Source organism: Phyllostomus hastatus, unplaced genomic scaffold, assembly GCF_019186645.2.
Source record: "Phyllostomus hastatus isolate PE091 unplaced genomic scaffold, TTU_PhHast_1.1 phas_contig_118, whole genome shotgun sequence".
Lineage (NCBI taxonomy): Eukaryota > Metazoa > Chordata > Mammalia > Chiroptera > Phyllostomidae > Phyllostomus > Phyllostomus hastatus.
In genome coordinates this window covers 517,313-800,513 of record NW_025333543.1, presented here as the reverse complement: position 1 = coordinate 800,513, position 283,201 = coordinate 517,313, and the positions used below count along the sequence as shown (strand labels likewise).

At 37.7% G+C, this 283,201-nt stretch overlaps 1 protein-coding gene, 1 long non-coding RNA gene and 1 pseudogene across 2 annotated transcripts; 1 reads left to right on the top strand and 2 right to left on the bottom strand.

The window, feature by feature from the left end:
• Positions 1 to 39,732: 39,732 nt before the first annotated feature.
• Positions 39,733 to 151,883, bottom strand: SLC13A1 (solute carrier family 13 member 1). The gene is made up of 15 exons (XM_045847691.1): positions 151,763 to 151,883; positions 120,180 to 120,308; positions 110,388 to 110,524; positions 107,484 to 107,671; positions 106,656 to 106,713; positions 106,526 to 106,574; positions 77,858 to 78,009; positions 61,492 to 61,611; positions 56,967 to 57,065; positions 56,494 to 56,595; positions 51,995 to 52,101; positions 50,214 to 50,323; positions 43,403 to 43,564; positions 41,816 to 41,953; positions 39,733 to 40,155 (listed from the first exon to the last, which is right to left on the bottom strand). Exons 1-15 carry the CDS (start codon positions 151,859 to 151,861, stop codon positions 40,021 to 40,023), a joined length of 1,785 nt encoding a protein of 594 aa, XP_045703647.1. The 5' UTR covers positions 151,862 to 151,883; the 3' UTR covers positions 39,733 to 40,020.
• On the top strand, positions 116,491 to 117,852 carry LOC123823901 (annotated as a pseudogene).
• A 68,436-nt stretch (positions 151,884 to 220,319) lies between the features above and the next one.
• LOC123824698 lies at positions 220,320 to 224,843 on the bottom strand. The gene is made up of 2 exons (XR_006786738.1): positions 224,743 to 224,843; positions 220,320 to 220,945 (listed from the first exon to the last, which is right to left on the bottom strand). It is a non-coding gene; the product is annotated as an uncharacterized LOC123824698 (long non-coding RNA).
• Between the last annotated feature and the right edge of the window lie 58,358 nt (positions 224,844 to 283,201).

The following is a 283,201-nucleotide window of genomic DNA, read 5'->3' as shown; positions in this document are numbered from 1 at the left end:
TTTTGTTTTCTTAGGTTCAGTTGTTGATAATTGTGAGTTTGTTGTCTTTCTACTGTTCATATTTTTTATCTTCTTCTTTTCCTTAGATAAGTCCCTTTAACATTTCATATAATAAAGGCTTGGTAATTATGAACTCCTTTCACTTTCACTTGACCTTACCTGGGAAGTATTGTATCTGCCCTTCCATTCTAAATGATAGCTTTACTGGATAGAGTAATCTTGGATGGAGGTCCTTGCCTTTCATGACTTGGAATACTTCTTTCTAGCCCCTTCATTCCTGCAAGGTTTCTGTTGAGAAATCAGCTGACAGTCTTATGGGAACTGCTTGGTAGGTAACTGTCTCCTTTTCTCTTGCTGCTTTCAAGCTTCTGTCCTTCTCTTTAACCTTGGGTAATGTAATAAAGATATGCCTTGGTGTGTGCTTCCTTGGGTCCAGCTACTTTGGAACTCTCTGAGCTTCCTGGACTCCTGGAAGTCTATTTCCTTTGTCAGATTGAGGAAGTTCTCCTTCATTATTTCTTCAAACAAGTTTTCAATTTCTTGCTCTTCCCTTTCTCCTTCTGGCATCCCTATGATTTGGATGTGAAACATTTAAAGTTGTCTCAAAGCTTCCTAAGCCTCTCCTCATTTTCTGAAATTCTTGTTTCTTCATTCTGTTCTGGCTGAGTGCTTATTTCTTCCTTCTTCTCCCAACTATTGGTTTCAGTCCTGGTTTCTTTCCCATCACTGTTGGTTCCCTGTACATTTTCCTTTATTTCACTTTTCATAGTATTCACTTTTCCTCTATTTTGTGACCATATTCCACCATTTCTGTGAGCATCCTGATTACCAGTGTTTTGAACTCTACATCTGCTAGATTGACTATCTCTTCATTGCTAAGTTGTATTTTTTCTCGAGCTTTGATCTGTTCTTTCATTTGGGCCATAGTTCTTTTGTCTCCATGAGTTTGTTACGTAATGAGGGGCAGAGCCTTAGGTATTCAAGAGGGCAGGGCAACACAGATTGCTGCATAGTGGCGCTGTGTATGGAGGAGGGATCTGAGAGGGAACAATGCCACTTGCTGACAATGCCACTGCCTCCTCTTCCCACAAGCAAATTGGGCTCTTCTGGTGCTGATTCCAAAGTGGGTTGTTTTGTGTACATTCTGGCACCCTGTGGGTCTCTCCAATGAACTCTCCTGTGAGGGTGGGATTTTCTCCTGCTGACTCAATCCCCAGAAGTTTTTTCAGTCAGAGATTTTGTGGTTTTATTTCTGATGTTCAACCTTGGGTTGCACAGTCTGCCTCACTCCCCAGTTGCTCTTCTCAGTTTATCTGAACACAAATGTGGGACCACCCTCTCCACCAGCTGCAGCCTCACCCAACGAGTCCTCTCCACCCGGCTGCCCATTTATGCTCCTGCTACTGATGTGGATGAATGTTTCCTCCTTAACTCCTTGGTTGTCTGACTTCCACACAGTTTGATTTTCTGTCAGTTCTGGTTATTTTTTATTTTTAAATTTGTTGTTATCTGTCTTTTGGTTGTGCAAGGAGGCAAAGCGTATCTGCCTATGCCTCCATCTTGGCCAGAAGTCTGACTATATGGAAACTTTAAATGAAAATCTTATGGCTTTCTCCTCCAGGGTGCCTAGAATTCCTTAAAGAATAAAATTTTAAAACTGTTAGAATTGAGAGAAAATCATTTTGTAGCTTCTTTAGAGAGATCTATACAATATCTTTAAATTTTTTAAATCACATTATAAAGCATCAGGACTATTCTTTTAGGATAGTTCATTTACTTTTTTGTCAATATTTGGGACTGTTTTCAGTAAAATTAAAGAAGGTTCATACATAAAAAAACAACTAGAAACTGAGAGTGTTGCTGATTTTTTTTTCCTGTGAGCAACAGTGGCTTGAAATCACATATTTCATGAAGAGATGTGTTCAGCTTACTCAACAATGAGGCTTTGTCTATAGACCAATGGGGAGAGGTAGGATCTCAGGATATCATTACAGCTGAGCAGCTATTTCTTGTACTATTGCCTCTAACTGATCATCTGTCATACAGAAATGGGACACAGAGTGGTCATTAACCGCCACTGAGTGTGTCTCAGAACCTGCCTCATAACCATTGACCTACACTGCCTCTCTGGGCAGACTCAGAGATCCAGTACCAGATAACAGGAAAGCCAATGTGGAGGATAGAAAACCCAAGTCAGGAAATGAACTGTTACCCACTTACGAGCCAAGACACAAACTATAAAGCTTTAGAATTTTTGTACCTTTGGAGTTACCTTGTTTGTTTACTTTATTTCATTTCCTGAAGTTATTAACTGCAAAAGAAAAAGAAAATAGAAGAAGAAGAAACAGTTACTTTACAAATACACTGTTATAAAGCTCAATTGAGTGAGGACAAAATATCCCCAATCAGAATCACTGGGGTGGCCTTGAGGCAGTGGGAACAATTGGGCTTCTCTGTATTGCCCAAAAAGTAAGTAAGCCTTTACACTTGACTCAAGAGGACCAAAATCTACACTTTGCTTCACAAGTACACATTAGAGAGTTCCAAGTAGGATGCTTTGTTTTCCTCCCTCCCACTCTCCCTTCTTCCTTCCATTCTTCTCCCCCTCTTCCTTTTCCTTTCCTCTCTCTTCCTTTCTTTCCCAGAAAGCTGGAGGCTGTTTCTTCTTCCAAGGCAAAAGCTTGTTGCAGGGATGGGGGAAGCTCATAGATTGGCTGGGCTGGGGAGCCCTGGAAAAGGAGGAAGTAAATGGGAGAGACAGATTCGATCTCAAAAAGGATTGTGTGAAAAGAGAGAATGGGTCAATCTTTGACCAGTAGTCTGAGAATCTTGCTACTCAGTCTTCCTCCTGGCCCTCTTCTCCACTATAAGTCAGACCTTCAACAGTGTCCAAAAGATCTTTTCATCTTCTTTAGCTACATCCATTTTTCTTTCATAAGCATTTATAAAATAAATCTATTGTTCATCTAACCCTATTGTGGTGTCAGCTTCTCAGGGGATGTGGACAAACACAGGAGATGAATGATCATTAATAGAAAGTTCCAACCCAACCTTGGATGGAACCCACAATTTAGGCATGTGTCCTGACACGGGGATCAAACTCACATTTCAGTACACAAAATGATGCTCCAACCACCTGAGCCATGGGGCCAGGGCTACTGTTATTTTTAAAATAGGTTTTTTTCTTTTTATAATGGTTTTGGTTGCACAGGAAAATTGAACATAAGATACAGAGTTCCCATACACTTCCCATCTCCACACATGCAGAGTTGCCTACCTGCAACTCTGATCAAACTGGTACCTTCTAACATCACTTTTTCCAGGATGTGTGATTTATGGTTTAAAAAAAAATGGAAGGCAATCACCTTAGATTGCAATCACACTAAGAGGGAGATTATGAAGCTACTCTGAAATAGGTATTACAACCATTTGAGAATACAATGTCTGGAACCTGATGTATTAGACAGAGAAATAAAGAGGAAATCAATCTTATTATAATAAAAAGAACTTCATCATGTTTTCTAAAAGTTAAAAACTTAGTTTTAAAAAAGGCAACTTAAGGGCCGATCAGTAAATGAATGGATCAAAAAGCTATGGTACATTTACACAATGGAATTCTATGCAGCAGAAAGAAAGAAGGACCCTTTCTACCCTTTGTGACAGCATGGATGGATCTGGAGAGCATTATGCTAAGTGAAATAAGCCAGGTGGTGAAAGACAAATACCATATGATCTCAACTATAACTGGAACCTAATCAACAAAACAAACAAGCAAGCCAAATATAACCAGAAACATTGAAATAAGGAACAAACTGATAGTAACCAGACAGGAGTTGGAAGGGGATAATGGAGGGGAAAAAGGGTAGGTTTTTCAGGAACATGTGTAAAGGACATCTAGACAAAACCAAAGAGCTACCCTCTTAGGATCATGGGTGGGAGGTGGAGATGGCTGGGGTGGGGCTGGGAGTGGTGGGGAGAAAATAGAGACAACTATACTTGAACAACAATAAAAAATGTAAATAAAAAAAACTTAGTTGAAAAATAATCTTAATGGTTTATTCCCTTGAATAATCAACAAAACCTCTTTATACACCATCAATGTCAATCTATCTTTGTTCTTTAGATTCTCCTAATTCCCTTCTTTTCAAATATTGGTTTTTGGTTAAAGACTCATATTCCTTAGGGTATATATGGCTATATCTTGGTTTGCACTGTACACTATAAACTAAGAAATGAGATTTGATGGTCCCTTGTCTCTGGCTGATAATCTTATTTGTTTGTTTGTACACACAAAAGTCAATTAAATTTTCTAGTCTACTGCCCCACCACACAGCTGAATTAGATTAAGGTGGTGTTACATGAGACAGCCTGAATGAAAGCATGTAAGAAACTCTACTTGAACTTGCCAGGTGAAAATGAATTTTTATTTTTTCTTCTCAGACCCACAATTTATTTAGACATTAGGGTCTTTCTTAAAAAGACAGCTGAGGTCTCAGGTGCTCAAAATTAGAACAGAACTTTGTCACTAGCTGATGGCAGGTCTCATGGAAACTGGGCTGCCAAGATCAAGTAGGTTGAGCTTTTATTGCAATAAGCCATTTTTTACCAGGGATTTCACACATAACACTGTGCCAGGGATGAGGGAAGAGAACATTGTGATTAGAAGATGCACTGACAGGGCCTGTAGATTTGGGGGCTAAGCAGAGACCTAGGTTAAGCAGATGTAGCATTAGGAAACACTACTTATGTCCACTTTGATTTTTATAGCAAAATGCTCATCAGTCATAGGGAGTGGATAAAGCAAGGAATATACTTACTGGGTTCACATGTTGAAAGCACACCTGCATATAGACAGAAAGGTCAGTACCTGTTCTACCAATGTGTTTAGTCTTAGGGGACACTGACCAGGGTCTAATCAGCCAGGTGTTGTGAAGAAGTTTAGTGAAGCTGAAACATTAAGCTAATGCTACTTTCAAAGATGGCCAGAAGTTCCTACAAAGTGCAGGCATTCCTCTGAACTCCTGAATTCTGGCTATTAGTGAAGCTATTCACAAAGTATAATAATAAATCAGCAATGTCTCAGGTCATACAAAACATTATGACTGGAACTTCAGTCTGAACTTGAAGGTTCAGAGGTGTGGTAGGCACAAGTCAGGCCACTGAAATCAGATCCCCAACCAGCTAGGTCTGGGTGAGGTGAGAGGTAAAATCTTATCCTAAGTCAACACCTCCAACTATCCAAGCATCTGGCTTATACCATGCACCCCTAGATTTGCTTTTCCAATAGCAGAATGTTTCCTAATTGAGATTGCTGACAGCATTTTAGCTCAAGTCCCTTGGTACTTTGTAGACCTCAGTGTGATTAACACATTCAGAAGCAACTCTGGAAATAGCAAGACTCCAGAGAGAGAAATACTCCTTCATTCTGCTCTAATTTGTTTGCACGGCAGCAAGGAAGGACAACTGATGGTGGAATGCAGTCTGTCATTCTCCCTTGGAAGGAAGCAATAGGCAGAGGGAATTCAATTATGATTTGCCATTTTGGTTTTTTGGACAGTTCTCCAGTTTCCAGTCTCAGTGCAGGTTAATTTTCATGCAAGTCCTAAGCAGACACATACACACAAACACTCAAATGTAGACTGCATATACATATATTCATACCTGTGTGTGTTGTGCATCTACACCATAACAAATGTTTGTATACAATATTATGTTACATAATATATATCTAAAGTATGGGTAATTTTCAAGCTAACAGAAGAGTATTTATTTACTCATCCACTTTTTTTTTGACAAATACTCACTGAGCAGTTATGATGATTCAGATACTGTTTGGGGTGCTAGGAATATAAGTCAGTTTCACCTCTCATGGAATCTATATTCAAGTTTGGAGACACACAAACTAAACAAAGGAATATTAAAACAAATTAATTTCAAGTAATGATAATTTATATGAAGAAATTGAAAAAGAGCAATGTAACCGAGAACGCCTGAAGTGAGATGAGCAGGTTAGGACAGGCCTTGCAGACAAAGATTTTACTTGAAATCTGAATAATAAGAGTCCAAACACTCAAGTGTCTGGAGGAAACAAGTGCACAAAAAGTCTGAGGTAGCAATGAGCTCAGCCTCTGTCAGGCACTGAGAGAAGGTCCCAGATGGAAGGAAATGAGTGAGAAAGTTGAGGAGGTCAAGTTGAAGAAGTAAGAAAACTCAAACCACTCAAACTGAAAATTTGAAGGCCATTATAAGGAGAAAGGATTCTTTTCTCACAGCCCTTAGAACCTAATGAAGAATTTTAAGCAGGAAAATGATATGTTGTCATTTAGGTTTTAATAAGTAAGTCCTTTTAGTTGTTGCATGGGGTAGAAAAAGTGGAATTGGGGAGATAATCTTTGCAGTTTCACACCCACAGAATTAGAGGGGCTTGGAAAACACTTTGGACATTCTAGGTCAGTGCCAAACAAAATGTAAAAGCAAGCCTATTCTTCAAGGTGATCAGCCTATCATTGAACTATCTATTCACAAGAAGATGATAGAACCCAGAGTTTTTACAATGTATCATCCTCAAAGCCCAGTATAAATTATTAAGCATCAAGAAACAGAAAAACATTGTCAAAAATAGTCATTAACATCTCCCCAAGATAGCCCACATCTTAAATTTAGAAAACAAATACTTTATTTTTTTTTAAGATTTTATTTTTTTTAGAGAGGGAAGGGGGGTGGAGAGAGAGAGAGAAACATCAATGTGCGGTTGCTGGGGGTTATGGCCTGCAACCCAGGCATGTACCCTGGCTGGGAATCGAACCTGGGACAATTTGGTTCCCAGGCTGTGCTCAATCCACTGAGCTATGCCAGCCAGGGCCGAAAACAAATACTTTAAAGTAAAATTATAAAAATTTAAGGAAAATATTGTTCAAATAATGAAAGGAAAATATTTCTTCATACAGGAACAAATAAGATATCTCCATAGGGAAATGGGATCAATTAAAAAATGGCAAATTCTAAAACTGGAAAGTACCATGACTAAAATGAAGAATTACCTGATTAGGCTTTAACAGAAGATTTGAGAGTGAAAGAATGAGACAAAGGTCTTTAAAATATATCAGTAGACATTTTCCAGTCAGAAAAATACTGGGAATTACATCAGAGAAAAATGAACTGTCCTTTAGAAATATGTGGGACCATATCACAGAGTCTAACATGTATGTTACTGAAGTCCCAGGCTAAGGAAAAAATGAGAGCGGGTAGAGGAAAATATTTGGAGACAGTGACCACAAGTCTTTGAACTTGGTGAAAGCCTAAAGATCCAAGAAGCCCAGTGACCTCAAGCTGGGTGTTTTTCTCTTACAGCTGCTAATTCAGCAATTCAGTTAATATTTATTGAGTATAATTCATTCAATATTTATTTAGTACTTGCTGTGTTGTGCAATAGGGAATATACATCTGAGTATGGCACAGTCTCTGCCATACTTAACAATTTAGATCTACAATACCCAATATCTTAACCACTAACCATATTTGTTATTGAGCATTTGAAATGTGGATAGTATAATATTTTGGATTAAATAAAATTTATCACAGAAATTAATTATAACTTTTTATTAAAACTGTTACTAGAAAAATTTTAAATTTCCTATGTAGCTTACACTCTATCTGTATTAGTACTGATTTAGGTCATAATCTAGTTGGTAAGATAGTGTCCAAACATAAAAATAATGAAGTAGCTATGTCTCAAATCAGATACATTTGGGACTAGACACGTTTTATTTTTTTAGAAATCTGTCATTAGCTCTGGCTGGGGTGGCTTGATTGGTTGGAGCAACGTCCCATGAACAGAAGGGTTACAAGTTTGATTCACAGTCAGGGCACAGGCCTAGGTTTTAGGTTTGGTCCCTGGTCGTGCCTCGAACAGGAAGCAATTGATAGATATCTCTCTCTCATATCATGTCAGTCTCTCTCTCTCTTGCTTCCTTCCTCTCCCTCTCTGGAATCTGTAAATAATCAGTAAATGTATCCTTAGGCTAGGATTTTAAAAAAATCTATCATTAATAATTAACACTAGATTATTATGATCTCAATATAAGACACTTGAGGCTTTAAGGTTATCAGTTTGAAGTACTTCAACTCTTTATCCTATGATCCACAACAGTGAAAAGAAGTATGATTTGGTCTGCTTATTTCACGTGGTTCCTTTGAATGTATGATGAGGAACATTAAAAATGCTTTAAAAACTCCAATTTTATGTAAAATGGAACCTACTTAATATACCACTTTAAATAAAGTAGACTTTTTAAGTTTTTATGTTTTACTCTTTGAACATATAATTTTACTTTTATCTGTTAAAAATTAAATTAAAGGGAAAATTATAACTGCAGTCACTAAAAACTCTGTCCAATAAAATATTTTTATTAAGGTAAGTATCGTAGGTACTATTAAGCTATTAAAGAGAAACTGTTAAAGAGAAAATATTAAAGTGATTTATTCATTTATTTGAGCATGTGTTATATGTCAAATAGTATACAGGGTAGTGAAACAGCAGTTTTACAATTATTTACATGGAAAATAATGCAATAATAAATAAAATACAAGAATAAGCTCTATATTTCATGTACTCACAACTGTAAGCTTCATTTATTCCACCCTGCATTAGACATTGGAACACAGCAGTTTACAAGATCTATGTGATTTCTCTCAAGGAACTAATAGTGCATGGTGTTTCCTTTGCAGAGTTAGGTTTGGTAGATTTCAATTTTTGAAAAGTAAATAGCAAAAAACAAAAGTTGCATTAAGTTATCTCTTTAGGAGCTTCCTCTCGGCCTATCTCAATACAGCTTTTCTTCCTTAGATGCAGCTATGGATTTGCAAGTTAGGGTGTTCAAAGGGCAGTGGGGCTTGAAGCGGGCGGATGGGGAGATGGCTCAGAGAAGTATGGTTCTTGAAATCTATTAGAAATCATGGGGGTTAAGAGGTTCATGCTGACAGTTTGCATAATGACGAAGATTTCCTGGAGTTAGCTGTTTGCCAAACTGTGAGAGATTTGGGAAATAACCACTGCAGGTCTTGCTGTCCCTGCCAAGATAACAAGGTCATACTTTCACTAAGATACACTCAGTATGAATAATTTTGCTGGGATATTTTGTTCCAACAGATTTTCTGTTTCCATCTCCACAGCATGCCTTGGCCTGAACCGTGTCTGTTTCCAGCAACACACATATTATAAAGGACATTATAAAACTGCTGCTGTAGTATGTAGACCTATTCTGGGAGTTTCCACAAGTGCACAAAGGTGGAAAAGATCTGTAATGCAAGTAACTAAATATGATTAAAATCTGACTTGTTCTAGGAAGCAAAGTGTTATATATAAGACTTCCACATAAAGGTGGGTGGGAGAAGTGGGCAAAAGCAGCTTTCTCTTATGTTCCTAGATTTCCATCAAAAAGACCAGGGAGCCTAAAATAGTATTAAAACACATTACTGTGTTAGAAACTAGGCAGGGGTGTCATCCACAGGGCAGAAACATCAGAGAAATCTGGGTGGATGTAAATGCTAAATCTGCTTGTTTATTCTGAGAAACAGCAGCATCAGAGGGAAGAATATAAGGAGACTCTGTAGGAGTGCAGCACCCACACTTCATGAAGAGTAGACACTTTGTGGACCCTAATGGTGTTCGATACTGATTGATATTTGAAAACAAAAGCACCAAAGTCCCAGGTTTAATTATACCAAACAAGAACTCTGAGTATCGGTAATATCGAGCATGGGCTAAGATATGGATAAACAACTGAAGAAAAGCCCAATGGAAATCCATAAAATGAAATATTACTCATCAACAAAAAGGGACAAAGTACAGATACATGCTAACATATGGGTGAAAAGAAAAAAATTACATGAAATGAAAGAGGCCAGATGCAAAATATTCCATATTCCATGATTCTATTTATATAAAATGTCAGAAAATGTAAATTCCCAGTGGTGTTTGAAAGGAAGATTGACTGGAGAACTAAAAAAGTGATCTTTTGGGGGTGATGGGCATATTTTAAAACTGAATTGTGATTCTGATTGCATAATTATATAAATTAACTAAAATTAATTTAATTTTTCATTTAAAGCAGGTGAACTTTATGGTCTTTATAATATATCTCAATAAATGCATTGGGTTTTGCACAGAAAAAGAACAAACAACAAAATGAAAAGACAACCCACTGTATGGAAGAACATGTTTGCCAATGATACATCTGATAATGGACTAGTTTCCAAAACATATAAAGAACTTAATGCAACTCAACACCAGGAACATAAACAATCCAATTTAAACACGGGCAAAGGATCTGAACAAATTCTTCTCCAAAGATGACATACAGATGGCCAATAAACATATAAAAAATGCTCAATGCCATTAATCATCAGAAAGATTTGAAGTAAAACCACAATGAGATACCACCTTATACTGGCCAGAATGGCTATCATCAATAAACCAGAAACAAGTGCTGGTGAGGATGTGGACAAGGGGAACCCTTTTGCACGGTTGCTGGGAATGCAGATTGGAGCAGCCACTATAGAAAACAGCATGGAATTACCTCAAAAAATAAAAATAGAAATGCCTTATGACCCAGTGTATACAAAGAACCCCAAAACACTAATTTGAAAGAATATATGCATCTCTACATTTATTGCAGCGTTATTTATGATAGCCAAGATCTGGAAGCAGTCCAAGTGCCCAAAACATTTATAGTACATTTACACAATGGAATATTGTTCGGCCATAAAAAAAGGAATCTTAACCTTTGTGATAGCATGGATGGACCTGGAGAGTATTACATAAGTGAAATAAGCCAGTCAGAGAAAGACAAATACCATATTCTTTCACTCATATGTGGACTGTAATGAACAAAATGAACTAACAAGCAAAATAGAGACAGACTCATAGCCAGAGAGCAGGATGACAGTTGTTGGGGGTCCTGGGGAATGGTGGAGAGATAGAGCAAAAAAAGAGGAAAAACGAGAAAAAATTCATGGACATGGACACCAGTGTGGTGATTGCCAGGGGGAGAAAGGGTTGGGGAAGGTGGAGGAAGGTACAGTAGGGATAAACTGTGATGGGCGGAGACTTGACTTGGGGTGGTAAGCACACAATACAGTGTACAGATGATGTGTTGTAGAATCGTGCACCTAAAACCTGTTTAATTTTGTTAAGCATGTCACCCCCAATTTTTTAAAAAATCTGTTAACTAAAATAGAACAGAAATGTCAAAAACAATTCCTAATAATTAAAAAGTCAAATAAATATTAACTGTGTCTAAATTAACAGAGTTCAGGTAGATAATGGAAGGTAAGACATGCTGAAATGCATATAGATTTCCTCATTTTATACAGAATGACAGAATAAATCATGGTGTTATGGTTAGATTTTAAAATAAAATAAGTGATATTCATTAATACTTAAACATTATTTTAATTATATAAATAATATTTGAAATCAATCTGTGAACACAATTTTACTTTACACATAAGGTTACAAATGCCCTTTGTCTACTCCCTCATTTCCTGTCACCTTTGTTACTGTCACCACTCTGGTGTGTATCTGGGACATTTACATGTGCAGCCATGTAATGTATGATGAGTCTGTTGTTTTCTTTTTTATCTTATAATAAAACCTACACATTAAGATAATGTTGGCATCATTAAAGAAGTTCAGAAATCATCTCTTCTTTTCAAGTCTGTGGAAAAATTTATATATTATGGACAATAACTTCCTTAAAAGTACAGTAACCCAAAATACTCTTCTAGCTGAAAGTTAAACATTTTACCTATCCATCAAATTTTTCAGATTCTCCTATATTTCATCTTCATCTTCAATCAACCACGAATGTGGAAAAGGTAGACCAGGGCAGGAAACCAGAATTTTGCCACATCTTGTTGCTGGATTCACAAACCTTAAATGTAAGGGAAGGAAAAGAGCTGAAACTTCACAGTCATGGCCATTTAAACTCTACAGGGCTTCTCTCTGACCTTGCTTTATCCTCAAAGCTCTGATTTTCTATGAGACAGGCACTAGAGAACTGTGTATCCACTACTGATTACCCCTATCTTGCCCAGTTTTCTCTAATAAATGCTGTGTTGGGTCTGGTATGTGTCGTGCCAAGTCATAGCACTTACTTGCCATTTAGATGTATACTAAGGTATATTTATTAATGTTTATTGCAGAAGGCTTTATAATAATAAAAATTATAAATGTACCAAAACTGAATATTTATTTATTTATTTTTAAATTTTTATTTTAATCATTGTTCAAATACAGTTTTCTCCCTTTTACTCCCAGTCCACCACCCCTCCCAATGAGTTACATATAACAAAATCTGACATAATGAATAAGAATTATCTTTTTCTGAGAAAAAAAGTTGTGTTTTGCTGCCCTGGCCATTTGGCTCAGTTGGTTGTAGCATTGTCCCATACACCAAAAATTTGAGGGTTCAAACCCCAGTCAGGGTGCAATTGATGTTTCTCTCTCACATTCTGTCTCTCTCTTTCTCCCTTCATCTCTTTAAAATCAATAAACATATCCTAATATGTTGTTTTATTTTTTACTGTATTTATCTATTACCATTAATCCCCTTATATCCTGTCCCTGTAATCACCACACTGTTGTCCATGTTCATGAATCCTTTTTCCTTTTTGCTCAATCCCTCCACCCTTTTCCCTCCCCTCCAATAGCTCGTCTATCAGTAAGTCTGTCTTTATTTGCTCATTAGTTCAGTTTGTTCATTAGATCCCACATATAAGTGAAATCATACGGTATTTTCTTTCTCTGAGCATAATGTTCTCTATCTTCACTCATGCTGTTGCAAAGGGAAAATTTTTCTTCTCTTTTACAGCCTAGTAGTATTCCCTTGTGTACATGTCCCACAGTGGTTTTATCCACTCATCTACTGATAGACACTTAGGCTGCTTTGAGTGAGAATTTTTCAAAAATGTGTTTTGCTAATTCCATAACCCATACCACTTTCATTCCTTCCTTGTTTCTTGCCTTCCTTCCTTCCTGCATGCCTGCCTTCCTTCTCACTAATTTTGTTATTAGCATTCAGTAAGTCATTTTTCCCATGAAGAATGTGTTATGTTACTTCAAGAAGTTGATAACAATATCTAATCACATTAAAGTGACTCTATTTCATAAATTTTCACTGTATCTGAAATCTTTTATGGTCTCTCCTATTTAAATGTTTGTCACAAAGACTGATTAAGGCTTCAGATGATTTGGTGCTGATCTACAATAAGCCAAACATATGACCTGCTTGGGTGTAAGGTTGAATACTTCCTTATGATTAGATGACCATTATCCTAATTATTATAGAACTGTTAAAACTTGAGTTAAGAGTGAATATGGGTAATCAACATTCTTAAAAAGTTGCAATCTATGAATACTAACTCAATTGAATATCCAAACATTCACCAAAGAATAGAATTTCCTCTCAAGAAAATACATGAGATGTGGGGGAAATGGAGTGATATCAATCAAAGAGTACAAGCTTTCAGTTATAAGGTAAATAAGCTCTAGGGACCTAATGTAGAGCATGATGACTATACTTAACAATACTTTATTGTGTACTCAAATGCTGCTGTGAGGGAAATCTTGAATATTATTACCAAACACACAAAAAGAAAGTTTACTACATGAGGTGATAAAGGTGGTAACTAACCTTACTGGAGTTATCATGTCACAATACATACATATATTGTACACCTTAACCTTACCGAATGTTATATATCAATTATATCACAATAAAACTGGAAAAAGAGAAAAAAGGACAAAGGACTACTAAGAAACCACACTCCTTAGGGAAAAAAGCAGTTTTGTGAGTTGTTGTCTCCGAGCAATTCATAGAGAAATAGCAATTAGGGCAACTGTCTAGCCCAGAGGTTGGGCAATTTTTGATGACTGCTGGTAGAAGCAAAAATGTTACAGGCAAAAATTTATGCAGAAGTCTTGTGGATGAGTGCTAGGAAATGAAGGATCTGACTACTGGGATGTGAACTTCTTTCTAACTTATACTTTGCTTGTATGATTAGAAATACATGGAGTGATTTATACACAGAAAATTGTTCCTTAAGCAGCAATTCTTTTATTTGTCAGGACAGGTGTTCCAACTGCAGAGATGAGAGTTGATTTCCATTCAGAAGTAATTCATCTCAGTTTCCATTAACCAGGTTGGAGCCTGGTTCAAAATGCAGTAATTTTATTTATGTGATGCTTTTTGGCTTTTGGGTACCTAAAGAAACATAACTCAAATCATGTTTTAAGAACAAGATATTAAGTAAGCTTCTCAACCCCTCCTCCCCCCTAAAGTGCTAGGGGTAAAAGAGGGGGAGGGTTTAAGTTGGGAATTAAAATCAGCCTTTGATTTTGATGAGAAAATCCATTTGTGATGTATGAAAAGGGGAAACAAATCCCATCATTGAATAAAACCTCCATCATTGCATATCCTTAAAAAGAAGAAATATTTCTAGAGTTTCTCGTCTCTATCAGAGCACAAAGCAAGCATCCAGAAACTAGTTATCCTTTCATCAGGTCACTTGAACCATATGGTGGCTTGATTCCTTTTGAAAATGAGTTTTGTGCTTTTGTCACAGTAGTCAGTGATATTGGGGAACCATACTGACATCATGTAGCTTTCAACAAGTAGTAGGGTGAAGATCTGACTTAGAGGAAAAACTTCTTAAGTGAAATAATCCTAAGGCTAAATCTTCTCATATGGAGTAAAAGTAAGTCAATTTTCCACCAAATTTTGTTTTGTAGAAAATCATACTGTGGAGACACTCTAATGCAGCAGTAACTACAAGGGACCCATGACCAACACAGCCTTCATTTTTCCCCCTGTGTGCCTGGCTTGAGACAGGCTTCTTCCTTGTCCATTCCAGATTCCTGAGCCCCCTTTTCTTGTAGCATTTACTTTAAAAAAAAATTAAGTTGTTTCTCTACTCCTTTGAGATATAAACCTTTTCAAAGCCTCTTGCCAGTTGTAAAACCCAGGGATGCCTTTCTCCAGAACCTCACCCCCGTGACCAGTGCCCTCAGCACAAAGTATTTTTTTAGAGCCACATCCACCTTTATGCCCCTTTTCTTTCTTTCTTTTTTATTGTTCTTCAAGTACAATTGTCTCCATTTTCACCCCAGTACAGCCCTCCTGCTCCACCCATCCCTGTCCTCCACCTTGGAAACATCCCCCTTAGGCTTTGTCCGTATGTCCTTTATAATGTTCCCTGATGCACCTTTCCCTATTTCTCTCTCCCCTCCTCCCCTCTGGTTACTGTCAGTTTGTTCTTAATTTCAATGTTTCTGGTTATATTTTGCTTGCTTGTTTGTTTTGTTGATTAGATGAGATCATACCATGTGATCTTATGGGTGAGATCATATGGTAGTCTTTTAATGCCTGGCTTATTTCACTTAGCATAATGCTCTCCAGATCCATCCATGTTATCACAAAGGGTAGGAGCTTCTTCTTTCTTTCTGATGCATAGTATTCTATTGTATCAATGCACCACAGTTTTTTCTTATCCATTCATTTACTGGTGGGCACTTAGGTTGCTTCCAGCACTTGGCTATTGTAAATTGTGCTGCTATGAACATTGAAGTACATAGGTTCTTTTGAATTGGTGTTTCAGGATTCTTAGGGTATAATCCCAACGGTGGAATTGCTGGCTCAAAAGGCAGCTCCATTTTTAGTTTTCCAAGGAAATTCCATACTGTTTTCCACGGTGGCTGCACCAGTCTGCATTCCCACCAACAGTGCACTAGGATTCCCTTTCTCTGCAACCTCTACAGCACTTGTTGTTTGTTGATTTGTTTATGATGGCCATTCTGACCTGTGTGAAGTGGTATCTCATTGTGGTTTTAATTTGCATCTCTCTGATGGCTAGTGATGCTGAGCATCCTTTCATATGTCTCTGGGCCATCTGTAGGTCATCCTTGGAGGAGTGTCTGTTCAGGTTCTTTGCCCATTTTTTAACTGGGTTGTTTGTCTTCCTGGAGTGGAGTCATGTGATTTCTTTATATATTTTGGAAATCAAACCCTTGTCTGAGGTATCATTTGCAAATATATTTTCCCATGCAGCTGGTTCCCTTTTCATTTTACTACTGTTTTCTTTAGCCATGCAGAAGCATAAGCTTGTGAACATTTATGCTTCTTAAGAAAGCCCTTAGTAATAACTCCTTAAGAATTATAGCAAAGTGGTTTGCTTTCAAACACTATGCTTATAAATGAAGTCTAAAGTCTAATGGCATTGTTTATTCCAATGTTTGTACATCTCTTTACAACATTGGTTTCTATGGGGGATGCAGAATCACTAAACCATTACAGTTTTTATAAAAGTTTTCCTTAGATTTTCTTTCTAGTATGAAAATATTTCTACCCACCCAAATAAAAATTTAAAGTGTGCGCTAAAATCAGATTCCCTTCTATTATAAGAATTAGGTACTTGGAATTCAATAGTATGTTGCAAAACAGAAAGTATATTGCTACCTGGAAAAAGGTCACCCAACTCTAATAAAGCAGAAGAATGGAAGAAACTGGATATCAAATACCACATGATATTTGAAATAGAGGACTTCATGAAATATATTTCAATAATTTTTATAAAGAACATCAATAAAGCACTTAATCTATCTGTGTCTCTGAATTAATAAAAAAAGCATAATTGTGGTGTCATCTACTTCTAGAGCATTAGAGCATGATTAACAAGATAATGACAAATTTCTTTGAGAATCTCAGACAGAGGCATTGAGTAAGAAAGTAGTTATCTAAGCACTGGCAAAATACACTCACACACATGCAAATATACACATACTCTGAACATACATGTCTGTATATATGACAAGGTCTGTCTGGCAAAAGTCTAGCCATTGTTAATATAAGGATAATGGTTTGTGCAACAACAATATAACCTGGCAGACAAGGAAAATGGACTGGAATGTGCATGTGTAAAGAATGACAACTTCATTATACTAGTGAGTGAGGGTGGCAGATGTCATTGAGTCAGCATGTGTGCTGTGTGGCCATTGCATTCAAAATGACTGAGCAAGTAGAGCAATGGATCCACATCAAATTTTGTGTGAAAGTTGACAATTCTGCCACAGAAGCTATTCGGATGATTCAGAAGGTTGCAGCTATGGGCAACTGGTGATATCCAGCTTCATCACAACAATGTGGCCACTCATACGTCATGTCTCATGCAGAGTTTTTTGGCAAAACATCAAATCACCCAGGTGTCTCAGCTCCCCTACAGCCCAGATTTGGTGCCCTGCAACTTCTGGCTTTTTCCAAAACTACAATCACATTTGAAAGGTAAGATATTTCAGACTGTCGATAAGATTTTGGAAAATATGACAGGGCAGCTGATGGCAATTGGGAGAACTATGTGAGGTCCCCAAGGTGCCTACTTTGAAGGCATCACTGACCTATGTATAATGTTTCTTATTTCTTGCATATACATTTATAAATGTCTCTATTTTCATATTTCAGAGCTGGATACCTTCTGCACAGATCTTGTATATTTGTCATAATGGGTTCCACATGTCCCTGTGTTATCCGGAGCAGGCTTTCTCTACCTCAGCACTACTGATATTTTGGGTAAAATAATTTGTGGAAGCTATCCTGTGCATGGCAGGATGTTTAGCAACATCTGTGGTTTCTACCCAGTGAATGGAAGTGGATATAATAAAAATAATAAAACATTTTAAGGTGATAGTTTAAAGGAGATATTTTTTGAAATGATATGGTGACCCCAAAATTTATATTATAGAAAAAAAGGACAAGAATAACAAATAATTTGGAGTAAAATTTGTAGGGGAATGTCCTTTTGATTAGTTTTTTTTTATTAATGAAGGCAGTGTACTATTGAAACAGGAGCAGTCAAAAAGACCAATGAAACATGATAAAAACCTAGAAATACACATACACACAAGACATCCTAACATTTGTGGAATCTGGGGCAAGGGTATAAATGAAGACCCATACGATATCCTATATATTTGAATATTTAATCAAGCTAGTGAGCAATGAAATGAAGTATGTTTTATCTTGGCATCTACACTTTTACAGTGACCTGGAAGGCAAGGTTTGGATTTTAATTCTTGGATTCTTGGAGTTCTATGCCAGAATGGGGTGGCACAGGAAAAGCAGGCCTCTAAATCTAACTCCTGAACCTTAGCCTGATCCTGTTTTATTTCTGTTCCCAGAGGTCTCATGCACACATTAGTGTGGATGCCAGATCCTTAGCTTGTACATCCATGGTCTTTCCCCAGACCCCCAAGACAGCCTCCACTTGGCCAGCCCTCATGCTTATTGCTGGTATGGTCTGCTCTTGGTGGAAATAGATTGTGCAGGCCTATAAGTAGTCTAAGAGTTGCTTGGGTAGGAAATTCTGGGATACAGACCATCTATCACTAGATAGGTTTAAAATTAGGACATAGGCTCTGGGTGGGAATGACCCTTGCCTTGCCATGTCCTCTCATCATAGGAAGGATGTGGCTGGAGAGGGACCACAGCAGGCCTCTGAAGTATGGGTTCTAAGCCAGAGGTTCCTCTTCTTGGAGTCTGCAGGTGGTTCTGCACAGACATGTAGGGAAATACTTTTATATGACAAAAGCTTTCAAACCAATGGGGAAATGTGGGAGCAAACAACAAAGAGTATTGTGATAATTAATTATTTATGTAGAAAAAGCTATCTGCTCCTATAACAGTACCATTAAATACCAAAATGCTAAAAGCAAAGATTTAAAACTTTATTTTTTTAAGTGTAAGACAGTAACTATGATCTCAGGGAGGGTAGTATGTTAGACCACAGAGGAAAGTCAGATAGACAGAACCAGAGACATCCACCATAGGTTCATAATTGATATCCTGGTGAGACATTTAAGGGAATATTCAGTTATTCTGCAAACATGCAGTAGAATAAAGTTTAAAGTGCCAATTCAAAAAAGAGAAGTTTTAATTTGTTCTAATGAACAATGTAATTGGTGAGGCTACCCTACTGAGGTAAGATTGTCTCTTCTCCCCCAAATCTGGATCTGCTGTCCCGCCAATATGCCACACAAGCACCTAGAGGGTGTGGAAAGTTGCACCACTCATATAGTGCTTTCTGGGGAGTGCAGGGCAGGCCCCAAGCAGATTTCTTTTTAAAAAAGAGAACCCCAGTCTAATCATGAAAAAAAAACAAACTCCAGCAGAGTGACATTCTACAAAATAACTGACCAAAAGTTCTCAAACTGTGACAATCATCAAAACAAAGAATGTCTGAGAAACAGTGAGCCAAGCAGAGCATAAGGAAATGTAACAAGTTAACACAATGTGGCCTCCTGAATGGGAGACTGGAATAGAATAAGGATATTACCTAAAAACTAAGAAAATATGACTGAATGGACTTTAGTTAATAATGGTGTACCAATATTGGTCTATTAATTACAACATACATATCACACTAAAAGGTGTTAGTAATAGGTGAAATTGGGTACAAAACCAAATTCGCCTATTTGGTTCCCATAAAATATAAGAACTCTATATTTTATACTACCTTTGCAATTTTCTGTAAATCTAAAACTATTCTAAAAATAAAGTTTATTAAAAATTTATTTTTTATTGTTGTTCAAGTACAGTTGTCTCCATCTTCCCCATACCACTCTCCCCACCCTTCCCACCCTCAATCCTACCCACCTTTGACTTTGGCCATGGGTCCTTTATACCTGTTCCTTGATGACCCTTCCCCTTCTTTCCCTGTTATCTCCCTCCTCCCTACCCTCTGGTTATTGTCAGTTTGTTCTTTATTTCAATGTCTCTGGTTGTATTTTGCTTGTTTGTTTGTTTTGTTGATTAGGTTCTACTTATAGGTGAGATCATATGGTATTTGTGTTTCACAGCCTGGCTTATTTTACTTAGCGTAATGTTCTCCAGTTCCATCTATGTACTAAAACTTTCTAAATTCTTTATAAAAATGAAGTATGTATATTATCATGTCATGTTGTATATATATTATATATATTGTTAAGGGAAATATATAAATTAAAGAAACATATGAACCCGAACAAATGATAAGCCAACTTCAAATCATGTTTATCTAGACATAAAATAGATTCTTAAAATTTTAACTAGCAAATTTTTATTAATTTTTTAAATAAAAATAGAAAATGCAAATAAAGATTTTCTAAATAAATTTTGAATATTTATAAAAATCTTTAACTGACTAAAATCAGTGAGGTGTGACAGCAGAAGTATATAGTAGTTTGACAAAAACTGAGAACATGACAAAACTTAGAATTAAACTACTTTCTACAGTATGTATATTCCTTAAGTTTATAGAGATTATATCTTCCAAAAAGCTGTATTTGTGAAATAACATTTTATGTAAAGAGAAGTACTGCTTTGTCTTGCTTTGTTTTCATTTCTGCAATCTCTGCACTCTGCACAGTTTCTAGAGGAATCACTCCAAAACCATGGATGGAAACACTAAGGAGGGCATCTCAGTCACTGTAACACAAATGTGAACAGCTAGCTGTTATGCCCTGGTGGCTACAATGCAGTGCTCTTGGTCACATTAACATTATTCCCATGGACTTAATTGTTTAATATTGTTGTCAATCTGATCAATTATTTAAAATATTACTTGTGTTTAAATATAGAGTTTCAAATCATATTATAATAGCCAGCTTGTTTTCTGCGATTACTTATCTTTTATAAAGTAGATTAATATTATCTATTATATATCAGTGTTTCTCAAATGGGGGTAATCTTGATCCCAAAGGGACATTTAACAAAGTCCACAGATATTTGGACTTATCACAAATGGAGGACATTTGTCGCTGTTACCTAGAGGGTTAAAGGCTAGGGATGCTGCTAAACATCCTACAGGGCACACAATAGCCTCTCTCTCTCTCTCTCTCTCTCTCTCTCACACACACACACACACACACACACACACACACGCACCACTTATCTGGAGTAAAATGTCAATAGTCCTGTTTTTGAGAACCTTGATTTATATTGAAGGGAGAGGAAAGACATTCAAAGACTACCTAGTAAGCTTGTTCTTCCAAGTGAACAAATGTATACAGAAATGATCATCTCCTAGAATAAGAGGTTCCGGTGCACAGTAAAGTTCTGCATGTTTTGTTTGACCCCTTGAGGTGCCCCTGTGCTCTTCACTATGCTTTAGGAAATGGGAAGTGGGGTAGCTCCTGGCTTAGGCAAACACTTATCTTTGTAATGATTAGAAATAAAAAGGTTTTGCCTAGGCTAGAGAAAACTAAGAGCAAGCCTAAAGAATTTGAGTCAAAAGAGAGTTAAAATCCTGCATCTCTTGGCTCTGCAATCTGTAGATATATCATGCAGTTAAAACAATGTAAGTGCAAGTACGTACTTACCAACACTAGGAAATAATCATTTATTGGAGATCTTGGCTTGCAGGAATAAGGCCTCTGAATAGTACATGAAATTATATATGTACTTTTCTGTTACCTACTTGAACATGAACAAAAACTATTAAATAAGCATGTAAAACCAGGGCATATAGCTTTAATAAACAGTACTAAATGGGTGGAGGAGGAAATAATTGAAAAATTATGAGAATTATTTATAATCCTGTATGGTCAATGGAAAGACTTTAAGTGTATTAAAGGCCAAATAATAAATTACTTCAGCTGACTTTGCATATTTTCCCATAGCCTACACTAAAAAAAACCTGAAATTATGCTAATCTAATATGTTATGGCAATCTTAATTTAATTTTAACTGTAAGGGCAAGTAGAAAACGCTGAAATTTGTTTATAACTAACTCTGATAACATTGAATCTGAAGAACTAAAATAATGCTTTCACCTTTAAAAAATTGGTAGGACAAACGTCAAATATATCACATTGTAGGAAGAAGGTTAAAAATGTTACTATGACTACCATGAAATAAAATATCCACATCCAAAATATTTGAATAAATACATGTAGATCGCCCAGAACCAGGCTTTCTGTTCAATAAACACTCTCTAAGTGTGAGCTACTATTATTATTAATTCTAAGGCCCATTACAGCTTTGAGTGAAATAAGTATCTTGTAACTAACTGAATGGAGGAGGCATAACTGAATAAAAGAAGCTTAATGAAGGAAGATCTCAGTCCAGAAGTCTTCATGTTGCTGATTCTGAATATTAGGAAATATATCTGAGGAAAATATGTCTACATAAAGGAGGAATATATTCTCCTGAGATATCAGTACCAGCAACAGCAATGCACAATTATCATCCTTTGTGCTCAGCTAATGTTCTTCAAGCAACCCCTTTTCAAAGTCAGAAAAAGAATAAGTAATCTGAAAGAAACAGAAATCTGAGTAAGAAAAATCAGTGACACATGCCATCTCCCAGCAAGAACAGATGGGATGACAGCTTTTTGCCATGTTGAAACAAAATGAAGAAAGAATGTACTGAGTATAATGGATCAGTTGAACATTGTATGCAATTCCACAAAAAGAGTAGCTCAGTTGAAAAGCATTTGTTCTGCTAATGATAACATCAAAAACAAAAACCATCATGGGACCTGTAAGAATAGAACTGTAGAATCTTATTAAAGCACACAAAACAAGAGCCAAACAAATGTAGAAGAAAAGAAAATGCATATTGAATATAACCATAAATCAGTTAGTAGCAATAAGTACCAAGAGCATAAAGATGTTACTGGTGAGTAACATATAGAACACATGTAACATACACAACAACATAGAGCATACAACTTACATTGCATTAAAGTTTATTAGAAATGTTTAAAATGTCTAAACATATGATGTTATTGTGAACTGTCTCTCTGCTGTTAGCTACTAATTTTATTGCATTGTGATCAGAAAACACTAAAATTGATTTGTCATAATTTACTGAGGCTTGTTCTGTAAACTAGTTCATGATTAATCAACGTGTAAAACAATGGAGACAAAGCATAGTTACAAATACAGTAGATAAAATAACAAGGATCATATTAAAACTTTAATAATTTTTGATATTTTGAACTGATTCATAACATCAAAGTAGAATCAGCATTTAAAATGTACTTACTTATTAACCAAAAATCTAGTTGGATAGAGGGATGGACAGACAGACAGATATGTGACAAAACAAGTAGACTAAAATGTTAATGACAAAATCTAGGTGGCAGGGGTATTCCCTAAAGGTCTGTCAACTTTATTGTTTACTTGAGAGTTTTCATACTAACGCATTTAGAAATATTTTCAGACATTTATGTACTCAATTTCTCTCATATTTTGGAAGAAAAAGAGTCCATATCTAATATAAATGAGTCCAGAAAATAATAAAAGTGGGAAAGATACTCAACTCATATAATAAGAATAGTATAACCTTGATAATGAAATTGGACAATAGTTAAGTGCTATTATTATGACAATTTAATGGGCAGGGAAACTGGGCATTAGAGAGTTAAATTACTGGGCCAAAGTTATGCAACTAGAAAATGGTAATATTCAAGACCTGGTATTTCTTACTCCAAAATCAAGCTTTTAACTCTTATATTTTACTTTTCTAATCTCAAATTAGACAATAATATTCTGGCAAATGACCTAAGTGCAAGGGCATTTTGGTAATTGTACAAAATTGTTCTATTGCACTTTTAATAAGTCTCCCTTCACTTTGCTTTCTCACCTTCATGCTTTCACACTCCACTCAGACACTCACACCAAAAACTCAGTCAGATCTTCTTTAAATATCAACTGTCCAATGAACTTTTTATATCACAGATTTTTATGCACTGATATTTATCCAAAAAGTGTAAATGTGGACCAAATGGTCTTTTCCAGAAGCCCATTGTTGATTTTGTTCTCCCCCCTTCCCCCAGGAATGACAGAAATACTTATTACAATGACGCATTGTCACGAAGAACTCCTAGAACCTATCACAAGGTTTTGCTTTAAAATACTGCTTTGTGCTTTACATTGGGTTGAATCAGCTTACAACTAATTCTAACCTCTGAACAAGGGGGAATACCTGGTTTTCCAACTCTTCCTAGAATTCTTGTACATACTCTTACAGCAATTTAGAAAAATAACTTGAAATACAGAGCACACTCTTAAATCACCATTTGTTATATTTTTTCCAAGGAATAAAAAGTGTGATTAGAAAATGTCAACAGGAAATTTTTAGAAAAACTCCTAATTCACAAGCTGACATTTCTTTATAGAGAAGTTAGAAGATATACTAGTGATGATTGCTTTGATAATTTCAGATATTGTTGCTTTGCCTCTTAGAAGGCACTTAATCATACTCTAATAAAAATGAACAATGTGGAAACGTCCTTGAGAACATGCAGTTATGGTGTGATGCATCTTTTAGTTCACACACTGGCATTCTGAATGCTTAAAAAGCTACTCCATCAGTCATTCAGATAGCAGGAATAAAAAACAGATGGATTTAGAAGAACAAAAAAAGAGAAATGAGGCTCAATATCACCCCTGCATGAGCAGAGTATGGCACCCCTCTCTTCAGCTCACCAAAGTTCACGTGTAGCTGGGGAGTGATGTCTGAACCTCCAAGAGCCAGTCTGTTAGTAAAATAATCTATCCACATTTTTTAACTGCAATTTACTATTAGTACATAGTAAGAGGCATTAGAATGATACAAGGAATAAATATGTACAGCTACTCTCACAAAACTCTGTTTTTTAAAACTTTTTTATTGTTGTTCAGGTACAATTGTCTCCTTTTCCCACTCACAACTCCCAGACTCCAGCCATCACAAAACCCTCTCTTACCACCTCAATAACACAAAACATCACCAACACCGAAGAGGGCCTCAAAGCATGCCTGGCCAACTTTTGTAGCCAAAGACACTTTAAGAATTCCACTAGACCTGAGACTTTAAAAGGACCCAACAGAGAGCAAAGATAAATTTCTTCTTTTTAAATGATAGTCCATGAATAATAGTCCATGGTATGAATGGTTTCACAATGTGCTAAACCATTCACACTTTGAAGGACAACTGGATTGTTTCCAATTTTTGTTTTTATTAATAAGCTGCTATAAATATCTGCAGGTAGGTTTTTGCATCAAAATACATTTTTTATTTCTCTGGAATAAATGTCCAGGATTGCAATTGCTGCATTACATGGCAGTTTCATATTCAGTGTTCGTTTGTTTGTTTGTCAAGAAATTGGCAATCTGTCTTCCATACTAGCTGTGCTACTTGTATTTCCACCAACACTGAGTGATTGAGTTTCTCCACATCCTTGGCAGTATTTGGTGTTCTCACTATTCTTTATGTTAGCCTGACAGGTGTGTAGTGGTGTTTCATGTGGTTTTAATTTGCATTTACCTAATGGATAATGCTGTTAAACATCTTTTCATGTGTTTATTTAACATGTGAACATGCTCGTCTTTAAAATGTATATTTACATTCTTGCCCATTTTCTTTTTTCTCTTTAGTTTTATTTTTTAACATTTTATTGTTTGTGCTATTATAGTTGTCACACTTTTCCCCATTGCCCCCTCCACTGAAGCCGCCCCTCACTTCCACAGTAGTCCCCACACCATTGTCCATGTTCATGTGTCCTTCATATATGCTCTTTGACTTATCCCTTCACCTTCTTTAAATCAGTCTCCACCTCCCCTCTCCCCTCTTACAGCTCTCAGTCTGTTCATGATTCTATGCCTCTGGTTCTATTTTGCTCATTATTTTATTCATTAGATTCCAGTTATAAGTGAAGTCATATGGTATTTGTCTTTCACTGACTGACTTATTTCACTTAGTATAATAGTTTCCAGTCCATCCAAGCTGTTGCATGAGGTAGAAATTCCTGCCTTTTTTTCTGCTGCATAGTATTCCATTGTGTAAAAAAACACGTACCACAGTTTTTTAATCCACTCATCTACTGATGGACAATTAGGCTGTTTCCAAATCTTGAATTACAAATAGCACTGCAATGAACATAGGGGTGCATATATTCTTTTGAATTGCTGTTTATGGATTCTTAGGGTATATTCCCAGCAGTGGAGTCACTGGGTCAAAAGACAGTTTCATTTTTAATTTTTTGAGGAAGTTCTGTAATGTTTTCCACAGTGGCTGCACCAGTCTGCATTCCCTCCAACAGTGCACTAGGGTTCCCTTTTCTCCACATCCTCACCAGCACTTTCTTGTTGATTTTTTTATCATAACCATTCTGACACGTGTGAAGTGGTATCTCATTTGGTTTTAATTTGCATCTCTCTGATGGCTAGGGATGTTGAGCATTTTTTCATGTGTATATAGGCCATCTGTATGTCCACTTTAGAGAAGTATCTATTCAGGTCCTTAGCCCATTTTTTCTATTGGATTGTTTGCCTTGATATTGAGTCATGTAAGTTCTTTACATGTTTTGGAAACTAACCCCTTATTAAATGTATTATTGGCAAATATGTTCTTCTATACAATGGGTTCCCCTTTCATTTTCTTGATGGTTTCTTTTGAAAAAGCTTTTAGTTTGATGTAGTTACATGTTTATTTTTATTTTGTTCCTCTTGCTTGAGGAGAAACATCAGCAATAATATATCTGTGAGAGATGTTTGAGATTTTACTGCCTATGTTTTCTTCTAGAATTTACATGGTTTCACAACTTATATTGAAGTCTTTAATCCATTTTGAGTGTACTCTGTATGGTGTAAGAAGGTGGTCTAGTATCAATTTTGTTTGCATATACCTGTCCAATTTTCCCAACACCATTTATTGAAGAGACTGTCTTTACTCCATTGCATGCTCTTGCTTCCTATGTCAGATGTTAGTTGACCATAAAGGCATAGGTTTATTTCTGGGATCTCTGTTTTGTTTCATTGATCTATATGCTTCATAGTTCCTGGCTGTTTTGACTACAATGATCTTGTAGTATAGTTTGATATCAGCTGTGATACCTCCAACTGTGTTCTTTCTCCAGAGTGCTGAAGCTATTTGATGCCTTTTTTGGCTCCATATACATTTTTGGAATATTTGTTCTAGATCTGTGAAATATGTCACTGGTATTTTAATATGGATTGTATTAAATTCACAAATTGCTTTAGATAATATGGGCATTTTAATTATGTTAATTCTTCAACTCCATGGTGAAATTTATTCCTAGGTACCTTTTTTTTCTGCACTAGTAAATGAGATTGTTTTCTTAATTTCTCTTTTGGATAGTTCATTATTTGTATATAAAAACGCCACCAATTTCTGAACATCAATTTTTTATTTTGATACTTCACCAATTAATTATTTGTTAGATCTAACATTTTTTTGGTGGAGTCTTAGAGTTTTCTATATACAATATCATGTCTGCTAATAGCGATAGATTTACTTCCTCCTTTCTAATTTGGATGCTTTTTATTTCTCTTTTATGTCTGAATTCTGTGGGTAGGAATTTCATTACTATGTTGAATCAGAATGGTGAAAGCAGACATCCATATGTTGTTCCTGATTTTAAGGGAAATGCTTTCTGTTTTTGCCGATTGAGTATAATGTTGCTATGGTTTTTTTGGATATGGCCCTTATATATTGAGTTATGCTCACTCTATTCCCACTTTGGTGAGTTTTTGCTGAGTTTTTATTGTAACTGGGTGTCACATTTTATCAGAAGCTTTTTCTGAATCTATTGATATGATCAGGTAATTTTTGTTTTTCATTTATTTATGTAACGTATCACATTTATTGATTGTGAATATTGTAGCATCCTTACTTCCCTGGAATAAATCCAATGTGATTGTGTCATATGATTTTTTCCATTTATTTTATTTTATTTTATTGTTATTCAAGTACAGTTGTCTGCCTTTTCCCAGCTCCCCAACTGACCCCAGCTGCCCCACCTCCCTCCCCGATTCCACCCCCTTGGTTTTGTCCATGTATACATTATAGTTGTTCCTGAAAACCCTTCACCCTTTCTCCCCATTACCCTCTCCCATCTCTCCTCTGGTTACTATCCTTTTGTTCTTAATTTCAATGTCCCTGATTATATTTTGCTTGCTTTATTTTGTTGATTAGGTTATTGTATTGCTGGATCTCCTTTGCTAACAATTTGTTGAGGATTCTAGTATCTATGTTCATCAGAGATATTGGCCCGCAATTTTCTTTCTTTTCTGTGTCTTTACCTGGTTTAGGATAACACAGGCCTCATAAAGTGTTTGGAAGTCTTCCTTTTTCTTGAGTTTTTTCGAATATTTTGAGAAGGATAGGTGTTAATTCTTTGAATGATTGGTAAAATTCTCCTCTGAAGCCATCTGGTCCAGGACTTTTGTGTGCCAAGGATTTTTTTTATTACTGCTTCAATTTCACTAGTTGTTATCGGTATATTCAGATTTTCTGCTTCTTCCTGATTCAGTTTTGGAAGTTTGTATGTTTCTAGAAATTTATACATTTCTCCCAGGTTGTAAATTTCTTAGTATATAGTTGTGTTTCTGTGGTATCAGTTTTTACTTCACCTCTTTCTTATGCTTTTATTTATTTGGGCCCTATTTCCTTTATGAGTTTGGTTAAAGATTTGTCAATTTTGTTTATCTTTTCACAGAATGAGCTCCTAGATTCATTAATCTTTGGAATTGCTTTTTTAGTCTCTAGGCAATTTATTTCTGCTCTGATTTTGACTATTTTCTTCCTTCTACTTACTCTAGGCTTTATTTGCTGTTGTTTTCCTAGTTCTCTTAGGTATAAGGTTAGGTTGTTTATTTGAGATTTTTCTGTCTTCTTTAGGTAGGTGATAATGCTATGAACTTTCCTCTCAGTACTGCTTTTGCTATGTCCCATAGGTTTTGGGTTTTTGAGTATTTGTTTTCATTTGTTTCCAGGTATTTTTTCATTTCTTCTTTGATGTCACTATTATCCCATTCATTATTTAATAACATGTTATTTAGCCTCTATGTATTTAAATAATTTTGAAATATTTTTCTTGAGGTTGATTTCTAGTTTCAAGCATTGTGATCTGAGAAAATGCTTGATATGACTTCAATTTTCTTGAATTTGTTAAGGCTCATTTTGTGTCCTACCACGTGGTCTATGTTTGAGAATGAACTGTGTGCATTTGAAGAGAAAGTGTAGTCTCCTTCTTTGGAGTGAAATGTTCTGTAACTATCAACTAAATCCATTTGATATAGTGCATTATTTAATGCTGTTATATCCTTGTTGATTGTTTGTCTAGAGGATCTGTCATCATTGACACTGGGGTATTAAAATCACCTACAGTGACCGTATTGCTGTAGGTCTCTTTCTCTTCTTTTAAATATATTTTATTGAATATTCTATTATAGTCGTCCCATTTTTTCTCTCCTTTATTCCCCTCCACCTTGTACCCCTATATTGGGAATGACCCTGCCTGGTTTCAGAAGCTGTAACCCCCATGGCTAAGGCTGAGTAAAAAGATCTTGGGACTATAAGCCACTAAGGAGACAAAACTTATCCTCCTCACAGGAGCACAGCCTCTGCCACCTGTACTGTACCCTGCTCGGTCCCTGGAGGATGGCTGGATAGTCAATGATGGGTGAGATTCCTCATGGAAGGAACAACCTAAGACAGGCACAGTCTTGAAGGGCCTGTCAGGGAGGAACTTAGGGGACTATAGAAAAAGGGGCTGATGGACCCTCACCCCTCGGTTTTGTCATAGCCTGAGTCCTCATTCTATCTGTAAAAAGTCTCCTAATCTCTTGGCTGCCCGAATCCCCCCACATGATTTTAAGCTTGAAACAATGCCAGAGGTGGTTGTGGCCCTGTGCTGGAATGGGCATCTTCCAGAGACAGTCAGGCCTAAGAAATAATGCACAAAATCTTGTGAAACCTACTTTGCTAAGGGTACCCTCAATTTAAAAGATAAGGGTCAAGCATAAAATGAGTTTGCTTCCCAAAGTTTTATGGCCCTTTGGCATCACTCTATCTTTCTGACCCTGACTCAGAATAAGCTCTCATAGTTCTTTGAATGTTATCTATTGTTTGATAATTACTGCCTGACAATGGCTGATGAGCTTTACATATATGCCCTATATTCCCATGCAAATTAAACCCAATAAAAGTCCACTGAGAAACAGGCTCAAGGCCCCTCTCCTCTGAGAGATTGGCTACCTTTCTTCCCCAGTCAGATCATGTCTTAGTAGAATTATTCTCACTTGAGATGGTCCGGTTTTGCCGGACAAAGCTCCCCCACATCCCCACTCCCACCTGCATTCCCACACCTTAGTTCATGTCTGTGGGTCATACATAAAAGTTCTTTGGCTTCTCTATTTCCCATACTATTCTTAACCTCCCCCATCTACTTTGTGCTTACCATTTATGCTACTTATTCCCTGTACATTTTCTCCCCTTCTCCCCCGCATATGATCTCCATTTCTGAAATTCTGTTCCTGTTCTAGTTGTTCACTTTGTTTGTTTTTGTTTTGTTTTATTGTTAGGTTTGGTTGTTGATAGTTGTGACTTTGTTGTCATTTTACTGTTCATATTTTTGACCATCTTCTTTTTCTTAGATAAGTCCCTTTAACATTTCATATAATAAGGGCTTGGTGATGATGAACTTCTTTAACTTGACCTTATCTGGGAAGCTCTTTATCTGCCCTTCCATGACAAATGATAGCTTTGCTGGATAGAGTAATCTTGGTTGTAGGTCCTTGCCTTTCATGAATTCAAATACTTCTTTCCAGCCCCATCTTGCTTGCAAGGTTTGTTTTGAGAAATCTGCCAATAGCCTTATGGAAACTCCTTTGTAGGCAACTGTGTCCTTTTCTCTTGTTGATTCTAAGATTCTCTCTTTATCTTTAATATTGGGTAATGTAATTATGATGTGCCTTGGTGTGTTCCTCCTTGGGTCCAACTTCTTTGGGACTCTCTAAGCTTCCTGAACATCATGGAAGTTTATTTCCTTTTCCAGATTGGGGAAGTTCTCCATTATTTGTTCAAATAAGTTTTCAATTTCTTGCTGTTTTTCTTCTCCTTCTGGCATCCCTCTGATTCAGATGCTGGAATGTTTAAAGTTTTCCTGGAGGTTCCTAAGCCTCTCTTCATTTTTTTGAATTCATGTTTCTTTGTTCTGTTCTGGTTGAGTGCTTATTTCTTTTGGTCTAACCTGTTGATTTGAGTGCAGTTTTCCTTCCCATCACTGTTGGTTCCCTGTTCATTTTCCTTGATTTCACTTTGCATAGCCTTTACTTCTTCCTCTATTTTGTGACCATAGTCAACTATTTTTGTGAGCATCCTGATTACCAGTGTTTTGAACTCTGCATCTGATAGGTTGGTTATCTCTTCATTGTTTAGTTCTATATCTGGAGTTTTGATCTGTTCTTTCATTTGGGCCGTATATATATATATTTTGTCTCAGCATGCCTGTACATAGTACAGGGCAGAGCCATAGGTATTCACAAGGGTGGGGCAACCCATGTCACTGCGTTGTGGCACTGCATGTGGGGGAGGAGTCTGAGAGGAAACAGTGCCATTTGCTCAGGTCTCGGCCAGTTTTCGGTCACTTCCCCTGGTACCCACAAGCAAATTGGGCCCCTCTGCTGCTAATTCCCAGGTGGGTGGTTTTGTGTACATTCTAGGACCCCATGGGTCTTTCCAGTGAACTTGCCTGTGAGGTTAGGAGTTTCTCCCACCACCACAACCCCCCACAGGTTTTTACAGTCAGAGTTGTAGAGGCTTTATTTCCCCATACTGGAACCCTAGGTTGTGCAGTCTGTCTCACTCCCCAGTTTTTACTCCCGGTTTATCTGCATGCAAATGTGGGGCCACCCAGTCTTCCAACCACCACCTTGCCATGAGTCGTCTCCCCCAGGCTGCCTGACTCCACCCCTCCTATCAGTCTGGATGAATGTTTCTTCTTTAACTCCTTGGTTGTTGGATTTCCATATATTTTGCTTTACTGGCAGTTCTTGTTATTTTTTGTTTTAAATTTGTTGTTGTCCTTCTTTTGGTTGTGTAAGGATGCAAAGTGTATCTACCTATGCCTCCATCTTGGCCAGAAGTCATCTTTCTTATAGTCTTTTAAGTTTTTCTTTATATATTTAGGCGCTCCTATATTGAGTGCATATGTGTTTACAAGAGTTATATTCTCTTGCTGGACTGATGTCTTAAGTATTATGTGGTGATCTTTTCCATCTCTTATTATTGTCTTTGGTTTGAAGTCATTTTGTCAGATAGATCATTGCTACCCCAGCTTTGTTTTCATGTCCATTTTCTTGGAATATTTTTTCCACCCCCTTACTTTCAGTCTGTGTAGATCTTTTGTTCTGAGGTGGGTCTCTTGTTGACATCATGTATGCAAGTCATATTTTCTTATCTGTTCAGCTACCCTATGTCTTTTGGTTGGAGCACTAAATCCACTTACATTTAAGATTAGCATTGAAGTGTCCCAGGTTCGATTCCCAGCCAGGGTACATGCCTGGGTTGCAGGCCATAACCCCCAGCAACCGCACATTGATGTTTCTCTCTCTCTCTCTCTCTCTCCCTCCCTTCCCTCTCTAAAAATAAATAAATAAAATCTTTAAAAAAAAAGATTAGCATTGATAGGTATTCACTGCCATTTTGCCTTTGTACTTATGTTCCTCTGACTATATATTTCTTCTTCTAAAGCAGTCCCGTTAACATCTCTTGCCATACTGGTTTTGTTGGAAATGTACTCCTTTACCCCCCCCACTTTTTTTGGCCTGGGAAACTCCTCATTATTTCACCTTCCTTTTTAAATGAGAGCCTTTCTGAATAGAATGGTCTTGTTTGTAGGTCCTTGCTTTTTATTACTTGGAATGTTTAATGCAAGTCTCTTCTGGACTGTAGAGTTTCTGCTGATAAATTACCTGACAACCTTGTTTGAGTTCCCTTCCAAGTACCTGTTTCTCTTTTGCTGCCTTTAAGATTCTTTCTTTGTCTTTAAACTACCATTTTAATTATGATGTGTCTTGGTGTGGGCCTCTTCAGGACTTCCTGTGCTTCCTGAACCTACGTGACTCCCTTACCAAGTTAGGGAAGTTTTCTGTCATTTTTTCTTCAAACAAGCATTTTATCCTTTGTTCCCTTTCCTCTCCTTCTGGTATTCCTATGATATGAATATTATTATGTTTCATGTTTTCCAAAACTCACTTAAATTACCCTTGTTCTTTTTCAGTCTTTTTTCATTTTGTTTTTCTGACTAGGTGTTTTTTTTTACCTTGTCTTCCAAATCACTAATTCAATCCTCTGCATCCTCTGCTTTGACTAGCCTGCTTTTATTCATTCATTCTAGTGTATTTTTCATTGAACTCTTTATTTCCACTGGTTCTTATAGTTTCCATGTCTTTTTTCATGCTGATGTTGTTCTCATTAAGTTCCTTGAACATTCTCATAGACATTACTTTGAACTCTATGTCTGATAATTTTCTTGCCTCAATTTCATTTACCTCTTTTTGGGGGAATTCCTCCTTTTCTTTTGTTTGGTAGTTTCTTTGTCTTCCCATTTTAACTGTCTCTTTTTGTTTGCTTCTATGTATTTGATAGGTCTGTTTTGACTCCCTGTCATGTGAGGTGGGCTTATGAGATAAGAGCCCTTTGGGGCCCAGTTGTGCAGACTCCTTGTTCTCCTGATCTGGTTGCTTTAGGAATGCGTTTGTGTGGGATATGTGGACTCTTCTGTTGATATGGGTCCCGAATGTTGTTGCCTGTTCATTGGTGGGATCTCCTTTCCAACTAGTGTATAGAAAGGCTCAACCCCGCCCCCACATTATGTACACTGTTTACAGGTTCTGACAGAAAAAAACAAAGCAACACACAGAAAAAAACGAGACCAAAACAAGCAAATCCTCCTGAATAACAACAATATCAAAGACAAAAGATCAGAGAATAATAAAAGTAGAAAGAGAAATAGAATATTAGGGAAAGGGGAAAAAAAGAAAAAGAATAAGAGAAGACCAAAGGACAGGAAAGGGATTATAGGAGAAGGAAAGGGATGAGAACTAATATGAATAATTAAATGAAAGAGGAAAACAGGAAAAAGGGACAGAAAAAGAAAAAATAACAAAAACAAGAAAAGAAAGAAGAAGAGCACATTTGGCTAATTAAAGGTAAGAGTAAAATAAGAGAAATGAAAGAAACAATAGCAAAAAAATTGAAGGGAAAGAAAAAATAGAAAAAATAATTTAAAAAGCTATTAAAAAGAAAAAATATCAAAATTAATGAAAAAGAACAAAGTAGAATTTGTCTCAGCAGAATTTAGTGCTTGTCTGTTGGGTTCTTCCTTTGGATATGGCTCTGATGTTGTCTGAAGCTGCTGTAAGCCAATGTCAGGTGCTGTCTGTATTAGCCCACAGCAGCCTGTTTGAAGCTACAAACGATCCAAAGTTTGTGGCTGAGTCATTCAGTCTGGGCTGCACCAAGGATGGGCCCAGCTGCTCTGAAAAGCTGGGCTTTATTAGCACTGGGTCCAAGGATGTGTCAACAAATGTCCCAAGCCACCACAAGATCCACCTCTTCCTGCTGGCCTGCAGTCAGTCTTAGACTAGTCTCAGATACTAGTTATTCTTTCTAAGAGAGCTTAGGAGAAATCAGTGGGATAGGACTTTCACTGGGTTCTCCCTTTGGATATAGCTATGATATTTTCTGAGGCTGGTGTAAGCCAATGTCAGGTGTTGACCACATCTAACCCTCGCCAACCTGTTAAAAGTCACAAGCAATACACAGTTTGTGACTGCTTCCTGTGGGCTTGGATGCACCCAGGGTGGTCCCAGTCACTCTGCAAAGCTGAGCTTTATCAGTACTGGGTCCAGAGGTGTGTCAGCGAATGTCCCAAGTCACCACAAGATATGTCTCTGCCGGTCTTTGCCTGCCAGCCTGCTGTCAGTCTTAGACTAGTCACAGACATAACTGTTTTTTGCCCATTTTCTAATTGGATTGTTTGTTTACAAAATTTTAAGAGTTCTTTATATATTATCATTATTAGTCTATGTGTTCTGAAAATATTTTTTCCATTTTTTAATTTGTTTTTTTAACCCTCTTAATGCTTTTTTGCTGAGCACAAGTTTTAAATTTTGATGCTTAATTTATTAATTTTTGCTTTTATTCAGTGTGCTTTTGGTGTAAAGTCTAACAACCCTGAAAAGCCCTAGATCCTGAGGATTTTCTACTTTTTCCTAGAAGTTTTATTATTTTATATTTCATTTAAGCATGTATGTTCATGGTTCATTTTGAGTTAACTTTTTATTTTGAGTTAAATCAAAGTTTAAAAAATTCATTTCCTCTATGAATGTCTATCTCTCCAGCACCTTTTGTTGAAAGGGTGACTATCTTTCCTACATTAAGTTGTTTTTGTGCCTTTGTAAAAAATGAGTTAGCAGTGTTATGTAAGACTATTTCTAGGTTCTGTATTCTGTGTTATTTATATATGTGTCTATGCCTTTGCCAGTACCTCATAGTTTTGATTGCTGTGTCTAATAAGTCTTGAAGTTGAGTAGACCATTTAGTCTGGCTCTACCTTAATACTCAAAAATGTAAGTTTAAAGTCTATTTTAAACTTCTTTGAATACTTTTATTGAATACATAGAATCACCTAAGTAATGATTCAATGTCCATCATATTTGGAGAATAGTTTCAGAGGAGGTTGCATAAGATGCAATAGCATATTATAGCAATGAGTGCTTGAGTGTTTAGTTATTATCCTTGCCTTTCAGGAGATATATTAAGGATTAATAGTTAAAATACTCTTTCTTTCAAACTTGATTTTTATTTTGTAAAGTACTTGACTAATAGCAGATTTTAAAAGGCAAGCTACTAGAAATACTCAAAAATGTTTTACGGAATTTTATATAGTTTTTATTCTTTGTTTATATTCTTTTTTTAATCCTCACCTGATATGTTTATTGACTTTTAGAGGGAGAGAAAATGACAGACAGACAGAGAGAGAGAGAGAGAGAGAGAGACATTGATGTTAGACGAGAAACATTGATCAGTTGCCTCCTGTATGTGCTCCAACCAGGGATCGAAACCACAACATGGGTATGAGCCCTGATGGGGAATCAAACATACAACTTAGGTATATGCACTGACAGGGAATTGAACCCTCAACCACCTGGTATACAGGATGACCCTCCAACACAGCGAGCCATCCAACCAGAGCTGCTCACATTTTTTGTCAAGTGAAAATGTGAAGATAAGGAAAATGGATGCAGGAGATGGGGTGTCAACAGGGACCACTGAGACTTCTGTTCTTTATAGCACTCACAGTTCTGGGTTTGAGAAAAATGGGAGGTAAATACAAGTAATACTAGCTTCAAAAATATATGAACTACAAAGCTGGTTTTAGACCAAAGTGTAAATTTTCTAATACATGAAAGCTCACATATAGTCCTGATGACAGTTTCAGTAATAAGAGAATGTCAAGTTCCAGTTCTGAAGATGGCTGATGGCCCTGTTCCAATTCCAAGGAAGAGCCAACATAGGGTCTGTGTGAAGGAGAATGAGAATATTCCAGAGAAACTTACAATATTCCCTGATGACAGAACTGCTCACTCCCTGTGAACCCCCTACTCTGACTGAAAGCAATTACTTTTACAGCTAAGATAGAAATTAAAAGTTTATGGAAAGGGATGTCAAGAACTGTAGTCAATATGACTTCCAAGACCTTGAGGAATAACCTATTGTTATTATTTACTTAATGAACCACCCTGAAGAAGTGGGAGTGAAGGAAGGTTCCTGGAAGCTAGTCTGGAAGTCCAACATCAAAAAGATAAAAAAATTATTTGAGCAACTGAGGTCTTCAAATTAGAAACAGATTTCTTGGCAGTCATGTTTAGAGGAGTCAAACATGCTCTATTTGGAACATCTCTTCTCTCTGTCCCAAGCCTTTTCCACTAAAATTTTTGCTCACTCTCTTCAAGATAACTTGGAGTTGAAAAAACATTGCATGGAATATAAGGCCATTTTCAAGCTTTATTTCAAAATTTATTTCTAGACCACATAACATACAGTACATGTAGAAAACTATCTATTTGGTAACTTCCCTGTGTGGGAGTGCTGTGAGAAGCCACTATACTTAGAGACTCTAACAAACACAGAATCTGACTCTTCTGAAGGGCCCAAGCACATTTGAAACTCTTTTACTTTTTTAAGATTTTATTTCATTTTAGAGAGAGAGAAAGGGAAGTGCGTATATATAATCTTTTATATATAATAATTTGTACTACACATGTTAAGATACAATTAATGTACCATGGTATTATTTTATCAAATTTTGCTAATAGGTTTAATTAGTATTATTGGCTAAAAGTATATTCCTCAACTCCCAGGCTGGAAAGGAGAGAACAAAGCCTTACATACCAAGTAAGGTGGAAGCAGGGCGCACATTTGAAAGGAAATATGAAATCTAGAGATGCTGACACCACACAGAGAACTGGGGTGAGTGGAGGATGTACATAGGCCAGTGGAACCCTCTGGGTACTCAGATGAACAGACAGTACTCAGGTACTTAGTGAAATTGCTACTCTTATCTAGATAAGGTCTAATCCTAAGTAAAATACTGGGATTTACAGTGACAGAAATGTCTAATTAATTCTAAGTAAGGATTAAGATAATATAAAAAACACTAATACAAGTGGGAGAATGAAGACGTTTTTTGTCATCTGCTAAGGTTGTCTTTTGGAAACTTTCAAAGACAGTATGCAACTCTCAGTCTAACAGAGCTTGAGAACTTAATATAAATTGGGGAAATGCTAAATGAGTGAAAATGCTAAATGCTAAATTTTTGATATATCAACCAAACATAAAAGATACAGCAAGAGAACTAGGTAGTTCACTTAAACAAATTTTGACTAAGTATTATTTATTTTGTACTCAGTTGACAGATGTTAGAAGTAATTCATTAAAATGATTCAAGCTAAAATGTTTATATTATTTTCTTGAGAACAAAACTTACTCATTATAATTAGAAAAATCATTCTATTTTTCATCATAAAAATGTATTTTTCATATAATTCAGCAGTGATAAATTGGCTAGAAAAGAACAGAAATGTAATAAATACTATAGATCATTAGATCATAAATAAATGTGTAACATTTGACAAGGAAGGGTAGAGGTGAATGAATATAGGAGATATATACAAAGAAGCAATATTATATTTTAAGGTTTAAAGGGGCAAATTTTTCTTGAAAGAAATGATTAAGTGTACAGTGACTAATTAATAAACAAATAGTGAACATGGACAATTTATCACATACTTTCTTAAAGAAATGTATTCTATTTTCAAAAATTCATCTTTACTATATTTAATTTATAAAAAACTAAATCAGGTCTGATGACTTTCATAAAAATTTAAAATAGCAAGGTTTTTTAAACCATGTTTTTATTTTAATAAGTCAAGTATGTAAGTAAGCATTATTTTTATTGTTGACACTATTACAGATGTTCCCATTTCGCCCACTTTGGCCACTTCCACCCAGCTCCCACTCCCAACCCTCTGGCCATCACCACACTGTGGTGTATGTCTATGTGTAATGAAGATATGTTCTTTGGCTAATCCCTTCATCTTCTTTTATTCAGTTCCCTTTCCCTCTTCCCTCTGACAGTTGTCAGTCTGTTCCCTGTATCCATGCCTCTGTTTCTATTTTGTTCATCAGTTTATTTTGTTCATTACATTCCACAAATAACTGAGATCATATAGTATTTGTCTGTCTCTGACTGGCTTATTTCACTTAGCATATTACTCTCCAGATTCATCCACACTGTTGCAAAAGTAAGAGTTCCTTCTTTTTTGTGGCTGGGTAGTATTCCACGTGTAAATGTACCACAGCTTTTTTATCCATTCATCACTGATGGGCACTTGGGCTATTTCTGGATCTTGGCTATTGTAAATAATGCTTCTATGAACATAAGTGTGCATATATTCTTCTGAAATGGTGTTTTGGGATTCTTAGGATGTATTCCCAGAAGTGGGATCACTGGATCAAGGATTAGTTCCAAAACATAGCAAAGGTGTTTTTTTAACTGTACACAAATCTTTTTTGTTTTTGATTGTCATTTTTCCCCTTTGGAATGCCAATAGACTTTGTTCTTTCACATCTGGAGTGCCAGAGGACTATTTCCTTCCTACTTTTGTTTGAATGATCGCTTCTTTTCTCTTTTTGGTTTGCCCGTAAATAATTTATTTTTCTCTCTGTAGATATATTAATAGTTTTAATTTTTCATTCTTTATTTTCTCTCTGGTATTTCATTTCAATGTTAATGTAATGGAGTTATGTGGCTTTTTTCTGCATATGTATACACAGTGATAACTCATTTAAATTTTGGAATCTCCTTTTTAATATATGACAATATATATTATTAAAATAAGATAAACACAAATGAAATTGCTATATATACATAAGTGTGTTAATAGTTTTACAGTGTTCAGCTTTTTTTCTAACAACACTGTGTTAATGATGCAAATTATACATCTACGAAATGTATTTCTCTGTACACTGAGATCATAAAAATAAGAATTATATTATTCTGACCATAGGGTCAAATAGAAATTGGTCCTTATGTATGAGTTTTCTGTTTAGTAGATTCATATTTATTTAGATTTAACTTTGCCTTTTCACCACCAGATGACCACGGCTTTGGTTTTTCACAAAATTCCCTTTAGCAACACTACAGAAATAATTATCTAAGTACCTAATTAACTTGTACATTTTATTTTCTACTTATAGTTTCATGGGAAGTTTCTCAAATAATAAATTGGCATTTGAAATGTTATACTGAACCCAAACAGTAAGGTAGAACAAATTACCTAAACTCTTTGAAGGTCAAGTTATAAATTATTCTTATGATGAAGGAGTGTGCATATGGTCCATGAGCAAAATCACAATAATAGGCTTCTTGATGAAGACTCTCAGAAACTCTTTGGCTGTACCTCACAGGAAACATAGACTCTGAGTTATATGACAATAGGCTTTGGCAGTTCACTAAAACTGCAGCAGCTATACCAGGACTGATTTAAATGTGTCATCAGTTTTCAGAGATAAATTCTACAGTGAATTCTTAATGGTTCCCAAACAGCACCACAGGATGGCCAGAGCACTGATATCATGGGTTGGTCGTACTGTTTATAGGAGCCCAGGAAGGGTAAGTGTAGAGGTCAAATATGGGCACAATCCATGTGAACATGCCAAGCATCACCACAGCGACACCCACAATTTTAACGCCAAGTCCAGCTTTAACCTTCAACAGAAAAGAGCATAAATGTCAGTCTCCTGAAAAGAAAACTTATGGGAGAATTGAAATACCATAATGGAAGGCATCTGTCATATTTTTGTGCATACTAAATGATTAGTATAAAATGTTGATTTCATAAAACAAGGAGTTCTTCCATTCATGTCAAAAGATCATCTGTCCCCAACCTAATGCCATTCACCTGAAGAGTCTCAGAGAGGTACCTCTTAGGAATACACTTACTGATCATTCTGATTTGAAAAAAAATCCCTTTAAAAATCTGCCGGATCATTTAAAATCACAATTTGAGTTTCATGTCTTTGTATTTTTGTGGATAAATTTCAGGTCATTATATGAAAACTGGATCCTTAGTAGTCAATATTATGAATAGTTTTCCCTTCAGTATTCTTTTATTGAGGTTTAGTAATGCCACATCTAGTCATCTTCCTTAGAGTTCCCATTTTTCTAGCTCTGACATTATCATTCTGGTGTCCATTAAACAATATCCGAGTTGCTTCCTATCCATTCAACAGAGGCCAGCAAACTACTGCCCGTGAACTGTTTTTGTAAATAAAGTTTTATGAGACCACAACCACACCCATTTGTCTACAAATTGTTGTTGACTGCTTTCATGATACAATGGCAGAGCTGAACAGCCGTGACAGAGACCATATGCCCACAGAGCTTCAAGTATTTACTATCTAGCTCTTTACAAAGAGAGCAGCTTATCTTTACATTTTCTGTATTAAAACATGGAGCCCCAAAGTAAAAGGAGGATAGCTAACTGTGATCACTACAGATAGACCCTGTCTTTCTGTCCATGCAGGCCACTCATTTATTCCCAGAACCGTTTTTTAATTCACATACATAGGGCATGGCTTATATTATACGTATTTTCTTTACCAAAATGATATTATATAACTTCTGCCTAGAGGCATTTCCAGAATTTTTACCTTGCAGGAGTTTAGCAGCTCATGTGGAAGGAAGGGAACTAGACTTAACTTGAAATTGCATTTGATAGCAAGCTCATGGAATTTACTTTGGTTATATTTGTTTTGGTTTGGAAGTTGTCTGTCAGAATTTAGGGGACACTAGAATATTCTCAAGCTACTCTTGACTAGCACAACTTTTGTATTTGGCAAAAATGTGCATGTTTTGTCACTTAAATTTTCTGTGATCACTTCCTTGTGCTTTCATTTCAGGTATTGCTATTGGAATCAGAACAGGAAAGATGACTTTTCATCAGTCAGGCACTGAGTCTCATGTCTCTTTCAGAGCAAACGTCAATTGCAAAAATATTTGTGATAGCAAGCCACAGTGCTTGATTGATAAATTTCATTAACCCTCTATCTTCATTTGCCTAGGTTAAGTTAAACCTAATCTTGACATGTAAGTTTAAGCCATTGTGTTGGGCATATTTTAGGCTCTTTTCCTTCTTCCAGGGCATCACTGGTACATTCTATATCTCTGTATTCCTATATTCAATGATGTGATTGCTTTAGGTTATCACTGTTAAAAATGATTCTATGGCCAGTCACATAATTGCTCTCAGAAACAGAACTCAAGCCATGCTTTCATGGCAGTTGATTAAATATGAAAAAGGAGAGAGAACCTAAGGCATCACAAGAAATGGCTGCTGAACCTGATAGTATTCTTTCAGCTTACTCACCATGTCCATAACTTTTAGATGGCCATATGAAAAAACAATAGCATTGGATGGATTTGCTACTGGTAGGAGGACTGCAAATGAAGTACACAGAGTAGAAGGTAGGAGAATATGAAGAGGGTTCACGTGAATGGCTTCAGCCTATTAGAAAAGATGAAAGGGAGTCCAAGTAAAGTTTTGAGACACACCAAGCATCAAAATGAACATAATTATAATAACAAGCTTTCCCAGAAGCAGGTTAAAACCTAAAGACATAAAGTTATACACAAATGCAGTTATAACTTCAAGAATATTTTTCAGAATGTGTCTCTTCCTATTGTTCATGTTTAGTAGTGCCGGTTTAAGTATTATAGCTCAGTTTGTTTAGAAAATGTTTTATTTATTCTAAAAACTAAATAAAAACAATGAACATTTACTATTTATTGAATACTTGGTGCTATACTAAGTGTTTTCATATATATAAAATATGTGTTTATATCATATACAAACATATATATTATCAATAATGTATGAAATAATATAATGAACTATATATATACATGCATATAACTCAAAGTTTCCAGTGAACTTATGAAATAGCTAGTATAGCCCCAAATAACAGATAAAGAAACTGAGGCTCCAAAAGTCTAAAGTAACTTGTCAAACATACAGCTGACAAGCAGTAGAGCATACCTAAGGTCTCAGGTCCCTCTGGCTCCAAAGCTTCACCTCATTCCATTAACTCTCCTGCCTTTGTGACACGCATAATTTAAAATTTGCTTATGGATCATCACAGAAGAAAAATTAATATGACTCTTAATGTATTACATAATTTCCTAACTGCTCTATGTTGAGAAATAAAAACCAGGAAAAAAACCCCAAACAATATTTTGCCAATTTAAACTCTGAACATTTTTTCTAATTTGCAGCAGCAGCTTAAGAATGACAACATATGCCCCTTGAGCTGGTAGCAGAACAATTCCTGAAGGGCAATCCTTCTTAATTTAAATCACTTTCTTTTCACCAAATCCATCTGTCTTAATAATAAAAACATTTACTTAAAGCTATCTCTTGTAATTGCTAGCTAGTTGGGGAGAAGAAGGAAAGATAGTCTTTCCCTCTCTCTCCTTGCAAACCTGATTCTTATTTATCTTTGAAAATTCTTCCCTGAGCAGTAGAGAACTGTGTCTAAGATATTTAAGCATGAAGACCGAAGTATAAGCCTAGGTCTTCATCTACTTGCAAATCACTTATATGAAGCACTTCTCAGAAATAATCTTCTGGAGGGAGAAGTGTCAGAGTTAGAGGCCTAAATAGTAAATTTGCCAGGAAACATTGAATCCCAGAGTCTCATAACTGGAAAGGATCTAGGTTTACCCTCCCATTTATCTGCAAATAAAAAATCTGGGTGGAGAAAAGGTAAGTGGTTAATACTCTGCTGCTTGAATGTGGAGGAAAAGAGTTTTCCTGAGTTAGGGTCACCTAAAAGGTGTTAATGCAAATAAAGACCACTTTATAAGTTACTTCCAGGGGGAGCATTAGGGCCCAAAATGATTCTATACCATAACGTGAGAACAAGCCAAGTATAAATGGAATAAATGTGATACTCACCATTGTAGCTAATATTGGGAGGAGGATAGTGATGGTAGCTGCATTGCTGGCTACCTCTGTTAAAGAGGTAACAAGCAAAGAGGAGGTCAGAATTATTAGCCATACTGGTAATGATCCTATAGGAGATAATTTATTTCCTATCCAGTCAGAGAGTCCTGAGATCTAAAAAAAACCAAATTTGCAATATTTGTTATTCATTAATAATTCATTCTGATAGATACACTTTAAATGTATAAAAACTATTATTTGCTCTAAGAACTCAGTTTCTAAAATACAATTTTAATCTCTCATGTATTCCTGTGGTGTGGTAGACCTAGGTGGCTTTGACATGGAGAGACTCTCAGTCACTTTTATTTTAGCACTACCAATAAGCTTTAGGAAATCTGAATTGTCTCCTACTTTTATTCAATTAAATTTTAGTTTTATCTAATTAACACTTGTGCACATTTTAACAAGTCAGGTAGTACTATAGGGCCTGAAGAGAAGAGCTGCCCTTCTGGTCGACCCCCCTCCATTCCTACATAGTATTCCCTGGAGACAATGACTTTGAACTGATATTAGTTATTTAGAGATATATTTAGGTATTTATGGCTATTTTTCAAAATTAAGCTTTTTCCCAATTTTCAAATTTAGACATTATTTACTAACTCATGTAAGGATTCAGCTTCCTTATACTGTCCACCACACATATATTTCTTCTCCCTCCATTTCTTTACACTCATATATCAACATTTTGTTAAAGTGATATTTAAAGCTTACCACTATGGTTATATGAATATTGTTCACACCCAAGTTATTTATTGTACTATGATTATATTTACTCTTTTGTTTTACTGTTGTTTGTTTTTCCAGGGATAATGGCCTCATTCTTTGCTTAGTTTTCTAGGTACCTATTACTAACTCTTCAGCACAGTCTCCAGTCAAATTGGAAACCTCCCCACAAGTAGACAGACATATAGGTCATTCTTTTTCATTTTCCCTCATGGAGATGTCCATCCTGAACTATTCCGTCCTTCTGCTCCATCTAGACTAGCTGCCCTTCATATCTACTCTACTGTTGTTCTGAGACCTCTCCTCCCTGGTGTACTATGTATTTCCTTTACCTTCTTCTCGTGTGAGAATCTTTCTTGTTAATGCCAGTGTGTTGGTGGAGCACCTTCTTCTATAACCTTCTGAGAACTGGCACATGGGAAATAATTTTTTTAGGTTCTGCAGGTCTGAAAACCTCTTTATTTTCTTTTCATACTGTTTTGATAGTTTAGCTTTCGTAAAGTTGTAGACTTGAAAGAGTTATCACTCAACCAGAAAGCCTGATGACCTTTTGATCTTTGACTCATTGTGTGTAGTACAAAGAAATCAGCTGTACTCAAATTAACAGGTGTGTTATTCTGTTCCCTCCTCACTCTGCCAAATGGAAAGGAAAATTCTCCATTTATGAGACTCAGTGAGCTACTGCATACGTGAATCTTTATGCCCATGTCAAATTAGGAGTGGTATCCTTTAGAAAAGCTCTAATTATAAGCAGATCAAAAGTTGGCAAAACATCCTCAGACATGGATACCAGATATATGTTATTTGTGGTTTTGACTGGTATTTTTGTTTGTTTTTTGGTTTTGACTTTTAAATGGAAAAAAGTCTGCTTAACACTTAAGTCACATTAGCACAAGCTTATCCTAGAATATAACTACATATATTTTAAGAATGGCTTTTTTTTAATCTATGTCTGATCAGATGCCACTGGAACGGGTTACACCACATAACATCACCCCTTCTTTGGAGGCTGTTGGGATCATATCATCAAATGGTGTGCTTTGGTATTGGATACTCCCTAGCTCTCTCAGTCCAGAATCTCGAAGTCTTCAGTTCTGGGAAATTGCTTGTATTATTTTTGGAAATATCTTTCTGCTTATTTTTATTTTCTTTCCCCTTCTTCTCTTTCTGAAACTCCTAGTTGTTGGCTGTTGGACATTTTGGGTTGATACTCTAATTTTCTTATCTCTTTTGTATGTTTTAGTTTCATCTTTTTTAAATTTTCTGGAATAAGTTCAAATTTCATCTTCTAACTCTGCTACTGAATTTTTCCATTTCTGTTATAATATTTCTTTTTTAAAAAGTATTTTTATTGATTATGCAATTACAGTTTTTCCAATTTGCCCCCTTTATCCCCTCTCCACCCTGCACCCTCCAACCCTCTAGCATCTACCCCTTAGTACATGTCCATAGGTTGTACATACAAGTTCTTTAAGTCCTCTGTGTCCTGTATCATATTTTATCTCTCCCTGTCTATTTTATGCCTATTAATTATGCTTCTTCTTCCCTGTACCTTTTACCCCCATTCCTCCCTTCTCCTTCCCCACTGAAAACCCTCCATGTGATATCCATTCTCTGATTCTGTTCCTGTTCTGGTTGTTTGCTTAGTTTTTATTTTCATTGTTTTTCTTTTCTTTTAGGTTCATTTGTTGATAGTTGTGAGTTTGTTGTCATTTTACTGTTCATATTTTTGATCTTCTTTTTCTCAGATAAGTCCCTTTAGCCTTTAAACTTTTTTAACTTCACCTTATCTGGAAAGCATGTTATCTGCCCTTCCATTCTAAATGAAAGCTTTGCTGGATAGAGTAATCTTGGATGGAGGTCCTTGCCTTTCATGACTTTGACTACTTCTTTCCAACCCTTTCTTGCCTGCAAGATTTCTTTTGAGAAATTAGCTGGTAGTCTTATGGGCACTCCTTTGTAGGTAACTCTTTCCTTTCCTCTTGCAGCTTTTAAGATTCTCTCTTTGTCTTTAATACTGGGTAACTTAATAATGATGTGCCTTGGTGTGTTTCTCTTTGGGTCCAACTTCTTTGGGACTCTCTGGGCTTCCTGTACTTCCCGGAAGTCTTCTTCCTTTGCCAGATTGGGGGAGTTTTCCTTCATTATTTGTTTGAATAAGTCTTTAATTTCTTCCATTATTTTTCTCCTCTGGCCCATCCCCCACAGGCAGCATTGAAGTGCAGCAAAGAGGGTTGCCCTGCGTGGGTGAATACCTAAGGCCCCACCCCCTTAAACTTATCAGATTCACCAAGACAAAGAAATAACGCCCAAATGAAAGAACAGAGCAAAACTTCAGAAAGAGAACTAACTGATGAGGAGATAGCCAACCTATCTGGTGGAGAATTTAAAGCCCTGGTAATCAAAATGCTCACAAAACTGATTGAGCTTGGTCAAAAAATGAAAAAACAAATGAAGTATACTCAAAGTGAAATAAAGCAAAATATTCAGGGAACCAACAGTGACAGGAAGGAAACCAAGACTCAAAGGAACAATTTGGAACAAAGGAAAAAAAAAAAGCATCCAACCAGAACAGAATGAGAAAACAAGAGTTCAAAAAAGTGAAGAGAAGCTTACAAACCTCTGGGACAACCTGAAACATTCCAAAATCCAAATTGTAGGGGCATTATGATATTTCTTATCTTCAGTGGATCTTCCTTATTTTCTGTCTATCCTTTATTTAAAAAGTAACGTTCTGTTTTTTTTTTCATGTCTTTCATGTTTCTAAAATCTCTCTGAGGCATCAATGATAAATTTTTAAAATTTTCTTTTGTTTCATACATTTTCCTTGCTTTAATGTATTCCTTTTCAATTTTTCTTTTTATTACTAGTTATTGTATCAGAGGCTTTCCCAACTATCTGATAACTCAGGACTATCTATGCATGTTTAAAGGGGTGGCAACAAAATAATGATTGACAACTCTTGGTGCCTGAGCAAAGATTGTGAGCTCTTACCCTTTGTGACAGCATGGATGGATATGGAGAGGATTATGGTAAGTAAATTAAGCCAGGCCGTGAAAGACAAATAGCATATGATCTCATGTTTAAGTGGGACCTAATCAACAAAACAAATAAGCAAGCAAAATATAACCAAAGACAGTGAAATTAAGAACAAACTGACAATAACCAGACAGGAAAGGGGGAGGGGGTTTTCAGGAACATGTACAAAGGACACATGGACAACACCAAAGGGGGGTAGGATCGAGGGTGAGAGGTGGGGATGGCTGGGGTGGGGGGGAATGGTAGGGGGGAAATGGAGACAACTGTACTTGAAGAACAGTTTTTAAAAATAGTAAAAAATAAAGAATAAGGATATAAAGAAAGAAAACACACACACACACATGCACACACAAGAAATACTTTACCCTAGGTATTTGAGCTATGAGCCAGGGTCTCACTGATTCAATTTTGTTACAGAGTAAATTTTAATTTTCTACTAGGGAGGACAGAGAGCAGTTGCCTGTCTATTCAGGCCTGCAGACAGTATTGTGAGGCTCACAGCTCTTGATCCACTCTTGACACCATACTCTACTTTTAGTACTGCTTTAAACCCCAGCTTCCTGTTAAAACACTGTTTCCAATTTCTGACCTCTTCCAGGCTCCAGTGGATGAATTAGTTTGTTTCTTGTCTGCTATCTTTTTTCAGGCCCATAGATTTCATCCTCTCTACTATTTCTAGAGTACAAAGTTAGTTATCCCTCAATATCCTCTTTCCATCTTTTAAATTTTATTAACATGTTTTATATGTAACTGTTCTTCCCATAAATTCTTTTCTTTATAGATTGACACTTTTTTGTGTTCTGTTATTGCCATTTCAGTGGGGAGCTGAGAAAAATAGTGTTTAATCTTCCATGTTTAACTCAGATGATCTAAATTTGGAGGAATGTGTGAAAAAACGAGAGGAGGATTCACTCGCTGGTAAGAATTTGAGAATGGCTACCAGCTCCTGAGAGTCCGATCATATTAAAACATATCAAGGGGCGTTTAAAAGAGAAGGAATTACAATGAGGTGAATGTTTTAGTAGCTGCTATCTCATGATAGCAGCTACTAAATGAGAAGGGTTCCCAATGAGAAGGGTTATTTACTTCTGAACACTGATAAACTAATTACAATTAGGGACAAATTTTTAAAAATTAACTGTCTCCAAATCTTAGCAAAACTGGTTTCTAGGGGCATATTTGTCCATAGCCAGATTTTGAAGCTTATGCTTCAACCTTACCACTCAGGGGTAGGGTTATTCTGGGTATCCCATAGAAATCTGAGTCTACATAGTACTAGGATTTCATAGTAAAGTAGACCTCCTCCCAGGTTTCCTTGTCCTTCCAGTGAGACAGCCTACTGCACCAGAGTAACTTCACACTGTTCATTTCCTTATACTTTGCTAGACTAGGGTCTGGCAAATGCTTTTAAAAGCAGTTTGTGTCCAATCCAGACAGATATTCTGGAAAAGCGAAATGAACAAAGTTCACATAGATGCCAGAATTGCTGATTCTGATTTTCTCACAATCCAGATGAACAGTCATAGGAATGGAAATTATTGATGCTAAGAAACCAGATCTCCTTACTGCTGGACTAGCAAAAAACTGTATTTGTTTTATATTTCTCTCATTTATATTTGAGCAGCCTCTAAGGCAAGCTAAATCTAGATTGAAAATTACTTTGTAAGTGGCACTCAGAATTTCATCTATTACTAAATCTTAGTGCTGAAATCTCAGTATCCAAATACAATACAGAAAAACTGACAATAAAGGCAGAAGCAAAAACCAGTTTCCCTGTAGGTTATTAAGACGAGAACAGAACAGGTAGATTTTTGCCTTGAGAAGTATAAAGGTTTAACTTCCCTGAAACGAGAAATCTAGACACATCTCTCGCCATCCTTTTTACTTTGACGACAGAATAAGAACATGGAACGGCCATGAGCTCTGAGTATTGCACAGAAGCCTAGAAAGTCCAGAAGTGAGAGGTTTTTAATTTGTCAAAAAATTAAGAGAAGTTTCATGGAATTTCTGAATCAACCTTATCATGACCGGGACAATTTCAAGGGCCAATGATCTCCCTAGACTTCTACTTTATATCAACTGTATAGATAGGCCAAAGAAATAGCCAACTCTAATCCTCTTGGTGGTTTTACTTCTCACTACAATTAGACAGATTACAGCATTAGTCATGGTTATGTGAAATTCTTTCAGGGTTTTATTCAATAAATGTGTATTTAGTACCTTTAATATACTTAATATATAATAAATAATATAATAAATAAATAATGTGATAAATTGCTATTGTTTCTTATTCTCCTTTGAAAACATTAGACCCATGATATGTTGCAGAGACCTCTGAGAGTTACTCTAATTCATCATGAAATAAGGTAAAACTACAAACAAAAAATGTTTCACTAGAAGTCACTATTTGTGTGATTTTTGTGTTTTTTCCTTTTTTAAAGATACTCCAACCACTGAATAACCCAGCCAGGGTTATGTTTTTCTTATTAAGCTATTCTTCTAATACTACTTCATGGATTCAGAATTCTAATCTTCACCCTGGCCAGGTGGCTGAGCTGGTTGAAGTATCACCCCCATACACCAAAAGGATGCAGGTTTGATTCTGGTCAGGGCACATACCTAGGCTGTGGGTTTGATTCCCCATTGGGGCACATACAGGAGGCAACCGACTGATGTTTCTCTCTCCCTCTCTCTCTCTCTCTCTAAAATCAATAGAAACATACCCTTGGGTGAGGATTAAAAATAAAAAGCATTCTAACCTTCTTTGCTTTCTTTTGACATGCTGGTTCATTGTATAAAATTGATGTTTTATGCTTGCAGCCTATGAAATGTTTTGAACTCTGACCTCACCTCGTCTGTGTGCTGTACTTATGCATGGCTATTGAAACCTTTGTCATTAAAATGATAAGATGAAGTTGAGTAAAGCAAAAGCTAGAATGTCTCTGTGTTCTCCTTTGGAACAGCCTAGTTACTTGTTAATATCTTAGACACAGATTATTACCTTACAGCCATCTGCCAAGGCAAACCCTCCACCAACAAGAATGGCTATATCCCAGGGCATGAATGACTGGAATTCTTTCCAAGTAATCAGTGGAGAGTAATCAAATGCAACTGCAAAACAAAAACCCTACAATTACACATTACTTAAAATAATAGGACATTTTTTTCTTCATTACTGTAACAGCCATGTCACAAGAAGGTTTTAATATTCCTACGTTGCTTTCAGATAGCGGACTTGATCTGGACTTTGAACAATTTCTACCTGGTACAGGTGGAACATTTTTACCTTAAAAAATCATAACTTGGGAAAATCCTTTAGATTATATTATAAAATAAATTTAGATACATTATAACACTGTCATTTATAATGCTATTCATTATACAATTGGATGAAGTTTCAGTATTTTTGCCCCCCTAAAAAAGAAAGAAAGAAGAAATAAGATGAAAGAAAGAAAGAAAAAGAGCCAACAATAAAAAAGAAACTACACTCTATAGTGGTTGTACCAGTATGGCAATTACTCAAAACACTAAAAATAGAGTTGCCATATGACCCAACAATCTCTCTCCTGGGTACCTACCTCAAAAACTCAAAAACATTTATTCACAAAGATATATGCACCCCCATGTTCATTGTAGCATTAGTCACAGTGGCCAAGACATGGAAACAAGCAAAGTGTCCTCAACAGAGGATTGGATAAAGAAAGATATGGTACATGTATACTATGGAATACTGCTCAGCCACAGAAAGGATGAAATACTGCCATTTGTAACAACATGGATGGACTTATGCTAAGCAAAATAAGCCAGAAAAAGCTAAGGACCATATGATTTCACTCATATGTGGGATATGAAAGTGGAACTCATAGACACAGACAACAATGTGGTTGTTGCCAGAGGGAAGGGGGCGGGAGGCAGTAAAGGGTGAAAAGGGCCAAACATATGGTGATGCGGGATGATCTGACTTTGGGTGGTGGGTGTGCAATGCAGTACACAGATCACGTATCACAGTAATGTACACTTGAAACTTATATGACCCTATTAAACAGTGTCAGTGTCACCTCAATAAATTTAAAAAAAAAACCCATAACTCTACTAGACTATTTCCAAACAATTTTAAACTATTTGTCCCACATGGACAACATAGGAATCTGACTTCCCAAAACACTATGTGTTACCATAAGTCACAGAGATGGATGAAGACTATGTTTAAGAAGTGTGTGTGTGTCTTGGGGGAGGGAGTATCCTCACATAAACATGCATGCCTCTTTGTCCATGTGCTATTAAAACATGAATATTCCCACCAAATACCTTTTCTTTCATTTGTGACACTAGGTTATGGGCTAGTGTAGGGCTGATTTGCATTCTCTCCAGGACTACTATGAGGCTGTAAATGCTCTTTCCTTTGAAACTCCTCACCTTAGTAGACCCTCAGCATTAGTAGCAAGGGCTCATCATGAAATAGTGAGTTCCAAGTTCTTGTCCCTATGTTTGTCAATGGTAAGTTTAATTCTGATTATGGAAGAGGGGGAGTGGGCTTATCACAGACTAAATAGTATCGCTCACAGTGGAGTCCGAACCATGGAGTGTTAAGAAAATCTACTTCTCACTTCTGCAAGTGAAGATGACCCTTCCTGTAACAGAAGGCTGAGTGCTGCAGTGTGCCAACAGGGCGTGTGTCAACATGTCCACACCCTCTTTTCCAAGTGCTAACTGAAGCTAGTGGAATCCTGTGTATTTTTGCTCTTCTGTCAAATTCATTCAGAATAATAAATAATACTCAACCAATTTCTCCTGTAGGTGTAGTTTTAGTCAATTTCTTAGCTGGGATAAGAAAGAATAGGAGTCCTATAAGTAAGGCAACAGTTGAATCTGTAGCAAAATCGGGATACCTGGAAAAGGACAAATGTGTATATTAACAAGTGGCATCAAGAATTTGTGGGTACTAAACACTAACTGACTATGCTAATAGCATACAGGTAGTAGTGGTGGTATACAGTGTTATTTTTTTTTCCTGGAGAATCTGCTCTAAAATCTGTAAATTTCCCACTGAATGATTTTCCACTAAATAATTTAGTGGAACTGAAAATCTGAGACCATGTTCCCATTGTCTCCCTATACTTCTCTTTATTTTCAAAACCATGTGTACACATGATGATGTTAGATAGAGCTTATAGATCTGGTAACTAACCTTTTTTTTTAATTATTTATTTTACTCTGCCAATTTAAATTGGCAGAGAATTGACATCAAAACAATTGCTAGGCTAGGCAAAGCCTTCTATAATTGATTTATAACATCCTAGTATTGAATTGTGGCAAGGCATGTCAAGGTTTCTAGAGTCCTTGAAAACTCTTCTGTAAATTGTGAAAGCAAATGATCTGTTTTTCTAAGAAAACATCTGCCTCCCTGAGTATAAGCCCTAGCCATATCATACAAATGAAATCAACCCATTTAATGCTTTGTACCCTATGAAACTTAATCAAGAATATTAATTATCAGAATGGCTTATGAGATACTCCTAAGTGATCACTGTTCAAATTAAGAGTGATTCAGGGACAGATGGGGTCTTAAAATCATCAGGCCATTCCAGCAGGTAAGACAGGTTCCCAGAAGCCCCAACAGTTCAGAAGCTACTAGTAATGAAGGAAACAGGCGATATGAATTCTAATAAATAACAGTTTTAAAAGGCAGAAATATTTAACTAGTGAATACTTGGATTCTGAGAAGCCATCCTTCCATCCCACAGGTTACTTTGCAACCTTGTAACTCAGCAACGCATATATACTAGAGAAGCTCTCTACTTCTACAATTTACTTAAACCAAATAATAAAAAATGCATTATTTTACTCAATCTGACAATTTTATAAAGCAGTTTGTTTTCCCTAAATATAGATTTTCTTTATTTTATTATTGAGTAAAAAAGCTACCTTAATTTATTCAATAAACTTAACCAATATTTATTATTTCATTGTTCTTTATTTCTTTTATTTCAGTTACAAATTTTAGTTGGATTTTTGTCAAATTAGGTCAGGCATTATGTAATCTGATTTTGTTTTTATGAAAAGACATACTGGATTTAGTCCAAGATCAAACAGATGGAATGAAAACATTAGGTGGTAGCCATAAATCTTGATCTATCATTCTAACTTTGGAACATCTAATGGCTAAAACCTCTACATTACAAATATGTGCCCCTGAATACATACTTAAAATAAAGCTACAAATACTGAAATAATTTATTCTTAAAAAAGTCTTTAAAATATTATTTTATTACATTTATTTAAATTTTATTTTTAGTTCATTATAAACTAATTTAGGTTGTCTCAGTAATAAAAATAGTAAGATTATATAAATTTTATTTGCTTAATTTATATTTTTCAAATCCCTTCCTCTCTCAAATTTTTGCTCCTTTTCTGTTTTTTTTTTCTCTCAGCATTCTAGGTAACATGCACATCCGCCTATAGCAAATACACTCTGTTTTCCTGCTCTAAACAAAACATCTCCTGAATTACATTTTTCTCTCATAAGGAATAGAAATTAGAAACTGATTCGTATATTGAATTTCCTATTGGGATTTCTGCCAGGTTTTTATTAGCTACTGTTTGATTTCATTTAGTTTTTCCATGCTGGTGTTTAGAAAAGACTGTCCTTACCTAGGATGGTAGAAGTGGGATTTTTTAAAAGGAGGAAGAAGTATGTATTATGTTAGTCTAGGTCTTATTTCAAACCTACATAGTACCATCAAACTTTAAACAATAGTTTCCTTTAAATAGTTTGCATTGAGTAATTGGAAGCTCTCTTTTGTTTTGACAACTCAAAAATGAAATGTTTTAGTTTTACAGGAATCAGAAAGTTTATAAATCTGAAGCTAATTCTTTGAAACATGCTCCCACATTGCATTGCTACACTTGTGTGCTCACTAGGAATTTGGACTCAGATTCTGCACCTTTAAAAAGTGTCAGCAATATCTGTATAACCAGAAAGCTCTGATTCAAGAAAAAGGAATTTCTTTATTCTATGTGGGAAGAATACATTTGACTCAAATAATTTTGGTTTCTGCCCCCGAATATATGGATCCTTGCTGGGGAATATGAGACAGGAAGTCCAAATAAGAGATCTGCTGAATTTAGCAACCAGATTAATTCAGCAAAAGATAGATTGGGAACACAAATCTCAAGCCCACTTTATAATGATATGTAGGATGCTCCTTAATTTAGAAAATTATGCTACAATCTTCCTCCTCATTTCACATGACTCAGCAATGACTGCTGGTATACAAGACACTGAAAGTTAAAATAAACTCTGACCCAGCTTCTAACAGTTTGGTTGACATTACTTCATCAGGAATTCCTTATCTACAAAAGAGGTGTAGGCATGGGTTTATAGTGAATTAGTATTTAATGGACATAAATAGATAAAAAGACATTGGGCCAAATAAATAATTCTCCAAAGAAGTAAAAAAAATTGGCAAAAATCACAGAATATGAATTCATATCAGGTTATTAAGAAGCATGGATTGGTGCTTTACATAACAAACACTTACATTGCACTTCATGTAGGTAGAAGGGCAGCACTGTTCTAGGTGTTCATTAGCTCTGTTTTACAGGTAAAGGAATTCAGAGATGTGACCTGCTCAGTGTGAAAGAGGCCGGAATGGAACCCAGGTGGTATGGTTCCAAAATTTACACTTCTAATTACCACAGAACATGGCTTTCTTGCACACTGTATTTCTAATTTTGGAAGGTTGGAAATAGCCTTGTCTAAAGGAGCCTGATTTTTGGTGTCATTGTAGTTGGTTATCTTGCCTGAGGTCTTACCTCATTTTTCATTCCTTATTTTTTTTCTCCCTGAAAGGATTAGAATTAAGAAATCTTTTCAATGGAAAGGAAGAAGAAAATCTCATACAGTCTTTCAGAGTTATACTAATTGGTTAGGAAAAAAGCAAAGTGTATTGAGATGGCCAAAAGGTTTGTTCATTCCCCCCGCCCCCCATGCTGGCTCTAATAGTGTTCAGTTTTCTTTAACTTCATTTGAAACAATTTTGTTAGATTGTATTGTGACAGCTATAATATCAACATGGATTGAAAAAACTTATCAAAACTGATGAATTTTTGTGTAGCTATTTTAATACTGAAGATGGAAGAAAATAAGCAATGTTTTCAGCATATTATGCTTTATTATTTCAACAAAGGTAAAAACACAAACAAACAAAAGAAGAGATTTGTGCAGTGTATGAAGAAGGTGCTGTGACTCACTGAATGTGTCAAAAGTGGTTTTTAAAGTTTCATGCTAGAGGTTTCTCGATGGACAATGCTCCATGGTCGGATAGACTAATTGAAGTTGATAGCGATTAAATTGAGACATTAACTGAGAAAAATTAGTGTTATACCACACAGAAAATAGCTGACATACTCAAAATACCCAAATCGAGCACTGAAGTTAAAAATCATTTGTATCAGCTTGGTTATGTTAATTGCTTTGATGTTTGGGTTCCACATAAGTTAGGCCAGAAAACCTTCCTGACCATATTTCTGCATGCAATTCTCTAATTAAATGTAATGAAAAGGTGTTGTTTTTTAAAATAAATTGTGATGGGCAATGAAGAGTGGATTCTTTACAATAATGTGGAATGGAAGAGATCATGGGGCAAATGAAATGAACCACCACCAACCATGTCAGAGGCCAGTCTTCATCCAAAAAAAGGTGATGTTTTGTGTAAAGTGGGATTGGAGTTCTCTGTTATGAGCTGCTCCCAGAAAACCAAATGACTAATTCCAACAAGTACTGCTCCCAGTTAGACCAACTCGAAAGCAGCACTCAATGAAAAGCAACTAGAATTAGTCAACAGAAAATGCGTGACCTTCCATCAGGATAATGCAAGACCACATGTTTCTTTCATGTCCAGACAAAAACTGTTAACAGCTTGGCTGTGATGTTCTGATTCTTCTGTCATATTCACCAGACATTGCACCTTTGGATTTCCATTTATTTCAGTCTTTACAAAATTCTTTTAATGGAAAAAAATTTCAATTCCCTGGAAGACTGCAAAAGGCACCTGGAACAGTTCTTTGCTCAAAAAGACAAAAAGTTCTGGGAAGATGAGATTACGAAGTTGCCCGAAAGATGGCAGAAGGTAGTAGAACAAAATGGTGAATAAGTTGTTCAGTAAAGTTATTGGTGAAAATTAAAAATGGGTCTTCTATTTTTACTTAAAAACTGAACAAACATTTTGGCCAACCCAATAAAACACAAGGGGCTGACAAACATAACATGTAACACTTACTTGTGAAAAAGTGAAGACCAACCAGGAATAAATCCAGGATCTCGGGTAAACCATAGCAGGGCCATTATAATGAAGAGGGTTAAGGTGATAATTTCCTGATACCTGCAGAAAAATTTCAATCCTTTCATTTATTTTCTCAGTCAGGATTGTTGCAGAAGCTCCCTGAGCTATTATCAGGAATAATATTAACAGAACACTAACAACTAAAAACTAGATGTGTCAATAATTTGAGAGAATCAGTGCAGTTGGCAAAGGACTTTCTTCTGCCATGGGTCTTTCAGCTTCTTGTCATTCCATCTAGTAAATTTTATTTAGAAAACATATGTATTTTGTCATGAGGTTAGTACCTACTTTCACAAAGGATAGCACACTGGGGGCCCCTATCAAATATTATAAATACATTACAGACAATCATGTGCTTCTTTGCTTTAATAAATACAGTATGTATGTTCACATACAAACATCAATCTTACCTTATTGGCCCAAGTTTTAGGTATTCTTGTTTAATCACATCAGCACAAGCTTTTTGTTTGGCTGTCTTGGTCTTGCCACAGGTAAACATCTCCTTAAAACTGAAAAGAGTAAGCAAAGAATTTTCCAGTAAGCAAAGAATTTTCCCTTTATAGAAGATACTTGTGTGAAAGCTCCATAAAATACAAATCCTGCTAATAACAGAAATCTGGACTTTTTGCCTATACCTCTGTCTCCTTCTTTAAATATTCCCTCCTCTCTTTTCTGTGTTTTCCAGCTTTGCTCAAGTTTCAATGCTTAGTTCTTTTCCATATTTTCCATGCCATCTTCCACTGATCTCTTTTTTTTCCAAGTCCTTTTGCATCATGTTAAAATTTTGCCATGTTCCATTCATCTCTACACTTTATGTATCTGACTCATATATTTCAATATATTTATTATATATATTGATTGTTAATTGTTGCACATGAATGAGTTTGATCCAATTGTTGCAGTGTCACAGATATTTCTTTGGCCCAATATCTCTAAACACTGGCATTCATGGTAAATATATGATTCATTAACTCAACAGTTCCTTTGTCAAATGTCTGAGATACTTTGTTGTCAGACTCATCAATTTTCACAAATGTGCTAACTCAAGTTATACACTAGTGTGGGGAAGTCCCATGCACTGATCATGGATGCTGTCCAAACTGGGTCTATTCTCAGAATTAAAACCAATGGTATTACATTTCCTGTTCAAGTTTCTTCACCACTTACAATCTAGTAGCCTCCACCAGATAACTTTCTAACTTATTTCCAATAGTAATTGCCAGTTTCTATTCCTTTTAGCTGCTTATTTTAGTGACCTTTTCCCCCAATGAGCAATTTTTCTGTCCTGAAGGTCAGGGTCTTCAAAACTTTGAACAATTTTTGTGAAGTACTCTTCTACACCTAGCTTTAAAAAATAAATAAATTTCCTCCAGAGGAAGAAAAAAATGGGAAAATGCCTAGATTCTTGTGGATTACCTCTTGGAATGTCTATAAGCAGCTCAGTTAGATTACATTATATGTAGGAATGAAAAGTACTTCTGAATATACAACCAAAGGAATTGAAATCTGGATCGCAGAGATACCTGCATGCACATGTTCACTGCAGCATTATTCACAAGAGTCAAGGTATAGAAGCAACTTAAATGCCCATCAACAGACCAATGGATAAAGAAAAAGTGGTATATACATACAATGGGTTGTTATTTAGCCATAAAATGGAATAACATACCAATACATACTACAACATGGATGGGCCTGAAGGACATCATGCTAAAGTGAAGTTAGACATAGAAAAACAAATATTGCATGATCTCACTTACATGTGGGATCTAAAATAGTGAAAAATATAGAAGCAGAGAGTAAAAATATGGTTCCCAGGGGTTGGGGAGGTGAAAAATAGGGAGGTGTCAATCACAGGGTACAAAATTTCAGTTATGCTAAAGTTCTGGAATAGGGCCTACAATTAACTGTAGGGCCTGTAATTAATACTGTGTTGTATATATACTTAAATTTTTGCTAAGGGGGTAGATCCCCTGCTAAGTGCTTTTTACCACAAAAGGAAAAATGAAAACAAAAAAATCAAAGGGCGTGGGAAGAATCTTTTGGAGGTGGTGGATAAGTTTGGCATTGATATTAATGATGGTTTCATAGGTATATAATTATCTCCAAACACATCAAGTTTTGTATATAAGTATCTACAGCTCTTTGTATCTCAAGGATATCTCAATAAATCAGTGAAAAAATAAAAAGGAGCATTTTCTTCTGTAAATTACTGGGGTAACATGGATATTTATGAGGGAGTAGTAGGAAGACTGAGGTGGCATAAAGGTAGCTATCACACAAAGATACATTTTATTTCTTTATTTTTCTGTAACACTGCTATTTCAACTTGTTTGAACTATTATTGCTTTGAAGGAGCAAAGTATCCTATGTCATCCGTCCTACACATTTATAATCAGTCTCTGGCATACCTTCCGACCATGAACCCGATTACATGGATGTTGTCACATTCAAGATCAATTCAATCACTGACTAATGCCTGTGTCAGAATTTTACCCCTTGTCACAATATAAATGCTATTATAAGAGGCTAGTCTATGGACTACCTTGAAAGCCATCTATAGAATAGAAAAGTGGAATTAAAGAAAGAAACAAACTGTCCCTAATAAACTGTTTCCCACCCTGTAGATTGCATTTGTACTTTGTCACTTTTAGGGGGACCATAAATAGTTAAGTCAAAAGCCAAATTGGCGTTGCCATAAATGAAGGTTAATGCCTTCACAAAGGAACTGATGAAGCATATGACAATGCATCAACCTCTCCATTTAAATAAGTTTGGTGGCATTGATAGATGAGCTGCTTCTTCCCAAGTATGTTGGGGTCATTTATAATGTGAGAGTTAACTGTGTTAACAGCCAACACACTAATCAGAATGTATGGGACTTGCCAGGGGAGTGGCTGATCATTTCTGTTTGTCATTCTAAAACCTCTGGAGGTGAACGCCCAGGCAGACTGAAAAGGACACTGAAAAATGAGCAGGACCATGAAGCTGTGCAGTGACTAACCAGTGGTGGACAGCAAGTGGGCTGCTAAAACATGCCACTGGTTATGATTTATGGGCTTTGCCTAATGTATGCACTTCACAACAAATGTTTTTCCTCGTGGAGAATACATTTCAATACATCTTCCCTTTATCTTTTTAATTCTTCTTTTTAAATGGGGAGACCATTTCCCAAAAATGATGGTTACATAAATATTTTATAAAGTCATTTACATATAGCAAAAAAGAAGGAGTCCTTGTCGGGTGGCTCATTTGGTTGGAACATTGTCCCATACACCAAAAGGTTGTCGGTTCAATCCCCGCTCAGTGTACACATGGGAGACAAACAATCCATATTTCTCTCTCACATAGATGTTTTTCTTTCTCCCTGTCTCTCTCTCTGTCTTTCTCTAGCTCTCCCCCTTCCTCTCTCTCTAAAGTCAATAACTAAAAAATCCTCCAGTGAGAATTAAAAAAAAATAAAAGAAGGAAACAGCTATGGGTCTCGGAGAGGATGCTTTCCCCATTGGTTTAAGTTTCCTATCCCCTGCAGCCCGCATTGCTACCTGTACAACTGAATAGACCCCTGAAGGCTTGGATTTTCCAGGAAGGGGCATTTAGTACACAGCAGGCCTCTCCCCACTGGTGCCCACCCGCTGAAGTCAGTGACACTCCACATATTTGCATCAGCAGGACCACTGTCACATGCTGCTTCCACAATCTGGACAAATAGATTTCTTAAAAAAATTATCACTACCATCTCTCCACTACTAATAAAATAACAGCGGTTCTGGAGAAAAACCAGGAAGAGGAAAGAGAGGGAAAAATATCAGTCCTTATACGACCAGACTTGGAAAACTGGGGCACCAGCATGGAGCAGGACCTGACCACGGTGCTCCATTTTTCAAGGAATGCACAAATAGCTGGTGTCAGTCTCACCTGCTTGGTGGATAACATGCTGTTTTATTCATTGATCCTTGACATTGTTTAAATAAAATCCTACAAAAATAAACTTGAACTGCTTTATTTTTCAGGAAAAAATCCTCAAGGTTTGACATGCAGCCTTTCTTGGAATATTGTTATATGTGTCGAATACATAATGCTACATTTTTGGATTTTTGGTAGAACCCTTCATAATTTTAAAGACTAGCTGTTATTTAAGTCATGTAATTTATTGGCACTTATGAGTCACCAACTTCTGTCCCAGCCAACGTAATGTTTGCAAATTTTCCTTGAATACGTACATTTGACATTTTAGCAGCTCATTTTTGACCAGCATTTCTTATCTTGGCTTCTATGTGTTCAACTTGGGCCCAAATGTGTTAGAATTACATATTGGAAGTGATGTTACTGATCTTCCAGTTAAATTCTACTGTTTTACAGTTGAAGATGCTGAGACTAAGAATGGATCAGGACTTGCAAAGGTAACCTACCTGGCTTGGAGAAGCCACGACTTTGTCCCTGGTCTCCTGATTCCAAACCCAATGCTATTTGCACAGAGCACGCTCTTAGATCTTTATTTTTTCAAGGACATACCAGTTAGGGTGCTCAGATAAAGCAGGAAGCCCTGCATGTTACAGTTTGAAGTAACTCAATAACCTGAGGAATTTCCCACATTAAACCAAGAGGAGGAGCAAAACATCTTAAAATTTCACTCTCATCATAATGAGTTCCTTATGCTTCTCTGGCCTACAAATATGTTATTGGCTTAGGATTCAAATTTGGGAAACCAAGATAGAGCTTCTTCCACAAACTCTCTTCAATAGCCAATGTTGTTTACATAGTATTCTAGAATAAAATATCTTTAAAATATGTGTTTGTATATGTCAATTTTGTGAGGAAGAGAAATACAGAAATGCAGCCTCATTAAATCAGTGAAAGAGCCCTGTATGAGCAGCTGAGGACTGGGAACCTAGACACTTTCATTTACCTGATGAACACAGACAATTTACTTACTTGAATCCTAGGAAGAGCCACTGAAGCCAGATCCAGGACAAGAGTAGAATAGTGATAGAAGCCGGGAAGGAAAGCATAAACCATGATCCAAAGTTGAGGCACTGACACTTAGAGTAGCGCCTGTGTGAAAACAAGAAAAAGTGTTCACGGAGGAGCACAAGTGGAATCCCTCCCGACGGTCAGTGGGGCGCAGCAGTGCGTAGCTCTCCTGTGCCTGCAGCTGAAGGAGGATACAGGAGGGCTTCACCAGCCAGAACAGAAGATAGTGTTTCTCCTTATCTCTTGATTGGTAAGTACATACTTATTGCTACTTACCACAAAAACAAGAGTGGGTATGTTATGATTCCTGTTGACTCAGTCTGTAAGGACATGCTAAGAACCTAGAACAGTACCTCTTGCTCATTAAATGCACGAGAAATGGGTATGCATGGAGGAGTGTGTTTTGTTGTTAGTAGTGAAATCATGAATGTGTGTGTGAGGAAAGACAAATAAGCAGACTTGGGAACAGATGAAAATTACCATTTCTGAATGCCCATTACCATTGCACAGAGGTAGCGGGCATGCCAGGTACCTACGAAGCTGTTTCCCTCCTCCCCCAAGGCAACCGCAACCATCAAGCCACACACATGTTAGTCCTTGCTTCCTAGAATTAGATAGTGCTTTGGGCGCAGTCAAATGGAATAAATCTAGACCAGATAAAAATTAATTAAAAGTGTAAAACATAAACATTTCCTTTATCTTTCCCAGTTATTTTCAGCTTTTTAGCTCACATAATAACAAAACAACAGCAACAACAGGAAAAAAAGTCAAATGCAAGCACAGTGTCTTTGGCAACCTCACATTCATTGTTTCAAAATGTAATCTAAATTCCAAATAAGTTTTCTTATAGTTATTGTATAGTTATTCTATTTTATAATTTGGGGGAATAAAAACAGGAAATTTGAGAAAGAGTTGAAAATCTAGAAAGTACAATAAATATACAGAAGTAATAAAAACATCATTAACATATTTTTATTATTTTTGAAATCACAAAATATAGAGAACTTTATAGAAATAATAAACTTTTAACTTCTTATTTTATTTAAATCACATCTGTATTTTGTCATTTAAAAAGATCATGTAAAGAAATAAAATGTTTCATACCAAATGCACCAACATAAGCCAAATTTATATATTATATTTTAGAGCATTCTTTGGTTTATTTTAGGATGATTCCTAAGTAATGCAAAGACTGTTAAGTTTTCAAAACTCTAGATTTCTACAATTTCTTTGAGCTTATAAAAAGTTGCTGATATCCCAAGTTCCTAGAGATATCATTAGTAATGTGAGGATGATTTTTATCTACCTTGAAGAGATTCAAGGATTAGCTTACATGTTTATGCATTAGAAAGTGATAAATGATAAATAAGAAACACTAGAGAATACAAAGAATTGGAGAATGGAAAGATGCTTTATCATGTCCAAGAGGCCCTACTGAGAATTGCTTGCTTAAAAAAAGTTGTTTTTTTCAGTTGAAAATAAATTAAGAGGAAAGCCTTCGGCTTATTTCCCATAACTTTGTTAGACTTGGATTATAGGTCGATGGCCTAGTTATCCTGATTAGCCAAAAGACATTTAGAAATTCCACTTGGACCCGGGTCAAAACAATGCCCCAACCCAGTCTCATTCCACCACCTGTGGCTTGTACCATGCAATCGGGCTGAATGTTACTCCCACACACTGCAGAGAATCCTTTAAGATTTGTTCATCTGAAAAGGGGTTTTCAGAAGTTTTGCCTGGAAAAATAATTCATTTAGGAAAATGAAATCCTGAAAAAACTAAACTCTGTTTTGTTTTGTTTTTGTTTTTTCTCTTCAGTAGTAAGGAAGTAAATACCACTCTGGATTGCGAAACTCCATTATCCCAACCCTTACACTTGTACAGAGTGAATATTTTGGATGAAAATGGAGTGAACAGCATAGTGTAAGGATTAGTTTCACCCTGGTGTCTCTTGTCCTACTTCTGCATATCCTAAAAGCAGAGTGACTGCAAGAATCTGCTTGGAGGAAATGTAGGTTTCTTCCATCCTGGACCAAGTAAGTACATTTAATTCTGATAGGATCCTTTTCTTCCACCCTATACTATGTTTTGAGTGTCTAGCATGTGCCAGGTACTCTTCTAGCTATTAGAAGTGTCATGGTAAATTAGATGAACATGGTCCAGGCTCTCTTAAAGTTTATATGTAAATGAAGAATACAGGCAATAAACAGGTAAGCATATAATGAATCAGAAAATAAAACAAAAATAATGTAATAATTACTAGGGGGAGGGAGAAATTTTATAGAATGTGGTCAAGGAAGATGATTTGAGATGAGATCAAAATGGCAAGAAGGGTGCAGTCATGTAAATAACAGTATTTGAAACAGTATTACAGACAGGAATTGCAAGCACAAAGGCCCTGAGGTGGGAATGAATTTGGAATGTGGGAGACTTAGAGACCAGTGTGGTTGTGGGTAGTGAATTAAGGTACAGTGACTTGAAATAAAGTCCAAGAAGTAGCCAGGAGTCAGGTCATGTATAACCTTGTAGGCCATCAGAAAAAATTGAATTTTAGTACAAATGGGATTAGGAGTAGTTGAAACATAGTAAATAAATTAGTGACATGATCTAATTTTAAATCTATGTAAAATTGTTACGTGCATAAAACATGTTGATCAGGTAAGTTCTCAAGACTAAAGGGAACAAGAGTGGAAGCCAAGGTGTGGGAGGCAGAGTTCAAGATCCCCCTCAAGATCTCTGCCCCTGGTATACATGCCTTGTATAATCCTCTCCCCTTCTGTGCAGATAGAACTTGTAGATATGATAAGATGTTGTACCTGTGATTAGGTTCTTTTATGGCCAAATTCAAGGAATTCTGCAGTGCTAATAAAAGTCCCCATCATGTGACTGAGTTAATATTTTTAAAGGCTGTCTTGGGTGGGTCTGGCTTAATCAGGCGAGCCCATAAGAGATATTTTCCTGCTGACCTAAAGAAGTAAGCTTTCATGTTGTCAAAGGAAGGGGCCATGTAGCTAGGATCTTGGGGTAACTGGTAGTTGCTGAGAATGATCTCATGCCAACAGTCAGCAAAAAATTGGTGCCTCAGAAATCCAACCACAGGGAACTGAATTCTTTCAACAACCTGAATGGGCTTGGAATAGAACCCTGAGCTTCTGTGGTGATTACAGGCTCAGCTGACACCTTTCAGGCTGACAAAATCTTGAGCCAAGGACCCAGCTAACCTGTGCCTAGGCTCCAGCCCTGTCTGACCCACAAAAATGATGAGATGATAAGTTTGTGCTGTTTTAAGGCACTAAACTGATAGTAATTTGTAAAAACAGCAATAGATGACAAACACATAGGGAAATGTATTAGCAGACAGAGGAAGGTTTGCACTGCAATAGGGGAAGTGAGAGTAGAGTAGGGTTTAGCTTAGTTTGGGTTGATAGCAGTGCAGATAAACAGAAGGAATAGATTCCGATATACAGGGTCTGACACAAATAATGCCTCTTTTTTATTACCAAATCATAGCTATGTAATTCTGTAACATAACAATATCACACTCAAGTACACCATGTGACATTTTAGGTGAAATGTTCAAATCAAAACTATAAATTTTTACACTGTATTATTACCATACCAACCACACTCACACAGGCATTACTTCTGCCACACCCTGTATTTGGGATAAAATGTAGGAAATGGAGAAAAGTTCCATTGATTGAAATGAAGTCAGAAGGAAGAATGGGTTGGCTGAAGTGTGAGGGAGTGGTGGATCAGAAATGCTGTTGTGGGCCTGTGAACTTGAAATGTCCCTTACTTTTCCAACTGGCCATGTCAGATAGGCAGGAGATAAATAAGTCTGGAACTGAGAGGAGAAAAAGTTAGGAATACAAAGTTGGTAGTTACCAAACATAGAGATGGTTTCATAAACCATGGAAATGGGTATGAAGATTTTGATAGTAAATGGAGACTCAGGAATGCACCCTGGGGGCACTCTGAGTCTTAGAGGTCAGGCAGAGGTGTAGGAATGAACGGATACTCTAACGAAAATCCTGTGAGAAAATCTTTGTATTTCCATTTTACACAGGAAGACACTGAGTCTCAGAAGGTTAAGTGAATTGCTCAGGGTCATGGACTGTGCAGCCAAGCTGGATTTTAACCCAGGAGGAGTGTAAAGGTCAAAGGTTAAAGATAAAGAAAGACTTTTAAAAGCAAGAGAAAAGAAATTAGTTGCCTGAAAGGTTGGCAGATGGGAGGGGGAAGGGGAGAATGGGTGAAGAGGAGAGGGGATTAAGGAGTACAAATAAGTAGTTAAAGAACAGCCACAGGTTCCATTGCCTGGCTTACCTCACTTAGCATAATACTTGGCAGTTCCATCCACGTTGTTGCAAAGGGTAGGAGCTCCTTCTGTCTTTCTGCTGCATAGTATTCCATTGTGTAAATGTAGCATAGTTTATTGATCCACTCATTTACTGATGGGCATTTAGGCTGTTTGCAGCACTTAGCTATTGTAAATTGCGCTGCTAAGAACATTAGGGTGCATAGGTTCTTTTGAATTAGTGTTTCAGGGTTCTTGGGGTATAAACCCAGCAGTGGAATTGCTAGGTTGAAAGGCCATTCCATTTTTAGTTTCTTGAGGAAATTCCATACTGTTTTCCACAGTGGCTACAGCAGTCTGCATTCTCACTAACAGTGCAGTAGGATTCCCTTTTCTCTACAACCTCCCTAGCACTTGTTTGTTGATTTGTTTATGATGGCCATTCTGATCTGTGTGAAGTGGTATCTCATTGTGGTTTTAATTTGCATCTCACCTATAAGTGGAACCTAATTAACAAAACAAACTGGCAGCAAAATATAGCCAGAGACATTGAAATCAACAACAAACTGATAGTAATCAGAGTGGAGGTGAGAGGAAAATAATGTGTGAAAGAAGAGAAGGGGATGTAAATGAACATGAGTGAGGGACCCATGGACAGAGCCAAGGTGGGGTGGGATTGAGGTTGGGAGGTGGGCATGGGTAGGGCAGGGGAAGGTGGTGGTGGGAAAATGGTGACAACTGTACTTGAGCATCAATGAAAAAAGTAAAAAATAAAAATAAAAAAAGAACAGCCATGGGGATGTAAAGTACAGTATAGGAAGTAGAGTAGCCAAAGAATTTATAGATGACCCTATAGTGACCCATAGATGTGAACTTTGGTGGAGGGATTGCCTAAGGGAGTGGGGGGTGTTTAGTGGAGGGGGACAAAGGAAAAATCAGGACAACTGTAATAGCATAATCAATAAAGTATAAAAAAAACCCCACAACCTCTTTTCATTAAAACTCAATGCCCTCAATTGCAGCTCTGAGGTGAAAATAGAAAATTTCATATATCTTGAAATATATCAACTGTACTTGAACAATAAAAATAAATAAATATCCAGAGGCTAGAGAACAAACTTGATGTTTTTTAGACATTTTAGAGCACTACAGAAATAATTGCTCCATAGCAGAGACATGCTTTGACCTGAAGCATATATTCATGTCAATGTTGAAACCTAGGAAGACAGTGCTGTCATTGCGGGTCTTATGTCCAGCTACCAGATGATAAATAATTCTAATTAAAGACACAGAAATGATCTCAAAAGAATGAATGTAGCTATGAAAATTTACAGCCTTGAAACAGATTTGGGCCACTATAAGCTAGCATCCACACTGACTATAGTCCATTTGATTATGACTGTTTTGATTATTAGTGAATCAAAGTCACTTTTCAGTTTTTGTTTCTGTGTACTTCCAGAAGTTTCTTTTCAAATATTAACTCCTTGTTATATATGAGCCAGGCTTATATTTCTAACAGCAAATACAAAAGTAGAAGCAGCAGCAACAACACTAGCATTATTGGCAATTTCCTATGTGCCAGGCCCTTTGCTTAGAGCCATGTATGCATTGTGTCATTTAATCCTCACAATACTGTTCTAAATTAGAATTTTGACCCCATTTCACAGATGAAAAAACTGATGTTCTTAGAAGTTAAGCTAATTATTATATAGTAAGGTTGAAACCTGAATCAAAATCTGAGTCCAAACTCTATAATAACCAAATTTCTTCTGTAGTATTGGCCAGAGAAATTCTTTCTGAGAAATATGTATGTCTCATTTCTTCAGGGGAATTATCATGGTAACTTTTGAAGATAGCTATTGCTAGGTAACTGGTTTATCTTTTCCTTCTGTAACAAGCCAAAAAAGAAGTTAGGGATGTGGACTTTAAATTTAGGGCAACTATAAACCTATTTCTTTTACCATTTGTTGGTTTGTGAACCTGTAATAGTTAGCATTTAACATGTCATTAGTAACAGTGACTGTGCAAATCATTGATAATACAACTTCCTTCTGATCTGCTTTGCATACCCACATATTTCACAGCTGACACCCACAAACTGAATAATATACTTTGATAATCAAAAAGCTATGAAATTTTACCTGCAAGAATCTTCCATTCTTAATTTGGTAGATTTGTTTTTTTGCATTTAACTAATAGCTGCTCTATTTGTTAAATAATATTGATGCATCAAAGCTACTCTTTTGAAAAACAGTTATTGTTCCTAATAAGATTTCCCTTAATAACTCTATTTTATTATAAAAAGGTTATTTAGTTATTTAGATGATTCCCAAGAGCAGTCAGCAATTTGTTTATGCCTTGGTACTGTTCATCTCAAGCAGTGTTTATTGATCTCCTATTGTGCCCTTGTGGGCTAACAGAAGAATAAGGATGAAGCCTTTACAAGCTTACAGTCACCAAGGGTGGTGGTTGTGCATGTGTGTGGAGCAGACAAGTTTAGAGAAATGTGAATATAGTTTATGCTAAGAGGAGATGGGAATAGCAATGTACGAGGAACTAAGCAGAGTTACGGATGGATGATACAGCACCCACACAAATAGAGGTAAAGAACCGGTGGGTCTTTCAGTAACCAGAACAGGAAGAAATGGGTTAATTATAGGGTTGTATTTATTAACAATAGTGTTAGTAATGGAAGAGATGATTGGAAGAATATGTCAGTGGAACAGTGGATAAATATCAGGGAGAGAGCATTTTGAAATAGAATTTTGCCAACTTGACCCTTCACACATAGTCTGCAAGGCAGTGAGCCTACAGAGTGGAAAAGGTGCTGGGCCTCAGACAACCCCTTCACCTCCCACTTCCTCACAGGTGAGTGATCTCACTTAAATGCTCTGAGCTTCAGCTTCATCATCTGGGAAATGAGGGAGTTGTCTACATGATTTGAAACGTCTGTCTTCATGTGTTCTCTCCTTCCCTCACATTATCACTCAGGAAGCTAGGTCCTTCTTTTCCAAAACTAACATTTCTACTCTTTTTTTTAATAACTTTTTTTTCAATTACAGTTGACATACAGAGTGACATTAGTTTCAGGTGTACAATGTCATGATTAGACATTTATATAACTTATAAAGTGATGACCCTGATAAATCCAGTACCGATCTGATACTGTATATAGTTATTATAATATTATTGACTATACTGCTTATGTTGTGTTTTACATCCCTGTTACTATTTTTGTAACTGCCAATTTGTACTTCTTAATCCCATCAAGTTTTTTACTAGTCCCCCCCATAACTCCTGCCCCTCTGGTAACTGCCAAAATATCCTCTATATCTATGTCTACTCTTGTTTTAACTTCATGCTACTTTTACCAGATTCTCAGCCGATCAGTATTCTCCCCCTTTCCCCCCTCAAATTTCACACCTCTGTTTTTTACCTGAGTGCCCTTTCCCTGAGTATAAAACCAATCTGATATTTCCCTCTCTGCCTCTGATTATACCAGGCTTGTTCTTTTCTTCTTTTCTTTGTCAAATTTGAAAGACTCATTAAAATCAGCTACCATCCACTCCCCACTATGAACTCTCTTGTTAACTTTCTCCAGTCTCAGTTCTGCCTTGGTCCCCACTATTTCACCAAAACTGCCCTCTTAGATGACATCAGATGAGAACAAAAACTTTTTCCCAGCCATCAGCCTACTTGACCCTTCACCCACATTGCACGCTCCTGGCTCATCCTCCAGTGTGAAAATACTGTTCTCTAGCAGCCTTAAATGACACACTAGATCAAATGGATTTCATTGATATCTGCAAAACATTTCACCCCAAGGTAGCAAAATACACACTATTTTCAAGAGCACATGAAACGTGTTCTAGGATCCATCACATGTTGAGACACAAAACAAGTCTAAATAACTTTAGGAAGATTGAAATCATATCAAGCATCTCTGACCACAATTCTATGAAACTAGAAATCAATCACAAGAAAACATGGAAAAACATGAAAGGACAGGGGAGTTAAATAACATGCTATTAAACAATGACTAGGTCAACAACATGTTCAAGGAAGAAATAAAAAGATTTGATCAAGTGAAAATGAGGACACAACAACTCAGAATCTGTGGGATACTAGGAAAGCTATCCTAAGAGGAAAATTCATAGCATTACAGGCCTATCTCAAAAAAACAAGAAAAAAAAACAAAAAAAAAACAAGAAAAAGCTCAAATAAACAATCTAACTTTACACTTTAAGGAAACTGAAAAAGAAAACCAAGCAAAGCCCAAAGTAGAATGAAGTAAATAATAAAGATTACAGCAGAAATAAATGAAATAGAGTCTAAAAAAATCAATGAATCCAAAAGATGTTTCTTTAAAAAGATAAAAAGGTTGACAAAGCTTTAACCATACTCATCAAGAAAAAAAGAGAGAGGACCTATATATATAATCAGAAATGAAAGAGGAGAAATAATAACTTACACCAAAGAAATACAAAAGAAGATCTCACCCATAAGTAGAACCTAATCAACAAAACAAACAAGCAAGCAAAATATAACCAGAGACATTGAAATTAAGAAGAAACTGACAATAACCAGTGGGGAAGTGGGAGAGGAGACCATATTTTTCAGACTATAAGATGCACTTTTTTACCACTTTTTTTGCTTCAGAATTTTTTTCTCTATTTTCCTCCTTTAAAACCTAGGTGTGTCTTAGGTTCATACCCCACCAAAGTGGGGTAGGATCTGTAGTGGGAAGTGGGGATGGCTGGGGTTGGGGGAAAATGGAGACAACTGTACTTGAACAACAAAAAAATGTGGAAAAAATGAAAATAAATAAAATAAATAAACATGCAAAAAAGAAATACAAAAGAGTGTAAGAAAATATTATAAACAACTATATGCCAACAAACTGGACAACCTGGACAAAATGGATAAATTCCTAAAAACATACAATCTTTCAAAACTAAATCAGAAATTAACAGATAATCTGACCAGACAGATTACACCTAGTGAAATTGAAACAATAATAAAAAATTCCCAACCAACAAAACCCTGAACCGGATGGCTTCACAGGTGAATTTTATCAAACATTCTGAGAAGAACACCTGTCCTCAAACTATTTCATAAAATTCAAGAAGAGGGAAGGCTCCCAAACTTATTTTATGAAGCCAGCATTATCCTAATTCCAAAAACAGATAATGACACTACAAAGAAAGAAAATGATAGGCCAATATCCCTGATAAACACAGATGCTAAAATCCTCAACAAAATATTAGCAAACTGAATACAAGAGTGCATCAAAAAGATCATACACCATGATCAAGTGGGATTTATTCCATGCAAGGTTGGTACAACATTCACAAATAAATACATGTGATTCATCACATAAAAAAATGAATGATAAAAGCCACATGATCATATCAATAGGTGCAGAAAAAGCATTTGATACAACCAATTTATGATAAAAACTCTCAGCAAAGTGAGAATAGAGGGAACATACCTAAGCATAATAAAGTTCATATAGGACACACCCAATGCTAGTATCACACTCAATGGGCAGAAACTACAAGCATTCCCCTTAAGATCAGGAACAAGACAGGCACGTCCACTTTCACCTCTCTTATACAACATAGTTTTGGAAGTCCCAGCCACAGCAATAAGATAAGAAGAAGAAATAAAAGGCATCCAAATTTGAAAGAAAAAAGTAAAACTGTCATTATCTGAACATGTCATGATACTGTACATACAGAACCCACAGATTGCACCAAGAAAATACTGGAACTGATAAATAGATTCAGAAAAGTAGCAGGATACAAAATTAATATCCAGTAATCAGTTGCATTTTTATATGCCAATAACAGACTAATAGGAAGGGAAATGAAGAAAACAATCCCATTCACAATTGCTACAAAAAGAATAAAATACCTCATAATAAACCTATCCAAGGTTGTAAAATACCTATTCTCAGAAAATTATATGACACTGACAAGAGAAATAGAAGATATAAATAAGTCGAAGCACATATCATGTTCATGGATTTGAAGAATTAACATCATTAAAATGTCCATACTACCCAAAGAAGTCTATAGATTTGATACAATCCCTATCAAGATTCTGATGACATATTTCACAGAACCAGAACAAACATTTCAAAAATTTATATGGAACCACAAATGGCTCCAAATAGCAACAGCAATCCTGAGAAAGAAGAACAAAGAGGGAGGAATCATGCTTCCTTATATCAAAACTATACTATAAAATGACAGTAATCAAAACAGCATGGTAGTTAGCATAAAACCAGACACATAGATCACTGGAACAGAATAGAGAGCCCAGAAATAAACTCACACCTTAATGGTCAATTAATGCTCACCATAGGAAGCAAGAATATGCAATGAATTAAAGATTGTTTATTCAATAAATGGTGTAGGGTAAATTGTACAGATATGTGAAGAAAAATGAAACTAGATCCCCTTCCTATATCACACACAAGAATAAATTCAAAATGGATTAAAGATTTAAATGTTAGTTCTGAAATCATAAAAATCATAGAGGAAAACATAGGCAGCAAAATATCAGACATTGCTCATAGCAATATTTTATCAGACATATCTCCCCAGGCAAGAGAAGCAAAAGAAAAAGATAAACTAATGAGACTACAACAAAGTTTTTATACAGCAAAAGAAATCATCAACAAAATAAAAAGACAACCCACAGAATGGAAGAATATATTCACCAATATATCTGATAAGAGGTTAATACCCAAAATTTATACAGAACTTAACAAAATTAAACACCAAAAAAGAAACAACCCAGTTAAAAAGTGGGCAAAGGGCCTGAATGCAGACTTCTTCAAAGTGGACATACAGATGGCCAACAGACATAAGAAAATGTGCTCAACATCACTAGTTATCAGATAAATGAGAATTAAAACCATAATGAGATATCACCTCACATCTGTCAGAATGGCTGTCACCAATAAATCAACAAACAAGTGCAATGAGCATGTGGAGAAAGGGGAACTCTTGTGCACTGTTGGTGGGAATGCAGACTGGTGCAGCCACTTTGGAAAGCAATATGGAGACATCTCAGAAAATTAAAAATGGATCTGCCTTTTCACCCAACTATCCCATTTCTGGCAATATATCTGAATGAACCCAAAACACCGTTTTGAAAGAACATAAGCACCCCTATGTTCATTGCAGCAATATTTACAATCAACAAGATGTGGAAGCAGCCCTTGTCCACCAGTAGATGAGTGGATAAAACAACTATGGGACATTTACACAATGGAATACTACTTAGCAGTAAAAAAAGAAGAATATTTTACCCTTTGCAACAGTATGGATGGACCTGGAGAACATTATGCTGAGTGAAATAAGCCAGTCAGAAAGAAAAAATATCATATGATTTCACTCATATGTGAAATCTAATGAATAAACTGAACTACAAGGAAAACAGGCACAGATTCATAGACGGAGAGCAGGGTGACAGCTGAGGGTGCTTGGTTAGGGGGTGGAGGGATTGAGCAAAAAGGAAAAAGGACTCATGGACGTGGACAACAATGTGGTGATTGCTGGAGGGAGAGGATATAAGGGGACTCAATAGTAAGGGGAAAAATACAATACAGATTAAATCAAAAGAAAAAGAAAGAAAGAGAGAGAGAGAGAGAGAGAGAGAGAGAATGCTATTCTACTTTGACTTTCAATATACCACATCCTCCTGGTTCTCTACCTACCTTAATTAACTTTTCTCACCTTCTTTGTTGTCAATATTTCCCAAGGGTCTATCCGTGTCTCAATTCTAATTTTTCTCTCCCTCTGTGACTATTTCTACACTCAAGATTTTCATTTTATATTTTTATATAGCCACACATTGATAACAAACTTGAGCAATGAATTTGCAAATGCCTGCTGAAAATCTCCTTGTGGATAGGCAAATAATAGGCCATTTCAATACATCCAAAATCAAACTTATTAATTTCTCCTATAAGCCTGCCCTGTCTTGTCTAGAGGTGCATGGCATCATTATCTATACAGCCATATTGGCAAAAAATTCCCTGAAATTTTCATATCTAATTACTCACCACCTCTGACTTTACAGTCTCTTGTGTCTAAATCCTCCTATCATTTCACAACTAGCCTTGTTCTGCCCCATTGTCATCTGTCAGCGCTTGGTAACAGACTCTTAATTGGTCTCCTGGCCCCAGACTCAATCTACACACTGCTGTTCTAACCTGTGCAAAAAGATGCAGAGACTATTCTACTGCCTCCCTAGAAAAACTATTATAGATTTCTTATGCTTTGATTTTTATGAATTATTTGCACTCATTTCTTCATAAACACGGAGTTTACCTTTTAGGTTTGGATCATGTTATAAAGACAAGTTTTCTCTCAAGATCAAAGGGGTTGTTGCCACATCACATAGCAGCTACAGTTATAATCCCCTTTTAAGACATGTGTTCAATTATGTTTCTAGGGAGCTAGGTTTTAGGGAGACAAACTATGAGGCTCTGACTGATCTTTATTTGGTCCTCTCTCTGCTAAGCTGAACCTCATCTGTCTCATCTCTAACAAAAATAATCAGCATTTATTGAGCACATGCTCTGTGCTGGGTACTGTTCTAAGTGCTATTTGTTGGGTTGACCAATAAGTCGCTTTAGTTTTTTTCTGTAAAATAAAAGACATATTTTGCATTGTCACCAATAACTTTATTGTTTTGCATATTTTGAGTATGTCAGCTATCTCCTGCTATTGGCTTCAATGGGTTAAGGCCAGGGGTACTGCTAAACATCTTCCAATGCATAAGACAGTCCCACAGCAAAGAATTATTTGGCCAAAATGTCAATAGTACCAAGAAACTTTGCAAACCTCTTTTGACAGTCACAGCACCATCTCTGTGCACTGCACAAACTGTTTTTTGCATTTTTACTTTTCTTGAAGTAATAAAGCATAATACACTGAAAATGTTGCTAATTTTCTTCCACCCCCAATATTAAAATGGCTACATAAAAATCACCAATTTTGATGAGTTTTTTTAAATGCACTCTGATATGACAACTGTCACTATACAATCTAACAAAACTGTTTCAGATGAAGTTAAAAACAACTAAGCACTACTAGAGCCATAGTATGGAAAAACCTAAATGAACTTTTCGGCCAACCCAATATTTTATGTGAAACACAGAATCCCCCTGCTAAGAGAGGGATATTATTATCCTTATTTTTCTGGCAAGGTAACAAACTTAAAGAGATTTGTCCAAGGTCACCTACTTGATAAACTGAAGACTGGGATTTGAACACAGACATTTTAAACCCGGATCCTATGCTTTTAATTGCCATTATACACCATTTCCACAGCAAGGATATATAGAACATGTATCCACTAAAGGGATGTAAATTATCTGGCAAGAGCTCAATACATATCACTTTACCTTCTCCCCTGTATGTCAAAAAATAAATGTTATTAAATTTATTATAAATTAATTATCTTAAAAAATAAATGTAATTATGTTTTAAAGATTTTAATGGTTTTCACATATGTATATTTTGTCTAGACAATTAGACTCTTCCTTCTGGTAGGTTTTATTTTTTTCATTCTCCAAAAGAATTCCAAACAGCCTTACACATTGTGAATCTTCAACAAATGTTTGTTGATTGACTGAGTGAATGAAAGTGTTTTTATTTGCACTGAATAAAATTTAGCTTTCTCAGAATTTATAGTTCTTATTTCTTTGTGTAAGAAATAGAAGAGAAACATTATATATAGTATATGTAATAGATAGACAGATGGCAGATAAATAGATATATGAAAAATAGGTAGATAGATAGATAAGGCTTTAAAATGTGTTATCTTATCTTTTCCTCCCACACTTTATTTATAAGATAGTGCCTTTCTGTAAATGTCAATGATAGGAAATCATTGATTCTCAGGCTCATGTACCCTTTTAAGCTGGGTGAGACCCAAAATAATTTGTACAAAATAATCATTGATACTGCTCAAAAAAATGTCAAGAGGAAAAGGTGAAATTAGCTCTCCAGCTCCAAACATCTGGACAAAAATAAATCCTTTCATTTCCTGCAGTTCTAAGTTTGTGAAACTTTTCCTAATAAAATTAAACCACTTATTTCATTATTGCTTTGGGATGCTGTTAAATTTTTTAGGGACAGTATTTAAGAAAAAATTAATTTGTTTAATAATATCAATTATATTTTATCACATAAAGGTATTTTTCCCTCTTCTAGCTTAATATCTTCAATCAATAGGGGATGCATTGAGGTTTTTTGCTAGTTTTAATATTATTTCTAATGTTAAAACAAACTTTGAGGGAATATGTCTAAATTCAAAGTACATTTAAGTATTTTCTAAATTCAAAGAATACTTTGGCTAAATTCCCATGACTTTGAGAATTAGAAGATTAGACAATTAGGAAAAATAGTCACTGAAACATTTTGCTGGAAGTGCTATCTGGTGGTCTCAATGTGTACATTGCAAGTGGATGAATACATTCAAAGTGTGAAGGGAACAGTTAGATAAAAGAAAAAAATTTGGTTGGTACATAATGCAAGAAAACGAAAACCAAAGGCAAACTCAATATGTATTACATTGACAATATGAATTAATTACATGGGAATAGAGGAAACCAGCAGTTATCTACCATCATCATGCATAAAACAATAAAAATTTGGTCTAAATTTCAGAAAAAGAGATTTATAGAGATGACTAAGATGTGGAATCTTTTTCTTAGGGGAACTCATGAGAAAGGACAGAAATCTACTTTCAGAAAGGGATCAAGTATATTTCCTGTCTTGAATTGGGAGAAAAATCATCTTTAGCCTGTGAATTTCAGATTCCTCCCACTTACAAACCAAATGTCTTTCAAAGATTCCTTTCTAAGTCGCCTGTTGATTACACATGATGACTGTGTACTCATAGAAACAGTAAGTACACATGGAAGTCTGTGTTGTATGGTCCCTAAACTGCTATACCAGCTTTCTTTGTTTGCGAGTTCTCATTCTTCTGGGAACAAAGAGTGCTATCTTTTGAATCTTGAATTTCCTGGAAAAGCTATGCATGCACAACATTTTGGAATAATTTTAGTAAGTTCATAGTCTATGAATCCACTTCTTGGTGTGTAGGTTTCTTGCCTGGAATGCTAATTTTTCTGTGAGAAGGACCTAAATCCTGTTTCAGGACTTCTCAGTGCTGCCCATCTTCCTGGAACCCTGACAATAATGTCCTATCAGTGCTTGAAAATATGCTTGGGGTGTAGAAACAGTTTGAGCTCTCACATAAAAGCCCGGATTTTCAAACTGCTGTTTCAATAGCTCTTACCTAGTGTCAAATATTTTACATAGTTACCTCATTTAATTCTCACAATAATCATATGCACTTTGCCTATTGTAGATGTTTTTAAAAATTACGTCTTAGAGAGTAATGTACTTTTTTATGGTTCAAATTCACAAAGTAAGTGACTGAATATTGTGGGATTTTTACTCCAAGTGCTCTGATATGTCCATAGATTTCCCATTTCCTGAGATGGAGTGATAACACAGTTCCAGACTTACATTAGGGTAATATATCTGTTCCTTAGAAAACTTTTATTACTGTCATTTCTTGTAATTGCTTAATTCTTCATTTTATAATTAGTACCTCTGTTTGGCATTCATCGTTTAAGTTCAAGTGCCATTTCCCAAACTCTATGCAAATTGTCCCAGGCAAATAACCCTTTTTTGTTTCCTCTAACTACAATTTGTAGTATTATTTGTAATTTGAAACACCTTCCCTGTTTGATCAGAATGGGCAGCCAGAAGTTATCTCTTCTGAATGGACCTGGGGAATCTGTAGGTGTCTGTTAATTTATTATGTCTTCCATATTTAACTCTCAATAGAAAGGAAGGCCTCTAGACATATGAATGTCCTGATGGGAACAGAGGAGAATTAACCCAATAGAGCATCTCTGTTCTTGGAATCTCTAAATTAGGTTAGTTGTGTGCTATCCATTTATTAAATCACCAGTCCAATAATATTACTTACGAATTGAAATACTGGGCGAAGATCAAGTTGGTGGAGGTACCAGTGATGGTTGTCAGTCCCCCAATGGCAGAAGAGTAAGTAATACACAAACACATAAGTTTACACATCATGTGGTTCTCCTTTGTTCGATATTTGGTGCTTGTAACTGAATTCTGTCAAATAAGAAAATGTATTATGAGAACGGTTCTATTTGTAGTCATGACAAGCAGTAATAACTTTGTTATGAATTGAATGTTTGTGTCCCCCCAAATTTCATATGCTGAAACCTTATGCCACAATGTTATGGTATTTGGAAATTCGGCCTTTGGGAGTTAAGCAGGGTTAGATGAGATTATAATGGTGGGGCCCTGGTTTGATAGGATTAGTGCTCTTGTGAAAGGAGATAACAGAACTTGATCTCTCTGCCTTGTGAGAACACAGAGAAGGTGGCAATCTGCAAGCTAAGGAGAGAGCCACCACCAGACAAGTATCCTGTTGCACCCTGAACTTAGATATCTATTTCAAGTACTATGAGAAATAAATACACACTGTTCAAGCCACCCATCTATGGTGTTTTGTTATGACAACCTGATAGTTCAGCATTTATCTTTCCATCAATAGAAATGTAACAATAAAAATATTTAACTTGAAACCATTGAAATATTTTACAGACAGTTTCATTCATTTGCTCATACTTCATTTATTCCCCAACCAATTCTTCCCTCCTTTCTTCCCTTTTCACCTTCACTCCCAAATCTTTCTACTATTTTTCTGCTGAATTGGTAGCACATGGCAGTAAGTTCCTTAGACACTCTTTGTAGTGTTTCTCTACCTTGGTGGCTGGATAATTATAACTTGTTCTTGAATAATTCTTCAAATATCCTGGCCTTACAGATTTTTCTACCTCATTTCCAGAGACCTTCAACTCTGCTCTGCCTTGAACACTGTCTCCTATAGTCCATTTTGGATAACAGCACATTCTCAAATGATTCCATCTTGGAAATCACTATATGTAATGTGTTTTGTTTAAGTATAGGACTTTGTAGGGTGAAAGACAAAAGCCACTTCATTCCTTTTCTCACCCATAGCCTATATAAACACACTCTGTTGGCCTGATTTTTGCTATCTCTGGGGTGAAATATAGGGCAGAATCTATAATTTTTCTGGTCACTTTGTTTAATAAAATCTGTCAATAACATTTAGTATTAAAAAAAGCACCTCATTTGAGTAGTTGAAATGAAAAGTCTTTCATTTAATAGTAAAAGTCGCAACTTTAAAGTTAAACCTTCTTCCCTAGATCTGCCTGCTTAAAAGCTGAGAGTTGGAAAGAGGTTTGTGGGTTTGGCTTTATCTCTCTCTCCTGGCTCAGTTCCTTCCACAACTTGCTAGTGTCAGCTTCTAAGTCCTTCAATTTTGGAACAGCAGAGGATGGACAGGATCAGGAGATGAGTGGTACCCTTCAGTCTTGATGGATAGGAAAAATGGCTCCTACATCTTATGATTTCTTTTATGGATTCCTAACAGATTTCCATCACTAAAATAATAGCATTAGAGTCATGTTCCTCCTTTGTAAGTAATTCATTTCTTCCACTTGGTAGCTGTGACACACCGGTGATTTCTGCATGTGATGGTCCACCTACATCTCTTCATGCTGAGGTCAACTTGCCCTGTCAAGAAGCTCTCTTGAGGAAAGTTCCTTTTCAAATGACCTCAAACACCCCTTTCCCACATGTTCCTGACATTTGGTTCACGAGAAATGGACATCTCTGCCTTTTTGGCAATAAAAGTGCAGCTGAAACTCCATTAGGCAAGGAACTTCAGTCATTGCCTTTCACTTTCAAAAATTTCAAGAGTGTTTCCAAACCTGGTCCATCAATATCTTCTAAGTCTAGGGAACAAATTCTCAAGTTCTCCAAGTGGTGGTTTCTCTAACTCACCATCCTAAAATAAGTAGGAGGCTCTTCCCTTCTCTCCCCCTTGGTGGTACAGGTTAGGGGAGGTTTGAGAAAATATTCCAATTTGCTCCAAAGGAGGTAGACTATCACTCAGCCTTCTCTCATTTTGAATACTAAGTTTAAGTGTTCAAACTTAAACTTTAGAACACTAGAACTGATTTTTGGTCATTTTTTTTGTAAGTCCTGTTTAAGTGCAATATGAGAATACTTATGGTATACGCTTGATATTATAGTTCCTCAGGGATATGAAGAGTTTCATTGTATTACCATATTAACAATGTCTGTTCCTTTACCACCAACTTATCTCCCAACGTTGTTGTTGAATTATTTATATCCCTTCTCTCCCTCAACTCTATCGGCTAGTCTAGGTCATTGAAGCATTTAGTTATTCCCAACAGATAGGTCAGCTTCCTTTTTTTTCCAGTTCAGATTCCATGGTAAAGAAAATATTTGTTCAAGCTTTTAAAACCATTTTATTGAAGTATGATTGACATGTAAAATATTGTATATATTTAATGTATACAATTCAATGAGCGTAGGAATAAATATACACCCATGAAACCATCACCACTTTCAATGACTTTTTAAACAAAATCCTAAACTCTTCATTGTATCTCTTTAAGTGGTAGTTATTTAGCAAAATTTCAACTATGGATGAGCCCAACCATTTATTTTCTCTGTGTCATGTCTGCCTCTGAACAACCAAGCACTGTTGGTGGGAATGACACACATAGCAGAGGAGACTGGGTTCCCTACATCCATGGCCACAAAATTCAACTACAGTGTCCTAGCTGCCTCTCTACCTTACTGTTTCTCTGACCCAATTGCTCTACTTGTCTTCACCAGAAAAATCAAAAACTTCCTTGTTCTCTTTGTACCTCCCTCTCAATGCTCCCCTAACTCTTTGCATGTAGATGTGCCTCAAGAGGAAAAATAGATGCCAGCAGCCAGAGGACTCACTCTGGCAGAAGGCAGAAACCAACCTGCATCTGGCCTGCCCTCTCCTCCTTTTCTACATATGTAATAGAGTAATGTCTCTCCTTCAATTTTTTATTTCTGGACCCCAATCAGGACTTCTCAAAACCCTTATACAATAGGCTTTACTGCAATTTTCTCACCAACATTTAATCATTTTCAAGTCCCCTTTACAAAAGGAAGAGAAAATCTAATCCTCCTCTCAATTAAACTGCTGCCCTCACTTACTTCCATTTTCACAACTAAACTACTCAAAAGAGTTGTGTACCTCACTGACTCCATTTCTTTAACCACTGCAGTCTAGTTTCTTTCTCCTCAATCCACCCAAATGTACTTGCTGTGATTATCAATAACCTCCATATTACACAACCCAATACATACAGTTCTCTCTCAATTTTGTGTACCTCTTGGCAGCACCTAAAAGAGTTAATCATTCCTTCCGGTTGGAAACTCTTCTTTGAACTTCCCTGATACCTCACCCTTCTCATTTTTCTTCTACATCTCTGCATGTTCCTCTGTCATTCTTACCAGTACATTTTCCTTTATCCTTCCTCCAAACCATAATTTCTTGAAACTCTGTCATAGGCACTTATTCCCTCTCAGAGTATCATTTATTTTTATAAATAATGCCTTCATATATTTTTATTATTTTAATGAATATAAATATACCAGGTGAGATTCCAAGATGATTTCAGAGTAGATGAAAACTACACTCACCTGCTCCCAGACCCAAACCAGAATTGAAGCTAAATTATAGAAGAGTCAACCTGAATAACCAACTGAAGCCTGGCTGAAACTCAAATATTACAACCGTGGATTTACAGAAGAAACCACATCGAGACTGATCTGCTGCCAGTTCTAATCTGGAGGAGGCTGAGCCTTATACACAGATTGGCCCCTTCACTCACACCTAGGTCCAGTAGATGCAGCCACAAAGAATGAGTGGTGTGGTAGCTCCAGACAGTTAACCCAGGCCAGTTACACATGTCCAACATCAACCGGTACCTGAATCCCACCCAAGTGAACCTAGAAACAAAACAGCCAGTGGTGGGCTTCAGACCATACCAGAGCTTGACCCAACTAGCCACACAAGAGGCACACCCAAGGGGGGATTCTGGTAGGCACCAGAACTTTCTGGGAACAACTTCACCTCAGAGGGCTGTACCTGAATAATATCTCATACAAGGTTTGGGTTTACTAATAGTCAGCCAACCTGAAGGGTTAACTCCACCCATGAACAGGCTTACAACACTCAAGACTCAACTACAACAGGAGGGTAGACATAATCCACAAAAAAACATTCCTGGAGCAAGGACCTCAAGTGATCTGGAAGATTGTGCCACAGAGCCCAACCATACACCTTCATCATAAAGCCATTATAAGTTTGGGAGTCATAGCATATTTACCTAATGCACAGAGACAAAATAGGGAGGCAAAGAAACATGTCCCAAGTGAAAGAACAAGAGAAAAAGAATTAACTGAAATGGAAGCAATTAAGATACCCGATGCTAAGTTTAAAACAGTAGTTATAAACATGCTCAATGACCCTAGGGGAAAAATGGATGATCTCAGTAAGAACTCAAACAAAGAGATACCTAGGCTCTAACAAAGAGATAGTAAGCATTAATAAGGACACATAAACCATAAAAAAGAACCAGTCAGAAATGAAGAATACAGTATCTGAAGTGAAGAATACACTGGAAGGAATCAACAGCAGGTTAGATGAAACACAGTATCGAATCAGCAATTTAGAGGACAATATAACATTAAGCACACAAGAAGAGCATCAAAAAGATTTGAGAATTAAAAAAGAATGAGGAAAGTCTAAGGAACATCTGGGACAATATAAAGTATAACAATGTCTGAATCATAGGGATACCAAAAGAAGAAGAAAGTGAGAAAGGGCTACAGAACCTGTTTGAAGAAATAATGGCTAAAAATTTCCCTAACTTGGTGAAGGAAAAGGGCACACAAGTTCAGGAAGCACAGAAAATCCCAGTCAAGATGAACCCAAAGAGATCCTCACCAAGATATATCATAATTAAAATTAAAAAAGCTAAAGACAAACAGAGACTCAAGGCAGGAAGAGAGAGACCATTAGTTACCTACAAGGAAGTTCCCATAAAACTGTTAGCTGATTTCTCAACAGAAACACCAGGCCAGATGGGATTGGCATGAAATATTCAAAGTGATGAAAAGCAAGAAACTGTAACAAAGACTGCTCTATCCAGCAAGGCTGTCATTTAAAATTGAAGGTGAGTCTTCCAGCCAAGATGGAGTGCATATGTAGATACACTGTGCCTCCTCACATAATCCAAAGTAGGGCAACAACACACTTAAAAATGTAAAACAACCAGAACTGCCAGAAAATTGAACTGTATGGAAGTCCAACAACCAAGGAGTTAAGGAAGAAACATTTATCCAGACCAGTAGGAGGGGTGGAGATGGGCAGCTGAAGCAGAGGGGAACCGCAGTAAGGCTGCAGCTGGAGGACTGGGGCAAGTGGCGACTAGCAGAGTAGGTGGTACCACATTTGTGTGTGGATAAACTGGGAGGAACAACTCCCAGATCGCACAACCCAGAGTTCTAGCACCAGAAATAAAGCCTCAGAACTTCTGACTGAAAAACTTGTGGGGGTAGTGGCAGTGGAAGAAACTCCCAGTTTCACAGGAGAGTTTGGTGGAAACAGCCATAGGGTTGTAGAATGTAACAAACCCACCCACCTGAGAATCAGCACCAGAAGGGCCCAGTTTGCCTGTGGGAAGCAGACATAGTGACTGAAAGCTGGCCAAGAGCTGAGCAAGTGTCACTGTTCTGTCCTAGACCACTCTGTCATGTACAGCATCACAATACAGCCACGTGGGTTGCCCCACCGTGGTGAATACCTAAGGTTCTACCTCTTACATGTAACCATGTGCTGAGACAAAAACAAACAAACAAACAAACAAACAAACAACACAACTGTCCCAAATGAAAGAACAGACCAAAGCTGCAGAAAAAATACAACTAAGCAAAGAAGAGATAGCCTACCTATCACAGTGCAAAACACTCGTAATCAGGATGCTTACAGAATTGGTTGAGTATGGTGGCAAAGTGGAAGAAAAAGTGAAAGCTATGAAAAGTAAGATCAAGGAAAAGGTACAGGAAACCAGCTGTGATGGGAAACTGGGACTCACATCAATGATTTGGAACAGAAGGAAGAAATAAACATTCAACCTGAACAGAATAATGAAACAGGAATTCAAAAAAACAAAACAAAACAAAACAAAACAAAAATGAGGAAAGACTTAGGAACCTCTGGGACAACTTTAAGCATTCAAACTTCCAAATCATAGGGGTGCCAGAAAGAGAAGAGGAACAGCAAGAAATTGAAAACTTATTTGAAAACATAATAAAGGAAAACTTCTCCAATCTAGCAAAGGAAATAGACTTCCAGAAAGTACAGGAAGCTCAGAGTCCCAAAGAAGTTTGACCCAAGGAGGCATACACCAACAAGCATCATAATTACATTACCCAATATTAAAAATAAGGAGAGAATATTAGAAGCAGCAAGAGAAAAGGAGTCAGTTACCTACAAAGGAGTTCCCATAAGATGTCGGCAGATTTCTCAAAAGAAACCTTAGAAGCAAGAAAGATCTGGAAAGAAATATTTGAAGTCATGAAAAGCAAGGACCTCCATCCAAGATTACTCTATCCAGCAAAGCTATCACTTAGAATGGAAGGGCAGATAAAGTGCTTCCCAGATAAGGTCAAGTTAAAGGAATTCATCACCACTATGCCCTTGCTATATGAAATGTTAAAGGGCATTTAACTTAAGAAAAATAAGAAGATCAAAAATACGAAGAGTAAAATTACAACAAATTCACAACTATCAACAACTGAATCAAAAAACAAAAACAAAAACAAAAACAAACTAAGCAAACAACTAGAACAGGAACAGATTCACAGAAACAGAGATGACATGGAGTGTTATCAGTGGGATAATGGAGTGTTATCAGAGGGAGATGGGAGTTTGGGGAAAAAAGTACAGGGAATAAGAGGCATACATTCTAGGTAGAAAATAGATGGGGGGGGTGGGTTAAGAATAGTATGAGAGAAGCCAAAGAACTTATATGTATGACCAATTTAGTTCATACTAAATGGGGGGAATGCTGGTGGGAGGGGTGGTACAGGGCAGAGGGGAATAAAAGGGAGAAAAAATGGGACAACTGTAATAGCATAATCAATAAAATATATTTAAAAAATAAAAAACATGCAAAAAAAATAATGAAAGAAATTATCCGTAATTTGGCAAACGAAATAAACATAGAGTTCAGGAAGCACTGAGAGTCCCAAACAAGTTGGACCCAAAGAAAACCACACCAGGACACATCATAATTAAAATGCCAAATATTAAATAGAAAGAGAGAATCTTAAAGGCAGAAAAAGAAGAGAGTTACCTACAAATGAGTTCCCATAAGACAATCAGCTAATTTCTCAAAAGAAACTTTGCAGGACAGAAAGGATTGGCAATAAATATTCAAACTGATGAAAAGCAAGGACCTATGACCTAGATTACACTACCCAACAAAGCTATCATTAGAATTGAAGGGCAGATAAAGTGCTTCCCAGACAAGGTAAAGCTAAAGGAGTTCATCATTGCCAAGCTCTTATTATATGAAAGGTTAAAGGGATTTATCTAAGAAAAAGATCAAAACTATGCATATTAAAATGAAAACAAACACAACTATCAACAACTGAATCTAAAAAAAAAAAAAACAAAATAAAAACAAGCTAAACGAAGAACCAGAACAGGAACAGAATCATAGATATGGAGATCATTGAAGGGTTATCAGCTGGGAGGAAGAAGGGAGAGGACAGGGGAAAAAGTACATGGCATAAGAAACATAAATGGCAGCTACAAAATAGACAGGGGGAGGTTAAGAATAGTATAGGAAATGGAGGAGCCAAAGAACTTACATGTATGACCCATGGACATGAACTAAGGTGGGGGAATTACTGGAGGGTAGGGGTAAACAGGGTAGCAGGGGAAAAATTGGGACAACTGTAATAGCATGATCAATAAAATATATTTTTTAAAAAATAAAAAGAACATTAGTAGAAAAATCATTGAAATACAAATAAAAGCTAGGGTAAAAAAAAATTATTCAAGTCCTCTCAGTCTTATCTACTGAAATATTTCTGGACTGTGTGATTTTTTTCATCCCCATTATTATGTTGGTCTAAGTTGACATCATCTCTGAATTTGGGTGACTGTAATAGCCTCCATATGGGCCTCCTTGCAACAATTCTGGCCTATTTCAGATCTGTTTTACACACTGCAGCTGTCAAAAAACAAATCTAGATGTATTTAAGAAATATACAAAAGAAGGATCACCCTGTTCCATAGCTGAATGGGACGTTGGAACTGAAAGATCTTTTTGAGAAATCATGACAGGGAAAAGTTTCTGCTAAGAGCCACCGTGGATATGGGAATGGCATTTAGCACGACAGGGCCAGGTACCTTGAGAACTGTAATTTGCCTTTTATTTTCTAGCTAAATTAAAGGTTAGCCCCCAGAAATATGTACTGTTTACCCCAAATAAACTAATTTACAAATGTCTCCTTGCCTTATATTTCTTAGATAAAAACATTTTGTGTTCCATATGATAAAAGCTCCCACCGAAAATTTGAAAAATAAATGGTAAATAAATAAAATAGCAAAGTAAATTTACAAATTCTTATAAATGAAACAAAGTGAAATTTAGGGCTTAAATGTTATTTTACTATAGGAAAGACTTCAACCACAAGCCAGAGAGTGACGTATAATTTGGATGTTACTAAATTGATAATAAGACTGAAAACTTAGGGAGTTCCGGCCAAGATGGAGGCGTAGGTAGAAACCCTTTGCTTTCCCACACAACCAAAAGGAGGATAACAACCAGCCTAAAAACAATAAACAACCAGAAGTGCCAGAAAATCAGACTGCATGGAACTCTGACAACCAAGGAATTAAAGAAACATTCAACCAGACTGGTAGGAAGAAGATGGGCAGCCAGGCGGGCAGAGGAACCCCGAGGCAAGGAGGCAGACCATACAGGCAGGACTGACTGAGAGGTCCCAGGGCAAAGCATCTGACCTCAAGAGTGAGGCAGGGCTGGCAGAATAGGAAACTAAAACTCAAAGGTAGTCGCAGACTATGGGGGGAGGGGTGCCAGGGAGGGAGAAACTCCCAGTGTCACAGGAGGGTTAGTTGGAAAGTGTGGCTAGAGCTAAGCAGGCAAGCAGCATTGTACCCTCTCTGGCCCTTCCCCCACAGGCAGGGCTGCCTCACAGCAAGGCTTGCCCCATCCTGGTGACTACCTAATACCCCACCCCCTTACAACTTAACAGGTGCGCCGAGACAAAGAAATAAGGCCCAAATGAAAGAACAGATCAAAACTCCAGAAAAAGAGCTAAGCGGTGAGGAGATAGCCAACCTATCTGATGGAGAATTTATAGCCCTGGTAATCAAAATGCTCACAGAACTGATTGAGCTTGGTCGCAAAATGAAGGAACAAAGGAAGGCTACCCAAAGTGAAATAAAGCAAAAGAAACTGGGACTCAAATCTACAGTTTGGAACAAAAGGAAGAAATAAACATCCATCCGGAACCTAATGAAGAAACAAAAATTCAAAAAAATGAGGAGAGGCTCAGGAACTTCTGGGGCAGTTTTAAATGTTCCAATAGCCGAATCACAGGGGTGCCAGGAGAAGAACAAGAGCAAGAAGTTGAAAACTTATTTGAACAGATAACAAGGGAGAACTTCCTCAATCTGGTGAAGGAAATAGACTTCTAGGAAGTCCAGGAAGCCCAGAGAGTCCCAAAGAAATTGGACCCAAAGAGGAACACACCAAGGCACATCACCATTAAGTTACCCAGTATTAAAGACAAAGAGAGAATCTTAAAAGCTGCAAGAGGAAAGGAAAGAGTTACCTACAAAGGAGTGCCCATGAGGCTATCAGCTGATTTCTCAAAAGAAATCTTACAGGCAAGAAGGGGCTGGAAAGAAGTATTTGAAGTCATGAAAGACAAGGACTTCCATCCAAGATTACTCTATCCAGCAAAGCTATTATTTAGAATGGAAGGGCAGATAAAGTGCTTCCCAAATAAGGTCAAGTTAAAGTAGTTCATTATCACCAAGCTCTTATAATATGAAATGTTAAAGGGACTTATTGAAGAAATTGAAGAAGATTGAAAAGTATGAACAGTAAAATGACAACAAACTCACAACTATCAACAAATGAACCTAAAAAAAAGAAAAACAATGAAAATGAAAACTAAGCAAACAACTAGAACAGGAACAGAATCAGAGAAATGGACATCACATGGAGGGTTTTCAGTGAGGAAGGGGAGGGGAAGAATAGGGCTAGAAAGGTACAGGGAAGAAGCATAATTAGCAGGCACAAAATAGATCAGGAGAGGTCAGGAATGGTATAGGAAACAGAGAACTCAAAGAACTTATATGTACAACCCATGGACATGAACTAAGGTGGGGGAATGCTGGTGGGTTGGGGGTTCAGGGCAGAGGGGGACAAAGAGGGAAAAATTGGGAAAAATGTAATAGCATAATCAATAAAATATACTTTAAAAAAAAACTTAAAGATGTAAAGTATATGTAACTTCCCATTGTCACATTAAAACTTTCAAATATACAAAGAAAAATTAATTTTATATAAAAGCTTAATGGAAAATACATGCATATATATACTAATACAGCAATCATTAAACTGTACTGGATGATATAAAATTTAAAATAAAAATAAAAAATATTAATATATTTGCCATGCTTTACCCATTATGGATTTTCTACACTTTTTTCTTATATGAAGACCTTTAAAACATACATTAATGCACATGGGTAATATCTATGCAAATATCACAATTTAGAAACATTAAAAACTCAAGGTAAAATCAAATGCTACATTAAATTGTAACACTCATGTTATCATAAAGCACGGTTAAATGGAAGTGTTTGGGAGGTGGGAGGAACAACACATTTTTTATCTAGCCAGTAAACCTGAGCCCCACACAGTCAGCTCTACTGTTATTTTTGCTTAGGGCAGGTGATTGCTGGACTGAACCAGCTGAAGAATTGATAATGTGATAAGGGGCAAAGACTGAGGACCAGAGGACCAGTAGTAGAGGCCAGTGGGCAGAAAAACTGAGGTCTTGGAAAGTCAGAGATGAGCCACTAATTGAGCCAACTATGGGTGCCAGAACTACAAAAAGAATGGGGGCAGGTCCTCAGAAGATTAATTTGCTCTACAGGGCAGTAGTTTCAATCTGAGACCAGGGTTTGACTCTAGCCTAAGAGGGGGGTGGAATAAATCTTTAGGGGTAGAGAGTAAGACCCGGATTTGGGGGCACATGTTTGCAGATGTCAGCACAACAAAATAATAACTACATTTATCTGTAAGTGAAGAAGGAATTGTGTGTGTGTGTGTGTGTGTGTGTGTGTGTGTGTGTGTGTGTTGTGTTTTCTCCCTTACAAGTTTAGGGAGGAAAAAAAATCCAGAGTAAAGAAGGAGAAGCAAAACGTGTAGAAGGGTGAGGGTGAAGACAGTCAGAGGTGAAGTGGGTGGAGAAAATATGTGCTAGTAACCAAAGGACATTGCCATGGACATTTTATGAGTGGGTATGTGCTTGTTTTGTGTGTTCCACAGTGAAATTAAATATACAGAATTACATACTCTTTAAAAATAAAAGTATATCCACATACATGTGTGCTAGAATAAGACCAAAATGAATTATGTTAAAATAATAATAATGGGATTATGGGCAGGAGAGGGTATCTGCTATCTTCTTGATAATTTTTGTATCTTCCACAATCATAAAATGTTTTTTTAATAATAAAAGAATCATAGACTAATAGGGCAGGGAGAATTTTAGAGATTTCCTGATTACAGGGACCTAATTTTTTAGAACAGCAAAATGAGTCTCAACTTTGACATAGCTGGCCATAGCAGATTGAAGCCAGAATCCATGTGTGACTTCCCTCTCGAAGATTTTCCTTGTATCTTCCTGCCTCCCAGGACACTTTTTACTCATGTGAGTCTGTCCCTACATCTGAGGCTTGATGTTTAATTACATTTCATATTTCTTTCACCCCAGCAATTGTATGTAACCCATTGTGTTTTTATTCAATCCCAGCTGAGTCATACATTCATATTTCACACAAAGGCACCTAAACCTTTGTATGAGTTCCACAAATTCTTTTAAGTGACTGAAAAAATTTTATCCAGGACATGACCAAGTTCAGAATCCTATGACATAACATATATATGCTGCTCAAGGGATATTTCAGAAAAGAAATTCTGCAAGTCCAGATATAACTCAGTATTGCCACCTGGTGGCAGTGACTGCAGATTCCAGGGGCATGTTCCACATTTCCAACCTCAGGTGCTAACATAAATCATAATTGGACTTAACCAGTGGTCTCCACAGTGCTGTAGAAAATAATTCATTTGGGTGAGTGTGGTAGGAAAGTATTATGGTTTCCATGTATATTTAAATAATTATGTAAGATTAGTTGCACAAAATACTACTTTCTGCTAGATGCTTTGTGCTTGTCAGACTGACTTTAAATACTCTAGTTCTTTTTGGATATTTTCTAATATCTAAATGCACTTACCTTAATATTCATATGATACTATCTCTTGATTTCTAAGTTGTAAGCAACTCAGTTACATTTCCACTATATTAGATGTGACTTGCACTTCTTTTCACAGCCTCCTCCACCAAACACACTCATGTTTTCATGTCTCCAGCACCCTCCCAGTATGGATTATAACTTTGCTTACAGAGGAGTTCAATGTTCAGAGTGTTGCCTAGAGATTTATGATCAGCTTAGCACTAGGATATACATTATTTTTCCTATTTTTCACTTTCCCTGCATCTTTATTTGTTCAGTTTTCTAAGTATATATCACTAAGTCACTGGATTTAGGTCATCTCTCAGAACATTCAAATGATAGGCTACCTATTCTATCTCAAATAGTCTACTAATTTCATTGCCTTGTAGACATCCCCTCTAGAGACTTCCTGCCTGCTCTAAACCTTGCCATTTTTGTCTGAGGCCTGCCATGACCTATCTGGATGCTAGTTTATCTTCTCGCTTCATTGATAGTTTGATGGATATTGATTTCTAGATTGGAAATGTCACTCAGAACTTTGAAGGTATTTTTTTCCTACTGTCTCTGAGTTGCCAATATTGCTACTGAGAAGTCTTCAGCTGCTTATATTTTTATCCTTTTTAGGGAATCTGTTTTTCTTCCTTTCTGGAAACAAATGTTTAAGATCTTCTCTTCACCCACAGTATTTTAAAATCTTAATGTCCTTTGCTATGTGGGTCTCTTTCATCTCTTGTGCTGGCACCTGGTGGGTCTTATAGTCATAAAAATAGTAGTCTTCATTATGGAAAAGTTTTTGAATTTTTAATGAATCTTCTTGTTTTTTCTCTAGTGTTTTTCTTAAACTCCTATCACATCCTATTTTCTTTTTTTCCTACTAAATTTTCAAGTTATATTTTATCTTTACATTTATTATTTATTTTATTTTTGTCTTCTTTTTATAGGACGTTATCCCTGTTTCACTAATGCGATTTCTTTATTTACTTCTCAGCATAGATTAGCAATAGTTTCTTTTCTTGTGTTTCCATCTTCTTGCGTAGTCTCTGTGTCCTGCAAATCTCTCTTTTATTTTTGTTTGTTTGGGACTCTCTCTTTCTATGCCCAAGGCTTTCTTCAGATATCCAGGCATTTTTAATTGTTTGCTCTTACTTAGGCTGGTTGGAAGCTCTGTACATGTGCTTGGGGATTTGATGTTGACTGTGGGCTTCAAGGCAGTATCATCTGACTGGGCTTTTTTTTTGAGAAAACCCAATGCTGTATACTTTCATCTTCCCCTTTGTGCTGATTGCATTCCCCAAAAGGAACTTTTGGTCTCCCTCCTGCTGACACCTGGGGAATATGGGCTTGGCTACTGGATTGGGTAGGACAAAAGTCAGCATTCTCACTATTCAGCATATAAACTGCCACCCAATGCACCTATTTTCGTTGTGAAACCTTCCCTCAACCCAGAACTGTGCCTGGTTCTCCTTACCCTCTGCTTCATAGTCTCTAAAGATTACACATCTCTTCGGGGGAAGGAGTAGTTGTATCCATGTAGAGTTGGGGAAGAAATTTGGGGATTTAACTGTTTCATAAGAAATTTTTTACTCACCTCCACTTTTCAACATTTTCAAACCCTTGAGGGCTGCTGCTATATAAATTAGATGGTTTATTGTTTTTCTTCACTGCTGATTTAAGATTCTACTTTGGTAGGATAACTGAATCATTTCCCATCCATTCTTTTACTTTCCAGTTTCCAAAAGGATTATGCTATCATCTCTTGACGTTTGCATAATTGTGTTTTATGACTTAAAAGGTTCATCTGTTCTTGTTTTAATGGGAATTGAGGGTAAACTGAAGGTAAATGGACCTATTCAATTTGCAATCTTATTGCAAGATGTGCAGTATTTCTTTTTACATTAAAAAAAACAAGAAATAAATGAATGGAAACAATAATCCTTGCACAGATTGACATTGGTGGGGCACACACTGGTGGAGGATGTAGGTGAAAGGGAAGTGAACAGTAAAAGCTACAAGTGTGCAGAGGGATGGACCCCGTGGCCCTGTCTCCTTTGTTTGCTCTCCGCTTACCGAGTTTGCAAGTGCGTGGTTATGAGGATAAGAGATTATGCTTTCTAATTTTAATTAAACCAGACCTCCCACACTATGCATGTGGCTGTAAGTGATTTCTACAGGAAATGATTTCTGTAAAGAAACTTCAGAATGAAGATAATAATAAGTAAGTGAACAGCAGAAAATGTAAGAGGAGGTTCTTTGACTCTTGATATGATCTCTTCATGAAGATCTGGTGAAGCTGTAATTGGTAAGAGCCTGAACAACTCAGAGAAGTTTGTAACAAAATTGAAGTTATTAATAAAACTCCTTGAAATGTGATTTATATCTGCTGTAGTTAATAAAGAATGTGCATACTGTGAATTGTGATATTAGTTTATATAATATTAGTATGATGAATAGACAAATATTAAAAACTTAGCACTCCAGACATGAGGACTCTTCATAGAAATTATTTTTCAACAATGTTGAAAGTCAAGCAAATCCAGAATTTATTTTACAAAGTGATATTATTCTAAATGTTAACTATTTAGAAGCTTCATTTATAATCTCTCAGTGAAGAGCAAAAAGCAAAATATATCTGCTGTTGGGAAAAATCTTGCTTTTTTGTGATAAAAATGACTGAAATAATGTATAAATATAAATACAATAGATCTTTCTAACCAGCTGCATGATGAAACAGATTCCCTATTAAATGAAATGCTGTTTAAAATATTTAAAAGTGCCTTTTTAAATGTATCACTAAACTGATACAAAAGTAAAAAATAGGCCTTGACTTCAAAAAAAAATGAAAGTGGAATCTTAAGTAGCTAAAGAGGCAGTGTTTTGACCTGAGGGTGTTTATTCTTTTGCAGGCAGAACAGGAGACAGCCAATGCCAATGATGCCTAAGGCCCTTGCTGTGCAGGGAATAGTATAGGAAGAGACTCATATAGCTGGTATCCTCTGCAAAAGTAAACAGCAAGGAAATCTCATGCTGATTTAGGGAAACCATAATGTACCCCCAAAACTCCTAACCATGAGCATCTTTAACCTTAGCTGGTGTGTGTATTAAAATAAAAACCAGTAATCAAACTCTTCCATGCAGCTGCAACCCAGGACTTGAAGAATTTCCATAGAAGTTTCAAGGAAAATTAGATATTTCAATATTTAAAAGCACAAAACATGCAAGAAAGTAAAGTAACAAAAGGGAGAACTAACAGGAAACAATAGGCCAAAGAGAGAGATCCACAAGACTTCAAACACCAAAGATAGACACAGAATATAAATAAATTTATTTATGACTAGCCAAATGAGACAAAAGATGGGTAATACATAAGTAAGGAGAAAGAAACTATAAAAATTACCAAGCAAATCTTGAAAAAAGAAAAATAGAATTTATAGAAATTGAAATAACTGACTTTAAAACTCAATGGATGGATTAAACAACAAAACAGACATAGCAGAGGGCAGAATTAATGAATTGGAAGAGATAGATACAAAGTTATTATTCATGGTGCAGCCCAGCAAGACACAGAGAAGAAAAATGAGAAGCACAGAAGACAGAGTCAGAAAGTTTAACATGTGTGAGGCTAGAGGCCCAGAGGAAATGATGGCTGAAAATTCCCAACAATTGTTAGAAAAGCCCAATACACAGATATAAGATACACACACACATTTTTAAAGGAATTAATGAGAAAAGAATTAGGGAAAGTGAGATGGAGAGAATATTTGGAAAAAATAGAAATCTGGCATTAAAAATTCTAAATTTATAGAGTTGCAAAAAGTTCAAGTCAATCAAACTTTTCAGGCAAAAAATTTCAACCTGCATAAAAACACAAAAGTCTGTTTTTGTTTCACAAGAGATAAATATAAGGACATAGACCTGACTGGCATGGCTCAGTTCGTTGGGTGTCTCCCACAAGGCAAAAAGTTGGTAGTTCGAGTCCCGGACAGGGCACATGCCTGGAACAACTGATTGTTTCTTTCTCATATCGAGGTTTCCCTCCCTTCCTCTCTCTCTAAAATATAAATAAACAAAATATTTTTAAGGTAAAAGGATACAGAAATATTAAAAGTGAAAGAATATAAGAAATGCCAGGTAAAAGACTAAAAAATCTGGCATGCTACATTATCATCAGACAAATAAACTCTGAGGTGCCCAAAAATTAGTATAGATTGACAGGAGCACTGCAAAATGGTAAAAGTGTTAATTAATCAGTAATATATAAACACTCCAAACTGGTAAGGACATGATGACATAATCTAAATAATATAAAAATATATAAAAACTAGAACTGATTGAACTATCAGAAGAAATAGACATATTCACAACATAAAGGGAGATTTTAACAATACAGTTTTGTTAATTGCTGGGTTAAGCAGAAAAAAAAATTGTTTAAGTCACAGATGATTTGAAAAGCACAGCCAGCAAACTTGATTGAATAGATTTTGAGGAAGGCAGAGCAGAGGCAGCAACAGGCAGGGTTCATCCTGATAGTGGAGCCACCATACAAGCCTATTTTTATCTTGTTAAAACTATTGCTCTTTCGGGTCTTCGTTGTGGTGAACAAGTAACTAATACAAGTGCTAACTGACAAGAAATAGGAAAACGATTAACACAAAATTCTGGACTGTGGCTCTCTTGATAAGGGGGTGGATGTAATTGTGTGAGAAAAGGAGCTGGAATCAGAGAGGGGCTCACAGGACTTTCTAGAAACTGTTATGTTCTATTTTTTAAGCCAAGGTATAGTATATTGTATTTTATTCATTTTATTACTTAAGCTTTTTACATTTTATAAATATGTATAAGATATTTCATAAACAAAATATACTAAAAACAATTTGGTGACAAAATAAATGTATTTCTTTGCTAGGAAATACCATTGAAAGGTACATAGAAAAACATTGCTGAGGATTTTAAGAAACAAAATACAGTATTAGAATACCTTATACAGTGTAGGAGGTGTGCTGTGTAATTAGAGGAAAGTACAGATGCTTCCAGCATGGCTGAGCTTATGTTATTTGCTTCAAGATATATGGAGACAAGATATCATCAACAGTCAATCACTTCTTTAACAACAAAATGTTTTGTGGAAACACAGCTAATTATAGTCATCAATGGAGCTAGGCATTGACTATAATAGAAATTGAAATCTGGAGTGAGGTCATGTTTACTGGTTGCTGCTATGTTCTTTTTCTTAATGAATGTTAAATAAACTCTTTATTCAGAAGTGAATTTACCTCACCAACTGTTGCCACCACTTCTTTCTTCTTTCAGAAAATACACCTGGCAGAATTTCAGATGGATTAGGGTCTACCTACTGGTCTATAGGCAGGCAATTACCTTCACTCCAATTTAGACTCCTTGTGGAGCATATTATATCCCCATTATATGTCAGAAATTTAATCATTTCTCCTGATATAATACTATTGAAAATGAGGCTTCTACATTCTCAGTTGAATAGATTGAGTTCTTATAAATTGTATTACTGAGAAGAGTTACGATTTCTTTTAAAAGTTCAACTTCATCTTGTGTTCCTAAAGGCACAGAAAATTGCCAAGTTAAAAAAAGGCCATCAAGGGAACAAACTTTCAGCTGTATGATGAATACGGACTGAGGATCCAATGCAAAACATGGCAAGTACAGTTGACAACACCACACTGCACATCTGACACTTCCCAAAAGAGCACAACTCCAATTTTCCACCAGAATACACAAACAAATAAATGAGGTGATATATGTGCCAATCACCTACATGGGGGAGGGATCCTTTTATCGTGAGTACTTGTCAAATCATCATGATGTACACTTTAAGTATCTCACAATTTATTTCAGCATTATTCAGGTAAAACTGACAAGTGAAATTGCAAGGTATTTAAAGTTAACCTCATAGAGATCTGACACAGGTATACATTCAATGATTACCTCCATCCAGCCAATAAAACATCCATCACCTCACATCTCTTGTCTTTTTATTGGTGAGATACTCAAGTACGACTCCTCTTGCCAATCTCAAACATACAAAAGTGTTGTCAACTATAGTCACCACATTTGATGTTAGATGCTCAGACCTTATTTATCTTAAAGCCAAAACCTTGTACCCTCTTGTGAGCGTCTCCCTATTTACTCTACCCACCAGTCCCTGGCAAACAACTTTTCCACTCCTTATTACTATGAGTTTTCCCTTTTTTTTAAACATTACACATATAAATGATACCATGCATTATTTGTCTTTCTCTGGCTTATTTCACTTAGAATAATGTTTCAAGGTTTATCCATCTTGTTACAAATGACTGAATTTCCTTCTTTCTCATGGCTGAATAATATGCCATTGTATATGTGTAACACATCTTTTTATCCATTCATCTGCTGATGAACACTTAGGTTGTGTCCATATCTTGACTAGTGTGAACAATGCTACAAGGAACATGGGAGTGATGATATCTCTTTGAAACAGTGATTTAATTTATTTGAATAAATACCTAAAAGCAGGATTGCAGGCTCTTATGGCAGTTTTATTTTTAATATTTTGAGGAACCTCCACAGTGTTTTCCATAGTGGCTGTATCAATTTACATGGGTTCCGTTTTCTCCACACCCTCACCAACATTTGTTACCTCTTGTCTTTTTTCTGCTGTTGTGACTCCTAAAGAATGTGTGGTAGTGTCTCTTCCTCTCACCTCTCTATATACCATAGGAATTGGCTGGGTGAGGAAAAGGAGACACCTAGGATATGTCAGATGAGGACTGGGCAGCAATAACAATGGGCTTTGCCACACAGTTTCACCCAGTCTAAGAGAAGGAAAGAGTAATCAAGGAGAACCAACTTTTGTCTATAGCACCACCTGGTCTGATCCTAAAATGCCTATTTCATATTTAATCTAGGGGCTGGATATTCTAGACTTGGTATTGCCTCACTTGGAAGAACTGATACCCTTTGTCTCTGATATCATGAACCATGCTTATTGCTGTCACATGGTTTTTCGAATTCCTAAAGAACATTTAAGAGTGCTATCTTATAAGATCTGGTTTTTAAATAATAAGAATTTTCATCCCCAAACTAAACAATACCTAATTAAAAGCAAGATTCAATTGGTTCAAGGAAATTTTTCCTTTGAACTTTTCCCTTTGGGGAACTAAAAATTATATAAGATGAATGAAAAACAATAATCTCAGACCTTTTATTAAAAGCATACTAGTCCTGACCAGTGTGATTCAGTGGGTTGGGTGTCATCCTGCAATGCAAAAGGTTGCCACTTCAAATTCCAGTCAGGGCATATGCCTGGGCTGCATTCTGGGTCCCAGGTTGGGCATGTGTGAGAGGCAATAAATACATGCTTCTCTCACACATCACTGTAAGATAAATCTTTAAAAAATAAAATATTTTAAAAATAAAATATAAAAGCCTATTGGTTTTCCAATTTCTTTCATTTTATGATGTCTAAAAGTTTAGAAATTAAGGTAGTGCAAAAAATCTGGGGTGTCTCTTTGAATGATATTAGTGATTATAAGGAAAAGGGAAGTCTAGCCACTTGGTTCTTCTGTTGGTATGTAAAAATTAAGTTCTGGATACTCAAAACTTATTTCTCATGGAAACAACATGTGGTGATTGGCCTCCTGGTTTCCCCACTGGAACCTGACAAATAGTTGGCCCCTTGCACTGTCAGTGTCCTTTTTGGGTCTTCTTTCTTTTTCTTCCTTTTCTTTTCTAAAAACATTTCAGCTACTTTTGGAGTAATGCAAGATCTATGGGCTACATACCTACCTACCACTTTTATTCTGGGCACAAGTGCAGAGCTCTGCTAACGTTTGGGCCATGGGAACTTGGTGAGTCATGGACACATTTCTCTCTAAGTACGCAGCATAGGAATCTGACCCCTAAATATGAGTACTCCTTAATCAGTTCCTGGAATCTAAGGAACTATAAATATTCATCATCTTCAAAACCAGCATATAATTATCACCATCAGCAGCATCAGTAGCAATGGCAAAATTATCTTCATTTTTATCTATAACATAATTTTGTAGTTCTAGTAACAAGAATTTTAGGGCTGATAAATTTCAGTTCCAAATCCTTATTTCCTTTCCATCAAAAATAAAATTAATCTCCTCAAATAGCCAAAGCAATCTTGAGAAAGAGCAAAGATGGAGATATCATACTTTCTGACTTCAAACTATACTAAAAAGCTATAATAATCAAAATAGTTTGGTGTTGGCATAAATATAGACATATAGATCAATGAAACACAATTGAGAGCCTAGAAATAAACCTTCACATACAAAGTCAACTAATATTTGCCAAGCGAGCCAGGATTACTCAATAGGGAGAAGATAGTTTCTTCCATAAACGGTAGTGGGAAAAATGGATATCCACATGCAGAAGGAAATTGGACGCTTATCTTACACTACTCACAAAAATTAACTTGAAATGGATTACAGACTTAAATGTAAGAACTGAAACCATAAAACTGCTAGAAGAAAACATGAGAACACTTCCTTTCCATTGATTTCAACAAGAATTTTTTTGATAGGACATCAAAAACAGAAGCATAAAAGCAAAAGTTAATAAGTCCCAATTGCCTAAATCCTTTCATTTGAGACCATATCAAGTAAAAGACTTCTGTACAGCAAAAGAAACCATCATCAAAATGACAAGGCAAGCTATGGAATGGGAGAAAATATTTGCAAATCATGTATCTGATAAGGCATCAATGGGGGTAATACCCAAAATATGTAAAGAACTCAAACACTTCAATGGCAGCTAGAAAAAAAATATCCAGAACACCCAGACAATTTATATGTGGAATCTAAAAGACCAAACTCACAGAAACAGAGTAGAGTGGTGGTTACCAGGGGCTGGGGATGGGAGAGATGGGGAGAGGTGGTCCAGAGGGTACAACCTGCAGTCATAAGAGGAGTGAGCTCTGGGGTTCTAACGTACGACAATGCAATAATACTTAGATAGTTAAAAGTTTTAAGGAGAGTAGATCTTACGTGTTTTCAAAACACACACACAATAAATTATGTAACATGATGGGGGTGTTAATTAACTCAATGATGGTAATCATTTTGCAGTATATAAGTGTATCAAATCAACATGTTATATACCTTAATTTTACACAATGTTATATGTCAATAATATCTCAACAAAGCTGTAAAAGGGTGATATTAATCTGATCTATGATTTTATCTTTCAACCTTTATCAGTTTGCATCTTCTATTAGTTTATATTCAGAATGAGTTGTTTAATCTAACTGCAATTATTTAAGAAAAATGTTACTGAACTTATTGATTCACTTAGCAAATATTTACTAAAGGCTTATTCTATGACAGTTAAGTAGACATTTGAGGTACAAATAAATGGACAAAGATTTTAGTGGAAAAAACAAAATAAAAGAACAAATAAACATTAAGTAAATTATATAGCTTGTAAAAAGGTAAAGTATGCTTTGGAAAAAAGAGGGCAGGTTTAGTGGGATTAGGGGGAAGGCTGTACTGCCTGCAGTGAACAGGGGCAGTCAGTGTGGGCCTCCTGAAAAGGTAACATCTGAGGAAGTGTTAAATGCATATTTCTTATCCAATATTATCATAATCACTAAACTTAGAACTTATTGGGTGATAACTCTTAATTTTTTCCTACTATTGGGAACTTTCTGCTTACTATACACCTAACTTTATGTAAATCCTTGTGTAAGTTATTGCCTTTAGAGTGAAATATACTGTATAATTTTCAAAAATGAAGTAAGCATATAATTCTAAAAGATACAGTAAGCTTATTGATCATCTTGGATTGGTTTAATTGTATTAGCAAAAATATTTTAATTAAATTTAGGAAAAACCCTTAATTTTTTACTAAGCAAATGATGATTCAAATGTATGAAATTATAGTAATTTTCACTAGAAATCAAACCCTTTTCTTAGTAGGAACATGGAAAATAAGATAAAATACCAACAAATCTAACTCCTTCATTTTTTCTGTCTTTGAAATTTATTTGAAACCATTCCCGCTCAGAAGTATTAATATTTAAATCCTTATTAGACTTATAGTTCAAATACAAAGTCAAATGGCACAACATTTATTTTCATTCAATAGAATATCTCATTTACTTCAAGAAGAAAATAGACCAAATATTTTAAATGTAAATATTCCTTTCTCTTATAGCTTCATGAAACAGATATGGCTTTTTCTACATAATCATTTTGCGTTCAATTACCTAGTGCAAAAACCTGCAAGAACAGGTATAATTTATTATAATCATAACACAAACCATGTAACATGTTCATCCCTAACAAGAGATTTGTAATTGTTAAAAGTCAAAATATATATTAAATGTGCAAGATGGAAAATGCTTTCATTACATTTCTCATAAAGAACATTTTGTAGAACTAAAAGTTATCCCTTAATTTTTTTTTTTACGTGAAGCTGAATTTTTATGCATCGGGTTCTAGAAAGACCATAGAATCACTGTTTGAAGGCCTTACTGTCCTCTCCTAAAGTCAGATCTCAATCCTTATTGCCTAAAGTACACCCAAATTATTTTACTTTCTCCACTAGAAACGTATTCCTCCCTCTGTGCTGCCGTCTCAATCAGTGGTGCCAGGAACGACCTCTGCCCGCTCACTGCAGCTGAGGCATGTTCCGCACTTCTCCCTCTCTCATCCCCAAAGTCTGACCAGTCAAAAAGTCCGCTCAGGTCCAGACCCTCCCCCATCACCGTGTTGATCACAGTGAGCTTCTCAAAGGGCAGAACTTACACACCTGCCAGCTTCAAAGCTGTATATTCCCCCTAAGATAAGCTAAACTTTTCATATTACAAGTAGCTATTTTTTTTAAGATTTTAGAGAGGGAAAGAAGGGAGAAAGAGAGAGAGAGAGAGAGAGAGAGAGAGGGAGAGAGGGAGAGAGGGAGAGAGGGAGAGAGGGAGAGAGGGAGAGAGGGAGAGAGGGAGAGAGGGAGAGAGACATCAATGTGCGGTTGCTGGGGGCGGTGGCCTGCAACCCAGGCATGTGCCCTGAATGGAAATCAAACCTGCGATGCTTTGGTTTGCAGCCCGAGCTCAATCCACTGAACTATGCCAGCCAGGGCTACAAGTAGCTATTTTTAACTTGACCCAACGTATCCAGACATTTCACTTACCGCAACACACATCCCTAGCACCTACACTGGAGATATTCTCCCCCCCACCCCAAAAGTCCTGTTCTCTCCATATTTGGGTCTTTGATTTTGTTGTTTTTTCTGAAGAGAATACCTCTTATTTTTCTGCTCATTCATTCATTAATAAAAACAAACACCTATTGAATACCTTATCTGTGTCAGGCAATAGGATGTGCTGGGCGGGGGGGTGTGTTGTGAATGATGAACCACCTGGACCTGTTCCCGCAAGTGTGGAGTTTGCCCTCCTCTGACCGCACACGCCACCTTCCTCTCAGACTCCCATTTCCTCGCCTTGTATTCCCCACTGCAATAAGCCCAGACTGAGCTGGTTGCTCTGGTTTCTGGAAGACTTGGCCTCTGCACATGCCTTTGTTGAGGTATTTATGTCACATTTTTTTTAAGTTGATATTCTCCACTAGACTCATCCACTAGAGATGCTTATGGAAAGGAGCAGGTCTTTCCGTTAACAGACCTTCCTGTAACGCCCAGGACACTGTTGGCTATCAAAACAACTTGAAGGGATTTAACCCAAAGTTTAGATACCATGCCAGGAAACGCAGTTTCTAAACATGACTACAGAAAGTTACAGAGTACAAGTATATTCTTTTTGTTTAGGCTTTCCAATTTTCATAACAGTTTTAAAAGCCCATTGGTAATGTATTCTTGTGCAATCTACCTGGCATGCTGTTAATTTTCTGTTTTGGAAGAATTACTTCTATCCCTAAAGATGCTAAATTTTTCATAAACATATATTCAACTCCCATCTTTAAAACCCTTATTGTACACTATAACTAATGGTTTAAAACATATCTTTGTATTTGTTTTCTCTTGACAGAGAAATCGCTCTTTCCTTGAAAATTTCTGTAAATAATAAGAGGGTTTTCTTTTCCCTGTTCAGTTGTTGGAATTGAAGCCTGAGGAAGGAACATATGCCCCACTCTCCTATTCTTAATGCCATGGTTACCTTAGGACTATTTCTATGCAGGATTATTTTCCAGTGGTCTTGAGATATATTGTTGCCAAAACAACCTAGTATAGTATGTTTATACAGACTTATTCAATAAATTATGTGAGATAGTTTACAAGAGTCTCCTTAGGTCCTCTGATAACTAAAAGGGCTACAACAACTTTCCCATTTGTATTTGACAGTAGCAACTCACAAATTCTGCACTGAATTTTTTTAGTGGCAACAGGGACACTAAAGACAACTGGAGTTGACCTAAATTCATAAGCAGGAAGAAATGAAGACACTTCTAATGAAAATCAGGCTATTAGGCCAGCAAGATTTTAATAAAAAAATAAAATATTATTCTGAGACAGAAATTACATTTCTTCAAACTACATATGCAAATGCTGTCACCAAGCACCTAGTAAAAGGAGAAAATAATGATGCTGATTTTCAGAGCATAATGTGTTTACTATCAGGCTATAGATTTTGGTCTATCCATGAAGGCTTGCCCAACCATTACACCGGGAGCTTCCAAGATGGCAGTGTAACCTCCTCCCAGAAACACATCAAATTGACACCTATAGACAGAGCAATTCCCCCTGGAGAAGAACTGAGAGCTGACTGAACAGTTTCTGCACAACAAACAGGAGAGAGAGCATACAGAACCAGGTAGGAGATCCGTAGACACTACATTGTGGACACTCCACCCAACACACTGCCCTGCAGTCCAGAGGGATCCTGGAAGGTCCCACACAGACTCACTTGTGCTGGGGCACACCAGGAAAAACCAGTGGTTTAAAGGACACCTAGGCTATACAGGAAGAAAATCCACTTACTAACCATGGAGCATCTGCCAATGAAAGAGGAGCTATGGAATTATCCCTTGGTTTGGAAGCACCAGAGCATCATTTGTGGCCCTTGCCTTCTCCCTTGATTGCAAGGGCAAGAGCTTGATCCAGGGGCTCTAACTGCAGGCCCGTGCCATGCCAGGGTGCCCAGACCCCAGGCCCATGGCAAATCTACCACTTATCCCCAGGTCTCCTGCAGCCTGTTCTAGCTCCAGGTTCCAGCCGACCTGCCAAGGCTGCCTAGGTACTACCTGCTCCCAAGACTCCTCAGCTTTGCACCAGTCCTAGCTACAGCTCCCCACCAAGGTGTGGCTTGTTCCCAGTCTCTCTGTGACCTTCTCCAGCTCTAGCTTCCAGCAGGAGCAACTTGCATCACAGACTCTCTTCAGCTTTGCACCTGAACTAGCTACAGCTCCAGTCCAGGTGCAGTTTGTCTCCAGGATTTCCTGCAGACCCACCCACTTCAGCCCCTGGCCACAGTGTGGCTTGCCCCCAGGGCTTCCTGACTCCTGACCCTACTTTAGCTACAACTCTACTCGGTCTGCCAAGGTGTCCCATGCAGCTTGTCCCTTGGACTTTCCTTGTCCCATGTGCATTCCAGCTACAGCTCAATACCCAAGTGAAGCTTGCCCCCCCGATTTCCTTTGACCCACAAATGCTCCAGCTCCACTTTCCTGCCAAAGACACCTAGTTTTCACAGTCTGCAAAGGGGTTGGTTCTACAGAGGGCCACTCCCTCGAGATCAAGAGAGATTACTGTTTTACCTAATTAATCAAACAGAGAGCCAAAATGAGCAGAAAATATGTTCCAAATGAAAGAACAGGACAAAACCACAGAAAACTAAATGAAACAGATAAGAAATCTATTGGATAAAGGGTTCAAAACACTTATTCTAAGGATATCCAATAAACCTCAGAGAAAAATAGATGAACTCAGTGAGAATTTTAATAAAGAGGTAGAAATCATAAAAAGTAACTAGTGAGAAATGAAGAATACAATAACTCAAATGAAAAACACACTAGAGGGAATCAACATCTGATGAGCTGATGCATGAGTCAGTGATCTGTAAGATAAGGAATTGGAAATCATCCAACCAGAACTGTAAAAAGAAAAAAAGAATTTTTTTTGATGAGCATTTTTAAAGGGACCTTTAGGACAACATCAAGTGTACCAACAATGGAACCACAGAGCTCCCAGAAAGAGAAGAGACAGACAGACAGACAGAAAACCTATTTTAAAAAAAATAATGGCTGAAAATTTTCCCCAACCTGGTGAAAGCAACAGATATCCAGGTTTAGGAAACAGAGAGTCTCAAACAAGATAGACAGAAGACATGCCAAGACACATCATAATAAAATACCAAAAGTCAAATCAACAAGGATTCTTTTAACTTCAAAGTTGGAAACAAAGAGAAACAAATAAACTTAACTATATGTCAGATGGTAACAAACATTAAAGAAAAAAGGAAAATAATCCAAATAACTTTTAGTTACAGTACTTTCATTACCCTCAGTCTGAAGATAAAAGGATCAAAAGAACTTCAAAGAAAACTAACATTTGGCTTAATAGGTTAATAGGTTTATTGCTAAAAGTGGTATGGGTATAGCAATTCTGAAGCAAGTTTATGTCTATTGTAGAATTGAGCAAAGGAGTAAATACAGGGTCTGGCAGAAGTAACACCAATAAAATGGTGAAAGGCAATAATGATATGAAATGGCTATTTTCCCTAGTCTGTCCATTAAAAGGACATGAACAATGATACTTCAGTGACAATGAGCACACCTAGTTTCCAGATATTGGGTTCTACGATCACAACCCACTGAAAAGAACCAGGGGTCCTTAGCAAAGTGGTCGAGTCCAGGGCTGGGGCTCAGAGAGTAAGCTAGAACCTTGTGTGCAAGTGAGAGTGACAGGCACAGCAGCCAGCTTGGAGAAGCTCCTGTTGACCAAACCGGGGACAATTTGAGCATCAAAGTTAAGTAATGACAGTAATGGATTGTAATCTATTGAAAAAAACAAAAATCCATTTGTCCATTGACAGAAGTAAATAAATAACAGAAAAGGAAAGACCCTTATAGTAACAAATATGGAAGGAATGACAGAGTTAAAAAAAATCACCAGCTGGCAATCATTATACTAACTTGATTCATGCAAGAGTCATCCATTACTACAAGAAGCAGGATATCTACCCAGCTTCAAATAATCTCCCCACAGATAAGTTATTAATTAAAAGGAGAAAATTGTAAACTTGGAGAATATGTCCACAACTTGATCAAAGTTAACATCACCAATACGGAATAAGTCACAACTGCCTGCCACCTGCTAGGATCAACATGAAGAACATCCTGTTACTTCTGGGATATTCCTGCCACATAAGCATGACCTGAATCTAATGAAGTATCAGATGAACCCAAATCGAGGGACATTCTGCAAAGTAACTGGCCCCACCTCTTCAAATGTCAAAATGGAGAAGAACAAAGAAAAACGGACGAAGACAGATCTGGGTGAAGGAAGGGTGAAGAGACACGAGGACCGAAACACAACAGGTGATCCTGGGTTGGATCCTGGACCTGAACAATTCTTACTACAGAGGACAAGTAGGGCATTTAATAGGTGACATCTGAATAAGTCCTGTGGGTTTGAGAACAATGTTTGATCGATGTTAATTTCTTGATTTTGATGCATTTGCATGGTGGTTATTTAAGGGAATGCCTTTAATTTTAAAACATACACACTGAAGTATTTAGAGGTTAAGAAAGAGAAAATCATTACAGGCCCTGGCTGGGCAGCTCAGTCAATTAGAGTATCTTCCTGATACACCAAGGCTGCAGGTTTGCAGACACATACAGGAAGCAACCAATGAATGGATAAACAAGTGGAACAACAAATCGGTTTCTTTCTCTCTCTCTCCCTCCCTCCACCCCTACCTTCTTCTCTCTCCCTCTAAAGGTCAATAAATAAAAAAAAAGAAAGAAAGAAAACCATTACACTGTGGTTTGACATAGGCAAGCAAAGTACTTTATGGGCAAGGAAGCAAGTAAGCGTTTTTAAAATGTATGCATATATAACTACAGATCTAATATAATTTCAAATATAATTATTTAGAAAATATAAAATTTAATGTACCTTTTCCAACTCTATCTTGATTGAAATTTTCTCTGCATCATTACTGTGTCTGGAAAATAAATTGATCCAGTTTATAATATTATTAAAATATAATTTGGAAAATCCTAATCAAAATGTCAATATTCTTTACCCTGGAACTGGTGGTGTTTCCTCTTTCTTCTCATTTGTTTCATGTCCATCAACACATTCTAGAAAATATTAAATAAAAGAGAAACAATTTAAATGAAAGATTATCAGTGTGTGTGTGTGTGTATGAGAGAGACAGAAGCATTACTAGAAAGTGAAAATAAACACATTGACTTGTACTGCCGTAATATTCATCCTAATAATGTATCTTATGAACACAAATATCCCCAACATTTTCACTGCATCAGAGCATTTTATTAAAATGAGATGCTATTTACCGGCTGGCATAGCTCAGTGGATTGAGCATGGGCTGCGAACCAAAGTGTCGCAGGTTCGATTCTCAATCAGGGTACATGCCTGGGTTGCAGGCCATGACCCCCAGCAACTGCACATTGATGTCTCTCTCTCTCTCTCTTTCTCCCTCCCTTCCCTCTCTAAAAATAAGTAAATAAAATCTTTTGAAAAAATAAAATGAGATGCTATTTCCAAATAAAATATAGGAATTACAGATTTCCAATATTATGCAGGAAAATAATTTCAGTACAAGACTAACCTGGAGGTCTACTGATAAAGACAAGAGAGAGAGTTCCCTTAGACAGGCTGCAGGATGGAAGGGGCATGCTTTCTTTGGCTGGAGACTGTAAATTCAACCATTAATTAAGGTAAATATATAGGTAACATAATTCCCTTGTATAAATAAATACAGAAAGAGGAAGGTTAAATTCACATCATGTGTGTATGGACAATTAATTAAAATATAACCCAGAATCTTTGAGTTTATGTCTATTGCCCATGTGACTGGATCCCCTGTGGCCATAGCTACATGTGATACCATCCATTTCCAGTCCATGATTGGTTGATCCACTGACATCAGTCATCTGAGTGTCCTCCACCATTGCTTCGACATCAATGAGCTGCCGCAAAACAGCCTCCACAATGGGCATCACCATGGCAGCAGTTGAGGTGTTGCTAAGCCACATAGACAGGAAGGCAGTACTGCACATGAAGCCCAGTGTCAGCCTGAAATGAGAGGACTTTAATATGAGCTGTGCTCCTAGGTTAATTAACTCTGTATTATTTCATTGTAAAGGGTGCTGTTCATGAGTTGGAAATTCATTTTTTCCTCCCAGATGACAAACTCTGGGAACAGTCATATGAAGTAGAAATCAAGCTGGCAGAGGTAAGAGTGGATTTCTTACAAGATTTGTCTCCCAGGAAACCATAAAAGTCTTCTCTCCCAAAACAGAATAACAATTAAATGTATAATCAGACTGCAAGGTGCTAGATAGTATCATAGCTTCTAATATTACACCTATATTTAAAAGCCCTTTCACAGATAACACATACCTTCAAATCCTAGTAAGATAAGTTGCAATCAACTATTGAATTTAGGATACTTTATTATTTCTTTTATCTTTTGATCACATCTCTGTTTATTAGTATGTTGCCAAGAAGGCATAGGGCAAGGAGTGAGATTAATGTTTATAAATCTGCCTTTAACTTGTTTACCACTTGGGTTTAATATGTGGTGGGGGAAGGAAACAGTTAAAATCAATGGCAAAAATGAGGCTTCAGAATTTTCTGCAAGTTCTATTATTCATGTTCTCCTGAATCTGACATTCCTACCAGTTGTCAAGAACTGGAATTCAAGAAAAAGAATTGTCTTCTTTTAAAAATACAGTAGTTCTCCCTTAAAAATAACATACCTAAAACTATGGGATTTTAAGCCACATCTATAAGCTTTCAAAATCACACTTGAGATAAAACATGATCTGTTTTGAGTTGAAAGTCCCAGAAAATCTTTCAGAAGCACATCTTTCCACAATGAACCATTTATTATATTCTGATTCCCTTTAAAAATAGATCTACCAGAAAAATTTTACACTGTAAGTTTCAACTTCAGGAAGGTGACTATATTCTATGTGTAAAATAAAAGAAAACTTTTTACAAATCTGCTTAAACAAGAAATTATTCTTAATAAAAAGAAAACAAGAAGAGGATATGGGGGGATAAATGGTGATGGAAGGATACTTGACTCAGGGTGGTGGTTATACAATATAATATACAGATGATGTGTTATAGAAGTGCACACCTAAAATCTATATAATTTTATTAACCACTGTCACCCCCAATAAATTCAATTTAAAAAAAAAAAACTAGAAACACTTTTAATATAATGCATTAGTAAGACACTCAATTTTCCAATTAAAAAAAAAAGGTTGGGATGAGATAAGTTTTCTGTGTGATTAAAAAAAAAAAAAGCCTGCTCTGGCTGGCGTAGCTCAGTGGATTGAGCACGGGCTGCAAACCGAAGTATTGCAGGTTTAATTCCCAGTCAGGGCACATACCTGGGTTGCAGGCCACAGCCCCCAGCAACCGCACATTGATGTTTTTCTCTTTCTCTCTTTCTCCCTCCCTTCCCTCTCTAAAAATAAATAAATAAAATCTTTTTAAAAAAGCCCTGACCTTTAAAAACATTTTTTAAAAAAGTCTTAAATTGAAAAGCCACTTAGTGGCATGAGGGACAGGACTCTTGCTCTACTGTGTAGTGAACTACCCCAACCCCTGGGGCCAGTGAGCAGATGGTCAAGGAATAGAGATACATTTCTATAGCACCCTAAGAAGCATGGAACACTATTTCACTCTTAAAGAAGTGAAACATCCTTAATACATACATATATGCTACAAAATTTTTTAAGTAAATAGTTTTTAAAAATTTGTCTTATCTGAGTTATTTAATTTCTTTGTATTTAAGCAAAACAAATTTTTAAAGATTTTACTTATTTATTTTTAGAGGAAAGAGAGGGAGAGAAGCATCAGTTTGCGGTTGCCTCTTGTGCACCCCACCAGGGATCTGGCCTGTAACCCAGGCAGGCGCCCTGACTGGGAACCAAACTGGTGATCCTTTGATTCACAGGCTGGCATTCAATCCACTGAGCCACACCTGCCAGGGCTTAACAAAACAACTTGTTCCATAAATGGCAAACACAGATGTGGTTATACCCTAGGATAAATTATACAACAGAATTCAAAAGAATTTTCTTATTTTCAAAGAAAGATGAGAAGGAAAGAACCACCTAAGGCTTTACAACATAATCCCATTATGCAAATTATTTTGACACTGGAAAGAATTTTTAGCTTACATCTACATTCTTAAGAGCTGCAATTAAAACTAAAATAGCCAATTAATTTAATGGAAAAATTCATTTCAGTGGGGAAAATCAGTCAAATGAGTGATTTTTACATTCTATACATGGAGTTTCTTAATTGATATTTTCACTTTGCAACAGTTCATTTAAAAAGAAAAATGTTTACCTTGGAATTTTTCTGCACATATTTGTATTTTGTCTTTGGTTCCTAAGACCCTGTCTGTCATTAAAAATGCTCTTGAATATGCAACCACTCAAATAAACAATAATGAAATCTACTCTGAAGTCTATCAATGCTGTCTGTTGAGGCTCAAGGTTTCTCTCATCTTTGACTCCTACGGGACATAAAAGGTGAAAAAGTTCTGTGCAATCTCCTTGTAATTAGACCTTCAGTGAAGGGAAAGGGTTTTTTCCTTCTACAACTCAAGTACACTTTATATCACTTTCATATTTTCAGGGAAAAAAGTCACAAATTATCCTACAATATAAACAATTGCCAGGATATGCATTACATTTTTTGGTTATTTGCTCTGCAAAAAAATTATCTGTTTAGAATATAAACCCCGAACAGTAAATGCAGTGCTTACCACTCTGGCTTCACACCCACCATCATCACCATTTTCAGAGCAATCCTTTTGTGCAAATTCCATTTTTCTATTGATGTTGCTAAACAGATGACTCCAATTAGCAATAGGTGAAAATCTTGGAAATAAGAAGATACTACCTGAAATTACAATTAAACCCATGATTATTTACGTTGGTGGAGGAAAAATAACATTACATGAGGACATTATTTTATTGCTCTTAACTCTGACATTCAACTAAGTAATTTTTCTACTTTGTTGAGAGAAATGTTGATGTGTTTAACTACATATTTAAATTTGGTATATAGCCTACCCAGAAGTAGTAGTGTTAAAGGAAAATATACAGAAAGAGAATTTCCAGGAATGCGGGTTTTTAAGTAGCTGGGTAACATCAGACAAAGGACTTCTATGCCCTGATTTCTGCATCTGTAAACTGCGTCAATTGGTTTATGTTCCTATCATAAAATGTTAATTACTGTGATTTGGGAAAGTTCTGAGTTGAGCTTTCAACTAACAAATATCTTCATTTCCATTTGTATTTTAAACAGCTTCAACTTCAAAATTATTTATTACAAAATAAATAACCTTGAATGGGGTCAACATTTTAAGCCATTTTTAGTTAACATCATTCCAATTTAGTAGAGTGTACAGATAATTAGGGCAACCATTTGCAGCAGTATTTACCAAAGTATGCTCTGAAATATGCCAGGTACATAATATTTTTTCTCAAAAAAAAATTTTTGTGGTCAAATAAATTTAAAAAACAGAATTCTGAAATACTAGAATATTCTTTCCTGTAGGCCTCCTCAAAACCTTTCAATATGAACAAATATTGTCACTCTCAAAGAATGGGATTCCATATATTTCATATTTTTTCAAACTTATCTAATCATAGAAACCTTATTTTTAAATTTTTAGGCCTCATGGGACTGATACTGAAGAAACTGACTCTAGTAATTGCTTGGCTAACCTGAATCACAAGGCTGTGCTGAAATAAAAGGATTATAAGAGAAATTATCTATTTTAAAAAATCAAATAATATCTGGTAAAGAGTGGGAGAGTTGTAACAAAACTATTCTAATATTAAGAAAACATAAAGAAATAGGACAATTATCTTTCTTGATGATTTCGTTATTTTAAACTGCACCTGCATTTTTAATATAGCTTACTAAGCTTGGTTTCATTTTTATTTAAATAAAAATTGAAAATCAGCTTTGCATAGAAGTGAACAAGTGGACATCTTTATGTTTTATAAAAAAGTTAATTTATCATGCTTTTCAAAGTTTATATTTATCTCTTTACATTTTGTAGTAGTTGCATAATAGAAAGTAAAGAATTACATCAATTTTCTTATTTCATTTATTAATTATTCTAACATTGAATAAACATCTACCATGCATCAAAACTGTTACATAAGCAGGGGATATAGGTATCAATGTCTGACAGTTTTCCTCCTTCACATCCCTTCAATACTCAAATATCAAACTTGTCTGAATAGATCCTACTATTTTACTGTATTGCAATGCCCTGTTTATTTTCTTCCTAGCACATAACATTATGTAAATACTGTTTGTTTACCTGCTTGTTACATTGCTTCTCTATTCCACCACACCTTCTGTTTTACTAGCCATTGTATATTTGGCACCTAGCACACTTCTGCCATGGAGTAGGAGCTCAGTAAATAGTATTGAGTAGATGAGAGAAGGAGGAAGAGAATTAATAAATAAGCTACGGTCACTGAGCTCCTGAGTTCCAATTGCTTACACTCTTTTCCCCAAATTCTATCCTCCTAACTCCCTCAACCCTTAGTAGGTGTAAGTATTCTATCAATGTATTAATCTACTAGTGCTTTCAGACCATATTTTCTCCCTGGTTCTATCCTGCCTCTCTGAATTTTTCTTCTTGGCCTTCTTAGAAAATTACTTTTCTTTTGCCCTTTTCTTAAAGGCTGATATTTGGCAGGGTTTTGTCTGCAGTCCTCTTGTTTTATACACCAATGATTGAATCTTATAATTTCAATTTCTATCTCTGTGTGATTAAAGTAATATCTGGCACCCAGTAGGCATTCAATACGTATCTGTTGAATGAATGCTGAACACTAAAATCTTTACATCCAGTCCATTTGAACTTCCCAAAGATATCTAAAAACTCAACATACCCCTTTTTGTGGTGATTGAAATTTTCATCTATTGTTTCTCAGGCCAGAAAACTGAGGGTCAGCCATGACTCCCTTTTCAATTTTCAGTATGAGTGTATTAGTCACCAAGTCCTATTATTTCTAGTTCATTCAAATCTTTTAAATGTTCCCGCTTTTTTCTCTTTGCACATTACCTCCTTCTTTAAGCTCCTCATCACTTCTCACGTGGTTACTGTATGATCTGTCCTTTTCTAATCTACCCCTTATAATTGTCATAGTCATTTTTCTCAAGTGTAAATATGATCACATAATTGTCCTTCTTATATTTTTTCAGCAGACCCCATGTCTTTTAAGACCAAATCTAATCTTCTCAACATGACTACAAAACTCTTCATCAATGAATTCCATATCATCTCTCCAGCTTAGTCTTTCAGCTGCACTAATTTCTTCCTGTGTGCCCAGTCCCCAGACACAGAGATGCTTTAATACCTGCTCGTCATTTAACTGGAATGATTCCTTTCTCTCACCTTGGTTACCTCCCATCTTCCTTCATGAATGAACTCAGATGTCAGTTCTTCCAAAATACCTTCCTTGACCACCCCAGAACAGGTAGGATGGTAGTTGCTTTTGTTACAGCACATCTTAATCTATACAGAGATCATTTCTTTACTTAACCATCCCTTTCACTTGATCAGACATATTTTGAAGCCACAGATGTGTCTTATTGATCAATATTTTATGGACTCAGCACATACCTGACACATATTGGCACTCAACAGTTGTTGAATTAATTAGCCTAAACTCAAGGAGTTTACAGGTTATTAGATGAGGAAGAAACAAGTTAACAGAGAACATGACAATTATCACAGGTGCATGAGAGCTACATCTTCAAGGTATAGTTGAGGTTTCAAAGAGTAAGTGGCCACTTTTCCTAAGGGAATTTAGAAAGTCTTACAGGACCCAATGCTTGATAATTGTAAGATAAATAGATATTGGAGCTTTCTTCTTCCCTTGTTTCTTTTGCAGTTTTGCTCATTGAACTAAGCCCCACTGATCCTATCTTAACAATACTCTATACTTAAATGAGAGGACAAATGCAGTAGTGTTACTTTAAAAACACAAAGGAACACATAGAAGCAAGTCATTATTAGTAAGTGATTAAACACAGAAAGAGGTCCAGGACCATGAGATTTGCTTTTTATAATCTCTTTAGATTATACCAGCAGTTGAAAGACTTTGTCTACAAAGAATTAGTAAATATTTTAGACTTTGTGAGCCTTATGATTTCTATCATAACTACTCAACCTGCCTTTGTAGCACAAAAGTAGCCAAAGATAATGTGCAAATGAATGACCATGGCTGGGTGTGTGTCCAATAAAACTTCATTTAAAAATTGGGTCACAGGCATCCTCAGACTCCTGGTTTGTCAATTCTGTATTAGAATATGCAAATAAATCGTGGCCTGCAGCCCCACTGTCTAAAGGAAATTAGTTGTTAAACCTAAGAAAGGATTTTTGCATTATCTGTTTTTCATTGCATTACCCATTCTTTGCTTTTCATCAGAGTTAATAAATTTGAAGAACATTAGCCTCAGGCAGATGTGTGTGTTTATATTCTAATTGTATAGGAGGTAATAACAGAAGGTGATATTGGTTTGTAAATGACACTGATAAATATAACTGTTTTCAAGGCAAAATTGGTATGTCAAATAAAATTCCTAATGAAAGTTGAAGTCCATTTGCAACATCAAGATAGTTATATTTCTGTTTCAAATGGGATTTCATAAAAAAAAATGGGCTTTTGTGATCAGAGCACCTGGGTTCTCTCTTAGTTATGTAACTTGTACCAGTTCAGCAACCTTCCTACAGGTCAATATACTTATCCATGAAAGTCAATACTTCACATCAAGTTTGTGAAATAAATGAGATGTTTTTAGTAATTTTTCAGTTCTAATGTATATGATTATAAAGCCTATATTTTGATAATATATTTAAGAGAATATTTAGTTGGGTTGATGAAATGGTCAAATTCCAGTTTTCACATTAATTGACTTCTTAGAAGATTTGACATGTTGGATCATTGCCTCAGTCTTAAAACATCTGCTTTACTCACACTTCAGAACCCCACACTCTCATGGTCCTCCTCCTACCTCAATAACTTACTGTTCTCAGGCTTTGCTAGCACTATCTCTTCTCACTACTCTTTTAATGCTGTAGCTCAGTTGGTCCTCTTTACTTTTCTCTCTTCACTCACTCCCTAAATGAGCTCATTAAATCTTAGGGCTTTAAACACCATCAATGTGGTGAGAACTCTCAAATCTATATTTCCGGCTCGGTTCTGTCTCATGAACACCAGACTCATTTGTTTCTAACTGCCTACTCAATGACTTCACTTAGATGGAAAAGAGGTCATTCAAACTGAATGTCTAACACTGAACTCCAGGTGTCAGTCTCTCCCCTGCAACAAGCCTATTTTGTTCATAGTCTTTATTCCAATTGATGGCAACAACATTTCTACAGTTGGCAGGTCAAAACTGTCAGGCTCTTAGACTCCTTCCCTTCTTTCATGTGCCATATCAAATCATTCAGGAAATTATTGATAAAACATGTCAATGAAAATAATACATTCAATATCCCTATTACTATCCCTGGTCTAATTTACTATTGCCTCTCACCTGGATTATTGCAAAAGCCTACTAGGTAGTAGTTTCCTGTCTACCTTCTCAACATATCCACCCCCTTGTTATCCTTTTAAAGTAAAAGTCAAATCAAATCAATCATATCATCCTGCTACTCCAAGCTCTTCAGAAGGTTTAACTTCATTCAGAGTTAACACCCTATTGTGGCCTACTCTGGCTCTACATGAACCAGTTTCTGTTCACGTTATCTCCCTGACATCATCTTCTATCATTCTCTCCTTCACTCACTCTGCTCAGTCACACTGCAGACGTATATACGTGCCTTAATTAAGGTCTTTCCATTGGGCATTTCCCCTTCAGCAATGGTTGTTCCCAACATTTGCAAATGGCTCACTTACTCATTTCCTGTAAATCTTCATTCATGTATGGACACCTCACTGAGGTCTACTCTGCTCATTCTATTTAAAACTGCAGCCCTGGCTGGCTCGGCTCAGTGGATTGAGTGAAGCAAAGGGTCACTGGTTCGATTCCCAGTCAGGGCACATGCCTGGGTTGCAGGCCAGGTCCCTGATAGGGGTCATGTGAGAGGCAACCACACATTGATGTTTCTCTCCCTCTCTTTCTCACTCTCTTCTCCTCTGTCTAAAAATAAAATACTAAAAAAAAGTCTGCAACCCTTTCCTGATCCTCATCCCCTTGTTGCATTTTTTCATAGCCCCAATTACATTCTAACTCCCTAAGTAATTTACCTATTCATTAAAGCATATTGTTTGTTGTCTCATTTCTCCTAGAAAGACAGGGATTTTTTTATTTGTTTTTAGTCATTGATGTATTCTGAAATGCCTGGCAGAATCCTAGCACATAAATATTTATTAAATGACTGAGTAAAACATGTAATATAATATTTTATGATACATATGTGTATCTTTACATTTATAAGTCTAAAATGTATATATACATGTATTTTTAATAATAATAATAAAACTATTCTGAGATATCTAATTTGGCACACTAAATATTTAGCAATACAAATATTTATATAAAAATTCCAAGTTTTATTTAACCAATGAGAGAAATTGAATACTTGCTGAGATTCTTCTACACAGAAGTGGGCTCTGTAGGCTACAGGTATGCAGCATAGGCTTGATAAGTAGGCAAACTAAAGTTGAAACTATGGTGGCTAAAAAGAGAGATGTATAGGGCTCTGTACCTAGATAATAATATTATAGACATATTATTCTCTTCAGTGATAAGAGTTGACATTAAAATGCTGCCATAGGCTAGAATGGTAGTTTAATACTATCAAACAAACTTTAACTGTGAATACTAAAATGGGTAAGAATACTTGGTACTTAATTTGCACTATTGTTTTATATATATGGTTTGATTTGATTGTTATAACCATTGGGTTGTGGGATATTATCATCCCCCATTTACAGAAGAGAAACAAAGAGTTGTTACAGGACATGATCAGGATCATATAAGTAGTTACTGGTGAATATCTGGTTCTAAAGCTTAGGTCTTCTGACTAAATCTCTAGCCCTGTCCTGGTAGCTATTTCCAAGTAAACATTTCTCGGCTATTTCTGAGTAAAAGGTCAGTTGCCCTGTCTGGACAGAGGATCACAAGACTAAAGAACAATTTTATCTACTTTCTCCAAAGTCCTAAGGACTTTTATTTGTTTCAAGTTCCAGTTAAGCTTAAGAGGAGAAAAAAAATGCAAAGCTTAAAATGAATTAAGGCTGAAATACCTGAGGGGAGATGATAAACTCACTTTGGCTTTGCAATGATCAGAATATTTCTTAGAGGGGGGCAGCACTCAGCCCCATGGGGAGGCACGCTCCCTGGGCCTGTGGGGCAGCTGCATCCAAGCTCACCTGCTTCTGGAGGAAAGAGCCAGACTGCTCAGAGGTCAGCCTGTTCAATGAGTGGGACCCCAGGGCCTTCTGTGTGTTTAGCAAAGAGAGCTTGCAGCGTGACCTCCCCAAACGATGGCTCCATCTCCATTCTGGGTTCTGATGATGCCACCACTTGTCACATTGTGGTCTTGAGGCACACAGGTAATAGGGCTGCCTCTTTGACACATTGTGATAGGACCTATACCAAAGCTGCAGTCCCCTCAATCATGAACTCCATAAATCCCTTTCCAACCATACTCAATGTGCAAGGCTGGACATGCACCTCATGGGCGGCTTCAGTGAGGACTGGCAGTTGTCACAAAAACTTACTCATCAACTTCTTAGTGAATTTCACAGACAAGAAGATGATATTCACTTAGTGACATCATGTGTGACAAAATTAAATGACCTGGAAGAAAATGAAAACCACTTTCCAATAATTTATGGCATTGCTATCAACATTAAAATGCAGAGATTTATAGAGCCTTCTTCCAAGACTGGGGTTGGGGAGGAACTGTGTACTACGTGAGAGCACTAACAGGAGGACCAATAATTAGTATTCACAATGCAAAGACACAAATTTGTGTAGGACCTAACTCCTGCATGCCACTTCCATATGTAGATTTCTGTACAGCAAGGTGACAAACAAATACTAGGAAACTTTTCCAGTTCACTTCTGGCTGAGACCCCTCACTTTGTGGAACACACTAGATCTACCTGATGTTTTTAAAAAAAACTCCAACAAACATGCTATATTGTGGAAATAGAGTTTAACTCTACAAGAAAAAAAAATGAAGACGGCTTATGGAAAAAATTCTTTATCCAGAAAGCTAAAAATAGGAATTACTGAAGAAAGCAACTTTTTGGCATGACCAAGACCATTGGAGAGGGTTGGGTAGAACATGAATTTGGGGTCTACGTCCATTGAGTCTTAGTGTCTTTCAAATGACTTTTAAAATAAAATCTTATTTTGTCAAAGAAAAAAACAAAACTATTCCTACAGTGATCTATTCACTTTTGTCGGTGTACAAATAATAATAATACTAAAATTGACTAATGTATATTGAGTGCTAACTATGTAAAAGACATTGCATTTATTAACTATTAAATACTTAAGTGTCATTGACAAACCAGAGGTTTCAGTAAGAGAAAGACTATGGTGACAATGGAAGTTGGGCTGGTGGGGTAAAGGAACGGAATTGGGGTCTGGAAACCATAAAGGCTGGAGCTGGGAAGACTTGAAGAAGAGACTGTATTTATTTTCAAATGTAAGCAATACTATCATGTGAAAGAAAAAATTAGGTTTAATTTGCAGAATCTTTGCTGTCAGAGAAAAGTTTAAAGAGTCAAAGTGACTGAGTTTCAGACTTTGGCTCAATACAGTTGAATTACTTAAGTATTAAAATGATTAAAAAATGGTATGGATTTTCTTGTGAGATATACTAGGCCTGCACAGAGGAAGCCTTTAAGCACTTCCTGAGTCATCTAACCTGTAAGAGGTATCATGGAGGGGATTCCTTGGCTAGAATAGAATGAGTCAGAAAAATTCCCTTCCAAGTCTAAGATTCTGCAACTACTAATTTATCCTGAGGCTGACATATTGGGAGTAAAGGACTCTTGGACAGCAATCAGCAGCCTGAGTAATGCAACTGTCATGGATGCCTAGAATTTTGCTGCCTCTTGTGGAGCCTCCGCATCCTGAAAAGAGGCAGAGCTATTTCTTTCACAGTTTCCACAAAGCCAGGCCTTCCTAGGTACCCTTTTCCTCCTATCTCCCTCTAACCTGTTTGCGATGGAAATGCCCCATGGTTCCAGTTAATCTTGCTTCTATTTAAGCTTCTCCTAAAATGTTAATTTAGTCAGTTTGATTATTATTAAGTCATAAGAGACAAATATGTGATGATTAAACTTAATTGTCTCTGACAGTGGGCACACACAAGCCAGCCAGACAGGGGTTACTAATTTGACACTCTGTTTTTTCAGGAGTTGCCAAACCTGTCTTCTTATAGCTTCTTTACTGATAGCCATACAGCACATTGGAACATTTGAAAAACTGAGTTTATAGCTCCTGGATTTGGGGGATAGCAAAGCTTCAGTCTGGGGAAGAGAGGAACTAAAGTACTGCGCTGGTTACATTCTTCTAAATCAGTGGCACCTAGGAGAAACACAATAAGAAAAGAGGAGCAAGAAGGATCAGAAATGCAAAAATTAAAAAAAAAGAAAAAGAAAATGACTCCAAAATGGGCAGGAAACATGAAAATAAGGAAAGGAATAATATAGCTTCTCCCATGAAGTCCGGGTAGGGTTGGGGGCAGTACACTGTGTCGCAGGTTAGTTAAAAAGAAAATCTCCACCTACTTTATAAAACAGATGAGCTCCATGATAATAAGATTGAACCCTGGCAGAAGAAAGAAGTCCAAAGGTAAAAATTGCTTAACTAGCATCTTGAACTTGACATCTTTCCTGAGAATGTTTTGGCTCTGGTTTAGGCAGTTGTGTGCTGAGCTAGCTGCAGACTGTGTGAAGATAAGGTATGCTGGTTTAATCCATTTCACAATTTTAATGGGAAATTGAATTCACTGTCTTTAGATGGGTACCCTTAGATTGTATAAAGGTAAGAAGACCTGTCAGTATGAATAAACTCCTCTCAGCAAAAACAAAATAGAAATACATGTAAACGTTAATTTGGCTTTATCTTTTAAAATGACAGGTATCTGGAAAAGAAAACATGGAAACTTTTCCTTAATAAAAACAGAAATTACTTTCTCACACTGCGTGAAACTGAATTCTGCTATCTACAAATGATTATGCAGGGTGTGAAAGAATTTGCCCTTTTGTTGGGAGAGATGCACCAGGTTTATATGTCAGTCTGGGAAGATTGGACACATTTCTCCTACTGACACACACAACTCAAGAAGCTGCAGTCTGTGTTTTTTCTTGTCCACCTGAAAGTGAATACACATGCAGAGTTCTGCAGAACAGAAACAACTGGAACTTTGGAGGACTTACGGGGAAGCATTATTAACAGGATTATTGCTCCCTTTGAATATAACTTAGCTTAATGAAAATATCAGCACAAAACAAGGAATCTAATTATAACAAACATTTGTAAGACAACTTACCCCTGAAGATGGCATGACCCCAAGCAATGGAAACATTAGACCAGGCAGCAAAGCTGTTACAGACAGAGGCAAAAGTTCTGTAAGCCAAAATATGGCAACAATAAAGAGTACGTAGGCACATTGTGCTTCCTGGAAAGAACAAAACACAAGATGGAATAATGAGGCTGGGAAATGATCATTCATATCACAACCACATTTGCTAAATGGAGCTATGTCACAGAGAAAGAAGAAACTCTGAGTCCTGGCCAGTGTGGTTTGGTTGGTTGGAGCACCGTCCCATAAACTGAAAGGTCATGGGTTCGATTCATAATCAGGGCACATACCTGAGTTGCAGGTTCAGTCCCTACTCAGGGCTCTTGAGAGAGGCAACTGATTGGTTTCTCTCTCACACTGATGTTTCTCTCTCTCTCTCTCCCACCCTTCCCCCCTCTCTAAAATCAATAAGGATGTCCTCATTTAGAATAGAAGGGCAGATGAAGTGCTTCCTAGACAAGGTAAAGCTTAAGGAATTCATCATCACCAAGCCATTATTACATGAAATGCTAAAGGGACTTATTTAAGAAAAAGAATATCAAAACTATGAACATTAAAACGACAGCAAACTCAAAACTATCAACAAAATTAAACAAATAATAAACAGCCCTCACTGGTGTGGCTCAATGAATTGCATGCTGGCCTGTGAACCAAAGGGTCTCTGGTTCAATTCCCAGTCAGGGCACATGCCTAGGTTGTAGGCCAGGTCCCCAGTGGGAGGTGCACTTGAGGCAACCACACATTGATATTTGCCTTCCTTCTCCTCTCTAAAAATACATAAATAAAATCTTTAAAAAAAAAAATAAAAACAAACTAAGCAGGAAACCAGAAGAAGAACAGAATCATAAACATGGAGATCATTTGGAGGGTTTTTAGCTGGCAAGGGAAAGGAGGAGATTGGGAGAAAAAGTATAGGGGTAAGAAGCATAATTCATAGGTACAAAATAGACAGGGTATATTAAGAATAGTATACAAAATGGAGAACTCCAAAAATTTACATGCATGACCCATGGGCATGAACTAAGGGGAGGAATTGCTGTAAGGAAGGGGGGTACCAGGTGAAAAAGGGCAAAGGGGGGAAATTGGTACAACTGTAGTAGCATAAGCAATAAAATATACTTTAAAAATCTCCTAACAAACAAAAGCCCTGGACCAGATGGCTTTACGGGTGAATTTGTACTAAATACTAAACATTCCCAGAAGAACTAGCACCTCTTTCTCAAACTATTTCACAAAATTCAAGAATAAGGAAGGATCCCAAGCTTATTTTACAAGGCCATCACTATCCTAATTCCAAAACCAGATAAAGACACTACAAAGAAAGAAAATTATAGGCTAACATTCCTGATAAATGCTAAAATCCTCATCAAAATATTAGCAACCAAATACAGCAATACATCAAAAAAAATTACACAACTTGATCAAGAAAGATTTATTTCAGCAATTCAAGGTTGGTACAACACCCACAAATCAATAAATGTCATTCACCACATAAACAAAATGAAATATAAGAACCATATATTCATATAATTAAATGCAGAAAAAACTTAGATAAAAGCCAGCACCCATTTATAAAACAAAACAAAACAAACTCTCAGCAAAGGGGTATAGAGGGAATATACATAAAAATAATAAAGGCCACATATGACAAACCCATTTCCAGCAGCATATTCAATGGACAAAAAGTACAAGTGTTCCACCTAAGATACGGAACAAGACAGGGATGTCTGCTTTCACTTTTCCTATTCAACATAGCAGTGGAAGTCCTAGCCACAGGAATCGAACAAGATTGTCGAAGACAGGAAGGATTCTATAGAGGAAATAGAAGACATCCAAATTGGAAAGGAAGTAGTAAAACTGTCTTTATTTGAAGATGATATGATATCCTACTTAGAGAACCCCAAAGATTTCAACAAGAAATTACTAGAACTGATAAATTAATTCATCAAAGTAGCAGGATACAAAATTAAGAACCTGAAATCAGTTGCAATTTTATATATCAATAATGAACTAACAGAAAGGGAAATTAAGAAAACAATCCCATTCATAATTGTTTCAAAAAAATAAAATACCCAAGAATAAATAAAACCAAGGGATGTAAAAGGCCTGTTCTTAAAAAAATTTAAGGCACTGAAGAAAGAAATAAAAGAAGATACATATAAGTAGAAGCATATACCATGTGCATGGATAGGAAGAATTAATATCATTAAAATATCCATGCTACCCAAAGCAATCTATAGATTCAATGCAATTCCTATAAAGATTCTGATGATGTATTTCATAGAACTAGAAAAAATATTTCAAAAAATTTATGTAACCATTAATGACCCCATATAGTAACAGCGAATTTGAGAAAGAACAAAGTTGGAGGAATCATGCTACCTAATATCAAACTATACTATAAGGCCATAGTGATCAAAATAGCATAGTACTGGCATAGAAAGAGACAGAGAGATCAATGGAACAAAATAGAGCCCAGAAATAAATCCACACCTTTATAGCCAGTTAATATTTGACTGAGAATGCAAGCACATACAATGGGCTAAAGGTAGTTTATTCAATAAATAGTATTGGGAATACTGGACAGATGCATTAGAAAAGTGAAACTAGATCACCTTCTTACACCACATACAAGAATAAAATCAGAATGGAATATAGGATTAAATATTAGACCTGAAACCATAAAAATCCTAAAAGAAAATATATTCTGTAAAATCTCAAACATTGCTTGTAGCAATATTTTATCTGATATATCTCCCCAAGCAAGAGAAACAAAAGAAATAATAAACAAATGGGTCTACATCACACTAAAAAGATTTTGCACAGCAAAGGACACCATCAACAAAATAAAAAGACAACCAATGCACTGGAAGAACATATCACTAATACATCTGATAAGGGGTTAATATCCAAAATTTATAAAGAACTTACAAAACTCAACACCAAAACAAACAAACAAACAAAGGTGAGAAAGGTGTTTTGATGTTGACAGTTTTATACAAAGTCTGACTCTATAATCTTGAACAAAAAATGAAACATAGCTGAGCCTTGACTGAATCTTCCTAAGTTGTTCTGGGAAGTATTTGTGAATACCAGTCATTTCAAGTGCCAATGTATGAGAAAAACCAGGCCTGCACTTTTTCTTAGTTAGAACACACATGAATAACCCCAAATCTCCTGATGACTTTGTTTTCTGTTGTAGAAAGGTAACAAGAACCTAGATTTCAAAGACAAAATGGACTTTTTAATATCTTGCTCTTTAGGTACATCCACCTATTCTCTTGATCCTCTATCTTCCTGTCATTTCACCTCTCAAATCTGCCCTTCAGCCCCACTCCTGCCACTGCAGGAAAGGCTGTTCAAAAACCAGATCATCTTCTAAGAATCCACTCTGATTTTTGATGCTCCTCTGCATAAAGCCAGATTATGGGGCTAATCACTCTGACAACTACCTGGAGGACCAATCCATAAGGGACTGCTAAACCAAAAAAAAATTAAAAAGGAAGGGACAGAAAAATGGTGGGAGGGAGGAAGGGAAGGGAAGGGAAGAGAAGGGAGGGGAGGGGAGGGAAGGGAAGGGGAGGGAAGGGAAGGGAGGGAGGGGGAGGGGAAGGGGAAGGGAAGGGAAGGGAAGGGAAGGGAAGGGAAGGGAAGGGAAGGGAAGGGAGGGGAAGGGAAGGGAAGGGAAGGGAAGGGAAGGGAAGGGAGGAGGGAGAGAGGGAGGGAAGGAAGACAGGGAGGGAGGAAGAAATGATTTAGCTAATTCTGTTCATTACACATAACCTCTCCAATTAGGGATGAAATTTCAACATTGATCAGCTTCATCTGGACAGTCATATTCCACAGATACGGCAACGTTGGAGACAGAATAAAAAGCATAATTTCCAGTATTAAATTATTAGCTTGCCTGGAATACTTTCATAATTTAAAACGCCCAGCCCTGATTTAAAGCAATCAAGTCAGTGATTTTCAGTAGTTGATTAAAAACAATTAAAAAATCTTCATCTTGCATTCAAGGTCATCTATGGTCTAACTATAATAAGACTTACCCCATTACTTCCTGACATCAACTCTATTTTTAAAGAGTCCTATTTACATATCTTCTTGTCTCATCTGATACCTTGTCTCATCATGTATCCCTTTACTAAACTCTGGTCCATAATCTTCAACAGTAAGTCATACCAGCAAGTCCTCAGATTTCCTTAAGTGCCAGCTACTACTGCCTGCGACTGTATTTTGCACTCTTGTACTCTTTGACCTAGTGTGATTCTTTAGAGACAGCAATTGCAAGGTTATGGCCAAGTTAGCAAGAAAATACAATTTATTTGACTCAAAATGGTGTGTGTATGCTTGAGTCAGGATTTGAAGACCATATTAAAAATAAAATATAAATTCTGGCTTCTCTCAAAAAACTACGGAATTTGGTAACATTGGGATCAGATTCTTCTATGTCAATGATTCTCCAGACTTCAGAAAAGCTTCCCCTTTAGAAACTGGTGTGTGCTTTTCAGTTCTGTACAATACCCCCACTCCATTCACACATTTCCTTACCCTCTTAAAAATTCTCAGCATTTGAGTAAAATCTCTGATATGAAAAAATGTTGCCTACCTGCTCTTCCTTGCATATCTTACTTCACCATCCCAGAATCAACACTTGGATTGATCATTCAAATTTCTCTGTGGAGCCACCCTGTGGTCCATGGACCAACAGCATTAGCATGATCTGAAAGCTGTAAGAAATGCAGAATCTCAGGCCCTTCCCCCAACATACTGAATCAGAACCAGGAAGTTCCTGAGGTTATTCTTATACAGGTTAAAGTTTGAGAAGCATGGCTTACTTTCTCTTTCAGATCTTCCATTTTATCTTTAACTCTTTAATCAACTGTCAAACAGAAACTTGCTTCCAGGTCATTCCATTCAAGCTGAATCCCTAGATTGATAACCTATTTTGAAAACTTTCCCATCCTTCAATGTGTGGTTCAGATTTACATCTTGTCTGTGGAGCTTCCCTCAACCGCTTCTGTACATTTTGTATTTTCGAATATGAGTCCCTGGCTAAGGCACCATATCTGCATGGTTCCTGGTAGATGCCTTCCAGGAATTTGTGGGAATGCCCCATTTCCTTATCTTAAAGCTCAACAGCTAGAAAAGGAGGATAACAGAATTATTGGCCTCTTAGGGGTAGGATGGCTGTCTCAATTTTCTGATTAGCAACCGTTTTCTTTCTCAAAAGTGTGCCTCTTTGGCTGATAAGTCATACAATCATTCTACTGATAGTACCATCCTGGGAGAATTCCTTCTTTCATTTCCTGTTTTCTATTACATGATCTTTCTTGGTCAGGCTTGGAGTCATGGGCAGGAAAGTGTTCTTTCCCAACAATACTTGAGGCATTCAACAATACATACAATGTCAAGTATTTTCTTTCAGGAATCTTACATTAAAATATGTAAGTTCATTTGGGATTTTAAAATCAAAGATCTGTGAATATTCTTGCTAAGAAGAAAGGAACAAAAGATAGAGGCAAATATTTTATTGTTTCCTGTCATTTACATATATTCAAAAATACTAATATAGGGTTCAGTGACTTTTAGTGAATAGGTTCTTCTGATGAGAAAGAAAACTCAGAAGTTGTCTAGCTGTGCTATAACTCAAAAGACATCCTGAATATTTCATTCATAGAGCCAGCTTTGAGTTATAGGAAAAAATATTTTATTTTGTCACTGAAATTCTTAGTGTGTCCCATTATCTCAAGCTATATCATCTTTGTCTCCTGTTGATCTTTTCAAATGTTTTCTCTTCCTCTCTGTCTCCACCTTCTGAGGGAAACACACTATGCCTAAAGCGGGAGCACACCACCATTACCACCACTGTACACCACCACCACTACTGCTACCACAAGCAAACAAGGATAAACCAATAAAAAAGGCCAATTGTCAAGTACAGTATATTAGACTATGGGTGAACTGTTTTCCTTCTCTTCCAACTCTTCTCAAGTCTAGTCAAAGTCACAGGTATATCTGATAGATTTAAATTAATTCTGCAACCATAACAAGTAAAAATTTAAATCAAATTCTGTTGTAAAAAATGGCACAGCTTTTTAGTATTATGAATTTTTGAACTGAATGACAGCAACACAAATAATATCTACTTTTGTTTATTGTAAAGGAAAATATCGAAAGAAAACAAATTCAAAATTATGATCAACACTAATCTTATAAAAAGATTTTTAAAGTCATGATTCCTTCTCAGAATACTACATGAAACAGGGGAGGAGAGAAAGTCCAGAAAACTTCCTCAAAAATAAAAATACCAATTTTCTGCTCAAAAATCTATATAACACTTCAAAAGTTACATTGAGTTCAGCAAGCAAACCGCATCCAGTCTAACAGAGCCAGCTGTGCAGAATACAGATGTTATCAATTTCATTGCATGGCATGAAGTGGGATGTCACTCATTTGGGGTTTCCTGTTCTGTATGTGAACACTGTGCCTCCCTGGGTCATTTAGGGCCATCTCCACTTTTCCTATTGTAAGAAGCATCTCATACTACCAGAGAGATGATAACCAATATGGGCAAAAGTTTCCTGTTCCTACATTACAACTTTTTTAAAGATTTATTTATTTAATAAGACAGTGCCCACAGAAGAGAGTAGAGGGAATTTAAGGGGACAGTGGGAAGGGTTCATGGGAACAAAATTAAAGGACACAAGGTCATAAACTAAGGGGAGGGTGGTAATGGGAGGGAAGTGGGGAGGGGTGGGAGAGGGGCTGGATTGGGAGTAAAAAGAAGAAAACTGTATTTGAACAATGATTAAAATTAAATTTTAAAAAAGATTTATTTATTTATTTTTAGAAAGGGTAAGGAAGGGAGAAAGAGAGATAGTGTTAACTTTCTCTTACTATTAACGTGTGGTTGCCTCTTACATGCCCCCTACTGGGGGCCTGGCCAGCAATCCAGGCATGTGCCCTAGACTGGGAATCCAACAGGTGACCCTTCAGTTGGCAGGTCAGCACTCAATCCACTGAGCCACACTAGCCAGGGCTAATTTTTTTGAAATGGTAGAAGCCTTCTAACAGCATATCTTTTCAAAGAGTTTTCAAAATTTTAAAATATGAAAAAATAAGGAACAAACTTGTACACTTGATCATGTTCTTTAAATATTGACATAGTGCCACATTTGCTTGAATTTCATGAAATAAATAGAACATTCCACATACACTTCAATATTTACACATACCACTCCTTCATTTCTTTCTCTTCTGTCAATCCCTAAAGTCAATCAACATCTAAAACGTGATCTATATCTATGTTTTTGTAATACTACGTAGATACTAACAAATTAATAAACAACATGCGGCTTTAAAATTCAATAGAGTTTACTTTATGTATTATTTTTCAACTTTCTAATTTACTCAATATTTTATGTATTTCAAGTTCATGTTGATACATATAGACTTATTGTTAATTCATTTTAAAAGTATATAGCATTTCTTTTTATGAATGTATTATAATTCATTTGTCCATTTTTCTCCTGAACAAATGAATTATTATACTGATGGCTGTTTGGGGCTCTTGCCTCCAGTATTTTATTATTATTAAGCTATAAACACCTTTGTACCTAGCTGCATGTGAGTAAGAAGAGATTTTCTAAACTGGAATATAAAAGTAGTAGTGAAATTTCTCAGTGAAAGGGGTGCATATGAACTTTAGTGTTTACTTTCTCTTATGTTTTGTGTTTTTACTATCGCAAAAGAAACTCTTCTTATATTATATATTCTAGTATTTTTAAAGATTTATCTTTACATTTAAAGATTTATAATACATTCATTTATCTTTAGAAAGAGGAGAAGGGAAGGAGAAAGAGAGGGAGGGAAACCTCAGTGTGTTTTCTTCTCCCACACCCCTAACTGGGGACCTGGCCTGCAACCCAGGCATATGCCCTGATGGGGAATTAAACTGGTGACCCTTTGGTTCACAGGCCAGCACTCAATCCACTGAGCCACACAAGCCAGGGCTATTTTTTTAACTTTTAAAATGTTTTAAGTGTAGGGCCTTAACTTACTTGGGGTTTTCTTTTTTTGTGGTTGCTTCTGTATTTTTTAAAATATATTTTATTGATTATGCTATTATGCAGTTGTCCCATTACACCCCCTTCATTCCCCTTCATCCTGCCCACCCTCTCCCACCCACATTCCCACCTTTTAGTTCATGTCCATGTATTATAAGTTCTTTAGCTTCTACATTTCCCATACTATTCTTGCCCTCCCCTTGTCTATTTTCTACCTATTGTCTATGCTACTTATTCTCTATACCTTTTCCCCATCTCTCCTCCTCCACTCCCCTGTTGCTACCCCTCCATGTGATCTCCATTTCTGTGGTTCTGTTCCTGTTCTAGTTGTTTGCTTAGTTTGCTTTTGTTTTAGGTGTGGTTGTTACTAACTGTGAGTTTTATGTCTTTTTTTACTGTTCATATTTTTTATCTTCTTTTTTCTGTAGATAAATCCCTTTCATATTTCATATAATAAGGGCTTGGTGATGATGAACTCCTTTAACTTGGCCTTATCTGAGAAGCACTTTATCTGCCCTTCCATTCTAAATGAAAGCTTAGCTGGATAGAGCAATCTTGGATGTAGGTCCTTGCCTTTCATGACTCGGAATACTTCTTTCCAGCCCCTTCTTGCCTGCAAGGTCTCTTTTGAGAAATCAGCTGACATTCTGATGGGAACTCCTTTGTAGGTAACTGTCTCCTTATCTCTTGCTGCTTCTAGAATTTTCTCCTTCATTTTTACCTTGAGTAATGTAATTATGATGTGCCTTGGTGTGTTCCTCCTTGGGTCCAACCTCTTTGGGACTCTCTGAGCTTCCTGGACTTCCTGGAAGTCTATTTCCTTTGCCAGATTGGGGAAGTCCTCCTTTATTATTTGTTCAAATAACTTTTCCCCTTGTTCTTCTTCTTCTCCCCCTTCTGGTACCCCTATAATTTTGATGTTGGAATGTTTCAAGATGTCTTGGAGGTTCGTAAGCCTCTCCTCATTTTTTTGAATTCTTGTTTCTTCATTCTTTTCTGTTTGGTTGTTCCTTTCTTCCTTATGGTCCATTCCATTGATTTGTAACCCAGTTTTCTTTCCATCACTATTGGTTCTGTGTGCATTTTTCTTCATTTCACTTATTGTAGCCTTCATTTTTTCACCTAATTTGCGACAAAAATCAACCAATTCTGTGAGCATCTTGATCACCAGTGCTTTGAACTGTGCATCTGATAGGTTGGCTATCTCTCATTTGCTTAAAAATACTGGCTGAGGGGCTTTCAATTCTGTTTGAGCCATCTTATCCCCCCTTTGGTCTGGTCGCACCTGTTACGTATGAGGGGCAGAGCCTTAGGTGTTCACCAGGGCGGGGCACCTCAGTCGCTGGGTTGTGTCGTTGTATGTGGGGGCAGGGTCCGAGAGGGAACAATGGTGCCTGCTCCGCTCTCTCTAGGACTTCAGTCCCCTCTGCCGCTTCCTACAAGCAGATTGAGCCCTTCTGGTTCTGGCTCCTGGGTGGGTGGGCTTGTGTACTTTCTAGGACTCTGTGGATCTCCCCAAGGAGCTCTCTTGTGAGGCTGAGAGATTCTCCCGGCCTCAACCCCCACAGGTGTTTTCAGTCGGTGCTTTTAGGCTTTGTTTCTTGGTACTGGGTCCCTGGGTTATGCGGTCTGTGTCGCTTCCCGTTTTCGCTTAGTTTATCTGCGCTCGAATGTGTGACTGCGGACAGCCAGCTGCCTTGCGTCCCTCACTGGGTCTGCTTGTTGCCTCCCGCACCCAGGGTCTGCCACCGGGTCTGTCAGCTGCCCCTGCACTTCTGGGGTCCGCCAACTGCCGCCTGCGCCCTGTGCGCCCGCATCTGCCAGCCACTGCTTTTTCCTGCTGGGACCCCTCCACCCCTCTCCATAGGCCTCCGACTCCACCCCTCCTTACGGGTCTGGATGAATGGTTGTCAGACTTCCATTCAGTTCATTTCTCTCTATTTTGGTTTGTTATTTTATTTCTAAACTTTTGTTGTCTTTAATTTTAGTTATGTGAGGAGGCACAGTGCATCTACCTACGCTTCCATCTTGTCCAGAAGTCTTGGACCTTAACTTATTTGTATAGGATTCTGATACCTCTCCTTCTCCTCAAGTGGATAGCAAAACTGCCCAGGTTTTACTTTAATTGGATGGTTTATTTTATGCCCACTAATTCACATTGCTACATATTTCCTGTGCCAAATTTCTACAAATGCAGGGACTTTTATTTTTGTCCTCCCCACACTACCATCTTTTAAAAATCAGTTCTTTAATTTTTTAATATGTTATTGAATTTATTAGGATGACACTGGTTAATAAAATTATATAGGTTTCAGGTATACAATTCTACAAAACATTATCTCTTTATGGAATTGTGTTTTTACCACTTGAAGTCAAGTCTCTCTCCTTCACCATTTATCCCCTTTTACCCTCTTCTACCTCCCCAACCCCCTTCCCTCTAACAATCACCCTACGGTTGTCAGCATCCATGAGTCTTTTTGTCTTTGAGTGAGAAGGGTGAAGGGATTAAGTAGAAATCAGTGCTTGAAACATTAAGCACTTTTAATTACTATAGCTTTTCAAAAAAATGTTACCAACTGTATCTCAAGTCCCTAATCTTACATTTCTCTCAAACTTAATAGTTTTAGGTTTTTTACTCTTATTTTTGAATTTTAGATTTTTATTCAAATTACACAAACTTTATAAAGTAAGATGTGGCTTGAAATATTCCCATCTATGAACTTTTCCATTCATTTATGTATTTATTAAATCCCTTCTATATTTTCTGGTGTTCTACACAAGGGTCTTGGATATTTTTGCTAGATATCTTCATTAATGTTGAGAATGAGAAATTAATCTAATTACCATCCTTTTGTAGAGATTTTTCTGTTTGGTAGCTTTAAATTTTTTTCTTAATCTTGGGTGGTGTGAAGTTTCATTTAAGATATACCAACATGGGATAGTATTTAATTAAATTGTTTTGTACTTAGAAATGTATTTTCATATACATTTATATTTTATACATATTTTAATTCTGAAGAATTCAACCATTACAACTTTAAGTATAATCTCACTTCTATTTTTCTTTTTTTTCAGGAATGCCTTTTACATGTATGTTGGGAATTCTGATATAATCCTTTAAATTATTCTTCACTTAAAACACATTTCTTTATTTTTCTGCCTTATTTTTACATGAAATCCTAATATTCTTTCTCAGCTCATTGATTGTCTTCAAGTGTACTCAGTTAAAGTTTATAGTTTATTTCATTTGTTGTTTTTTTAATTTCAGAGACTATTTTTTCATTTCCAAATTTCTTACTAGCCTTTTTTTATATTCATCTGTTCTCCTTTTATATATTTTTTTAAAAAACAGCTTTAACGAGGTATAACTGATATACAAAAAACCTACCCATATTAACTTCATAACAATTTGCTGAGTATCAAACATATGCATCTATGTGACTACCTCCACAATCAAGGTAATGAACATATTCATCACATCCACAAGTTTCCTCATGTCCCTCATGCTTTTTTGTTTCGTTTGTTTTGGTTTGGTTTATGGTAAGAACACTTAACATGAGATATACTCTCCTAACAAAAATTTTAAGTACACAATGGAGTATTGTTACTTCTTGACTCTATAGTGTGCTGTAGATCTCTAAAACTGAGTCATCTTACATAACTGAACTTTATACTGTTGAACAATTCTCTATTTCTCTCCTCACCCAGCCCCTGTCAACTATCATCCTACTCTCTACCTGTGTGAGTTTTACTATTTTAGGTACCTCATAAAAGTGGAATCATGTTGTATTTGTCTTTCTGTGACTGGCTTTAACTTAGGATAACATCCTCCAGGTTTATCTATGGTATTGCATATGGCAGGATTTCCTTGTTTTTTTTAAAGGCTGAAATAAATTCCATTTACATATTTATATGCATATATACAAAAATGCATACCACATTTTCTTTATCCATTCATCCATTAATATACATTTAAATTGTTATTTTGGATATTGTTAGTAAATGTGGAAATAAATATAGGGGTACAGACATTTCTTCAAGATGCTGATTTCACTGTTTTTGGATATATACATATAAGTAAGATGGCTGGATCACATGGTAGTTCTACTTTTAATTTTTTAAAGAACCTCCATACAGTTTTCCATAGTGTCTGCATCATTTTAAGTTCTCACCAACAGAATAAAAGGGTTCAGGGGTGTACAACCTGCGGCTTCTGGGCCACACACAGTCCAGGATGGCTGTGAATGTGGCCCAATACAAAATCTTAATTTACTTAAAACATGATGATGTTATTTTATGATTACATGTCACGATGTGTTTAATGTGTGATCCAAGACAACTCTTCTTCCATTGTGGCCCAGAGACACCAAAAGGTTGGACACTGCTGGCTCTACATCATAGCCAAGACAATCCTTTTTCCTAATAAAAGCTATCCTAATAGGCATGAGGTGATATTTCATTGTGGCTTTAATTTGCATTTCCATGATGAAATCAGGATACATGATGCCTCAAGCTTTGTTCTTTTTTTTATTATTATTGCTCAACTAGAGTTGTCCCAATTTTTTGGCATGTGCTTTCCCCTGCCCCACCTGTTTCCACTCCCACAGTCAATCCCCACCCTGTTGTCCATGCCTGTGGGACATGTATACATGTTCCTTGTCCCTTCCCCTTCTTTCCCCTGTTATCCTACTCTCCCCCAACTCTGGTCACTGTCAGTTTGTTCTTTATTTCCATGTCTCTTGTTCTATTTTGCTCATTTGTTTGTTTTGTTCATTAGGTTACACTTTTAGGTGAGATCATATGGTATTTGTCTTTAGCCACCTGGCTTATTTCACTTAGCATAATACTTTCCAGTTCCATCCATGCTGTTATAAAAGTAGGAGCTCCTTTTTTCTTTCCATTGAGTAGTATTCCATTGTGTAAATGTACCATGGTTTTTTGTTCCACTCATTTACTGATGGGCATGTAGGCCATTTCCAGCAATAGTTACTATAAATAAAATTACTATGAACATTGGGGTGCATAGGATCTTTTGAACTGGTGTTTTAAGATTTTTAGGGTATAATCCCAGCAGTGGAATCACTGGATCAAAAAGTGGCTCCACTCTTAGTTTTTGAGGAAATTCCATACTGTTTTCCACAGTGGCTGCACCAGTTTGCATTCCCATCAACAGTGTGCTAGGGTTCCCTTCTCTCCCCAGCCTCACCAGCACTTGTTTCTTGATTTATTAATGAGGGTCATTCTGACCAGTATAAAGTGATATCTCATGGTGGTTTTAATTTGCACCTCTCTAATGGCTAGTGATGTTGAGCATTCTTTCATATGTCTATGGGCCTTCTGTATGTCCTCCTTGGGGAAGTGTCTATTCAGGTCCTTTGCCCATTTTTTAATTGGATTGCTGTCCTGATGTGGAGACATGTGAGTTCTTTTTATATTTGGAAATCAAACCCATGTCCAAGATATCATTAGCAAATATGTTTTCCCATACAATTGGTTCCCTTTTCCTTTTGTTGATGTTTTTCTTTAGCCATGCAGAAGCTTTTTAGTTTGATGTAGTCCCATTTGCTTATTCTTTCCTTTATATCCTTGCCCTCAGTAACATATAGGTGAAAATATTGCTGCATGGGATATCTGAAATTTTTCTGCTTATTTTCTCCTCCAGGACTTTTATAGTGTCATGACATATTTAAGTCTTTTGTCCATCTCAAATTTATTTTGGTGTATGGTGTAAGTTGGTGGTCTAGTTTCTTTTTTTTTTCTTTTTGCATGTACCTGTCTAGCTCTCCCAACACTATTTGTTGAAGAGGCTATTTTTACTTCACTTTATGTTCTTGCACCCTTTGTCAAATATTATCAAACATAGAGACTTGGGTTTATTTCTGGGCTTTCTATTCTGTTCCACTGATCTATGTGTTTCTTCTTATGCCAGTATCACACTGTTTTGATTACTGTGGCCTTGTAGTATAGTTTGATATCAGATATTATGATCCCTCCTACTGTTCTTTCTCTAAATTACTGAGGCTATTCAGGGTCATTTATGGTTCCATATAAATTTTTAAAAAATATTTGTTCTATATTCTGTGAAATATATCATTAGTATTTTGACAGGGATTGTGTTGAATCTATAAGTTGCTTTGGGTAGTACAGACATTTTGATAATGTTATTTCTGCCAACCAATGAACATGGTATATGCTTCCATTTATTTGTGTTTTTCTTAATTTCCTTCTTCAGTGTTATATAGTTTTCTGAGTACATGTCTTTTACCTTTAAGTTTATTGCCAGGTACTCTATTTTTCTTGTTACTATAGTAATGAGATTTTTTTTCCTAATTTCTGTTTCTGATATTTCATTGTTGGTATACAAAAATGCCTTTGATTTCTGAATATTAACTTTGTATTCTGCTGTTTTACCAAATTCACTTATTAGGTCAAGTAGTTTTTTGGTGGAGTCTCTAGGGTTTTCTTGTACACTCTCATGTCATCTGCAAACAATGACAGTTTCACTTCCTCCTTTCCAATTTGGATACATTTTATTTCTGTTTCTTGTCTGATCTTGTAGCTAGAATTCCCAATACTATGTTGAATATAAGTGGTGAAAACCTACACTCTTGTTTTGTTCCTGTTCTTAGGGGGAAAGCTTTTAGTTTTTGCCTATTGCGTATGATGTTGGCTGTAGGTCTGTCATATATGGCCTTTATTATGTTGAGGTATGCTTCTTCTACTCCCACTTTGCTGAGTGCTTTTACCATAAATGGGTGCTGTACTTTATCAAATACTTTTTCAGCATCTATTGTTATGATGATGTGATTTTTGTCTTTCCTTTTATGTGATGTATTACTTTTATTGATTTGAGAATATTGTACCATCCTTGCATCCCTGGGATGAATCCCACTTGATCATGGTGTATGATCTTTTTAATGTATTGCTGGATCCAGTCTGCCAATATTTTGTTGAGTATTTTAGCATTTATGTTCATCAATGATATTGGCTTGTAGTATTCTTTCTTCGTTGTCTTCATCTGGTTTTAGAATTAGAATAAATCTGGACGCATAAAAAGAGTTTTGGAATCTTCCATCTTCTTGGATTTTTTAAAAAATAGTTTGAGAAGGATAAGAATTAGCTTTTCCCTAAATGTTTGGTAAAATTGATCTGTGAAACCATTCTGTCAAAGGCTTTTGTGTGCCAGGAGTTGTTTGATTATAGCTTCAATTTCACTAACTGTTATCAATTTATTCAGACTTTCTGCTTCTTCTTGACTCAGTTTTAGAAGATTATATGTTTCTAGAAATTTGTCCATTTTGCCCAAGTTGTCAAATTTCTTGGCATATAGCTTTCGTAGACATTTCTTGCAATCCTATGTATTTCTGTGGTATCAGTTGTAATCTCTCCTCTTTCATTACTGGTTTTACTTATTTGGGTCTTCTTTCTTTTTTTCTTGATGAGCCTGGTTAAAGACTTGTCTATTTTGTTTATCTTTTCAAAGAACCAGCTCCTGGATTTGTTGATTCTTTGAATTGTTCTTTTAGTCTCTGTGTCATTTAATTCTGCTCTGATCTTGATTATTTCCCTCCTGGACTTTGCTCTTTGTTTGTTGTTCTTCTTAGATGTAGGGTTAGGTTGTTTATTTTAAATGTATCTATATTTTTTAGGTAGGCCTGTATTACTATGAACTTCTCTCTCATGACTGCCTTTGCTGGGTCCCATAGGTTTTGTGGAGTTGTGTGTTCATTTTCATTTGTTTCTAGAAATGTTTTGATTTATTCCTTGATCTTGTTGATAACCCATTTGTTGTTTAATAACATGTTATTCAGTGTCCATGAATTTGATTGTTTTTGTTTTTTTTTTCCTTGAGGTTGGTTTCCAGTTTCAAGCCCTTGTGATCTGAGAAAATGCTTGATATGATTTCATTTTTTTTGTTTGTTAAGGTTTGTATTATGTCCTACCATGTGGTCTATCTTTGAAAATATTTCATGTGTATTTGAAAAGAACATAGAATTTGCTTCTTTAGGGTAAAATGTTCTGTATGCATCAGTTAAATCCATTTGATTTGAAGTGTTGCTCAGTGCCATGATACCCTTGTTGATTCTTCGTTTGGGAGATCTATCCATTGTGGATAGTGAAATGTTAAAATCCCCTACTTTAAGTATGTTGCTCTCTATATCGTTCTTGAGGTCCTCCAAGATTTTCTTATATGTTTGGGCACTCTTATGTTGGGTGCATGTATGGTCACAATGTTTATGTCTTCTTATTGGATTCTACCCTTATATTATGAAGTGTCCTTCTGTGTCTCTATGTCCTTTGTTTTGAAGTCTATTTTGTCGATATAAGCATTGCTACCCTTTTTTTCCCCTGTCCATTAGCTTGGAATATTTTTTTTCCATTCCTTCAGTTTCAGTCTGTGTAGGTCTTTTGTTTTGAGGTGGGTCTCTTGTGACAGCACATATACAGGTTATATTTTCTTATCCATTCAGCTACCCTATGTCTTTGGATGGGAGCATTTAAGCCATTTACATTAAATGTTACAGTTGATAGGTACTTATTCATTGCTATTTTTCCCCTTTGTACCTGTGTCCTCCTCCCCCTGCCTTCTCTCTCTTTTCCTTCATCTTCTTGAAGCAGTTCCTTTAGCATGTCTTGCAGTGCTGCTTTGGGGGAGGTGTATTTTTTTTGCTTTCTTCTGTCTGGGAAACTCCTTATTTTACTTTTAGTTTTAAATGAGACCCTTGCTAGGTAGAGTAATCTTGGTTTCAGTCCTTTGCTTTTCATTACTTGAAATATTTTTTGCCATTCCCTTCAGGGTTGTAGTGTTTCTGTTGGGAAATCAGTTGCTAGCCTTATTGGGGCTTCCTTGTATGTTACTATCTGCTTCTCCCCTTGCTGTCTTTATAATTATGTCTTTGTTTGCCACTTTTATTATGGTATGTCTTAGCGTGGGCTTCTTTGGATTCCTCTTGATTGGACCCTCTGTGGTTTCCTGAACTTCCTGGACTTGAGTGACTTTTTCTCCCATCAAGTTGGGGAAGTTTTCTCTCATTACTTTTTCAAACAGGTTTTCTATCCCTTGCTCTTTTTCTTCTTTGCCTTCTGGTATCCCTATTACATGGATATTATTATGTTTCATGTTCTCCTGCAGCTCCCTTAACACTTCTTTGTTCTTCTTGAGTCTTTTTTTGTTTTGTTGCTTTGCCTGGTAATTTTTTTCTACCTTGTCTCCAGCTTGCTGATTTGATTCTCTGCCTGATCTATCCTGCTTTTAATTCCTTCTACTGTGTTCCTCATTTCAAATATTGCATTTTTCATTTACCCTTGGCTTGTATTGATAGGTTCTATGTCTTTTTCATGCTGATGAAATTTTCGGTAAGTACCTTAAAGCATCCCTGGAGTTCTTTGAAGTTCTCCCTGAGCCTCTTGAGCATCTTTATAACCATTATTTTGAACTCAGTGTCTGATAGTTTGGTCACCTCAATTTCATTTAGCAGTATTTCTGGGGATTCCTCCTTTCCTTTCAACTAGAGGTTGTTTCTTTGTCTTTCCATTTTAAGTGATTCTTCTGGTTTGTTTCTGCTTGTTAAATTGATCTTCTTTGACTCCCTGTCTTCATGGTGTGAACATCTGTGGCAGGAGACCTGTAGGACTCAGTGGTTCAGTCTCCTTGATCACCTGAGCTTCATGCTCTTGCACTGCCCTTTATGCTGTTTATGTGGGCTCTGTGGTTGTAGTTGGGTTTTTGGTTGTCATTGGGTCATTCTTTGGTGGGTTCCTCCCTGGAGCTGACTGAGAGTCACCCCACTTAGCATGTCTTGTATGCTGCTGTACAGATGCTTCCAGAACAAAAAAACAAACAGACCCACACCCTCAAAAGTAACCTCCACCACCAATTACACTATCAACAGCAAGTGAGCCAATATTAATAAGGGTGTAAAGAGATTAAGACTATTATAAGAAAGGAAAAATGAATATGATATGACACTGAAAGAAAAGAGATTTTGCAAGGGTATAGGGAGGGGCAATAACAAGAGGGAATAAAGAGAAGGCAAAGAGGTTAATAAAATAAAATTTACTTCATAAATAACAAAGAAAGGAGGGATGGTAGAATGGAGTAAGAGAAAGGAAACATACAGTATTAGGTTAAAACCAAAATTTAAATATATATGTATACATCTAATGAGAGAGAAAACAGACAACCACAACAACAACTATATATATATTTTATTTCAAATAATATGGTCCTAATTGTAGAAAAAGCTTTCCCATAGCAATATCAACAACCAATGAGCTAAGATTGGAATAAGGGGGGAAAATGAAAGAAAGAAGAGCTTAAGAGATGTCTGGAGGAAAGAGAAGTTATTCTGAGAAGATAGAGGGAGAAGGAATACTAAGAATGCAGAATGAAAACTTGGTTCAGACACAGAAATATTAATGTCATAATGAAAACAGGAAAGGGTAGGGGAAAGCAAAATGGACTATGAGAGGGGAATGGTGAAATTTGAGATTTCAAATACAAAGATAATGACTATCTAGAAATAAGATTAAAGAACTGTAACATTGAACTCTTTATCCACAACCTACAACCAAAGATTCATAAAGGTGAAGAGAGGGTAAGGGTATTTTAAGAACGAGAAAAGGAATGTGGGAAGACTAATGACAATCACAAATGGTATTGAGAGACTGGAGGGAGGAGTGACAGCAAGAGTATGGAATAAAACCATGCCATAGCAAGAGAGAAAATAGAATTTAAAACAAAAATACAAAGAGGGAGGAAGGAGGTAGTATGGAGTAAGAGAAGGGAAGAGCAATATATATTTGAAATAAAGTATGTTACAAAACCTGTTGCCATATTATGTCCAAACTTGAAGGATATGAAAAGAATGTTAAACAACTATGCAGGAGAGAAGATAGTGCCTTGTGGCCTCTGTCTTTATTTTCTCTGCTCTGCTGGGTTTAGTAGTTTGGGGCCCAGGGAGCTGTGTTTCATGTAGTGCCTGGTGAAGGGTCCTATCAGCACACTTTCTTCTTTTCCCTGAGATTATGTACACTGCAGGAAATTTCTGAGATTGGCCTACATGATCCTGGGAGTTTGCAGTCCCATAAGTGGGGGTTGGGTTCACCTGTCTGTGAAAGGATCTGGCTGACTGCCCCAAATTTCAAGCATTTAGCTCCTACCTTCCAGACCCAATCCTGCTGCTCTCTTGTAGGTTTGGCCTGGGTTCTCCACTCTGAGCTGCTGTCTCCTCATGAATCCAGTTGGGTCCAGTCCTCCCATTCCTTCAACGTATTCTCTGTCTCTGAGTTTTTGGTTAGCAAAGCTGCTGCTCCCTACCTGAACGCATAAGCATGAGAGCCCCGGGTCCCTGCCGATCCTCAGATCTCACCTCAGCTCCCCCTTTTAAAAGAGTTTCTGTATGGCCCCCATGGTGTAGCACTGGTCCCGGGGGTCCTGTTTTCCAAATGCTTTCCCTCCCCCTAAAACTCAGTCTTTCACGGTCAGGGCTGGCCAGCTTCCTTTCAGAGCCTCTGACAGTTTAAAGTTTTTCTCTGAATCTTTCCCCACAGCTGTAATGTAACACCAGGTGGTAGCCATGTGCTGACCCTGCTTCTTCTAGATATCTTCAACCTCAGGCAGGGCAGCTCCCTACTTTCTGTTTCTGGAGCCTGCATCTCCCATGCCTTCTCTCGTGCCACCCGAGGAACTCAAGATGCTGAGCTGATCCACAGCCTTCCCGACTCTGTGCAGCCAGCAGTGCTGGGCTGGACAGCGGTGGTGGTCTGACTAGACAGCCCAGTCATTGGCTCCCAGGAACCCCACAGGCAGGTCGGTTCCTCTCAAGCTTTGTTCTTTTTGCTCAAACCGCTTTGATCATTCCAGGTCTTTGGTGGTAACATATTAATTTTACAGCTGCTTTATCTATTTATGTTAAAAATGTCATTAGTATTTTGATAGGGGTAACATTGAATCTGTAGATTTCTTTGAATAATATGGACATTTTAACAATATTAAGCCTTTCAATCCATGAACCTGGGATATCTTTCTATTCACTTGTGACTCCTTTAATTTCTTTCTTCAGTATTTTATGGTCTTCATTGTAGAAGGTGAAATTCCTTGGTTAAGTTTATTATTGTTTTTTTAATAATGTTATTGTAAATGGGATTTTTTCTTAATTTTTGTGTCTGATAGTTACTTGTTAGTGTATAAAAACACAACTGATTTTTGATGCTGATTTTGGAATCCTGCAACTGTACTGAATCTGTTTATTAGTTCTAACATTGTTTTTGTTTTAGGGTTTTGTATGTATAAGATCATGTTTTCTGCACACAGAGATAAATTTACCTGTTCCTTTTCAGTTTGAAGCCTTTTATTTCTTCTTCTTGCCTAATTGCTCTGTCTAGTACTTCCAATACTATGTTGAATAGAAGTGGTGAGAGGGGGCATCCTTGTCTTATTCCTGATCTTACAGGAAAAACTTTCAATTTTTTACCACTGAGTATGATGTGAACCAGGGGCTTGTCATATATATCACATAGTATGTTGAAGTTTGCTCTTACACCTAATCTGTTGAGGTTTTATCATGAAGGTATATTGAATTTTTGTCAAATGGTTTGTTTACATCTATTAGGAAAATCCTGTATATATTCCATATCCTTGTATTTCTGGGATAAATTCCACTTGGTCATAATCCTTTTACTGTTCTAATAAATTCAACTTGTTACTATCCCTTTAGGAATTTTACATGTACGAGGTCTATCCAGAAAAAGTTCAGCCATTGTTAATATAATGAGAATGGTTTGCATGATATCAATGTAACCTGGCAGCCAAGGAAAGTGGACTAGAATGTGCATGTGTGAACAAGAACAACTTCATTGAACTAGTCAGTGGGGGCAGTAGACGCTGTTCAATGAGCATGTGTACTGTGTGGCTGTCACATTCAAAAGGACTGAGTGAGTAGAGCAATGAATCTGCATCAAATGTTGCATTAAGCTTGAACATTCATCCATAGAAACTATTCAGATGATTCAGAGGGCCACATCTATGGGTAACTGGTAATTGGAAGCTTCATCATGACAACATACCCACTCATGCATCACATCTCATGCAGAATTTTTTGGTAAAACATCAAATCACCCAGTTGACTCAGCCCCTCTACAGCCCAGATGTGATACCTTACAACTTCTGGCTTTTACCAAAGCTAAAATCACCTTTGAAAGGGAAGAGATTTCAGACTGTTGAGAGTCAGGGAAATACAACAGGGCAGCTGATGGCAATTGGGAGTACTGTGTGAGGTCCAAAAGAGCCTACTTTGAGGGGACTGAGGCATCATTGTCCTAGGTACAATGTTTCTTGTACCTCGTATCGTCTTCAATAAATGCCTCTATTTTTCATATTACATCATGGAATGCTTTCTGGAAAGTCCTTGTCGTATGTTCACAAGGAATTCAGGTCTGCAATTTTCTTTTATTTTAGTGTCTTTCTTTGTCTGTCTTTGGTATAAGGGTAATAATGTTAGTCTCATAAAATCATTTTGGAAGTGTTCTTTCCTCTTTAGCTTTCCGGGAGAGTTTGAAAAGAGAGGGCAAATGTCAGGGGAAATAGGGGCCATCTGCAATACTGTCAACTATTAAAAAAATATTTGGTACAATGCACCAGTGAAGCCATCTGGTCCAGGGCTTTTGTTGGTGGTGGTAGGTTTTCGATTACTGATTCAAGATCCTTACTCCTTTTGGTCTATTCAAGGTTTTCTATTTCTTTATGATTTAGTCTTGATTGGTTGTGTGTTTCTAGGAATTTATCCATTTCTTTTGTGTTATCCACTTTGTTGGTGTGTAACTGATATATCCCTATTTGAAAAAATACTTTGTTATTATTTTTGTGAATTTTTCCTTTTTCTTGCCTGCTGATTTTCCTATTATTTTTGTTTCATTTAGAGTGTTTTCAACTCTGTGTTGATTTCCTTGTCAGTCTTTCTTAATTGTCTTATTGTAATTTGAAATTTAATTTTCAGATTTATCCTGAGTGGCAGTGGTCTTTTGGTGTGTGTGTGTTTCTTCTTTCTGTACTCATTATTCTTCATCTAGAAGTTTTACAATTGCCTCCAGACAGTCCGTAGCTTCCAGTCCAGAATCTACCTTATCCTGGAAGCCTGAGGTCCTGTCCTGCCAGGAAAATGCAAAACCAATCTCTAGCCCTTAGTTTATGACATTGAACCTGACTCTGATGCCAGAATGGCGTCGGGCACATAAGACCATAATTTCTCACCTTCACTCCACTTGTTTGCTTTTCTGACCCGTTCTGATCTACAGAAATATTTATTTGTTTTGTATTTAGAGTGAAGAAAGGAATTTGGGTGTGGGTGGGACATCCTAAATATATAACTTTCAGCTAGACTCCTGATCATAGCCTTTACATATAGAAAAGCTTATTTAAGAAGTGAAAATATTTGCCAAGTAAAACAAATCTTTTCTTTGATCTTATGATTAAGTAAGAGAATGGATACTTATTACATGCCAGATACAATTGTTGGTGTTCCATATCATTTATTTACTCATCACCAAAATTCCATGTTGAACTAAGGATCAGTGATCACATTGCTAGTATGTGATAGAGTTGGGACTCAATCCAAGCATAAACTCCCTGAGAGCATACCTCATTTTATTTATTGCTCTATTCTCAGCACTTAAAACAGTGCCTGACCTGTAGTGAGTGTTCAGTAATATTTAATGAATGACTGAATGTTTCCCCTCTGTGTTGTTTCTACTATTGTTTTTATTAGTATATCTTGCTCCCTATATAAAAAACACTCAGTCACTACCCTAGGCATAAAGTTCATTAGCATAAGAACCTCTTTGCTTATTCTCTTTTCTGTTTTATTTCCTATTTGATTGGCACTGATATCTTGACCCTCAACCCAGTGGGTGAATGTCATTACATTTTTTCTGGAGCTGACATCTCTCTTGCCAATAAACTAGAGTTGGAATGAAAATTTTTACCAGGATAGGCTAATTTCCCATAGTTGACATTCTCCCACTTACTTCCCCAAGCCCCATTGAACTATATCATAGTCATATTTCATCTTAACCACCTCAGCTACCCGCAGTCAGGGCACTTGCTGCACAGGTGGAAAAGGTAAATTAAGCTATGACTAGGCAATTTGGATAATAGCGGCCCCTCCCCCTCCCATTACCACCAAGCTCTGTCAAATTATCTTGGCTGATTATATTTAAAAATCACTTTGGTTCTATTTTAAATTATGGCTCCAGATGGAATTGAAATATAAATTAGGCTTTAAAATATAGTTTTCTCTCTCTTCCCCTTATTTTTAATGACATTGTGAGTGATATTAGGAAGCAATTTGACTGATGAATTAGTACCTATGTGGATATGATCTCTTAGCACAGCTTGAGAAAAGTAGGACCAATCACAGGCCTCACTCACTGCAATTGATTTTCTAAAGAGAACACAAAGAAATTAAGAAAAGAGAAAAGTCATGTATTCTGAATCTGTATGCTACAAGAAAACCACTATTATTGTTTGAGAGAGCCTGTAAAGAGCTTTGCATCATTTGTGATACACCTACCTACCACTAATGCTGCAATGATTTCTCAAGACCTAATCCATGTACACTGCAAAACTTGAAATGACTTGAAATATCCTTATCTTGGAAGATGGAGAGTAAGAAGGGACTCAAATACAAAGTCAAGAAAAACTAACTAGCATTTCTTGTTCATTTTTAGCCCAAATGGAAATCAAGGAAAAGCAATTGGTGACTGCATTATGCCAATTATAGGGACATTTTTAACTCCTTCTTTTCATTTAATCTCTGCAACTAGTTAGCAATGGAGACATACTGTCTTTACTCCCCATGCACACAGTAGAACTGGAAATTGCCTGAGAGATCATTAAGTTCTCTAACCTGATTATGCTTTAATCTGATCAAAATGCAGTCCATGAGCCCTGGCTGGCGTAGCTCAGTGGATTGAGCGCAGGCTGGGAACCAAAATGTCCCAGGTTCGATTCCCAGCCAGGGTACATTCCTGGGTTGCAGGCCATAACCCCCAGCAACCGCACATTGATATCTCTCTCTCTCTCTCTCTCTCTCTCTTTCTCTCTCCAACTCCCTCCCTTCCCTCCCTAAAAATAAATAAAATATTAAAAAAAAATGCAGTCCATGGATTAACTGCTTCAGCCACATTAGGAGTCTGTTAAGTGAGCAGTATCCTGTACTTCACATCCAGAGGCTCTGATTTTAAGCAAATACCTGGGGTAAATTTGGGGAAGCTGATCCACAGACATAACATTTAAAACTCTTATAAGAGCCCTGTTCCTTTTACTAGTGAGGTAATGAGCCAGGGGTAGCACAAAAGAATCATCTGGTAAATTTTTCAGAATATGCTGGATAAAAGACAGTTGAGGCTACACTGGGGCAAAACTCCCTAAATCTCAGCAGTTTAAGCAACCAAAGTTTATTTCTTGCTTACACTTTTGGCCAATCATGAGTTGTGTTTGCTGTGCAATCTAGGCAGAGGAAGCCTCATCTCAATACATGCTTTCAGTAATTGCAAACGCAGGAACAATGGAGTAAGATAACCTATGCTCAAGCTTTTAAAGGTCTGATGTAAATACCACTGAAGAAGCAATATCATCAATGGCATTGGGAGTCAGACAGACTTGTGTTTAAATCTTTCTGCTCCCTTTACAGACCACGTGACTTTGGGAAAATTTCTTAACCTCTATGAGTCTCTGCTCATCTGTAAAGTGGGAATGATAATACTATTTCTAATGGTTGTTATGAGGTTTACAGTGGACATTAACATTAATTATTGTTATCAAACTAAGTATAAAAATATATTATGGAAGGTAAAGAAGAGCTTGTGGAAGAAACACTCTTCTGTTATACCAGCATTCTTATCTGCCCCTTAGTAACTCTTCACTCTACTTGAAGTTCCTCCTTTTTATTACCTTCTCTCTCCTACATCCTATCTTTCCTACAAAATCTGGCCTTATTCTCCATATCCTTCTGTCATGACAGATCATCAGTTCATCTATTCAGCAGAGTTATCATCTATCTGCCATGTGGTAGGCACTGTGTTTGGTGCTGGAGAAGCAAATTAAATAATATGTTCTATGTTCTTTAGGTATTTTCAGTCTAGATGGCAGGGGAAAAAATGAAATGGAATATGTACTCTAATGAAGGCCAAAGTACCCATGATGCAATGAGAATATGGAGGATGCTACTCAGTTCATGTAAAAGCCTGAGCTGCCTTTGCCAAGAGGAGAAAGCATGCATGAGAGGATGCAGCATGCACAAGGACAGAGGCACTAGTCATGGGCATTCTAGGACTGCAAATAGGGAAATATTGCTGGTGTGGAAAATGTGAATGGAGGACAAAGGCATTAGGGGCTTTGGAGAGGGTTGTGAGGACAATGAAATGGCAAAACCTTAAAGATCCATCAGTGTGTACATGTTTGGTTTAAATATTTCCCCCTGATTGCAAAAGGGGTCCCCTGAAGAAGTTTGACCATGGATATAGGACCAGGTTGATATTTTAAAATTAGTACTCTGGCTGGAGACTTGACAGGAAGAGTGTGAAAATCATCTAAGAAAGAAAGAAATGAAGTCACACTCAAGGAGGCAGTGCCAGCTGCAATGAAGATGGGGAAGCAGACTAGGGGGGTGTAATACAACTATAAGAGGTAAAATAACACAGACTGAGTGATGGGAGCTTAGGAAAAACTAGGGCATCTGAGAAGACACATATTTTTCAGGCTTGGAAATGGGGTGAAGGGTAGCAGAGTAGCAGATACTCTGAGATAAAGGATATAGGAGTAATAGGTCATGGACAAGTAGGACTGTTAGAGGTTTATCCACACATTAATTACACATTGATAACAAATTATTTGTATTTATATACAACCTTATTGTGTGATTAACATTTGCCATAGTATATATTAACTTTTCAGCCATTGTACAAGCTACTTGAAAGCATTAACATTAATTTAAACATATGCTTAGGTGCCACAGTTTACTTAGCACAACACTTTGGGCTTAGCAATTTGTCATAAAATATTCATGAGATAAAAAATATATCAAATTTAGATTTTCTTGGTTTTGTTCACTGGTCACATTACTGTTAGCATGATTTCTATTTTGTTTTTTCTTGCCCTCCATTTTGATGTGCTTTTGTGTTTAAAATATTCACTTTCTTAGAGTTGATAGAATTTCCCCCTTATCTTATATCCTTACAATATTTTAAAGCAACATTAAAAATTATATCAATTGTTTCTCATTAAAATATTTAATTACTTGATTTGGCCCTTTAAAAATTCTTTGTTTCTTTGGAGTATGCTGTCCTCCCTCTTTCACTTGTAGTTGATTTAAATCTTCTCCCCCTCAATTTCATTTTCTTCATCAGAGTTCTAAGTAGATCTTTTATCCCTTCAAAGTTTACAGTTCTTTACAAGCACTGTTTCTCCCATCTGTTTAATTTAGATTCAGCACCATAAGTCTCTCATCATGTATCATTTCTTTTATTATAATTTCTATTCTAACTTTGAAATTCATGATGTAAAAAATGAATATATTGTAAAGGAAACAGCATGTGAAATAGAGCCGGCCTTTAAAGCTAGATTTCCTCCCTCTCTAACCCATGCTTTCTTGCAAATAATTTTGTTATGTGTTTTGTCTGGGCTTAAAGCTAAGGAATGAGGCTTGGTGGGGCTTCTTCCTTGAATCTTTGGGGGGCACTAACTCCCTGCTGCACTGACTCTCATTCTCTTCTCTTTTTAAATCTCTTTTGGTGTAAAATGTTTTCTAGAGAAGTCCAGAAGTACCTGAGAGAAAATTGAAATCTAGTCTTAGTTTGACAATGAGTCAACCAGGAAATGCTGCTCCATGGCTGTGTGACTGTTTCCCTGTTTCTCAGAAAGGGTCCTAATTGATGGATAGACTAGACAGATACGGACACACCTGGAAGAAATGCACTCTACAAACAAAAAAAAATTACTTCAGTTTTTCTCCTTCTACTGCTCCTCACACAAACCTGGCCTTCTTTGTCATCTTTTTGTTTCATTATAGAAACACAAAGATAAGCCAAGAGCTGGAAAAATAAATAAGGAAATAGCACAGAGTACTGAAAAGAGTAAAACTGAACAAGATGTTAGAAATAGTCACAAAAGAACAATGTTGCACAGAGAATATCACTGGGAATATGGACATAGCCTAGGCCAGTTTTACCAAGTTTTTTAAATCTAGGAATATTTAAGAAACCTCTCTCCAAAATGCAAAAAAATAAGTGCAAGTGTTAACTTCATTCAAATATTTGTATAAATAGAAATTACATTATAGGCTGTCTTACTGATCAGTAACTACTAATTGGGGAAGAACTAAGGCTACTTTGATGTCTATGTAACAATTACAAAGACAGCATTTCTGTGATTCAGTGTTAAGCAATAAAGAAGATGAATTCCATTAGTAAAGCGTCATTTACACCAGTGTATTGGAGTATAATTATTACCACTGTGAAAGCTGTAAGGATACAGTATTTAGTTGTGGTTGAAATTGCTGGCTCTAGAGTCAGACAGATGTTAACTGGAAATGTTAAATAGGACAATGATGTCATGGTATGGGCCATTCTTACTAAATGCTCTTCTTGCTAAATGTTAAAAGGTAGCACTGTGTTTTGTGACCAGCTGCAAACAGGATGAACTTGACAGGAACCAACCTGATAAGTGCAGCCAAATGCAAAGAACAAATCAACAGGTAATTGACCAGTGTATGGCTGAGCACCCCAAGTGGCCAACCCCTTGAGTTCCGTTACAAAAACATCTATGTAACCACATTTTGTCAACCTATTTACTTGTTTTTGTCTCTGTTTCTAATATGCAAAAAATGGGCTGGTAATAAAACCTAACTCATAAAGATAAAACTTGAGTTCCTGTTTAACTTATGCCCATGGGCTTCTAGGGTGAGACATACTCTCCTTTGCTATAAAATATCATTTCCATGAAAATTAAAACACACAGTTCTAAGGTCTCTTCCAGTTTAAAGATATTAAGATGCCAACTTAATGCCATGACTCATGGAGAGCATTTGATATGAAAGGGAAAGGGCACCATATTCTGACAAGTTGATGATGATCAGCTTGTATAGCTGGGACTCGGGGACATTCATCAAATGGCATATAAGAAGATTGACCGCTACTCCAGTTCTCATGGGCTGATAGTGGAGAAATAGAATAAGCATGGTTAACAGAGTCACCTTAAAATAGAGTCAGGAGGCTATTAAGGAAGTAGGGCTAATTAATATCTTGAGTCCTGGTTCTCTTGACTGCTATTAACTTGCTATACCTGTTGCTAAAGTCAGCTCAAGGCTGAAGTCATAAACATCCTAGAAAAACAACTGCTGTATGGACACACACTGGACTTTACCTCCTCCTTGTAACGTTCATCCCCCTTGTTTGGATATTGGAACTAACCAATGACTATTAACTTAGTCAGCAGCAATCCTTCACTTGCATAAAAGAATTACATTTTTAATCTCCAGAGCACAGTTGGAGTTACCTGAATCTGTGTCTCCTGGATTGCAATGTTTTTGCTAAAATAAATGACTTATGTTCTTTATTACAGCCTGAACCTTTCTTCTGGTTAACAAGGCCCACCCCTAGTGATTAAAATCACTACAGTTTTCTACGTTAAAGACATTGAGTTGCATGAGGTCAATTAAGGAAATGGCTGTATTACCTCTTCTATGGTTTAAAGCATTATCATGAAGAGAAATGCCTGAGTTGTTGATAAATGAATATTAAGCCATACTTTATATAAGTTTTCAAGATAGAGGGTAGGCCCAGCTGGGTGGCTTAGCTGGTTGGAGCATTGTCCTATGCACCAAAAAGTTGCGAGTTCAATTCCTGGTCAGAGCACACACCTAGTTTGTGGGTTCAGTCCCTGGTCTGGGCACATAAGGAGGCAACCAATCAATGTTTCTCTTTCATCTCTCTCTGCCTCTGTCTCTCTTTCTCTCTCTCTCCCCACTCCTGCCCTGCCCTTCCTCTCTCTCTAATATCAGTAAAACATATCCTCAGGTGAGGATTAAAAAAAATAGAGGGTAAATCTTTAACAGTACAAAATATAGAAAAGACGGAAAGAAAACCACTGTTAAAGCATTAATTACAAATTCTGACAGAACACAAGTTCAAATCTAGTTTCTATAGCATCCTTGGGGCCTTCATTGAGTCACTACCTTTGAGCATCATTTTCCTCAAATGTCAAGTGAGAATGATAAAACACAGGTGATTTCCTTATTGTTTATAGCAAGGTTAAACAAGGTTATTTAGGTAAAGCTGAGTGTATCCCTTCTTTTTCCTTGAGCATTGCATCGCAAAACAACAGACTGTCTCTCATCATTGATGGCACCTTTTGACTTGAGATGGAATTAAGGTAAGGGTTAAGGTCAGTCTATACAAACAACTCAATAACCAGTAGAAAAATGGAAAAAAAGTCAAGAATTCATTGTTTGTTGGTTCTAGGTCATGTAGAGTTATTGTGTTTTTATAAACCAAAATTAACATTTTGTTTTTCTTGAATCTTTTATTGTTCTGTTTCTGTATGTTTTTAAAGCAGAGGGCTCTCCAGTTTGGTAACCTGAAAGTTATAATAAGTTGATATGCATCCATGTCAAAGTAAGCCTTTACTTAAATTTTATACCCTCCAAAGGTCCATATTCTCTGGAAAAAAATTCTGCTTTCATTGTAAGCAATAGTTAAAATAATCTTTTTTTAGTTTAAATGGCAGTTGAAATGATTAACTATGCATTTAGAGTAGCCAAAAAATGAAATCATGTTATTGAACTAGGAAAAAAACATCTCATTAACATTACTTGAGTTTTAACAAATGAGTTGATTAGAGGGAAAGGAATGAGGAACACAGTTCATTAAATGCCATGCCCCTAGTCTCCTCACAGACCTAATGTACTCTTATCACAGCACCTTGAAAAAAAATCAATGACTGCATTTCCCAGCAAGAATATAATTTCCAGTTAATGAATGAATCATGCACTGAAATCATTGCTTTTTATTTATTTACTTGTTTTCTCTTTAAAAGAGTTTATATTCATTTTCTCTGAAAATTATGGAAGATAATCAGTGTCCTGGGTTTATATGTCAAAGAAGCAGCACAGATAATGTGCAATCATGGTCAAAGTTTGTCTTGATTAGTTTAATTTCTTATTTTTACTGCTGTAAAGTAAGGACCAATGCTGAGACTAACCAAGAGATAGCAGGGGTCCAGATATGAACTAGGTTGTGTTCATGGTGGGATCCAGCTGGTTGTAGGGGATTTCAGGACCAGGGGAGCTGGTAAGAGGCCATCATGCATGCTAGATGCAGTAACAAGTCTTCAGAGAGGGTTGGAGGTAGGCATTCAGATTAGAGCCCTATGTCTGACTCAAATTTGACCTCTAGTGGTTCCCAGAGACTCATAAAGGAGTGATCAGAAGTAGCTGGAATGGGATGGGCTGGGAGGATAGAGGAGGATTATCACACAATTTGCAAAACAAAACCAACCCAACCAAAAACAATCTGACTATGCCTTCTGTTTTCACTGGAAACTCCCTAAGGATCTGGCCACTTGGAACAATGTTTGACCAAAAGAAGTGGGGAATTCTTCCCTTCATCCACTGAGAACAAGAGGAGGAGGTCTCAGTCCCAGGAGAGAGCCGCCTGGAGGCTGCAGTGGAGTGGTTGCCCCTGGCAGCAGACAACCTGCAGCTGCTGGCAGCAGAGGCCTGTGCCTTTGCCGGGTCTGCTGGTAGAGGAGAGCCTGGCAGAGCCAAAAAGGATTTTTCATTAGCTCACGCGGATTTCCCTCAGAGAGTACCAGATTGGTGTCCAACTTCTGTGGGAAACTGGAATACCAATGGTATTATAATTAGCACAATCCTCTTTTAACTCAGAATAGAATAATCTGGATTGATACTTGCTTTTCTGTACTCAGAGAAGAGGCATTACAGTGGGAATAGTAACAGCTGTGGAGTCAACACATTTGGGGAGACCCACACTGCCCCACTTACTATATACCAGCCACTGCTTTAGTGCTTGATGACACATTTAATTCCCACAACAAGCCTGTTACTGTCCCAGTCAGTCTTACATATGAAAAAACAGAAGCACAGAGAGGTTAAGTAACCTGCCCAGGTCACACAGCTTGGATGTGATCAATCTAGGACTTAAAGCAGAGAGCCAGGCTTCAGGGCCTCTCCCCAGCAAGTGACATTCATCAAGTCTGGCCCAGAGGAGGTACTCACTGAATGTTCACTGATTCAAATCATTTCACCACGAGATTAAAAATGCACCAACTTTATCACTTTGGACTTAATAGACTGACTACACTTAAAAGCAAACAGAAAAGTGCTTACAAGTATGCTAAAATCTGGACCAACAATGAAGGACAATTAAATCAGGAAATCCACCAGCCTGTTGTCCAGGTTCACTTACCTTTGTTTGGATGATGATAGGCAGGGGCAGCAGAATCAACAGAGTGAAAACCACGAGGATTAACCGGCGATAAACCAAAATTTCACGGAAGAGTTTCATTGTCCTGAGCAGGTGCCTTTGATAGTGCTCTCCTCAAAATGAGGCTGAAGTTAAATAACCAGCCTGGATTAATATTTCTCTAGCTCATCATCTTCACTTTCTGCCCTAGACTGACCCACATGAGTTAAAATTAAATCTCAATCTTTATTGTTTTACTGTCATGATTACTATGGAGAGATAAGTCCAACAATGTTTGCAGGAAATAAAAAACCAAAACTTCTTTCCCTATTTTTTGTGCTTACATTAACTGGCTAAGTCTAGGAGAAGGCAAAACAGTAAGGTTGGTTGAGTTTGCCCAAGATGAGGACCCTCCCTCCACCCCTTCCGATGTTTCTGACTTCTGGACTCCAAACAGGAGTAGTTATCACACTTAGGTGACACCTTGATTGGGTTCCTCCAGCGCCCTATCTAAGGAAGCACATGTGAACTGAAACAGCAATTCCAATAGTAGGAATTTCAGTGAAGGGAAAAGTTTTCGGTACAGAGGATTTTTCTGGAACTTCTCAAATAAAGTTTGAGGCAAACTTCTACACTGCCAATGTGAAATTGGACCCACTGAAGAACTCCTGACCTCTCTTATTCAGGGAACCTTGGCTCACGTTCAAAAAATAAATAACACTGCTTCCGAAATTGAATAGCATTTTTGTCCCCCATACCACACTCAACTGCCCAATACTTACTTCATGGTTTTTGTATTTCCTGGACACTGTTGCCTCTTTGTATAAGAAACCGAAAGTTATTGTAAAGCCTTATATAAGCAATCCCCTGCAAGACTTTTTCAGTATTGAGTTGAGATACTGACTAGATAATCACCAGAGAAGCTGCATGGAGATGAGTCATAAGGTGTGTGTGTGTGTGTGTGTGTGTGCGCGTGCGCGCCAGCGCATGCATGTGTGTGTGAGTCTTTGTATGTGTGAAGATGGGGACTGTTCTGGCAGTGATACGGAGGATGTGTTTTGAAACTACTCTGTGCTAGGGACTCTGGTTTGTTTCTCATTGTGCTGTAAATTAATCATCCCATAAACCTCAGATGAGCTACTACTCTGCACCCAGCCCCAGGTATAAACAAAAGACATTCCTTTCTATAATTTATAGTTCATTTATTTTGTCAGAATGACTTCACTTTTATCTAATTTATGGTTACCATTTAGACCTTATTTCTAATTCCATACTAATGTAACTCTGCTTTCTTTTTCCATCAAGGAAAATAATTCTGTCACCAACACTCACTGTATTGTTAATGTTAAGGAAAAATCATTTTCCCTCTAAAAGTACAACTTTCTCAAGATATATTACACATAGTGATTTAGGAAATCAGAATAGTAAACAGGAAAAGTCTCCAAACCAGAAAGGCATATTATATCTTGAATTTCTCAGATGAAAGAGGAGGTAATTATAAATAATAAGAGTAATAAATAGTGAGTAACAATAGACAGTAATAATAAATAGTGTTTAAAATCACATTAAAGGAATTGAATTACTTAAAGCAGTTTTAATACTTAGTTTTTCTATATGACAGTTCATTGCTTTTATTTTTAAAAAAGACTATTTTTTGAAGAAACCATTTCTGTTCTCAGACTTCCCTCAGTCACCTGCTGAGACCATGTGAATCTTTCTTTCTCATTGGAGAAGATTTTACTTCATGATATGACACCAGAAATAAAAAGGCATTTTACTTCATGATATGACACCAGAAATAAAAAGGCATTCCTCATTTAATGGAAATGAGGAATTTAAAGTACAGGGAACAACAATATTCAAACCAGACAGAGGCTAAAAGAAAAGCTCTTGACATTTGTCACTGCCTCCTTCCTGTACCCCACTTTCCTGATTCTGGTGCCCATTTCTCACCAGATGCAGGTTTGCAGAACCCTCAGATGATGGCCTGTGGTTCTAGCCAGCTCGATCTTACAGAATGGTTCCCCTTCTACAGAATAATTCCAGCCTTTCTTTCTGTCCAGCAAATCTCTTGTTCCTCAGTAGTTTTCTCTCCACTGTCACAGAGTGAAAAGATCTGAAAAAATCACCTACAGTAAACGGGAATGACTGATACAAGCTCCATACCTCTGCATGAGTCTCCAGGGAATGAAACTCTAAAAGAAGACTTTGGGTCTCTTGGAAACATATCTTAGTGTATCCTTTAAACCACATCACTTGGAAATACCATATGATCTCACCTATAAGCGGAACCTAATCAACAAAACAAGCAAGCAAGCAAAATACATCAGAGTGTTAGGGACCACTCTGTGGTATTGGAGGCTGTAGCCCTGCACAAGCAAGGCCTTGAAAGAGGCCTCTAAGTCTCCACCAGAAAGCCGGATATGCAGAAGGCAGGCATGACCCAATACTAACACCAAGGATTCCCGTGGGAAATCAGACCTGAAGAATACGTTGTATCCTTTGAAGTTTGCTTTGCTCTGCTGTAGCCCTGTTGGTATAAACCATATGTTTAAATTCAAAGCATAAGGAGTGAACTCCTTATCTCATGAAATATGTCTTAACAACCATCTGGCGTCAGCATGTCTAACAGACCCTGACCTGAGGCAGATCTCTGTGTTTCTTCAATTGTCATCTATATATAATATCTGTTTTCTATAACTATAGCCTTTGGATATTGATTAATGAGCTATGCCTGCATGCTGTATACCCCTGCACATACTGATCCCAATAAAAGCCGCTTTAGAGAAGGGCTCTGGATATTCTCCACTAGAGGAAATTGCTACCCCTTTTCCCATAGGAACAGATTGTGTCCGGGACAACTTATTTCATCCTCAACCAGGGGAATCCAGGGGATGAGGTTCACCAGAGACATTGAAATAAAGAACAAACTGACAGTAACCAGAGAGGAGGAGGGAGAGGGATAATGGGGAAGGGCATCAAGGAACAGGTATGAAGGACACATGGACAAAGCCTAAGAGGGTGGGTTTGAGGGTGGGAGGCAGGGATGGGTGGGTTGGGAGGGCATGGTGGGGTGAAAATGGAGACAATTGTACAACAATGACAAAATGAATAAAACACATCACATTGTTAACCAGTTCCACAATTAAATTTCATCTCTTTTTTTGTACAAAAAATCATAAATATCTCTTAATACATCACAGCTGTGCAGTTTTATCTATCTGATCCAAAATGAATCACACCATTGTACAATCATGGATTAGTCCACTTAAAACATGTTTTTTTACAAATATAAAAACTATTACAGATATTGTTTATTTGCTCACAGATATCGACTATGTTTTAGAGAGTTTACATTTACCACCTCAATTAATCTTCAAAACCCAATTCAAGGTATGTATGTTTATGTTGCTATTATTATTTCTATTTTAGATATTTGGAAACTCAAATCAAATGGCCAAGTAAAGTGTCTCACATATGGGTGATATAAGAAGGATTCAAGTCCAGTTCTTTCTGGATCCTAAGGCATGTGTCTGCCATAATGACTATTAATTTGACACTAAACACTAAATCATCACATTTAGAGTTTGTATACAGGCATTGGTTTGGTTGGTTTAGGAATTGTAGCTCTAGAGGTTAGTTTTTTAATATCCATTGAAACTTATGATTAGACATAACTAACGTGAAGCTCATGTTCAGGCATAAAAAAGAAAGATTTTTTTCTTTACATATTCTGGTTAACTTTATAAAGAAGTTAGATTATCCAAGATGCTTGAGTTGTATGGACATGCAACATGAGGGGAGGGGCCACCAGCCTTTATGTGGCCACCTCATTCTCTCAGGCTTGTCTTCTGGTTGTCCTTTTCTTAGGTCACATTTGCTCCCAACTTTGGGCTTTTCTTCAGACTTCTCCCTTTTCCAAGAATATGCTTCCCTTCTCTGTCTTTATTTCACCTATCCTTGAAGTTAGACCTTTCAACCTCATCTCATGCCTCCTGCTTTCTATAAATTCACCCTGATAATTCCAGTCCTTCCCCAAACCCCCAATTCCTAAATTTCCATGCATCTACTGAGGAAGCTCCTTGGTTCAGCTGCATCAAGATAATCTGGGTGCTTGAGAAAAATGCAGATTTTCTGCCCTATTGGATCAAATTGTGGCTTGGGAATCTTCATGTTTCAGTGGCTTATTACATAGTTTTATGGGTACTAACATATAAGAATCATTGAGTTAGTATCTATAAGTCACATTTTGGTCCATAAGGAGACTGACATATTTTTTACTATTTTAATAATGCATGTTAAGTTTTAAATCTTCAATAAGATTGCTAACTCTTGATTACAGGGAGCATTAATTTATTTTCCTTGTGTCCCTAGAAAAGTGCTAGGGATAAGTGAATACTCAGTGAAAAATTTCTCTAAAGTTAACTCTAAATATAGATAAATGGAAACCAATTAGCTGCATTGCTGATATATTATAGGTTACAAGAGCAGTTCATCAGTAGAGTATTTAAGCTTGCAAAGAGATATGGCTGGGTCAGAGGGGGACTATTTGCTCCATTGCAAAATTACCCATAAACACTTAAATGAGAAGGTGTGTATATTCAGTATACATTTTGCCTAAGCGGGAAAAAAGGTCCAAATGCTTTTACTGTTGGTGAAAACAGCCAGGTGCATTTGTACATAACTAGTCAATAATACTATAGTAAATATATGTGGTGTCAAGGGGGATCCCTTTGTAAGTTACATAAATGTCTAGCCACTGAAACTAGTATAACACTGAATGTCAACTGTAATTGAAAAATACACATAAAGAAAAAAGACACTGCATTTGCTTCAATTATGCATTCCTTTTTTCACTCTAAGAATTTTTAGAGTTCAAAATGCATGCCAGTTTTAAACAATTATCTATCAAGTCAAGGAATTTAAGTCAGATTTTCTCCTGACAGTCGGTTGTGTCTTAGCCCCCACTAGTCACTCATTCTGAAAGTCACTCATGGTGAATTCCCACTTATATATCAGGTTACCTTCATAAATTCCATAGCTTCCAGACGCTGCTCTGTGAGAGGTTTACTCTTTGAGGACTGTATGTGAGCTGTGCCCAAAGCGTTTTTTAGGTACTATAAAAATGAGATCATTTCCCCCTCTTTTTAACTGGCATCCAGAGTCATTTACCTTGGCACTTTTAATGTTTTCAATGTCTTCATGGTTGCCTCTCTTATTTCTTAAGATGATGAATCTTCTTGATGAAAGTAAAATGTACAGATAATGTATACAGTAAAATTTCCAGGCCCTCATCAGTTAACTGTATCAAATTTTATTTTCACTTCCTAAAATAAAGGATAAAGTCCTTATCTAATGTAGGATAATATACCTAGAGATTCTAGATTCACCCACAGGTCCCTGAACACCTAAATTGGGATCATTTATTATTAACCACAACTTCAATAATCATTCCTCCAATGCTGTGAAGTAAATGACTGACTGAACAGATGAAGATTGAACTGTGTTCTATGAGGTGAGGACCTGAACTCCCACGAACTGAGGATCAAAGCAAATTCCAAACAAAGGGACCTACCTGCAGCAAAAACAGCAGTTGTCAGAACACCTGAGCGCAGGAGCCCAGACGTAGCTGCTCACGCCCACTATCAGGGTGGTGGGGAAGGGCTCTCTCTTGACCAACCCTTATGATGGCTCTATCTCGGGAAATGAAAGGGGAACATTCAGGGATGGAATCGGGAGGGATATTGGAAAGGAGGGAAGAGGAAGAAGAACATTCTAGAACACATACCATACATACCATTAGGAAAAAAAATTGAATGAAGCTACCCTAAAATTTCCAGAGCCCTCCTTACTCCAGCTCCTCTCCGTGCTTATCCCCGACTCCCCTGCCCAGTCTCCTCATGTACTAGTTCTTTGCCAGCAGTCTGGACACTGAGACGGTGTTATAATCCTCGTGGGAATGGGTAACATTTTAGGGGATTAAAAGTTAACTCAGAACTCCTGGTTGTAGCATTTATTGTCAGCACCTGGATGGGAAAGCAGACCAGAGTTTCAGGTGCTCTGAGACGATTGCTATGATTCTAGGACTCTTAGAAATGAAAACCAAGTATCCAGTGAAATAGATCACAAAGAAGTACTATATGATCCCAGCTGATGTCAAGAGTTTTCACTCTTCTTCTAAAGTTTATATACTTCAGCTTAGTCGGTCAGAAACTGCTTTAGGGTATAGCTAGAGAGACTAGTTTAAACAAACTGGTGACATAAAAAATTTCCCCTAATAATCTCAGTTCGGCTCTGAATTCACTGTTGCTCATAGCTGAATATGTCCATTTTTCTCTGTCAGAAAAAAAAAGTATTTATCTCATGATATTTACCACTCAAAATATTGTCCCTTTGAGCCTGGAACATCTCTTGTCCTTTATGACAAGGAAAAGACAAAGTGTTAGCGTAGTTTCTAATGGTGATTTCATTTTAAGTGTATTAGGTGACATTGACACAATCCAGTTTATTGTCAAGCTGACCCATCTCCTTTGGAAATTACATTTTACCTAAGTGTAGAATATTTCACAGTATGTCATTAACACAAATACCGGCAGTTATCCAGGCTGCTCTCTTGCAGTAGTTTTCTGTTGGCATAGCTACAGCATTCAGTGCTCTTCACCCCTTGGCTCTTTTATTATTTGGATTGGTGACTTTGGGTTCCAAATGGTTGCTTGTAGAGGAAATTCATTGTTCAAGGGAGGAAACATGTGCCCTGGGACTACTCATGAGCTTATGAAGAAACACAACACCATTTAGTCCAAGTTACTTACACTTACATTTTGTCCATTTCCTTTACCATAGAGTCACAGAGGAGCATTTAAGAAAGTATGTTCAACTTATATGATTGTACAGTTAAACCATGTAACTGACAGATCATGAGGGCATGGCTTTAATTTATACTTTGACATTGATAAATGTGACATAAAATGATAGTGGTGAGGAATAGTTGGAATTCTGGAAGGTTTTTTTTTTAAAAAAAAAAAATGAGGCTAATCAAAATGTACCCAAATAAAATTTCTGGTGGGTAAATTGATGTGCATAAGATACCATGCCTTCACAAGGGAGCTTGCTGAAGCTACCGAATGGGGATGGCAACACACCCAAGCAAATAATTCCTAGTGGCTTGGTAGAAGCATAGAACATGTGCTCTGGGAAGGCAATTAGTTCTCACTGCTCTATTATTTTTCATAACAATTTACTTTTGCATAGTCCCTAAAATAACTAATTTTAAATTACCGTGGCAAGAGTCCTGACCTAATGTGGCATTCTCTAGTTTGGGAGAATCATAGTATCTCTGGTTTGAAAAATTGTTCTAGGCCTCCATTAAATATTGGTGCCAAAAAGCCCATTTTTTTCTCAGCCTGTTCTTTTTTATTGTATTTTTTCCATCACTATTTAGTCCCCCACCCCGCAATCACCATACTGTTGTCCATGTCTGTGAGTCCTTTTTCCTTTTTGCTCAATCCCTTCCTCCCTAACCCTCCCTCTCCACAACTGTCATCCTGAGTCTGTCTCTATTTTGCTTGTTAGTTCAGTTTGTCCATTAGATTCTACATATGAGTGAAATCATATGGTATTCGGCTTTCTCTAACTGACTTATTTCGCTTAGTATAATGTTCTCTAGGTCCGTCCATAGTGTTGCAAAGGATAACATTTCTTCTTTTTCTTCTTTTCTTCTTTTCTTCTTTTTTCTTCTTTTTTTACAGCTGAGTAGAATTCCATTGTGTAGATGTCTCATAGTTGTTTTATCCACTCATCTAGTGATGGACACTTGGGCTGCTCCCATATCTTGGCCATTGTAATTAGTGTTGCAATGAACATAGGGGCACTTGTGCTCTTTTGAATAAGTGTTTTTGGATTCCTTTGGATATATTCCCAGAAGTGGGGTCATTGGGTCAAAAGGCAGATCCATTTTTAATTTTTTGAAGTATCTCCACACTGCTTTCCACAGTGGCTACACCAGTCTGCATTCCCACCAACAGTGGAAAAGAGTTTCCCTTTTTCCAAACAATTGATCATCCTTATAATTGTTTTTTGTTGATTTATTGATAATAGCTATTCTGACAGGCTCAGTCTGTTCTTAAATGCTTCTAATCATGACTGATTTGTGCCTCATACCATATTTAAATATTCTCTCTCCTCTCCTTCAGATTTTTTCCCCTGACATTGAGCCAAAATTTATCTTTCTGTAGCTTCCATCTATTGTTTTAATTTCACTTTGGGGAATCTTTGGGGGAAAAATCAAACTATGCTTCCATATGATAGCCTTTATATATTTGAAGTGTTCCCTTATCCATTTGCCTCACTATTTAATGCCTCAAGTTTAGGTCTCTTCACTATCCTGGACACTCCTCTGATTAAGAACATGGACTAATTTTTTTCTACATCCCTGGTTTGGTTCCTCAGTTCAATCCTCTCTTGCAGAAGCTGTTTGGCAGAGAGAGGCAGGACTGGACTATCATCTGCCTTGTTCTAGATGTGGTGATTATAGCAATGCAAGTGGCACTGCAGAACTTCTTTGCTTTTCCCATTACAGTGCTGAGGTAGTTTGAGTTTACCATCCAATAAAGATTCAAAATATTTTTCTATGTACTATAGCTAAGTAATCTCTATCTTATCATACTGATAAATATGGTAGAATTACCCTATTAATTTCTACCTTGTCAGATTTTTACATATGCTTTAAGTTGCCATGGCATCTGTCATTCATCACATGCAAGCTATATACATATTTAGTAATAGTACCCTTCATATTTTCATCCAAAATCATTCATAAAATATTCAACAGGTTCCTTTCTCCAGATGCCTTCCTTTAAGTTGACATTCTTACAATAAAAAGGAGCTTTTGGATGCTCTTATTAACTTAGGTCTACTGAATGGTCTCCTTTTAGTAGTCTATTCTAGAATCTGGTCCTAGACTGACATTTAACTCACTCATGTATGATTAATAGCAATGACTTTTACTTTGTTGACAATCAGGATGGCTTTTGCCTGTTTCCTGTTTTTGAGCACAAATCCTATAAAATTTTTAAATTTACCTTCCTAGAAATTTGTATTACATATCTGATTTATATCCATCCCTCCACTCTTTGGCTAGTATAAACACACAAAATAGGCATAAATAGTCTTTTCTAATATATAATTTACTCTCAACCTCACTAAGCAGTTTTTCCTCTATACTTCAAAATGCGCATTTTTCTGAATAAGAAGAGTTAGTAGTTATACTTAGCATTAATTTATCCAAAGGAAGAGGATTATCCTTCAATAATTATTCAAAAATCAGAAAGGTTCCTATTTTCTACAAAGGAAATGCATATGTATACTTAGGAAAACAGATGTGGAGTTAGTGTGAACCTAGTAGTATCAGAAACCACTAGTGTATTTCCTCCTATCCACTTTTTCCTCTTGTCCTCTAGACATATTTCTTTAGGGAAGACTCAGCATTAGCCACTTAGGTATCTCAGCAGAGGTAGCTGAGGAGAGAGAATCTGGACCAACAAAGACCAAGGCTGATGGAGCAAAGAGAGCTCAATTTCCCCTCAAGGGAAGGAATCACTTGGAATTATCAAGACCCAAGGAAAGAAAAATCAAATTACTGATAGCTAACATACCTCTGTCATATTTTTTTTATGTTTAAACATATTTTATTGATTATGCTCTTACAGTTGGCCCATTTTCCCCCTTCCTACTCCTCTGTCCTGTACACCGGCTTCCACCCACATTCCCCCTCTTTAGTTCATGTCCGTGGGCCATACATATAAGTTCTTTGGCTTCTATATTTCCTATACTATTCTTACCCTCCCCCTGTCTATTTTCTACCTACCATTTATGCTTCTTGCTCCCTTTACCTTTTCTCCCTCTCTCCCTCTCCCACTCCCCTGTTGATAACCCTTCATGTGATCTTCATTTCTGTGATTCTATTCCTGTTATAGTTGTTTGCTTAGTTTGCTTTTGTTTTTGTTTTAGGTGTGGTTGTTAATAACTGTGAGTTTGCTATCTTTTTACTGTTCATATTTTTATCTTCTTTTTTGTAGATAAATCCCTTTCATATTTCATATAATAAGGGCTTGGTGATGATGAACTCCTTTAACTTGGCCTTACCTGAGAAGCACTTTATCTGCCCTTCCATTCTAAATGAAAGCTTAGCTGGATAGAGCAATCTTAGATGTAGGTCCTTGCCTTTGATGACTTGGAATACTTCTTTCCAGCCCCTTCTTGCCTACAAGGTCTCTTTTGAGAAATCAGCTGACAATTCTGATGGGAACTCCTTTGTTGGTAACTGTCTCCTTTTCTCTTGCTGCTTGTAAGATTCTCTCCTTATCTTTAATCTTGGGTAATGTAATTATGATGTGTCTTGGTGTGTTCCTCCTTGGGTCTAACTTCTTTGGGACTCTCTGAGCTTCCTGGACATCGTGGAAGTCTATTTCTTGCCAGATTGGGGAACTTCTCCTCCATTATTTGTTCAAATAAGTTTTCAATTTCTTGCTCTTCCTCTTCTCCTTCTGGTACCCCTATAATTCAGATGTTGTAATGTTTAAAGATGTCTTGGAGGTTCGTAAGCATCTCCATATTTTTTTGAATTCTTGTTTCTTCATTCTGTTCTGGTTAGATGTTTCTTTCTTCCTTTTGGACCACACCATTGAATTGAGTCCCATTTTCCTTCCTACCACCATTGGTTCCCTACACATTTTCCTTTATTTCACTTAGCATAGCCTTCATTTTTTCATGTAATTTGTGATCACATTCAACCAATTCTGTGAGCATCCTGATGACCAGTATTTTGAACTGTGCATCTGATAGGTTGGCTATCTCTTCACTGCTTAGTTGTATTTTTTCTGGAGCTTTGATCTGTTCTTTCATTTGGGCCATTTTTTTTGTCTTGATATGCCTGTTATGTAGTAAGGGGCGGAGCCTTAGTTGTTCACAGGACGGGGGGCAACTCATGTCACTGATTTGTCATGCTGTATGTGGGGGAGGGGTCAGAGAGGGAACTATGGCACTTGCTCTGCTCTCTGCCAGATTTCAGTCACTTCCCCCACTACCCACAAGCAAAATGGGTCATTCTGGTGCTGATTCCTGGGTGGGTGGGTTTGTGTATGTTCTAGGACCCTGTGGGTCTATCCAGTGAACTCTCCTGTGAGGTTGGGAATTTCTCTTGCTGCTGCCTCAACCCCTACAGGAGTTTTCAGTCAGAAGTTTGAAACTTTATTTCCCCACGCTGGAGCCCTGGGTTGTGCAGTCTGTCTTGCTCCCCAGTTGTTCCTCCCTGTTTATCTGCATGTGAATGTAGGACAGCCTGCTCCACCAGGCTGCTGCCTCGCTGGGTCCACCAGTTGCAGCCATGCCCACCTGCTCCACAATCTGCCACATCACTGAGACTGCTAGCTGCTGTTGCGCATGGGTCTCCAGCTAGCAGTGACTATGGAATGCTGTGGATGGCTCGACGATAAACATGTGAGAAATAACATGCACGGAGACAAACTAGTTTCTGTGGAGAAGTAGGGATGAAATGGCCACCCCTTCTAGTGAGGAGCGCGCCAATTTACAGTCCGTACCTGCTTTTATTGGGCTCATTTTGCATAATAATTCAGGTAAAGTACAGTACTCATTAGGGGGAAGTAAGGAACCATAGAAAACAAAGAACTCTGCCGGTCTATTGAGTTGGGGGTCAAAGAGCTGTAAGACTGAGGAACAAAATAACTTCCTCCTAAGACCCTTCTCATTCAACTGAGAGCATTCTAAACAAAGGAGGTTTCACAGTAATTTACATGTTCTTTCTTAGGCCTGATCACCCCAGGGAATCCGCACTTCTCAGTACAAAGCTGCACCACCCTGTCATTGTTTCAGGCTTAGGTGGAGCAAGGGAACTAAGGCAACTGGGAGACAAGGAGGTTTTTTCCCAGACGCTGAGAACTCAGGCTGTGTCAAAGCCGAGGAGCGAGGGTCCATCACCCCCTTTTGCTGCAGCCCCCCCAAGTCCTTCTTTTGGGGGGCCTCCCAAAGTGATCATGCCTGTCTTAGGTCATTCCCCCCATGGGGAATCTTACCCGTCTTTGGCTAACCGACCAAGCTTTTGGGGGTTCAGTTATGAATAAAGCAGCAGAAGCAGCATTCCTGCCAGGGAGATAAGCTTTTGTCTCCTTGCTGGCTTACGGTTTCAAGGGCGTTCCCTTAGCCTTAGCTAGGCAGGGGTTTCAGCTTCTGATACCAGTCAGGGTGGTTCCCAACAAGCTGCCACCTAACCTGCCTCGGCCCTCCAGCTACTGCCTTGCCACAAGTCCTCTCCAAACAGCTGTCAGTCTCCACCCATCCTACAAGGCTGGATCAATATGTCTTCTTTAACTCCTTGATTGTTGGAGTTCCATACAGTTCAATTTTCTGTCAGTTCTAGTTGTTTTTTATTTTTGAAATTGTTGTTGTCCTTCTTTTGGTTGTGCAAAGAGGCTCAGTGTGTCTACCTACACCTCCATTTTGGCCAGAAGTCTATTCATCATATTATTGATTTCCAATAACAATCTGATTTTTTTATATATGGCTTAAAGAGATTAAGTAACTTGCTTGAGGTCATTCAAATGAAGTCCAATTCAGATCTGTTTGACTCCAAAGTTGACTCACTACTGACTCTGAGTTCATATGGACAATGTAATTGAGGGCCATCTAGCAGGAAGGCACAGAGCCGCTAGCTCTGAAAGTCAGGATAGCTATAGACAGAGGGGCTAGATCACTTCTGAATAGCCTGTCTTGTTTGCAATTTCTTGCCAGAATGTGGGAAACAAGGTGCTACCACTGGGAGGGAGAGGTCCATAGAGCAACCTGACTAACTGCACTTTGGTCAATGCTACTGTCTTAGCCAGGTGAGAAATTTGTTCTTAGGAACTAAGAGAGGGGTACAGATGTGTTGTTAGGAAACTTGGTAGAGACTGAAGGCTGGGGTGGCAGCTTAATGGCCAGGGAGGTGATTTGTAGTGGTGACTTAAATGGCCAACCAATCAGGCTCATGGCAAAGGTGACAAACTGTACCAGTTTTTCCAGGGACTGAGAGTTTTCTGGGTCATGGGACTTTCAGGAATAAAACCAGGAGAGTCCCAGTCAAACTGGAATGTATGGTCGCACTGTTATAACATCAATAAGGCTCCCACTCCTCATTAACCAGAGGTCTGAGCCTTATATTGACTTTGTCCTCTCATTCCCACCCCTTATTCCATCCATCATCAAGGCCTCCTCATTTTACTGTTGGCAATGCTCTCAGATTTCCTCATCTCCCCCATCTTCATGACCAGTGCTTTTTGTTCAGGCTCTCACCATCTTCTACTATTTCTGGCCTCCTATCTGGTCTCTGTTTCTATTCCTGACACCTGCCTCAATGATGCATCTTCCAGAATGCTGCCAGAATGACCTTCCCAAATGAATGTGATTGCATTATTTTCTTGTTTGGACATATCAATGGCCCTCAACACTGGGGAAAAAAAGTGCCCAACAGCCATATGTAACTTAAAAGGCCCCACAGTCTCTAAGGTTAACCCATTCTCTCAGCCTCATCTTTCTGCACTGTCCTGCTTCACATTTGATGCTTTTCTATAAAGAAGTTCCCCTCAACAAATTATCTGCAGTATTTCTCCCTGCAAAACCCATGTTCTCTTTCACCTTCAAACTTCTGAATCAAATTTTCATTCACTTAGAGGAATATTCTCAGCTTTGGCCATGTATAAATTTCATTTTCGAATGGCCAGTTTAATCTCTCCCAAATTCAAGATTCTCTCCATATCTAAAACATTCAAGGCAGCCCTGGTCAGTAGCTCAGTTGGCAAGAGCATCATCCCGATACGCTGTGGTTGCAGGTTTGATCCCCGGACAGGGCACATACAAGAGTCAACTAATGAGTGCATAAATAAGTGGAACAACAAGTTGATGTTTCACTCTCTCTAAAATCAATAAATAAAATTTTAAAGAAACCATTCAAGGCAGCTGTTTGCTATTCCCCACCCCATAATAAAAGACTACTACTTAATTTTTATCTCTTATTGTGATATACTCTTGGTCTGACAGCCTTATGGTACCTCTTCTCATTTTGCCCTAGTTCCTCTTGGCTTAGCTAATGTATCATGATAGCTGATAGGTCAGCTCTTTCATATTGGGAAAAGCACTCCATTGTTTCCTAGATAGATAGATTCTCTAATGTGTATTATACCTGGACAGTTACTGCAAACTTGAAGGTCCCTTCCATTTTTCAATTTTTTCAAGACCTTGGCTATAGCTTCCTATCATCTTTTTTCACTACCTGAATACATGAGCACCTCTTAGATAAATTTGTCTTTGTGGGTTTCCCTCTTCTCCCGTTAAATGTCAAGGATTTACATTATATAATCCCACATCTCTTCCAGCACCTACATTCCATATTTCCAGAATGTTTTAAAGATTTTATTTATTTATTTTTAGACAGAGGGGAAGGAAGGGAGAAAAAAAGGGAGGGAAATATCAGTATGTGGTTGCCTCTCGACTGTCCCCTACTGGTGACCTGGCCTGCAACCCAGGCGTGTGCCCTGACTGAGAATCTAACCAGTAACCCATTGGTTCAAAGGCTGGCACTCAGTCCCCTGAGCCACACCAGCCAAGGCTCCAGGAATTATTTATATTCAAAGAATTTCTTTTCACTATATAGATCAAATTTTTCCTTTTAGTAAATGTAAAATCATCAAAAGTTCTAGAGAAAAATCTAGAGATTCCTAATTGTTGATATTATATTTCTACTAAAAATAAAAAGCACTATTAAAATATAAAAGAAACTATTCAAAGTCAATTCAAAAAAGTATCAAGTGATTTGCCACCCTGCCACCCAGAACCTCAGGAAATACAATCTATATAATAAGGTAACTATGATAATTATCCACAGAATCATTCCTCCTTTGATAAACCCAGGAGCTTGCCTTGATCACTTATCCTGGGAGATATTTCCATAGACATTAAGTAAGCTATTTTTCAGAATTGACTTCTTTGCCAAATGTTTTCACTAATTACCTGGCAGACACTGCTTTGTCTGGGAAAATGCACTTTGAACTCGGGTGAAAGGCACAATTAATCAAGACTAACTTGGAAGCAAGAAAAATTAGAGCAAAAGTAAAACTACTCTGATGAGTGTGCCAAGACAATTCCCAGAGGGAAAGAGAATTTTTTCCAGCAAACAATGCTGGGACAACTGGATATCCATCCACATGCAAAAAAAAAAAAAAAAAGATGAAGTTGGACCCTGTCTCACACTACATACAAAAATTAACACAAAATGGATAAAAGATTAAATAAATGTAAGAGATAAAACTATAAAACTGTTAAAAGAAACACAGGTTTAAATCTTTTTGACCTTGGACTTAGCATTGGATTTTTTAGCTATGACACCAAAAATATAAGCAACCAAAGAAAAACTAGACAAGTGGAACTTACTCAAAATTTAAAATTTTATGCTTCAGACACTATCAAGAAAGTGAAAAGGTAACCCACATGATGGGAGAAATATTTACAAGTCATGTATCTGATAAGGGTCAAATATCTAGAATATATAAAGAACCATTACAACTCAACAATAAAAAGACAAATAAGACAATTTTTTCAGTGAGCAAAGGATTTGAATAGACATCTCTGTAAAGACAATATACAAATGGCCACTATGCATGTGTAAAGACTCTCAAGATCACTGGACATTAAGGAAATGCAAATCAAAACCACGATGAAATACTACTTCAAACCTGCTAAGGTAGCTGTAATAAAAAAGACAGATAACAACAAATGTTAGGAAGGAAATTAAACCTCCCATGTGGTTAGAGAGAACATAAAATTGTGCAGCCACTTTGAAAAAGTGAAAAGTTTGGAAGTTCCTTAAAAGTGAAACATAGAGCTACCATATGACCCAGCAATTCCACTTTTAGGTATACACCCAGGAGAAATGAAAACATGTCTATGCTAAAAAACCTGTACATGAATGCTCACAGCAGCTTTTCTCATAATAACATTGAAAATTGGAAACACCCCAAATGTCCATCAAATGCTGAATGGATAAACAAAATGTGGTATATTCATACAAAGGAATGTTATTCAGTCATAAAAAATGAAATTCTGATACACGCTGCTACGATGTGGATAAACCTTGCAAATATTATGCTAAGTAAAAAGAAGGCAGACACAAAAGGCCACATATTGCATGGTTACATTTATGAAATGCCCAGGATAGGCAATTCCATGGAGACAGAAAGTAGACAGATGGTTACCAGGGGCTGGGGAAAGGGGAGAATAGGGAGTAATGGGCAAGGGGTTCCTTTTTTAATTATGAAGTATTCTGGAATTAGACATGGGTCATGAGTATACAACTTTGTAAGTATACTAAAAATCCCTGAGTTGTATTCTTTAAGAGCAACCATTAGAGTATATGAATCACATCTTAATTTTAGAAAAGGTCAAAGGCAAAATTACATAATAAATGTGAAATTATTTGAAAAGGATAAAATGCTTTATCAGCAGTTCTCAAACTTTCAGACACAAAACCTCTCTACACTTTTGTCTAAAAATTGTTCCTAATGTCTGATTAAAAAGTAAAACTGAGAAAAATTTTAGATGTTTAACAATTTGTTTAAAACAAAAAACAATAACCCCACTATCTGCTAAACTAAATAACATATTTAAGAAACAAATTTACTTTTCAGAAAAATGTGAGAGTGATGATATTGTTTTGTATTTTTTACAAATCTCTGTAGAGAGTCAAAGCTGTTAGATTCAGACTACAACCTCTGCCATGCCATACATCATGTTGCCTCTGGAAAACTCCCCTGTATACTAATGGGAGAATGAGAGAGGAAAAAGGAAATAATGTTTTGAGTTTGAAGACCCTCTGAAAGAGTCTTAGGGAACCACATTTTGAGAACTGCTGAAAAAAATATGAGATAAGCTGTTGTTATTAGAAAGTTTGTCTTATGAGGAGGTAGGTAGGTAGAGGTGTCCACTAAACTTGATGTTGATAAAATGAAACCTTCACACTCAGAAAAGACTGCTGTTAAATAAGAAAATAAAAATTGCTGAATTCTAGAACATGGACTGTTTTGTATTATGATAACTACACAGATATCATTATGAATTGAAGTAGCCAGGGGTAGGGTAACTGTATATTTCATTGTTCCAACCTGGACAGTTTTGAGAATAAAAGGAATGCTATTAATAATTACTGTCAGATTGTCCCAGGCAATTGCATCATGGGATCCCCGTAGCCAGGGCAGCAACTGAGAGTTAAGCAGAGTCGAGAAGTAAAGACTTTGTACTTGGCAGATGTGGGGAGAGAGGTCTGGTCAGAGGGAAGGACATGGTGAAAAGAATGGAAGCTGACCTGAGTGGATGAGTTCCTGGTACAAACTTGAGGGCTTTGGAAATCTGGAGAGCTCACAGGATTTTAGGATTAACTAGGAATTTTACTAAAAATTTTAAACACGTGAGGTATTCTGTTTTTTGAGTGTCAAATATTAGTTTGAGTGACAAGACTGTCTCTATTAATGAGGGATGTTATCTATGATCCTGCTAGATTTCCTAATTCTTAGGTCACAGAGTTTAATGGATTAAGAGAATAAAATGGGTTTGTGGCGAGAATAACTGAGAAATCCATGCCTCCCCCATCAGAGGATGGAAGATGTACTTTAATTAAGGCCAGTGCCCTTTTCTGGATAACAAATAAAACAGCCCTTAAGCAGGGACTGCAAACACGAAAGACTTCAGATACCAGACAGTCAGATAGGACAGGGAAGGCAGTCTGGGGACATCAGTAAAACAAAAAGTAGGTGGCCCACCACTGGGAGACTCCATCCTCAGGGCCAGTTTGTTGGCATGGCCCCAGGTTATCAGACTTTTCTGATTATTCAAAAACTGCCAAAATATATTCTTTTGTCAGAAATACCCTAATATTTAAATGTTGGCAACTGATTTAATATGATGCTAGTAGAATTAAAGGCATGAGTGTGATTGTGTCTGTGATTCATCCAACCAAAACTTTGTTCTGTGATCTATAGGATGAATCTAAACCTAAGCCAGCCATACATCACTGGGAGTGTGGATGACTCCCAGCACTAATCATCACCATTAATTAAGAAAAAGCAAGCCCTGGCTGGCGTATCTCAGTGGCTTGAGCTCGGGCTCTGAACCAAAGTGTCACAGGTTCGATTCCCAGCCAGGGTACATGCCTGGGTTGCAGGCCATAACCCCCAGCAACCACACATTGATGTTTCTCTCTGTCTCTCTATCTCCTTCCCTTCCCTCTCTAAAAATAAATAAATAAAATCTTAAAAAAAAAAGAAAAAGCATCAAGACACATCTAATTTAGGGGTCAACAGTATCCTTGTATCCCAAGAGAAACAGTTTACTGTCTATTGTAGTTAAGCAATCTCTGGAATCTAAGATGAATCTACTGTGACTGACCCTTGCTAATGCACTATGGTTGCATTTAGTGTTGCACACTAAGGAGAGTTAAACAAATGTTATAGAAGTCACGCTGAAGTTGGAACCATTTTCATCCTTGAATACAAACCCTTGTATCAGAGGCGAGCAACTGAGCTTCATGGATGAGAAGGGACTTAAGCCATGGCCACACTAAGAAAATGCTTTTCCCCACTGTAATTTAACATCGCATTATAATGTAAGTGTAAGGTACAAACATCTCAACAGTGTATCCTATGTCCATTTCTTACTTATACATAATATACATTAAAATCACATCAAATATATACACATATAATAATATACATTAAGATCATATTAAACAAAATAATATATTTTTGCTGGCAAAAATATGTAATGTTGATTTTGCCCAACATTGGCAATTCTGACCTTTGCTCTAGACCATCCAGAACTTGAAACACACCGTTTCTTTCCACAGGGTGAGTGTCAGAGCATCAGTAGGGTTCTCTTACTTTAAATTTAAGGGGTTAGACAGACTCAGAGAGGCAGTGAATTTGATAAATTAGGGTCAGTCAGTACTTTGAAACTAGCCCCTGCAGGATAATCTGAATGAGGTGATCTATGAAATCGCCATGCCACCAGCAGCTTTAGAGGGAGGAAACATCTGTGCCCAAGTCACTTAACTTAAAGAAAAAAGGGGCAGGGAAGAGAAAAGGGAAAGAACTGATTGACATCCAGTTGTAGAATTATTCAAGTCCACTGATTTTAGACTGAAATTTTTGCAGTTGCCCAAGTGCACTCTTAGGAAGCTCCCTTTGGAACTCTTCAAAAATACCACATAGAAATTAAAGCCAAATTAGACATGTGTGGTGTTTTGTAGCAAGCCCTCTTGTAATGGGGTGCTGAGCTAGAGGTCCCTCCCAAAAGAAACCCCCCCCAGCTATCGCTTGGGGGATGGGGGAAGCAGAGCAGGGCCATTGAGAGTTACTTTGCATACCTAAAGAACTTGGCCAGTGTTTTAGTAATGTTAAATAGCTGTGCCTGCTCCGAACCAGGAAGATGGGCATGGCTCTAACACATGATGCAATGATGTACCCTAGCCAGAGGGCCTTGCTGTACCTGTGAGAGAGAGAGAGAAGGTGGTTAATGCTGAGCCTTCAGGCCATGCCTCCAGGACTAACACTGGCAGCCAAGAAAGGCAGAAGAAACTAGAGTTCTGGCAGATGTAACCCAGTGTGGGAGGAGTTGGAAATGGGATTACAGAGGAATACGCATGCCGGGGTTTAAACCCAGGTGTGGGGGCAGCCAGTCTCTCTCTCTTAGCCATGCTTGAGCTCTGGGCCATGTGAGAAGGAGGGTAGGAGAACCATGAGAGGTTTGCTCTTTCTCTTTCTCTCTCTCCCTGAACCATAATGCTTGGGAGCAGAGAAGAGGGTCTTGGCCATGTGGTTAGAAAAGATGCAAAAGCACCCCCCATCAGTTGACCATGAGGATATGGTTTTGGATTAAGGGTAGGAGCCTAGCTGAGGCAGGAGATACTCAGGAAGGAGGAAACTACAGAGGTGCCCCAGAGCTAAGATATAGGACATCCATACAGGACAGAGACCCTGTTCTAAGGCTGGTTGTTCCTGCTTCGTGGAAAAGTGCTGAATCATGGTGTCTCATAAATGCATCTGCACAGAAGATACTACAGGACCCCTGCTTCATTATAATAGTACTATAATAAATTAACATTGTGCAACCCCCTTCTCTGGTGGCCAGTCAAGGAAAATCATGGGAGACCACATGCACAGTAGCTTTAAAGTAATACAACTACTTGTACATGCACAATAAAAGCCCGAAAAAACTAGCCAGGAAGGATCCACCTTATAAGAACAGAATCCCTCCAGCCCCTGAGGTCAGTCTCTGCTCACAGTTAGCCTGCTCTCCTGTTCTGTGGAGTGTACTATTACTTAATAAATCTGCTCTCTCTCTTTGTGCTATAAACTCTGTGTGTTCAGTTCAATTCTTTGTCCCAATCACCAAGAACCTGGTTACCTGTGCCCACCAGAGACAGCCAGCTGAGCACAGATGACTGGAAGAAGCCAGAATACAGATGGGAACCTGCCCAGCTAAGCTACAGACTTCTATTTCTTTTCCTGAGAGATGATACCTCTGACTGGCCTGGTTTTGAGGCAGGAGATAGTCAGGAAGGAAACTCCAGAGGCCCTGCAGGACTGAGATAAAAAACACCCATACATGACAAAGACCCCCTAAGACTGGTTGTTCCTGTTTTCTGGGATAACTCTGAATCATGGAATGCACCTGCACGCTACCCCGATTCATTATAATATCATTATAATGAATTAACATTGTGGGACTCCCTTCTCCAGTAGCCAATCAAGAAAATCATGGGAGACCACACATGCACAGTAGCTTTGAAATCCAACTCCTTGTACCTGTGCAGAAAAAGCCCGCCACAGACAAGCCAGGAAGCTTCTACCCTATAAGAATAGAATCCCTCCAGCCCACATGATCCATCTCTGCTCAGAGTTGGCCCACTCCCATGTCCTGTGGAGTGCACTATCGCTTAATAAATCTTTCCTCTTTTTTTTTATGCTATAAACTCTGTGTGTTCAGTTCAATTCTTTGTCCTTGATCACTAAGAACCTGGTTACCTGTGCACATCTGTGACAGTTTGGCAAGGGGAAGCAGGACTGTGTGTTTGTGGGTGTGTTTTTTGTTTCTAAAAACCATGGGATTTTAACAGCAGCATGTTGCCATTATTCTAAACCTGTATAACTTTTGAATAAATAGTCCCTTTCCTTTTCATAAGACTCTGGCATTGCGAATCAGGGTTGTTATCAGCAGTGGGCAATAGACCCCAGGGCAATAGAACCCAGTTGCCCTGTTAATACAATGACCTTCACTCCTGTGTGCAGCCAGGTTGAGGATACCAGCAGTGAGCCTTGGCTCATGTTGGCACAGCTTCTGCTGAAGGACCGATGGAAGGCAGCTCAGCAGCCCAAGGAAATGGGTGCTATAGGGACAAACTGCTTCGGCACATGATGGATGCACCCTCCACCAGAAAGACTGAGGGATGAAGGAGCAGTAAATGATCAACTAGATTAAAACCTTTTAAAAGTTTTTCTTTCTTAAATCTATGTCTAGTGTTTGAATTTCTGTTGCTTTTATTCCATCTACTTTGCATTATTTCTTTTGTCATTTCTAATGTATTTTATAGCTTTCTATTTTCTTTGGTGGCATTTCTTCGTACATCTCACCTGCTGAATGACTTGGAGTGCCTTCTATCAACAGATGACTCTGCCTTTTCTTTTGACTCTTCCAACTGCTTGCCAGGGTGACTGGAACTCCTCCAAGGTTAGTTGGAAGTCTACAAGGAGAAGTGAGTTGTTACTTTTTTGTCCTTCACCATTCTTGCATTTTCCAAGGACCAAGTAGATCACCATTTACTGCAAAGTTCTATAAAATATAGAATTCATATTTCACTTTGAGTCCCTTCCCATCCAGCTTTTTGGTGGCTTTATCTCACCCACACCTGCTCTCACTTGCTGTGTGTGGCTGCCAGGATCGTTTGTTTCCTTCTGTACAACAGCACCCTTTCTGTTGCATCACTCCAGCTCCCATTGTCCTTCAGTCAGATCCCAAACATCTTGCTCATAGGGCACATACTTTGCAATAGAAACATGCACTATTGCATGTTACTCTTGTTACATGTGCTTGTTACTCTTGATTGAAAAGAATCTTCCCCTTATCAGCATGCCAGGCTAGGAGAAAGGCAGGCTCAAGTAGTAATTGGACTGTATGGGTTATGCTAACATTTCGAACCTTGGAAAATTTAAAGCATAAGTACTTTAAAAGAAAGCTAAAGGGATACATGTTTAAGAATGCTAATTCTGCTGCAGCTTTCAGAATGAATTAGAAGGGGTCTTCTATTTTTAAAAATTTTTAATTAGTTGAATTTTCACATTGTGTCATTTTTCAACTGCTTGTTTTAATGTCTCCAGTTGTTAACTTTCATTGCCTGTTGTTATTTTTAAAGTAACATTTTTTTTCTCTATTATGTTATCCTGTCTCTCTGGTATTCATCTATGTGTCTAGCCAGCTAGCATCTATCCATCCCCTAAAACTACATACTAAATCCTACTTCCTTTGGAAACACTCCTTTTTAGTGAAAAAGCAAGTAGAGGGACAGGAGGAAAGAGGGATGGAAGGCCAAGAAAAAGAGACCAAAGTACTGCCTTCATTAGAAAAGGTGTGGTAGCAACATTTGAGGGATTTATCATACTTTTATTAAGTTTCTTCCATCTATCAGACATTCTGGTTAGTCCTGAGGATATAAAGTATAGAAGACATGGTCACTGTCCTTAAGCTTACAGTGTCATAAAGGGAAACATATTGTATGAACAATGACAAGAAACTATTTTAGAGGCTCTGATCAAATATATACTCTTGAGGGGACAGTTTAGGCACTAAAGAGAGGGGTCAAATACATTAGGGGAGGGAGAGGAAGGAAGAAATGCTTAGGGGGAAGGAAATAACTGAGTGGTTATGTTGTCGTTAGCAGTACTTCCAGGAGAGCATCTGAAGGAAGGACTTTGCAGACAAGAAATAGAGATGTCAGGTTCCCTTGGTGTTAGGGATGCTTAAGGAAGCACTTGGCTCGGGTAGATAGGGTGTGAGTGGGGTACTGAAAGAGGTAAAGCTGGCTGGGTTAAAAGGACTAGGCAAATTCATTCATTCACTCATCTGTTCATTTATGATGTATTAAGTTCATATTAGGTATCAGGCACTGTGCTAAGGGTGGAGATAATGCAGAAGAATGATACACAGTTTCTGTCTTTGAGAGGCTTAATGCCTGGTAAATGAGGCTAGTGTCTAAACAAAAATTTCAATGTGATAAGTATTAAAATAGAGATGTGCAGGCCACACTGTGGAAGGACATTTGCACAGAGGAAATACATATACATAACTCTCCCAAGGGAGTCGTGGGGAATAAAGGTCAGGGGTCAGCTAATGCATAAAGGATGAATGGTGTTTACTAGACAGAAGTGGAGTGAGTTAGGGTCATTCCAAGCAAAGGGCATAGCACTAGAGAAAATGGGACATAGAGACAGAGTCCTACATGTTGTTTCATGTGCCTGGATCATAGTGTCTGCACTGGGAGAATAGGAGGGCAAGAAGCTTGAGAAGTGATGGGACCCAAATGGTGATGGACCCTGGATGCCAGGTTAAGGGCCCTGGACTTTATTCTGTGGGCAGTAGGGATCCCTGAAGAAGTGTACGTCGGGGAGTGAAGTAATCGGGTGTACCTTTCAGAAAGATTACTCTGGGGTTATTATGGGCTGGAAAATGCAGCTGACTTTACTGAAAGGGTACTGGGTGATTCCTGGAACTCCTGGAGAACGGAAGAACTAGACTCAAGGCTACTTTGAAGAGTGACACCCTAAATCATGCTCCATAGGAGCATGGCCATCTGAGGCATGCCTACACTTCTGCCCACAACACTTGCCAGCAGAAGGGAATCCCCATCCAGCCCTCCTCCTCTACATACTCTCTTAGAATCCACATACTGAATTAACAGACCTCAGTCCCATGCTTGTGCCCTTTTGACCAAGCAGCCAGAGAAAGTAGATTTCTGCATTCTACCTTAGAAAGACAGATTCCATAATGTGGGAAATTCTTCAAGCATAGCAAGCCTGACCCAAAGGTGTTGCATTGTCAGGGCAGACGGCCAGCTCATCTTGTAATACAGTTAATGATGAGTTGGAAGTAGGCAATCCTGCAAACAGTTCAAAGTATTCTGCAGTAATGCAGGTAATATAGGAACTCTGATGCCAACAGTGGGAATGGAGAAGAGAAATCAAAACTAAATCTGTAAACTTTAAGGACGGGGAGTCTATCGAAGACAGATTAGATTAAGGTGTCTGGGAGATAATAGGGCCATAAGAGTCCTGCCTTGAGGGACAGGGAGAGTGTTTAATTGGAAGTAGGAAAAGAAGGGTGATTATATTAAGAATGGTGAAAATGGAAACAAGGAAATATATACTTTGACATTTAAAGAGTTTGCTTTTAGGGATCTGGAGATTTCCTTTTCAGATTATTTTGTTTTCTAACAATACTGACTAAATGAGATAATCAGATCTTCATAAAATCCTGTGTTCAAGGGATCAAGATGTTCATCCAAACTCAAAACTATTCACTTCATTTCTCTAGAATAGATATGTCCTATATTTTAGCAAATTTAGGACACAGGCAGAAATTTTAAAGAATTAACATTTTCAACAAGTCATCAGATGTTACTGTTTCTGACATTTAGTTCTATCTAGTTAGTGGTTTACTTATTTAAATACATAGTTTTTGTTCCAAATTAATATCTATAAAGAACGTTTCTGTCCGAATTATGTTGTGGTGATAGCTACTACAATCTAACCAGTCTGGACTATAAAGAAAACTGACAAGAAGAATGAGTTGTTATTTATCCCATGTCTACCATAAATCTTTCCCACTCAGGCAGGCATTCTGTAAATTTCTTGGGAATATCATGTGGGGAGATGATGGCCTGGATCTGCCCCATCCCCAGCAAAATGGCAGCCAATGAACATGACCCTGGGCCATGCAGAGTCAACAGTGATTGGCAGTCACAGCTTTCCTCCTGGCCAGATACAGAAAGACAGTGAGTCCCTAGAGTAGTTCAGAGAACTTCCTGTATGTTGATTGCTTTCTCAGAGCTCCCACTGGTTCCTTGGGACCTTTGTTAGATAAACCAATACTCTTTCTTTTTTATCAGTGGAGTTTGGGTAGTAAGAAGCCTCTCTTCTTTATATAGTTTTACTTTAAAAATGAACAAACTTTTTAGCCAATTCATATTTGAACCTAGGGAGCATAGGAGTTCATTTCCTCCTGGAAGCAATTACTGAGTAAATAAGTTCCTTCCAGCTCTGTAAAAAGATCTATCTTCATAGATTCCTTTCATCTAGACAGTCCTGTCTAGCTATTGTGATATGGCCCGAAAAATTTGTCCCTCATCTTTTGATCCCATTGTTCTTATGAAAACAAACAACAAACCACAGTGTTCCTGACATCTTTGCAATATCATAAAACCTCCACAAGTGATTCTGAATATAACAGAACAACCTATACTTAGTTGCATACAATATATACTCTAATGAAGAAAATATTAGCTATGATGTGTGGGAAAGAGGCTCAGGTTTGGAGTCACTAGCTTTGGATTCTAATCTTGTTCTTCAGATCAATTTTCAGCTAAGTGGATGTGAGAAAATCAGTTAGCATCACTGACCATTATCTAAGAGATGGGACTTTCCTGAGGATGTTGAGACATTTGTGTAAAGATTTTGTTGACTGCCAGAGATGCACAAACAGATGTGCATCCTGGTGTAGCACTGGAACAGAATGGATGTGATATACTCAGGACTCAGTATGTTGCAGGGGTGTCCAACTTTTTGGCACCTTTGCACCACACTTAAAGAAGAAGAGTTGTCTTGAGCTACACGTTAAATATATTGTGACACATAATCACAAAAAAATCTCATAATAGGTTTTAAGTAAATTCATGATTTTGTGTTGAGCCACATTCATAGCCATCCTGGGATGCATGTGGCCCATGGACTGCAGGCTGGACACCCTGGACAAAGTCCTGAGGAATTAGCCACACTGAGGCAATATTGTCCTCCTAACCCTCCATCACCCTCTCTTAACTCACTGTGTCAGCCATGGACTGACCATGAATTCCACATCAGGGCTTTTTACAGCTATTCTCTTTTTCCCCAGTTCTCTTGTATTTCATTCTTGCTTCTGCTGATCACCTCTTTCCCATCCTTTAGCTTTTGGCTTAATGTCAATTCTTCAGATAAACCTTCTTGGCTCTCCAGAATGAGTTTGGTCTATCCCAACTGGACCCTCATATTTTCTGTGCTTCTGCTGTATAGCATTGCTCAGAACTGTAATTTAACAAACATTTCTGCAATTCATGGGATAATGGCAATATTTACCATCCCATTATAATTTCTGTAAGAGCGGGCAGCTCTCAGGTATTTGGACAGTGCCTAGGATATAGATTGTAGACAGCACTCAATAAGTGTTTGTTGAGTGAAGGAATGAATAAACCTACCGTGTGACCTCACATTTTCATGCGTTTGCATATATTAACCCATCTGGTAGGGAGAGCCTTCTCCCTGCTTCAATGGATATTCCTTCTATGAGTAGATCAAGTCAGGGCTCTCTTCCATCAGACATCTACTCTAGGTCCTAGGTAACTCCTACATGCTCCCACAGTAATGTGTTTCATAGGCTACTATATTTACCTGAATATTGTTAAAACATTACGCTGTCTGGTCACCACTCGAGACCAGTTAAACCAGTACCTTTTCACTAGAGTCCAGATCAGCATTTTTTAAAAGGTCTAACATTCTGAAGTCAGGGTTGAGAACCACTGATTATTATACTATATGCTTATCATCTCTTGACATATCTATCTCTGCGAGGATGGCTCAGGCCTTTAAAATAAGATGTCTTTTTCCTTGTCCTATTCTCAGTACCTAGCATAGAACTGAGCATTTAGTGAGTACTCAAAAACTTTTTTTAAGTGAATGGTTAGCTAAATGTGCATCATAGGAACAGGAGACATGTCAACACTGGACTACTATTGCGTCAGATATGGGCGGTAAGGGAATGCTTTAATAAAAATATTGAATTTCATGTGTTCTCATCAAGGCATGCTCTAGAGTAAGAAAAACCTATAGTAACCTATTGTTGACAAAATTCAAGATGCTTTTTTTCCCTCTTGGATAATACAACAGTATTTCAGTCATATAGAGAGCTTTCCAAAAGTACGTGTGAGAGAGAAATTAGATTGAGAACTACTATGGATTGAAGCTGATACATGCACAAAGTTTCACACACACACAAAAGGCAAACATATGCCAGCAGAACAACCTGTTCTCATCTTGGTACTAAATGTATGGCAACGGAGCTGGATAGTGTTTGGAGAAAAGAAAAGATGAAGAAAGTTCAGTTTTTCCAAAACCAATGCCAAGAACAACACTGATTTAATCAGTAGAGGCTTCTGGCCAAAATACAAGTAGGTTAATGTGTAGGGCATTCTACTTGCCTGCAATACTTAGAGTTTTCCATATTTTGGAGTAGGAATCTGTGAACTTCTGGAATTCATATCTATGTTTTTTCATGCTTTCTCTGGGGAAGACACAATATGACTTTCATCAGATTCTTGAAAGAGTCCATCATCCAAAAGAGGTCACTGCTAGAGGGAGATTGGCAACAGGTTGGTGTGGACCTGGAAACCGGATCTGGTCTTCTGACCCAACCTGGGCAAACCTGAGATTCTTCATCCTTGTCCAGAGTCTCTGGTTCAGCCACTCAGTGACCCTGAGGATTAGCCTGCTTTCCTATGTCTTTATTTTACAATTTTATCATTAGTTTCTATGCAGTTTAAATCTACCTTATTTAATTTAAAGGTGCCTGAATTTTTATCATCTAATAAATACTCTTTTCTTGTCTTGTCCCTGATCACTCTTTTAGTCTCTGAAACAGCTTCTTTTAAGTTATGTTCATAATATATGTAGAAATGTTTCACATTGTGGTTTTCAATGGGCAGATAGGATAAGAAATTAACAAATTTCTTTTTTATTGTAACAATCATTTATGTAAAAAAAAATTTCTCCTTAGAAGGAATACTGGCAATAGTCTCATGCTTACTTTGAATCTTCATTTCTCTTCCCTGGGAAGAACACCATTAAATTTAAGAACTTAAACTTGCAAAAGAAAAGGAGACATCCATCTGAGTGATGGGAGAAGAACCGGAGACAGAATGGGGTCAAGAACAGGGTGAACTACTGAAGGATTAGTCCTTAGGTGTGTCCTTGGAGGGAGGTCATGAGTCATCTCATGGTGAGAACACTTTCCTGGGAATGTGAGGATGGAAGTCAGATTGCAGTGGGTTGAAAAGTTATTGGGAAATGAGACAATAGAAATAGTGAGATGGTTATCTCTGAAGGGAAGCAAAGAGGGAGCACAGAGCTTTAGATCACTTATTTATTTGGATAGAAGGCCTGTATATGCATAAGGAAAGGATGCAATGGAGGAAGAATATTTTAGGGTCAAGATGAGACATTCGATGGCACAGTATCTCAACATGAGGGAAAAGGGTCTATTTTTGGTGTTTTGTTTGTATTTCATTGTGTAGTCTCTTTGAAGATGAGCTATTTCTTTTTCTTAATAAAGTTATATGTTGTAAATGCTGTATCCATAAAGGTTCAGGAAATCAATATCAAGACTATTTTGAGAAAATAAAGATTCCTTATTCTCTTTTCAAAAACACCTTTGAGTCCCCACCTCTGTACTCCTCCCAACTTTAATGCTGGTGGAAGTCACACATGTTCTCCTTTCAAGGGAAACACATTCACCACTGGTCTAAGTCCCACAAGTTATTCTCTCTTCTCAGCATTATCAGTTGCTTTCTAGCTACATACATGTTTAATTCATCATTGCATCCCCCAAACCTTGAATAAATCTTCCAAATCAACATTCTGTTGCTCTCAACACTTTATCTCTAATGTTTTTGAAAGAGTATTTTTGCTGTCTTATTTCTGTTTCTATTTACTGATCAACTCCTGACAATCTGGTCTTTGTTCTCACTGTTTGCCTTTGCATGTCTCTCAGCTGCCAATGAGGAGAAAGAGAATCTGCACCTTCCATCTCCTCTGCCTCACTGCCAGCTCACTTCCCTGATTCTGCAGCTGTGTTGTTATTCACTGCTTGCTCTGCACCATGGAATTTCTTCTCTGTTTTTCATTATGGTCATTTCCAAGCTTGGCTTTAGTACACAGTAGGCATTCACAACAGTATAATCCATAGGGCAGAGGTAGAGTGTGTCATAACTGCACAAAATTAGCATGGTGTATTGTTGTGGTGAGTAAATGTTCTGTGATATTGTGATTTATAATAAGAATATATATATATATATATATATATATATATATATATATATATATATATATATATATATATATATATATATATATATATTCTTCACCCAGGTTTCTGCCACAATGCTCCTAAAACACTTGGAATTTCCTCAGTGATGAGAGCAATTAAGGTGACTTTTGAATGTTGTAGAGGTAACTTTTGGACTGCACTAAGGATGGGAGTTGGTTGCCAGGAGAACCAACCACATGATTAGAGGGTTGGAACTTCAGTCCCATTAGACCCACCCTACCCCCAGCTTCCAGGGAGGTCAAATTTAATCACCAACAGGCACTGATTTAATCAATTGTGCCTTTGTACTGAAACCTCCTTTAAAAAAAAACAAAAGGACAGAGAGTGTCTGGGGTGGTGAATGCATGGAGATTTGAGGAGAGTGGTGCTCTCAACACGGAAACTTCCTTTCCGTATACCTTGCCCAATGCATCTCTTCCCTCTGGCTATTCCAGGATTATAATAAACTGGTGATCTAGGAAATAAAATGTTGCTCTGAGTTCTTTCTGTAAGCTACTCTAGCAAATTAATCGAACCTCAACAGAAGTCCTGGGAACTTCAATCTGTAGCCACTCAGTCAGAAGCACAGGTAACAATCTGGGCTCACTACTAGTGTCTGAAGGGGTGGAGATGAGGGGGCAGGACAGTCTTGCCAAACTCCTAACCTGTGAAATCTGATGCTATCTCTGAGTAAATAGTGTCAGAATTTAGTTGAATTGCAAGACAGCCAGTTGGTGTTGGAGAATTGCTTGGAGGTGGGGACTTCCTCTCCTCCTATACACTCATTGGAATTGGGAGATCAGAACCATTAAATACTTAATTTAAGCTGCTTGGGTTTCCACTGTAGTCACTTCACTTATGACTTCAGTCACCCCAGGCAAGTGACTTACCCTCATTCTCAAAAAAAAAAAAAAGTAACTAGTTCTTATTTCTGAGTTTATTACAAGAACCAAGTGAGTTAAAGTACTGCATCTGGCATATATTAAACTAAATGTTATATAATTTCTAAAAACAGCTATATTATTTTCATTAATTTAATTAAATGACTGCTTACTATGGAACAGACTTGTTCAGAGATTCATTTGTTAAGCCCAGGTCTGCTCTGCTATTTAATCTAGATCCAGATGATTCTAGTGTAGAATATACTGAAAATAAAGTGATAATGTTAGATACTTTGGACAACATAATATATTCTCAAAAAATGTTGGTTATTATAGTGTGTCCCCAGATGGCAGCCTATGAAGAAAATCCAAGGTTCTCAAGGACACATCCCCTTCAATTTAGTGGGAGACCCGGATGACCTGAGGAAGCCTAGGTCCTCCTAGAAGTCATGTTGTGTGGATTAGGAATCATTGGAGAGCAGGATCTACCTTACAGACTTTGAGTCCAAACAAGGACAGACTTTGAGGGGGAAACTCAGGAGATATGGAGAGAGTAAAAGTTACATTTAACTTGTAATAGCGAAACTTTCTGTCTCTCTGACTCTATCTTATTCAAGCCTGTATTGCTCCCCTGGCCTTTAGGTTAATAGCTCCTGCTTTAGGCATGCTAATCATTAGAGGAATTTGCTTAGGGCTTGAGTTTTTGCAAAAACAGCCTCTCCCATTTTCCATTCCCTTGACAGATAAGAAGCCTAAACTCTGTACTTTCTTAAGGTGGATTTGAGGAACTATTAGGGCTCCTATCTTCTCAGTTTGTAACTTCTCAATCATAAACCTTTCTTACTCCAAATGATGTTTTGAATTTTGAACTTTCAAAGCATCAAGCACACAAACTTTGGACCCATACCAGACAAAATGAATGGTTCTCATTTGCTTCATCCTAACAGGATCTTGAGCTTTCTGTGAAGATAACCTGCCAGAGACTTTGATCTTTAGGTTGATTACCCAGGTAAGTCAAGACTACATTCTAATCCTGAGTAGAATCCTGGTTCATTTGTTCATGGTCAGCAAATATATTTTGAGTACCTGGTATCTGCCAGGAATACAGTAATGCAGGGATACTATTCTCATTAAAGTTGCTCAAAAAGGAGAATTTGCCTTTGAAATATTGATGGACTTTATATACATTTCATAGAATCTAGCAACAGAACTATTATTTTGTCTTTAAAAGTTTTTTTGCAATCTGTAGGTCCTGCCACTTTATAACTATTTTTAAACTTAAAATCAGGACATTGAAAGTTAAGAACCATAGTTCTTTATGTTAACACTTAATTCAGTGGGCATGAACGGGTGATCACAACATTCTACTTTATTTTCACAACCCCTCAATTATTTCTTGCCCCCAGGTTTAAGAAATTCTCTTTTCACATGAGACTAATTTCCAAGAATCAAACCCTCAGGCTAAGACATTCTAGTTGTACTATTCATTTTCCCAGTTCCTCTGTAAAGTCCACATTTCCTGAAAACACATTTATGATTTTCTCTCCTTCATTCTTCCCTCCCTCCCTCCCTCCTTCTCCTTTGATGTAATGCTGAACTACAAGATGTCTGGGTTTAAGCTTCTTTAAAGCTTATATATGGGTAATTTATTTATTACAGGAACTTACCTTAAAGAGAAATTATTTTGCCACTCACTTAATTCAGTTAATTTTGTTCTTTTTTTTCCACCTTCTGGGTTTGAGGATCATTATCGAACTTCTTGGTTGCTTTAACTGCTTTATCTGTTATGGCTCCTGTTTACAACAACCAAGACTTCCAGCTATTTCCTTCAGTTTTTGCAAGTCACCCCTCAGGCTTGGCTTCTCAAAGTTATTGCCTACAGCCAACCTTTCTGACATTCTCCCAATCTATGTACATTTTTCCATAAACTTGTTTTATGAACGCCCATCATTTACCCAAATCTAAGTTTTATGAGGACTTTCTATTCTCCCTCAACACCTAGTATAACATATGTGCTCAAAAAATAGAGAAAGACAAATACCATATGTTTTAACTTATATGTGGAATCTGAAAAACAAAATAAATGAACAAACAAACTCATAGGTATAGAGAAAATTTGATGGTCATCAAATAGGAAGGAGTTTGGAGGATGGGTTTGAAAAAAGAGATTAAGAAGTAAAAATTTCCAGTTATAAAAAAAGTCACAGGGATGTAAGGTACAATACATATAGGGAATACATGTATATAGGGAATATAGTCAATAATATTGTAATAACTATGCATGGTATCAGATGGGTACTAGCCTTACTGGGGGATCACTTTTAAAGTACATAAATGTCTAATCACTATAATGTTTCCATCTAAAACCAATATAAAATTGCATGACAAAAATAGTTATTAAATAGTTATTAAATCAATACATGATTGATTCTCTGAATTGTCTATCCATTCATAATATGTAAGTCTCCTTCAAAGGTCCTTTCCTGCTCTACCTTCTCCCAATGCCAATGCGCCTTAAGATCTCCAGCCCAAGTCACTCCCAATATAGACTGAAAACTGCTTAAGGAAAGGAAACCTACGTTTTTCATCTCTATGATGTTTATAATGCCTAGTGTAAAGTTGTAAATATAGTATGTGCTCAGATACAACACTGAATAAATGGAAGGTGTGAATGAATGCATGACTTACATTACCTAGTCTTGTTCTGTTACTCTGACTCTTGTGTACCTGAGGCTCTTGGCCATCTAGCCTGATCTAAGTTTTTTGCTATTTAACATTATTCTAATTTCTTGAATGGTACTGTCACAGTTGGGCACAGGTAACCAGGCTTTTGGTGATTGCAAACAAAGAATTAAACTGAACACACAGAGTCATAACAGAAAGAGAGAGCAGATCTATTAAGCAATAGTACACTCCACAGAACACGGGAGCAGGCCAACTCCAAGCAGAGATTGACCTCCAGGGCTGGAGGGATTCTATTCTTATAGGGTAGATCCTTCCTGGCTACTTTTTTTGGGCTTTTATTGTGCATGTACAAGTAGTTGTATTACTTTAAAGCTACTGCACACGTGGTCTCCCATGATTTTCCTTGACTGGCCACCAGAAAAGTGGGTCACACAATGTTAATTTATTATAATGCTATTATAATGAAGCAGGGCTCATGTAGCATCTTCTGCACAGGTGCATTCATGATTCACCATGATTCAGCACTTTCCAGAAAGCAGGAACCACCAGTCTTAGAACAGGGTCTCTGTTCTGTATTGATGTCCTTTATCTTAGCCCTAGAGCACCTCCAGAGTTTCCTCCTTCCTGACTATCTCCTGCCTTAGTGTCTGCTGTTGCCCGTCTGACCCAGTTTCAAGCTCCACACCATGGTTTGTACAGATTCCACAGCTCTGTGCAAAGCAGATCCACCCAGACTACAGTCCTCCATGGCATGCACTTTGTGCTCTGGATGTGCTCCATTCCACGGCTCCCTACGCATGTCATGCCCCCTCCTGTCTCAAGGTGTATATACACTATTCCTCCTGTTGAAATGCCTTCCCTCTTCTCCCTTGCCTTTTGGAATCTATCTATATTTTTAATGACTGACTTTATGTACTTCCTCCTACTACAAAACCACGGCAGTGTATATTGTAGTAATGTGTGTACTGATTTGGGGTCAGATAAACTTGCATTCAATCAATTCTGGCATTTCTGTGAGTTTGGTAAGACTCAGTATCTTTAAGACTATTCAGAAGGTTTAGTATCCTCGCTTATAAAATGGGAATAATAAGAGTATGTTGTGTCCTGGCTGGTGTGGCTGAGTGGATTGAGTGCCGGCCCGTGAACTGAAGGGTATCTGGTTCGATTCACAGTGAGGGCACACGCCTGGGTTGTGGGCCATGTCCCCAGTTAGGGGCATGTGAGAGGTAGTCACACATTGACATTTGTCTCCTTTTTTCTCCCTCCCTTCCCCGTCTCTAAAAATAAATACAATTTTTTAAAAAAAAGAGTATGTTGTTTTCTCTTTGTAATGGCAATAATAAAAAGGGTTGTTATGATGCGTAAATCAGAAGAGGCACACAAAGTGCTTTTTGCACAGTATTTGGCATATAGTATACCCTTAATGCTCATTGTTGTTATAATGATAGTGACTGATAATAATAAATTGTTGGCTATTTAGCTCATGCTGATCTCTCTTTTCTCTGTTTCTATTTCACTGAGAATCAGCTCCACCCATTTTGGCCTTCATTGTTTTCTTATTACTTCATACACGTAAGTTTTGCCTCCTTGATTCAATTGTGGGCTTCTGGAGGGCACCTTACACAAAGCCAACTGCATGGTAGGGATGCTGTATAAACCTGCAGATTGGTTGATGGGTTTCACCTCTGGGCTGCTAAAATAGAACCCAATAATGTCATCAAGGGAAACAATTCTGATCAGGAGTGGGTCCTTTCTGAGTCCTTCAAAATCTAATTAAGTGAAATAGGTTTGTGTGTATCAGACACAATACAAGAGGGGAACAATTAATGTTCTTGTTGAAACCAGAATGGCAACCATTCCTCACATCACATGTCCTAAACCTGGCCCGCAGAGCATGACAGGTGCTGTTCTCCCTGTAAATGTGAGAGTAGTACCCTTGCAAACTCTATTCTGCTTTTGTAAACATTCATTTGTCTTCAGCTGGAACTTCCTGTGTTGAAGCCACAGATTTGTTTGCAGTCAACACCTGTGATATGAAACTCTTTCATCATTTTGACAAGGATAATTAAGAACATTCACCACATCCCACGGCAAACAGAGTAGAGGATGATCAGAAAAATCCAGAAAACAATGAGAAATAAAAATGAATAAAAGTCACTTCATTTGTTTGTTCTTTGAACTTATTACAAATGCTTCCACTGTTTACCTATTAGAATATATAATTCAACACACATAAAATTTGACTTTAAAGGGATAAATGTGTTACCCAAAGCAGTTCTGGGAAAGTGAATTACAACTACTAGAAAAAGAAACAGATGTCCCAAAGACTTTTGTGAGTACTTTGGAGGGTTTTACTCTCCTTTCACAGCAACCATGTATTTAAATTCTTCCCCAGTCATTGCTATTGCCACCACCATGGCCTCTCTCCTGCTTGCTCTGCTGCCCTGTCCTGCTAGATCCACTCTTGTCCTCTGTGTGTCCTCAGTGACTCATTTAGGTTTTTCCTCTGCCTTTCCATACTTATGTGGCATCTCCAAGTCCCATGCTAATCTAACACACTGGTTTCAAGTGTTACATTCCTTGGTAGCATTTTTTTGAACAATCACTTAGTATTTACCTTGTGCCTAAAACTCCTAAACACTTACATGCATAACCTCACTTAATCTGCAACACATCTATGAAGTAATCACTCCTTCTTTCTCTATACAGAGGGAAGTTATTCATCTTCATGCCCCATTAGCCATTTGCTGCCCCAGCTAAACACCAGATCCTACTGTGGCAGGCACATCTCCGGTGTCAAAGTCAGTTTGGGCTGCTACAAAAGAACACCAGAGCCTGGGTGTCATATCAGACATTTATTTTTCATAGTTCTTGTTGCTGGGAAGTCTTGAGATCAGGGTGCCAGACTGCTGGGGTTCTGGTGAGACCTCTCTTTCTAGCTGGCAGATAGTCACCTTCTTGCTGTGTCCTCACATGATGGAGGAAAGGCTCTTCTCTGTTCAGCCTCTTCTTATATAAGGGTTCTAATCCCATTCATGAGGGCTCCACCCTTATGACCTAATTAATTCCAAAATGCCCCACCTACAAATACCACCACATAGTGGGCTAGGTCTTTGACATATGAATTTTGGGGGCCATGAACATTCACCATAGCACCCAGCATCCTGAATTTGATGCTTCCTCAACTTTGGCTGTCATTAACTCCTAACCTAGTTTTCTTTAACATCTGAGCATCTATTGGTACTCCGCAAATTTGCCTTTGAACACTTATCCTTCAATATTTTCCTCTTTATTGATTCCACCTGCTCAGTTTAGATGATACATTACTCCATAGCTGGCTCCTCCAATGCTGTTCTCACCACTATCTCATGCACCACTCTTGATATCCTGGCATTCCAACTCCTAACAAAACATCCCCAGCCTTGCTTGCTCCTACATTCTGGCCCTGGTGTGGAATTGTAAAATTATACGTTATGGATCAGCCAGGCAGGCCAGGTCCCCAAGACAGACTAATATATGTATATTTGCACAGCTCTCACCAACCTCATCTGGGTGCTTGATGGTATTTGGCAACTCATTTACCTAGATTTTATAATGGGAAGAAAACACTGCTGGGAAATAGGTAATACAGTTCACTTTGTTTCTTATTAATTATTCCATTTCATCTACTGCATGTGCTTATGTTACACTTCCTAACCTAAATATTGTATTAATAAGCTTCTTGATAACAGAAATAGTTGAGAAAATAGGCTCTGATATCAAAATGTCAGCATACACTACCTGTGTGACCTTTAGCAAGTACTTATTACTCTGTGCTTCCAGTTCTTTTTTTTTTTTAAGATTTGATTTACTTATTTTTAGAGAGGGAAGGGAGGGAGATAGAGACAGAGAGAGAAACATCAATGTGCAGTTGCTGGGGGTTATGGCCTGCAACCCAGGCATGTACCCTGGCTGGGAATCGAACCTGGGACACTTTGGTTCCCAGCCCACGCTCATTCCACTGAGCTACGCCAGCCAGGGCTCTTCCAGTTCTTTTTTTTTTAATCTATAAAATGGAAATAAGAATATTTACCCTGTAAGGTTGTTATGAAAATTAAATGAGCTAATGCATATAAACTGCCCAATATGCTACTCAGAACATAGTAATTACAAAATAATTATTATCTGCTGATATTATTATTATCATCATAGCTGAGTCTATGATTGCTCAGTAAAATAACTCAGTTGAAATGCAAAATAACTCATCTTCTCAGATCGAGTCCACTAGGTACAATTTTTATCCAAATTGGTACCCTTTGAGAGTTAAACTGGATCCATTAGTACTTATACTGGGACAACAAGCATGAACTATACCTGCTCTCTGAAAACCAGAATGTATGCTCATGGGAAGGGATATTCTTAGGGAAGGGTTTTCCACTATTCAATTTAATAGCTCTGTGCCCTCCTTTTCCAAATTGGTTTTAAAGAGAGAACCACTTAACAACTTCCCTATGATTGTATTATATATTATAAAGAGCAATACCAAAGTATTAATTCTCAAATCAATAATTGTTAACTGTTCTTTATTCATTGGTGTTCTTGTTGTGGATACTTGTTCATATGTGCTTATTTATAAGTGAAATCTTGCCCAAAGTATCTGAAAAAATCAAAAGGTGAATTCCCTAACTAGTATTGGAAGTTTCAGATTTCTGTCATTATTCATACATGATAATAGTTTCTCTATATTGTCTGGTAACATCCATGTGTATAGATCTTATCTGTGTATTCCTCCTGTTGTTTTTTTTTTTCTTTCTTCTAGGTTAAATGTCTCCTTTACTGTGAAGGCCAGACATTTTAGGTTAAGTGTCTCCTGAAAAACAGCATTGATATGTGCTCTCTAGTTATAAGGAAAACATCAGATGTATTGATAGCAAATAGAGCCTTATTAGTTCTCTTTATTCTAACCTCCTACTCATCCCACTCTAATAACTTCAAGCACAAAACACAATGAGGGCTTAATAAATATCTGTTAACAGAAACCATCAGGCTGACATTGGAAAAAATTTAGGTTATGAGCAATGAAATATATAATCCAACTCACAGTGCCTTGTTTTCTGTAGAATCATTTTCATTCCTGTCACATTGAATGAACAGAGCAATGAATTCTGTGAGTCTTCATACACAATTTTCCTAAAGGGATATTCATTTACCATGCCAAAAATGAAAGGAAAACAAATTATTTTTTCTCTTACAATGGCCCACTTCAGAGAGTGCCAAAAGGCCATTTCATTCTAACTAGTAATTTGTAAATTTTGAAAAATGCCCTTCCTCTCAACATCTCCATTCTGTTCTGTCTCCAGCCCCACCATCGTCAAACAACAAAAAAAGCGAGCCACTGAGTAGCAGCCTTTGTCTCAAACCCGGTTCTTGTCCTTACTTTGAATGCTCAAGTGTGGGGGGGATGTAATTTCCCTCCCCATAACCAGTGCTGTCCTAGGGGCTGGTTAATGCTTTCTTCCGGGTGAGAGAGACTTTGCAGGCCCATTATAAGGAAGTCAGAGACCAGAGATGAATGATTCGTGCTTTCTTTCTAGCTTCTTGCAGACATAGATCAGCATGTGCTACCAGTATTTAGGGTTGTCATCAAAAATAAAATGTAGGTTTTCAGATTTAAAAAAAAGAAAACAAGATTTTTTTTTCCCTGTCTATGTAGATAAAACTACTGATCCAACAGATGGAAAGCCATACTCCTGGGGTTGATTTTTTCACTAATAGTAGAGTTGAAATTATAGTTCTCCATCAACAGCCTCTTTTCATGGTTCTGTTGTGGCCAAACAGAGAGTATACAAGGATAATGGCTGGTTTTAGGGCCACTCTGCACAAAGCCATCTTTACCATAAGAGGAATAGCTCATAACTCACTGTATTCATGGTAAAACCTCAGCACTCGACTGCCTCAGTGCTGTGATGATTGTAAAGAACAGAACTTCCAGGAAGGTGACACTGAGACCAACTGACAAACCCAGGATAAATAAACACAAATATACAACCCAAGTGGTCATCCCACATCCCCTAACTTTCTGTGTTGAGCATTATAAATTCCCTAATTATGCATGATTTCTTGATAGTAGTGAAAACCCTTATTCTTTATCGACTCCTCATATACACTATGGGATACAGTAAGGTCTAGATAAGCATATAATGAAATGAGATGAGACCTCACACCTTTATCTCCTAAACATAAGTCCATCCACATTCCCATCCTACTCCTGACCACTTCCACTTCATTCTTTCTGGCTTGAGCTAAAATGCTGCCCCTTCTGGGAAACCTTCCCTACTATCTCCAACTTAACCCACATTTTTAAAAAAAGATTAGACACTCTACTATGTGCTTCAAAATCTGCCAGTGTCCCTTGTCTGTCAGTGCTTGTGGAACCAGGGATGTCATGACCCAGGCATTTAAGACATGTTCAATTCAGTACAGGTATGGCTGTTTCACATGCACAACCTACTTGGTTTTCCAGTTCTCTCCTTTGGATTTATGAGGGACCAGGTGATCTAATAAGGAAGCTAAGAATATACTAAAGGCACAGCAAAGGAAGATCACATGGCAGAGGTGAGAGAGAGAATTTCATCTTCAGTTCAATTATCTTGAATTTTGTAATCAAAACACCTGATATTTTAATAGCAAAAATGTAAGTTTGAGTCATTTAAAATATCCTGATTAAAATGATATAAAAGAGATACATCAAAATCTTGTTATTTTTGAGGTACTCTAAAGATGTTAACCTGGCCATCAGAGGGCCATACACACAGGGACATTGGATGGAGGCTCAGCCAGGCCTCTGGCTCCCACTGGCCAGGCTGCAGTGAGGTGCTGGTGCCATGTCCTCAGGTGGGGAACCATCTGCTGTAGGTCTTGGTGTATGTGATGAGCCATCTGCTTCTGAGTAAAGGTGGGCAAAGGTTTAGCCCCCACAGGGATCCTGGAGGACTTGAGCATACTTTTTATGGTGTTTATTTCCTAAGTCTACTAACTCAGTTCTTCTGGAATGTTCTTGGACAACTCTCAGGAATCATCCTCAGCCTTATATTAGCACCCTTTTCTTAGTTTTCCCTTTTGCCCTTCTCCCTTTTTCTCTTTTATTCTGTTACATGTCCTTGTTCATTATCTTTCCAACACCCCATTCCTTTGCTCATTTACAGCAGACCACCCAGTGGAATGACTATTACGTATTTAAGAAATATTTTGGGAGAGGTCACTTGGTGGGATTTTCCTCAGTTAAAATTCTGCTGCTAATAAATAGAAATTAAAAAGTACAGAAAGCTTATTGGCTATTACTTTGAATATTTGTTCCTGATGTTCCTTTTCACCTTGCACCTGGTAAGTATACTTCATTTATAAGTTAAGTATACAATTAGTATTTACCATATTATGTGCAAGATTTATTGATTCAACATTTATCTGATGAAATTATCTGAGCATCTTCTTGCCCTCATAGAACTTACAGTCTGTAAACAATGGACACATGAATAAAAACACTTAATATATAATTACAAATCATGATAAGTGCTATTATAGCAGGTATGAATTATGAAGAGTCTCAAATGCCAGGTTAATTTTTTTTAAATGAAATTAAACCTACCTCTGAACTCCTAACCTATAAAGCTGGTTGGAAAATATAAATTCAGTCATTTTATTGGCCACATTCTCTTCCTTCCTGTGGTTACAAAGAAACCTCTAAGGAAGCTTGTAGGTTGCCTGGAATATGGGAGAGGAACCTGGAGTCTTCAGGCCAGCATAGCTGGCACTGGATTGCTAAGGTCCAACTGTTTGTGCCCACATGGTTGTGGATGGGCAGGAAGCCTGCTGCACCCATGCTACACTTGAACTCTTAGCTCAGGCAATGAATCTGGTTGTAAGGGACCAGCATTCCTGTAGACACAATACAGAGCCCTGCACATTGGAACACTGACCCTTCCCTAAAATACTGCCAGGAAACTGGAGCAGAACGCACTCCTCTGTCCCTTTCCCAGGACTTGGAAATGTTCTCTACCATCCTCCACCTCCCAACTTCAGAGGCATGAGCCATTCTTCTCTCCTCTCTGAGCTACCCAGCATAATCTCCTTTTTGAGAATAGACCTTCAAAAAACCTGGGAGAGAAAATTAAAGAAAGCTGAAAGGTATTCTGTGTCCTAATTCCAATATGTGAGTAGGTGGTTTCCACAGTAGCAACAGTAAGCAATTCTCTGGATACCAGCTGGGTATCCTATACTTCAATCCAGTTCTGATACTGTTTGCTGAGAGTCAGCGTCTGATCCCATAGGTTAAGGGTTCAGTCTTAAAAGACTGCCCCCCGTCCCCACTTCAGGCAGCAGTCACAGGCCCAGATTGTTACCTATATATAGCCAGCTGGTCAAATGTATAGGTAACAATGACCTTGCCTTGGACTCAACTAACAATTATTGGAAGTTTCAATGACCTTACCTTGGACTCAACTAATTTTTGAGAGTAGCTCATTGAACTGAGGGAAACATTTACTTATGTTTATCAGTTTATTATAATAGGATATTATAAAGGATACAGATGAACATCCAGATGGAAGACACACATAGGATATGTGTGGACAAAAAGGGCCACACACTAAACCTGACAAGCTAAGGGGAGGGCTGTATGACAACCTTGCAAACTCAGAGACCTAAAGCAACCACATAGGATGGTCTGAAATTAAAACGTTCTAACTAAAAGTAGGTCATGTCAAGAAATCATGTCCCAGGCTAGAATCTTCCCAGACAAAAGTCAGTCTTTACCTTAACTGAGCCTGTCTATTGTCTTTTTGCATCTATGATAACATACATTTAGAATATCAAATTTCCTTTTTCTGGATCCCTCAAAGCATAACCATCCGCCAGAGCTGAGACCACAAATCCCCTCATCGTTATTGTTATTGTTATTGTTATTGTGTTAATTGTGGACTGTTAACTATCCTGTACCCACCTGTGTAAAAGGTCTATCATTTTACTTTTTATCTAATTACAGAGGTTTCCCCACTTTGCTCTCTCCTACCTCCCTAATCTATCACCAACGGATTTCATGTAACCCACTGGCATCTTTTCTTTTGATTATAATGTATAAATAAAGTGCAAAACTGCCATTTTCCGGAACATTTTCTCAATCTGTTGAGGTTTTGCTTCCTAGCAGTTGTAGTCAGTTTGGCTCAAATAAACTCATAAAAATTCTTACAGGCTTGCACATTTCTTACATTGACATTTACTTGGCATAGTGAGCAGGACTCCAAAGCAGCCCAACCAGGACCACCTTGCAGGCCCAGACTCATGCTGAGTATCAGCATGGGCCCACTGTACTGATGGCTCCTCATTCTGCAAAGAGTAAACTTGGGTGAATTTCAATTGGAATTCCAGACCCCCCTGTTTTAACGTAAGAGGCCCTGATTTTATTTGAGCTGTCTTTTTAAAATCCTTGAAGTGGAACTAAAGGTTAAGGGTTGAGAGAGGACCCAGGCTAAGGTAGGACTGGAGGGAAAATAGATGGCTGGCTTTTAACTTTTTAAAAAAGTGTATTTTGTTGATTATGCTATTACAGTTGTCCCATTACCCCCCCTCCTTCAATCCCCTCCACCCTGGACACCCTCTCCCACCCACATTCCCCCCCTTTAGTTCATGTCCATTGGTCATAAGTTCTTTAGCTTCTACATTCCCCATACTATTCTTACCCTCCCCCTGTCTATTTTCTACCTACCATCTATGCTACTTATTCTCTGTAACTTTTCCCCTCTCTCCTCCTCCCACTCCCCTCTTGCTATCCCTCTGTGTGATCTCCATTTCTGTGGTTCTGTTCCTGTTCTAGTTGTTTGCTTATTTTGTTTTTGTTTTGGGTGTGGTTGTTAATAATTGTGAGTTTGCTTGTGAGTTGTGAATTGTGAATTGTGAGTTGTTAATAATTGTGAGTTTGCTGTAATTTTACTATACCTGTTTTTTATCTTCTTTTTCTTATCTTCCTTTTTAACATTTCATAAAGTAAGGGCTTGGTGATGATGAACTCCTTTAACTTGACCTAATCTGAGAAGCACTTTATCTGCCCTTCAATTCTAAATGAAAGCTTTGCTGGGTAGAGCAATCTCGGATGGAGGTCCTTGCCTTTCATGACTTGGAATATTTCTTTCCAGCCCCCTCTTGCCTGCAAGGTCTCTTTTGAGAAATCAGCTGACAGTCTGATGGGAACTCCTTTGTAAGTAGTTGTCTCCTTTTCTCTTGCTGCTTCTAAGATTCTCTCCTTATCTTTAATCTTGGAAAATGTAATTATGATGTGTCTTGGTGTGTTCCTCCTTGGGTCCAACCTCTTTGGGACTCTCTGAGCTTCTTGAACTTCCTGGAAGTCTATTTCCTTTGCCAGATTGGGGAAGTTCTTTATTATTTGTTCAAATAATTTTTCCAGTTGTTGCTCTTCCTCTTCTCCTTCTGGTACCTCTATAATTCGGATGTTGGAATGTTTAAAGATGTCCTGGAGGTTCCTAAGCCTCTCCTTATTTTTTTGAATTCATATTTCTTCATTCTTTTCTGATTGTATGTTGTTTTCTTCCTTCCTTCTGGTCCACTCCATTGATGTGAGACCCAGCTTTCTTCCCATCACTATTGGTTCCCTGTGCTTTTTCCTTCATTTCACTTATTGTAGCTTTCATTTTTTCATCTAATTTTCCATCAAAGTCAACCAATTCTGTGAGAATCCTGATCACCAGTGTTTTGAACTATGCATCTGATAGGTTGGCTATCTCTCAGTTGCTTAAAAGTATTGGTTCTGGAGTTTTCATTTGTTCTTCTGTCTTAGCCATCTTTTTTTTTTTTTTGTCTTGTCAAGCCTGTTTCATAGTAAGGGGCGGAGCCTTAGGTGTTCACTGAGGCATGGCAACCCAGTTGCTGGGTTGTAACATTGTTTATGGGGGTGGGGTCCAAGAGGGAACAACAGCACTTGCTCCTCTCTCTGCCAGACTTCAGTCCCTTCCTCCACTTCCCCCAAGCAAACTGGGCCTTTCTGGTACTAATTTTCTTGTGGGTGGGCTTGTGTACCCCGTGGGTCTTTCCAACAACCTCTCCTGTGAGGCTGGGAGTCTCTCCCAGTGCCTCAACCCCCACAGGTGTTTTTAATCAGTGCCCCGCTCTATTTTCCTGCGCTGGGACCCTGGGACCACCCACTTAGCCAGCCACCTTGCGAGCAGTGCCTTGCTTTACATATGCTTCACTGGGTCTGCCAGTTGCCATCCTTCGCTGGGGTCTGCCAGCCTCAGCTTGCACGCCCAGGGTCTGCCCACTGTGGTCTTGCGTGCCCAGGATGCCTTACAAAACGTCTCTCCACCCAGCTACCTGACTCCACCTCTCCTACCGGTCTGGATGAACGTGTCTATTTTAACTCCTTGGTTGTCCGACTTTCATACAGTTCAATTTTCTGTCAGTTCTGGTTGTTATTCCATTTCTAAATTGTTGTTGTCCCTATCTTGGTTGTGCAAGAAGGCACTGCGTGTATACCTACACCTCCATCTTGGCCGGAAGCTTGGTTTTTAACTTTTAATTTTGGCTTTCAATTAGAATTGCTTTTTGGGAGTCTGAACAAAAGCCTTTTGCTGGAGAAATGAGAGCCTGAACTCATTTGGTTTCAAAGACAAGGGGCACTTCCTCTCTCACTCCTGAATCTCAGGCATTCTTAGATGACTAAGAATCTTTGTGGCAGTGTCAGGGGGCATCCTAATGAGCAGGAGCCCCGCAGTGAATTCCAACTCAACTGTAATTAAACCATTGACTCATTTGGGGATGCACATATGAAGGGTGGTCACCTAGCTCTCTGAGTCTGCACAGCTGTGTTAGACAGCAGGGGAGAGAAACCAAGGCATGGAAGAGGGTAGATGCAACTCGGGGGTGAGAGCCTCACCAAGCTCAACCCATAAGCAGCACGCTTCTCCTTAGGAACTTGGTAGACTCTACAGATCCCAAAATAAAACTAATATTAACTTGGGAACTTGTGCCTCCAAGGCTGGAAACTCCCAGACCCTGGTCCTCATTAATACTCCTGGTAGGAAGCCTTTCCTTGCCAGTACTTTAAAGAAATGGGAAGGTTTAACTAGAAGTGATATCAATTTAGAGTGGCCAAAATACAGTTTTCTTTGGGGGCTTAAATTAAATTTTGCATGAAAATTAGATAATGCTGGCCCTAAAATTAAATGAATGGGAAGTGTGTCTTGCTTTGGAAATTAGGAGTTTCTAGGAGGAGCACAGTTAATTTTTTAAAGACATTAATAAGAAATTCCAGAGCCTCTGTCTGAACTAAAGAAGACTTCTGAAGCCAATAAATGCCACCCGCCCCCCCAACCTTCTACAGCATCTCCACTGTATGTGCTTTCTCAGCTTCCTTGTCTGGACTTACCCTCTTCCTCCCTTCCTCCTTCCCTCTCTAACTTCTCTATATCTCCTCTACTACTACTCCCTACTGACCTAGGGAGAAACGAGAATAAGAATTGAGACAAGGATAATCCAGCAATTCTAGTAGCTTTCTTTGGAGAAAAGCTGGTCTCAGACAGAGGGGAACCTGTGATTGTATACATTTCTTAGACTAGAACAGAATTAAGCAATCTACCTAAAAAATTTCCCAGTTTTCCCCTGGACCCTAATGGGTTCACAGAAGAATTTAACTTAACTGTTAGAATATGTAAGTCTGGAACTTCTGGCCTATTCCAATTAGTTAACCCACTGATTTCTGGGAGCGAAAGCAACAGAATTACTAAACAGTGTTCACGGGAAAACTGCAGAGGAGTCTGTTCACCTTAAGAAGGATGATAAGAAGCTGAAATGGGATTTATTAAGAGAAAAGAAACAGAAGCAAGCACACAGCTGCTCCAAGGACTATGTGTTTCCCCCTCTCTTTACTAGTACTTTAGGAGAAATTAAAATTATCATAAAAAAAGGAAAATTACTAAGGCCCTTGTAAATACTGGGGCCACTTTACCTGTTCTTAACCACCTAACTAAGTTGTGTCCTCCTTCTACTTAATAATAACCCACAGCCTTCAGACCAACTTGCCTCCGTTTTCAGAGTCAAGTTTCTGTGCTGATGATAGGGATATCTAATCAACCAGTATCTGTGTTCAAATCAGAATCTATTCCATTGCAACTAGGGAACATTTATGGGGCAATATATTTATATATAAAATATATACTTTTATCAAATCATTCTCAGTTCATTTGATAGGCTGAGATTTTCTTGAAACTAATGACTCCCACATATCCTTTTTCCAGAAGGGTAAAATATATTTAGAAGTAAGTAAATCAAATGCTGGACCAATTAAGAAAAGAATGATTTTAAAGGAACTTCCATAAGAGGAAAATAATCTCAAGATAATCTCAAGTCTTTTCCAGTCACCAACATGCTTTACACATGAGGCAGATTTGAGTCCGTTGCACAAGATTACTTAAAAAGAGGACTTATAATTCCATGTATAAACCCCTTTAATCTTCTTATTCTTCCAGTAAAGAAACTCAATGGGAAAGAATAAGGATTTGTACACAAATCTCATAGCTATAAATAAAATAGTTATTCCCAAATATTCTGTGGTTCCAAATCCATGTAACCTATTATCAGCTACTTCTGTGGACTGCCAATATTTTTCAGGGATAGATTAATGCAGTGACTTTTTCAGCATTTCTGCAACAAGAAAAGAAAGAAAGAGAGACAAAAATACCTCTTGGCTTTCACCTGAGGAGTTTACAAGTTTATACCTCAGGGATGTATAGAGAGTCCCAACTATTATTGTCTTACTGAAAGCTGATTTAAATGATGTTAAATTTCCTAGAGATTCCACTCCAATCCAATATGTCAATGATTTAGTTTATGCTCTAGGAAATTACTAGACTCCTGAAAAGACACAATTTACCTATTACAACAGCTAACTATAAAGGGATGTAAGATATCAAAGTACAAGTTCTACTTCTGTTTACTGCAGGTAAAATACCCTGGTTATCTAATGTCTAAAGATGGGCTACTAATTAACCCTGGAAAACTCAGGGGAATTCTATCTTCCCCTCTTCTAAAACAAGAAAGCAGCTTAGAGGACTCCTGGATTTGACTGGACATTGTCATATTTGGATTCCAGAATTTTATTAATGGCCCAGCCTCTACATGTCATTAAAATCATATTGACCTGATCCAATTCAGTGAAACCCAGAAGGGAAACAAGCTATAACATCTCTAAGGAATTGTCTAAAGCTTCAACTCTGGGACACCTGCATGATAAACTTTAAAACTTTTTATACATGAAAATAAAGGAAATTCTTTTAGAAGTTTTAACTCAAACAGTGATCATCATCACAGTCAGCTCCCTCCCTGCATGACAGTCAGCTCTGCCATAGGCGTGTTGTATAAGCAAACAGAAAAGATAGTTACAGGCTCTCCTTTGTTTATATTCCTCATTCTGTTTAATCTCCACTGATTCTCATCATATTCAGCACTTCTGTCAGTCAACTGAGTCTTGCCTTCTGCACCTGATCTTATCGAGTAGACCAAAGAGTTCATTTGGTTTTAAAGTTAAAATAAAACACACATTTTTCATTTTCACCTATCACTTTATTGAACAATGTATTCACCATTTTGTTCCACTACCTACTACCATCTTTCAGACAACTTCATAATTCCATCTTCCCAAAACATTTTATTTTTTTGAGCAGAAAACCATTCCAGGTGCCTTTTGCCGTCTTCCATGGAATTGAATTTTTTTCCATTAAGAGAATTTTGTAAAGACCAAAGTAAATGGAAATCCAAAGGTGCAATGTCTGGTGAATACAGCTGATAAATTAGAACTTTCTAGCCAAGCTGTAATGGTTTTTGCCTGGTCATTAAAGAAACACGCGGTCTTACATGATCCTGATGGAAGATTATGTGTTTTCTGTTGACTAATTCCAGTTGCTTTTCATCTAGTGCTGTTTTAGTTGGTCTGTTGGGAGCAGTACTTGTTGGAATTAATCACTTGGTTTTCTGGAAGGAGCTCATAACAGAGGACTTCCTTCCAATCCCACCATTTACACAACATCACCTTCTTTGGACGAAGACTGCCCTTTGGTGTTGTTGGTAGTGGTTCATTTTTTTTGCCCCACAATTTGTTTTGTTCCACATTATTATAAAGTATCCACCTTTATCACCCATCACAATTTGTTTTCAAAACGGAATGTTTTCATTATGTTTAAGTAGAGAATCACATGTGGAAATACAGTCAAGAAGGTGTTTTTCACTTAACTCATGTGGAACCCAAACATCGAAGCAATTGACGCAACCAAGCTGGTGCAAATAATTTTCAATGCTTGATTTGGATATTTTGAGTATGCCAGCTATATTGCACGTGGTATAATGTTGATTGTTCTCAGTTAATGTCTTGATTTGATCACTATCAACTTCAACTGGCCTACCCGACTATGGAGCATCACCACCAAGAAATCTCTAGTGCAAAACTTCACAAACTACTTTTGACATATTCAATCAGTCACAGTACCTTCTCCATACACTGCACATATCTTTTTTGTGTTTCAGTTATTATATTTTTACCTATCTTGAAATAATAAAGCACAATATTCCAAAAGTGTTGCTTATTTTCTTCCATTTTCAATATTAAAATGGCTATGAAAAATTCACCAATTTTGGTAAGTTTTTTAAAAATGCACGCTGATATGACACCTGTCAAAATACAATTTGACAAAATTGTTTTGAATGAAGTTAAAGACAGCTAAGCGCTACTGGAGCCCTCTTACAGGAAAAAATGAACAAACTCTTTGGCCAACATAGTATTTGAACTTGATATAACAGTCTTAACCCAGCAACTTTTGTACTTTCTTTGCAGGATGAAAATATCCACAATTTTGTTTTTCTTACTGACCGCCCTTACTCCTAGGGATGGTTTGTAGGAATCTCCTTGGTAATGCCTACTTTTTTTGGTTTGCAGATGACTCTGAAAAATAAACAGGGATGTTACTGATCTGAATATGCAGTAACTTCCATGGTGGACCTAATTGCAAGTTCTTTTTTTACCTGAATAAGATCTGCCCAGCAAGCCTAATTAATTTTTCTAACTTTGACTTGTCAGTTGGCCAAATAGCCCATCTTTATACTGATAATAGCTATACCTTTGGTGTAGCTCACAGATTTAGAATGTTGTTGAAACAATGAGGGTCCTTAATTTTTCCAGATCATCCCACAAAGAATGGGAAATAGGTTGCAGAATTATTAGATGTCCTACAGAAATTAAAACAATCAACAAGTATCAAAATTCCAGGACATTCTAAAGATGCCACCATGAAAACAGAAGATTATTTAGCTGCTGCTGCCACCAGACAGGCAGCATTAAACAGCCAAATTATCCAGACCTGAGAATGCTCCTTGCTTCCTGTTAAATTGGTAAAAAACTCTGTTACAGTTCCAAAGGACAGCTGCAGAGGAAAAAAGGACATGGCAACAAAAGGGAGAACCTTTGTTCCAGGCAAACAGATATGGCTTGGATCCAATCAGAAACCAATTTTGGACATAAGGGGCTTAATTGCCTATATTTTAGCATGTACATAAGCTAAAGTGTTATAATCCTAAAAGATGATTTCATGTAGCAAATAATATTACTGTTACTATAGCTCAGAAAGAGTATAGCAAATGTTCTATGGGAAACTGTTCCATGGGTCCCAAGGAAATTTCCTATTTCCTTTAGATCTATTTGAGGTATTGTAATTGGATTTTACCCAAATGCCACAATCTCAAAAATATAAATATGTGTTAGTCATGATTTTATGTAGGTTGAGGCATTCTCTTGCCAGAAAACAACAGCTTTAATGGTAGGTAAATTATTTTGTTAAAAAATTCATTCCCAATTGGGGGATCCCTTCTGAGTTAGTGACTGAGGGATTCACCTTACTAGATAAATAATATAATCCATTTGTAATATCTCTCATTCTACAGCATTTTCATTGTGTCTAGCACCCCCAGATCTCTGGATTGGTAGAACATAGGAGGTCTGTCCAGAAAGCACCCATCCATGTAATATGAAAAATAGAGGCATTTATTGAAGAAGATACAAGAGACATTGGACATAGGACAATGAAACCTCAGCCCCCTTCAAAGTAGGCACTTTGGGACCTCACACAGTTCTTCCAATTACCATCAGCTGCCCTGTCATATTTTCCTGAATCTCTTTGATGGTGTGAAATCTCTTCCCTTTTAAGGTAAGGCTAGCTTTAGGAAAGCCAGAAGTCACAGGGTGCCAAATGTGGGGCTGGGTCACCTAGGATTTGATGTTTTGCAAAAAAAAAAAAAAAACAAAAACAAAAAAAACTCTGCATGAGAGGTGATGCATAAGCAGGCACATTGTTGTGATGTTGATCACCAGTTGCCCATAGCTGTGACCTTCTGAATCATCTGAATAGTTTCTGTGGATGAATGTCCAAGCTAATGCAAGATTTGATACAGATTCATCACTCTACTCACCCAGTCATTTTTAATGTGTTGGCTACACAGTACACATGCTCACTCAATGGCATCTACCATCCCCACTGACTAGTACAGTGAAGTCATCATTGTTCATGCATGCACATTCCAGTCCACTCTCCTTGGCCTCCAGGTTACATCAATGTCATGCAAACCATTCTCATTATATTAACAATGGTTGAAGTTTTTCTGGAGATATTTTGTATATATGGTACAATTAAAATTCAGCTAGGTAAATTTTCAGAAGCTTTTAAACTTCCTTGGCTAGAAGTTCTCCTTATAGTACTCATCAATCTGAAATCTATGATAAATATAGCCTTACTCCCTATGAAATAGTCACCAGCTGCCCTATGAATTTAGATGATGGGACATATGATTTGACTATACTAAAAGTAAAGTTGCATTATTAACAAGAACTCATTAACCAGCTTGTAGGGAATAATAAATTAGTAACATTTTACAGTGTGGTCCCAGGAGACAAAGATTTCAAAGACCACAACTTACAACCAGGACATTTTTTCCATTTGAAAAGACATTAATGACTCTCTCCAACATGGTTGGAAGGAACCTTATCAAGTGCCTAACCACAAATGTACATCTGCCTCTGTCCCTGACACTTGCCTCCACCTACAGCAGAGATCAAACTTCTCAGAGATGAGAAACTATGGACCCCAGAGATAGACAGCTATCCCAAACATCAACAAAGCCTGTATACCTACAAATTAATGTTAATCTTTATTTGCTTGATTGTCTTTACCTATCTGCTAATATTAATAATAATAATAATTGTACTTGTTCTTTAGGCTTTTTTTAAACCTTGTGTATATAACCCAATTATTAGTTGCTGAAGGTATATAAGACAACTTTTATATCATCAATAATACTCTTTTTATGGTTTCTGATTTAGAATTTAGAAGATATGCTATTGCAAAACAAGGAAAGGGATGTGCATATTTTTAAGACAAGTTAAAATAGAGAAGTTTGTTCTAATAAGTTAGTTACTTCTAAATGAGTTTTAAAAAGACAAACCATGAAAAAAAGGGAAGTTGTAGAAACTTAGTAGAAGAGGAATATGAAGTAAGGAATTTTATGTACAAACCCTAGAACCACCTTATGGGAATGTGCTTACCTCCTAACCCAACAAGGACAATTAATTATGGTAATTCAGATAGAAGCTGACATGAGTATAAAAACACGGCCCTCTATAACTGCTGCTGAGGCACAGGATTTTTCCTTATGGAAACCCTTCTTGGCCTCTTGGCCTCTTGGCCTCCTGACCTCTGGAATTTCAGACGGTAATTGTAATTTACAACATTGTGTTCTTACAGCCTTGGCCCCAATGAAAACTTAAGGTTACAGTTTGCAATTGCACAATGAGCCAGAATCAGATTAGTAACAGCACCTGAGTGCTTCCAATGTGAGAAGGAAGGGCCATAGCAAACAGGAACCCAACTCATGGTCAGGTTGTGAAAATGGAAAAGGTGTATGGCACACCTGCAGACAGTAAGTAAATGCTATACTAGATGCCAAATAGAGCAAAGTGAGGTAGGCACCAAAACCTGTATTGTGATAGCTTGAAGGTTAGAAATGATCCAGAGTGTTTTTCTTAATAAAGGCCCATAAGACCTGCCTCCCATTTACCTATTTTTCACATTTAAGAAAAATTTGGCCTTGACTTCCATCCACGGTTATGGTCTTATCCCATCCCCAGCAGTTCACTCTGTTCAGTGAAGCAGTCACTGACACTAAGACTTCCTGGGAAGGGACCTTTCCAGCACTGTTGGACCCCATTATCCAACCAAAAGGTTGGTCATCAATGCATGCTCTGGGTTGATTTATGACAGAAAGGGGAACATGTGGATGAAAAGTGGCCACACACTAAACCTGACAAGTTCAGGGGAGGCCTGCGTGGAGGCCTTGCAAACTCAGAAGCCTAAACTACCCACGCGGGATGGTCAGAAATTAAAATGTTCTAACTAAAAGCAGGTCATGGAAGGTAGTCATGTCCTGGGTTAGAATCTTCCCTCACAAGTCAATCTCTACCTTAATTGAACCAGTCTATTGTCTTTTTTGTGTCTATGATAATATACCTCTGGAGTGTCAAATTTCCTTTTTCCAGACCCCTCAAAGTACAAGCACCCACTAGAGTGGAGAACACAAATCTCCTCATTGCTATTGTTATTATGTGAACTGTTGACTGTTAACTATCCTATACCCACTATGTAAAAGATGTATGTGTCTATCATTTTACTTTTTATACAATTACAGAGGTTTCCCTGCTTTGCTTTCTCCTGCCTCTCTATTCATCACCAATGGATTTCATGTAACCCCCTTATGCCTCTTTTGATTGTAATGCATAAAATAAGATGCAAAACTGCCATTTTCTGGAGCATTTTCTCAATCCATTGAGGTTTGCTCCCTGGCAACTGCAGTCAGTTTGACTCAAATAAACTCATAAAAATTCTTACAGGTTTGCATGTTTTTTACATTGACACAAAGTGTATAAGCTTACCTTGTGTCTACACAAGGGGCACAGAGTCCCCATGTCCTCTCCAGGCATGTCATTCTCCCAGCTCCTCCACATGTGCACTGGCCTGGAAGCTCTCCATACCCACTCTTTTGGAGTTTTTATGGAGGTTTCATTATATGGGCATGATGGATTATCATTTGCTGTTGGTGACTGAACTCAATAGAACCTTCTAGGTTCTTTGAGTGGTCTAATAATTTGATCGACATAAGACAGATTAACAGGAGAAATACAAATTTAATTACATATGTACAGGAGCTCAAAGACATGACACTCAAGGGCAAGTCAATTGGTCGTCCAAGCTTTCTTGAGCTAAGGAGTAGGGTAAGTGCTTGGGACTTCATGGCAGAGGAAGGTAATTCACTGGACGATAAGGAGAGTGCAAATCAGTTTCCCTGCCATACCCACAAGTCATTCAGACAAAAAGTTCTAGGCTCTCTTTCTGGCACAGGCCTCTTCTGTAAACTCTTTAAAAAAATTTATTGAATCTTTTCCATTACTATTTATCCCACTTATACTCCACATGTCCTGCAATCATCACATTGTTGTCTATGCCCATGAGTTCTTTTTCCTTTTTGCTCAATCCCTCAGCCCCCTAACTCTCTCCAAAGCTATCACCCTGCTCTCCATCTATGAGTCTGTCTCTATTTTGCTTATTAGTTAAGTTTGTTCATTAGCTTCCACATATGAGTGGAATCATGTGATATTGGTCTTTCTCAGGCTGGTTTATTTCACTTAGCATAATGTTCTCTAGGTCCATGCTGTCACAAAGGATAAAATTTTCTTTTTTATGGATGAGTAGTATTCCATTGTGTAAATGTCCCATAGTTGTTTTACCCATTTGTCTAGTGAGGGATATTTGGGCTGCTTCCATATCTGGGTGATTATAAATAACACAATTGTTGTATTTTACTTCTTTGTGTTCCAAATCACTGATTTGATTCTTGCCATCATCCACTCTACTGATGATTCCTTGTAAATTGTTTTTTATTTCAATTAGTGTTTAGTATTATCCTTCATTTCTGAATGGATCTTTTTTATATTGTTGAGGTCCCCACTAAGTTCCTTGAGCATCCTTAGGACCAATGTTTTGAACTCTGCATCTGATAGATTGCTTTTCTCCATTTTGTTTAGTTCTTTTTCTGGAGTTTTGATCTATTCTTTCATTTGGACCATGCTTCTTTGTCTTCTCATTTTGGCAGCCTCCCTATGTTTGTTTCAATGTATTAAATAGAGCTGCTATGTCTACCAGGCTTGAAAGAGTGGCCTAATGTAGTAGGTGTCCTGTAGGATCCAGCGGGACAGCCTGCCCTATTACCCAAGCTGGGTACTCAAAGTACACCTATAATGTGGGCTGAGTACACCCTCCTGTTGTAGTTGAGCCTCGATGGCTGATGGCCGAGGTCTGCCGCTGCCTGTGTTCTGTCTGCAGTCACACAGCATAAGCTACAAAGCAATCTGCAGGTGGCTGCTACTTGTGCTGGTAGATGTGCCCAGGAGAGACCAAGCTGTGAACAAAGGTCAACTGCTGCTAAAGCCAGGCCTGGGGCAACTTAGCAAGTGGTACATGGTTCACTGAAGCCAGATGCTGCTTGTTTGAGAGAATTTGGAAAAATCTGAAGCATTGTTCAAGACAAGACTTTCGTATGGAAAAGCCACTGTTAATAGCTTTGGTGGGCTTGAAAGTTGAGTGGAACAGGGCCTCAGAGAATCATGAGTGTGGGGCAAACAGTGTCAGCCAGGTTGATGGGGTCTCTAAAAAATCAATCAGTAAATAGATTCAATAAAAACCAACTTCGATTCTGAGGAGAAACAGGAACAAACTATTGTTCTTAGCTAGCACATTCACAAATCATACCTGATACACTGGAGTAAACAATTCATGACTTGTATGTCTAGGTACTAGAAGCAAGATTTAGCTTAAAATATAATATTTGAGTATCCATTTTTACATCATTGCACAGTCAGATTTAGAGGCCTATCCAAAACCCAATGCACTACTCCAGCATGAAACCAACTCTTCACACTTCATCTGTCAAGACCTTGTTGGATTCCTTGTCTGTGTGATGTATTCATCATTTCTACACCAAGGAAAATCACCAGTAAGATTTGTTAATGTTCTGGCCTCTGGTCTGAACCTCCCCGCTGAGTCTGCTGATAATCCAGTGTGAACATAGCGTGAGAGGAGCCCGTTCTCTGAAGGTCCTGCTGGGCATAAGCACGCTTGCTCCCCTTGTGTTAGTTACTCTAAGATTTTTCCTTTTTGTTTCTTATATTAACCTTTTTCTAACCCTAAGAAAATAACAGATGTGGTTCAAATCATCATACTTATACTAGTATTTGTTTTCTATAGTGTATATTCTGGTTTGAAGTGTTGCAAAAAATAAAGACTCTTCAGTACCCAGTGCAAGCTCTACATGGGCAAACTCACTTCTGACACCGCCCCCCCACCCATGTCTACAGCCCTTCCTCCTCTTCTATGTCCAGTGCACCAAACCCAGATTCTGTCTCTAGCTACTCAGGGTTCCTTCCCACAATGTCCAGCATAAGTTTGCAGTTCCCTACTCTCCAGCCTGTTGTTTATATCCTGTCCTATTATTTATCTGTTCATTCATTAGATATTTTTTGAGCACACACTATGTACCAAACACTGTGCTAGACACTCTGTATACAACAGTATACAAGACAATGCCCTTCTCTAGTGGAATTGCATTTGGTAAGGGAGATAGAAAGCAAGTAAGTGAAATAATTACAACCTGTGTTAGCTCTATAAGGGAAACAAGCAAGGTAATGAGAGAGGAAATAATGAAGAGGCAGCTACTTTAAGGTGTCAGGTAGACCTTTCTGAAATCCAAAGAATGGGAAAAGGCCAGCCATGAACACTCTTCTGTCCATTCTCTGAAAGAACAGTGAAACTATGCCCATGAAGATAAAACATACACAAAACTGCAGATAAGTAAAAGCTTAGCAAGTTTGAGGTCTGGAGAAAAGTCAGCATGGCCAGAGACACACTAGGAAAATGAAATAAGATAACAGAGGAGGAAAGATCATTCATGGCCTATAATCTTGGTAGGGAGGTCAGATTTAGGGACCTCTTCTAAACTGTCTTTTGATTTTAATGACTAATTTGTCCTAAAAGCATTTAACAGTATTGACTTTGGAGTCATAAGAGTCTGGGTTCAAATACTGGCTCTGACACTAATTATGCCTTCTCTCAAAATTTAGATAATAATATCTTATCCAGAGGCTTGAGGTAAGAATTAAATGAGATAATGCATGTTTAGTACTTTGAACCAGTTAAGTGTCCCATTAATGGTTGCTATGATTGTACCATTAGCCGCTGGTGCATAACTAACCACCCAGAAACATATAAACTTAAGACAAGAGACAGATGTACACCAGCCAGATGAAGGGTGTTCACCTACACTAGACTTCATTGCTGGTCTTCTCTACATATGCTGTTCTGGAGCCCAGGCTGAAGGAACAGGAGCTTCCTGGGGCAAGTGTGGCAATGACAGAAATGGAAGAGGTCAAGGCCAATATACAATCACATTACATGTCTGCTAATATCCCTTTGGCCAAAGCAAGGCACACACTGAGCTCAAAGTCAAAGGGCAGGGGATTATATCCTGCCCACCCTGAGTCTCTTTAAAGTCACATGCCAGGACCAGTACGTAAATACTTTGAAAAATAATGTAATCTACCACAATTACTGTGGTTGATAATAACCCAACATTGTTACATTACTCAGAAATACTTACATCTTCATGAGACTATTATTAACACATAAAAATAAATGAATGAAATCTACAGCAAATAATTGCTAGAGTAAGGAACAGTTTCTTCTTATTCAATAAATGTCTAATCACACCCCCAATCTATTTGTTTTGTACATTTGGAAATCAGTACTTTATTGAATTTCTACCAGAAGTTAACACTTGTTTTGTCCTTTAAAAATCGTTATTATAGAACCACTGAGGCTGAAAATCATTTCACCAATTGGTGCTAATGTAGGACTTGCCATTTTTCAGAAGTGACATACTGGGCATAGGCCAATGAAACAAAGTACTGGAGTAACAGAATTCGTTTAATTGTCTTTAGTAGAGAGCTGAATGGTCAGACAGCCTGAGCATAACCCTTCCTCTCTGAGACTCCCAGCCAACCAGTCTGACTCATTTTAGAGGAGAGGAAATGAAAGAATGGGGACTTGTACACAGAAGCAATAACGATTAGGAGCTGGGACACTCTCCCACTCTCCGCAGGGGGGTGTGGATACTAAACTAAAATACATTATAACTCAATTCCTGATGAAGTCAATCTAGCCAAATTGCCTTATATTAGTGCCATGATGGCTCAAGGAGAAAAGCATCCTGCATGCCAAAATACAGCTTTCTGTGGCTCTCTCCACAGATCACCAGAGCCTCTGGACCACAGAGAGTGCTGAAAGGTTGTCTGCAGACTAAACAATTTCCCCTCCCATACTGTGCTTGCTTTTATAAAAAGGCAAATAGGACCTAAAGTGAACAAAATTGCCAAAGGTCGTATTTGAGTTTTCATTCACAGGCCTTTAGAGGACTGTATCCCAAGGATAGAAATTAACTTGATTTTACAAGTTACTAAGCTAGAATCACTTTATGTTCGATCTCAGTAAAGATGCTGTTAATTTTCATTTATTCTTCAACAATTAGAGTGAGGAGAAAAATCAACATCATGCTGTTTAAATTCTAATTATGTTCAAGAAAATTACTTGCCTACTTCAGAATCTCCTTCACTCCATATCCCCTTCACATCCTCTTCCCCCACCAGCCCTATTCTGGAAATGTTTTAAATATGAAACAGAAGTTTTTTTATGGTGAAAAGACAAAGATTAAACCCAAAAGGACATCTTTGTGATATCTGAGGGTTTTAATTTTTTTAAAAGATTTGTTTGTTTGTTTGTTTTTAGACAGAGGGGAAAGGAGGAAGAAAGAGAGGGAGAGAAACATCAATGTGTGGTTTCCTCTTGTTCATCCCTACTGGGGACCTGGCCCACAACCCAGGCATGTGCTCTGACTGGGAATCAAACCAACAACACTTTGGTTCACAAGCTGGGACTCAATCCACTCAGCCATGCCAGCCAGGGCAATTTTTTTTTAATCTATTGATTTTTAGAGAGAGAGGGGTGTAGGAGTGAAACATTGATTTGTTGTTTCACTTATTTATGCATTCATTGGTTGATTTTTATATTGCCCTGACCAAAGACCAAACCTACAACTTTGGCGTATCAAGACAATGCTCTAACCAAATGAGCACCCAGCCAGGGCCATGTCTAAGGTTTTAATAACTATCTTCCAAGATGACTAATCTGTACTTTCTGTTTCAGTCCATCAACATATTTGGTTCTCTTTGTCTTTCCAGGTCAGAAAATAAACACTTGAGTTGTCACATTAACCTGGAAACTACACCTAATGTGTGTGTGTATGTGTGTTTGGTGCATATATGTGGTGTTGGGGGTTGTGGGGTGATTAGAAATGGGGAGTCCAGCCAGAAACAAAACTTCAGAAATTACCTACCAGCAAAGGAAGAAAGAAGAAGCAGATGAGTCACCTTAAGGAGTTTGGATTTTCTCCTTTACACACTATGAAGCCATCGGGTAAGAAGTCTGGGAAGTTCTTCATGGTGTAGTAGAATTGATATGAAATAGGAAGACACTGAGAATTGCACTAAGATGTTTGTTAAATACATGTTGTAGTAGATTTTAAAAAAGGCCTGAAGAGAACTCTTGGGGAGAGAGGCTCCTGAACAGGAAGAGGCAGCTGGGAAAAAGACCAAGTTCAAGACCACACCCTGGCTCTGCTGAGGCTGTCAAATTGACATGCACATTAATGTCTCAGATCATCAATTCTTCCTTTTATGAAGTAAGTGCAGCAACTGCTTCTTGCCTTTTTGGGAGTGTTAGGTGAGACAATGTGCTAACGTTCACAACAGCATTTTGCAATCTGCCACAAACTGACCCAGCAATAAATCCTAACCACTCTACTTTCAAACTACATCCCAAATATGACCACTTTTCACCACTTCCATAGCTTTTATGCTGGTCCAAGCCACCCTCAACTCTGACTGGGTTATTGCAATTACTTTTTATTAAAGCTCCCTGCTTCCATCTTCACCCCGCCATCTGCTTCCTTCAGTCTGTTCTCCACAGAGTAGCTAGACAGACCCCTTTAATGCATCAGTTGGATCATGTCACCCTTCCATGCATAAGCCCACCACTGGCTTCCCGTTTTCATCCACAATAAAAGCCAAAGTCCTTACATTGGTCTAATGATCCTATGTGTTCTGTCCACCTTCCACCCCCCAACTTCACTGACCTCATCTGTTCCATGGGTCTTCTTGATGCTCAGAAAACAATCTAGATGTTCCTATCTCTGGGACTTTGCATTTGCTGTCCCCTCTGCTTGGTGTTCCCTTCTTACACATGCCTTCTTTGCTTCTCCCTCTCTCCCCTCACCTTAACAGGCTTCATGGAATCCTCCTATATAAAATTGATGATTTCTTTTACATAGTTAATCAATGCAATCAATTCTTAAATGTCCATAATAATGTCAACTTAAAGGTTGTGGCAGGGAAGGGGCTCTGCCAGCCACCATAGATAAGAATAAGTCTACCAAGACATGATCTGCTTGGGGAGGAAAGGTGGTCAATCTCTCAAAGGAGAAGGGCCAGGAGCCTGTTCCTCAATGGGCTTTTATTGAGTTTAATTTGCATAGGAATGCAGGGCATATACATAAAGCTCATCAATCATTGTCAGGCAGTAAGGATCAAATGATGGATAACATTCAAAGAATTATGAGGGCTTATTTAGAGTCAGGGTCAGTTAGCTAAAGGGCCATAAAACTTTGGGGAAACAAACTCATTTCAGGCTTGGAACCTTATCATTTAAATTGAGGGTATTAGCAAAGCAGGTTTCATAGGATTTTATACAGGCTATCCAGGCCTGATCTCCCCAGGGAACCCACCCTTTCCAGCACAGGGCCACACCCATTTCCAGCATTATTTCAAGCCTAGGCAGGGGAAGTAAGGCAGCCAAGAGATTAAGAGACTTCTTGCAGACGGAATGAGGAGTCAGGCTATGTCAAAGCCAAGGGGCGAAGGTCCATCATCCCCTTTATCTATAGCCCCCCAAGTCTTTCCCTGAGGACCACTTCATGACTATGCCTGTCTTAGGTCATCCTTCCTTTAAGGAATTTTACCCGTCATTGGCTAACTGGTCATCCAGTGGGGACCAGGCAGGATGAAGTAAAGTGGGCAGAAGTTGTGCCCCTGCCAGGGAGATAAGCTTTGTCTCTTTAGTGGCTTAGGGTTCCAAAGGTCTCTCACTCAGCCTTAGCTGTGGGGGGGTTACAGCTTCTGAAACCAGGCAGGGTGGTTCCCAACAAAATGTGCTGTTCATTCTGTCTTTTCAGATCTTCATACCTGGAAAATGTTGCTTTGTGTTAGGAATGCTAAAGTATACCATTCAGTTTCTATCTCTCACTCTTTCTTTTGATATTACCCTTTAATGTCTCTTCCACATTATATTAGTACACTGCTATAGTCCCAGAATTTCCTCATGCAAGTACCTATGGTTTCTGCTGTGGGCCCCACCTGGCTGCCCAGTGATCCCAGTTGATTGTACTGAGAGAGCCAGTTATCTACATGCAGATATATTCCTCTAAGGAAATTAATAAAGGTCAGGCAGGCAGGACAGCAGCAGTCTTCATAAAATAAAATGAAAATAGTCCACACTCCTCACACCCTCTACCTTGCTTTATTTTTTCCATTACACTTGTCAAGATTCATACACTGTATATATATTGGTTTATTTATCGACCATCCCACTTCTCTAGGATATAAACCAGGAAAGGGACTTCATGTTTTATTCACTGTTGTAATCCCCAGTGCCTGTAACAGTGGACAGAGGAGATGCTCATAAACATTTGTGAAAATATTTTTCAAGAAACGAATAAATATTATTTAAGAATAAAAAATTTCAGGAAGCCAACTTCTCTGTTTCATTCATTATTTGGAATTGTGCTGGAGCTCACAGTTCCAAGGAAAACTTGAAGTATGAACACCCCCCAACATACACTGACACATACAAACACTTCCAAAGACACACAGACTAAGATCATCACTTTGAGTCTTAGGATGCTGAAATATAAGGAGGACTATACTCAGCATTTTATATGGATGCTCTCAGGGTCTCTCTAGTAAAAGAAGTAAATAATGTCTCCAAAGTTCCATCAAGAACAGACTTATTACTTTGTTTATTTTTAAAAACATTTTATGTATTTTATTTTTAGACAGAGGGGAAGGGAAGGAGAAAGAAAGGGAGAGAAACATCAATGTGTGGTTTCCTCTTGCTCATCCCTACTGGGGACCTGGCCTGCAACCCAGGCATGTGCCCTGACTGGGAATCAAATCAACAACCCTTTGGTTCACAATCTGGCACTAAATCCACTCAGCCACACCAGCCAGGGCAGAGAACAGATTTATTTAATCAAGACATTTTAACCCCACAATGCATGCTTTAACAGTTATACTACTCACCTTTGTCTTTGTCATGCTTGAGATCTCTTCTTGAATACAGAGCAGAAATCCATGGGGTTTTTGTTTTTGTTTTTTTTTCTGCTATAATAGAAGTCACTGCACTGACTTATATAGTTAAGAAATCATTAGCAACTAAGGCTTCTGCATATATATGATTTACTCTTTTAGATTTGGGCAGAGTTTAACCGCATAACCTACATTTAACTAGGAAACAGAAAATTAATAATTTGCGAATTCAGTAAAACTGTAGCTTTCTATGAACTGAAGAGAAGACAGAGAAGGCAACTGTATTAGGAAAGCAGTGGGCAGAACTGGAGAGGAGCAGAGACCCAAGGCAGAGAAGGCAAATGTGGCACTATGGCAGGAGAGAGGAATGGGCAAGAAAGAAGATATTGAAGAGATGTTCAGGAGTTCTAACTGGTGAAATCTTCAGAGTTAACAGCTGGAGGTGAGGGGCAGTGAAGGAAAGAGAAGCATCTCAGAGGCCCAAGAGGTTTCTACTTCTGACTGGGTATGTTTGGATGGTGCCATTAGCTGAGATGAAACAGGTCCTGTTTAGTGATTTCATTGGTGTCAAGTAGTCATTTAAGAGTTAATCATGTAGTCATGAGTTCATCACACTGAACTATCATCCTGCAAGTTTGGTTTTATTCACATGAATATTATTCAAATATCTTTAAAATATTAGCTATAATTTAGACACCTTTTGTTTATTCATCTTTTTTATATACCAGTCTATAATTTGAAATAAAATACCTTATAACATAACATATTATTTAATATAATGTGATATGTAGGAAAATATAATATAATCTGTGTTGTTCATAACAGCTAACCACTACTGAGAACTTATATATCAGATATATTGTTTACTTCTCTCCTCACAAGAAACTTATGAATCAGGTAGCATTGAAATAAGGCTTTGAATGGTTAAATAACTTGCCCAATTCACATATAAATGAGTGAGCCAAGATTAAACCCATGTTATTTGATTTCAGAGCCAAAGCACCTAACAACTAAGGTATCTTGCTTTTCTTCCTGCTTTCTTTACTCATTCTCCTCAAATCATTTGTTAAACTATTAGAGAATTTTCAAAACCTTTAACTATTTTTACGTGATTTCTATTCACTATGCTTGCTTTAATATGTGTGTAGACGAAACATCCACTTTTAAATACATGAAAAGCAAATTTATTCTTTTAATTCAGTTATAGGAATTAGAATTATATAGGGAAGCAGAGGAGTATAAGAATATTTCTCCTTATCCTCTAAATTACCTTTACTTTTTTATTTCTTGTGGTTGAAAATTTCACAGTTAAATTTTTGTCTTGATACACATAATTAAATTTAGAACAATTCAAGTTTAAATGGCTAAATCTTGACTGCACTAAATTTAATGCATGAATTACAGTGATGGACTAAAATGGTACATAATTTTTGAATATCATTGCTGACATTTTATTCTCTGTTGTCTGAGCCTAACATGCTAATTTGAAAGATTTGAAAAAAAAAAAAGCTCTTTGATTTGGAAAGACACAGCAGAAAATTGATGAGCACAAATGTGGCATTTTGTCACTCAAGTGAATATGATAATAATGGTATCATTAGGCAAAATAATAATGTGACAGTTTCATATGATGAAGGAACACTGTTGCCGCAGAAGATTTAAATGTTGAGCACCTGGATTCCAGATGTTTACCAGTTTCAGGCATACAAACACCTCTGCTAACCAGTATGTCCTGAATAACTTTGAAAGATATTGGGTAGTTATAGAGCAGAGGTCACACATAATCATTGCTGGTGGTGGGAGAAGTAATCTTCCTTTGTCCATTTGTTAAGATCAATTTGTATTCAATTAGCATATCATAACTTGGACTATTTCAGGAAGTCTGAGAACACAGAATTCAGTTGTGACTTTCATTTTCAAGTAGTTTTTAAGTAGAGCTATTCTTTTATAAAGGATGTTTTCTTCTCCTATACATAATTTTTTTTTAACTGGGCTAAGTGGCTTCATTAGGGAAAGCCAGGATGACAAAGGATGTAAGAGTTGGCATTGGGGCCCTTCTTGCCAAAGGTGGGCACAACATTGACAAAATGCCAGTTATACTGCATTCACCACTTGGCTCAACCAGTCTTTTCCTCCTGTTTGTCGACCTTGGAGGTCTGACCTCTTACTTTCCCAGCATGGGCCAGGGAGCCATGGACTTTACCCTCAGCATGTGGCCAGCTACTTCCAGAGTGATCAGAGGCTCCACCCCACATTGACCCAGGGTAGCCTCATCCTCTAGAGGCATGCCTACCAGTAGCACCACTTGATCTTCTGGAGCAATGCCCTCCAGCAAGGCTACATGAGCCTTGATCTCGGTGACAGTCTCCTGGCCAATCACCTTGAGTCTTTAAATGTCTTGTGTGTGTGTGTTGGGGTAGGAGTATCTTTCTGTTGGGAGCGGATTTTTCTCCCCAGTTAGAAATAATTCCAGCTTCCTCCTATTGTCTCATGATTACTGGTTTACAGAAGCCCTGGATTTTGTATGGAAGCCAAGTTCCTGAGTGGGCAGTGTTTGTTCACCTCTTTACTTATGACACATAGGTGTCTTGGCACCTGGTAGAACAGGTAAGTAATTACTAGATTTCCTCTTTCATTGTCCTTCCAAGGTCCTGCCTTCCTTTTAGAAATACAATGTATTAACTAAGCAGGTTTGACCTATTTAAAAAACAGCTTTATTTAGGTGGTGTGAATTATTTTTACCCATTCTTCAAAGAAATCACATGGTGCACACCTGCTTACTAACAGTGAGCAGCAAATACTGCCAACTTCCTCGTGCTCTTTATCAAACAAACTTCTCATCCAGAGAGTTTTAAATTCCAGTCCTATAAAATTGATGTAAATTGGGAGCACAATGCCTAAGTAACCCTGATGTACCTGAAGGTGAACCATCATTGGTGTGAAGCTGCGGCTCCACTAAGGCTCCATTTCAGGATTACTGGGACAGCCTCAAAAACAGTGATGCCCAGGTCCCTCCTCCAGAGTCTGCCTAATTGGTCTGGAGTATAGACCAAGATTCAGTAGTTTTCAAAGCTGCTCAGGTGATTCCAATGTGCAGCCGAAGGTTGGGCTCTTCCAGTGGAGAGACCTGGAGGACACTCTGGAAATGAGCACTCACTGTTTGAATCACCTTCCGGCCATTGATTGTTATTTTCCACATGTATATGTGCTCACTTAACTGACTTAATTATTTAAAATGCTCAGAACACAACAAAGTACTCTCTGAGTGTCAATTTGTTAAAGATTCCTGTAGAAGGAGAAAAGATTTAATTTTTTTACATTAAAAAATCAATCTAAGCTTATTTGCCAGAGATTTAGAGAGGATGTTCAAGTTTTCTTTTCTGTGATCACTATTATCATTCTGAGAGGTTGAAAAAAGCACTAATTTTTTTTTTACTTTTTGGCTATTATATAGAATATTTTAAAGTATATTTAATAAAATATGATTTTGCTATTAGAGTTGTCCCATTTTTCTTCCCCTTTAGTCCCCTCTGCCCTGCATCCTCCCTCTCACCAGCATTCCCCCACCCCAGCTCATATTCATGGGTCATACATATAAGTGCTTTGGCTTGTACATTTCCCATACTATTCTTAACCTCCCCAGCTATTTTGTACCTACCATTTATGCTTCTTATTCCCTATACCTTTTCCTCCCATCCTTCTCCTCCCTCTCCCCGCTGATAACCTTCTTTGTGATCTCCATTTCTCTGATTCTATTCCTGTTCTAGTTGTTTGCTTAGTTTGTTTTTGTTTTTGTTTTTTTTGTTTTTGCTTAGGTTCAGTTATTGACAGTTGTGAGTTTGTTGTTTTACTGTTCATAGCTTTGATCATCTTCTTTTCCTTAGATAACTCCATTTAACATTTCATATAATGAGGGCTTGGTGATAATGAACTTCTTTAATTTGACCTTATCTGGGAAGCACTTTATCTGCCCTTCTATTCTAAATGATAGCTTTGCTGGATAGAGTAATCTTGGATGTATGTCCTTTCCTTTCATGACTTGGAATGCTTCATTTCAGTCCCTTCTTGCTTGTACGGTTTCTTTTAAGAAATCAGCTTATAGTCTTATAGGAACTCCTTTGTAGGTAATTGTCTCCTTTCCTCTTGCTACTTTAAAGATTCTCTCTTTGTGTTTACTCTTGAGTAATGTAATTATGATGTTCCTTGGTGTGTACTTTCTTGGGCTCAACATCTTTGGAACTCTTTGAGCTTTTTGGACTTCCTGGAAGTCTATTTTCTTTGCCAGATTCAGGAAGTTCTCCATTATTTGTTCAAATAAGTTTTCAATTTCTTGCTTTTCCTCTTCTCCTTCTGGTACCCCTATGATTCAGATGTTGGAACATTTAAAGTTGTCTCGAAGGTTCCTAGGCCTTTCCTCATTTTTTTGAATTCTTGTTTCTTCATTCTGTTCCAGTTGAATGTTTATTTCTTCCTTCTGCTCCAAACCATTGATTTGAATTCTGGTTTCCTTCCCACCACTATTGGTTCCCTGTATATTTTTCTTTATTTCACTTTGCATAGCATTCACTTTTTCTTCTATTTTGCAAACATACTCAACCATTTCTGTGAGCATCCTGACTACCAGAGTTTTGAACTCTGCATCTGATAAGTTAGCTACCTCTTTACTGCTTAGTTCTATTTTTGGAGCTTTAATCTGTTTTTTCATTTAGGGCATATCTTTTGTCTCGGCACCCCTGTTACATCGTAAGTGGTGGAGCCTTAGGTATTTGCCAGGATGGGGCAACCCACATAGCTGTGTTGTGGTGCTGTATGTGCAGGAGGGGTCCAAGAGGGAACAATGCCACTTACTGGGTTCTTGGCCAGCTTTCAGTCACTTCCCCCATTAAATACAAGCAAAGTGGGCCCTTCTGGTACTGATTCCCAGGTAGGTGGGTTTGCGTACATTCTAGGACCCTGTGGGTCTCTCCAACAAACTCTCCTGTGAGGCTGGGAGTTTCTCCCACCACCTCAACCCCCACAGGTTTTTATAGTCAGAAGTTTTGAGGCTTTTTTTTTCCCTCCGCACTGGAACCCTGGGTTGTGTGGTCCATCTAGCTCCCCGTTGTTCCTCCTGGCATGTGGGACCACCAGCCACTGCCTTGCTGTCCTCTTTGCCCTGGCTTCCCATCTCTGCTCCACCTACCAGTCCAAATGAATATTTCTTTAACTCCTTGGTTGTCAGACTTCCCTACAGTTCTATTTTCTGGCAGTTCTGATTGTTTTTTGTTTTAAAATTTGTTTTTGTACTTCTTTCAGTTGTGCGAGGAGGCATATGGTATCTAACTATGCCTCCATCTTGGCTGCAAGTCAGGTAGAATATTTTTAATAAAGAAAAATAAATTCTACCAGTTGGTTGAGTTGGTGTTCTTATTATTTTCAATACAGGGGACAAGGAGTGATTTATGGGCCTCACTCAGTTATCATTCTGGAGGTGGGGTGACAGTAATGGGAATATAAAGATAAACAGAGAATCATGGCATCTTATAGAACTCAAGAAACTTCTTTCCAGATGTAAAGAATTAAGGCTTTTTAAGAAACAAGTCCCTTATGAGGTGCTTATGAAAAATATATATTTGAATGATAAATGTTAGTATTTGCTAGAAAATATCACTTTTATTTGGAAAGGTTGGCATCTGCTTTTCACAGCCAGATGTCTAGATCAAGGAATTTTATGTCGTTATATCAGCATCTGGATCCTTTCTTGATTCAAAGAGTTAGAAACTATCAAATAAAAGGAAAGTCAACATATGAAGTGTATTTTGCCTAACTAAATGATATATCAGTTTTTCAGAGAGTCTTAGGCTTGAGATGGCATCATTTAAATCTCTGAGCCCAAGATAGCTTCAATCAAAAACCACATTTTCTACAAGTCAAGATTTATATGTAAACATTCTGTCAGGTTTCCAATTTTTTCTAGGATTGTTGCAGGTTGTAGATACGAAGGCAGAGCCTGGGGTAGGCAGGAATCAAAGTATGTCTTGACTTCATTTTCTTCTGTCCAGTTCCACTGCTGCCACCTTAGTCAAAGTCACCATTGCCAAGACAGCTGGCACAGCTTCCTGATTAATGGTCTCCTCTCATCCATGCCTGCCGCTCTCTCCCTGCCCACCCCAATCTATTCTGCACATAGTAGTCAAGTGATCTTTGTTCTGATCATGTTGCTTTTCTTGTTCTCTCCACTAAGAACAAAACCCAAACTCTTTATCACAACTCTGTCTTCCTCCCAGCCTGTGCTTTCCTCTTCTACCTCTCAACAACACAGGCTTTTCAAGGTGTCAAACTTGCAAACCTCTTAGATCCTCTAGCCTTCACTTTAAGCCTTGGTTTAAAAGATACTCAGGTCAGACACAGAGATAAACCCACAGAAATTATGCATTTATTAGTCTCCCAATTATCTCACAGGATTGTAGTGAGTATTAAATATATACTGAAATATTGATAGATCTCGTATTTATATTATGTTTAATCTTCTGAAAACCCAAGTGTGTGTGTGTGTGTGTGTGTGTGTGTGTGTGTGTGTGTGGTGTGTGTGTGTGTATATATAGTGTGTAAGTGTGTGTGTGTGAAGACAGTTCTGGAATCCACACTGGCTAAGCTTTCAGATTTGCCAAAATGCCTGCTCTTTTGATGAGCTTTGATGATAAAGTTTCTCCAGCTATATAACTTTTTTTTAGCACTTATTCAGACTGTGCCCCTGCTATTACCATTTCATTGGGACAAGGAGACACATATTTATAGAAGGGTGGAATCCCAGAGGGATTTTCCTGATGAAAGCCTCCCAGCTGAGTGAGTCCACACACCCAAGGTCCTCCTAGTCCCCAGCTGGCCCAGCAGCAGGATGTCCCACGTAATGTACAACAACCACACATGAGAAACCAAGTATCAATAGTCCAAACTAAGACTGCTATATTTGTCCTGAAAACACAGATTCCTTATTCTATATGTGGCTGCACATGTGCTACAAAGGTGTCAAAATATTAATCCTTCAACCCCAGTGTGCTCTCAGTATATAAGCAATTTCTCTGAAGACTATGATGCAGAGAAAGAATGAAAAAGGAGCTAATATTGCAAGGTCATCATGGTGCCTCCCTTGCTCCCATTTCAGCAACCTCAGTGACTCTCCAGGGCCCCTCTGCAGCACTCCAGTCATTTCAGATGGAAACTTTGCTCCTACTCCATTCTTCCTCTCTTTTTTTTTGATGCCATCACATGTACCATATTCTCTTATGTCAAATTTGTTCTCCTAGGAAACAAAAAAAGCATATCATACCAAGGAGCTCACTTTGATAATGGCTCAGTGCATTTCCATTTTACCCCCAGAGAAGCATTGCAGCCACTGCCTTTGGGTCCTGCAACAGTTAGTGATGCTGGTATTTCAGTCACATGAGCAAACCTGAGATGAACTACTTTTGGGTAAACCCTGCCACATCTGTGACTGTCTTCTCTACCATCAAGTCCACCTTGTACTGTAGGTCCATTTTCATCCAGTGTTAGACTTTCACTGGCCTATAGGACAGAGCATAAGAAATAGAAGGTACAAGTTACTTATTCAATAATCAATGAGGCCAAATTTCATTATGTTTTTTTAAAACAAATTATTTAGAGAATCTTGCCTTTAAGGTCCAGGGTTCACAAACTCCATAAAATAATAAATCCAAATGAGAGTTAAGTACATATTGAGGGTATATGCTTTTTATCTTTTCTGCCTCTAACACTGGCTGAGTAGTTTGCTATTAAGGAATGAAAGATCAATCATCACCTGGTGACTTGTCTTAGAATGTAAAATAGCTAACACTTTCACTCTAAAATCTTTCTGCATAAAGGCAGCAAATTACACACTGACCATAATGATTACTTGGGGGCAAATGTATGTATGTATCTGTGTTTATATGTATTAGACACCAAGTGAACCTGCAAAAATATGAACATATGTTTAACGAGCATGACTTACTCAGTCCCATCTCCTTCAAGGTGGCTAAATAAATACAGGGTCCAGCACAACTAACACCCCTTTTTATTACAAAATCTCTTATTACAAAATCATAAGCATGTAATTCTGTAACAAAACAATATTACACTCAAGCCACCATATGACATTTTAGGTGAAATGTTCAAATTAAAACTCTAAGTTATTACACCCATATTATTATCCTACTACCACACCCAAGCAGGTGTTACTTCTGCCAGACCCTGTACACTGCTGCTTATTTCATGAGTTCCAGGTGTGTTTTAACAGCCTCAGATAACTTTCTGGGAAAATCTGCAAACATGAGGTTATATTCAGATGCATGCCTTCTTTACCTCAGCAGCAGGCAGCCTACCAAACTTAAAATTGAGTTTCTCCCTGACTCTAACTTCCACATTTCTGTTCCCACTGCAGTTGGTACGTGGAATTAGGTATGAGATTCACTTTTTTGCATTTTCCTGTGAAGTATTGTACTATGGATTCTAAAGGAGTGACCCAAACCCCTCATTGCTGCTCAAATACCAGGAATGACATTCTATACCTAAGGGAAATTACCATAGTGGAGAGCAAATATATTTCACATCCTATAGCTACTCAGAAGGAAGCCTTGACATTTCAGGAGAGGTGAAAAGGAAGGACAGGAATTCAGCTTCCACACTTCCGAGGTAGCAAAGGGAAGGAGAGTGTTCTTGGCATGAGTGATGACCAAAGTGATCCAATATGAGGCCGTCATTTTACTGTGAGTCCCGAAGGAAGAACATGAGGGAATCTTAGTTAACATTCTCCTTACAAGTGTATGGCACTCAGAAGGGTTAATCGGATCTTTCTAGGATAGGAAAAAAAGACTTTGTAAGCTATTATAGAAAGAACAAAATAAAAATGACCTCAAATTTCTGGTGTAAATGACAGTCCTTGAGAGGGAAAAACAAGTATTTAAGCAAATGACAGGGAAATACACGTAGGCAGATTCTATCATACAGAGCTTCCTTTTCTAAGATGTGATATCAATTAATTGTGAGACTAAGAGGCCAAAAAGGGCTTTCCTCAGCAAGCGGTAAAATTCAGTTTCTTTTGAGTCCTCCAACCCTTCCCCTACAGAGAATTGAATTATTCAACTTAAACAGCTTGGGAGGGCCTTTTAAGAACCAAATTTGTATGTATGTCTCTTTTCTCTGACCTGCAAAGTGCTGGCTGGGAGCTCAGGGCATCATTAAGTTAGAAATGTCATCTCCTTCTATTTCTTTGCCCTCCAGTGAAAAGAATCAAACCAAAATGAGAGATGCTGTTACACACTAGACATGATAGTGCTTTCCAGGCCAATTGTTTAAAAGACTCAAAATAATCTATATTTTACCAAAGGCCAAGCCAACTTGATTTCAACACATTTGCACTGGGAGCCCTGGATATCAGGGCCCAGCTCTGAGCTGTGGTTCTACCTTCTTATCTGGTTTCCCTTTCTTGCTATGAAATTCTGGGCTTAGTCTCCTCCCCTTCTCCCCTCCCCTCTCTCTTTTTTGTGAAACTCCACTATATCTGTACTGAAAATCAAGATCAAGTAAGCTTTTGCCCTTCTTTCTACAGGAGGTTTCTGTCCTTTCTGGGCTTGTGTTAGTTAGGTTTGCTTTTTATTAAAATGAAGGGACTGAACTAGGTGAGCTCTAAATTCTTTTTTGGTTAAAAATTTGAAGGTTCTTTGATGCTTAAGACTTGTTTGCCTCTAGCCCAATCACTCACATACATGCTCATAAGGCATCTGGGTTTTATATGGTGTCATTAATTTGGATTGTCTGTGATCCCGAACAAATGAATACCCACAGGAGCATTGAATTGTGTGAAGTGATTGGATTAGGAAATTGATTAGCAGAAGAACCATTTGGGAAAGTTCTCTGACAAGAAAAGAATTTACCCATGAACCCACTATTCATAAGCAGTGGGCATTAGAGAAAAGAAAATCTCCATATTTATGACTGGACAAAGGATTGCCAATGAAACAGGTGATTTAGAATAAAACCTAAATGGTAAGAGAGATGACAAAGTAGAAGAGTTTTGGGGACAAAATGAGAGATTGGAATGGGCAAGAAATAAAGCAAATCAGCATAGCACCTGGTCATGTGAAAAAAGTCAAGAAAGCATCAGTAGAAAGAGTGGAGTTTGTTCTTACATTTCTCACCAAGAAGATGGTGTTCCTCTGGCTGAAATAAATAACTATATATCACATACTTTCACTGATTAGGTGATAAAAGATAATATTTCTAAAGATTCTTCAGTTATTAGGAAAGGAAGATTAGAAAGGAAGTAGTGTCTAAGCAGAGTCTTGAAAGAACAAATTAAATTTGCCAGGTAGTGTTGGTAGGCAATTTTATCATCCATCACAAATAGTCAATTTAGAACTTAACCATTCTACCTTAATGTATCCTGAGCTTTCTACCTTCCCAAGCAAAATACATCTGCAATTTATATGACAAACAATCCTGAAATATGCTTAGTGAAGCTCAGTTTTATTAGACAAATGTCTTTAAGGCTTACAAATAGAAAACAATGAGAAATTATCTTGATGGATCTATATTACCACAAAGAATCTTGCAAGTACATATCCTTTTGAGAAATTAGAAACATGCTTTTGAATTAATTGTGTTAGTACAAATTTTTTTAAAAATCACTTGTTTTAGGAGAGTGATCAATTTTTAGACAAGGCAACACTATTTTTCTATTTTTTTTCTCCACACAGTAATATCTTAAAATCACATCCTTTTCCTTATGGTTGAAAGCATTTCCCCAACCCCCAACCCAGACCTCCTGGGAAAATTCAATGCATGCTTCAAATCTCTGCTCAGACACTACTTCCAGTGTGAGATTTCTTCCTGAACCACTCCAAAGCCTACAAATGAGAGTTGTATACTATGTGTTCAGTTGTCATTCTTTGTTTTACCATCTTACCTACTCAACTTTGAGCACCTTAAAAATCAGTAATAGAGATACATCTAATTGATGTAAGGGGTAGGATCAGAGTCAGTGTGAAGTATTTTTGAATAAATGAATAAATAAAAGTAAAATTAAACATGAGCATATCACCATTTTGGGGGTGAACTCTGAGACTCTGATACAGCAAAATACACAAGGAACAAAATTAGTTATCATTCCATGGCATCTACTCAACAAGCATGATACATGATCAATTTTCAACTATACTCACCCACTCTATTTACTTTAATAACATATTTGGCAGAAGCACCCATGCATTTGTGTAATTTCACCAATTCCTTTTGATAACTTTCTAGGCTTTGAAATTGAACAGTCTATGATTTCAACCCCATGCCACCCACCATTATGAACTTACTTAAAATTTCTGAGCCCCAGTTGAAAGAATAAAAAATTATTAGGCAATTTCATCATTCTATCATTTACTCAAAATCCTTTTGTCTTCATTTCATCACCTGTAAAGTGAAAATAACACAGAATGGGCTATTGTGGTAATTAAATGAGAAATATATACAAATTGTACAATTTATTGCTTCACATATAAAAGGTATTTTATAAATGGTAACTATCAATTCTGTTGCAAAGTACAGTAGAGAGATTCAGCCTGGACCAAAAGATATGACTGCATCTCCCTTCCTCCTTGTGCCCATTCAGGAAAAACATTGCTCATTCCCTTTTCTCTGTGCCTACCCAAGTATTGAACATTTCATTTCATTCTTATACTACAGTAGGACCTGTCATAAATCCTAGATGATGATTCTCCAGACACCAAACCAAATAAATTGTCATCTGTCAGAAAAATAAATAGAAGTTTACATTACCAGCTGTGTGATATGAGGAAACTTACTTAAACCCTCTGTTCTTTGTAAATTGGGGGTAATAACAGTACCTATTTTATAAAATGTTATGATAAAATGGACAAATGCACACACACGCACACACACAGACCTCCTAGAATACTGCCTGCATGCTATGAATCCTACATAAATATTTACTACCATCATTATTCCCTTTAAATCAATAAATATTGAACATACTAAAACAGACCAGGGCATGCAACACAGTCCCGCTGCAGTCCCTCCATTCCTCAGCACTCCAACCTGGGGAGCCAAAGACTCAAGGGCAGTGAGCTCCACTCCTGGTTTTGTGCTCTTTGAACCACTGCTGGGCCCTAAAAATGTTATCTTGCATAAGACACCCCATGTCCTCTGAAACTAGCCAGGAATTATCAGCCTGCTATATTTTGTTTTTCTAAAAATATTTCACTCTTTCTTTCTATTAAGAAAAAAGAAGAGTCAATATTTCACTCTTTCTTTCTATTAAGAAAAAAAGAATAGAAAAGGTATTTAAAATTTAAGAACAACAGTAAGAAATAACTTTCAAAGAGAAATTTCATGTTAAGTACAGAGATGGAAAAGAGAATATTTAGATGAAAACATTTTTTTTACTTTCCTAGTACCTTTATGAATTTCCATTACCATATACTGAAGCTATTTTTGATTTTACTATCAAGTTCACCCATTTATTACAGCTTTGGAAATGACAGAGATGATGCAGATCCACCAGCACAGACCATTTCTAAACACTAAGCATCTTTCCCTCCCAAAAAAGAAATGTATGCCTGTCTCAGACATCCCTTGTATTTGCATTCTGACAAATAAAAATAGTTCTCACATGTTGCATTTAATAATGAAATGGGTCATTAGGCATGGTGAGGAAATTAAGGCAATTTCTTAATAAAATATTATGTATAGTAATTTTATAACTCAAAGAATTATCACACATGCTATACTATTTAATCCACTCAACCTCCAGTGACATAGAAAGATGTGATTTTATTTTCCCATTTTATAAATTAGCACACAGCAGCCCAGAGAGACACATTTGCCCAAGGAAAATGGCAAATACTGGAACTCACATCCAGGTCTCTTGATCGTCCCCCTTCAGTTTACTGCACCTCCCCACGTCTCAGGGTACAGAGTTATTTTCAAGTAGAATATTTAATTATAGTTTTCTGGATCTATAACCTTCCTATTCCTCTTCCTCATAACTAACTTTTATTGAGTGGTAGCATGTCCAGACAACACTCTTTATGTATCACAGGAAATAACTTCTGTGAAAGGCAATATTTGAAATATAATTTCTTTTTCTGTTTGCCACTAAGTACTTTAAGGAAACTGGGAAAGCTTAATTAAAAAGCAAAAGATCTATATTAAAAGTATAAACAAGTAGACTATATTCTAAGCTATATGTGTTTTATTCATTGTTTTATCTCCAACACTGGACATAATGCCTGGTTTGCAATAAACACCCAATAAGCGGTCTCACTTTGCTCCATAGTAGCAGAACTCCTATTTTAACCTGAATACATTGCCATGTAGGTGAAATATTATATTTTCCAGGCTCCCTCATGAGCAGGTGGGACCATGTGACCAATCATATGACTGACTAAAAAATATTCTGTGAACTTTTGGAATAGTTTCCTTAAAATGCAGGCATGGGGGAATTCCACTCTCAGAATAATGGGCTAGGTAATTCACAAGAGTGCTGCCACTATACACAATTAGAAAGGCTAAGTAGTACATGTATTTTGAAAAAATAAAACAAGTTTGAATATTAAAATTTTAATAAGGTAAGGAAAAATTACAGGGCCAAGATAAGGAAACCCAGAGAAGTGAGTACAGCAGCACTTGTGGTTACATTTTCCCCCTGGGTGTGTTTCCATGGGCGTGTGGCAACAGACAGACGGCACACTCAAAAACGTAATTGAAATGTGCTTAATGATGAGAGTGTTTACAAAGCTGTGTGGATGGTTAAAGAAAATAGTACAAAAGGCATGGTACAGTCCCTAGGGTTAGGAACAACTAGGAAGCCCCTAGTGCCACTAGGGCTGAAGGCACAGGAAGGGGAGCAATTAATTAATTACTTGAACTTGGGAAAATCTATCAAGCTATAGAAAGATATAATAGTGAGAAACAGGTGAATCTAGGGGAATAAATGGGCTATACAGAGCAGGACATTTGCATATTCCAGAAAAGTTCCATAAGAAGATGAGCAGAGTTGTTGAGATACTTATTGGGCTCAACACATAAAAGCTGGAGTACAAGACCCTCTAAAGGGAGAAGTCCTGATAAACCACCAAAACTTTAGATTGGGGCTGTGACTGACTATAGTTTAAGCAAAAAGATGAAGCAGAAATAAACCAACCTTTACAGAAAATTACAGGAAATAGAGCTTCAAGTCATCCTAGTTCTTCATTGGATTGAAATGATCCAGGATTTCTATTAACCCTAGTTGCCAGCCAGAAGCAACAATAAATTCTCTCTTGGAGAAGACAGCATGAGCTTACTCTTCAGATTATATTAATAAATAAATGATGTCTAAACGTTTAAATAAATAAAAGATAAGATTGAGAGTCTTATCAAAAACTAATCCCTATTAAAAAGAACCAAATAAAAATTCTAACACTAAAAAAATAAAATAACTGATAGTACGATCTCAATAGATTAGTAACATATTATTTATTGTTTAAGGACAAATGAGTAAAGTAGAAGGTAGGTTAGAAGACATACCTTAAAAAGAGGAAAATGATGGAAATAGGAAAAATATTAAGAGACACAGGGCGTATACACTGACTTATGTGTGCATAAAGGAATCGGAGGAAAGGAAGGAGGAAGGAGAGTAAAGGGGGGAGGGGAGTGGGGAGAAGGAAGAGGCGCAGAGGAGCAGCAGCAGCAGTGTGACAGGACATAGCTGAGCCGTAGCTGTTCTCACATAGCAGCTGAGCAGTAGCCATTCCCAGATAGCAGTTATCTCAAGGTCTCACGCTAACTGCCCCGTGTCCCCCCCCCTCCCCCGCCCGCCTGCCTCCCCCGCCCCTCCCTCCGCCCACCGCTTTCTGCTTCTGTAAGCCCAGGCTTCCCGCCTGCGACTGTGCTCCTCCCTCCCTTCTCCTACTTCTGCCTTGGCAGCAAGAATGTAAGCAAGCCCCCACCTGAGCTCGGGGCCCAGAGTTCAGACAGGGTCTCCTCTGGGTCCGCATGTGTGAATAAAACTCCACTTCGCAAACTCTGATGCTGTCTGAGTCGCTTTTCTGTAACAGCAGTAGAGGGGAAGGAACAGAATGCGGTAGAAGCAACATTTGGAGAGAGAACGATTCATAGTTTCCAAAACTGATGAAAGATCAGTTCATAGGCTCAAGAATCACTACAAATCTCAAGCCAGAAAAACTCAAAGAAAACCAGACATAGGTATATCATAGCAAAACTGCTCAACATCAAAGGTCAAAAAGAAGAAAGGCAGAGTACCTTCAAAATTTCAATAAGTTTTACTAGTTACTTCTCAGCAGGAACAAGGAAAGCTAGAAGAACAAAAACAACATTTTAAAGTATTTGAATAAAATGTGGCTACTTACAAGAACATGCATTAGTTCACAAAACAATAATGTTGCATGAGAGAATCCAAACACAAAAGAATAAATACTGAATATTTCCATTTAGAAAAATGCAAACAGCTCATTGATAATGGTGAAAGTTGGAATTTTGTTTATCTTTGAAGAGGAGGGGGAGGCTTTGAGGATTGGAAGAGGGCATAAGAACAGTTTCTATGATGTTGGTAATATTCTATTCCTTGACCTGGTTTATGGCTACTTAGGTGAGTTACCTTCACAATAATTTATTGATCTATACTCATGATATGGCACTTTTCTCTATGAGTATTATATTCAATTATTAAATGTATAAAATGAAAAAGTACCCCAGCCCATGTGGTTCAGTCGGTTGGAGCATTGTCCCATGAACTGAAAGGCTGAGGTTTCAGTTCCTAGTCAGAGCACATGCCTGGGTTGTGGGTTCAGTCCCTGGTCAGGTGAGGTGGGCAGATAATTGTTGTTTCTCTCTCACATGGATGTTTTTCTCTCTCCCTCCCTCTCTCCCTCTCCCTCCCTTCCCCTATCCCTAAAATGAATAAGCATATCCTCCTTGGGTGAGGATAAAAATAAATAAATAAATAAATAAATAAATAGCCTCCTTTTTGTCCTTCCTCTTTCCTGCTTCTCGGACTGCAGATGTCAGGGATAGAGCTCCAGCAGTCACTTTGGACAACAAGGATAAAGGTAACACATTAGCATGACAAAGCAGTGATTTGAAATATGTCTGGATCTGACTACTTAGCAGTCTAGCTTTCAGCATCATTTACTTGAGAGGATATAAATCTGTAGTTTATTTAAGCCTGCTATCTTTTGCATTTTTATTTTATACACAGTGAACCTAATCCTAATGAGCACAACTCATGGCACAATTACACCAGGACACCTATTTCCTCTTTGCCCATCTTCCCAAATTAATTACACCTCAATTTTTTTTATTAACTCAGTACCAACATTTACATTACCATAACTATACAAATATTGAAAAACTACACTTCCCATTTCTGGTAAAGATGGCAGAGTAGGCAGACATGGCTTGCCTCTTCACACAACCACATCAAAATTACAACTAAAATATAGAACAACCATCACTCAGAACTGTCAGAAACTGAGTTGAATGGAAATCTTACAACTATGAAATTAAAGAAACCACATCCATCCAGACTTGTAGGAGGGGTGCAGACATAGAACAGCTGGTTCCACATCCACATGTGGTGGATAAAAATTCGGCAAGGGTATCTTGGGAGTGAGGAGTCCCAGCCCAACACAAGGCCCCCCAGGCCAGCGTTCCAGTTCCAGGAAGATAAGTTCCCATAACTTCTGGCTGCAAAAACCAGTGGGGATTGAGCTGAGTCAGTGGAAGAACTTCTGGAGCCCCAAACAGTTCCTCTTATAGAACCCACACACAGATCACTCAGACTTCCTTCCTCTGAGTTCCAGCACTGGGGTAGCAGCTTGAAAGGCACTAGTAGCATCCAAGGAGAAACTGAAGTGTCTGGCATCAAGGTGAGCAGAGGCCATTGTCCCTTTTCTAAACCCTCCCCGGATGAGCTGGCAAGCTGGTACCATATCTGAAATTCCATCACCCTGGCTAATACTGTTTAATCTGTTTTGGAAATCCCCAGAGATGCTGCCCCACCCAACTTATAGGGCCACCCAAGCTGCTTTTCCATATGAATGTCTGGTCTTGGCTCATGCTTCACAACTTCCTTAATCCTACTAAACAAGCAATAGCTGGCCTCAGTGAGCCCCAGGTCCAGCACTAGCAGCAAACAACTTAGATTCACAACTTAGCTTCACCTGGGAATCTCCAATCCAAGAAAAAGTAGCAAACATCTCAGACTGCTCTATACCTCATGCAGGGTGGCCCCAGGCAGAAAATAGGTGGGGGTTTACCTTGGCCTGCAACACCTAGGAAATTCAAGAGCCAGCACATTCAGGGAACAACTACAGATCACATTGGAGAACCACCACCCTGCCCTTGCACAGCTGATTCTCCACAGAAGGTAGAAGTTGGTGGTCAGTGGTCACAGCCAGTCCTTGCAGCTGATTTGCCTGGGTAAATCCCTCCCATTGATCTGCTAACAGCAACCAAAGCTCTACTACAAGAGTAGGGTGTGCTCAGCCCATAAAAAGGGCATGCCTCGAGAACCCAGCTTAGGTGATAGAGGAGGCTGTGCCACTGGACCCTATAGGACACCTACTACATTAGACCACACTACCAAGACATGGAGTCAAAGCAGCTGTACCTAATACATAGAAACAAACACATGGAAGCTGCCAAAATGAGGAGACAAAGAAACATGGCCCAAATGAAAGAAAAGATCAAAACTCCAGAAAAAAGAGGTAAACAAAATGGAGATGAGCAATCTATCAGATGTAGAGTTCAAAACACTGGTTATAAGGGTGCTCAAGGAACTTAGTGAAAACCTCAACAGCATAGAAAAGATCCAGTCAGAAATGAAGCATACACTAATTGAAATAAAAAACAATTTAAAGGGAAGTAATAGTAAAGCAGATGAAGCCAAGAATCAAATCAATGATTTGGAACATAAGGAAGCAAAAAACAACCAATCAGAACAAGAAAAAAAAAGAATCCAAAATATGAGGGTAGTATAAACATACTCTGGAACACTTGAAGAAGACCAAGATTAGCGTCATAGAGGCACCAGAAGGAGAAAAGAAAGAGCAAGAAATTGGAAACTGATTTGAAAAAATAATGAAAGAAAACTTTAATTTGGTGACAGAAATAGACATGCAAGTCAAGGAAGCACAGACAATCCCAAACAAGTTAGACCCAAAGAGTACTACACCAAGACACATGATACTTAAAACGCTAAAGTTTAAAAATAAGGAGAGAATCTTAAAAGTAGGAAGAAAAAAGAAGTTAGTTACCTACAAGGGAGTTCCCATAAGACTGTCAGTCGATGTCTCAAAAGAAACTTTGTAGGCTGGTAGGGATTGGCAAGAAATATTCAAAGTCATGAAAAGCAGGGACTTAGAGCCAAGAGTGCTCTACCCAGCAAAGCTGTCATTTAGAATCAAAGGGGAGATAATCTTCCCAGGCAACAAAAAAACTAAAGGAGTTTATCGTCACCAAACCATTATTATATGAAATATTAAAGGGACTTATTTAAGAAAAAGAAGATCAAAACTATGAACAATAAAGTGGCAATAAATATAGATCTATCAACAATTGAATCTAAAAAAAACAAACTAAACAAGAAGAACAGAGGAAGAATCACAGAAATGAAGAGTGTTTTGATGGTTGACAGATGGAAGCAGAGTGTGGGGAAAAGGGTGAAGAGGCGAGGGGATAAAGAAGTACAAATAGATAGTAACAGAATAAACATGGGGATGTAAACTACAGTGTAGGAAATGGAGTAGCCAAAGTTGTTATATGCATGACCCATGAACATGAAAAATGGTGGGGGAATGCCTGGGGAAGTAGGAATCTCAAGCAACGGGATTGCCTGAGGGTGCTGGGTGGAAGGGGGCAAAGGGGAAAAAATCAGGACAACTGTAATAACATAATCAATAAAATATAATTTTTAAAAACTACACTCTTTCTCCATGGCACACTATAGATTGGAGATTTGTTTATTTACTTCCTTTCTAGGCACACAGTATTGTTGCCCCAAAATTATTGGATCAGGTTGTAGGCTCACTGGTGGGAATGACTGAGTGTTTATGGAAGTGAAAAACAAAAAACAAATAACAAAACAACCAAGCAACAGAACTTTAGGATTTTAAACATCACAGTAGTCCATGTCCTTCTCTATACACTTACGGCAGCCCACTCATTGGAAATTAATTTATCCTAAAGTACGTTTGAAAGTAATGTGCTGGTGTTTATGCTAATATGAGTAAAAAAACATTGTATTTTATACCCCAAACTAGAAGACTGTCAAAATAAATAATGATTATCAAAATATCAGGATAAGGAATATTAAAGATAATTTATAGAATATTTAAGGACTCAAAAATGTTTCATATATGCATGTCAGTGAAAAAAGAAAATTATAAAACAAAACATTTTTCTTAAACCATGGAAGAATATACTCCTAAACATTAATCTCTAAATTATAAACTATAGTTAATTTTTATTTTCTTATTTATGCATTTTTGTGCTTTTTTAGTGTAATTGTTTTACATTTGAAATTAGGAGACTATATTGTCAGAGAAAACTGGAGGAAAATTGTGAAGAGGCCTGAAGGCTAACAAAGTCACTCTGGGCTCCTGGCAAAATAAGAGAAAGGGAGGAAACACTGCTCCTGTATATCTTCTGGTATTAATTTATGCAACAACTATAAAATGCCAAGGGGAAACATTTAAATATCTTGAAACAAAGCAATCAGAATCTTAAACACCAAGATGAAAATACCCAATTAACTTTAAAAAAAAACACTTCCCCATTGAATTTCAAGTTATGATTAGAACTTCCATAACACTTATTGTGTACCTGGACTTTAAAAGATATAACGCAGCATTCCAAACTATAAAAACAGTGTTAAGTAAAGTTAACTTGCATAAGTGCATATGGTAAACATCAGCTGAAAGATGATGAGAAAAAAGAAACATAAACTGTGTTAGGTTGAATGGCAATATTTCTAGGTCTAAGAAGGCATTTGCAGAGACTACTACAAATATCCATAATAATCTAATTCCCACATATTGACTAAACTCCCAATGTGTGAAAAGGATTGTGATAGATAGTCTTTGTGGAAAATGCAAAGCTGCTTATGATCTGCCCTCAAAACACTTATAATATAGTAGGGAAAATGAGCACAACTAATCATACATGCAAGGCTTTCTGGGAGGTGGTAAGAAAGAAGTATAAACAATGTTCCATAGGAGTTAAGCAGAGAGGAGTACAAATTTGTTTTTATTAATAATCTGAAATGGGCCCTGACTGGCATGGCTCAGTTGGTTGGAACATTGTCCTGATACCAAAAGAGTGCAGGTTTGATTCTAGGTCAGTGCACATACCCAGGAAGCAAGTTAAATCACTGGTGTGGGAAGCAACCAATCAATGTTTCTCTCCTAAATTGATATATTTCTCTCTTCCTTCCTTTCTCTCTAAAAGCAATGAAAAAGTGTGAGGATAGAAAAAAAAATTGAAATGTGAAATGAACTTCTCAAAAACAATGCTGGCTGATAATTCTAAATTGGAAGTTGTTAAACAAACCTAACATAAAAAGAAAGATGAAGTAGGGAGGGTTTTGTGGGTGGGCTGGAATGGGAGTAAATGGGAGAAAACTGTACTTGAACAAAGATGAAAATAAAATAAAAAAAAGAAAGATGATATAAATTCTGAAAACAAGTTTGGAAATGGAAATAGCAATGAACAAAATGAGGTTCAGTTTGAAAAAAGAAAGGGGAGAAGGCATGTAGACATCTGAAAATTAATCACTCAAAAGCATTAAGTATCCAGTGGGCAGAAACCTGGAATGCAGCATTGTCCAAAAACTGTAGGGTAAAGGACCACACATTATTGCAGCTCAGTGTTCCAGTCCAAAGGCCTAAAGTCAGAGTATTCAGTAGGTGAAGGACATGAAGGGACACCCCACCCTGCCCGAGGAATAGAGCATGAGTAAGCAGATTTATTCTAGTGAAATCACAGCTAGAGAAGAACATTCCATTACTTCCAAAAGAAAGACAAAGACATCAAAAAAAGCATTAAAGGTCTTTATGGAATCAAAACAGAAACAAAAGAAATTCCTTGCTTAGATAATGATACAATTTAAGTAAAAACGAAGTGTTAGTAGAGTGGAAAGAAAATGTTGAATAAGCCAGAATCATAGCAGGAAGAAAGGCAACCACCCAGTGGCAGTAGCCTACCAGCCAAGACATTGACAAGACCACAACATTGCTAATTCAGAAACTAGCTGATGGATGTTAACTAAACATATGTGGTGATCATTTCACAATGTGTACATATATCAAATCATTATGTGGTATACTTTATGTGATGTTACATGTCAATTTAAAATTTTAAAAAATAAAATTAAAAAAATCTCTCAACTAAAAAAATATTTGTCCCAGGTCTCTTAAGCAGACATGCAATTTGAATTAAAATGAAAATTCTTACCTAGGTTATAGAGTATGTATATTTACAACAAATGCTAATTATTCCCAGATGTCAGGTCTTCTACAAAAGAAGACCTTAATTCTGGATGCCAAGGTCCAGGATAATGAATAAACACTTGGTTGAAATAATAGCATAAAACAGGACTAGACAAACAATGGGAATTCTAGAAGTAAATGCAGGTCATGAAGTAATGCCAGAAAATAGTGGTTAATTACAGGTCCCTGTGATCTCTTGAGGCCAGTATTCGGCCTGCTTGGGGACACGTCTCCTGGACACTTTAGTCCCCCTCATGGTCAAAGTCCAGCCTTTCCTCAGACCTCCCAAGCTCTCCCTTCTCTGTGCTCCTCAGACATGGGTGTTTCCTCCTTCTCACTTGTCGTGTTACACTTGTTACATGCTGATGCTTCCAGTTTTTAATACCACAAATCTTTATACATTTTATTTTGAATTTAAATTTCTTTTTAATTAGTCAAGAGTTTGACCATATTTCAGCATATAATTTGTTAATAAGTACATTGTTTTGTACAACTAAGAACCCTCAGGGTATTACTACCTCTGATAATAAATAAACAATCTGTGGGTTGATGCCACTGGTCATTTTAACTTTAGGCCTTTATCTCAGACAGTGATTAACTCTCAAATGACAGCTGGTCACATTGTCACACTTATCACTGAGAGGTTATCATTGTGGAGCTGCCACTATGGCCAGACCATAGTGTTTCTATAGCTGCCTTTTGTGGATGTTAAGCTTGTAGGCAATTAGAAATGATGTCTTTGCTCTCCAACATGTCAAGGCAAAGTATACATTCATTAACAACATAATACTTGGAAACTGTGCACAAAGGTCAGTCATACAAGACAGTATTTTCTGAGGAACTGACAGAAGTGCGTCTCCCAGGTCATCTATTCTATAGTTCACTGTTACAGTCATGTAGATTGTATACATTGGGCTCCCAAGTGTGGTTATTGCTGTTCTCCAGCTATCCAAAGTTAGGAGAGGGGAAGGAGAATCAATGAATATGAAAGCAAGATGGTATTGACACCAAAGCCTAGAATCTACAAAAGGGGGTTGTGGCAAGCACAGAAAAATTCCGGCAGGGGTGGAGTAGGGGGAGGTGGCTCTGCTAATACTAGTATTAAGATAAACACCACAAAAAGTCTTTTTTATTTCAATTACTTTTTTTTCCTCTGAGAAGGCACAGATCTGTACTAATACTATCTTCATTCACCAGCTGCTCTACTCAGTTTGCAAATTCTACCCTGTTGAAATATAATACTAGGGAGAAAAATATTGAAGAAACTTCTGCAATCATTTAATAGTTGGTGTTGTAACCAGTATGAAATTTCACCATGTGTAAATGTTAGAGGAAGATACAAAAATAAAGTTACAGGTCACCATTAGAAACTACTAGAAATCTTGGTAATTGTCAGATTAAGAACAACAAGGGTAAATAATAATCCCAGAGCAGGAGATAAACTCTACTCAGACAAACAGAAGTGTGAGCTTCTGTTCTCTTAGTCCTGAAGTGTTGATCTGGTGACTTCCTCACTCTTTGGTTTACAGAGGCAGGAGGCACTGTGCTAGTAAGATTTAGTCCATGAGAATGATGCTTTAGTCTGACATCTATTGGTTCCAGGATAATTAAAACATGAGTAAAAGGTTATCTTGGATTATCAAGGCTCCATTTTTCTAGTTCTCACATTAATAAAAAGCAGTACTTGGTACAATAAAACCCTACTTAACTTTAATAATAGGTTGAACCATAGGGATTTGTCAATATTCAGCTATTTTTTTACCTGCAAAAAATGGAAATTTCCTACAGTTCAACCTCACAGATGAAAGCAATTTTTCTGTAAATCTTTTATTTAAAATGGCAAACTTTTCTAAATTTTGACATGAAAACTTTTCCTCACTCTTGAAACTCACAAATGATTTTTCAAATCCTTAGGACTTCCCCAAAGCCTTTCTCCTATTTTCCTATTTGGTTGTGAACCTTCCATGTAGTCATAGGGATAAAATATGTAAATGATGTGCATTTTAGGCACATTGTCTTTTCTAGCATGTTATGAGAATTTCATCATAAGTAGCCCAGGACTACCAAAACAAAGCCCAAAGACCATATGTCTTATGTGCTTTGAATGAATGCAACAGTTCAGCAGAGACTCATACATCAAACCTGATTTGCCAACTCCATATGAATCTGGAAGAAGAAAAGGATATGTTGGCAGGGAAAGAAAGTTTGAAATACATATTTCATAATATGTGTGTATTAAAACATACCCATATTCTCACAGAGATGCGGCACTGACCTCCCTTTCATCTACCTGTGTGACTGAAGATGACAGTGTTGCTATAAAGCAGAATCAGAGGTAATGATCTGTATCTCTTTCCACATGACACCATTTGGGGGTAGTAGCATAACCAAAGTCTATCATGGTTAAGAAGGGTCTAGGTGTCTTGATATATAGATTTTTATATTATTACTCAGGAATGGCAAGGCCAACAGATCAGGGATCCCCTGCCATTGAAGAGATAGTTAGTTAGATTCACAAGTCCCAAGAAACTGGGAGTCATCAGGTCAGGAGTGGCCATACTGGAGAAGTACTAGGGTCAGTCAGGAGGCAGAAGGAGAGGGGGAAGCATGAGGATGAACCTTTATTGTGGTTTCTCAGGAAGGAACAGGTAAAAGAGGGGTAAGCAGCCTTAAGGTTGGCCAATTTGAATAATTTCACTGGGTTCTGGGCATAGGGACCATCCCTAGCTCCCTGGTACTTGGTCCTGGGTAATTAGGACAGGTGGATAATGACTGGAAGTGTGAGAGTCCAACAAAGGAGGTGGTTAGGGATGTGGGCTCGGGGTTGGTAGGTTTGCAATCCAAAAGTATACCGATGGGGAAGTTGTTTACTATCTCTAGGAGCTGGCTAACTATGGAAAGGGCAGCCCCTCCAGAGTCAGGCCCCAGAAGCTTCAGAATACAGAAAATAAAAGACATCGTTAATACATGGTATTGTCTAGTAGACTCCCGAGGTGTCAAGAGTCAAGGGTTCCTAGTACAGCTCGGTCAGTAACTATCTTTGTAATCTTGAAAGGTCAGTTCTCTGGCCTTTAATTCTCCCACTGGTAAATTAAACATTATTTGGCATATTTAGCATTCTTTGAGTTATGATCACAAGACAAAAGGAGATGCCCTATTATATTTGACAGTATACTCTTATTCAGAACAAGAATTTAGATGATAAATCCCCAGTAAATTTAGTCTTCTAGAAGAAAATTTGAGTATACCTGTTTCTTTTTAGCCAATCTCCAAAGTAGACAAGATGCTACTTCAACATGTAGTCTAAAATGCTACAAATAAAATCTATGTACCTGTTATGCCTCAAAACTTCCTCTAGTCACAGTGAACTTGACAGCCAGGATTTGTAAACTGCCAGGTCCAGGCCTCCTTCAGCAGCATTATTTCATTTTTACTGACTGCTGACATAAATAGAAAGCACCTGTATTTCTTTTCTTCCTCTTGTTCAGCTTTTACACAGCAGCAAAGATATGAAGAGCTTATTATAAAACTGGTAACCAATTAATTTATGTACAACTATCAATAACCAGCCCCAGAAATAAAATGTCTAAAACAAAATACACGTGTATGTTACAGAGCAACAAGGGGGGGCCAAGGGCAGCAGAGGCAATATACTATTACCTGAAAGGAACCCCCCAGGTTCGTTATGTCCGCCGCCAGAGGAAAGACATCTCTCAATGCCCAAGATTCGTGAAAAGGAAAGGAATTTATTATTCATTCGAAATAACACAAACTAAAGTTTCCCACAAATGCGCACAGTCCTCCCAGCACCCTCCACGTGGCAAAAGGGAGTACTTCCAAAGCCTCATGGTCCTGACTCTCATCCAAGCCTCATGGTCCCAACCAAGACACCAAAGCTGCATGGTCCTAAACAGACACATGGTCCCAAAAAGAGAGAGAGACGTGGTCCCAAGAAAAGAGACACGTGGCCCAAAGAGAGATGTCCAATGGCTGCCTCACAGAGTTTAAATCCCAGCGCCAATCTTCTTCTGCAGCCCCATTTCCAGCTCCTCCCACAATTGGCTACAGCTGCCAGCATTCTGGGCAGGTGTGCCCTGTTGGTGTGGAGCCATTATCTCCAAGCTCTTCTGGATCCTATTACAAATTCCTATTTGGGGCTCCCCTCTTAGCTGCACCCTGTTACGTGTAGACTTGAAATTGTGGGGTGGAATTCAGAGTGCTGTTCTCATGAAATGACATTTCTCAAAACTCTGGTTTGGTGCTTCTGCCATGTTAATGTAGGTTTGTGAAATTTTTGTGAAAAAATTATTAAATATTACAAAACTTAGGTCAAATCCTTATGATCACCTTCCTATAGATTTATAAATTGCCATACAGATTATCTTCCCCCTCTTATTTAGGACCTTCAGTCCCTAATTATTAAAATATCCAGCTCTGGATAATATCTAAGGCTTTAAAACCAGCCCCAATGACAGAGACTGCAAGTAAAGATTGTTCTTGATTGCAGCCTAGTAAAGCAGCCCTACATTCTTAATGCCACAAGAAATGAACTAAAAGGAGAGTATTTCAGTAGTAAAAAGAATTAAAATAGTTCATCAGCCACTGCCAATGTCTCTGTTCAAACACTTTCTTGGCCCTCAGCTCCTCAGGATTCACTCTAGCAAGGAACTTAGTCACCAGTGGTGTTTAAAAGGTTTGCTTGTTTGTTAGAGCATCATAGAGATATGGTCAAGGTCTGAAAAGAACACTCCTTTTACCAGGTTGTTTCACCTAAGAAGCAGCTGTTTTGAAGCCACAGACTGTGCCAGTATATCCAGCCAGTCCTTCTGCAAACCCAAGTTCTGCAGCAGAGGTGCCAGATAGTGAGCATGGGACTGAAGCAGCACAAGTCTATCACCACTACTTTCAAAGTACCCGAAAGGTTGCTTCTGCAATAACAGGTCCAACAAATACTCCTGTGATAACAGTTTTAAATACAAACACTGGGGTTTCTAAGAAGGGACTAGAGTATAAATAAATCATTCTAAGTACGTCTTAAGTAAACCACCTAAACCTCCCTACTCAAAGCAATGGGGAAGCTCAGTAACCTACATTATCTGCTATCAAAGGGCAAAATAACTTGTGAACTTGATCCTTTGACGATCTTCCTAGCTATAAAGTCCTAGAATATTATGTGGTATGTAAACTCCGCAGAGTCAGAGAACAAACTAATGTCCTCTGTAAGTAACTGAAGTAGCAGTCGCTCAGTTTTATGTCTTCATGCTTGTCCCTATTTATTACCTATGTCAGACTTTGCTGTTCTCACTTACTTCCATGAGTTGTTACAAGAGAAACAAATGGGAGAAACTAATTTAAATTTGAAACTTTGGCAAGGTCCATATTAAAGAATTAATATTGCCTTTAGAGACACACTCATTAAGGTTTTCTCATTGCCTACCTACCACACAATAAACTCCCAGGGCCTATATTTGAACTGTGAAGCACTCAATAACATATAGCACAAATATCTTACCAAATATGCTTAGGATTGAAATTGTTTTCAATTATTAATTATACTTTGAAATCATGAGTTGAAGCTTCCTGTCAAAGGATAAAACATTTTTAAATACACAAATCTCCATAGTTCTCCTTCAGTATATATTTTTAGCTCTGTTCAAACAAGTTACCTGATGGCCATAAAACAATGTGGTTTGATAGATGGAGCCAGCACTACACGCATAAAGTGATTCATAGACCATGGTGCTAAGTTCTACCGAGTCAGTATTTTTACAGGCTCTTAGATTAAAGGTCGTGTATCTTCCCTTAGATATGATAGCTTTATATATGGATGAGAGATCATTAACTGGTGTGTTGATCATCAAATTCTGTATATCAGTCAATGAACTCAGTTTATGGCATGTGGTGTCATCTTGGACTAAGATAATTACCTACAAAGTAAAAAGGTAAATGTATTAATGAGAATTATTTGGATAATAGACTAGCTGACCAGCTTAAATAAGATATCTGGAAAGATTATAACAAATGTAAAAAAATATGATAGTTGTTAGAGTCATCATGTAAATTAACAATTTGTCATCAAAATATGCAAATGGTGACATTCCCTTGCTTTTTAATTTAAAAAACACATAACATACAATATATCCTAAGTTTTGAAGTGCATAATATCATATTGCTAACAATTAGTACAATGTCATACAGAAGCTGTCTAGAAATTTTACTTCTTACATAGCTGCAGCTTTACCTGTTGAATAGGAACTCCTCCTTTTCATCAGAACCCACCCCTGGTGACCACCAGCCTGCGTTCTGCTTCCATGAGTATGGCTACTTCAGGTGCCTGATCTAAGTGGAGCCATCCAGCGTTTGTCCTTCTGTGATGGGCTTATTTTAGTCAGCATGATGTCCCTAAGGTTTGAGATATTTTCACTCCCTTGCTCATTGCAACATTATTCATATTAGCCAAGGAGTGAAAGCAACCTAAACATCCATGAACAGATAATTGGGTAAAGAAAATGTGGTATATACACACAATGGAATATTATTTAGCATTAAAATAGGCATAACTTTATTTTTAACTTTAATTTTTAAAAATATATTTTATTGATTATGCTATTACAGTTGTCCCATTTCCCCCCTTCACTCCCCTCCACCCTGTACACCCTCTCCCACCCATATCCCCCTCTTTAATCATGTCCATGTGTCATACTTATAAGTTCTTTAGCTTCTACATTTCCCATACTATTCTTACCCTCCCCCTATCTATTTTCAACCTACAATCTATGCTACTTATTCTCTGTAACTTTTCCCCCTCTCTCCTCCTCCCACTCCCCTGTTGCTAACTCTCCATGTGATCTCCATTTCTGTGGTTCTGTTCCTGTTCTAGTTGTTTGCTTAGTTTCTTTTGGTTTTGCTTCAGGTGTGATTGTTAATAATTGTGAGTTCGCTGTCCTTTTACTATACATGCTTTTTCTTTATCTTCTTTTCTTAGATAAGTCCCTTTAACATTTCATAAAATAAGGGCTTGGTGATGATGAACTCCTTGAACTTGACCTTATCTGAGAAGCACTTTATCTGCCCTTCCATTCTAAATGAAAGCTTTGCTGGATAGAGCAATCTGGGATATAGGTCCTTGTCTTTCATGACTTGGAATACTTCTCTCCAGCCCCTTCTTACCTGTAAAGTCCCTTTTGAGAAATCAGCTGACAGTCTGATGGGAACTCCTTTGTAGGTTACTGTCCCCTTATCTCTTGCTGCTTCTAGGATTCTCTCCTTCATTTTCACCTTGGCTAATGTAATTATGATGTGCCTTGGTGTGTTTCTTCTTGGGTCCAACTTCTTTGGGGCTCTCTGAGCTTCCTGGACTTCCTGGAAGTCTATTTTCTTTGCCAGAGTGGGGAAGTTCTCCTTTATTATTAGTTCAAATATGTGCTCAATCTGTTGCTTTTCCTCTTCCCCTTCTGGTACCCTTATAATTCAGATGTTGGAATGTTTAAAGATGTCCTAGAGGTTCCTAAGCTTCTCCTCATTGTTTTGAATTCTTATTTCTTCATTCTTTCCTGCTTGGTTGTTTTTTTCTTCCTTCTGGTCCACTCTATTGTTTTGAGTCCCAGTTTCCTTCCCATCACTATTGGTTCTCTGTGCATCTTCCTTCATCTCTTTTATGGTAACCTGCATTTTTTTTCATGTAATTTGCGCCCAAAATCAACCAATTCCGTGAGCTTCCTGATCACCAGTGTTTTGAACTGTGCATCTGATAGATTGGCTATTTCTTAGTCACTCAAAAGGATGAGTCCTGGGGGACTGATCTGTTCTTCTGTTTGAGACATGTCTCTCTCTCTCTCTCTCTCTCTCTCTCTCTCTCTCTCTCTCTCTCTCTCTCTCTCTCTCTCTCTCTTTTTTTCTGGTCTGGTCGCTCTTGTTATGGTGAGGGGTGGAGCCTTAGGTGTTCACCTGCCTGGGCACCCCAGTCGCTCGGGTGTACGTGGCACCCCAGTCACTGGGGTGTACATTGTGGGGGCGGAGGCGGGAGGGACAATGGCAGTAGCTCCATTCTCCTGGGATCTCAGTCCCTTCTCTGGGATCCTGGGTTGCACGCTCTGCCCTGGTCCACAGTGCCACCTCACTGGGTCCGCCAGCCCACGCTTGCGTACTCAGGGTCCACTGCTGCCTCCCCGAAGGCTTACGTGCTCCCGCTTGCCTTATGCGCTCACTTCCCCCCGATCTCTGCGCGTCGCAACCTGCACCTGCTCCTCCTCTCAGCCCCTCCTACCGGTCTGAATGAACGGGTCTACTTCAACTTCTTGGCTGTCCAACTTCCATTCAAATAAATTCTCTATCAGTTTTGGGTGTTATTCTAGCTCTAAATTGTTGTTGTTCTAATCTTGGTTGTGCATGGAGGTATGGTGCATCCACCTATGCCTCCATCTTGACGGAAGTCCTAATTTTTTTATTATAAAAAATTTCAAAGCAAACAGCATGAAGAATCCCCAGGGTCCCAACACTCTCATTCAGTAGTTGTCAACCCAGGGCCAATTCTGGTTCATCTCTCCCTTTTTGTATGGAAACAAATTACTGGTGTCATGTGACTTCATACACTAATATGTCATATGTATGGCTAAAAGCTAAGGACTATTTTATGGAGAGAACTATAATATCATTATATGTAACATCTACAAAATTAGATAACAGCTCCTCCATATCCTCAGCTATCTTGGAAATTTATAAATATTAAAAATGTTTTGCAGTTGTTTCTTTGAATCAGAATTCAGTTAAGATCCAGCTTGCAACTGATTACTTTATCTCTTCAGTCTCTGTTAAATTATCATTCCCCCTCTATCTTTCTTCTCCCTTTCAACTTAATTGTTAAAGAAATTACAGCATTTGTCCTGTTGTCTGAACAAATGTACCCACTGGTGCCATTTAACACGTTCTTCTGAATTCTGCAGATCTTAAACTGGTAACTAAACCTAAAACCTTAAACAGAATCAGGGTCATTGTTTTCTAGAATGCTTCATAGATGGGGTAGGATTCTTCCATCAGAGGCACAAGATGTCCAATAGTGTCTATTTTTGTAATAGTCCAGTCAATGATGATTATCATTGATGATTATGATAATCGGTTACATGTTTCATAATCATGAGTATTTTACTATTTCTTCTTCAGCTATTAGCTAGAATTCCTTTATTTATTTATTTATTTATTTATTATTGTTGTTCAATTACAATTTTTCCCATTTTTCCCTCATACTCTCCCCTGTCCTAGGCACCCCCACCTACCACATTTAGCCCTCCCCCTCTGGAATTCCTTTATATAAAGAAATATCTCCTCTACAATACCATAGAAAGGGCAGGATAAAGGATTTATTTATCTCTTTAGTCACCATTTTATTTACCAGTTTACCTTAGCAATGACAAGTTAAGAATCTTTTGTCTATTTTTTTTTAAGTATTAAACCATTTTAAAGAATTTTATACTGGTGAAGACTAATATTGTAAAATGTTGGGACTTTTTAAAAATGCCAATGTACTGTATAAAGTTGTCCCTTTGTGCTTTATACACCTCAGTCCCCCTAAATAAGTATGCTCCAAATTAATAAAAGACAACCAAAGAGAGACAGGCCAGGTGTTACAGGTAGAGCTTTTCACTTTTAAAGGATCAGTTAAGTCTAAAAGGCTAAACCTGTAATAAAACTGATGGCATCCTTCTGGTGGCTTAGATGTTGAAGGAAAGAAACTACTTACTCATTACAGAAGGTCTGAACATTTTTTTACCTGTTTACCCTGCAAATAAAAATAGAGGAGACACCATGGCCAAAGCAAGGAAGAGTCTGAGTGGCCAGTGCTGGTTCCAAGGGATCCCTTCCTGCTCCCTAATGTGCTCCTGGGGTTGAAAAGAGTTTGCTGCTCAGCACTCTTCTGCTTGGCATCCAGCCAGGCTTATGGCTACATAGGGTTCTCGTGGATCAGAGAGGAGAACGTTTTTCCATTGATGTCTGAGGGGATGAAGCTAAAATAGAGCCTGAGCATGCTGCTGGCTTGCTGAGCTTCTTCAACACCCTAACAATGCTCATGGGATAAACCCCACCTCTGTAACTTGCTAGTCAAGGCCACTAATCTGGCCAAATCTAACTATCCTAACTAGTATCCACTATATTTCTTTCACAGCCTCCCCTCTACTGGAATGGCAATAGTATAGAGGAAAAACAATCAAATTCTATATTCTTCCCCAATCATAGGGAACTCCTGTTCCCTATGTCTTGCTCCATGAACTCCTCTCTCGATGTCTTGCTCATGCTGCTCCATTTCCCTATTTATCAAACTCCTTCCCACCAAATGTAACACTGATTCTTCCATCCTCAAGCCACAGTGACTACCAATTACCCCACAGACAGGGTAATTGGACGCCCCCAAAGACGTCCAGTTCCTAATCTCTGGAACCAGTGAATATGTTGCCTTACATTGCAAAAAGGAGTTAAGTTTGGAGATGACATTAAGTTTGCTAATCAGCAGACTCTGAAATAGAGAAATTATCCTGGATTATATGCATGGGCTCTATGTAATCACAAAAATCCTTAAAAGTGGAAAAAAGAAACAGAAGAGTAGATCAGATGGGAAAAGGACTGGACTCCTCATTGCTGGTTTTGAAGATGGAGAAAGGAGACCATGAGCCAAAGAATGTGGGTGGCCTCCTGAGGCAGAAATTTGTCAAGGAAACAGATTTTCCCTTAGAGCATCCAGAAAGGAACACCCACGCTGGCACCTTGATTTTAGCTCATGCAAACTGTGTTGGTCTTCGAACCTGAGAACTATAAAGTTAATACACTGTGTTGTTTTAAGCTACTAAGTTTGTGGTAATTTGTTCCAGCCACCACAAGAAACTAACACATCATTAATTGTGTGCACACAGTAGTTTATATCTCTGTTATAGCTGTGTAGCTGGAGGCAGTAAATGTAGTGCATCAGAGTAAGTTTAGACCTGGGTTCAAATTTCTGCTCAGCTTCTTCTAAGCTGTATGATCTTGGGCAATTCAAGGTACCCCTCTGAACTTCACTTCATGTCAGATCATCTGCGTACAGCCTTCTAATGTACATGGCTCCTATCTTTTGAGGTATTTATCACAAGTATAATTAAATAATGAACTGAGTGTATATTGAAATGTATGTTTCTCCCCTGAGATAATGATCTTCCCATTATCTCAGGGAGGAAGCCCTGAGAAGGAGGAAAGAAGGGAAGAAGGGAAGGAGCCCTAAATATCTCATTAATTACTTGTATCCCTAGCACAAAGCCCAGTGCTAAGCAAAAACAAATAAGTACTTAAAGTATTTGCCAATTAAGTAGATTTGACTAAATGTACCACTTGGGTGTGATGTAAGCTATATTGCCCAATCTAATATCAATACATTCAAATAGTAAAAATGAATTAACTGCACCAGAATAATTCAGGGATTTTGAGGACCACTACTAAAGAGATTTAATAATCTCTTTTTAATCTCCATTTTCTGTGTTATTTCATTTTACAACAAAGGAGAAATTTTTCTGTTAGGTATACCCTGTAATGATGGAAGTTTTCACAGCTACAGGGAGGGCCTACCGGGGTATCTCCACCATGGCAGGCTCCACATGGGTGTAGGGGCTGATACTCACATTTAGAGGTCAGAAATACAAATCTAATGTGATAAACTCTAGGGAATTGATTTACACCAATCAACCAAAAGAATATTCATTAATTAACAAGAACTATTCTAATAACAAAAAAAATTGTTTTCACATGGGATCATACTAGCAAGAAAATTTACAAGTAAAAATGTTTTTAAGCTTTAAAAAAGTGGAGAAAATGTACTATATACTTGACAACTTGTACACTCAAAACACTTATAGAAAAAAGTAATACTCATAAAAGAATAATTCTGACATCTTATTTGTAAATTTTAAGACTTTTTAAAAACATATTTTATTTACTTATTTTCAGAGAGAGAGGAAGGGAGGGAGAAAGAGAGGGAGAGAAATATCAATGTGTGGTTGCCTCTCACATTGCCCCCACTGGGGGACTTGGCCTCCAACCCAGGCATGTGCCCTAACTGGGAATCGAACCAGCCACCCTTTGGTTCGCAGCCCACTCTCAATCCACTGAGCTACACCAGCCAGGGCTTAAGACTTTTTTTTTCAATCAACAAATACACTTCAGGCATTCTCTAGATAGCTCTATCACAAATGGACCTTTGCAGAGATCTTGATATAAGCCCTGGTGAAGCCATTAGTACTTGAAAGGAAGTCTGTAGGCCATGGTAGTGATTCATTGTTCCAGATTTTTAAATTTATAGCCATAAACTGTGCCCTATCTTCAAAAAGCCACATATTTGCCTCAGGAAACTTCGAGTGCCCATAGAAGACTTTGTTTTCACTGTGTTGGACCCCCAGCTACTGTGAAGGGTGTTTGAAAGAAACACTTAAGTAAAGAATGAGTCAGCAACCTTTCTATAAGAAAATGGGCGATGCAGTTCTTTATATTGTTCACTACCTCTTTGCAGCCACAAAAACTTGAACTGTCAATCAGATTTACATGAAATAAGAGTCTTCCTTAGCCCCAAACTAATGCATCGATGCAGCTGTCAGAATACCGTTTTCTGCACCTGGGTTCATTTGATTTCAGAGTTAAACCATCTAATCAGGTGCCAGTCAAGCACAGGGAAACCAGAATTTGGGGTCTCTTAAACTTATAAGCCTCATTAATCATGTAGGCCTATTCTGGCTATGTAATTAAAAGCCCATTCTTCATCACAACTACAGCATAAAATTCCATAAATTTCATATTTATTTATGAGGATCAAATTAGATAACCCAGGAATACCCTTCTAAATGTGTTCTTGTCAGGCCCTGAGTTATCTTTTAGCTTGAATGTTCCATAAGTCAATGTTCACAAGAAATCGGGTCAACCTGACCTCTGGTCTCCCCGAGGAGTGAGGAAACTAGTTACAGGCCCACTGTTAAATATTTCCTTCCTTGTTCCTGTATGCAAATCCTTGGGATAAACTGCTCAGAGAATTTAGCAGCAAAGAAAACAAATCTCTTAAAAAGATGTTGTGCTTTCTTGTATTTGACAATGCAAATTACATAACTATATTTCTCTGTTTGTGGGGGGTTAGCTTCTATAATATTATGTCTAAAATGAGTACATAATCTTCAAACTATTTATATCCAATTTCATGTACCATATGATTTTTTTCCCTTTGGAAATGCATCTTTTATTTTAAGCAAATTCAAACTAGCTTTGAAATCAATATATTACAAATAGCTAAAAGATACATTTATCTAGAAAAAAATCACTATTAACTTGCTTTTTTCTTCATGAAAGCTCTTGTGTCTGCAGTCATCACTGACAGAAGTAATTTCTGATACCGATATGCCTTCTCTCCCACCTCTGCTTTTTTCTCCCTCTTTCATTTCCTTATCACAAGCTACCATTTAAACACATCATAGTCAAAGGTCAGAGAACTCATTTCCTATTACTGAATATAATCCTCTGCTACCAACTTCCCTGAGGTTAAAGCTCCCTGAGTTAACTGTATTACACCACTGCACAAACCCAAGGACTTCAATGAGCTCTCTCTTCTTCACTCTGAAGTTCCAGCATTCCTAGATGCTGATAGGTTGAGAAAATAAAAATCCTAATCCATGAGGTTTGAATAGCTCCTCATGGGTTGAAGACGTGATTATTACATTAAAAGGAGGAGTGAAGAGTGAAGGCTCTTAGTACCCACAAGGAGAATGAATAGTGAGACTAGATCTTGTATTTTATGATCAGGCAGAGATTAAACAAAAATACTCAGATTACCAAGAAGAAAAAAAGAGACCAAGACCCACTCCAAACAATAACCTTTCTTCTCTTTTACTTAGGTAGTTAAAGCATGCTAGAATTCTACAATATTAAGGGACTTGAGAAATCACATTAACCAACCTTTTTATTCAAAACCATTTAAGATCAAATTGGGAAGAGGAAAGATTATAGTGACAAAGCAAATCTCCTTTCCTCTCCTCCCTAAATCTTTTTCCCCCAAATTTACTTTTTTTTTTGCCTTACAATTTTTTGAGGTCAAATTTACCTGTCTTTTCCTTAATAGCTTCTAAAGGTTTAGTCAAAATTAGGAAAGTTTGTTTTTCATTTCCAGTCTATAGAGAAATTCACTTTTTTCTATTACATGTTTAGTTTCTTTTTCAGAGTTCCATTTTCAGATTTCTGATCAATCAGAGTAGTTTATTCTTCTGCATAGTTTGAGGAAAAATCCAATTTTATTTTTTCCAACATTTCTCCAGTTAACATACTACTACAATTTGTTGAAAAGTTTATTTTTTCCCCAGTGATTTAAGATGCATAAATTATCTTATATACTTGGGTTTCTTTGGGGGTTTCCCATTGTGCTATCTTGGACTGTCAGTCAGTCCATTCATGTGCCAGTCCACACTTTTAATGTTGAAGCCACAAACATAGATATTTTAATATCTATGTGGATGAAGAGGGAACCCACATACTAAACCTGACAAGCACAGGGGAGGGCTGCATGGTGACCTTGCAAACTCAGAGACCTAAACTAACCATATAGGATGGTCTGAAATTAACACTTTCTAATTTAAAGCTGATGCAGACACTGGCTACAGTGTCTGAGTCATTATGGATGAAATGAGACATTCACACGGACTACCGAGTCCAGTGGAGGAAAAGGGACAGCATGGTTTTTCTCTCGAGGGGAGCAAAAGCCAAGGCCTCCGCCATGACAGGGCTTTATTGGGTTTCTCTGCCCATTACATGATGGTCCTCATTTACTATGCACAGGTTCCCTTTAGGTGGTTACCTTATACAGAAAACAAAGGAGCCAATACTGCTAATCACATCACAGAAGAGGGATATTTGCAAATGAAAAGGCAAAAGTGGTTGAACTGGTTACACTCATCCTTGGAAAGTTTAGCATGGATTTGAGGAAGTTACTTTGCAGTAAATGTCCTCAATTCAGGGTGAGGGAGTTTTTAGCAAAAAGCAAGACTCATAGCAGCCTAGGCACACAGCAGACCTGATTCCCCATGGGAGATCCTATCTGTGGGCATGGGTCCTGTGCATCTCTGAGTGGGAGCTGGGCCCACACCACACAGAATCGTCTCCTATCAAAGCGGGTCATGTTGGGCAGTCAGTCATGTCGTAGGTTAGAATCTTCCCTGACAAAAGTCGATCTTTAAGGGTTTTTTTGTTTCTTTGCTTGTTTTTAAATTTTTAGAGATGGGGAAGGAGAAAGAGAGGGAGAGAAACATCAATGTGTGGTTGATTCTCACATACCCATTACTGGGGACCTGGCCCACAACCTAGGCTTGTGCCCTAGGGTGCAAATTGAAACAGCAACCTTTTGGTTCCCAGGCCAGCACTCAGTCCACTGAGCTACATCAGCCAGGACTCAATCTCTACCTTAATTAAACCTGTTTATTGCCTTTTTGCACCTACATAACATACCTATGTCAAATTTCCTTTTTACAGGGCCCCCTTCAAAGTACAACCATCCACCAGGGTGTAGACCATAAATCTCCTCATTGTTATTGTTATGTCAATTGTTGACTGTTAACTATCCCGTACCTACCTTTGTAAAAGAAGTATGTGTCTACCACTTACTTTGTATCCAATCCTAGAGGTTCTCTCCCCGTGTCCCACTTTGCTTTCTCCCACTTCCCTAATCTTTCACCAGTAGATTTCAAGTAATCCATTTACTTCTTCTCTTTTGAGGTTTTGCTTCCTGGCAACTGTCATCAGTTTGGTTGGCTCAAATAAACCCATAAAAATTCTTATCAGGTTTGGACATTTCTTACATTGACATCTATTAGTGCTAGCCTCTTCACTTCCCATTGCCCCTTTTCACCTCCATGATTAGTCAGCTTCATTAATTTTTTCAATTTATCTAACCCTATTTTTCAAAAAAATTGGTATTTTCATTGGAGTCTTATATTATTTTGAATAGAATTAACATTTTATGGTGTCCATTCTTTTTTGTAAGAATATGAAAACAATTTCCATTTGTTTAAATATAATGTTGCATATTTCATAAGTGTTTAAAGAGTTATACCTTTTATACATGTTAACTTTATACTTTTCTCCTTCCCATTTTAGTTGTAGTATTTCTATATATTCAGATCATTTAACATCTACATTCTAAAATTCTGCCTTCATTCTCACCTCTATTTTACTCTTAGGTATACAATTAAATATACGTGACAATTCTTACCAGGAGTCCTTTTGCTAAAATTATCTCTTGATTAGATGAAGGCTATTCTCTAGCACAGTGATTTCAACCTTTTCCATCTCATGGCACACATAAACTAATTACTAAAATTCAGTGGCACACCAAAAACCATTATCTTTTTTGCCGATCTGACAAAAAATAGGTATAATTTTGATTTATTCATGACAGATGGCTATTGTTGTGTTGGCTGCTGTCGTTTTCTTATTTGGCAATCTAAGGGAAAAGAGGTCACTACCCCTGACTAAATAGTTAGGTAGTGCGTATTTTAAAAATTCCTGTGGCACACTGTTTGGAAATCACTGCTCTAGCAGATTCCTCGGGAAGAATTTGTGAGTGCAGTATTCCCTGAGTTCTTAATGGTTAAAAGTGGGTTTCCTATGGCTGACAGATATCATATGAAACCTTTGGCTCACATTTTCTTTCTTGAACTTCTTGAAAATGTTACTCTACTTTGATCTAAACTTGTAAGCTGTTATCCCTAATTTCTAGCCTGAGTTTTTGAATTTCTGATTTGTGGTTGTCTTTTATAGCTTCAATTACTTGTTAAGTTATATTAAATTCATTTTTCAGTATTGTGTTACAATTTTCCTTTAGGCTTTTTCTCAGGACAAACCAATTATCCTTATCTTACACAACTATTTTCTTTTCCTTCATTTTTTTAAACAAGAAAATGGTGCTCACCATCTTATTTAGAACAGGATAAGAGATGTTTCGGTAGCAATGTAAATGTTGCACAATTTCCCATTGTTACTGCATGACAGCACCTTACCTTTCTTAAAAACTGATTTTCTCTCCCTCCAATTCAGACCTCTGTTTGCTATTAAATAAGCCCTCTGAATGATTGTGCATTATCTATTTTCAATTATTCTTTCTAATGCTATCTTTAGTATCAGAAATGATGAGAAATTGAGCATTTTTTCCTTGGAGAATATAACTTGGCCTTATCTTACTAGTGAGCTATAGATATCCAAAATCAATAACCTCAGTTTCTTCCCACATTCCCTAAGTTTTAAAGAAAAATTAGACTGCTGTAAATAAATGTGGTACCAGATGCACTCCAGCAAATGATAGCTCTTGGAACAGCATCTGAAATGACAATATGTACTCACTTGGAATTCAGAAATGAAAATGTCCCAGTGCCTTGCTTCATTAATGAAGGGAATCGGCCTTGTACCACAGCAATTGCCTGTTCTCACCAGCTGACAATGAAATGAATACTCTGTAGGACCTGAGATGATTGTAGCATTAAACTTAGCAGTCTCTCCATGATCCTGCAAGACTGCTACTGAATCTAAACTAAATCAGTTCTGAGAAGAGTCTGTATGGGGCTTGTTCATCATTTAAAATATGGAGGGGGGAAATGAGTGAAATCAAATGAATTAGGGAAGATATTACCAAATAAGAGACAGCTCAGGGATCTGTTTCGCATCAGGCTGAGAAAATGGGACAGAAAGAGCTGAACAGCCTGAGGAGACAGGGCCTCATCCACGAATGCCCGAGAGACTGTTTTATTATTGCCACCAGTTGCAATGATGATGATAATAATACTAATCTGGTATTGAGTGAACACAAAACAATGCAATAGCAACAGAATTGTCTATAAAAAAGAAAAGTATGATATAGATTTCTCAGCTGGTAAGCTTGGCATCTGACCCAGAGCAGGGACACTGAGGGAATGAAGAGTAGGTACCTGAGGAAAGGTGAGCATACAACCGACAATGGATGGAAACCACAGGTATTAGTCTTCCTATCTAATTTCTTTCTTAAGGATAATGAGTGAAAAATTAATCTTAGGGGTGTAGAAAAGGAAAGACAGAGATGGGGAGGAGATTATTAATATTTTGGGGTAAGCCTTTCTGAGTATGATATCTCCTTTAAGATTCACAATCAATTAGTTACTATGATTCCTGTTCTACATGGGAAGTAATTAAGATTTGGAGAAGTTAAAATTGCCCTGGCACTAGTGAGGAGAGCAGCAGAACACTGGCTGGAAGCCCAGTCAAGTAGAACCACAACGTTCTGTGCTGAGGTCCTTGAAACTCAGCTGGATATGGAGGTGAAAGGGAAGATGCTGGGGGTGTGATCTCCTCACCCAAAGCACCTCCTTATCTATGTGGCCCTGCTGCAACTCACTCCTTTTATCTTAAAAAGGTGGACAACATGTAAAGATTGGGCATCACAGGTGAATACATGACCTATAGAACTGGGTTACAGTTTGTACTCCTATCGGCAAGTAGACAGGCCTAGAGAGATGTAAGAGACTCTGATTCAGTGTACACAAAAATTTTACTGGCTAATCCCCAGCTAGTGTAGCTCAGTGATTGAGCGCTGGCCTGGGAATCAAAGGGCTCCTGGTTTGGTTCCCAGTCCAGGACAAATGCCTGGATTGTGGACCAGGTCCCCAGTAGGGGATGTATGAGAGCAACCACACATTGATGTTTCTCTCCCTCTCTCCCTCCCCCTCTCTAAAAAAAATAAATAAATAAAATATTTTTTTAAAAGTTTAAAGTACAAATTCTACTAGTTAAGACCAGGTGTGGCTCTAGTAACTAACCTTTGTAGCTATAATTCAAAACTATTTGCAAAGTATGAAAAAACTTAACTGGTCATAGTGTACCTTATGTCTGTGATATTTAGCCTTTATGGATATTGATATAAATGATGCCAAACTTCATTTTCCAATAACTTTTAATTATAAGAAAATTATGTCTGCCCTGGCTGAGTGTCTCAGTTGGTTGGAGCATTGTCCCATACAGGAGAAAGGTTGTGGGTTTGATCCCCAATCAGGGCGAGTATGGGAGGCAGCCAATCAATGTTTCTCAATGTTATACTGTCTCTGTCTCTCTCTGTCTCACTCTCTGTCTCTGTCTCTCTCTTTCCTAAAGAATGTTTTTCTATCTCCGTCTCTCTCCTGTCTCTTTCTAAAATCAATAAAATAAACCATATTATTGGGTGAGGATTTTAAAAAATGGCACTCTCCTGTAAGTCATTTCTATTTACTTTTTTTCACTGCCAGAGTGCATTTTTGAAGAGTCTCTTACAATTAGTTTTATAAAAATATACAACAATAATATTTAAATATGGAACTATTAGTCTACATTTTAAATAAATGTGTGAATTTTTTGTAGGCTTGATTCATCAGTTACTGAGAAATATGATTAAACCTCCCACTATGTTTTGGATGTGTTTATTTCTTTTGCAGGTCTATTAATTTTTGCTTGATAGATTTGAAGTTTTGGTTTTTGATACATCTAAGTTCAAAATATGGTGAGTGATACTTTAAAAATTATATTGTGATCTTATCATTAATGATGCTCTTTTGCTTTAAAGTTTTCTTTGTGCGACGCTAATGTTGGTATATTCTGATTTTCTTTTTTTTAGAAATATCTTTTACATCTTTTGCTTCTAAATTTTTCCTTGTATGATACTAATATAAGTATACCAGATTTTGTTTGGTGAAGAAAATTTTTTTCTACTCTTTGGTTTTCAGAATTTCTGAATCATTATGTTTTAGATGTGCCTTTTATCAATATATAGCTGAGTTGTATGTGTGTTTTTAAATCCAGCTGAGAAAAACAATTAATTGGCCCAGTCAGCCAATTTTTCAACTGAAGCATTTACTTGATTTATATCCATAATAATTAGATATTTTAAATTTATTTTTGTGACATTGTTTTTGTTTTCAATGTTGCTTTTTGCTCCTTCCTGCTTTTTTTTATTGATCCTGTATTTTTAGTTCACATCTCTTCTCACTATACATTTGGAGAATTATATACTGCATTCCTGTTCTTTTAGTAGTTACCTTTAATTTCTACCACAAGCACTTAGCTCCTTAAAGTCTGAACTCAATAAATAACCTTATCTACCTCCCTAAAAACACAAAGATCTTAGAACTCCAAACAGGTCTGACTCATTTGACACTGTTGAGCGTCTTATTTCTTTGTGGTTTTCCTTTTATTTTCCAGCATAGTTCTGTTCTTGTTTTCTAGTCAATGTTTGTTTAGCCATTTCTTTGTTCACGTTGGAACATTCCTCTGAGATTGCTCTCCTTCTGTCTTGAAGAATACCTTTAAAATTCCTTTAAGGATTGCTTGAGGCCATTCTCTTACACAATTACACTTCTCTTACATACTTTTATGTTGTAATATTATCAACATCAGAAAATTAACAGGGATATAAGACCACTATCTAATCTGTATATCTTACTTAAACTTCCTCAGGTGCCCTTGGTCTCCCTGAAGCCAGAATCATTCCTGACTGTTTTATTGTTTTTCCTGAACTTGCCATTTTTGAACAGGACAGGACAGTTATCTTACAGAGTGTCCCTCAATTTGGTTTTATCTGATGGTTTCTCATGGTTAGATTCAGGTATCAGATTTTTGGCAGCAGTGACACAGAATTAATAGTGTTCTTAGTGCATTATATCAGCAAACACATGGTTTTGCTTTGTCTCACTGATGCTTATGTCAACCTTAATTATCTGATTAAGGTGGTGTCTGCCATGTTTCTCTGCTTTAAGTTTATAAATTTCCCTTAGTGAGTGCTTGTTTGTCAGTAAATTCTTACATGTTATGATTAAGTAATTTATTTCTTTTTTAGTAGTTCAAAGGGAACTTACCAGTTTCAGTTAAGTTTTTCTCAAATTGAAAATGTAAGCTTGACATATTTGGGAAATAATTGCAAAGTAGAAAAGACAATACATTTGAAAATTGGAATGCAGATTTGGGGAATTCTTATCTAGTTTCCTCCAACTAAGTTATAAGATTTTGATAAGGAATTTTCAAAGAATGGGAGACTATTCAGATAGGTGCTTTCAGGAGAAAAACAAGAAACAGTATCACCAGTTATCTCAACTTGTATAAAACCTATGCAGGATCTTAGAAAATCAGGATGATAGTTAAAGGCATATTTCTTCCTTGTAAACTTTTATCTAATATGCAATTTTATTTTGTTTATATTATGATAATTTTTTTCCTAAAATCTCCATTCAAAAATGGACAGTTATTTTCCTAAGGTAATAAGTTGAATACTTAATTTATTTTCTATTTTTTAATCACAGCAAAAATATTTTTTAAATTGTTAAACTCACTTTGATTACTTCCTTGTCCTTATTTCATGAAGTTTCAATTGATACAAAGCTTAAATTTTCATCATTTCAGAAATAGTCTATTTCTGTTTTCTTGATTTAGTCTTGTTTCAATTTTCCTTGATTTTTTGGCCCAGTTGTTACTTCAGAGAATTTTTTGTAATTACAAATATGTCAGCTTTAACCAAATATACTTTTTTCTAGTTTTATTGAATAGTGATCTGAAAATATATTCTTCAAATTCTTGGCATTTTGAGTTGATATGGATTTTCTTTGTTTTCTGTTATACAGGTAATTTTAGTATGTAAACAATGTGCACTTAAAATGAATAATCCTTATTTATAGTCTGTAAATTTTGATAAATATCAGTCCTTTCCAATCATTGATTTCTCACTTTTCTCTACATCCTTATCTTATCTTGAATTAGATACAAATAGTAATAAGCTAAAATCAGCAGATCCTTTGGGTTCAAATCTTAGGCCCACTGTTCGTCTGTGACCTTCAACAAACTACCTAGCTTATCAATGCTTCAGTCTCATTATCTTAAAAGTGGAGATAATAACAGTATTTGCTTCATAAGTTTCCTAGGAATTAAATATTTGAAATATACTTAAAACATCACATAAAATCACTACTATGTAAATATTAGCTATTACTACTACATTTGCTTTAAATTCTACTTTAAATTTACATTAATTTTCTCTGGTTTTGCCTATTAAATCTTTTATTTTTAATTTTTCTGCTTCAGTGTTATGTCATAATAATATATGTTATTGTATTTTATTCTTTCTTTATATGCAATACACTATTTTTGGTGAGTGATTTAAACACCATCATTTACAGACATAGTTGCTATGATAGTCCTATCACTGTCATTCTCTGTTTGCTTTATTTTAAAGTTACATTGCCCTGGCTGGTGTAGCTCAGTGGACCAAGGACAGCCAGTGAACCAAAGGGTTGCTGGTTCGATTCCCAGTTAGGGCACATGCCTGGGTCACCAGCCAGGTGTCCAGTGGGGGTCACACAGCAGGAAAATACACATTGATATTTCCCTCTTTCTCCTTCCCTTCCCCTCTCTCTAAAAATAAATAAATACAATCTTAAAAAAATTAAAAATAAAGTTACATTTTTGGGGGGTCTATTGTCTGTGATTGTATATTTTTATGCAGACTTTTTTGTTTTGTTTTGTAACAATAAAACTTTTATTATGGTATTTTTAAAAACATATTTTAAAAATCAAATGAAATCACCCACCACAACTAATTCCAAGCTAACTGTTGATTTTGTCTTACAAACAAACTGAACAACTTTAAACTCTTCTGTGAGGGAAGAAACAGTTCCCATTTGTGGCTTTCCCCTCTTGCTTACTCTGACCCTGTTTCCTTATCTGTCTAATTGGAGGATACATTTTAGTGGGTGGAGGAGAAGGCTGAATTGAGCTCAGCTTTTGGTCTAGCAATTAACTGAAGTAACTCAATTCGTCTCTATTTTTAGTCTTAACAATTTCTTCTTGTTCCATCAGTATCTGTTCTCTCAACTCACTATATTTTCGTTTTTGGTTACTTAAATTTCTAGAGAAAGAAAAAAAGTGCTACTTTATTTTTAAAAAATGGCAGCTGTGTTTGCATTATAGGACAAAGTGGAAGCTGCTGTTTTGTTTAGGAAAACAGGCCAACACAGGGCCTCTTCTGGAAGAAGAGTGCAAATTTAGACTAACTGAATTCCTTCACTAAATAATAGGAAATACAATCTAATTTGTGGGCTGGGTGGCATCTTCACAAAGAAGTCATCATTTTGAGCTGGAGGAGGGAGAAGAATTGAGGGATCTGGGACTGGAGGAGGAACAGGAGGGAGAGGGGATATCTGAAAGAGGAAAAGGCTCTCACACGCATGGGCCTCAAAAGCTTGGGGGGTGGGTTGGAAAAATCTTTGTAAAAGGGCAGGGATAAAATAGCCCTTAGGAGCTGTGATTCCTGATATCCCATTTAGAGTGACTTTTGCTTTATTAAAATTACTTCGAAGACTCAACTGACCATGGCCTATTACTGGCCAGTATTTGTGGAGACCTGGCAGATGGCAAGGGGCTCTCTCTGTGTGAAGCTGACCTGACGCATAGTGGACAGTGGTGTACAGATGGCCAGATGTGTCTGAGAAGCCTTAACCAGGGGTCTGGAGCCAGAGGGAAGAAGTGATTTGCTCCACACATGTACCCTCATGTCCCACAGACATTATGGGAAATGGGGCTGTGCTGTTTACAATCTGCCATAATGAATCTAGATGTTAAAATCAATTGGGACCATGGAAAATATTAAAATTAGAAAACTACATAGGTATTTTCCCCCCATGTCATACTGAAGTCCCTAACAGATCTCCAATTTGAGAATAGTCTTTTCAAAAGCAACTTTGAAAATTGTGAAAAACAACCTCTGCTACAAATAATGGTTTTAAACATTTTGGAGTCAGAGATCTCTCTGAGAAAAATAAGGGTTTTTGGTGGGGTGGGAAGGGGGATCCTTTCACCAGGAAAATGCACCTTCACTCATACACACAAAATTTCCTCTAAAACTTAACCCCAGAAACTTATATCATTCTTTCTTCTTTCTTAAAACAATAATTTTACATGGAAATTTGTTTCTGTTTGCTGTGTTTTGTTTTGTTTTTTTTCATGTCACAAGGAGTACCTTCAATTTCTGGTTTTATTTTATTTTTAAGTTGCATTGACTCCCCAATTATACCCTTGATAATTGTTTTATTTACTCTGTTTTCAAGAACTTCTATTATTTCTATTTATCTGTCTTCTTGTATGCCATTTCTCTTACATTTTCATGGTGTACTTTAATTGTGCTCCTCATGTTTTTCTTTCGTGATCTATTCTAGAAACTCCATGAGGGTCAAGAGTGGAGTTCTTTTGTTCATGACTTCGTCCTCAGCCCTTTGCACAATATCCAGGCATGGTTGCTACTCAATAAATATTTGCTGAATGGAATGAGTTTTACTCATCTGATGTTTTGCAGCATGCATTCTTACTGTCTCCAGTAATTATTAAGATTTTTAAATAGTAGAATATAATCTGTTCATATCTGCTAAAGAATAGCTAGTATTTTATAAAATATTCATGAATTTCTTGCAAATCAAGTGACCATAAATTTGTTAACCAAACAAGGACACTTTGGAGAAAGGGGGACAGGTCTGTTAACATTTATGCCAATGCCAGGCATGAAAAGGGACCATGTTGGGCAAACCAAGATATGTAGTCAAAATTTTGCCTACCAGGTGTTAAAGTAATCAGACAAGGAGGTCATCACCTTTACCAATACCTCAGAATGTGACAGTATTTGGAGAAAGGGCCTTTAAAGAGGTAATTAAGGTATGAGCTCATATGGGTGCACCCTAGGCCAGTAGTTGACTTAGGTCTTTATGAGAAGAGGAAAGCGGGACACTGGCGCAGAGGGAAGACCTTCTGCAGACAGTGAGGACAGACAGGAATCTACAGACCATGTAGAGCTTTCTCAGAATGAAACCAGCCCTGCTGACATCTTGATCTTAGACTCCTACTCTCTAGAACTGTGAAGGCATAGATTTCTGTTGCTTAATGCAGTATTTGTCTTTTTGTGACTGATTTATTTCACATAGCACTGTTTCCATGCTTCATTGATATGTGCCATATGTCGGGATTTCTTTCCTTTTTAAGGCTGAATGATATTCCATTGTATGTATAAACCACAGTTTGCACGTGCACTCATTCACCAATGCGCACTTGGGTTCATGGGAGTGAAATTTTATCTGATTTTTTCACTGCCATATTCCTAGTACTCAGAGAAGTTCCTGGCTAATGTTAGGTGTTTGGTGATTATACAGGGTCTGGCACAAATAACAGCCCTTTTTTATTACAAAATATTTTATTACAAAATCATAAGCATGTAATTCTGTAACAACAATATCACATTCAAACATACTATATGGCATTACAGGTGAAATGTTCAAATTAAAACTATAAATTATGACACCCATATTATTACCCTACCAACCACACTAACGCAGGCATTACTTCTGCCAGACCTTGTATGTTAGGTGAGTGGTTAATAGTTAAATGTGTGGTCTTAATTACTACTAGCAACATGATGTCCACTGAATTAATCATAAATCTGGATATGAGCCTACTTCTGGGTGACTTGTGCCTTCTTATCACTTCTGGTTCTTTCTTTTACTATCTCTGCAATATCCAGTCTATTGACTTTTCCCATCTTTTTCTATTCTGTCCCTCAGACAAAATCAATAAAACACTGCAACACTTACTAGCAATGCTGGATAAAGGCAGGGTTGATTGATCCAGTAAAGAGTACTTGAGCATCTCCATTGTGCTGACCTCTGTGCTAGCATCAAGACCATCACACTTAGTTAATACTGTCTACCAAGATCTTAATTTAGGACCTTAATTGCATATTTTTAAAAATTACAAAAATGAAGTTCTGGACTTAAAAGTATTTACTAAAACTGCTTAATTCAAGCAAAACACAGTAGTAAATCTACTTTAATGGCAATACCTCCTGAAAATAGTTATAAAACTTAATGTCTACATTTATCCAAATTAATGTACCTTTGAAGAGCATTTCATCACAGTTATATATCCCAAAAATGTGTCTGAAAGAAATCAACTTCAATTCCCAGTCAAATGAGGTTGGACACATTCAGGGTTGTTTGGTGGTACAACAATTTGCAAGGCCTAGAGTTAAAAATGATTGGAAGTATATTACTCAATTTTTCTGAAATTGCTTGCTGGATAGAGTCCAGTGAATTTTATTTCAGGTCTAACTGAATTTTATAAACACCCTAAGATGGGGATTCGTGATGTCAATACTGACAGAACAATGGCTCTGTTGGGCCCAACCATTCAGTCCTCCAACCGAATGTCTTGTTTTCCCACTCGTTCTATTGTATCTTTCAATACTATAACTTACAAAAAGAGAGACGGTTTTTGTCTTCTTTTACTGGACCTAGAAATATTATTTTATGTCCTATCTCCTTTTTCTATAAAATAAAACCAAAAGCCTTGTGAACTTAATTTTTTTCAGATTCCTAAATTCCTTGAGCAAGGTCTGTCTTTATCCCAGTACAGATACAGAAACTAATCCACATTCCTACCCACGTCAGCAGCCTTGCTGGAGTTGGTGCTGGCTGTGGCAGCCTTCCTAGTTTTATAGTAGCCTCACTGAAACTACATCATTCCACGCCGGTGTTTTAAAAGAACAGACCTGTGTGGAATAGAGGAGAGGGTCTCCAATGGTATGCAGATCAGACAGAAAGAAAATTCTAAGGGCCAGTGATTAATTATGCTTGCTAACAATCTACTGTCCACATAGGCTGTGGGGCCGCCTACAGAAAGCCACTAGAGGATCTGCAAAGTACCTTTCCTGTCCTCCAAATATAGTTCTCACATGTTGCCATTTTACCAACACCCTTTTCTCCTACTTAACTTAAAGCCCCTGCTCTCTCTTTTGGGTTATACTACTAACTAGTTATTTGCTTAGCACTATTGCATTTTATCAAACAGTCAAAGGAAATGAATGAAGAGTTCTCCTCGTATGGTAGTGTGACAGGCTAGTAAGAAGTTAGGAAAACTCCTGGGCAAGTGGGATGCACACACTGAGACAAGGGCATTAAGGCCAAACAGTTTGAGCAACGTAGAGCCAGTGCTAAATTGCAAGACCTTTTCTCCCTTAACCAAGGACACTTGAGAACAAATGGTTGATACCTCTCCTCCCTGCCCAGAGAATGCATCACTTAGATCACCCTGGTCGGGTAACCTCCTTTGATGCTTGCGGTTGTGAGATACCACAGGTGTCTGGGGAAGGGAGGAGAGGGGGAAACCTAGAAGGTGGCTACAAGCATAAGACCCCAAAGAAACACAAGATAAACAATTATCTTTTATTGAGCTTATTCACAGGACTTTAAGAAGGAGAAAAACAGGACCAGGGTGCTCCTGTGGGAGAAAATAACAACGACCATTCATCAGCACCCTGTAGCCACAGAAACTCAGACCAAATCAGAAGAGCCCACTCCCACCCTCTGACCCCAGTAAAGAGCCTGAGCGCTCACACGCAGACACAACTTTCTGGTTCTCATTCCAGAGTTCTTGCCCTCTGCAGAGCTGAAATAAAACATATTTTCATTATTGGCATCCCCGAACTAAATTCTTTTGGGAGGCAAGAATCCAAATTGGTTCTGGGGGTTGTTCGGTAGCAGTAGCATGAGCTCTTATGTGAAATTAGCTCACATCATCTAAACACATCAGAGGTCCTGGAGGTACCTGAGGGAAGTGGGTGCTAACAGGTTAACACATGGCTAACCTGAATATCTGAGTAACTAAAACTTCTAATGACATTTACTAGCATCTTTTTTCCTTATTAGTCATTTGTTCTTGCATCCTATAGCCTGGCAAATTTGTACATGAATGCTGGATATAGCATATGAAAAATTCTAGAGACATTTAGGAAGTTAGGGTAAGGGAAATTCATCTTACTCCAGTCTGAAGTTGAAATTGAGCTAGTTTGAAGCAGAGTTTTCTCTGTACCTGGGACAATACATTTCTGGTTAGTGGATACTATTAAAGAGTAACTCTTGAGCAATCACAACTGAAATCCTAAACTGTTAACTAGGTTTTGATACTTGAATTCCCATTTGTCTCCCAAGCTCTGATCAGATTTCAAACCATTGTTACAAACTGGCAAATGCCTACGGGGGCGTAGGGGGTGGGGTAGCACTGAATGCTGTAACCGTTCACTTTTCTTGCTTTCAGTAATCTGGTCAAATCCATCTGCACTGCCTTGGAATCTCTGTCACACAGATTATGCAGAGATGTGTGTGTGTATTTTAATACAGTGTTTCACTTTTCTCAGGATGATTGTCTGCTATTAGCTAGTCCACCCTTGCTGGAAGCAGAAGTCTTTGTGGCTGTTTGGAATTTACATGTCACGCCGAAGGAGAAGTGTGGAAAAGGAAAGACAGAATAAACTCTCGTGTGTGTGTGTGTGTGTGTGTGTGTGTGTGTGTGTTTTAAATCCATAGGAGTTGCTTTTCTACTCATTGACTCCTCCTCATGGGCTCACCACACTGTCCTCCCTCTGAAACCTTACGGCTGCTTTGACACCTTCTCAACTGTAGTGGATTATTGTCTTTGTTTGGTCATATCTTTAATTCATCACTATTGTGTGGCTTCTGGAATTCTCTTTGAAGCAACCTATAAAGAAACAAGTATTCTAATAATTTTTAAAAGCTAGGTAAAAGTTGTAATTCTTTCACAAGCTTGGAAAAAAATCATAGACCCATGAAATTGGAAGGGACCTTAAAGAACACAGTCCAGTCTCTCACAAGGAAACTAACTTACTCCGGGTCCCACACTGCCAGTATTGCCAAACTGAAGGTGTTCTCCGCCTGGGGTGCTCTATTCAAGCATAAAACATGGTTGTCTCAAGGTAGTTTCATTCACTTGCAGCAACAAGGGATTCGAATGCAATGCTCTGTATCCCGAAGGGAGGTTTAGGGTTTCTTATACACACTATGTGGTCAATAACATGTTGATTTCCTTTTTTGCAGTTTGCTGCTTTCATCTGGTTGAGTTCCTGTCTGCTCATCCTGTTTACAGCTGCTCTACAAAATACTGTGCTACATTTTAATATTTAGCAAGAAATAACAGAACTGCCCAGGCCTTGAGACCCTTGTCCAAGCTATCATTTGGAGGAAGAACAGTGTCTTCTTCTCTGCAGCCCTGCTATCTACAATACGCTGCCCCTTGCAGGAGATCAGTTATTTGGTAAGATTGCTATTGACTGGTAATGCTTGGATTCTACAGCTATAATGTCCCCCTTGGAGAAAAGATATTGATGATTGTTGCCTCTCACAGTCTCATTCTATCCCATATCCAAAACTGCCTCTTTTAGATACTGGGGTAGAGTGTCAAAAGATGACTGTGACTTTCAAACTTCCATGTTACTGTGTACAGGGTGGGACAAAAGTAGGCTTACAGTTGTCTGTAAGGAAAACAGCACAGTGACTAACAAATAATAATACAAGAACAAACTTTTATGTTTCACCTACTCACAACTGCAAACCTCGTTTTGCCCCACTCTGTATATGAGCGGCTTGTTTTCAGTCAGTTCTCCATGAAACAGACATTTGCATTTGCATGCAGCAAGCTTACTTGGAAAGTTTGTAAGGGAGTGTAAAAAGAAGGGTTGATCAAAGAAAGAGCTAAACTGGAAGAACTCACCACAAGGGCTCACCAGATCACATGAGTACTCAAGCAGGGATGGTGCCCTCAAAGTTGTGCCGCCTTGAGGCAAGGGGTTCGAATCTTTATGCCTCTTCCTGGGCAAGTCAACTACTCATCTAATGCAGACTGACCTCTTGGAAAGGATGTGGCCCTTTTAATCTGTCCAGAAATTCCCTCTGTTGGTGGAATAATGGGAATACTGTCACCATTAAACATAATACTCGTAAGGAAGCTTGGGTATTGGGGTAAATTGTATGCACTTGATATCCTGCTTGTATATAGATAAGCATACTTATCTACAGTTATCATTTACACATGAATTTCTAACCTGACTTTCAAAGTGTATTACTTTCTAAAACTAGAAATGCATGTGCTTACGTGGTGTTGCTTCCTTTTAGGCTCCGGGTACTGGAGAAGAAAAGCCTACTGCCATCTAAAGTTCTGAGAGCTGAACTTGAGAGGCACACTAGAAATTTGAAAGTTCTAATATGAGCAATTTCCTTGATTTTGCTTTTTTGCCTGTCTTGTACATCATTTACTCAGGCAGATAAAATTTTTCTTTTAACAATGCTTCTTTTGCAAAACATACCTCAAAATAGAGCTGAAATAAGAGCAATGTGCACTTGCGCCCAATATAAACTTACCAACATAGGAAACTGCTTGGCTTTTTAACTTAAAACCCAGTAGGGAAGAAAACCAGGTGGCGGGGGGACAGGGATGAGTTATAAGAAAGATGTTTCTAAAGTTCTTTTTACGGAAAACTACAAATTATTACCTGAAGAGTTTAAACTTCAGTATTAGCAAAAGTATATAAGTATACATTCTACGTCCAAAGGACCTGGAGGACAAAATAACTCTTTGTTCTGGGGTTTCACATCTACTTCTACCCACCCTCCACCTCCAAGCTCAACAGATAGGAGAGTCCCGTAGGAAACTGGCCGTCCTGAGTCCAACATTCCCTGTGCATACACGTATTTCTCACACAGAATTGAGAGGAAAATAATTTTCAGAACCAAAATCATAACCAGAAAGAGGTGTTACAATAAAGAGGTAGCCAAAAGTATACCACACTAGAAGAAAATCATGGTATTTCCTTAGCTTGTGTGTGCATCACCCAGTCTTTGCCTCCATCTTCCTGTGCCCCACACGGCTGCATGTTATCGGGACAGAATGGCCTTGGGCTGGATCCTGTCTGCTACACATGTCCTGGCTGCAGTAGCATCACTAGAGATCGTGACCTTGCCAACAGGGACCCCATGAGAACCACTTTGTGAGAGTGGCCTTCCCTTAGGTGTCCGTGGTGGAATTGGTCACCAAGCCTCACTTAGGCCATTAGTCAACATCATTATGTTTGGTGTTCATTACGCAAACCCTCCAGTCAGACTCTTCAAGTAAAAAGAGTTGTCTAATCCACAGATTCAACCAGAACACATCTGAGCATTGAACATTTAGTGCCATCCCAAGAGATAGAAAGATTGAAGTTTTTAAACTTTGAAATGTGGTGGAAACTTTACTGCTAATGCTACACAATTCTCAGGACTTAAGTTATCCACTTATGGGGAAAAAAAGCCCATTTTATGTAATATTTCAATCCCCAATAAAATGCAGAGTGACTCTATAGTGTATTTTTATCAACTCCCCACACCACTGACAACAAGGAAAGAGAAAAATAGCCTCCAGGCATCCAGACCACAATGTGCCCAAAATGGAAAAGGAAACAAAGAAAAAAGAAATACAATAGAAAAGTTTATTGTTCTTAGTTATTACAGCAAAATTAGACTGGTTTTCAACTTATCCGTCACAAACAAATGACGTAGACGACACCAGAAATTACCCTTTCAGCAGAGATGTCAGTCATAAATGAGGTTCCATCATTTATATGCTTGTCCAACGTGGTAATTTAGAACTGCTGCTACCAACTCTGGCTGTATCCAGAATGATAATTATGAGTTAAGTGGTGAGCAGATGCTCAGAATTAAAAGTTTGCCCTGGGCTGCCAGAAACCTGAGGACGAAGTGAGCGGTCCCTGCAAACCGTTAGTTTGAGAACAGAACCTGTCAGTGTAGCCAGTCTGCCAGCTTGCTGAATGTGGATGGACATTAGCCATGACATTATAGCTATAGATGATTTTAAGAAAATAAAGTACCTCTGGTACATAATCCTTTTTGCTTTCCTTGCCACAGATCTGTGCCTACTCTGAATATCTTAAAGCAGCAACTCAGAATTAATTCACAAGAGAAAGAGAAACAGGCTAATAAAAATTGTATGTATAGGCTCACAGCAAGAAATATGTGCTTAAAATGGGATTTATTCTTTCTTATTGCTATTGGAATGGACACTTAATTTTCTCCCTAAAATGAAATGAAACTTTTAGAAAATGTATGGCCGCTGAGAGAGCGGTTTCTCACATGCTAAGCTATGTTAACAAAGTTGGGAATAAATCATCAACAAAATCTGACTAGTCCTACCCTGCAGTTCATCCAAAGTAACACTTTCTACCCACAGGCAGCAGCTGGAGGACAGCTATTATGAATGAGGTCACTGTATTCCATAAAATAACGTCCTTGAATCACAGACAATGAGCATTCTGCCTCCTTACTTCCAGCTCTGATTAGTCTTTTTGTGCCTTCCTTTCTTTCTCAGACTCTCCCCATTGCTACTTCTCCAAAAACACCTTCCTTATTGTGACATTGGAAGATAGGCTCTGCTACCCTCATGGCCTCAGTTTCTTTCCCTGCTCATTTTTTCTGTCACTTATATTAATGCCACTTCCTTGTAAGCCCCACTAGATGACAATGGCAAGAATCACAGACTTGTCTTCCATCTGTCCATATTGTCGATACAGCATGTTTTCATCATTTAGAATGAGAACCGTGACTGAAATTATTTCTGCAAATAGGCTGAGATTTCAACCCTTTCTGCTTGAATGCATTTTGAGATTTTTATCCAAACAAATTGAAAAATATTTGACTAACAGTTATATAACTTAAAACTTTTGAGATGAAAGATGGTCTTTGTCATTTTGTGGCTTCTGATAAATATTTCACCATTGATTGGAGAAAGAGATTCTTGGCCAATAAATTATACACCCTCTTTATATTAAAATTTTTAAAAACGCAGTCAATTACAGAAAGAGCCCATTGTAACGTAAGAAAATAAGGTAAAAATAAACACCACTTTTGAGTGTTTACTGTGTGTCAAAGGCTGTAGTTGTTATTAACACACACTTAACCCAATGACAGTTATTGCTGCCCCTGTTACAATGATGAGCACACTCCGTGTCTGAGAACTCGCACAGGCTTTTATTATACTCTTATTTCACTTCAGTAATTCTTACTAGTAACTGGCTCTGGGTTTGAAATTCTCAAATCATAAGACTGAAATCTGTACTCCTTTTTACTTTGTGCTGCTGAAGCCTCTCTCTCTTGGCAAAATTCAGGGAAGGCCAAACTGCTACCTTGGTAGCAGGTTCTGCCAAACATTCTTTGCTAACTCATGTTCTGTTTAATCCAAGGGGCAGGCAAAAATGAGACTTTTTCTTACCTGTCAGGGTGGTGATTCTGATGGCAACAGATATGCTGTTGAGGGTAAAGCATAGCTGATGGCAGTGATTTGTGCTGTAGAAATTTAACTTGTCACAAGACAGTCATGTGAAAATGAAACCAAGTTAATGATCTCTTTCTATGAAAATGTGCTTCTAGACATGCTAAACATCAGGACTTAGATCAATTTTCTAAATGGCCTACTTCAGAGATTACTGCAGAGGAAGAAACAAGCACAGAAATTATTTAGAGGTACGTTGTATAAACAGAAACAGGGGCCTCGGGCTCATATGGGATGGGCAGCTCACTTGAAAGAAGGTTCCATGATTGGTTTGACCTTTCACTCCTTGTCAACAAGGCACAAAGAGTTGGTGAGAATCCAGAGAGTTAAAGTCAATTAAAAGAGGCATAAAAGTGTCATTTTCCTTGGTAGGACCTTGAACCCATTAACACCACAGACCTTGTCGTCTTAATCTTAGCATTACCAGAGTCCATCACAGAACTTAACTACTTAAAATAAAGAACAAACTGACAGTAACCAAAGAGGAGGGAGAGAGGGATCGTAGGGGTTAATGGGGGAAGGGCCATCAAGGAACATGGGCAAAGTCAAAGGGGGTGGGTTCAAGGCTGGGAGGTGGGGATGGGGGATGGGGGGTGAAAATGGAGACAACTGTACTGAACAACAATAAAAAAATAAAATAAAAACAAAAACAAAAACATACTCAAATGCAAAAAAAAAAAAGAACTGCTTAGTTGCTCAATTTGTTTGTTAAATGACACAAAGTGAGAGTCAAATGATGTGACCATAATAGATGCTTCCTTAAACATAAAATTATATATGTGGTATTATAATAGTGAGTATACAATTCTTATATCTTTACATGCATTTAGTTATTCTTTACAAACCTGAAATGAGCACTATTTTTATTCCCCATTTTATAGATGAGGAAACCAACACACTGGAAACTTTCATTTTCCCAAAGTCACATAGCTAGTCATAGACTCATCAGGGATTCAAGCCTAGGTTCTCTGCCCTGGAATCCACATTCCCAGCCATCAGGTGACTCATAGTCATGCAAGAGAATGCTTCCCTGCTGCCCTGTGTGCTTGGTCATGCACGCAGCTGTCATTCCCCTTACTATGCTGCGACCTCGTGAACTCTTCCAGGAAGGATCTGAAGGCTACTCACCTTTGAATCCAATGCAATAAACTCTTAAACATGAGACCTGCTTATAGCTGAATAAATGTATCAAAACAAAATCCTCACCTCAGAGGAAAGGAAAACCACAGAGGCAATCTTCAGAGGGAGCCCAGAGGTACGGAAAGTGATATGCTTGAACTCTGCATTCTCAGAAACAAAGGCATTCACTCACTCAGATATTTCATGACTAAAATCCCCTAAGCAAGGAAAAGTGGGGCAGTGCCCAGACTAGGACCTAGACCAGAGCACGGAAACCTGAGCGATGTGGGTCAAGCCTGAAATCTACAAAAGGAAAGCAGAGGTTTTTTAGGGTCAGGCTTAATGCGGCAACACTCCAAATGGCCTGTTTGGAGAAGAGGACAACAGCACCCAGCTCAGAAATTTCTGCCAAGTGGGGGCATCTTTTCCTGTTTGGGCCTCTCATCTTCTTCTGTTAGCCAACTGACTATTAGTTTATCAGGTTAGTCAGTTAGTACCTGTGAAGTAACACAGATTGTGAAGGCGTTCGTGGGTGTGTGGAGGAGGGACTATAAACAGCACAAGAATAATGGCTTCTAGACATCAATGAAGAGGTGACATTCCCGAGCCAAATGGGCCTCTGGGACCAGAGAACTTGCATTGACACCTACCCACTATCTGTACTTGTAAGGTTTTTCTTGGTAATGCACATAATGTATAAAATATTTTACTAGGTATAGCAGACCTGAGAATTGTTACACAACTACAAATTGTGTAACACTGAACAAGTGGCCATGCCTCTTTGGGTCTTTGTTTTCTCATCTGTAAAATAAGAAGGTTTTGGACCAAATGGTTCCTCTGGTTCCTTCCAGCACTAACCTGCTGGAGAGCCTACCACACATCATTGGGGCCCAGTCCCCCTGAGCCACTCGGCAGTGGGAAAAGAAAAGGCTGAGAATTTGCCAAGTCTGAGAAGTTCAAAGGCCTAACCCAGCCCCAGCCCCCCTGAACCCCACACCCAGTACTCTTTTTGTCCTTCACTAACCAAGAAGATGCCTGTTTTTAACATCTTCAAAAATTGCCCAAAGCCAAGGTATCTTAAGTACTCAAAAGCATAAAATTAAATTCAAAATCACTAAAAATCTTGCCAAAGGAGGAATGAACAAAGGATATGAATGGTTACACTCATGTTAGAAATCCATTCCACTATTAAAAACAAAACCCAAAATTTAAAAGTAGTTCTCAATTGTGAAGTATTCTGTCATGCTGAGGTTTGGCACTGGGTCGAATATAAAACAAACACAGTGAAAATTATCTTACAGGTTCTCTAAGGGTCCAAAGTTTTCTAAAGCAAGTCCATATTCTCTTTTAAGAGAGTGATAAATGTGAGATGAAAACAAGTCACACACATAGAAGGAATCTAGAATCATAGTCTATTTATTTACAAATATGTACATTTCTACCCTCTACGGTTTGAACAAAAACATCAAAGAGTGACATCACAAAGTGAAAATAACAGCAGGCCTCAGGCAGAGCTGCCATAGAGATAACTGTTTCCAGGTCTCAGTTTCTCAGCTTCGCAGAGTAACATCCACTCACAGCCTGTTCAGTCACAGGCTCTTCTCTTTTAAGAACCTGTCAACAGAACTCCACTTTTCCTTTGCCCCTGCAGGTGCATTAAATTCATGCTTTGCACCCTGGTCTGGGGGCTCAGTTGTTTGGAGCATCAGCCCATACACCATAAGGTTGCAGGTTTGATTGGTCAGGACACAAACCTGGGTTTCAGGGTCACTCCCTGGTCAGGGTGCAAGCAGGAGGCAATTGGTCCATGTTTCTCTCTCACATGTATGTTTCTATTTCTTTCTCTCTCTCTCTAATCAATAAAAAATATATATCTTTGAGTAAGGGTTAAAAAAATTGACCATTCCCTGTTCCAGTGGTCCTTCCTTTCAAGAATATTATTTTGTGTGGCTATTCTCGCACTGCTGAGAACACCAGCCGCCCAGGACACACCTGACACAAATGACAGGCACAGTTTGCCTTCAGGCACATCATGTCTCATGTTTCCGCTCTGCTCTTCCTCATCTAGGACCCCCGTCTCAGCCCTCTGGTCCCTCCCCTGCCTCCCAGTTGTTCAAGGCTCCCTGGTTAGGTCTCCTCTTCTTCTGTCTACCTCTTTTCCACTGCTGGGAGTCCAATCTCTTTGTCCTTATCAAACCCAAACCCACTTTCAAAACATACAGGTTTATGTTCTAACATCTAGTTTATAACAGTGAACTAATGGGTCCTAATAAAAATCTTGGTTAGACAACATAACATTTAGAATGATAGCATAAGATAGTGAATACGAATTGATCTTGAAATAAAATATACATACACATTTAAGCCCACATTTTATAATACCCTTTCTTCTGTTGGGTCTGAACTTTATAGTCTTCCATTGTAAAATTCTAATAATTTCAGACTTATTGAGTGTTCACTATGCTAGCTATTATGCAAACCATTTATGTGCGCTATCTCTTTGATTTCACAACTGTGCTATGAGGTATGCATTACTATTACCTCAGTTTAAAATGAGATTGAGGCTTAGAGAGAATAAAAAACACAAGTAGATCTAGGGTAATAGATCAACATATATTCTTCTGAATCTAGCACCAAACCTCGCGTTACATGGTTGTTCTGAGGATCAAATAAGATGGTGTATGTAAGGGTACTCCACGGACTGTGAAATATTGTGTAAACATGAGGTCTTGTCCTAACAATGTTTTTAAGTTAAAGAAGCTAGGAAGCTTACACACTATATTAAATGGGGGAAGGAGAAAATTAGAGGGCAGGAAGTAAAGCTATGGACTCCTGTTGGGGAAAAGCCCTAAAGTCTAAATTCAGGATTGATTCTGAAAAACTGACACATAGCTTCATTCAAATTCCTAAGAGCCTTAATAGGAGAAATTTACATTCATGGGCAAAGCAGCTGCTCCCAGTGGTGGTAGGCCACGAAAAATCCACACACCTCCTAGGACAGGGTTCCTTTCTATAGGGGGTTAGTAGTAAAACCAGACGGTGTGTAGTCACATAGACCACCAGAAAGAAAATGCACTCCTAAGTTAACAGATGACATCAGGCACTTATCACACTCCATACATTCATTAACCTCCTTCCTGGGGGTATCAAGTTCATCCTGTGGCTGCATGCCAGCTTTCCAGGCAGTCAGCCAAGCATGAGGTGGCAGAGTTACAGAGAGTTCAGCACTCACAGAGAGTACAGCCCTTCCCAGGTATATTTGCTGGGGGAGCTATATTGCTGCTCTAAAGTGAGAAGTAATACAACTTCCTACTATGGAAAAAAAAAAGGATTCAGCATTCCGGGAAGAACAAAATAGTGTATAAGAAGTAAGTGTAAGTGGCCCTGACTGGTGTGACTAAGTGGATTGGACATCATCCTGCAAATCAAAAGGTTGCTGGTTTTATTCTCAGACGGGGCACATGCCTGGGTAGCTGGCTGGGTCCCGACTGGGGTATGTGAATGGCAACTGATGGCACATCAATGTTTGATGTTTCTCTCCCTCTCTTTTTCCCTCCTTTCTCCTCTCTCTAAAATTAAAATAAAATAAAATAAAATCTTAAAAAAAGAAATAAGAGTAAGCAAAATACACTTTGTGACTCAGCTTAAGATAAAGGCTTCTTTGGGAAAAGGAGTATAGGAAAAGAGAAAGTTAGAGAAAGAACATATTGAATTTAATAATCAATTATTTCTTCTGTTCTTAGCTTTCTAAATCACTATTACGAATTCTTTACAAATTATCCAACAGAATGAATAAATGCCTCTTAATGCTATTTTCTGAACTGGCAAAGAAAAATTGCACTGCACAAGTCAAACAGGAAAGGAAGATTTAATTCAAGACTATTGCAATAGGGAGATTGGTTGAACTAAGCTCCTCTGCAACAAAAAATGGTGAGGTTTTAAGCATTGGAGTGAGCTATTGGGAAAGTACTGCTGGTCAATGTGATTGGGCCATCTGTGATCTCTAATTGGCACTTATCAAAGTTAGGCTCCTACCCTTCTGCAGACACTAGGCTCTGTTTTCCATAATGATTACATTTCAAAGAGATGGCTCCCAGATCCTTGAGAAAGACATTCCTGGGTGGTGAGACTGGAAGAAGGCTGGGAGAAGGTTTATGTCTCAAAAGGGCAAAGAAAGGATTTGCAATTCCAAGTTTTCTAAAGTATATGCTGTAACAAAAGGGAGGTCGGGAAGAAGCCTGACTAAAATTAGTTAAGTTGTAGGTAAGGCTAAGGCCATTTTAGTCATGATAATTAAGCATTTAGCGTATCAAATAAATAAATCCCTTTTTTCTAGACCCATCCATCATAAAATTCTTCTCTATCAATTTAAACTGGTTTCTCACCAGGCCTGATGCACAGCTGTCAACTTGGAGGTCTTTTTTTCTCTCTCTGCTAACCCAATACATTGATTTAGTAGTGTGTATCCTTCATCAATACCAAAGACATGATGCAAAAAATAAATTTTTGAAAATTTAAGTGTTTGAAAATGTGTTTTCCTGGTCTCACTCTTGACAAATCATTGGACTGTGTATAGAGTTCTAAGTTAGAAATCATTTTTCCTCATAATTTTGAACATATTTTTCTACTGTCTTCTAACTTGCAATGTTGCTTTTGGGAAAGCTAATGCCACTTTGTCCTCAAGTCCTTGAAAATGAATTCATTTTGTCTCTAAAAACTTCCAGAAATTCCTGTTATTTTGAAATTGTATTCATTATACTGAACCTTCAGTGAACCTCTTACTCTGAAATCACAAGTTCTTTAGCAGTGAAAATGTTAATATATTAATTCTTTGAAAATTTTCTCCCCTCTACTTTTTTCTGATTCTCTTTTAGGAACTCTTATGAGTCAGATATTGGGTGTCATGGATTTACCATCTAATTTTCCCTCCTTTAAATTTCCTTGCCATTTGCTTTTCTTTAAAATTCTTTTATTGATTTGTTTGTATTTTTCATCTCTGAAATCTCAGTGTTCCTATTGCTTCTTGTAGAAACGTTATTCTGGGGGGCTTCCGGTCAAAATGGCAGCATAGACAGACATGGCTCACCTCTTCTCACAACCACGTCAAAATGACAACTAACATACAGAACAAACATCACCTCAGAACTGTCAGAAATCCAGCTGAATGGAAGTTTGACAACCATGAAATTAAAGCTACCATATCCATCCAGGCTAGTAGGAGGGACACAGATGTGGAATGGGCTGGTCTCTCAACTAAGTGTGGAGGATAAAATGTCAGTCAGGATATCTCAGGAGCATGGACTCCCAGCCCTTCACAGGCTGCCTAGCCCTGGGTTCCAGTGCCAGGAAGATAAATCTTCTAGGGTGTTAAAACTGGCACACACAGGTTTCATTAGAGAAACTTTGAATGTCAGTATCTTTTTAAAAAAGATTTTATTTATTTATTTTTAGAGAGAGGGGGAAGGAGGAAGAGACAGAAAGAAACATTGATGTGTGAGATGTATGAGAAACATCTATTGGGTTGCCGCTCACACACCCCTACCTGGGTACCTGGTCCGCATCCCAGGCATGTGCCCTGACTGGGAATCAACTGGCAACCTTTCATTTTGCAAGCTACAACTCAATCCACTGAGCCACACCTGCCAAGGCAGTGTCTTTTCTGAATGTCAGTATCTTTGCTAGACATTCTGTTTATGCACTACCCCCCACTCTATCATAACTTTTCTCCATTCTTCTCCATTCTGTTCTGTGTCCCAGAATGCTGACCATGATAACTACACACCTGGGCTCCTTAAACAACTGAACTCATGTGGTCAGGCGCTATGAGGGTATTGATGAGGAGAAGGGGACAAAGGTCAGGGTATTGCCCTCCACCCCCCAATTCCCTCCCTCCTTCAGCACAAAGTCTCTAGCAGTATCTATAGCTTTGTACACTTCAGTCTCTGTTGTAAGGGTTTTGTTCCATTGTTATACTTCTCACTAGCTTCTAGTTTTCTTCATTATCCTTTCAATCTTGGGGATATAGTAGCTTCCTACTGTTGCTAGTTGCTAGGTAACTCATCAGTTTATTTATTCACTTATAGACTGTGAGCAGTTTTTTTTTTATTTTTTTAAAGATTGTATTTACTTATTTTTAGAGAGAAGGGAAGGGAGAAGGAGAGGGAGAGAAACATCAGTGTGTGGTTGCCTCTTGTACATCCCCCACCAGGGACCCAGCCTGCAGCCCAGGCATGTGCCTGACTGGGAATCAAACTGGTGACCATTTGATTCACAGGCCAGTGCTCAATTCACCGAGCCACACCAGCCAGGGCAACAGTCTTCATTAACCTCTCATTATTTGAATCATCTACAGTGATTATGCTTTCCTGCCAGGTCAGTATCTATAGGTCTTTTTTTTTTTTGGAAGCTTCACTTTCTCTGGAGAATTCTGTAATAGTGTTCTGGGCAATGGGAAAAGCATATGCCTGACCTCTAATGCTCACACAGCTAGGAGAGTTGGAGTCGGGGCTCAAGTTTTGATATATAGTCTTTATTGCTGCATTTTCATAATTGTACTGCAGTAGCTTTCCCTGTCTGCTGTTACCCTGGTGTTTTTGAGATTCCCTCTCCACAGAGTAAATATCCAGTTTCTTGGTAGAGTTGGACTACAAAGGTTAGAGGAAAAGAACATTTTGTTTAAGTACCTCTCAAAGAAGCTTTTAATAAATCTTGTTGTTTTCAGCCCCATGTGTCTTCCCAGTCTTGAGCAGTAATGGGTGCCTCTAAGTCCTGAATCTTTCCTGAGTTCCATAGTATTAAGTGGTCTGCTCCTCACTGGTATATGCCATATGTTTTCAATGCTATACATTTTTCTCAAAGCACTCCTGTCTTTGCACACCCCAAATTTCAATAATTTATGTGTTCCTTTCCATTTAGTTTAGAGTACTTTTTATTTATCTCTTGAGATTTCTACTTTGACTCATTTGTTACTTAAAAATGTATTATTCAATTCCTAAGTATTTTGAGAATTTCCTGATTCATTTTGGTATTGATTTCTAGTCTAATTCCTTTATGATCTGAGAACAGACATTGTATGGTTTTCAATATTTTAAATGTGTTAAGGTGTGTTTCATGACCCAGTATATAGTCTATCTTGGTGAATGTTCTATGTTCAGTTTAAGAAAAATGTGTATTCTGCTGTAATTGGATGAAGAAGTCTACAGACTGCATTGTATCTAGTTGATTGATGGTGTTGTTGAGTTCAGCTGTGTCCTGACTGATTTTCTGCCCACTAGATCTGTCCATTTCTGATGGAGGAGTGTTGAAGTTTCTAACTATGATAGTAGGTAAATCAGTTTTTCCTTGCTGTTCTGTCAGTTTTTGCTTCATGTATTTTGAGGCTGGTCATTATGCGCACATACATTAAGAGCTGGTACAGGCATAAAAACAGGCACATGGACCAGTGGAACAGAACAGAGAGTTCAGAAATAAACCAGAGTCTCTAGAGTCAATTAATATTTGACAAAGGGGTCAGCAACATAAAATAGAGTAAAAATAGCCTCTTTAACAAATGGTGCTGGGAGAACTGAACAGCTACATGCAAAAAAAAAAAAAAATGATACTTGAGCACCAACGTACACCATACACAAAAATAAATTCAAGGTGTATAAAAGATTTAAAAATAAGCCGTGATACCATTAAAGTCCTAGAGGAGAACATAGGCAGGAAAATCTCAGATATTTCATGCAGCAACATTTTTACTGATATGTCCCCCAGAGCAAGGGATGTGAAAGAGTAAACAAATGGGATCTCATCAAAATAAAAAGCTTCTGCACAGCTAAAGAAAACAGTATTAAAATAAAAAGAGAAACAACTGTATGGGAAAACATATTTGCCAATGATATCTCAGACAAGGGTTTAATATCCAAAATATATAAAGAACTTACATGACTACACTCTAAGAAGACAAGCAACCCAATTAAAAAATGGGCAAAGGACTTGAAGAGACACTCCTCTAAGGACGACATATAGAGGATCCAGAGACAAATGAAAAGATGCTCAGTATTTCTAGCTAACAGAAAGATGCAAATTAAAACCACAATGAGTTACCAATTCACACCAGTCAGAATGACCATCATAAACAAAGCAACAAACAAGTGTTGGAGAGGTTGTGGGAAAAAAGGGACCCTAGTGCACTCTTGGTGGGTTTGCAGACTGGTACAAGCACTATGGAAAACAGTATGGATTTTTCTCAGAAAACTAAAAATGGATCTGCCTTTTGGCCTGGCAGTTCCACTGCTAAGATTATATACTAAGAATTCTGAAATACCAATCCAAAAGAACTTATGCACCCCAATGTTCATAGCAGCACAATTTACAATAGCTAGATGCTGGAAGCAACCTAGGTGCCCATCAGTAAATGAATGGATCAAACAACTATGGTACATTTACACAATGGAATTATATGCAGCAGAAAGAAAGGAGGTCCTACCCTTTGTGACAGCATGGATGGAACTGAAAAGCATTATGCTAAGTGAAATAAGCCAGGTGGTGAAAGACAAATATCATATGATCTCACCTTTAACAGGAACCTAAACAACAAAACAAAGAAACAAGCAAAATATAACCAAAGACACTGAAATAGAGAACAGGCTGACAGTAGCCAGAGGGGAGAGGGGAGGGAATTTCAGGGGAAAAGGGGAAGGATTTACAGGAACAAGTAGAAAAGACACATGGACAAAAACTAGGGGGAATGGAAATGGGAGGGAGGTGGGGAGGGCTGGAGGTGGGCTGGGATGGGAGTAAAAGGCAGAAAACTGTGCTTGAACAACAATTAAAATAAAAAAAGATTTTGGAAATATTGCAAAAAATAAAAACTAAAAAATGAAAATAAAAGTATTTAGTAAAGGAAAAAAAGAGTTGTTATCTTCTCCTGGAGCAGAGAAAAAAAAAACAAAAAATTCTAATAGGGACATTCATGATTTAATAAGTGTTTTGTGTTTCCAAAACCTTTGCTTCATGTCCTCCAAAAATCTTCCAAACAATGGTATAAAACTTGTTTTATTCTCTAATGCTCCCTGGCATGGACAGGCTTTAAGGGAAAAGAGCTGATGCATTATGAGTTAATGCTGCACACAGAGAAAAGCAGCATTTAGGTTCTGCTGCTTTTTGTTTTATTCTTCTCCTTTTTTTCATTCAACAAATATTAACTATGTACTTAGGCATCATACTACCTGCTATGGATTATAAATGTGTGTTCTCAGTGCATTTACAATTTAGTTGGAGACACTGAGAATTGCACTGATATGCTGGAAAAGTGAGGAAATTGTGTGAAGAGCTTTAGTCGAGCAACACACCAAGCACTTGGTGTAGAGAGGAACAAATTAGACAGCCTCTGTCCACAAAGGGCCTACATTTCAGGCAAGGGAGGGTAGAACATAAGGATTAATAGAAAATAAAACTGGAAGTAACATTCTTGGGAGTGCAAAGGTTTGCAAAGAAACCATGAACCTGAGGCTGAATGACACATTCAAGAGCAGACAAGCCATTCATTGTGATGTGTGGTGCGGGAAGGGCACAGTGGGAAATTGTGCAAGGTGAACCGAAGAGCAGACTGTGAAGGGATTAGTGTACTTTGAACTTCATCCTTAATACCGTGGAGAGATTTTCATGAATTTTAATATGAGGTGTGGGATATAATAGGTTTAGATTATGAGAATACTTGGGAGCATTGTAAAGGGGACAAGGTGGGCGGCAGGGTGACCAGAAAGAAGTGATTGCAGTCCAGTTGTCCCAATGACCTTGTGTTGATGGGGCTCTAACAGTGGCAGGGGATCCAGGTGAGGAAGAGAACAGGAAGGATATTGCAGTGGGTGGCTAAAGTTTATAGAATCCAGTAATGAGTTATTGGTGTGGAAGAAGAGGCAAAATGAAAACACGAAGAAAAGATCTAAGATGATTCTTGGGCTTCTGGCTGAGGAAACTGATTTCAAGGGATTCAAAGGTCTTTTAGAGCTTTTAAATGCACACAAATGATATTTGGAAAGATGAGATTCAAGAGCAAATAGAAAAACCAGATTGAAGTAATGGGTCTAATATATAATATTTGCTCATGGGAGGATATTACAGCGTAGATGTTTCTAGTTAAGACTCAAATTTGAGTTCCTAATGTTTTTCTAATGTCTGCAACTCAGAAGGTCCAGAGGAAGATTACACACTCCAAGGGAAAATGTAGTCCTTGTGCTGGAACTGAGATTGGATACAGCGGAAGAAGTCTGGGGAAATTACTGGACATCCTGGGAAACACAGCCTGCTGGACTGACTGCTCAGTGCCCGTGGAACATGACTTACAGCAACAGGAAACAGCAAGTGGGTAGCCATGTAATATCGTATAAAATGTAGGTGAATAGGCAAATGTGTAGAGACAGAAATAGGTTCCTCATTGAAAAGCACCGAAGGGGTGAGGGAATGGAGAGTGATTACTGATGAGTAATGGAGTTTCTTTTTGGGTGATGAAAATGTTCTGGAATTCGATAGTGGTGATAGTTGCACAAATTTGTGAATGTACTAAAAACACTCAACTGTATACTTCTAAAGAATAAATTTTATGGCATGTGAGTTACACCTCAATTTTAAGAATATATATATATATATTTTATTGATTATGCTATTACAGTTGTCCCATTTTTCCCCTTCCCACTCCTCTGCCCTGCACACCCCCTCCCACCCACATTCCTCCCCTTTAGTTCATGTCCATGGGTCATATATATAAGTTCTCTGGCTTCTACATTTCCCATACTATCCTTACCCTCCCCCTGTCTATTTTCTACCTACCATTTATGTTACTTATTCCCTGTACCTTTTCCCCCCTCTCCCCATCCCCCTCCCATGTTGATAACCCTCCAAGTGATCTCCATTCCTGTGGTTCTGTTCCTGTTCTAGTTGATTGCTTAGTTTGCTTTTGTTTTTGTTTTAGGTGTGGTTGTTAATAACTGTGAGTTTGCTATCATTTTACTGTTCATATTTTTTATCTTCTTTTTCTTAGATAAATCCCTTGAACATTTCATATAATAAGGGCTTGGTGATGATGAACTCCTTTAACTTGACCTTATCTGGGAAGCACTTTATCTGCCCTTCCATTCTAAAGGAAAGCTTTTCTGGATAGAGCAATCTGGGATGTAGGTCCTTTCCTTTCATGACTTGGAATACTTCTTTCCAGCCCCCTCTTACCTGCAAGGTCTCTTTTGAGAAATCAGCTGACAGTCTTATGGGAACTCCTTTGTAAGTAGTTGTCTCCTTTTCTCTTGCTACTTCTAAGATTCTCTCCTTATCTTTAATATTGGGTAATGTAATTATGATATGCCTTGGTGTGTTCCTCCTTGGGTCCAACTTCTTTGGAACTCTCTGAGCTTTCTGGACTTCCTGGAAGTCTATTTCTTGCCAGATTGGAGAAGTTCTCCTCCATTATTTGTTCAAATAAGTTTTCAATTTCTTGTTGCTGTTCTTCTCCTTCTGCTACCCCTATAATTCGGATGTTGGAATGTTTAAAGTTGTCCTGGAGGTTCCTAACTTCTCCTCATTTTTTTCTGAATTCTTATTTCTTCCTTCTGTTCTGGTTGAATATTTTTTTCTTCCTTCTGGCCCACACCATTGATCTCAGTCCCAGTTTCCTTCCCACCACTATTGGTTCCCTGTACATTTTCCTTTATTTCACTTAGCATTGCCTTCATTTTTTCATCTAATTTGCGACCAAATTCAACCAATTCTTTGAGCATCCTGATTACCAGTGTTTTGAACTGTGCATCTAATAGGTTGGCTATCTCTTCATTGTTTAATTGTATTTTTTCTGAAGCTTTGATCTTTTCTTTCATTTGGGCCATTTTTTTTTGTCTCGGTGCACCTGCTGCTTATAAGGGGCGGAGCCTTAGGTGTTCACCAGGGCAAGGCAACCCACATTGCTGTGGTGTGACACTGTATGTGGGGGAGGGGTGGAGAGGGAACAAGGGTGTTTGCTCCACTCTCTGCTGGATTTCAGTCACTTTCCCCACTTCCCACAAGAAAAGTGGGACCTTCTTGTGCTGATTCCCAGTTGAGTTGGCTTGTGTACATTCTAGGACCCTGTGGGTCTCTCCAACAAACTGTCCTGTGAGGCTAGGAGTTTCTCCCACTGCTGCCTCACCTCCCACAGGTGTTTTCAATAGGTGGTTTGAGGCTTTATTTCCCTGCACTGGGACCCTGGGTTAGGAGATCTGTCTCACTCCCCAGGTGTTCCCCCCAGTTTATCTGAGTGGGAATGTGGGACCACCCGCTCCACCAGCTGCCACCTTGCCAGTCTGCCAGCTGCAGCCTTGCCCACCCTGCTCCACAATCTACTGCTTTGCTGGGTCCACCAGCTATCGCCTTGCCTACCCTGGTCCTCCACTGCCACTTTGCTGAGAGTCCCCTCTGTCCGGCTGCCCATCTCTGCCCCTGCTACTGATCTGGATGGATATTTCTTCTTTAACTCCTTGGTTGTCAGACTTCCATACAGTTTGATTTTCTGTCAGTTCTGGTTGTTTTCATTTTTAAATTATTGTTGTCCTTCCTTTGGTTGTGCAAGAAGGCACAGTGTTTCTACCTATGCCTCTATCTTGGCCAGAAGTTCTCTCAATTTTTTTTTTAAATAGCCAGCTCTCGGGGCTCAAGTGCCATCAAAGAGATGGTGTGGGGCGCCTCACTTTCTTAGGGCCTTTGGACCACAGCACTATTCTCTGATATAGGTTCAGCTCATCTCGCTGGAGACCTCTGCCTTGGTCAGCAGAAGATTTGTTTAATACAGTGGTTTTTATGGCACTCCTGGCCACCTACAGATTCTCTGATCCTTAGAGGGGAACCTGTTATCCATGGGCCAAAATAGAAGAACAGGGAGAGGAGACAGTCGTTCAACTGACTCAGATGAACAGTGTTTGCAGCTTCTAGCTGACACACAGACATTTTCTGTAGGATACCAAGACTCACTCCATCGAAGAAATAAAAGTACACAGAAACACACACCAAACATGTATCTACCAAGGAACCACAATCTCCCTCTCCTTCATCTTCATTATGTCTGAAGCCTTATCAACTTTTCAATTAGGTTAGAAAGTGATGATGATATAGTTAAATTTCATTTTAGTAAGATTGGGATGAGTTTTTCATACCAAAAATTTGATACTACACGTTTTGTGCAACACAACACAATGAAAAGATCATGGGCTAAAAAGTCAGTAAGGTACAAGGCTCACCACTGCTAGCCTGTGGTCTGGGACAAGTTGTTTGGGACACTATAAGCCTTTGTTTCTTTAACTCCACATTGCAGATAATACCTAATAATCAAAGGATTAAACACTATAAAACATGAAAAGTGTCTAGCAGCCCTTGGCAAGATGTTTCCAATGAACACTGACCCCCTTCCTATGACAAAGGAGGGTATAGTTCTCTGGCCCTTCTTCCAGCCTCTCAGCTCCCCTCCCCGTCTTCCCTCCCTACCTCCCTCTCACTCCCTCTCTCTTTCTCTCTTTACATTCTTTGAAAAATTCTTCACCAAAAAGGAGATAACAAAACCTAAGATTCTATAATATTCTTTGAATGTCTTCTTTTTAAAAGAAGAGAAAATAATCAACTCTACTTTAATTTTTACTTGTTTCTATGAGTCATGTAAACATAAGATAAAGATTCTGGCAGCTTGGTGCTTTTCCATTACTTAGGCGTAATGATGTAGCTTATAGGTCTCTCAGGTCCTTTCATCATCATTTTATCCAAGCCATGTTCATATAGGATATCATTTGCATGACGGCAAGATAGTTACTTTAATATGCAGCAATAAAGAAAACAGACAGAACCCAAACAAGAAAATAGAACACCTTTTAAATAACTGATGTATTAAATAAGAAAGTTTTCTTTCATAAGAGTATATTATTGA

Bases quoted from the DNA above. Each gene is read 5' to 3' on its own strand.
- SLC13A1 (XM_045847691.1), bottom strand. From the start codon at position 151,861: ATGAAACTCTTCCGTGAAATTTTGGTTTATCGCCGGTTAATCCTCGTG. The intron at 61,612-77,857 runs GTAAGTAATATT...GTTTTCACACAG, and splicing joins TTCGCCCAGTATTTCAATTC to GCGCTACTCTAAGTGTCAGT. The intron at 41,954-43,402 runs GTGAGTATCACA...CTTTTCTAATAG, and splicing joins TCCCAATATTAGCTACAATG to GCTGAAGCCATTCACGTGAA.